Consider the following 218,356-nt stretch of genomic DNA (forward strand, 5'->3'; position numbering starts at 1 on the left):
ACTTTAAGTGCTGATTATTTTTATAAAAGCAGTGTTAGCAGCAGCAGTCCCAATGTTGTGCTGAATAAGCAGTTTTCTTTTTAGCAATACTTTTTAGGTTTCTAACAACATGTAATACCCAAAGCTACTTAGTATATTTCAAAGAGGCAGCAGGGAAGCAAAAAGAAAAGAAGAAAACACCTCTTAATAGGCTCAAGACTTTCTGGAATTGTTAGTTTCACAAAACACAAAGAAAATTGAATTTGTACAAAACAAGGAAACTTGTTTATTTCCATGTAACAGCAAAATTAAAATAAAACAGAACACTTCTAATACTTGCAGTTATGGTCTGTAGGGACTATGAATCATTCCAAGGAATCATTCCAAGTGTTTTATTTGAGGAATAGATGGTTTTAAGTAACAATCAAATGTAGTGTTGAGGAAATGCTCCTATTCATCTACAAGGTTTTTAACTGAAAGAGGAATGTGGTATTGAGGATATGTTCCTAATTAATTTAGACAGTTCTAGATCACAATCTCCTCTTGAAGCTTTGATGTCTATCAATTGCTGCTTAAAATTACAGGAGAGAGGTTATTAGATTTTACTAGTATTTATTATTTATTCTGTTGGGTTTTTTTAAAATAAAAGAATGGGAAGAAAATAAAAATATAAGCATAATTTTGTCTGGGGAGAAATTTAAAAGGAAAAAAACCAACAATCCAAAGTCTAATGCAGTTAGTATGTTCAAGAATAAAAGTTGTCAGTAAAAATGCGAGCAGTATGTAAAATGGAGACAAGTCATGGTTGTTGCGGGAAACTGTAAATTTGAATCCTTCACTTTGTTTTCCAAAGCAGATGTTCAGCTGCTATAAATCAGCAAAACTCCCTGACCCTTAATTTCTTAACCACATGAATGTGCTGAGGATTTTTTTTCCACTGAATTTAGTTAAGGTAAGTAGCAGTACTCTAGCTATTCTAAGAACTACAACACCCTCTATTGGGCAAAGAATTTTCACTCAAGTATGGAAAACCAGTTAATTTCAATGATCCAAAGCAACCACTGGTTGCATTCTTCCAAAGGTCAAACTTGAGTGCACAATGCACATACACAGTCTATACAAATAAACTATATCTAAATATAGTGATGTATAAAATCCTATGATTTATTTTGGTGGGATGATAACATTTTATAAAGAGAAAGTAGGAATTAATCTTTTGATGAAAGAAAAGACCATCTCAACTCAATAATGAGGTTACTCTTGAACCCCCTTTCCCTGAATTTTCTCATTTGATGGGTGCTTTTTTCAGTACTGCCCAACATCTCCTCTGGACAAATCAGTTTTCCCAATATGGGTGCTCCTTTTAAATTTGATCCTTTCATTCTTCCTTATGTGTTCTTAAAATGTCCTAAGTATGTGATACTTTTTAAGGTTGCACTGTCACAGGCCCAAAGAACTTACAGATTCTTGCAGAGAGTGTATCAGTATGAAAGCAGAGGGGATTTTCAGCTGCCTCTGTGAAAAGAGATGAAATAAAGAATTTTCATCACAAATCAGAAGGATACAACAGGAAGAAATAGATTGTTGCAAAAATAAAAAATCAGTAACATTTAGATTAATACTGAAGAGAGAAAACAATGGTTTGGGATGGAAAATTTATGAAAAAGGCAAGCATTATTAAACAGAAGTATTGTATATGAAGGGAAGGTGAGAACCAGTGTGTCAGGGTTTTAAAAAAGAGGAGTTTGAAACAGAAACCTGTAAAAGTAAGAGAAATAATTTAGAGAGCAAGACACTTAAATGGGCAAATGGTTTTGATTGCCCCATTTAGAGAAGGAGGTGCCTATCCCTTTAGTAGAGACCACTTTCTGAGCATCTGTTTTCTCCTATCAGCCCTCTGAACCACCTCTTCCTTCTGCAGTCTCCCAACACATGACCTGCTTGGAAACAAAACCGCCGCAGTCAAACCACCTTTCCAAGATAAAAAGGAAAGTTATTCTAAACACATTGATGGCATCTTCTGCTGGAAACCAGTTCTTTTAGAAGACTGGAACTTTCCTGTTTAATTTTGACTAAATAATGCATATTTAATTATTTTAAGATTTCAGTGCAATTAATATATTTCAATTCAGCTTTTTTTAAAATCAAAAATTCAGTTCCTTGTATCAAATAACTTTTTAGTTTGAAATGCACTTCACATTACTAAATTTGATTAATCTAAATGCCTTTTATCTTTCCTTTTGTGCATTGTCACTGCCAGGTAAACTCTGTAATTAACCAGAGGATACTGACTGCACAGCAAGTTATTAGCCCACTGGATAATTTAGCTTTAAGCTTGCCTGAGCCACTTCTAACTAATAATGCCAGAGGTATAGTATTAGTATTACTGTGTTGGAAGTTGTCATCCTTAATTTAATTAAACTACTAATAGTCTTAATAATTACAGACTTTTTTCCTTGCCAATTACAATGTCTGTTTTTTTTCTTTTTCTCATAAAAAAAATTGAAGCCCATAATCCAAAGCGTGTGCTGAGAGCTACACACTGAATGACCACGTAAGGATAATGGATGTTTAAATTTACCTGTCTTTGTAAGATCTTTTTATCTGGAAATAATAGAGAACCTCAGGATGCTTTGGGAGGGAAAAGATGACTTTTGTCTTTAAACAACATGAAAATTCCATGGTAACTTGCAAAAAATGAATAAATGACTGTTTCTGAAATAGTCCATTTTCCTCTTCCATACACTTATGAATCGTAAATGAAATGCAACAGTGAGTAGAATGGTTAAGTTCTGATGTAGATTGTACTAGGAGTACAGGGATATTTGCAGAAACACCCACTGGTGTTTCTGCAAATGATGGAGTTTTAGCTCCAGCAGTTTTAAACAGCTTACCTAAAACTAATCTATTGTCTATAGCATTAAGACACTATTTATATACATGTGATATATATAAGAAATAATATATGGTATATACACAAGAAAAATCTCTTTTTTACCTTGCTATCCGAGAAAGTTGTGACTCTCCTGAAACTCCTTCTCATTCCACAAAGATGTCAGTCCCAAGCATTCACGTGCACAGGATAATCACTGGCTTCTTTAGTCTCATCAACAGATTCTGAGGGCAAATACCTACTATGAAATTGCCCTTTTGCTCTCTTCTGTAATTTCAGTAGGAGCCAGTATCGTAAGAAATTTTTCCACCTAACACTAATTCATCATTTCAAAAGGGGAAATAAGAAATATGAAAGCTTTTTGTTTCTTAGACTTGGACTCATCTTCTGAGAATTTGGTCCTGATACATAGTTCAAAGTAAAAGTTTTACCCTCTTCTCAAAACAAGGAGGCCAAAGGAGAGACAAAAAGGGCCATGAAAGCGTCAGGGCCATAGGATGTCTCTTGACACTTGAAGAATTTAAATTTTGGGTCCCAATTTTCCTCCCAGTCTTTATCCTGGCAGAAAGCACCTTAGTCTGCTCTAGATTGGAGGACCTTTTCCTTTGCCAGACAAAACATCCTATTAGACCACCCCAGTTCAGGATGGGTACATTGAGCAGATAAGCATGACCATGTTCTTGTCTCTTTCATATAGTGTCCCACTGTCTGATCTCAGCACAAAACAGGGATCAGCATCTCTTCCCACCACCACTTTGCCATCACTGCTACTACAATTACCTTAACCTCTTCAGTGAGAAACAGTTGGAAGAATGAACGTCAGCTGCAGTCCAAATCTTGCCTCTGCTACAAGGGATGGAGTCATCAGCATTCTGTAAGCTGGTGACATTCATCATTCCTCAAACACAGATGTGTACACAATGGAATTTTGAGCATGACTTCTGATATTAAAATTTCTCCTCAGTGATCACCCTGAAAGCAAATAGTCATCTAGTACTTCATGTTGCACTATAAACAAAGTTCACAGCTAGGAAATAGGCATCCAACACCAAGAGGCAGACAGCTAAACATTTTCGTGATTTGGTTCAAGAACATTTTCTAGCCTACCACAAGTTTCAACTTCTTAGTAAAAATTTTTTCTACAGATCTGATTGATAGACTGATTTTTGTTTTGCTGGGTTGAGAGGGCAGAAGGACGGGGTGAGGTAATTAAAAGAGGGGAGTAAACAAAAAAGGGAACTGTAGACAACCTTCATACACATTTTTACCTCCTCAGAACAATTTAGTAATACAACACCATTGCAATTCCCTATGGATCTATATGAACTAAGTAGCCTGCCATTAGTTAATCTATTTGTTTTTACTACCACCCAAGCCAGCTTTATTAAAGACAAGTAAGGCAAAACTATCTCAGTGTAGATGAACTTTACTGAGATATGTCTGGCAAAAATCTACAATGTCTGTAACTTGTACTGCTGACTGTCAACAATTCATAGCAGCAAATCCATAAAATCTCAATTAAAAGTTTCACTAAGAGATGTAATTCTTTAAAAATATATGAAGTAAACCAAATAGGACTGCACACTTAGAGACTATATGCTTATGTTCTTTATCTACTCCTTCTGTCTAGCAAAGAACTGTTCTAAGATGTAACATACTGCAACCAACAGAATCAAGCTAATCTGAGTTTGGATTAGAGATTAGAAGGGAGAGAACAGTATCTCTCCTATGCTTTCCTAAACCCCCAAACCCACCACACTAGTTTGCAGAGAGAATCAGCTGCACAAAGAAAAAAAAGCTGCATCTTAAGTCTCCAAACCAACCACATGATGGCAGTCCAACATTAAAAAAAAGGAAAAAATCCCCTGCATTAAGAGAAACTATTTGAAAAAGTAATATAAAATTGATACATATTGTTTATAATATAACCAAACAGTGTTGCAGAGCAGTAATTTTCAGTCTTTCTCTGTTTGCATATCTCTAAATACCTGAAGGACTTAAAGACCCAAAATGGAGATAAATATGCTGTTTATCTTCTGTGAAACCCTTCATAGATGAGTGTTGCAGTGTGATGTAATAGATGAGTTTTACAACCCAGAGTCCACAGAAAAAGGATTTAAATACCAGTTTCATAATTTTAGAAAATACTATTTTGAAGTAGTAGTATGCAGATTTGCACTGTCTTTGTTAAGAGTTCTGACTTAATTAACTTACATTTATTTCTGAAATCCAGCATAGCTGTCAATGTGCTATTGTACAACTGAGCTTGTAGTTTCTTCTAATCATGCTTTTTCGTTTCCTCCTCACTAACTGAAACTCAACTATCTACACAAATTCACACACAAAGCTTCCTGTCCAAATCTTTGATAGGCATATGCAACACATCATTATCTTATGAATGCCCAACACCTATAAGAAACTGATGACACCCAGAGTCTCATTTGCTTGGATTCAGTATTTGCTAAAGTTGATATATAGTTTGGTTTTTACAATTTTTATTAGTGAGGCTAATGATTTCAGTGATATTTCATGGTATTTCCAAAATAATTTCCCAATGCTTTTCCTAACCAGCATGACAGATTGTTCCAGTTGGCACATATCCCCAGAACTGCTCCCTTGTTCCTAGATGAATTAATTTTTATTTGTCTTTATTGAATTGCATGTTCTGTATGCCAACCAAATCAAGATGGGTGAAATCATTTAACATCTTGTGTCTCTCATTACCATCTTTGCTTTTGCCAGTATTGTGAGTAACTCTGAAAATGTGTTTTCTCATACCAAATTATACGGATGAAATTAGCAATATCAGAGCTCATATCAGTTGCTGGTGAGAGCATTTTTACACAACACAAGGCATTAGCTGCAAACCAGTCACTGCTACACAAAAATACTGCTACTGCACCAAAATGTGGCAATTTGTCATTCTAACTCAGGCTGGAAATACAGATTTAAATTTATATTGATGCTACAGGTGATACGAGCTGCTAGGTCACCTGCAGGTCTGTAATCCCAGATTTGAAGCTGATAAGCATTCTTGGTACTCCATGGTAACAAAGTAAATTTGTTGCACTTTAATTTAGAACACATTAAACTGTGGAATCTCTTCTGGCTCACAACTCTCTAGGTTGTGACTCAGCTTTTCCTTACATGTGGAAAAGTTTCACTGTGAATACCTGTTCGTACCTATGAAATCAAAGGGCATGCTCATTAACTTCACATTAACACCACAGAGTTGTAGAATCATTTAGGCTGGAAAAGACCTACAAGATCAAGTCCAACCTTTGATCACCACCTTGTGAAGCAGACCATGGCCCTGAGTGACACATCCAGCCATTTCTTGAACACCTCTAGTGATGGTGACTCCACCACCTCTCTGAGCAGTGCACTCCAATGATTCATGACCTTCTCCATAAAATTCTTTCTTATGTCGAATCTGAGCCTATCCTGGTGCAGCTTCAGACTATGTCCTCTCATCCTGTCACTGGTTGTCTGGGAGAAGAGCCCACTCTTCACCTGGCTACAGCCTCCTTTCAGGTCGCTATAGGGAGTGATAAGGCCCACCCTGAGGCTCCTCTTCTCCAGGCAAAACAACCTCAGCTCCCTCAGCCACTCTTCATGACTCACCTTCTAAACCCTTCCCTGGGCTCACTGCCCTTCTGTGGAGACAATGTTTTTCTTGAAGTGATGATCCATGACACCAGAGATGAAGAGGAGGAGGAGCTTCTCCAGCCTTTTGGTGCTTCTGGGTGTGCCATACAACTTCTCTGCTGTACAGCAGTGGCCATTGCCCCGTGGCAGGTTCAACATCCTTGTTTTGCAGTGCCTTCTTCCCTCTCTCTACTGAATTGTTTTTCAGATTGCACCCTGAGCATCCATAACAATATAATTTTTTTTCCCTACGACAAGCCCAGGAACTTGAAAAGCTGGCCTAAAACTTGCACTTCTTTCCTCTGCCTTGTAAAGCCTTCCTATTAATGGATACAGTCTGAAATTTGTTGAGCTGACTTGGACTTGCACCATGGCACCATTTTGATGATTCGTTTTCTGAAAAACTTCATATGTATATACAACAACACACTTTAAAATAAATGTACTTTGGTATTTTCCTCCTGCGCGTGGGATGTTTACAATTTCAAGTCTGGTATACCCCGTATTAAAGTACTACAACAAAATTTGCTTTTTACTGCACTATTGATTTGAAAGACACAAAACCTAGCAACATAATGGCCTTTGTTAGAGTATGTACAGAACCCAATTTTGTTGTCATCATGCCTTTAATTCTAATTAGATTCTTTCTCATTGTTTGAAGTTCTTTATGCTAAAAATCAAAAAGTGTCAATTATAATTGCATTGTTTATTCACAGAATCCATTCTGATAATCAATATTGAAGGAAATTGATGAGTTGTCAGTAATTATTCAGAAAATGCTTAACTGTGCATATAGTTGAAAACGTTTGAAAATCAGAAGTACAACCACCCCATCTTCTGATCAATTTGTGGTATGACATGTCAGAAAACTCAGAAACACCTTTGATATTGGTGATTTTCATATTCAATTCAGAATGATTGCACATGTAACAGCCTCAATATGTGCTCAATCTTTATAAAAGCACCAAGTGTATGATGAAAGACAAGGAACTACTGTAGAGAGTCCAGTGGTGGGCCACACAAATGATTAATGGATTGGAGCATCTCTCATACAAGGAAGGGCTGCTGGAATTGGGCCTATTCAGTCTAGAGAAGACTGAAAGGGAATTTAATCAATGCATATAAATGAGGTATAAATACCTCAAAGGTGGGTGCCAAGAGGGTGGTGCCAGGCTTTTTTCAGTGGTGCCCAGTGACAAGATGAGGAGCAATAGCCCTAAACTGAAACACAAAAAGTTCCACTCAACGTGAATTAATATAATTTTACATTGGGGGTGGCAGAGCACGGGCACAGGCTGCCCAGGAAGGTCATGAAGTCTTTCTCTGAAGACATTCAAAACCCACCTGGAAACTTTCCTGTCACAGGCTCCAGGTGACTCTGCCCGGGCAAGTTGATGTGGAGACTGTCAAAGGGGAAATTCAGATTAGATTATTAGAAAAATCTTTTTCACCCTTACGGTGCTCAGGCATTGGAATAGGTTGCCCAGGGCAGTGGTGGAGTCAGGGTGCCCCAGGTGTTTAACAGGAGTCTGGGTCTGGCGCTTAGCGATGTGGTTTAGGGGTGACAGTGGCACTGCTGGGTGATGGTTGGACTGGATGCTCGTAAGGGTATCTTCCAACGCCGATGACTCCGTGATTCTCTAATTCTATTTCCAAAGCTCCCTTCCAACCCTAGCGATAGAGTAATTATTTAAGAAAGTGGGCACCACACCGCAGCTCCATTTCGGCCGCACACCGCAGGAAGGATTCCAAGTGCGAACACACAACAATTTCATCTCGGGAACGTTTAAATCGAAAGGCTGCTCCCTAAGGGACCCGCTCCATCCCGGATTTGTCACAGCGACGCCCAGCCCCACACGCCCCCGGGCCCGCGGAAGCACCAGGGCCTGCTGGGGAAGCGGAAGGGCCGCCCCGCCCGGCCCGGCCCCGCCCCGCCCGGCCCGGCCCGGCCCGGCCCGGCCCGGCCCCGCCCCGCTCGCGCGGCCCCGCCCCCGCCTCTCCTGCGCAGGGGCAGCCGGAGTCGCCGGAGCCGCCGCGCCCGCCCGGCGCCGGGGCCGCCGCCGCCCCGCCATGTCCGAGGCGGGCCAGGAGCTCGTCCACCTGGTGTGGGGCAAGAAGGCCGGGCCCCGCGGGCTGGCCGACACCATCTTCTGCCGCTGGGCGCAAGGTACCTGCGTGCGCCGTGCCCCGCCGGCCCTTCCCGCCCCGCTGCCCGCCCGCCGGGCACGCCGCAGCGCCCGCGCCGCCCCCCGCGCTGGGGCCCGGGTGCCTGAGGGGCGCCGTGCCCTGGGCGCTGCTCCTGTGCCTGTGTCCGCGCTGGCCCACGCGGGAAAATGATGCAGCAGCTTCCCTTGCTCAATAATTATTTTGGTTTTTTGCAGCATAATCGTCACACATTATGCCACACATCTCCGCAGGAACTTAGAATTGTGTAGAAAATGATCTGAATTTATTAAATATAACAACAGGGTCTTATGTCGTGATTTTACATAGCTTGTGGAAACGAACATAAGTTGTGCTGTGGTTTTGGTTTTTTTGTGAGGAATATATGAGTCACAAATAGCAAAACCGGGGCTAAACTTGGGACAGAGACCCACAGGTTTGTTTTTTGAACTGGTTATTTGGCCGTGGAAGCAGGTGCATGCCAGTACCTAGGACATGCCAAGAGATAAAGCACCGGTAACGCTGGAACGTGTGGTATTTGTAAGGTGTTTTTTCTGTGTTTAAGTTGTACAGCCAGTGCAGGGTTTGTTCTTGATGGAAGCTTGTTGGTGATCCTTAAAAGTGCAATTGCAATGCTTACCTGTAAGAATTATATGCAAGGAATCAGTGCACCTGTCCTGGCTGAAAGAAGGGAATAGTAGCTTTTTCTATAACTTACTGGGGGCTTTGAGGAATTCATGATTCGTGTTCATGATAAAACTCTTGATTCCTGGAGAAAATTTGTAAGTGATAGTGGAATTTATAGATTAAAAAATGTGTCCAGGTCTCAGGTTAAAGTTGCTTGAAACTTAGTTTCTTAGTGTTCTCTGTTCCTTTTTATTTTTTTAACAAGGGTGTTGTCATCTACATAGTTTCACTAGATTTGGGAGCTGCGTAGCTGCTCCCCACTACTGGACACAGTGTATTACCAGACTCATATTTTTTTCCCTATGTTTGTCTGTCTTCAGATAATTCAGTGATAAATATTTAGGAAAAAAGGCCAAATTCCTTCTAAGATCTAGAATTTAAGCAGGCACAGCAAAGCATTGCTTTTCCTAACAAAATTGCTTATTGAAATGTAATCACTTTCTGAAATATCTCCAAGTTTTGGTAATGTTGCGGTTTCAGTACAAGGTGTGTGCAAAGTCAGAAAAGAAGAATTGGTGTTAGAAAGTTTAATTATTTCTTTAACTGGTAATGTTGGATTGCCACAATTGAAGTTTTAAAGATAGTTTGTATGAGAAATTTCAGCAGTTTCAAAATTTATTGAAATGTGTGTTATAATGCACTGTACTTGTGATTGAATGAGGGTTTAATGGAAAAGGTCTCTGGAGTTCTTGGTGGCTTCTGCAATGGAGGCATTTCCAATCTGTCTTTAGGGAAAGTCCTGTGACTAGAATGTGTAGTGCATCTGTTCCCTTCTCTGTATCCCTCTCAGTATAATCAATTTTGTGTAGCAAAACTCCATTTCATTAAGGTAGACTGTTTGGAGGTCTTGTGCTGAGAATCAAAACAGTCAGTTCCAGTCACTTACCTTGTGTAGCTGCATAATACTTTCACCCAGCTTTCAGTTTCTATCTTGTTGATAAAGTTCTGCAGCATTTACTTGCTGCAAAGGAGGCCCATCAGCACTGACTCATCAAGATTTAAAAGAAAAAAAACAACAAATATATCAAGCTTTATTATTTACAAACACTTGAAAGTTTAAAAGATAGACCCTGTTCCACATTAGAAGGGCTGAAAGCATCAAACAACTAGTTTGGTGTTGGGTTTTTTTTGTTTGTTTTTATTTCTTTTGATTGTAGTGCCAGCAGTGCTATTTATTTTGGATACTTGCTGAGCATCGTCTGATCCTTTCTCAAACCCTATGGAAGCTGAGAGCTATGATTTTCGTTTGGAAAGAAAAGTAGGCAGTTGGGAGGGTGTTGAGGAACCTAAGACTGATAGCTGTCAGTTTCTGAGTGAAGACAGCACATTCCAGGAATCCTGTTGTGCACCAGACTCCTTGACCATCATACTCGTTTGAAGATGGGCTGGTTTGCCAGCAGGTAGAGAACTGACCCAGCTGATGTGGATGTGCTCTTGGAAGTTAGTGGAAGTAATTCCCTCAGGCTTCTGCATTGGCAACATGAAGTATATTGGTTTTATTCTGGACTTAAAGGCATGGCTGTAAAGTTGGTGTGAGGGTTTTCTTGTGGAGTTCTTTACAGAATTTTTGTCTTTATGATTGCAGCAGAATTTGCAGTTTGAACCTTGTAGATTCCATTTATCAGAATCCTCAAAGCAGACACAGGAATGTAGTGCAAAGGTTCAGTCTGCTCTTTGGTGTTTCCTGGCATAGATGTGAGGACTTGGGAAGGAGCTGAGAAGAAGACTGAACCCTAAAGGAGCATACCTATGTTAAAAGTAAATTCCTCCATTGACCCAAGGGACAAATTTCATGCATAGAACTGTTCTTCAGATCATCCCCAAGGCATGAGACATCATGTCTATCCAATATAAGTGTCTGGCAGGCTTGCACACAGCATCCTTTCCGAATTACATAAGCTGTGTTCTCACTGGTCTTCAGAAAGAAAGATATGGAATGGTCCTCTCCAACAAGCATTTAACTGCAAAAGCATAGTGGGAAGTACAGTTTGTGTATATGGACAACATACAGTGTAAAAAGGTTGATTTTGTCTGGATTCTCTTCTAGCTTCCAGTTGCCCAGTTTAGTGGTAGCCTACCAGGTAGTTTGTATACATTGCTCAATCCTTCACAGGACTTCTTATCTCTTTATCCACAACATCCATAACCCATTCAGTGGAGTTTTTTGTGGTATTGCTGTAGGAAATTCTCCTTTGTTTATGTGGGCAAGAAAATGTTTTTTGTTTGTTGGGGGTTTTTCTCCCCACATAAAATTTCAGAAGTTTCATTTTACTGCAAAGATACACTTGCAAAACCCAAAGCCACAAGCAAAATATGAATCATTCTATTCCCAGTGCTAAAGAAAGAGTGCGACATTAAGATGTGTTGTAAACCTCATGTTTGGGTGATAATGTGTTATTCCAGTGTTTCTGTCAGGCAGTTCTTGTATCCCTAAAGAGAAAAAGAAATGCACTTCCATGGTGAGAGGTGGCTGAAGTCACTTGGTTTGTTCAGCTTGGAGGAGAGGAGACTGAGGGGAAACTTCATTGTGGCCTTCAACATGCACACAAGGGGAAGTGAAGGGGCTGGTACTGATCTCTTCACTCTTGTGACCAGTGACAGGACTTGAGAAAACAGCATGAAGCTGAGTCAGAGGAGGTTTAGGTTGGGTATCAGGGAAAGGTTTGGAAAAACAGAGGATGGTTGAGCACTGGAATGGACTCCCCAGCTAAGTGGTCACAGCTTTAAGCTGGACAGAGTTAAGGAGCCTTTGACAACACTGCCAGGCACATGGTGTGACTCTTGAGGTGACATGTGCAGGAACAGGAGTTGGACTTGATGATCCTTGTGGTTCCTTTCCAACTCAACATATTCTGTGATTCTAGGACAAAAAGTGGATAGTGCAGTGTCTTTATAGGTAGATTGGATCAGCAAGGGTTTTTCTGACCTGGTTAGTGTTGCATGCTCTTTGCTAATTCCCTTGTCTCTTTCATTGAGGTAGAACTGGGTTTTGTACAGAGTGAAAATACTGAAGAGACACAGCATCCTTTATGAAATGATAGTTATATCTATGGTGTCTTGGGTGGAAAAAAAGATTTTTTTAGAAATAGGCTGGTAATAAAAAGATGCAGGAAAGTGATGGAGTAGTCATGGTAGAGGAATGGATGAGTTTTGTAGTATTTTGGACCATGATGTGGCATATTAGATGTAGGACAGCAGGGGTTAAGTAAGTCATAGACCAATTTTGGTAAACTGTACATAGAAAAGAATTAGATACAAGAAAGAAATGTGGACCTTCCTAAATGCCAAATGGGGAAATAAGGAGAGTAAAACTTTGTGTTGTGTGATTATAGTGGACAAAGGATATAAAGACAGATTTCTCAGTGTCATTACTCAAAATATTGGGCAATGCACTGACTACCAACAGGAGTCTAGATCCACTTCATCTCCCTGCCACCCTGCCTCAAAAGGTTAAAGCAGCAGAGCAGTAGTAATGTTGAAAAAATTGGGTCAATACAGCCTTTAACAGGGTTATAAATGACATGGAAGACATATGGTAATGACATTATTTTATATTTCTTTCAGGGAAATGATGCTAATTATACTAATGGATAAAAGCAGACTCTGATAATTTTAAAACAATATTTTGGCTGCATTACATCCTTTTTCTTTTTGAAATTTTATCTTGAGTGAAAAGAGCTGTATGATAGATATGAAAAGTTGAGAGAAAGCAGAAGTTACTCTGGATCAGAGATGCTCATCTTGATAGCTTAAAGGGTGGCCAGGCCATTCTTACAAATCATAAGGAAGGGTGTAGGGTTGATGAGTGCTTGCAGATTGCCCAAAATGTGACTATTGTAGAGTGTTAAAAAGGTAAGTGGGTGTGGTTTCAGGCTGAGGTTGTACCCAGCTGGAGTTTGGAATGCTGATTTCTGAAATTTTGCCTGAGCTGACTTCCAGTTCTGTAGAACTTTCTTAAAAGAGCAAGACCATACTGCCTGAAGCCCATTTTTTTGCTTAACAGCTTTTAGAATCTTGGTATTTATTAAGCATTAAACAGCATTTAAATAATAAGAAGTGTTTCCTTGGGTATTTTATATGTGTTTTGCCTGTGGTTGTATTCTGTGAACTTCTGTGTGATACTGACTTTACATTGTCTGTCTCAAATTTGTATTAATTCTGGTGGATCACTTGATGTTCTTTGTTTTTAGGAGGCAATTTTGAAAAACAGGGCAGGGTTAATCTGAGACAGTTCATGCCTTCTATAAGAAGCCTGAAGAATGTGAAGCAAATTCAAGATCTCTTAAGTGTGGTTTAGTGGTACCACACCCAAGTATGTTGTTTTTCTGCAGAAACAAATCATTAAAACAACTAAAAAAGCTCTCTTGTTGAAGTGTGCTTAGATAGCATGCAGTAACGCTTCAAAGCAGAGGAGGACTTACCTTTTCATGTTCTAAGCCTGCACAAACCAATTCAGAAAGTTGAAAGGACTGATGATATTTCTTGGTAGGGCATGTTAACAGGGCAGTGAAATGGCATCACTGCAAGCTTTGCTTCAAGTAAGAATTAATGGAGCTTCATTGCTACATCAGGTGATGCCAGATCTAAGTATGTAGGCTTGACATAGGCCCATAGGTTTTGGATATAAAATACATCTTTGTAATGCACATGTTTGCACATGTGGTTAAAAATAACCTGGAGCCTTTGGTCAAACGCAGAAGAAACCCCATGGCTACCCTGATCCTTTTTAAAACAAAAATTTCACATTGTTGTGGAACATGTACTATTCTGTGATGAAGTATGGCATACAAAATATGCAGTTGTTCTATCTCCTGCTGCTTGAGATGATGTACTTGCCATGCTGTAGTGTGGAGGGGATGCATTTCCTCAGTTCAAATTCACATCCAGGGCTTAGAGTGCTTTTGTAATGGCAGCATGTAATCCTACAGAATTGGGAAGAGGAGAAACTGTGGGAAGTAGCATTGAACTTCCTTTCTGTGAGACTGACACTGTCAGTCCATGACAAGATGCATGTGTATCCCTTTCTGCCTGCCCTCACTTGCTGGTGTTTGTTGGTGACTTGCTGACTGCAATTGCATGGTTTCTAGATTACAGTGAACTAGAATGACTTTGGCACAATCTTATCGTTCCTTAAAAGGATAATGCAAAACACCTCTCACTCTAAGTTACCATGTGTCAGCTTCATCAAGGTAATTGCATGTGCATTTATCAATGAGTAATGAAAGATATGAATCACCTATCTTAAAGATAAGTTTAAGGGCAAGGTGGTAGTGAAACAATTTTGCTCTGTTTGCTCCAGTATTTGCTTTATTATGTGACTGTAAGATAATTCTGAAATACAAATTATTAACACAAAGCATTAAAGCTGGAGGGGGAAAATTGTTGATGTTGCATCTCAGTAGATGTAGTGTATCTTCTGTAAAAGAACACCATTAAGAGGTCTGATTCAGGGGTTGAATATTTAAACTGCTCAGCATATTTCAGTCTTAACAGGATGTGCTGATAGGTCAAAAATGAGATCAGTGGGAGGCATACTGTGCCATTCATCAGGAATAGAAGTGTATTATATATGTTCAGTGAAGGTTCCAAGATGTTTTCATTACATATATAGACAAAACAATACACAAATTTTAATTTATTGATATGAAATAAACTATCATAAAATAAAAACCATGGTTTAAGTTAGAAATTCTTTTGTTTAAAACCCCAGCTGTTGGACCTTTGTGGTCATGATTTAATTGCAGATAATAAATAATGTCTGTCCTTTCATATGTACTCGTGACTGTTTTGCTTCAGATAGTTTAACCATCTGCAGTTACATTATCAAGGAAACAAAAACCTAATTTTTAAAGGTGAATAAATCAGGTGTCATTTCTGTTAGGGAAGGAGTATACATACCTGTTTACATATTTCATTAAATAAAATCCTTTTTCATTTGACAGGATTTGTTTTTAGTGACTCTGAATCAACTGCATTAGAACAATTTGAAGGTGGCCCTTGTGCAGTGATAGCACCTGTACAGGTAAGATGCCTTTATTGGTTTAAAATCAGTGAGCCCAAAATTTGTTCTTTATATATTTGGAACTCAAATAAATATGAAAAAGAAATTCCAGATCAGTTGTATTTTGATTTCATAATTAAAGTATGGAGGAGGCAAAATCTCTGTAAAAAGGTAGGGATGAGCATGGGCTGATTTTGAACTATAATTTTGCAGAAGGGCATTTGTTTGAGGAAGTGTAGCAGGCTGATCCAAGCAGAAGTAACTTCAAAATCAGGAATGCATTGTAAAGGGGAGGAGGAAAAGATCAGATACAAATTTAACCCTAACCCTTTCACATCTCTTGAATTCCCTGCCTTTAAGAGTAATGTCTGTGTCACAGTGTCTGCTTTTTTTTTTGTAATTCTGTATAAGAAGTATTTGAAGTAGTTGATTTTCACATTGAACAAGGTTTGCTTAAAAAAAAAAATCTGTTAAAAAAAAATCTGTAATGGGAGAGCAGGGTGAGCATGTCAGGAAAGCAGTGAAAGTTGAACCAGCTGTTTCTGAGGGGCTAAAAATACCTAAAATGGCAAGACTCTGCTTCATGAAGTTTCTTCTTTCATTGTTCCTTTTCTGTAACTTAGAATTTGGGGTTTTTTTAATCGTAGTATTACATTAGCATTGATTATAAAACAAAGCAGGGATATGGAGATGCATAGGATTTCTTTAAAAGAGGTTGGCTTGTTAACTACTAGAGGGGTTTGTGTTAGTGACTAGAGATGTCTTGCACTACTGATCAGTTATACTGAAAAATATTTGTGCCTCCATTCCTGCAGTCCTGTGAGTCTGGAGGTGGCTGTGCCAATATGCACTATGTCTATTTGAAGTGTACTTGAGGTTCAAACTCATTGGTGCTGAATGTAGTTATGAGGCCACCTTTGTAGCTGGTTTGATGGGGAAAAGTCAGTAAACAGGGCAGGCCCAGAGTCTTGTTCTGAATGTGAGAATGTTCTCTGTTCTCTTTTAAAAGAGCTTGAAACTCTTTTCAAAATGTGCAAAAATGCTTTGGTGCTTGTGACATAATGCAGAAGGTAATGTTGTCTTAATAATATTTTATCCTTTGTTGTCTTTAATAATATTTTATTCTTTGCTAACAAAGGCATTCCTTTTGAAGAGGCTTTTTGCCAGTGAAAAGTCCACTTGGAGAGACTGTCCAGGTACTGAGACCCTTTCCCCCATCCCCCCCTTATTATTTTTCCATTTTATGTATTTGTAAAGCATGTATTAGTTAAAAAAACCCTGAAAATATTTCACACTTTGTTGTTTGTTTGTGTTCTTCCATATTGTACGTATACTACATGCTTCAGAACTCCTATTTGGGAGGTCTATGCTGGTGCTTAATACTTCTGTGTTTTAGAAATATTTAATTGAAATCTGATATTAAGAAAGGGAATGGGTTACAAATCCTATAAAACCACATTTTCCTAAAGACAGCCTTATAATCTTTGGTCCAGTATAGTCAAAGAGCAATTAACGTTAGTAATTAATGAGATAAAAGTAGTATTTATTTAGATAGCATTAATGCATAAAAAAGATACTAGTAGTTTATATATGACAATGGTTCTCAGCAATCAGACTCATGTAGGTTTCTGATCTTTCAGAAGAGGAGCAGAAGAACCTTCTCTGCCATACATTATGTGATATTTTGGAAATGGCTTGCTCTGATAATTCTGAGTCATACTGTCTGGCAACATGGATAAGGGGAAAAACAACTGAAGAAACTGCCAGTATTTCTGAAAGTCCTGCAGAATCTAGTCATCAAGAGGAGCAACCTTGTAAGATGTATTTCTATGCTAAATTACCCATCTTTTAGTGAAGTATTACATGGTTTTAAGGACCACTGCTATTTTATTAATTCACAGATGGTGGGTTTGCCTTTGTGGTTCCATAAGCAAAAGACAAGATTTTTGTCTGTTGTAATTAGAGGCATTCATCCTTTTTGTTGAAAGCAATGTGGTGTCTGATCACTGCAGTTCTAACATACATGTTTCTTTAGAATTTCAGCAATTTCCATAATTTTCAATTTTATTTTGTAATTTACTGGGACCTGATACATCTTTAATTTTGAAACATCTACATGCTTCTTAACACTGGAAGAATACTTGTCACTTGTTGCTTTAGAAGAATTTTGTAGAAAATTCTCCAATGCTCTATTTATTCTAAATTATTCTGGATCCTCTGTTATGGAGAAGTAGCCTTTTTCCATTTGTCTGTACAGTACCAAACAATTTAAATCACCCTCTGGTAAATTACCTTAATTTTTTTGTAGTTTGGAATTTTTCAGTTACCTGCTTTTTGCAATTGTCTTCACTCCTTCATGAGTTACTGACATCAAGGGTCCAGGAGACATCATCTGTTGCACTAAGATGAGGCATCCAGTCATATCTAACTACTGCAGAGTCAGTGACATGGAAAGTTTGTCTGTGCACATATGATCAGAGAGTTGTATTTATTAATCTTTAAACAGGAAAGATCTAATGTGTTAAAAGATAAGCTGCTTTTTCTTTGTTTTTGTTCACAATTTGTGCCTTAAGAAGTATGAAAATCCCTTCACATGAGAACAAATTGCTTATAGAGGTACTATCTTCTGATGGAAGAAATATGTTACTCAGCAGTTTGTGGCATAACTACAAAGTAAGAATTGTACAAATAGATTTATATGTGGACAGCTAGTTATAGCAATTTGTAGTGCTGGAGCTCTTTGTGACGAGTCATCTTCATCTGCTTCTAGCAAGTGCTTCCTGTGCTTTAGAAGGCTCAAGCAATAATAATTAAAATGATATTTAATTTAAAAAACTGATGGTCAGTGCATAAAAACTCCAAGGTGAGCATTTTTTAAAATAAGAAAAAGTATTATACAGAAGGTTTTATCTGCAACTTTTCTATTTTATCCTTTGCAAGATAAGGCAGTTGCAAGTCTGAAATTCCGTTGTTTTTTTTTTTTTCTTTTTTGTTAGTTGTCTCTGAAGCTCTTGCCAGTGATAGGAAGTTTGTTTTCTACATAAAGTGAAGCAGAGACTAATCATCTACAGGATCTTAGTGTCCTGTTTTTTAATGTATTGCTTGATTCCAAAGAACTTTTAACTGTAGAAAATGTTCAACAGTGTTTTAAACACACACTCAAGTTAATAATTACTCTCAACACTGACACTTATGAACTAATCCATTCTATTACATAACTACATTTTTCATGTTTCTGTGCAAGTCTTCAAGTTCTGGCTGACTTGTCCTTAATTACATGGAATGTGCTCAAGGAAGACGAGGATACATTTCCCATGTACAGCCTGCTTATGTCATGGGCCATGTTGGTCTCTTTCATTGTTTCTGTTCTACATTTCCTGCTAGACACTGAATGCACCTCTCCTCTTTTCAGCATTTTGCCTTCTATGTGCAATGCTGTATTCCTACCAATTTAAGATATGTTAGGTTTGGGCTTTTTTCCCTTCCTCTGTCCTGCTATTTACCTGTAAACCATCTTCTTAACCTGGTTCAGGGTGCGACAAAGATGTTGAGGAGAAGATATTATGAGTAATGCAAAGTTGTGTAACTGCTAGTGCAAAGAAATACATTTATTTCTTTCTTGGCTGGTGTACTCAATAAAAATAGAAACTGGCATTGTCATAGTTGATTGGAGTTAAGAGATGAGTTGGGTGAGCAGGGACTATTACAGATACAGTTCCATATGGCAGGCTGTTTGAGAATTGGATATGGGGATGTGTTTATAATAAAGCCACGAAATATGCTTAGACACAGCATGATAGAGAATCATTTTAAAGAATTTCTAAACAATTGTATTTCTCATACATCTCATGTTCTCTTGCTGTTTGTTCTTTTTCGTTCCACTAAGCACTGTCTTTATTTAGCATTGTTTGGGTTATGTATAGCTCTACTTCTCTTTAGAATTTCTACTTATTTCCCTTTATTTCAAATAGTAATTATCTTAGCATTTTACTCTGTTCTTTAGTAACAGAATGAAACTGCCTGTCATCCTGCTCTGTGAACAAAAGGTGGATTCGAGCACACTAACTGAATGCAATAGTGTTTTTCATCTGCTTTTGTCGTGTATAGCAGTAACTTGTTGGCCATGTGTTGGCTTTAGTAGTGCAAGTTCCCAGGTTCAAAGATTGCTTTATATGAGTTAGTCCCTCTAACCTTTTGCTTACGAAAAGATGTGTTCTTCAAGCAAGGTTAGTTTTTGCAGCATTTTCTGCAATTTAGATTCATTGTTTCATATTTTATTAAAATGTCTTAAAAATACATTCTTTTAAGTCCAGTTTTACTCTTGGTGATCTAAGCAATTTCTTGTAGTTATGCAAATGACAAAAACTAAAATTCTTAAGACCGCTGCTGCTCTATTTCTTAAGTAGAAAATGAAAGTATTCTGTTGCTTGAGAATCAGTTTTATTTGCATGTAGGGCAAATTAAATACATCTTTCAAAATGCAATCAGAATAGGCATAAAATGCCTTTTGGGGAATTCTGGTTGGGAAAATTGATCAGTGGTACTAACCCTAATGGCTTCAGATCTTAACTGAATTGTATGCAGCCACATTCTGTAGCTCGGTGATCAGACATTGTTTAAATACTCAGCATCAAGTGGTATCTATCAGAAAGCAGATCTGTCTGTGGTGTGTATTGCTCTACTAGCAGAAAGATAAAGAAAAAGGAAAAGTATAAAGCCTGTGTTGAACTTGGGAAGACACTAATGCTGTATTTTTTTATGTCCTGGATGCGCACTAATTTGAAAGGCTGTTTATCCATTATTGAAAGAAAACAACAAGAACTTAGTTAAAAACAGAATGTGTAACACTGTTTAGAATAATTCTACTTTTTTGTTTGTAAAAAATAAGCATTAAAGGGAAAAAAAGAGCTAAATTTCAGTAACAGAAGTGTATATTCAAAGAAAAAAATACAGCTTACCTACACTGGTAAAATGATCCAAAAATAATCATGCTTGCTTTTCTAGGAAATAGTACTTCTTGTTGACCTGCAAAATTATATCTATAGTATGCATATGCTTGGTGACTTTGTGACAGCCACATTTTGTACAAAATCAACAGCTCAGTATATGACAAATATTTCCAGCATGCCAGTGGCTTTGTGCTTTTAATAAATTGATTAGTCCAAATAGAAATGTTCTCACTAATTTGTATGGCGGAATCTTAATGTTGCAGTAAATTAGTTTATACTAATCAGTTAAATTTAAATGTCAGGAGAGGATTAAAAATATAATTAGAGCTTGAAAGTATTCTAGCTTGCTGTGTGTATCTTGTGTCATTTTTTTGCCATGTGTAGTGCTGAAAAGTGTCTCTTGTGTATAGCTGCCTTGGCTGTCGAAGAGCTTGGCTTTGAGCGATTTCATGCATTAATTCAGTAAGTAATATGTTGGAACATTTAAAATGCAATATTTTGAAGTTACACTGATATTCACAGGCCTGAAAGGGGTATGCTGAGGAACTTTTTGTGTGTTACTCATCAGGTTAAACTTGGATTTCAAGTTTTGGTTTGGGGGGTTTTGTGTTTTTCCTTTGCATTTTATGTGGAATATTTTAAATGGACATTTAAATGGAACATTTTAAATGGAATATCATTTCGAGCATAAGTGTTAGGCTTTAAAATAAAACTGGAGCAATGTAATAAATTGGCTAGATAGTTTATGCATTTCAAGTTTATGAACACAGGGTTCTGGGAATCTAATTAAGATTACTATTTAAGTTAAAGATGTTAATCCTCAATAATTATATAATGTCATCAGTACTTTTTCCTGATTTGAGATATCATAAGAAACATTTTTTTAAAATGTTTCATACTTTAAACTTAGTTCTTTCTTGGGGGTCTAAACCCAGAGCTCACAGTTCTAGTGAGTTTATATTTAAAGGTAACAGCCTTTTATTTTCATAGTGAACAGTTGGGTAAATATTACACAAATCAATCCCCAAAGAGTAAATAAAGAGCATCAGAATTCCAAAAAACAATTGAGATGGAAAATGTTGCTAATTAGAACTGAAATAACCACAGCTCATTTTATCAGTACTAATTATAGTTTATTTTTTAAATCCATTGTCATATAAGGAAATAAGAAAGAGGAGAATATAAAATTTTTATAACCTTAGCTATTCAAAACACTAATTTCCTGCCCTTCCTCCTCCCCTCCTGCTCACCCCTTCAGTCTTTGTACTCGTGGTTCCAAATTATTTTTTTTCTGTCATTCTGCTTGGAATCAGTGCTCTGGCATTTGCCTTTAGACATCAGGTGGATTTCAGAACTGGCTTTGCCTTGCATACCTTGTATGCCATGTGTACTCTGCTGATGAAGAAAGGATGTTTAGAAATCAAGTAGTAGCCAGAGTAAACCCATCTGTGGATATATTTTTGTAGATCTTGTTTCTTTTTTAAAAAAAGCTCACTAAAAGTGTGCAAGAAACCAGAAAAAAAAATAATGTACTGTTTGTGTAAGCTAAGCAAAGACTATGATCTAGTTTGAATTACTCAAAATAATGTTTGTGTTCTGAAATGTAATATTTAGCTCTAACTACCCAAGGAATTGCAAGTGTGTTGCTTCACTGGGATATTGGTGAATTTCTTTCTTTCTTTCCTCAGTTTTTATTTCAGTTTTTTTCCTTTTTAAACATAGGATCACATGGTGTTACCTTATCATCCAGGCAGTTACCATATTATGCAATAAGATAATATCCCAAATGTCAGTGTACCACTGTTCAATGTTTTGAACAATTTACTTTTTCCAGAGCTAGTGCCTAACAAGGTCAAATTCTTATGGGAAATAAAATAATTGCTTCAAAAGCCTGGAAGATAGTCTTACCTGGTTAAGTAGAAGGTTTATTTCTCCACTGTTTCTGGGCTGAATGTTGTTCAGAACGCTATATAGTGCCAATGTTATTTTGGTGACATACAGTCTCTTTGCAATTTCAGTAACATTGTTTTATAGAATTACAGTAGTGGTGCAAGCCACTCAGCTCTTTCACACATATATGTAACTTTATGGTTAATGTTTGCATATAAAAATCGCTCATTTTTGCATTTTGCTCCAGAATTATTTATCAACTGCAGATGGCAGTTTCTGTAACTCCAGGGGAGCTGCTGTGTCATTCTGTATATAACACCAGATCTGTTCTACTTTTACTTTTACATTTTCATGTTAGGTGTTAGTAATTCTTGGTAGTGCTTTGTGACACTATTCTAATGCTTCATCTCAATACATACTTCTTTTCTGTTGTTTGTTTGTTATTGTTTTTTGTCTTTAGCAAACGAGCATTTAAAAGCTTCCCTGAACTGAAGGCTGCAGTTTGGGATCAATATTCAGCATGGACAAACAGATTTGGAGTATTGCTCTTTCTGTATTCTGTAATACTGACAAAGGTTTGTGGGTTGCTTGATGTATTTTTTGGGTGGGTTTTATTTCTTTGTTAAGAGAAGGTTTGATCATGTAACCCTTTTTCTGTAAAAGGTGAACAAATAAACTGATGAACTAAGTCAAGTCCAGGTAAATTGTTGCAGTACAGTTCCAGCCTAAAAATTTGAAAGGCTCAGTCCTTTGGTTTTTTCGGGTTTTGGTTTGTCTTTTTCTCTTTTGATCTGGGAGACTTAGACTTACACATTTTGAAAACATCCTTCATTGCAAGATGTTTGAAAACATCTTCCTTTGAAGAGAAAGCAGCCTTTATCAGTTCATGTAAAAACATCAGCTTCCCACTGTTTCACTGTTGCATTCTGTTGTATAAATGTTGCAGCTCATTCCTTAAGACAGCAAAAATGTTTGTAATTTTTCTGCAGGGTATAGAAAACATAAAAAATGAAATTGAAGATGCAACTGAGCCATTAATAGATCCTGTTTATGGTCATGGAAGGTAAGCTGCAAGAAAAAGTTTGCTACCACTTAAAATAGATTTTTGAGCTAATTTTTTGTCTTATGTAACTGATCATTCTTTTAGGAAGTTACTGACATTAAAAGAGAGACTCAATTGTAACTTAAAAATAACTAAAAGCAACACTGAAAAGTGTGTCTATTTCCCTGCTAACTCCTTTTAGTACATCAGTTCTGAGGAAATGCTTCTGTTCTTGTTGAATTTTCAGATGGATAATTTTCAAATTCAGGGCTACATTCTATACCAAGTTCATATTTGAGAGAGTGGAAATGATAATTAGGGTTCCTGAATTAAAATACATACTAGCTAATGGAAAATAGTTACAAAAGGTCTGCTTGGGTAATCCAATAATTTTTAAATTTGTTACAAATAACCATATTTTTTGAAATAAATTTCATGTCCCTTTTAATTTCCTGTGTCTTACATAATTTCTTTCTGTTGTGTAGCCAAAGTTTGATTAATCTGCTGTTGACTGGACATGCTGTTTCTAACGTGTGGGATGGAGACAGAGAATGTTCAGGAATGAGTAAGTTGGTTCTAGTTTATGCTTATTATTTTTTACATACTCTGAGATGCTGACCTATAGATTTGGAATATATTCCATTTCTGATTTGATAGTCTCCTTGTTTACTGCCCTTTGAATTAAGGAGACTTCAAATGGAAGTAAAACACATTTGCACAAAATTGCTGGTGTGAATACAGTGAATATCAGTGAATACAGGATTGCCAGCTACAAGTTGAATGTAGATGTTATGTGGATGATGGAAGGGAGTGCAGTCTCTGCAATTTGGAAAGTTTGAAGATAAGGTCACTGTTCAAAACAGCCACATCAAACTAGAGAAATGGACTGACAGTAATGTCCTGAGGTGCAGCCAAGTCCTACATCCAGGATGGAATAAAGCCATGGAACAGCTCAGGGCAGCACTGGCTGGCTGGGAAGCAGCCTGGTAGGAAAGGACCCGTGGCCCCTGTGGGCAGTGAGCTGCACTCACTCACTGGTGTGTCCTTCTGGCCAAGGAGGGCTGTGCAGGAGGGCAGCCAGCAGCTGAAGAGAAGTGGTGGTTCTTTCCCTCTCTCTGGCACTTGTGGGACCAACTCTGGGGTGGGGTGTCCAGTTTTGGGCTCCCCAGTGCAGGAAAGACATTGACATAATGGAGTGATTCAGTGGAGGCTCATGATTAGAGAGCTTTTGTGGGTTTTGGGTTTCATTTTACAAATAGAGATTATATGAAAACAGGAACAGTTTGAGTTGTTCACATCTCCTCTTTAACTGCTGCAAAGTCCATCTCTGGTTCATAAGCATGTTTCTTACAATGATTTTTCCATCATCTAAGTCAGCACAGAAAATACTTACTTGAAATGAGGTTCAGGACAGATCCATGCAAGACCTGAATCAAAATGCTCTGGTTTGATGATGAACAAGTAATATAATCTCCCTTGAGGCATTTTAGACTTGCACTTGATTATGATTTCATGCAGCCTATGCTTTCAGACTTACAGAATGTCATTTGGATATTCTATCTAACTTTCCTCTATTTGACATTGTTGACATTTATCCCCCCTATTTCTAATAGAAATTTGTTTCAATTAGCCTTCTGGGTTTTATCTGTATGTTTTCTTCAGTATTTTAATTTTCCCTTTTTGATTATGATATCTTTCTGAATTTTTCGATTATGATTGATCAATCTGAGTTTTCTAGGAGCTTTCCTTTACATTAGGCAAAGTTGCTGTTCTGCAATTCAATATATTGGTTTTGAAAACTGTGAATTCATTCCCTCATTTGCCTTTCAGATTATCTTTCTGGTAGGCTTTTTCTTAGTTATCCAGATTGGAATTTTTTTCTTTTCTGAGAATGCTGAACTTGCTTTGCATGCAGTAATAGTCAGCATTTAGGTTCTCGGTCAGTTCTGCCCTAAAAACCTGGAATGATGGCTCCCATAGAGTCTGTCTTTTTGTGGAAAGTGGAGGAACAGAAAATGATCTTTAGTACTTCTTAAGGATCTGGTATTATGTGTCCTGTTAGTTTTTCTGACCAGTCGAGTAATTGGACTTTATATTGGGAGCCCTCCATTTTCTTGAAGCTGTTGGATAATTACAGCCAGAACCTGCTTATACACAGTCTTAAGTCTATAAACGTATTTGTTACCAAGTGATTTGTTATAGTCTATCAAAAAGATAAAGAGCAGCTGGTACTGTTCACAACTGCTTAGGCTAGGCTGAATTTTGGATACATTGTCACATTTCCTTTATATAGAAATCCTTTTTGTCATCTTCTCTTGTTTGAGCATTTCTCTTGGATTTTGTTTCTCTTTGTGTGTAAAACCTTGAGCTTATTTCGTGTCAATGCTTATGAGCTTTTCACGTAGAAGGGTTAAAGGTATCAAAATAACAACTGAATACTGTTTTATTCAGAAGTTATCTGAAGTCACTTTACCTCTTTTTCAACTATTTAGCTAAGCAGTTTTTAATTAATAAATAATTACAATTATTTATAAGCCATTGTAAAGGTACTGCCAGTAATTTTAGCAGTGACGAAGGAACAGACTGAGTTTCAAACTTGAGGAATTACCATGTCTTTGCAGATTATACTCACAGCACTGGCTCCCACAGTATGGCATATTTTCCAAACAGGGTAGGAGTTACTAAGTGGAATTGTTCTTGGCCAGTGGTGTTAAAAATGCCAGTGAAATGGTATCTCTTCTTTGACTATCTATATGTTCTTCTTTCTTCTTATTCTGATCTCTTCTCTTGCCACAGCTATCCACGGTGGGAAGATACGGGGAGGTAGTTGGTATTTTTTACTGCTTTTTTAGGGCTGCTATTCCTCCATGCGCTGTAGCAGTTCCCTACGAATGCAGCCAGGGCTGGAACTGCTTTTCCCGGGCGGTGCCAGGGATTTGTGGGGTTGGTGTGGCCGCTGGGTGGCGCTGTGCTGATGCGGATGGAAACAAACGGGTTCCAAAATTTGAGTCCTTTGCAAAAGTGCTTTTCCAAGCAAGAGAAACTAACTTTGTGACAAGAGGCATAAATATTCATTTTCTTAGTTGATCTTTGGTGCTATCAGATATCTTCCAGTCATCTCTCTTTGAGGGGTGAGGATATTCACAGAATAAACTTTGATTTAGTGCAGCTAGTCTCCTTTTGTTTCTTTGTAAATCATCTGAGAGTAGTTTTTGATTTTGTGTCTCTCCTCTCTGTTGGCTCCCTCTGAAGGAGGCATAGGTAGGTCAGTGAATACAAGCTGAAGTTAACCTAGGAGCTTCCTACACAGATACACAGTCTGTGGAGCTTGACTACTAACTATTCAGAATATTCACAGTGTGTGGCTACTGTTGTAGCCAGCATCACAGCACTCTCTAGTTATCAGTGAAAGTTCTCATCTAGTTATCTTTCAGGGGAACAAACTACTTAAGCATAGAATTATTTTGAATAATTTTCTGAATAGTAAATATTATTTACATGTGACTTAGTTGTTCTGTGCCCAGGTATTGGCTCCTACATCTGAAGCCCTTGTTTAGCAGACTGAACTTTGCATCGATTTTTGTTATTGGTTTTTAAGAAATATATGTGATGCATAAAATTACTTCTCTAATGTACTGTTGCTTACTTCTGCCACTCATTTCCTTCATTGCACGTATAAATGTGCTATTTCTGTATGTTAGCTGTTCCCTAGTTTGCAGGATTCTTCACTAGTTTTTTTAATTGGGCTATAGCTCTCTTTCCCTCAGCTCGAAGAAAGGATGAATTGTCTCAGCATATGGCAATTTATAGCCATTCAGCTATTAGCCAGGGAGATAATGGGGTTTTGCAAAGGATAATCTATGCACCCTGAATATTTTAATTCCAAGCAAGTTTGAAGGTAATCTGTAAAAGCACAGCTTTCAGATCAAAGAATTATACACTGCAAAGATCATTTTAATATCTATAGCTCACACTCTAAGGAACGAGTTGTACTTCCAGACACAAAGGTAGTGAGTAAGATTGTGTTTGTAAGTTTTTTGGGTTTTGATTTTCAGAATTGTATATATGGGGACTTTTGCTTAACAGTAGAGAGGAAAATTAAACCATTACTATAACAACTGTTCTGCACTGATGCGAAATACAGAGAGGTAAACTTGAAGTTGGTGAAGGGAGTATAGCAAAGCCTGGTACTGCAGAGTTCACTTTGCAAATCCAGGAGTCTTTTAAATTCAGAATGGCTTCTTTCACTTGCTATGGTCCTGAGGCTTTATCCCATTGGTATAGATGTCAGTTTTATGCTGCTGTACACAGATGACTGGTGTTAAAAATTATGGTTGAGGCCTAGTGTTTTAGAGGGAACTTCCAAATATGGAAGTCAGTGTTCAACAAAATAAAGGAAACCCAGATATTCTTAAATTGATCATAGTGTATGCTTCCAGTATGTGCTGCTCTTGTTAGACAGTGTTTGGGGATCCAGCAGAGCTGCTCTAAGCAGACAGTACTTGGAGCTCCTTAGATGATGTATATGAAAGCCCAGAGCTTCTTCCAAATCTGTATAATTAGGTTTGAAGCTTGAACTTTGCAGTACTTTCTCTTTATTTATATTAGAGGACCTCAAGTAAGGCTCTGTAAGTGCTTTTCCAATCAGTAGTACATAAATATTTCAGCTATTTCTGGCAGCTGTGTGTGTTTGAGAGCTTTAAATGGAAGTCAGTATTGAAAATCAAATTAGTTTTTCTACTTAAAAAATTATTATTTCAAAAATTGTGTTTTATTATTCAAAATGTGAAATGCGTAAGATAAATATGACCAAGAACTTTAAGAAAAAAGAGGGAGAGAGGAAAAAGCATTCATTTATGCATGTATATGGGATTTTCTTTTCTTGAGGATAGCTATTCTTCTTAGATTTTTCTAAGACTAATTGTGATGTAAATTGTAAATATTCCCCTCCTATACAATCCAACAGGTTTTTAAAAGAGACTATCAACAGGAACCTCTTAAAACCTTGAGTCTGGATCTTATTTTATAGAGAGATCTTATTTATAGAGATCTTGTTTTGTAGAGAGAGAAATTACCATTTTTGACTATATTTTGATGATTTGCTAATGTTTCTAAATTGTTATTATTTGACCAAATTTGAAAGTAAGAAAAAAATGGCTTAAAACAGAATTTGCAGATTTTTCTTGAATAAATTTTGTGTTTTCTTTTGAACAGAACTTCTTGGCATACACAAACAGGCAACAGTAGGCTTCTTGACGTTGATGGAATCGCTGAGATATTGTAAGGTAAGCTGTTTTCTACATAATTTTTCTTTCGTTAAGGTGTTGTGGGCTTTTTTAACATATTACTGAAAGCTTTACTGTGTACTATTGGAGATCTTAAAGAACTTTCAAATAATGTTGAAATTCATCTATTGAGACATATATGAAACATGTATTAAGACAAATATATGATAAAATGCTTTCTTTATAGTCTGTATTAAATTTCTTTAGCTTAACGCAGAGTTAAAGAAAATAATGTAGTTGGCAGAATGTCAGTATCTTGACTGCAACTGGCTGTCCTTTAATTTATAAAATAAATGTCAATTCTAAATTAATTAATCCAAAGTGAGTTAATAAATCAAGTGGACTTCTACCTTTCATTAGCATCTGATTATAGTATTGTTAAGCATAGTACTTGTCTGCAAGCTAAACACTTACATCATTTTATTCAACATTTTATATCAGTGGAGTCCTAACTGTTCTGAAAACTAACTAAATTTTCATTAATTTGGTCACTAACTAGATGACATTTCTGGGTTTGCTTTGTATTTCTGATTTTGCTGTACCTTTTTAGGTTGGCTCCTATTTGAAATCTCCAAAATTTCCAATTTGGATACTTGGCAGTGAAACACACCTCACAGTCTTCTTTGCCAAGGTATGTTAGATGTGGTTTTGGTAACCTCAGGCAGATAAACACCACATAAATTCAAAGTACAGATCTTGCTACAAGGTGACTTTTATGTGGCTTTAATCTAAAAACATAGTCACTAAAACTGTTAATTAAGCCTTTCCTTGGCGGCAGAGTTGTTCCCATACTTAAGCAATATTTCGTAACTTGCAGTATGAAGTCTTCCAGTTTTAGCTTAATTTATTGGGCTGGGGGTAGTTTATGCTTTGGAACACCATGCTTGGGATAAGTACTGTCTTAAATTTCTATAGTGTAAGAGGGATTTATATAGTAGTTTCATCTCCCTGACAGTATTTCACAATTTTTAATCTGTAGTTGGTTGTTCTAGATTTAAAATAGATGTCAGGACTGTTACAATAATTCTTTATATATATTCTGTCAGATATCTACTGTAGCCTGTAAAACATAAAATGCTTTTGGGAGGACTCTGAGTTTAAAATCTTAAATCAGATTTTCCAAGGAGACAATTTCTGTTTCTTTAGTTGAAGACTGTAAGTTGCTTACCTTAAATTTTATATTTAAGAACATTTGTTTCTGATTAAAAATTTTATTGAAACTTTGAATAGTACCTACTAGGATATTTATTGGTACTTACTAGAAGTTAACTTCCCTATACGGAATATCTTAAAAAGTTAATTAAAACTTTAACTATAAATCTTGAAAATAAATACCGGAACATACAACAAAGATAAAACTGTAAATTCTCGAACAGTTGAATTTCCTTAAGTAAAACTTTTGCCTAATCTTTAGAAAGACAATACAAATGCCTAGATTTTCCTTACTAAGAAAGAAACCTCCACAAGATATTGAAAGTTAGTGTACTAGTATTTTTTAATCTTTAAAGTTAAAATTTAAAAAATCCTTGAAATTAATTAGCCAGTTTTACACATTGAAACTTTTTCTTGCAAAGTTTTAATCCCTGATGTCAGATAAATATTCTTTCTTCCTTCATGGAATAGAAAAGTCCTTCTTCACCTTTGGATATTTGTTTTCTGCTTTACTCTCTCCCCAGTCTTTCCTAGTAAAGCTTTTTTATTTCAATTTTATCCCCAGTTTTTCTGAATGATATCATCAAAGTCAGTACCATATAGACAGCAATGTGATACAAATAGGTATAATTATTCTGTTAATGCCAGTCTAGTGTTCCTGTCACAATTATCACAGCTAATGCTCAGTGTCTACAGAGGCCATTTCCTGACAGAAATCCACTTCTAATGCTCTTTCTTTTAGGCTGCTGAAGGCTGCTTCCTGGGTTTAGAGTAACTGGGTATCAATATCTGGTGTCTCCAATTGGTTCTTCTTTCTTCACTGAACTCCACTTAGGCTGTGTAGAACTTCAGCTTGTGATTATTAAAAACAGAATGAAGAATTGACATGGTCTTGGCAAAGAATTTCTTGGATTTTTTTTTTGTTATTATTATTAGGCAAAGCAGGAGCTGAAGGTGTGTAAAAGCTCATTGTTTTTGAATTTGAGTGTCTAACCTCACCATTTCTAAAGTAGCAGTTGTTGAGCTTTTCAGGTGGAGCAGAGATGTCAGCTACAGTGGAAATACAAATTGTGTTGACAATCAGTTATTGTATCAATTGAAGCTACATGTCAAAAACTGCAGGAAGAAACTTGAAGTCATTGCCAACGGTAAATCAGCAAGTTGTAGTGTGTGTAGTTGTGTAGATGGTGTTTGATACTGAGGATGTAGCTTCTAGTTTGATGGTGAGTTTGATTACATGAAAAAGAAATGTTCAGAATGGAAAGAGAAAAATTGACTGTGGAGCCAAAAACAGCTCAGATTAAATTAAAAAACCCCAAGTTTTAATTCTTTCAAGCTGCATATATTTTACAGGAGCTTAAGGCCTTATTTTTAAATAGAATAATCTTAGGCAATTATTAATTATTCTTTAAAGCAGAACAGTAGTCAGTTTTGTCATTAGCTAAGTAATTCGGTCTAGAAATCTAGAAACAGCAATCTTCTTAGGCTACTGTTGCTATAGACAACTAGGATGGGAAAATTAGGGAACAGAACAGAATCTTCATTTCCTTTAGCATGGAGGTTTAACAAGCAAAAGATTTTACTCAAATTCTGCATACTGCTCTACTTAAAGAAGAAAGCTGGCTGCTGTTCTTTAGTATTTAGATGTTTGACTCAGATTTTATACATTAGATGAATGATTAACATTTTTCTCCTATCAGTGGAATGAATGATAAACCACCACACTCTGTCTTAGAACATATTGATTTAAATATTGTAGACTTCTATTGTCTGCCAGAATACATTTGCACTACTCTAAATGTGGACCATTCTTTTAGTTGTGACTGTAGAAATGTTTTATTTTGTAAAATAAATTATTCTGTTCATAGATGCCATTCTAAAACTTTGGATATTTTCAATGGATTTTAATGTGCAAAATGCAGCACAGTATCTTTGGCTGAAGGTCACGCAGCTTAAAGTGAAAATTAATTACCTAAATTGTGCAATTTGGCTTAAGCTCTCTTGTAACTGCTGCTGCATGAAATAGCTGTAAACAGAGACAGTTGAGTCAATGCCTAGTTTTAAGACAAGTCTGCAGTGGGTCAGCAGTTTCTCCTGTTTCTAAAATAGTAAGTTTTCTTTTACCTGCATGGTCTTCATCTCCACATCTTGAGTATCATAGCATTTCTGTACATACCCAGTGAGTAATCAACCTTTTTCTTAGTACAGAGATTTGGAGATAGAGAGAAATAACAAATAATTTCTTTATTGTTTTGATTGAAGCACATTTTGTTAAAGATAATATCAGTAGTTTTGTTGTCTGGGACTTAACCAACCTGTCATCAGCCAAATAATTATTTGTACTTAGATCTTTTGGAAAGAAAATAGAATCTGGAAATATGTGAAATGGAACCTCACATCTTCATTTCTTGAGTAGACTGTCTTGAAAAATACTACAGCTTGTTCTGCAGATGGGTAAATGTTGAAGTCAGGAAGCACATGCAAACATCTATATTATCTAAATAGTTCTTCAAAGCTCTGATAGTTATGTGTGTCATAATAGAGTTGGAAAAATTTTGTGAATCATTGGGGGGGGTCCCTAGTAAAAAACCATAACTAGTACCACCATATTATTTTTCTTCACAGCTTTTGTGTGTTTAAAGTCAGAAAGCTGCTTAATGCTCAGCAATCCAAATTTAATGTTTTCTAAACAAATAAATGTGGCTATTACTCCTAGTGGTCATGGACTGCATTTGCAACAAGGTAGATTATCTGTAGGCTACTAAATCCAAGCAGCCATAATTTCTGCCTCTCCCTGCCCACTATTCCTTTCAGTGAATAGAACTTTCAAATGGCTTCAGTCCAAAAGCAAGCAAGAAATCTTTCATATGACACAATGAACTTCCCTGCATGGTCTGTCAGACTGTGTGAAGGCAAATATGTGATATTGTAAATGTTCTCTAAAAATCTGCTTTATTACTACAGTCTTTTTGTGTTGTTTTTTCTCTTTCGTTGTAGGGATAAGAGAGAGTAGGAAGTGGGGCAGCTCTAAATAAGGCTGTGATGTTCTGGATGGAGTGTTGTGCAGGCATTTCATAATTATTTTTATGATACTCATAGGAAGTTATGACAAGTTGAGACAATTCAGAACTTCTAGGAATGCCAAAATGTGGTCAGACACTGTATAAAAGAGTACCAACAAGTTGAAATGTTATGCAAAATATAACAAGAAAATGTTCCAGTGCAAACAATAGGAAGAACAGCAGGAGGTTAATAGGTGCTTTCGTGACATGCAAATCCACATTGTGTTGAAGTTTGAATTCAGACTCATTCAAAGTGAAAAGTCAGTGTGGAATAAATGTATGTCTGCTGACATCAGGTGATTGAAACTGTGGGGACACTTCAGCTGTGTAGGTCTTTAAGAAATTTCCTTTGTTTCTATGTCTTTGAGCACAGAGGCCACAATAGAATTGGCTATCCATTTTCAGTTACAGCATTGTGCCATTTCTAGACTTGAAGAGTCAGATAAGCAGAGAAAATGCCTGTCTGAGAAATCTGAATAAGTTACAAATTACTGCTTTTGAAGGAAAATGTCCTGTCCTGGACTCCTGGAACCACATTGGTTTCAGATTACATTTTCTTATTTCTCTGACTTTGATCACTGTAACCTGTTCTACACATTCTCAGGGCCTTTCTTCTGCATCCTTGATAGCATTGTCTCTCAGAAGAAAGAACATTGACTTCTCTTCCTAAACAATCTCTTTCATCAGAGTTCAGCTGAGGGGCACCTCACCAAACACTGACACTGCTGTAGGAGAGCCTAAATGTGGGACAGTGGTGTTTACCAGAGCAGGGCTGAGGGGGGGTGTGAGCTGGTGCAGCATTAAGCTCAGAACACCAACAGAGATTGTTGGTGGTGTGAAAGGAATTGAAATGCATGTGTAAAAAATCAAGTGTTAACAACTTTGGTTTCTACAAAAATAACCTATGTGAATCCTTTAACTTAAGAACTCTCCTACTTAGGGAAGGAAGTGAAAAATGGCTGTGCACTTCCTTTTGTTTTTCACTTCCATGACCAGTAAATGCAGGTAACCAAATTTTGAAAAATACGTTTTCATCAAAGAAATTAAAATCACATTTTGAAGATTTCACTTCAGAAAATGGTTACAGAGCACATGGCTATAGAGTCTGTAATTTTCAGGAGTAAGAGGAATTGATTCTGTTGGAACAGTCTGGACACTAAAAGGAAAATATATAGATGTGTGAGACAACAGCAGAAATCATTTCTAGACTAAAGTAGGGTTCCCATTTTCTGTGTGCTGTTTAAGAGCAGGGAGGCAAATGCTGTTCTATTTTTGACAGTAGTCTTCACCTGACTAAATCAGCATTGACTCTTCAAATATTCCTAATGTTAATTTAAGAGCTCCTTTCTGCAGGAGGAGAGCCATTTTTAAAATTAATGTTGGTGGAGGGTGTTTCCTGTGGGAACTATGGCCTCCTAAAAAGAATTGAAGTTACTCCAATGGTTGGTTTAAGATTTGTAGTGTAAATGCTATTGCTAAATGAACTTAATTTTTTCTGAATAAGACAGCATTTCATAAGTTCCTAAGTATCCCAATCCTAAATGAGTTTTATAGTAGAAAGGCCAGCCTGATGGTTCCCTCTCTATTTAGTATTTTCTTGTGCAGAAATTGTTCTGTACATTTGACTATCTGTGCTTTTATGTACCTTCTCTAGTTCACCCAAGTGCTTAATTTTTGACTTTATATGTTAAGTTTATTGGGAAGTATATCCTAACAGTTCATTCACTTCTAGGTTTAATTTTTTTCCATCTTGAACCACCTTTTTTCTGATACATATTTCACATCATAGTATTGTTTGGGCTGGAAGGGACCTTAAAGATCCCATGGCCAGGGACACTTTCTACTAGACCAGGTTGCTCAGAGCCCCATCTAGCCTAGAGCCCCATCTAGCCTACTCTTGAACACCTCCAGAGATGGGGCATCCACAACTTGTCTGGGCAACCTGTTCTGGTGCCTCACCACCCTCACAGTAAAGAATTTCTTCCTAATATCTAATCTAAACCTACTCTCTTTCAGTTTGAGTCCATCTCTACTTGTCCTGTCACTACATGCTCTTGTTAAAAATCCCTCTCTACCTTTCTTATAGGCTCCCTTCAGGTACTGGAAGCCCCAGTTAGGTCACAGCTAATAGTATATTCCTTATCGGGGGTTATCTTCGTGGAATCATTCCAGAAATTGAATTTTGAATGAGAAATTTGGAGTCATTTCCACACAGAATTTTTTAAGAGCCCTAAAAGTTAAACCACTGTCTTCCAAAATATGGAATTTAATACGCTTATAGTAATACAGTGAAGAGAAGCCAAATAAAATGAACAACTTCTCCACATGCCCCATGTACCTTTAGATGAGTTAAGAGGTAAAAATCATAAATCTTGATAGTGGCAGGCGCACATCATCCATTCTTTGCTTTACAAAGCACCTTCCCTTTTACTTTATCTTTTAATTGTAGCCTAGTAACTGCATATTTTTTATACCAGATAATGATACTGGGAATACTAAGAATTGGGAATGTAGTATTCACCATGTGACAGGGTGGTTGCTCAGCTTATGAACTGATTATCTGCCTGTCGTGTGTCCTGTTTGAGGAAATGGATCTCTATGAATGGCTGTTAATCCTTGCTCCCTTGTTATAAATACATGTTCTGGATGGAATCCGAGGAATCGTTCTTCCCCTTACAGTTTTTCTTCCTGAGAAAATGTCCTGGAGTCGTTAATGTATTACAGAACTTAGGAAACAAAGTTTTAAATATAGTTAGTGAATGCCTATTAAAGATATTTTTAAGTGAAGTGTTCTTGGGCAAAACAACAGGGAAATTATTTTGTGGCCATTTGTCTCTTTGCATGTTTTTTCTCCAAAATGTCTGAAGACCAGATGTTCTTTCTGAGCAGGGCACCATGTATCCTTGGAAGTGGAGGCGTACATGTTCTTTTATTCTCTGTTTAGCCTGCCTTATTCCCATGTTCCCAGACCCTAATGGGATAGATGCAGGAACTAGAAACAGAAAATGAGACTCCCAGCATGCCAACATATGCCTCAGTAATGAGAATAGGCTTTAAAATAGCAACTGTTGTAGTCCTGTTCTGAAACTTTGTGCCAAGTTCTGCTTTTTGCAAAACTTGCACACTGTCTAATAAACTGTGACATGACAGGCTGAACTTGTGTAGAGAATTTCTATCAGGAGACTTTGGGTCATTTTATAAATGGCAGGAACCTGGTTGAAATCTTTGTTGTAGCTGTTGTTTGATCCACAAAACCTTAATACATGTGACAGCTGTGGAATCCCCAGGACCATAGGGTGAATCCATGTACAGCATCAGATTTAATCCAAGTACAATCACAAAGATCTTTAGCAACCAATTTCTAACCACTTTTTTTAAAAGCATTGAAAAATAAGTTTTCTATCCCTTTTTTTTCTCGTTTCATAGCAGTAACAGCTTTGTTGCATGCAAAATAAAAATAACATCTTTGACCTCTTTTGATAAGGCAGCTTTACTTTCAGGTTAGGATATGTAAATGAATGAATTGAAAGTCAAAATGTGGAAGGATTTTGACAGAGAAAAGGCTGAGACAGGGATTGTCTGTGGAGGAGGGACCTTTCAACTCCTAGCAAGGGTGAAGCACATTTAGTGAGACTTTAGCTATTGCCTTCATTTTCTGTTGTTCTCCTCTTACATAGGAAGTTACATGTGAATATGTGAATAACATATTCTCTTGTTTCTAAAACTCAACCTCATAGCTACCTCATGTAGCAACCTCATTTAGATATTTAAGTACGTTTTCCCAGTGTTGGTTTGTTTTAGATAAGAAGTTTATGAAATCTGTTTTCTTTGTATGTTACAGGGAGTCCAATGCCATTTTCTTCTACCAGTTGACAGTTTACAGTATCTTATATGTGTACTTTAAAAATAACTGTTACAGGGCGGTGCCAAAGTTGGCGGAGACTGTGGTATGAAAATATTGAAGCATTTCAGGTGTATTTAGGGAAGAAATTCAGTCACTGCCCATGTGGAGTTAAGAAAGCTCATGCAGTTGAAGTGAAGTGAGATGGGCTTTACTGTATAATACAGCTGTAATGAAAAAAATTTCATGTGTTTTGTATTAATAAAAGAATAAAATAATTGGTTTTATAGAAGCTAATATATTCTGCTACTGTTAGTCAGCTACCTGACATAATATACTTCAACTATGAACATAAATGGCAAAACTGCTTTTATAATATATGAAACGGTGATGTTTTTGAATAACAGTGGATCACATGCCATTATTAATGTACTTTTTTTCTTCATTGCTTCACAAAGCTTGTACATTTCACTTGAAAAGATATAAAATGTTTCTGTTAGAATAATGAACCGGGCGAAGAATTGTCCTTTAGAAACACTCGGCATATTTGAGTTATAAAATAATTAATCCTGTCTGTTTTCAAAAAGCATTTCATCATTCTGGATTGAAGCAAGTCAGAGCGTTTTCGTCATCCCAAGAGAGAATTATATGGTTTAAGTGGGAAACTGAATACTGTAGGCTGGTTTCCAACATTAAGTGCAGCTTTCATTATTGTTAGAACTGTAGTTAGAAAGATTTAAATTTCTGCAGTCCATCTTCACTGTTTTAAACTTTGCTATCAAGTGTTCCTGTCATACATGTTCATTTCCCACCTCCTTATTGTACTTCCCAAATGGAATTAGTAATATGTTAATACTCACCACTGTGTTGTGTAGCAATCAGCTCATGTCTATAGGCTGAAATAGTACTAGATGTAGAAATAGTATTTGATACTAGATATTAATTTTTTTTAATGTAGAAAATGGTAGCATAATAATAGAAGCTAAAGTTCATCTTGAATGAATTATATTACAAAGGTTTTGGAAGTCACAGAACATGGAATTTGTCCACTTCCAGCTTGATTCCTCTTAAGAACAAAGTTTTGTGTTTATATAGCATTGTATTCTGTCTTCCAACAAAAAAAAAAAAGCTATGTGAATAGAATTTGAAAAGCTGCCCTTGCAGATTAAGCTTTTGACTGGAGAGTAGTATGTAATTTAGTTATTAGAGAAGAATTCCAGTAAACTCAAATTTGCTGACTCTTGATCTATAATTCCAGTAATGTATTTTTACTTTCAAAACAAAGACATTTTGTGTTGATGAGCAAAACAAGCTAGTAACTGAATAAGAAAAATACTATATACCTAATCCTTATTGGTTTACAGTAATCTCTTATAATCTGTCTGTGAAGGCAAGGAACATGTTGAAGAAGCTCTTATTTTTTAACAAGTAACCATGTGAATTGTTGCCTTCTTGTGATGTTTTAAACTAAACCACCAACATCTGTGGCAATGTAACTGCAAATAGGTATTCACTGTACTTTTGAGTTTCTCTTATTTTTAAAAACTGCAACACTGTGGCTTTTTTGTTGGCTGTCTTGTTAAACCACCCTCTCTCAAAGGAATGGAGGATATATTGTGGTTTCTATAGCTTATTTGAGTGTATGTTAGAAGCCCCACTTTCCAGAGAAATAGGCTGACAGGCTCCTCAGATTTCTGTTACTAATTCTTTTTCTTTGGTTTGTGTTCGCTTTTCTTCCAAAGCCTCACCCCACCCTTGGATCAAGTAGGCTCTCTTTTCTGTCTGGTGCTATGGGTGAAGGTGAAAAAGAGTTTGAAGTAGTCCATATGTAGCCTTTCTTTCTTCCCTGTTGAGAACTCATTTCTGTCCTCAGCAAGGTACTGCAGGTACTGTAGAGTAAATCCAGTCGTTTCACTTTTGCAAGGCAGTGTGCAGCTAGAGCCAGTTTGCTTCCTTTTAACCAGTTTGTCGTAGCAAATTGCTTGTCATGAATGTTCCTCCTCCAGCACCACCACTATCCCTTGATGAACACTTTCAGATTAACTGTGGTGTTTTCCTGGTCTAAACTACAAGGCCTGTATTTTATTTTCTGACCCCAGTAAGAATTCCATTACTTTGGGGGTGGCATTCTTCCTTTTTTATTTCCTCTTTTCTTTATTTCCTCTTTTCTTATTCAAGGAAAGTATTTTCTTCTGGCATTTTCTGAATCCCAGATAGACTCATAGCCCTTCTTCAAGGCTTAGGAGGATACAGTATATGATCTTTGACACCTGCCTCTCAGAAGTGGAAATAGTTGTGGCCACAGAGCTCTTGTATAGTGACAGAAAAGTCTAGGACCTTTCCTTCAGGTTTTCCATATACATCTCCAAAGTGGAAAAAACCTTGTACTCCTTCAAGTATTGTTTGGGTACGTTCCAGTAGTTTGGCATTTTTTGATGCCTTCTCTCATGGAAGATAGTGTGCTGCAGAGCAATGGCACGTTCTATTGGCCAGCACAAGAAAATCACGGTAAGCAGGCTGTGCATGGCACTGCCATGGCTGCAACAACCGAGGGCACTGCCCCCTGCAAGCCACTGGTGTGGGTGATGTCCCTGAACACAAATGGGAGTCTTGAACCAGTCTTCATTGGCCATCTCTCTGTAAAAGACTCATAGTCTTTTAAATTAAATTTATGCCAAATGACATCAAATGGTTTAGGACTGACTTCACAGGTAAATGTTCTAGGATTTGACTTGCTTTGTTACCATGGCATAATTCTCTTAACTGTCCCTTTCCAGACAGACCCTTCACAATAGTCTGCCTAGATTGACAGTAGATGATATGTTGGTATTTTTAGAACCAGTAACTTCAAACCTCAGTGATCTTAATACTTCCTCTGTGGTGCCTAAGAGGTGAAAAGATCTATGACCTTTCCATAACTGTTTAGTTCTTTGTATCATGGTAACAATGGTCTCCCATTTTAAATCTTAAGGACTCTTTTCCTTGGTTTGATAAATAGCTCCTAGGAAAACCTACAAAAGAAAGCTGCTATTTAATTTCAAGCAATGCCCAAATTCTATTGAGCCTTCACCTTAATGAGAGTCAGCAGCTGGGTTTTTATATCGTTCTAAGTCTTTGAACCTTTTTTTGCTACTGCAGTGATGATGCATTTCCTGCTTTTCAGCTGATACCAGTCTGTGTTAAATTCTAATTTTTGGTTCACTTCCTAGCCAGTCCCTACAAGTAAAACTATCTGATACCTTTAGGACACAAACTCATTTGTATGCATGGTGATGCATAAGGCACTTCTGCTCCGTGCCCCCAAATAAAGCTGCATTGAATTAATTCTGTTCTCTCTTAGTTAAGTGAATTGTTATATATCAGGCTATAAAGAGCATTTCAGTTCTGGCTTTGGTAGCAGGATCCCTTCACCTTTTGAAGAAGAACATTTTCTGTCTGCTCCAGGGTACGTAGAGTGGATGTGGAGATCGATGGCAAATGAATGATTACAGCCACAGGAGGATCTGAAGTTGGACATTGTAATTTCAGAGCACTGTCCAATTTGAAATGCATTCCAGTCATGTGTGAAAGACCTGTGTGTCCAGATTATAATGATACAGTTACATAGTACATCAGTAGGATTGTGTGAAGTGTCTTTTCTCTTTCAAAATACAATCTCCAAAGGAACCTTGCTGACACATAAAATCAAATTTCTTTTTGAACCAACTCCTCACTGAGATGCTCTGCCTGGCATCCAGTTTCAACAATCAGTTGTGAGACTCCTGTAAAATTGAAATTGGGCAATGAATTCAGAAGTCAGCTAGAGAGATGGGAATAAATTTCAGAGATCCCATCAACTTTGTTTTCTTAGGAAGCCATTTTGGAAAAGTTGATGCCTTGAAAGCCACTGATTATAGCATTGAAAAATACACACTTCTCTCTGTAATACAAGACTGAATTGAATAAACCAGTTCTCCAGATGTGGTTACAAGTTACAGCAAGTTAAAAAGTTGATAAACAATCAATGTTTCTATATTGTTTTTAGGTAAATTTTTAAGAAGAAGGTTAGTATTACAATATATAATTCTTCTACTCAGTAGTAGAAGTATTCTACTGAGTAGTCACTCAGTAGTGATAGTGTAGAACCATAAAACACTTCATATGCAAGCAGATTTCATTTTTCAGGGCAATGGGTCTTTCAGGGTGTGATTTTTGTAAAAATTCATAGCCTGGATTTTGGTGTGGCTTAGCCAATATGTTCTGCTTTGGATTTTCAGAATGAAAAGTTTGGGAATGTTTTCATTATAACTTATGAGGAATATTTTTTGCCTCTGAGGCTAAGCATGGGATCTTAAAATAACTGGTACTACTGATGAGAATAACTTTTCAAAGTAATATAAAATGACTTGTTTGTGTATCACAAGAGCCAATGAGTGAAACATGATTTTTGGGACATGTTGTTCTTAGTATTGAAAATAATTATTATAATTAACTGTTTATGAGATTCCCTTATATGGAACTTTCACTGCATGGGTTACATCAAAATACAATTCATAAGGCTGGGGTGGGGAATCTATTTTGGCACATATGGTGAAATATCAGCTTGGGCAGCTGAAATATGTTTTTGTTAGATGTTTATCGCATTTTCAGCTTTATTGCATGAGGGACCTATGGTATTTTTCCCCCAGTACAAATATATGGACTTAGTGGAGTTTTTAAAGTTATCTGCATAGTGGAAATGAATGACATGATAAGTTAAGAGGTTGTGTGAGATTTGTATGTGAAAGAGCTTGCATTTTAACTTTTTATACTACAGCAATCTCAGTGAAAAGTTAGAATTATTTTACAGGTAAGAGAGGTTGGGGTTTTGGTCATCTGACTCTGAGACAGACTTTTCTGTTTCCATCTGAAGTTACTTGCTTAGAGCATCAGTACATGACATTTAGTGAATAAAAATATTAATATGTAACAATATGGAAGCTTTACCATATTTGAAATTTCCTTTAAAAGAGAGAGAATTTTTAGTATGACTAATGCATTTAGTGACTTCATCTCTTAGTTCTTCCCATGTATACATGCATGAACTGAAAAACTAAGGACCTGGAAAATTAAAATGCTAACAGAAGTACACATTATTTGCAAATTGGACTATGAAAAAACTTGTTGGCAGTTGTGGAAGACTTGCTTTAAAGAATCTGTTTTGTGTAACATGAAGTTGTGGAAAGTACTGCATGAACAGGATAATTTGTGGGTAGGGAGGACAGTGCAAATGCTTGTCTTTATTCTTGGATTACATTAAGGTTGTATGGAAGGAACTGCATACTTGTAAACCAAAGTAGAGCTATGCAGTTTACATTTGAAATTCTGTGTCTATGCCACTGGAAGTTACTTTGGGTTATATCCTTCCATACCATTGGAAATTCTAAGTGTTCTCCCTTGTTAAATAGGCTTTGTGAGCTGCTGATTTTTTAAATAAGAAACTACAGCTAAAACATCCCTTCTTCAGAGTTAAATCCTGAATATTGAAATCACTAATCATCTTGTTGTTAATAAGCTTTATGTGCTATGGCATCATTGGTTTTAAACTGAGAAATATTTACATTAATTTATTGTAATACAATGTGATAATGAAATCTATTCCTACTTAGTATGTTTTGTATTCCAGATTATTTAAGAATTGGTCAAATATTACAAAATTTCATAGTGTATGTGTGTGCCTTATATAAAAGCATAAGTGTTACCCATTATGACAGGGTATGTGCTCAACAACTGCACAACTTCATACTTTGTTTGGCATCTTGAAACCAACTGTATTGAGCTAATGTAGTCTTTTTATCTGAAAGTACTTTAAAGGATTTTAGAACATATGTAAACATGAAGATACATTGTTAAAATATTGGTTTTCTTTAAATGTTCTAGTTATCATTCATTTATAAAATCAGTGGAAATTTTTTCATTAAACACAGTGGATTTATTTCTATTAAGTCATATTTATGGATTTTTAAAATTGCATTATTGTGATACTGAATTAATATAAAAATATAGCATTTATATCTCTAGTACATAAAGTAAGCAATTTTCAAGTTGTTGTCATCAGGAGAGATGAGCAGGACAAAGGGACTCCTTCCAAATTATTTTCTCCTGTGCACTTTCCCACTTGGAGCTCTTGAGTACAAATGATTGGAATTGTAGTTTCCAATTAGCTTTTGTGCCACAACATCTGCATGATAAGACTTACATAAAATTTGTGTAGAAGTTTGTGGAATAATCTTTAGCATACTTCTTGATTGTTTTATGTCACTATCAGCAAAATTGCTGAATTACTTTAACTTTTCTTCCGTTGTATTGAAATTTTCATTAATTTAAGTTCCAACTGGGTGTAGTATGGCTAAACATTTTCTCAGTAATCTGTATCTGAAGTAAGAATGTTTTGTAAGTTTTCTTTGTGGGTTTTTTTTTTCACTTCCATAGGACATGGCCCTTGTTGCTCCTGAGGCACCTTCAGAACAAGCAAGAAGAGTTTTCCAGACATATGACCCTGAGGGTAAGGGCTGTACTTTGTGCTGAAATAAGATTTTTTTAATAGAAATGTACTTATTAAGAGAGAAATGAAAGCCTAGTCCTTAAGAAATGTTCAGTACAGGAGTCAATCTACAAGTGACATTGAGCACCCTGGTCTACTGGAAGGTCACCCTGCCCACGACAGGCAGGTTGGAACTGGGTGATCTTTAAGGTCCCTTCAAACCCAAAACATTCCATAATTCTATGAAGAAATTATTGGAGAATTCTGCAGTAAAGGAATTTGTGCAATAGGAAGTAGAGTTTTTAAAAGAGACATTTTTTAACCTTGTTATGTTCTTTGTAGTTAACATAAAGCTTAAATAAAATTTATTTCTCCTATATTAAATTTTCATTAAACAACTGATCTGATATGATTCGTTCTTAATGAGATTTAGTTCTTGAATGTATGCAGCATACATGGAAAATTTTCTTATGTGTTGGAAAACAGAGGATGGTTAGAATTCAGGTACTATTTTAACTGATCAAAAGGGAAAAACGGTGCAGCTGTTATCCCAAGGTACATCATGGAGAACTCTATACAAAGATTGAATTCTTAGCAAGTATTAAGCATCTAAGTTTATGAGTAATAAATCCAGTTTCTGTATTGCACTTCTATTTTTCTTTTTTTTTTTAAAGTGCCAGAAAAGCATTTGAAAACTCCTTTCCTTCTAGAACCCCAAAATTTGCTTGCAAATTTTACATGTAAAGATATGTTTGTATTTTTAAGTGAGATTTGTGCTGGAAAGTGTTTTGTTTCTTTTTCTCACAAGAAACTTTGCTACTTCTTCAGATAATGGGTTTATACCTGACACCCTGCTAGAAGATGTAATGAAGGCTCTGGACCTTGTTTCAGATCCTGAATAGTAAGTATAATAAAATTTAAATACTGCAGAAGTATCAATTAATGACATTAATTATCATTTAAGGCTTTTTTTTCTTGATTCCGTTTACCACATATCTATAATAATTTTGGGTTGGTTTTGGTTTTGGATTTTTTTTCCTAGTTTGGATTTTTTTCATTCTGGGCACAGAGTGTTATTTTCAAATGTTAAGCTTTAAATTTAAGGGAAGGAATTAAAATTAAAATGTCTCTAACTTTGGTAGTAATAACTAGAAGGAAAAAAATACCCTCAAACCTACTGCATTACTATATATTCAGGAGATAGTCAGGATTATATTTTTATATATTAATGTAGGTGAAAGGGTGTGTCAGAAGAGCTAAACAGTCAAAGTATTCAGAGGGAAGTCTGGATTACCACTGGATCTTTCTGCTGAGTTGGAAGCTGAAACTGCTTCAGTTAAAGTTTTGTTTCCACTAGGACTCAGGACCTAGTAGTGTTTATAATTGCCATTTATTTTCAGAAATAACACATTGATTCCCAGGGTTGGAGTTAAAATGCAAATGTTTTAGAGCTAATATGGACAGATAAGACTAATATTAAGTGACAGCAGTTAACCCTCAATGTCAAAACTTACCATGTTTTGTGACTAAATGCTTAACCCAAAAAGGAGAGCCAAGCACTGGCACTTTTTAAATGCTCCCAAAGTTGCTTCTGCTCTCTTGTAAACATTTGGTCTAGTTTAGTTGGGTCAAAACTGGAATGACTGTGGAGACTGTGAGTTTACTTACCAGAGCCATCTGAAATATGGTTGAGCCTATTTTCTGTCCTTTCAAATGTTTATAGTGTAGTTGATAATGAAGTTTACTGAGTTGTTCTCTGGAGGAGAGGAGTAAAAATTGAAATAAAGAGATACCCAAACCAAAAGAAAGTACCAGACAAAAGGCTCGCATTCATATTATAACAATAAGTGGTGAAATTTGCAAAAGACATTTTTTTAAAAGGAGGGGAAAGAAACAAAGCTATTGCTTAATAGGTCTGAGAAGATGACTTTCACCTTTTTGTTCTACTTTCTCAATTTTTTGTTCTACTGTCTCTGCAGAAAAATTCTCTCTTTGTTCACTGGTTTTTCCATTTGGTTGTTTGTCTTTCAGGGCATTTGTGGCATAGCCCTGTCATATTTTATTTGCATAGCGTATAAAATATAAATTGATGTACAAAGAGCCAGTCAAAAGACCTGCTGTATTGAAAAGCCATGATCAAAACATGGACTATGCAGTCTTAAATCATCTCCTCTTAAATAAATACATGCCCATTAATGTTATGTTGAGAACCTACTCTGTTTGTGCTCTAAAGGTTCTGTCTTTTTAGTGTGGAACACAAGTATAAATAATGTATTTCAAACTCCATACAGGCTTTTTTGCTTGTTTTTTGTTTGTTTGTTCTTAAGTAAAATTAAAGGCCTTGCCTCCAAATGTATTACTTAAATTTTTGATTATCTAATTCAAGGCTTTAAGTTTCTCAGAATCTCAGAATGTATAAAGATCAGACCTGATAAGAATTTTAGAACTGTAGGGGGGAAAACTAGAGAGCAGACATGTAGAGCAGACATGAATTAGCAAGGTGACTTAGCCAGTACTGAATGCCATTGCATGTGTTTTTAGTAAAATTTTTTAGTGTTTTAATAAATGTATCTGAGAACACACCTGTCTCATTTGTTTTGCCTGTTTCTAAAAACCATTTGATGCCCTTTAGGGCACCGATTTGAGCACATCTGTCAATGTAGGTTTAGCTTGCTGAAAACATTTTATGCTCTCTATTTGACCAGTAGTGGAGGTTTTTGTTCCCACACACTTCTCAGCAATAACAGTACAAAGGCCCCAAGACTTGTAACCTCTTGAGTTCAGGTGCCAAGCTTCGCACTGAGGAGACTGAAGCATAAATGTGTTCAGTAGCACTGCTGTGGTACCAGTAACAGTGAAAGGTGTTAATGATCTGCTGAAGGAAAAAAACCTCACTTGAAACACAGTGCAATCCAAGTTTATTAAATCTACCCTCCTGCTTAACTGATTGAATTTTGTACAGTGGCCATATTTAAAAACTTACATGGTGCTGTATTTTTAAACAGTTCTTGCATTTCTTTATTGAGTATATACCTTGCTTTAATTTTATTACATAATTTTAAGTTCATTTTTAAAATAATCTGTTACAGTTCTGTTTGCAAACACAATGTTTTTGCATCTCTGCTGCAGCATTTCAAGAATTTGGGCAGGTTTCAAGCAGCCACAGACATAGCCAAAATTTTGTACTTTGAGAGCAGTGAGAATGAGGAATAGAAGGGTTGAAATCCAGTAGCTTGCAGGTTCTCAGTCGTGGTTTCACTTGAGTAGTGATTTTTTTAAAAAATAATAAATTAGCATTGTTTATAGGGTACCACATTCAGTGTCAGGAATTTTAAAATTCTTCTCCCAAGGACCTTAACGGAGCCACTCTCTTCAGATTTGCATAATACAGCCACTGTGTGTTGAGGGAGAGGCAAAAAGAATTCAAATAACTTTCTTCTAGTTCTATATTAGGACCAAGAAAGGAATAAAGATGAACAAATGTAAGTGGTAGCCAAAAGGACAAAATGCTTTTGTGCAACAACCAAAAAGACCTTGGAAACCACACCTTCTGCTCACAGCTCCCAACAAAAGAGACCTGAGGGGTGGTTAAAGGCCTAAGCAGTAAAAGAGACATCTATGAGAAACTGAGAGTGCATCTTCTGAAAGGAAAATGTAGTGTGTACACTAAAAAAAAGGGAAGAATCTGGATTTATGGAATGTTAAATGTAAATACAACCTAAAGCAGAGTTAAAATCTGTAGACTAATAAGTAAAGTTATAAAACAAAAACTAGTGGTATTCTTCTGAGCCCATCAGTGCCAAGGGGCCTGCAAGAAAGTTTGTTGTTCTGATAGATTCCCAATGTTTTAAAAGTATTCAAAGTCAATTAGATAAGTGCAGTGAGTTCTTCATATTCACCAGAGAAGATGGTAGGGAGCAGTTCTCCTCATCACTGGAGAAGATCAAAGAGTGGTTCCACACTTAAGCCTTTGGATGGGTGGTCAGAGTAACTAACATTCTGAAGTGTCAAAATAAGTAAAACAATGCAAAGTCCTGAAGAAACATCAGACTGACATTGCTGAACTCTTTTAGGTTACCTACCACTGTGAACTGTGCTGGTACCAAAGAGTGCAGGAATGAGAAAGGTGACAAATGAACAGTAGGACTTAGAAAAGGATTTGAAGGCCAGTCTAGGGAAAATTCACATGTAAATGTTTAATGTGTAAATATGGAATAGGAAGGAACATTTTTCACAGGTAAAGAATTGATCAAGGAATAAAAATGTCACTTTTTCTTAATAGAGGGAGATAATTAGAGGGATTTTACAGGAATTTGTATTAACTATGTGAATTTTGTTATTTTATCAGCAGGATTTGACAGTAGGGATTTGTATGACTGTTGCTGATACAAATGTGTTTGAGATGTTAAAAAAGTGTGTAAGAGCAGCTGAAGTTACTAGAGGATATGGGAACAGAGAAGTGTCGATAAAGTAAATGTAGATTGGTTGCTCAGGGGATAAAGCAATGCTGATTTCACATTGTGGGTCTGTGAACTAGATATTACTGGTCAGGAAACAGATCTTGAAATTTAAACACATAGTGATAGCCAGACATATGGAGCGGGATTCACAGGAGTGGTGTCATTATATAAATGCCTGATGTTTCACTCCTTCTTGGAAAAAGAATATTTTACAAAGCTGGCAACAAGGCTAATTAAAGATACAGAATGCCATTAGTGCAAGGAAAAGCCAGGTTAGAACTGTTTGACCTGAAAAAGATAGACAACCACTGACACAGTAAATAGGGAATGACTATTAATTGCTTCACACAATACAAAAATGAGGTGTCATCAAACTGAATCAGGTGACAGGTTCAAAACAGAGAAGACACTTATTCCCAGAACCCATAGTCTAATTTGTATTTTTTGAGTGGAGTTTATTAAGAGCCAGAAATATAGATGGATTCAAAGCCAATTAGGCACATGCATGGAAAGAAAAATATATATCTTTGTGTTTTAGATACTGCCTGTCACTGAAGATGTCTTTGAGCAGCAGACTGCTGGCAATGGGGAGGGTAAACTAAGGATGTGTGTGTGCCCTGTTGTTCATAAGCACCCACTACTGAGCAGTGTCAGGAGCAGGATACTGGGCCAGGCGCTCTGTTGGTTTGACCCAATGAGGACATTCCTGTGGACGGTACAGCTTGGAACTCAAGCACAGGGCTAGGTAGATGCAAATAGATACAATCTGCTGCCTGTAGAAATATATTGCTTAAATAGATATATAGTCTTACAATTGACCTTTGTTTGCAGTGACCTGAAATTAGACTGTAGTCATGCAGTAAGGCTTCCAGATTAGTATTGTTAGTATTTCCATTATTTGTTGGTTCTGGCTTCTTTGATACTGAGTATGTGATGTAAATAAGAAATGTATCTGTTAAATTTAATTTTATTTCAGCGTACTTAGAAAATCTTGGAAGGTTTTCAAATCTCTGTTTAAAAACAGGTTGTTTGGCAGTGACAGAGCTATATTTCAAAGATGGCTGGTTTTTGTATCTTTAAAGAATGCTTACAAGACAGCAAAATGCCTTTTGGGCTGTAAACCTGGTTTTAGATTATATGGGTTTCAAATTATTTTACCAAATATGGTGGTCCTTCAGAATTATCACTTATTTAATTTAAGATAACAGATTACTTTTACTTAAAAATAACCATGTTTTGGCAACTTGCATGCCATTCTGGTGCAGTTGTCACTTAGGATTAAAAATAGAACAGTATTGCTATACTTGGCAGTCAGTACTGTGGTAGTACAGCATAACTTAGTCATGCAAGAATAAAAGTGTCTTACTCATACTTTTATATTCAATGTTTTTATCTTAGTGTAAACCTCATGAAGACCAAATTAGACCCAGAAGGACTGGGCATCATACTACTGGGTCCCTTTCTGCAAGAATTTTTCCCTGAGCAGGTAATCAATATAACTTCATTGCTGCAGAGCATTGTCTATTCTGTTTGGCTTTGAGATTCATTGAAAACTTCCATGAATATCACAAGAGTAAGTTTTAATAAGTGTTGCATTCATTCAACTCAGCTGATCAGCAGATAACTTCTGTATTCCACCACAAAAGGTAGACTTCTGTTTTCTATAACACGTCCGTGATTTTTTCACCTTTACACTGGAAGGAAACTCCATTGTTCTAAATTTAACTTCAGGAAATATATAATCATTTTGAGTGTGACATTGAATTGTTTCCATACTCAGAAAGTTCATCTGAGTTTGGTTTTTCTGAGAATAAATGACCATACTGGTTTTATCAATATTAAAAAAGTTGCTTGCAAATGCGAAAATGCTTGCAAACATTATTAAAACTATTTTTAATAGTTTAAAATAGTTTAATAATTTAAAACTATTTTTATGTACATTTCTTGATAATGTAAAATTTTTGACAGTTTAACAAAAAATTCATTATAGACTTAGATTTAACATATGTGGAAATTAGGGTATTGGAAAATTATTTTCAAACTCTCAGTCTGTTGCATATATTCTTTAAGACTGCACCACTACTGAGAGGCAGGTGTTAACTTAGCACTGCTGTCCTCTTTCCCCTTTGCCTTGGATCACATTTTCCTGCTCTCACACTGCCTCCCCGCCACCAGGAGTCTCTTTAAACAGATTTGTGGTAAGCCAGAACAGGAAGCTGGTCTGGGCAAGAGCTTTATTTGCAGGTGTGTTCGGCTTGTTCCATGGCCATGCACATGCTTGTATTGGCAAAAAAGAGCAGGTTTACCTGGGGTAGAAGAATAGGCTGGTGGAAGAAGAAGGACTAAGAGGAGTACTTTTTAAAAGCTTTTTAGCTTAATGTGTCACTGAAACTATGTGGCTTAGTTTTTACTATCAAGGAAAAGTGAAACTGATGGGTTTAAGTCCCTTCAGCAAGATTCTTTTTGTTAGGATTGTGCAGCACTGGGTATAACACTCTGTACTATGAATCATTCTGGTCAGTCAGAAGACACTGGAAATGCACTGCCAAAGATGGTAGGGACTGAATATATCATATCATCCACAGGCTTTCATCATCTGGAGGAAAGAGAAGGAGGAGTTGGTGCTCATTTTCTCTGGCCTTTTAGAATTACATCCACATTGTATTTTTGCCAACTGTTTCTTCTTCCTTTCATTTGTTTATACAGAAGTGGAAATATATGTATAATTGAATATAATTTATTTCTTACAATTATATTACATGTGCAAATCTAGAAGACTCCACTGCTTCATTTTAGGCCCCAGATGCTTAGAATGAAGTTCAGAATGCCAAAGAACATCCTCCATAATTGGCTGTGCCTAAACTGTCCAGTACCATGGGCCATAGGGAGGTGGAGGAGAAAAGAGCTATTGTATGGGGCTGCTGCCTCTCGTGCCTGTCATAAGGGCATCATTGACTGGAGAGGGGAAGCTGGAGAACAAAGCACAATGCAATCATGGGCAGAGCCCTACCTTGGTGGAGGAGCTCTGCCTTCTGTTAAAGCTAGAGCCCCGAGTCAATGCCTGTCAAGTGCTAATTCCGTGCTGCATGTGATTCCCCACCACTCTTTTTTTCCTGTCCTGTTAAACCTTCACTGGCTCCAGTGAAAAACATGGGAATTGTTACTGCCTTATGGGTGCTGTTTGAACAATCAGCATGTTTTGGACTGGAACCTGCCAGTATCCATTTTATCAATCTGTCTGTACTCTGTGCATCAGGTAGCAGTAGCCCTTACCCATACTGACACCTTGCTCAGAATTCTTTCTGAAAGTGAAATTCTGCTGAAATGATGATGAATATCTTTGAAAGTCTTTCTTTCAAATACTGTGAGGAAATAGCAGAATAGCAGATACCAGTGATGGTTCGATGTTAATATTTGAACATCTAGCTAGGGCTCAGGTGATGTTCCTTTGCTGAGAATATTCAAACCCCTATTCTTACTCTCCTAAAAAGTACTTACCTTTCTGCTTTTGAGATGGAGTTATCTCAGCTTTCCTTCTGAAAGCTGTTGGCTTAGAAAAAAGCTATTCAAAGCTATTCAGCCTGACTCCTTACTATTTAGGTACTTAGGGCAGTCACGGGACAGGGGGATTCCTGAATTCCATGCTAGCCTTTTTTTTTTTTTTTTTTTTTTTTTTTGAAACAATAACTGCACAAAATTCTTAACTTCCATGGGACAGGAACTGTGAAACAGCATTTTTTTTCCCCTCTGAGTGAGCATAACTTCCTCAGGGAGATGAATGTGTCCTCTTTCCGTCCCAGGAAGGCCTAATTTTATTTATCTCTGTGAAGCAATTTCTGTAAGCAGAGTTACCTCTTACCTTCCTTTTCACCACCCTCCCTCCACTTAATAGCCTGGATGGCTGTGAGGGACCCATAGAAAGATAGAGTTTGTGAACCATTCAAGAGTAGAAAAATGAATGAGGGTTTTTGTCATCTGATGTACTGAGATGATTTATTCTCATTCCAGCCTTTACTTCCATGTGCTCAAAAAAGGGATAAGCTTTTGTTTGGAGCCTGGTCGAGTAGGCATGAAAGAGCTGACATTACACCTGATTTATGTTTCCTGGTTCAGTGAATCCAAAGCTTTCAGTCCTCTTAGGACTACAGCATTTAAACACCTGGAATGGTAAAGATCACCAGAGCCAGTAGCTTTGCTGTTGGACCTTGGCAGAACCAGTGTCTTCAAGATTAGTGTAGTTAGACAGGCATGGGAGTATATGAGCTTTTTGGCTCTCAGATGGAGGGACAGGTATTGGATCTAGTCCTTAATAAAAAACTTTGTGGCATCCAAACCATCATAAATAAACATGCATGTGACTACTGCATAAGGTGTCTGACATTAAAAATTAGGATGGCTTCTCCACAGTCAGTGCTGAAGTTGTACTTCAGATTGTCCAGGTGAACACAGAAAATCATGGCTTGCTCTTGGGGGCATTACTCATTAATTTATATGATAAAATAAAAACTGTGTTTTTATTTCTGATAAGAAAGGTAAAATGAAGATTTTGTCACCTAAAAGAAATGTCACTTTTTAGCAGTTTTCTCAGGTGTTACTGGTTGAATGCATCTGTCTAGTTGTAAAGAGAAGAGAATTAAGACACAATGGATGCCACATGAAATTAACTGTCTTCTTTTTATTAGGACTCCAGGGTTTCAGAGTCATTCACTGTTTACCATTACAATGGACTGAAGCAATCTAATTATAATGAAAAGGTAAGATTTACAATTAAGCTCTAATAAAGCAAAACTGAATATAGTTAAAGACAAAATACTCTACCTTGAAGCAGACTTTTCAGACTTTTTACAAAACTATTATTTTGATAATTTTCTTCCAAAATTGTATATTTGGAATTGGAAACTTCTTTGTGCTCCTAATCATATTTGAGCTACTATACTGGATTGCTTGGCCAGACCACATCTCTGAAACTATGCATTTTGAAAAGAGCACTTCTCATCTGCCTGTCATAAGGGAGGGTCTGAACTGCAAGGGACAGTGGAGATGTAACACACACAAGGTGCAACTTCTAGAAGTAACTCTACATCTAAATTAGGTTTTTTAGAATTTTTTGTGAATTTTTTTAGTAGTACATGCCTGCATCAAAAAATTTGTTTGGTTTTTTTTTAACTTTTTACTGAGGAAACAAAGATGACCTGTTTCATTTTCAGTGTTCTTGAAAAAAGGGGTATACCAGACACTATATGACTGCTTCTAAGTTCCTGAAGGAGAATTTAGAGTAAAAGATTGTAAGGCATTAAGAGACATAAAGAGCAAGAAAGACTTAAGTAAGACTTCTTCCAGAAAATATACCTACTCAGTCTTTGGAATAGCTTGTAATTAAGTCCTTAAAATTAGCCCTGTGAAATCTCCAGCGGTTCCATATCCCAAAATATAAGCAGAAGCAGAATCCTCAAAGATGAGGATTTTTTGATTTTGTACTTCTGTTTCATTAAAAAAAGAAGTATGTAAAACTTCACAGATTTGATGTGTGTGGGATTCACATTCTCTGAACCTGAGAGAAGCAGTGAGAGAATCAGAGAAAAGAATGATCAAAACAATTCTTATCTCATTCGCTGCTCCTCTTGTTCACAAGTGGAATGCATTGTGGAAGATTGTTTACCTGAAGGGAATTGGTCATTGGATTCTGGTGGGAGTGTTTTGATTCACTGACCAATTGAATCCGTGTGTGTGTCAGGACTGTCAGCTGCAGGTGGGTGCTTGTGCAGATTCAGTTTAGCTGTAGTGTAATATAGTATAGAATAATACAGTATAATTAAGTAATTAGTTAGCCTTCTGATGTCCATGAAGTCCTCCTCGTCATTTCTCCCGGACATCAGGCAAAAATATCAAAAATATGTGTATCCTAACCAGTCCTCTCCTGGCCTGGTGGAAATAATCACCTCATCTCCCAGTTCTTGAGCAGGCTGACAGAGTTGGGTTTGCTTTGCCAGGTCATGTATGTGGAAGGCACAGCAGTTGTGATGGGCTTTGAGGAGCCCATGCTGCAGACGGACGACACGCCGGTGAAGCGCTGCTTGCAGACCAAGTGGCCGTACATAGAGCTGCTCTGGAGCACGGACCGATCCCCTTCCCTGAACTGACCTGGCCAGGAGCAACACCACCTGGAGCTGACTGTGTGGAGTTAGACACTGGTATCACTGAGGAATTGTAAATAATGATTACAAACACTTTTTCAGTGTTAATTGGAATATTTAATTTTTTAATCAGATTGATTTCTATTATAATAGTTTGTCTTTTTTGGCCACTGTAGTACTGTTAATGTGAGTTATCCTAAAAAAAAAAAAAGCCTACTTACAAAGTCTTACCATTATTTTGCCATCTCATGAAGATTTGAAACATTCTGATATTGCAGAATCTGCATATTAGATGTCAGATCTTTAAACATAAAACATATTCAGCTTTCTCAGAATCATATAGGCATGTTTTATTATTTAAATTATATTAGCTTACATTACAGTACCATAATGTGTGGACTAGACTGGCCTTTGCACTGGATATGTTTTAATGAGTTTAAATTTTCTGCAGTTTTTCCTAAAATCTAATTTTACCTGAAGAGCTTGCACAATGTGAGATAAATAAGATACATTTTTAGGAATAAGTATAATTCTTAAATACTCTTTCTTGGCAGTTGTATATTACTGTGGCTTAGTTATTGGGCATGTTAAAAGTGAACAGAAAATCTGAGAAAAAAATAGATATATTAATATTTATTTGAATTTGTATAAAAGAAATGTAAAAACAGCAGAATTTCTTGTTCTATAATCTTTAAACTATTCAAAACTTACAATATTGCCAAATACCTCTTCTTAATTTGTCCAAACAGCAGTGTAAGCCAGCATTACTGTATGTGTTAAGTGCATGAGAACATCTGTTATTACATTATTATATTCCTTTATTTATTATCAACTTCTTAGCCCTAAAATAAAATCTTTTCCTTGAATCATATATTATTTAAAGTTTGGTTTACTTGGACTTGTTTGCTGCTTCTCTGAGATGATGAAAAGGAACCACAGGTTTAGAAATGTCAGCTTTCAAGTTGAATGCATCTTGGGGGAGAAAAAGCCCACACCAAAAGGTAATTTCCTAACTTCTGGAATTACCATGATCATTCCTTATTGCAGACTGACAGCAGAGTATCTTAGTATTAAGAGAGTCTTTTTGTTAGATTTCTTTTTCTGAAAAAAAAAATTGCTTTGCAGATAACAATGATTTGAAAAGATTCCTTCATTGGACTCGCTTTATTTAGAACACAAGTAGTCTGTCTTGCAGTGTGGGCTTGACATTAAAAACTTGTGCAACAGTGGTATTATTGCTGAAAAATATAGATAAGTAAGGAGAATCTACTTGTCAAGTATGGAATTTTATTTTTCAAAAAATGCTCAAGTTTGATAGGTACTTGTTTCAGCTGGTTTTACACATTTAAGATAAATGTCATTAGACTTTCACTGACACCTTGGAAGAGGAAAATTCACTTATCTTGCTTTTTCTCTTCAATTCTGCTGTCTGTCCTTGGCTTGTACTAGAGTATCTCACACCAGATTTTGCGCTGAATCATAGCTTGAATCTGTTAGAATATGCATCTTTTTTCCTAGCCCACTCTCATAAAATGGATGTTCTATCTCACTGAAAAAAGTTAGAAGCTCAGCTGATGTGAGATCTGTCTTTAAGCATTAGTCTGGATTAAAACTTCTGCTGTACTCTAGAGACGTTTAGCTGATGATGGTGTGATAAAAGAACCCTCATTCCTGTATCCTTTTTCCTTCATACTGCCTAGTTGTTAGAGGCCTGGATTCTGGTTTACTTCACTTATTTTTGGATACAGAAGCTAACTAGCAGTGCTTTATGGCATTCAGGCAGCTCATCTGAAAGCCTCAGCCAAGTGAACCTCTCTGGCCTTTCTTCTCTGATGAGCACAATGGGAGAGATTCTGCCTTCATGGAAATTCACTTTTTGTCCCCTAAAAGAATATGGTTATTTAGATGGTAGACTTAAAACATGCAGGACATTAATGTTTGCTACATTTGATTTGCTTTCACAGAAAAATATCTAGAAACTTATATAAAGGTTGTTCTGCTGTAAATGCTGCCTATGTGTGTGTATATATTGCAGTTTGCAAATTGAGACCTAGTGACCTCAGTGAAATCAGAGCACTCTATGGGATTAAATGCATGCTGTAAGTAACTAGAGCAAATTGATAATGCTAACTGTAAGAAAGTGTGTGAGCTAAATATGCAAGTAAATGACATTTTGATTAATACTCTTGGGGGTTTTATGTATTGCAGAGTCATTCAATTTTAATTGCCAAGGAAAGGTCGGTATCTTCTGGGAAACACCTGCTATCCTAGCTGAAAACTTGGTGCAGTTAGTAGGATGTTGGATGGTTGGTCTGGAAAACTGGCCTTTCCTTCCCATGTCTCAAAACCCTTTGAGACAGAAGATACATGTGGGTGTGGTTTTGCTCTAAATTAACTTTCATTAAAAAAGAGGTGGGGGAGAGAAAGGGGTCTCTACTGCTGGGTAAACGGTAAAAGAAATTATTCCCACTTCAGTGTATACCAAGGTTCACAGGCAGGCAGCTCCAAATAAGTTATCTAAGTAAATAATGGAAAGACTATTTCCAGTGCTTCATATTGGCCCAGATGAGTTATATTTGAAGGCTGACAGCTACCAAATCCATATTTGCTTTGTTGAAGTCTGAACTGTTTAAAGGTAAGCAGCCAGTACAAACCCAAATGTAAATATCCTTATTAGAATCCATGAAAGGGCCCTTTGAAACAGTGAATCACTTAAGTGCACGCTGGGCATTTTGGTTTTTTGGATGTTTTTGTTGAAGTTCTGTTCCTTCAGACAGTTAAAATTTATGCTTATCTGGTTCATGTATATGCTTTCTCTTCTCTCTTCAGTTCTTGTGTGGATGAGTTTAGGTTAAAGAAGCCCAAGATGGGTCTTGATGGAGCAGGCAAGCAGAAACAAGAACCTCCCTTAGTGCAACACACTAATTTGCTGTCCACCCAGATGAGTGTGTGCAGTCAGGCTGTGGACAGCTACTCTGGATTCTCCTGCTTGCAAGCAAGGCTGCTCAGCACAAAACATCCAGCATGTTCTGGAGAGCACCTGCAACTTCCCTGTGCTGCAGCTCTGCTGCTGGTGACAGCCAGAGGTGCAATGGGAAGGAACACTGCATCCCCAGCTTCCTCTGCAGCATCCTGTCCTTTGGGGTCTTTTGCTTTCACCAGCGTGGTAGATTGGCTCATTAGACTCCTTTTTGCATTGATTTTGTGAGGTTAATACCTATAACTAATGAAAAATCAGTACTTCCATGGGATCTCTTGAAAATAAACTGATTTTTATGTAGACTATATGCTTTGATTGATAGATTGATTTAATCTGTTTTGATTCAGATTGATTTAATCTGCTCAATCTAAAATTAGCTTCAACACTTTTCATGTACGAATTATTTCTGCTAAGATTTTTAACTCGAACAATGTTCACAAAGGTAAGGTTCAAAGAGGAATGCTGATCATCTTTTGTCAGCATGTCATCCTGGATTCAAACTGACTTTCTTTGTAATGCATGGTCACATCCTCATTTTATCCTCTTGCAACACAAAAATACTGTCTATGTAGTTGCTCCAACTACGGTTCAGGAGAAGGCTTCCGGCCTACAGAAACAAAACTAGGAAACAACTGAAAGGTAGGTTTTCCATGGGAATTGGACATTTCACTTCTGTAGTGCCATATTTTGAAAAGATTTCACAGTAAAATTATCACTTATATTGATAAGATTTATGCTAAAAGCCCATACAATTCTTTGAAGTACTTGTTCCTCTGCTAGCAAGTTCATTACTAAATAATAGCATAAATAACATTAAAGCTGTGATAATGGAGCCTCCTACAAAATATTAATATTTAAGTTTTGCCTCAGCAAATCTTTCCATAGAAGATTAATGGGTTTTTAAGATTGGAAACACCATAATGACATACTAACATCACCAACTCATAATATTAGCTGTAGAAATTCACACCATGAATCTTATATTTTTTTTCATAAATTACTTAATCCCACTTATTCTGTAAGGTAGATAATGATTTTTAGACTCTTGGCTAAATGTTCTTATGAAAGCTCTCTGTCCTGGCTCCAGGTGTGGTTCTAGAGCCTATTCAGACTTTCTAGTTAGATATTCAAAGGAGTTAATGTATCAGACCACAGGTATGCTAAAGTGCAAGCTTCAGTCTACCAACAACTGGGGGAGCTGCTTACCACTTAAGCAGTGCAGATCAGATGCACTCCAAACCTTACTGAAGTCCAAGGAAAGCAAGATGTGAAATAAGCTTTGAGTGATCAGAACAGGTCCAGCTTGTTTAGGGAAACACTGAAAATTCTTAGAAATATAAATAGTTTATCTCTTTGAATTGATTTGGAATATCCTGCATGCATATGTCTCTACTTTATAGAGAGAAAAAAAAGGAAAAAGGTAAAGGGAGGGGGGGACTGCCGTAGGTTAACACTTTGGGGGTAAAAGGATCTTGAAAGAGAGTTCCTTCTTTTCATGCTGCCCTGCCTTTCTACAGGTTTTAGCACTGATAGCCATTTGAAGCACTTTTTCATTTTTTAAAATTTAGCTCAAAACAATCAGGTTAGGTGGCATGTGTTTCTAACTGAAAGGCAGGTACATGAGAACTGCCTGTGCCTTATGCCTCTTCAGCTTTATTTGTGTGAACACTCACCTATCTCCAACTGTGCTAATTACTGAATTTTAACTGTTTTGAATGGATCAGTGAAAGTGACTACAGTACCAGAATGTGCTGCCTTCTCACTTCTGAGTGCCAGTGCTCTGGACTGCAGGCTGAGCAGTTCAGCTCAGCCCCAGAAACTACATTTGTGACACTCAACCTTGGAACTGATTGCTATGCTAAAAAGGAGCATTATCATCATCAGTATCATCATTGTTCAGCATAAGGCAAGTTCTAAACACATTCAATTGCCTTAAAACTGCATGACTTTTAAGAGTAGGTGTTAATCCTAAAGTCATTTAGAAGTACCTCGCTTCTGAATTTATTACTGGTGCCCAGATCTGTAAGAGATACTTGTACAATGTAAAATAATACAATAGTGTCAGTGGTGATGTTTCACTATTTAGCAAATAAATTTGGCATAAATACAAGGCAGGCACAATTAAGGGATATTACAAGCCTGTGGGGACAGCTAAGGGTCACACAGTTAATGCTGGAAATAAACACACAGTTCTATTTCTGTGAAAAGGAATTCAGTCTTATCTGAATAATCTTGCCATAAAGCACTTAAAATAAAACAAACACAAAAGGAACGTAACCAGAACCTCACAACAAAACAAACTGCTCTCAACTGCTTTCATAGGTAGATTGTGTTTATAAATGGCTTCTCTATTATTTTGATCTTTCTCTGATTCTGTTTGGACGCATCTGCGTTATAAGTGCTGAAAAACAATTATCTTTCCTTCTTGTTACTGAGCTGATTACATGGAAAATAAAATGTTTCTCCTTTTCTTACTACCTTGCGTTGGCCAGAAAAAAAAATAAAAATAATGCTGTTCCCTCAAGATGTGAATGTGATGCCACACAGCTTCATCGGGGAAGGGAGCATTTCAGGCAGCCAGGTCCTTCTATACATTCTTAATAAAACCAGTTAAAACTCTGCTGTGGGGCTTGCAGGGGCAGAATAGTTCAAGACAGGCGTTATACAGCCCCATCCTTTTAAATTACTTTTGCGGACAAATTACAAGAGGAGCTTTTTAAAAGCACCGTTCCATTCTGTGCCACGTTCAATGGGTTATTCCTGTGGGCAACGCGGCGCGACACCTGCGCCTGCATGGAGCTGTGCTAAAGGCTCTGCTCGGAGCCAGTGCCAGGTGCCCCCTTCAGCTCATGAGAGCTCCGCGTAGCCAGGCACTGACGGGGAAACCTGGAGAGCAGCAGCGGAATCGCATCTTCGAACGCCTTCTGAACTCTGTGCCCGGCTCTACATCTTTCCCGTGGTTAGAAGGAGTTTTTTTCGTTGCTGGGGTGCTTTGGTTTCTATTTAATAACGGCCATGCCGAGCAACCAAACAACAATCTGAGGGAGGTTTACATTTTTTCAATGCACTTCAGTTTCCTAAAAGAGATTTTCGAGTATCTTCAGTTCAAGCCCTTGAAAATTATGGAAGTCGAGAAAAATTCAACTCGAAACCACCAGCCCACACTCCGGCATCTCCCCCCGTGAACACGACCGCCCCAGGACAGCCATCGGTAGCCGCTGGGCAGTCGCGGGGTGTCCAGCTAAGCCGGCGTTTGTCGCAGATTCCCGGCGGAATTCCCGGCGCTTTCTTTCCGCAGCCCCGCGGGCACCGCGCTGCGGGCAGCGCTGCCCCGCCGCCGGCCGCGCGCCGCCAGGGGGCGCCCGAGCGCGCGTCCCCCGGGGGGCGAGCGGGGCCGAGCGGGGCCGAGCCTCCCGCGCCGCCCCCCGCCCGCGCACGGCGGCAGCCGGACCGTACCTCTCCGCTCCTCCGCTCCGCACCTCTCCGCACCCCACAGCACCGCACAGCACCGCGCGGCCGACGCACCTCTCCGCCGCGCTCCGCTCCGCACGGCCGCCGCACAACTGCGCTCCGCTGTGCCAGCGGGAGCCGGCCGCGGAGGCGGCGAGGATGCTGCCCCTCAGCCGCGGGCGGCCCCGCCGCTGGCAGCACCCGCTGCTCCTCCTGTCAGGGCTGCTCTGGGCTCCGGCGCTGATGGCTTTCAACCTGGACGAGGAGAAGCTGACGGTGTACAGCGGGCCCCCGGGCAGCTACTTCGGGTACTCGGTGGACTTCTACATCCCCGACCCCAGCACGTGAGTGCCGCGCCGGGGCGGCGGGGCCGGGCCGCCCCCCGCCCGGGGAACGCTGTGGGAAGGCGGCGGGCGAACGGCGGCGTCGCGCCCGGGGGTGACAGCGCCCATCGCCCGCCTGTCCCGATGGCCCCGGTGACCTCCCGGTGTGTTTCGCAGGGTCAGTGTCCTGGTGGGAGCTCCCAAAGCCAACACCACGCAGCCGGACATCGTGGAAGGAGGAGCGGTGTATTACTGCGCCTGGCCCGCCGCCCGGTGCCGGCAGATCCCCTTCGACAACACCAGTGAGTGCGCGGCTGTCCCGCGGTGCTCTGCCAGGGACCCCCTCGGCTCCTCCGCCATCCCTGTACTTGGGCTTTGATCCGAGTATCTGCCCTCGGATAGAAATCCCGCTCCTGGAAGTCTGAGTGCATGTGCTCTTGCAGGGAAGGGTTTAATGGTCCCCAGAGAAATAACAGGATTGTGACCTCCAGGATCAGTAGTTCATCTTAATAACTCCTTTTTTTTTCTTGTCCTCCTTCTCAGCTGAAAGGTATTTGTGGCAGATTCCTGCTTTTGAAAATACTTTTGCATGCTCAGAAGGCAAAGCCCCAAAAGCCTTGTCTCACACTTCTCTGAACCACAGATATAACAGGATTTCTAGTGTTTGCTGTTATTTTCAACGAGGGGATTTCTGGCTGTTCAAATGGATGAAGTGCCTCATGTGGCATGCTTATTTAATTCTATTCAGAAAGCAAGAATTTTGTTTCAGAATACTGAAGCTAGATGCAAACCGATTTAGGCACAATGTAGATAGATTATATCCACTTCTAAAATCCCAAGACAGATGTTTCTTATTTAATTAGAGGGAACACAAGTTTTAAACAATTCAAGCTGTTTATGTTTTCTGTTGTCTCTTTATAGGTTTTGAAAATAATTTAAACCTAGTGTTTGCAGAGACTTTAAAACTGCTTCCTTTATTTAGGCAGACTTTGACAGTTTGACCATTAAGCGAAAGTTAATTATTCTTTAGGTTATATTCAATCTCAATATTTGTGGTTTATTGAAATGTGAAAGCAATACGATCCTTTTTCTTTGTTTGTTTGTTTTTGGATAGAAGTTAAATTAGAAGAGCTCACTTAACTGTAGCAAATAAGCAGTGCAGTTCTTTACTCCTCCCATCTCCAGCCACCCACATCTTATTACTGTGTTAGTGTCTAGGAATACTGATCAGGATGACTTTCCCATCATGCTGAGCATTCTTCAAAACAGAGTAAGTGGTGGTTCATGTGTGCCTATATAGCTACTGGGGCAGGTAAAACTATGTACAGCATCTGGTTATATATGTAAATGGAAATACGTATAGACAGTGTGCATACATTATTTTTATTGTGATATGTTCTGAGTATGCATATTTAAAATAAAACCAGGAAACAGAGGAAATATTCATGTATTTCCCATCTTACAGTTAGACAGTTCATGTAACAAAAGTGAAATGTATTTTCTATACAAAATAATTTCAAGTTTGAATAGAAAACTTACAGACCAAATGAAAATTCCATCGCATTTCTGAAGGGGAGTTTTGAAAAACTTATGAAAATCTAGTGATGCAACCTAGAAGGACATCTGACTTTCCTGTGGGAAACTTGGGACAGCTCCATAGTCTTCTCAGGGATGTCCTTTTGCAAATACTGTGTTTTGAATAAAGGCACAAACTGGGAGTAAGTATATCAGTAAGGCTTTGGACTGTATCACACAACTATTCCATTTGAAATCTCCACAGCGTGCTTCATTCCGTCTTCCTGAGCTGATTTTGTCCTCTAGATAGAATCTTGACTTGCAGACAGCTGAAGTTAAGCCAGAAGCAGCTGTGGTGTGGGCAGAGATGCACTGTCCTTGTGGCAGGGATGGCAGCACAGGCAGGTTTAGCAGTGCTGTCCCTGGCTCTTGAATTCCACTCCCAAGGGCAGTAAAGGTGTCATTTTGCACAATTCAGCAATGTCCTCTACACAAGGACCCCGGGAAGAAGGTTGGCATGGCTTGGACCACACCCTATCCTTCACTGCCAGCAACTGAAAGTCCATCTCCAATATGCCTTACATGACTCCTTCTGCTGATTTCTGGATGTATATTACACATCACTTTTTTCTCTCCCAAACCCATTCTTTACAGAATCAAATTTATTGCCCCCAGCAGAGTAATTCCACAGGAGCTCTGTCCTAGGTGAAACTATTTCAAATAGTCTGTCACACAAAGTTTCTTTTGAAGCCTTTAACTGTGTTATACCTACTAGAACTTAGATAGTCCTTGGTAAATATGTGGGGTGTTTTCAGTTCATGGCTCCTGTACAGACATTATGTACTCATTATGCCTTCTACAACATCACTCAGAAATTTTGCTATTCCCATTTTTAATATTTATCCTAATAAACCAAGAGAAGTCAGTCTGGGTTGTCAAAGATCATACAAAAAGTTGATGATGATACTGGTAACTCACTTGGGAGCTTTTTCTTCTTCTTCCAGTGCCTTTACCACAAGATTATTCTTTCTTCCAAAACAGAAACACTCAAAAGTTGTCAGAAGACTAGAAGTTTAGTTGTAGCAGCTTTAATATTGAAGATTAATGTTTCTTGCCTTGTAGGAGATCTTTAAAAGTCTTGTAAAGCTTTGAGAATGTTTTCTGAAACAAAACAGAAGAACTACAGGGGCTGCTTCAGAGCTGAAAAATTTCATTTTGATGCATTTTTATGCAATGCTTCAATTTTTCAATACTTTCTTCTTGGCTCTAACTAATAATATCTCTTTCAGTTAGATTAGCTAAGCAAAGAACAGTAAAAAAGCCAAAACTACTGAATAATTTGGAGCATTCTTAATAAGGTTCAGAAGTATAAACTGAGTGGAACTGGAAGGAACTGGAAAGAAAGGCAGTGTTGAACCAACATGTGGATAAAGAATTTGATAAATCCCCATTTTTCAGCTTCAAAAATTCAATGGGGAGGACTTCTAAATTCTAAAAAAATTGTCAGAGTCAGGCAGACACACAAATACTATATCCAAAGTTCAATATGTGAAATTGCTTCAGGTCACAGAAACTATAATTTTCACTGTTTAGTAAAAATTAAAGAGATTAACAAATCCAAGAGGTTGAAAGACAGTGGCTTAAATTCCATATGAGCATGAGGACTCATGTCTCCTACTTCTGAGGACTGGAGCTCAGCTGTGTTGCATTCAGTGCAAGTTATGTTTTGCCCTTGAGGAGGGAACATGCAGTGTGTGCACTTGGATGATGTTTGGACTTTTACTGCCACAACAAGTATCTTAAGTGGACATGTAATTGGTAAGACTCATGTAACTGCACAGATTATTTCTGTTTCCACAAAAATAGTACAGCTCATTTCAAGTGAGATTCCTTTGTTTGCAAATGCTTTCATGTTATTTGTATTTACATTGTTACTATCTCGATCCTGCTAAATGAAAACAGTGAGGACACTGAGTAGTATTCTGTGATGGCTTTAAGTCAAGATTCTGGACATTTTCAGATATCATGGTGTGGAGTTACTTTGTACTAATTTATAGTTATCATGTATTTTACAGTTACTGAGGTGTTTGATAATTGGCTTGTAACTAAAAAGAAACAAAATCTCTCTCCACCAATATTTAAGCTTGTTAAGAGGCAATGAGAGGCTAACAAGTCAGGAAAAGGAAAGAAGAAAAAAGTAATCTGTTGAATTTCTAAACTGTTTATTGCTTTAGACAGAGGGGGCATTTGTTCAAGAGGTGATATGAGGGAGCCAAGTAACAGACAGACACCTTAGTTAAAAGCTTAGTCTTGCTTAGGTTAATTTTTTGATGTTCAGTGTTGAGATAGGATGATTTTTGGTTCTGTAAAGGCTGTTTGGTTGAAGGGATTTGTTTGTTTGTTTATTTACTTATGTGAGTAATATATTTTTATTTTTAAAATAACTGAAGTGTTATTTTAAAAAATGTCATTCTATATCCTGAGCCATAGAGCCCCAAAGGGAGAACATGAGTGTCAGGCCTAAATCTGACATCCTGACACTGGTGGGAGGCAACTGCAGTATTTCCCTGTGGATCAGGGATATGACACTGCAAAGGATGCACCCAGTCATTGGCAAGGTGAGGTAACCTCCCTCTTACCACACAGACTGTGGCACTCAGTATTAAGCTTTATTTTTTGGATCATGCAAGCTTTAAATGACAAAAGAAAAGTCTTTATGGTTTATGAAGCCCCCTTACTCTTTTTTATTATTCCTCGGAGGCTAAGATCAGATGAGAGAGTAGGCACTGTATTCCTAGTGAAAGATACAAAAAAACTTTAAAAATGCATGACTACTGTTGAGTGCCATGTTTAACCTGTCAAACACAGACTGGGCTCCTTACTACTAGCAATGATGCTCAAAACCAAGACTACTTCTGAAATCATCTCTGTGGCACTGTGCATGTGTTAGACTGGCCAGGATGGTCTGAGTGCTATGGGCAGCTGCATAACCTGTGTAAATGTGGAAATGTATGTAGGCTAAACTACCCTGCTGAGAAGATGGCTCAGTTGGAGTCTATTGAGGTGCAGGAGTATCTGCAGCCCATTCCAAAAAGCCACATCAGCCAACTGAAATTGCTCTAGAGGAACTTGTCCCAGATGGTTACTAATTTCTCAGGCCACCTATCTCTGCTTCTCATGGTAGCTAACCCAGAGATTTCCAAAGCAATGAGGTTATTTGCTTGCAATAATTAATCCTATTGATGAAATAGCATTCCTGACAAGCAAGAGAGGGGAAAAGAGGGAAGGAGGGTGAAATTTTGTCATGTAGGATTTGAGCTGACCCATCCATAAGCAAATCATGTAACCAGACATTCCCATATGGGTTGGCCAGTGATATGGCCTGCAGCCAAGAAGGGGCTTTAGCAGGAACTCTCTGTGTTTCCTGCTGTTGATACAGAACTGACTCTGCAGTCCTGTGTTTGCACTTCTTTAAAGCTCCCTAGATCTGTGTGCCAGGGTCAAGGCTCTGGGAAGAAGCTCAAAGCACCCCTGAAAGCACAATGGGTGCTTTAACCTGCTCCATTGCAGCAGGGAGCTGAGATAAAGTATAATGGAAGGGCTTTTAGTATCCCCTTACCCCAGGAAATATAGATTGAAGGGCAGTGACTCTTCTCCCTTGTTTCCCTACTTTGTGAAGTTGTCTGGTTGCATTGCAGTGTAAGGCTGTGATACTCTGAAACTCAATGAGAGGACAGGGAAACAAGCGTTGGCGTCATATTAAAGGCTTGTGTTCTGTCTTTCCTGCCTACACAAAGCTAACTTCTTTTCAGTTTCTTCTGTATGAAATGGGCTTACAATGACTATTTTTGCCTTAACACTGAGGTAGAATTACCAAGTCCTTGTTTCAACTGTGTGCTCTTCCATTCAGCTGCCAGGAGAGGTAGCAGGAGAGCAATAACAAGAAAACTTTCTCCTCTCTTGATTAACTAGGCAACTTCTGAATCATTCAAAGCATCTTGCAGCCAGAAGCAGACTGAAATACCCCCTAAAGTGCACTATTGCATTTGAAATCTGGTAAAAAGCTAATAGTTCAGATTTTGGAAACTCATTATTAAGGTCACTTTTAGTTATAATTCTTAACAGGCTGCATCAAGTTCTTATATTTTAAATTAGGTCCTGAAGGCAGAATTTCAGATACCCCTTCCCTTAAGTTTCTGGAACACACTGGGGTGTTTTCTTTGCTATCAGTTAACTCTACCAGTTTTACTATAAAAGGTTGTATTTTTCTAAACTAGCCAGAAAAAAATCTGAACAGCCTCTGAAGAGGAGCAGGGAAGGGGGATGTAAATCAGTTCTGACCAAGGATGCAGTTGATAAAAAACATGAGCTAATCTGGCCAGCAGTTGAGCTGATTGTAACAGAACCCAGGTACTATATAAGGAGAAGATGTATTGTGGGACTGGAGAGCTTTAGTTACATGAAAAAATCATTAGCTGTGGAGATAGTAAGATTCTGGGGAAAACTTAAGAATCCTGTTATAAAACAGAATTTGCATCTCAAGAGAAATTGCTGAGAGAGAACTTTGTTGTACTTTTAAATGTTGACACATTTTAGTCCACTATGCCAGTAAGACCTTATCTGGAACGTCATGATTCACTTGTAGCATTCTGATTTATAATAGACTCTCATGAGTTTCTTTTGTAAGTCTCAACCCTATCTAAAGAAAGGAAAAAATACTCTTAGCTATGTTAGTTCAAGCCCTGAGGTCTTAATTTGTTTTTGATCAGATTGTATTTAGGGAAAAAATCCTACTGGGTTTGATGATTTCTTTTTTTTTTTTTTGATTCATGGAATGTCCAAGTAAAGCTCTCTAGATATGATCTATTAAATTAAAATGACTCATAAGAATAGCAGCTAAGCTGCAGTAAAAACCAGATATAAAATAGATAGTTGCAGAACTAGATAAATCTAAATATAGAAGCAACTCCTCTCATCATGACACTGTTTTGTATATCCTCACTCTTCCTCAACACTTTGGAGTCCCTTTTTCCCCCCAGCACTAATTCAAACCAATTGTTTGGCTTAGTGGCCTAGATCATACCAAGTGTTTAGCTGTGATTTGAATTCGGTCTCTCTGGGGAGGGTGTAATATCAATGATGCTGTGAAAGTTACTGAGTTACCTTTGCTTTGTAACAGGTGGTACCATCAGACTTTTATGGTGGGATTGTCAAGATTCCCTTGTTTCCCTCACTTCTAGAAGATGGGAGCAAGCTTGCCAGGACCCTTCCTTCTCCCTCTTCCCTTCTGTAAGAGGGAAGAACACTAAAGATGCTTTCAGAGTTAACTGAGGTTGTTCAGAGCCTTTTGTAGCCAGCTTCTGAAACCACCCCAGAAGGGGAGAGCCACAGCCTCTCTGGGGCATCTCTTCTAGTGCTTAAGACTTATTCAGAAATTCCCCTGCTGCAACTTGTGTCTTGTTGCCCCTTTTCCTTTTGCTGCATACCTCCCATGGGAGTTTGGCACTCTCTTCCCTCTACCTATTGAACACTGGATGGAGCACAAGTAGATCATCCTTTGCTTTCTCTTCTTTTGGCCAAACACCTGCAAGTAGTGATGTCTGAAAACTGTACATAACATTGCAAGTGTTATCTCCATGTCAGGGATATTCACTTTCCTTTACCTGTATGAATTTCTAGAGATATTTGTTTGTTTTATACATTTGTATTCACATTTTATACAAATATGGATAGATTTAGGCAATTGTTCACCTCTACTCTGTGTATATATAATTATGTACAAATATATGAAATCCATGTATTGTATTTTAACTATATTTTTATATTATGGATGTGCATAGATACATACACAGATATATCAAAACAGGTATTTGAAAGGGATTTTCCATCATGGATGTATGCACAGATCTGAGGGCAGAGTGTAGCTGAACCTGTTGCAGATGCCTGATTAATGAACATCTGTGTTTATCCAGGACATACAGACAAATAGACCCAGAGCATTTAGATATAAAACTTTTCAAAATTCCAGAATGGTGAAAACTTACGTGAAAGAGCTGCAGGTGTATTACATAGACAGGTATTTTGCTTTGACTAGAAGCATTGTTTTCCTGTGTTAAGTTTGATTAAAATATTTTCACAGAATCACAGAATCATTTAGGTCAGGAAAAACCTCTGAGATCATGGAGTCCAACCTTTGAATGATCACCACCTTGATTTGATTTTGTTAATTTGAGTATTTTTAAATTATGAAAGATGCTGCATTTTTTATTTAAAGGTTTTAAGAGCTGAATGAATCACACTAAGTAATTACCAGTGTTTGCCCATACATCTCTTATGCAGGTATTAATTAGTATAAAAAATTATATTGGTAAGGGAAATGTTTGATTCATGCCTATTAAGCTGTTTATGATGTGCTTAGTGACTGAGAGGAGACCAATTCCCACAGAAAGCATGAAATTTAATGTGTATAAATTATGAATTTTCACTAACACCTGCTCTAGGTTCAGGCTTTAATTCCTACAAGTGAATCTGTGCTACTGCTCTTAACATGGGTTTGCTTTTTGCTGTCCAAACTCAAATTTTTTCTATTTGTCCAATTACTGTTTTGGCAAAGTGAGGGACTTTTTTATTTTTCCATTTGGTAGCCCCTAGGTACCTCAGCTAAAAAACTGGGCAGAGGAATGCTGGTTTTCATAATCACGTTTCTGTATCTCCAGAGCTGCTTCTGAAGCTGGATTGTAGGGCAGTACCATGTACAGGAGTCATGGGTCCCGCAGTGCTTTGGGTTTGCTGAAATGCAATTTAAGGATGTTCTCATACCTAAATTTATATTTATACATCTCTCTGCTCTTTGCATACTCTTGGTTGTCTGGGCCTTAGTCTGCAGTGCAGTCTTAGGCAGTATCACTATGAGTGACTCCAGAGCTGCATCTCAAGCCAAATTTGCGAGTCCTGCAGACTGAGCCCGTCTGGAGCAGCTCCTGGGCTGGCTCTGAGGCAATCCAGCTGTACTCAGGCATTCCTTGGACCTCTCTGTGGACAGGCCCGTTGTGTGCCCAGCCCAGCTGCTGCCTTGTACTGTTGCACTGGAGTCAGATATCATGATACAAGATAGCCTGGACTCCTTCCTAAAAGGGGCCAGGCACTCTCCTCCAGAAGAGAAGATGATATGTGAATGCAACCTGAATTCCCACCAAGTTTTTGCTCCTCACAGAAATACAGCTGTGGGTAAGGTACAGTATAGGCTTGGCCTGTGGGCCTCAGATGCCCATAAATAGCACAAGGAGAGATATTTCCCTGTCATATAATGGTTTGTCAGGATACAGACATGCTACTTTTTGGAATGCTTAGATAATGCTGCTTTGAGCAATATACATGTTTTTTTAAGCTGGATTGGGATTTATGTGGGTAAATGAGTAGCCTTTATCTGAGTCTAATCTAAGATGATCATCCATGGCTATTTACAGTCGGTTTAAAAAAAAGGCACTTTAGGTACTTTTAGGCCATGATTCTTCTGACCTTCTCTGAGTTTTGGTTTAGGAGGAAAAGAAGTGGCTTAGAGCATGTCCTCACATATAAGTGGGTGACTGGCTCAGGAGTGGACAATTGCAGCGAGGCACAGTAATGACAGCTTGTGTGTACTCAGACAAGTTAGTTGTGTATGTTGCTTCATTTTGCTAAAGTTACATGGAAAGCAGTAGATGTTTTATAGCACTCTGAAATGCTGATTAGTTGTTACATACAAAAGACTAAACTGTATTTTAAGGCACAACCTCAGAAACTGGGAATATGACTCCATAGCTCTAGCAAGGATGCTGAACAAAACTGATTAGAAAATTTCTATCAAAAGAGATTTATCTAGGGGGAAAACCCTATTTGTTAATTCGTGTTTCTGTGATATTTTTCAAATTATTTTATAATGAAAATCCCATGCCACATGATGAAGGATTCCTACTACACCATATGCCACTAAATGAGTTGGGATTGTACATGTGTGTGTATGTACAGTTCTTGCAGATTTATTGGTAAATTCAGCTGTGGTTTGATAAATCCTGCAAATGGTTGTCCAAGTTTTAAAATTTAATTTCTTTTCAAATGTTGGTATACTTTGCCAATAGACAAATATATTGTTTTGATTGAAAATGTAAGCTCCTTTTAAGTTAGAATACAGGCCATGAGTATCCTCAGAGCCAGGCTTGCATTGGCAGCTGTAAGCTGGTCATGGCTGATTTTCAAGCTTCAAAAGTTTTGTTTGTATCAAGACCCCATCTGTGGACATTGATCATATTCAGATCTGCTGGAGCATTAGAAAAAGAAAAAAGAAACCTTTAAAGTCTGAAAAGGTCTGACTTCACTGGAAAAAATAATTGAAAGTAGTGTTGCCAACAACTAGGTAGGAGCTGGCAGCGCCTGCCATGCGCTGTGTCAAATACACTGTCTCTCACATCCACACAAGTTTAGGCCTAACTTCAACAAAATGTATTTTTTAAATAAATATTTTTAGAGTAATTTTATATTATACTTCTTGAATTTTTAAGAGCTAAATATTCCTGAAATTTAGCTCCTCTAAGCATGAACTTCAACAGTAGCTGCTGTAATTGGTGCAGCATGGAAGCAAATACTTGCATGAAGGAAGATGTTTCCTTAGAGACTTTCAAACTTTAGAAGATTCATTCTCATTCAACTTTCCTTCATGTTTATTAGAAAAAAATACAGAGATAGAATACCCTTGTTCTCCAATTATGATGCATTTTTCTTTCTAATTCAGTTTATAACATTTATGAGGTTACCATAAGCTGAAGTCAGTGTTGAGCTAACATCCTAGAAAACATTCAGGTATCTCCTGTATTCCTGCTGGGCAAATCCCAAGGAGTGTTGACTTTTTAAAATGTTGGCTGTATTTTTTCTCAGTTATTTAAAAAGTATGTAAATCCTTAGAATATGATCTGACACTACCTTTTTTTAACATTCCAAGGTATACAATATGTGGTTTTATTTTCAGTTAGACTTCGAATGACTAAAAAGGATTGATTCTTCTGAAATCCCTCCTGACATGAACCAGAAACAAACATAAGGGAATGCAGATACAAGGGGGTAGGAGTAATGCCCTTCTTATGTATAAATTGAAAAGTTCATTAGGAATGACTGGTGAGGGAAGAGCCTAGCTCATGAACATATGGGAAATCAGTTTACTTCAGAGAACTGAGGGTGAAGGGAAGGGATGTCTGCTTTTTATTAAAACCTGAAATGCATTATAATTGGCCTGAATCTTTGCCCAGATGGCTTCTCTTATGCTGACATCTGCAAGAGTGTATATAAAGCAACATTAGGAAGCTGTCTCTTGTGACAGTGTGTACACATGTAATTCTGTTAAAAACTAAGTCCTTTGCTATCTGTAGTATTGGTCTTTGAATAAGCATGCTGAGAAATGTCATTTGTTTGACAAAATCTAATTATGGAACATGCTTTTTACATGGAAAGTTTCTACTACATCTGAGAAAACTTATTAGGGCTTTTCACCTATTTTTGTAGATTCTTGTTCATTCTTCATCACAAATTCCAAGTAAAGTTTTTTTTTTTTTTTTTTTCAGGGGGAAACACAGCATTTCTTACTCCAGTCCTGTGTATTCTTTTCTAAAGTTTAATTGTTATTATTTTGAATTTTCATGTGTGAATTTAAGCTGGTTTTGGCTGTCCAGTGAAAAGGTTAAGTGATAATAAAAAGTCAATTTCCTATTGAATGGGTTGGATGATGACAAGTGGATGCAATGTAATATATCTGTTGATCTGTTCACTTATGTTAAAAATAAGGAGTCAACATAGTGCTTCTTTCTTTGTCAGACAACAGGAAAATTAAAGTCAATGGCACCAGGGAACCCATTGAATTTAAGACAAATCAGTGGTTTGGGGCAACAGTCAAAGCTCATAAAGAGAAAGTTGTGGTAAGTCTTATGCATTTGATATTAATTTAGAAAAAATGTTTCTTTTTCTCAAATGTATATGTTTAATAGCTTTCTATGTGTACATTAAGGAAATAACTTTCTGATTATGCATGAATTATAAAAGAGAGGATGTATATCATTCAAAAAACAAAAGCAACCTATAAAATCAGGTCGAACTGATCAAGTGAAGGTGATCCTGCTGCCATGTGAAAACAGCAGAATGTCATATTGTTGTGGAAGTGAATGATATTTTTTTAACCGATAAGGGACATATTTCAGAGATGCACAGGAACTGATAGCTGTCTGCTATAAAATGTTTGGTATTATGAAGATATATCTGGAATGTTAAATACAGAATGTAGTAAAATTGCGCATATTTGAATGTCATGAAATGTTTTGAAAGCCAAGAACCTCTGTTAATGTTCAGTTAGGAAAACACTTATTTCTTTTGTCACATTTACATTGTTTTGAAGAGCTATCTCATAGTGATGGTGACACAGCTGCAAAAAAAGCTGATAAAAACAGCTGATAAAAAAGCTCCAAATCACAATGGCTATCAAAATGCAGTATCTGCTCTCCAGTTTCACTGAATGTTTTACCTGTATTGATAGGGGCCCAGCAGTGGGCAAGTATTTTTATTGCCTAGTAAAGTGCTGGTGATGCTGCTTATACATAGACATTTTATATTTCCAATTGCATTAAGGTTTACATTAAAAAACAGCACTGAAGTAATTGTGATAAGAATAATAGGTTTGGTCATTAGTTTTACTAGTTTTTGCAATTGCCAAACAAAAATTTACCTTGGGATTTGATTAAAACTTCCGATTACTACTTAAAAAGTTGTCATAAGGGAGGAAATATTGAAAGGAAATGCTTTCCCTTATATTGAAGGCCATGTAGTTAACCTACAAAAGGATTTTGAAATGAAACTGGTAGCAAGTAAAACATCACCCTATTCTGTTATAAAGCTAAGTAAACATAAAAAATTCTAAAAAATTCTAAAAATAAATGAACATTTTTCATTTTCTGTATTCTACTAAATAATTCACAAATTGAAATAAAATACTTCTTTGCCACCATTTGTGAAATCTTAATCAAGTGATTAGAAGAACTCATCTCTAACAGATGTTCTGTGTCTGTACTGACCAAACTTCATTTATTTGGTGTAGCTCTTCTCAGAATCTGAAACTGACAGATAGTCAACACTTTTCAGGCAAAAAATTGGACAGCAAAGCTGTAAAGCTTTGTCTGTTAAGCTTTGTAGGCTAAGAGAAAATGTCATCAAACTGTCAGGAATTTGTTTTTTAAGCTACAGATTTAATAGTAGACTATTAAGTCAGCATTTATGATTATATTGTTCTTGTTTCAATCCATTTGGCTTGATGTCAGCTGTACCTAAAATCACCCCCACAGGACACAGACTCCTCTTTGCTGCACTCTGGTTTTGCTCTCTGTTTCAATATGCAAGATTTCCTAGGCAGGGGTGTGTGAGGTGTCCCTGCTCCTTAAGCCATTGCTCCACAAGCTCTGGCTGGTGGTAAGCTCTGAGTAGCACTGTGGTTCATACAGCTAGTACTGATTGCTGAATGAAGGCTAATAGTAGCAATATCTTGCCAGAGGTAGACAGCTTTGTAATTGAAAGATCAGGACAAGAAAGGACATGAATGAAGGATTTATTTGCATCCTAGAGAGGCAAGGTTGCAGGGAGAGGTAGTGTCTTCACGCTCCCAGGCAATGAAAAGTTTCAGGGCATAGGAAACTGTCAGGAATGAGTGCAGACCTGAGAGCTTATTTTTCTTATTTTTCTAATTATCTGGATTACCTTCAGAAAAGATAATGCTTCTCTCTACACAAGTTGCATATCTTTTATCTTTGTCATTTTTGTAACACCACTGCTGTAACATGGAAGATTAAATATCTAGCCAAAGCTTCCTTAACAAAAATCTATTCGCTCAGCCTGTTGAATGCCTTGTAACTGTATCCTATCTGTGAAGATTTGAACCAGGGGTTATAAGGGATTATTACCAGGCAGACACTCAGATGATTGTGATCGACCATATGACAACAACCTGACAAATCTCCTGCTAAGTGGAATCAGTTCTGCTGCTACACCAATTATCTTAGAACATACCAGGACAGAACTGGGATTGCCTTTAGCCACATATATATGATATGCATCTTAAATTATGGGATCAGCTCCTGTGCAATGAGCAGTAATAGAGCAAAGATATTACTTGTGAAGCAGACCTAGAGAGTATTTGTAACATGGCTTAAATGTGACTTGTAGTCCCTGACAGATTTCACCTGCCAAGGGCTATAAGTGAAACATCAGTGTGCTTTTCAATTTATAATGAAATTATATGAAGCAGTGATCCTGCATTTTCTTCTGTCATCATTGTTATGTGAGCGATACAACACAAGAGAGAATCTGTGTACACAGCCTATTAAAAACTACATTTGCCAGATGCATAAGTGTGCAAAAGTACATGTATCTTCTGTTTTGTGTTTCTGTTTTTATAGGCTTGTGCTCCTTTGTATCATTGGAGAACCCTTAAAGACAGCCCAGAGAAGGACCCTGTTGGCACCTGCTATGTAGCAATTCAGAACTTCAGTGCCTATGCTGAATATTCACCTTGTCGCAACAGTAAGTATTAATATGAGCAGTCCTGTGTTGAAGGAATTGATTTTGCACAGAGTGTGTTGATTCTTTCAGTCTTCACACCATTGAGTCTTGATTGAATGAAGGTTACTGTGTGATGTCATTGCATTGAATCAGGGTGTAAGGAAAAGTTAACATAAAACTATATGCCTATAATTGGATGCTTTATCGTATAATTAATTGAAAAAGGAGAAACTAAGTAAATTAAGTGTGTGCAGTTATAGTAATGAGCTATAATTGGTTCAATTTTTGTGGCTTTAAAACATAGCAAACAGATCTAGATAAGAACCAGACAGCATATTAAATCAATTATTCATACTTATGCTGAGTATAAATGTCTCATCACAAGGTCATGATTTGAAGATCAGACTCTGCATAGAAACACACAAGCCTGTATCATGCTCATGCCAGTATCATCCACAAGAGCTCATTTGTGAAGAGCTTTCAGCATGGAAGAAAGCCGTGCACATTAACACTGCTGTTCTACACTCTTTTCTGTGCTGTTCTGAGCATGTGGTAGCTGTCTCTGGGCCTTGCTTCTTGGGGAATAGGGATAAACCACATGCATATTTTGAACCAGATTCAGCCACCTAGAAGTCTGCAGAAAATACCACATGTTGGGTTATTATCAGTCATTCATCTTGTTCAGCATTCTATGCCTATTGTAGTAGGGCTTTGAGCAGAGTTTTGTTGTATCTTCCTTTTAAAGCCTAATCCTTGTCTCTGCATGGACAGGCACAGAAAGAAGCTGAATCTGTAAGAAATGGTGTCCTTAAGATCTGGTTTATGTCTTACTGATGTCTCACTGGGCCTTTGGGGAAGGCTTATGTCGTTTGAAGAGAGAGTTCAAGTGGCCCTTCCTGCTCCCAGTTTTGCAATCCCGCAGTCTTCTGGCACACATAGAATTTCCATAAGATGCAGGGCAACACATTTTGCACAATTATATAAGGATTTGGAGAATAGAAATAGAAGTAGTCAGAAGCAGGAAAGTTGTTTTTCCATGTACACATCCTGACCCTTACACTGTGTCAAGGATTTTTGAGAACACCGTAGTAAACACTTATTTTTGTATTTATGACAGATCAGACTGTGATGAGCATTCTACAATCTTGTTGAGTTTTTAACTTTTTTATCTCCAGCTAAATTAAAACTGAATCCTTTATGGTTGTTTCAAGGGTCCTTTCTTGGCAGTGGGAGGAGAAAGTCCCAAGTAGCAGGTCCTATTTTTCACAAGGGACTGCATGATCAGGGTCTTGCAAAAGGTCTTGATTTGCTCTGCCTCTTCTAAAAAATAATATGTATTTTCGCATATTTTGGTAGTGTTACATTTCATAGTGTCACAGCTCCAGGAGTATCTGTGTTATCTTCCACATGCACTAAAATCAATAAAATGCTTCTACCTTCATGATTGCAGGCAATGCAGATCCTGAAGGACAAGGCTTTTGTCAAGCAGGTTTCAGCTTAGATTTTTACAAGGTGAGATTCTACTTCTGAATTATTTTGACCAAATGTCATTATGATATATCCGCAGGGTTCAAGTGCTGTCTCAGTGATCATGAGGTTATCTCCATGCTGTTGGATATGGAAACTTTTGTGAAGTTGTTGCAAGTTCTTTCCTCTTTTTCAAGCTTCAAACTTTCTTGTTTCATTAATAAAAAGAAATACTCAATCAGCACATGCTTTTCCCTGCAGCATTCCACTTTGTCTCAGTCTATCTTAACAGATAATTAGGCAAAAACTTCTATATGCTTCTATCTCAGTCTATCTCACTCAAAATGCTTTCCTTGACTTTCAGGAAGGAGTGGGGCAGGCACCAACTAATTTTAAAAAGTTAAAATATGTCACTGTTTAGTAAGAAATGACACAAAGCCATCAGAAGGCTGAGTGACATATAGCACCCATTTATTTCAGACTGCTCCTTTTTAGACACTATTCCAATTCAGGTGGACTTGATTGGTCATTTAGTTAATACATTTCACCTGACTGGCTAATTAACAAGATGCCCTCTCATAAACAATCTTTGAGAATAACAAGGAAACAGACAGTAGGAAAACAATACCTGCAGGTTGTTTTTAATAATAAGATATCATTGTTTATCTCCAGCTCCCTAAAGTCTCCCAGGCTGATTTTGGGTAAACTTATCTAGTTTTCTGGCTGTAACATCCACAAAAATAACCAAAGGATGCTTTTGGTGGCAGACTAGTCATTGAGTAAAACCATTCTCATGTGGGGATGAAAGTACCTAAGGGAAAGGACTAGGTTTTCTTAAATTAAAGGGGGTTCAGTAACAATGTTGTGGGAGAAAAGATAAACTTTGTGTGATTGTTGTTATCTGGGCCATTATTTGCAGCACCAGGGCTTCACTTCACTTTTGAGTGTTCTGCAGCTGCATTGTATAATTCTCTCTAAAACATTACTGTAGTTTCATTGAATTGGAGCAACCTCTTTTCTGTTAACTTTGTTTTGTTACCATTAAGCAGCAATTTTTGAGATGTTATATTAGTGAAAAATAAATGGCTTTCATTCAAGTGCAGATGCATAGGGTGATTTTGACCTTTTTTTAACTGTGGATTTTCCTGCCCATCTGTGCACCTACATCCTTTCCTTGAGCATGGCTATTCTCCTTTATCACGATTCTGATATTGTTTTGATCATTTAAATTGCTTTTTTTCCCATGCAACTTAATTTTGTTGTGTAATTTTGTTCTTTTGTTGTGTAATTTTTTTTTTAATTCTGCTTTTTGTAGAATGGAGACCTGATAGTAGGCGGGCCCGGTAGTTTTTATTGGCAAGGTATGTTCATCTGGCTGGTTAACTGGATCTAAGAAGTGAAGGAGAAAGTATTATTGGTATTACCACTGGGTTTTTTTTGTTGTTGTTTTTTTTTTTTTTTTTTTTGTTTAAGATAACCAGTCTCTGATCTTATTTTCAACAAATATAAATCAAAAGAATTGCTTAACAAGAAACTGAGCATAAAAATAAGCCATGAAAATCCAGGATGTGGTTTGTATAGGAAGTTAAACAAATGCAAATAACTATTTTTATGTTGGTATTTTGGTATATTTGTAATTTAATTAATAAGTTGAATTTTTCCCTAGAAATACTGCAGGTTTAAAAATTGCTAATATTTGTAGAACAAATATACTATTTTAAAAATGTTTGTTACTTCATTTTTGAACACAACCTTTTATAGCTATCAATATGGATTTTAAGTTCATTTGTGGCATCACTGTAGCTTCCAAGATGCAATTGCTTGTGTAGAAAAACCCTGAGGTTGTTTCAGTAAAGGATTAAGAGGTTATTTTTGTTTTAAGCTGTTCTTACATGTCTGATGTAGCTGATTCCCAGCCTCTGATTCCCAGCTTGCCCACTGTCAGCCTCTTTGATGTGTGTTTTTGCATTTTTTTAAAAGAAGATCTAATTGATTTTGATTGTAGGGAATTCATAGCTTTGAATTCTCCATTGAGAAATTGCTTTCGTTGGTCTACTACATTTGTACAGTGCAGTGACTTTAGTTTGAATTAGTAAATTGAAATGGGTCTGAAGTTGTTTTTGTAATGGTTCAAGAGATATTCAGTGCCTTTTTTTAATGATCTATGTGTACTCTTGAGACTTCCAGGGTAATAATGGAGAAAGCTTGAGAGGAGTTATCTGCTCTTTGTGCAGTACTAGCGTCCTTTCTGCTCTGTTCTGGTGTTCTGCTAGCCCTGTTTTATAGAATCTGGCCCTCTTTTAGGTCCCTTTCATTTATGAAGCTGTTTAAATCCAGGTCAGGTAATCACTGCAAGTGTTGCGGACATCATTGCAAATTATTCCTTCAAGGATATTCTGAGGAAACTGGCACGAGAGAAGCAAACAGGAGTGGCACCACCCTCATATGATGACAATTACATGGGTAAGCTGAGTTCTGTATGAGTTAGCAATATGTTCTAAAAGGGTGAGTCTTACATAAGTATGAAAACAAGACCTACATTACTATTGTCCCAGTTGTGAGAGGGTTTGAACATGTTTTGCCTTAAGCCCAACAGCAAATCAGTAATTTGCTGGTTACTTCAGCAAGATTACTAACATTCTTAAAATGATGCACAGTAACAGGGTTTGACAGTTGAGTTCTTGAATGGCTTGTTAGGGTTCTTATTAGTTGATCTTAAATAATTAGGCAGAAATACAAAATCTTCCCATGTATGTATGGGAAGATCCCATTGCAAGATGATGGATTGAACTTAATGTAATTAAAGGCAATTTCAGTTTTTATTAGGTAAATTCAAATTAAGTTCTGTGGTATTTTGTACAGCACTACACAAGTACCCAATTTATTCTCAGTAATATTTAAAAGATACAATTAAAGTAAGCAATAACAAAAGTCAATTTGAAGATTTTATGTAATTAATAGAAAAAAGACTCCTTATCTACTTATTAGTACTGATCTCTAAGAATTTCTTGATACTGACATGTTTCTGCATGTAAGGCAGGTTTTTCTTCACACAGTTATAGAAGAGATTCAGTGGAATTTGAAGGTGTGTCCTTGCACTGCTTCCCATGGATTTGAAGTTAAAGTCCCTGATACAATCCAGAAGAATTCTTTACTGTGACAGTAGTTACTATCTCGTAGGTTTACTAAAGCTCCAAGAGGTGCTTTACTGCATCTTTGGAAATCTGTTTTCCGTATAAAGCTCAGCCAGGATACTCACACATTACAGTACAATAATGAAGACCTGAATTGTGTCAATAGCTATTAGGGTAAAACACCATAGTACATGGTGGTTTTTTCAGATGCATTACTAAGTATTATTGATTTAGGAGCTCATTTTGGAGAAAAGGGATCAATTTCTTGTACATTCAAACCTAACATTAATTTAGTCATAGTAGTGTGATAAACAATTTTCCTTTTCTCTGCACAGTTTTAGTATACTAATGTTAGAAAAGTTGCATTCATCAGATCCATTGAACAGACAAATCTGATGGTCCTTGCATATTTTTTGAAAGAAATTGTTTATCAAGTTGGATTTTTTTTTAATTTATCTTTAAACAGGATACTCAGTGGCTGCTGGGGAATTTACTGGGGATTCTGAACAAGGTAAGCACCTGTGTACTTGAATGAAAACCATATGGCCATGCACTTTAGATTAAATTCCTTGTTTTGGGTCTCTGCACAGGAACATACCTATTATACATTTGAAATACTGGTGAGACTTAAGCTGTCTGAACTCAGTATTCTCAGAGACAATTTTTCCTGAGACAGTAAAACATAACAGAATTCAAGTAACACAAAAATTTGAATTCCATAAGGGGTGGCTCTCTTGAGTGGCTGAACAGCTCTGTAGTCCAGACTCACAAGGCCAGTAGGGACATAGTACATTTCCACAAGTAAACCCAGTGCTCCAGAGCTGCTGCTGCTTAACCCATCTGAAGTAAAAGTCGCCTGTCCTGCATTATGAAGGATTCAATAATTAAATACAAAACCACACAGTTTTGAGCCAAGCATTATGATGTGTAAAAAGAGGTACCCCCAGTAATGGAAGGCAACATCTTTGGCTGGTTTTTAATGCATACTCAGAGTTCTATAATGGATGATTTTTTGAATCAGTATTTCATGTGAATGACTGGCACAGAAATACTGCATAGTTGGCTGACTCGAGATTCATCCTGTGTCATGTTCAGGCTTTCATTAGTACTTCCCCTTCCCCTTGAGCAAACACATTCAGTCAGAGGGGAGCGTACGATGCCAGTGAGGAACAGAGGAAGGCTTGGTCAGGACAAGCAGGTGGCTGAGGTGCTCTGTTATCTGAACTTCCTGCTGCTGTCTTCTGATACAGATATCCTAATGAGGCAAGGTTTACACCGCATGACTGCAGGCTGAGACTTTCCTTCTTCCTTCTTTTTTTTACTCCCTTTTTCTACTAGTAGTTTAAGATTTTGCCATTGAGCAAAATTACTCCTAGAAGGCAGCTAGGTCTAATGTTTAATGTTCTTATTCACCTTCCAATGCCACTCACAAAAATGTCCTTGTAATGCTTTTAGATAGACTGTGCAGAATTTGTCAAGCACTTACATGGCATCCAGTGAAATAATGGATGAGACAAACTGTTGGTAGGCAAAAAGAAAAGAAATGTTTGTAAGGACAGTTCTGTTTAGCTTCTGTGCTCTAGTATGTGATGCCATAACTAATTCTTGTTCCATCAGTACACAACTGCCAGTTAGCAAGCTGAATTCTACCAAGAACTTTATTATACTGTGCTATGCTAAGCAATGCTAAACAGAAAGAGATCCATGGATGGATCAAAAGTCAAAATGTAATGTTTTGTGCAAGTAAATGAACCGAATGAATGCTATAGTCCTATGAAATAATGGCTTGAAGTGATTTACAGGTCTTTCAGATACAGACCACAAATCAAAATCCTAAGGGATTTGAAATATGTATCAAGGAAATTTTAAGTGGTGTGGGATGCATCTTGCATGTACAACTCAGATTGCAAAACCAGTTCACTGTTGATCATTTATCCTTTCAGAGCTGGTTGCTGGAGTCCCAAGGGGAGCACAGAACTTTGGCTATGTATGTACTGGACCTTCATTTTATGTTTTTCATAGTAAGAAGGCAATTAAGCTATTTGTAAGGTTAAGTGCTACATTATATTTTCTGTCTCCTTCATAAAAAACTTTCAAATCAGGAAAAACTTCCACTGACTTTCACCCTCAGGTTTATCTGCCTGGGTTGGAATGCCTTTACTGGTTTGGGTTTTGGATGGTAAGCACTTAGTCCCTTCTGAAGTCTGTTTTCACTAGGCAGCCACAATTACAATGACATGCTCTGAGTCTGACTAGTATCCCTACCCACTGAGTGTTATCAGACCTAAGCTCACACACAGGTTAGCATATTTTTGTGCAGTGCTGGGTCCACAGTGCAGAGGAGTCCAAGTTCAGATTATTTATACCCATTGTTTACTGTCAGTGCTGTAAGTGTATACACTGAAATCCAGATGCAAAGAGTCATCCTATGCAGTTAGAAGGGAAGGGAGAGAACAATATACATTTGTGAATACAGCTGTCAACTTGTAGGCAAAAAGTTCCACAAGTAACCTGACTGGAAAAGTAGATCACAACCACAGACACGTTCTCTAGTTTTGTGGACCCCAAATTCCTGGTATCTCTGGGACATTTTGTAGAATTTTTAGGAAAAGGGTGTATAGATGTATGTATATATATTTATGTATCTGTGTATACTTCTTTATGTTTTAAGTTCATGTTTTCATGCCTAGTCACTGATTAGTTGATAGTCTGTGATTTGCTGTTGTTCAGTGTCCAGCAAGGAAGAGAAATACTTTTCCCTATTTTTTTCATGGGGAGCCTGAGGGTCATGAAATCTTAGCAATTTGTTCAAGATCATACAGGATAGCTGTGGTGAGACAGAAAAAGCACTGTTTTTTCTTGGACCATCTTTCAGTGTGTTAAATTCTTTTGCAGTGATGTCATGCTGTAGCATCTCCATGTGTGCCTGAAACTTTCCTTATTCTTTTGTTTTCAGGTCTCAATAATTAATTCCTCTGACTTGACCTTTATCCAGAACTTCACTGGTGAGCAGGTAATGTCAAGCAACTGTGTGATGAAATATTGTATCTCTAGTGCATCAAAGAGGATTATCAGTAAAAAAACTTTACATTTTATATGAAATATGAAAGCCTATCTGTTGTTTTTTATTTTCAGATGGCGTCCTATTTTGGGTACACAGTTGCAGTATCTGATGTTAACAATGATGGGTAGGTTACAAAATATATTCAGCTCCACTGAACATTAATAGAAGCAATTACTGATATTTATTAATAAATGTAGGTTCTCGGGTGCTTTATGCCTCAAAATGCTTCTCTTGGCTTCTCTGCTTCTCAAATTTTAATTTCCACATAGACTTATCTTTGTGCAGCCACAGTGGCATGAGTATTTGAAGGCCTAGTCTGGGTGAGTTTATCTTCCTGAATGTTTATTCAAAGCAGTGTGTCAGGGGAGTGTCCAGAGTCCTGGGAAACAGATCCAGGTAAAAGAACAGTGAATAAATTGCACCACAGGGAAGACATTGGGAGAATGAATTTCTGACTCTCACCTTTCTCACATACAGGAAAATTCTCTCATCCATAGCTTTACTTCTCAATTTTAAAAGCCTTCTAATATCATCAGCTATTCTTTCCTCATTTCTTCATCTGCTGGTTGGCCATCCGTGTTTATCATCCTGAGGACCAGCAATTGTCTGTGCCCCATAGTTGTTACAGCAGGCATTGTGTGTGTCAGAGGGATTAAGATGCTCCAATCTCAGGATCATGATACCTGGGGATCATTATCCCTAAGATACTTGGGGGTTTCAGGCTCTGTTGAACAAAACCCTTGTTAACTTTCAAGTCATGTAAAGTCTGATTAAATATTTTAGAAGAAGAGGACTTTAGTAAGAGAATATTTATAGTAGCTATCTAGCAAGGAGATAAAGATCCCTGAAACTCAGAGGCTTGGAAGTCTGCACAAATATGAGCCTGGATAATATTTAGAGATGTAGTGTACTATTGCTTATTGCAAAATGCCTCAGATATGTCTACATCATATGTTTTTCTTGTGATCATTTCTTATTAAGTGCTTAAACATAGTGCATGAAATAATTTTTCTGGGTTAAGTCATTGCTTCTCATCAGTGACTAGTGACCCTTTAAAGATTGAGTTTTGCAAGAGAAGAGAAAAATAACAAGGTGGTAAATGTTATTGCAGTTACAAAAAAAACCAACAACAACAGAACAGAAGCTTCAGCAGTTTCCATGGTGGCTTCACAGAACTCAAATCTTATCAAGTTTCTGAGATTAAATTTTGTCATAGTATCACAGCTTTTGAAAATTTTGGTTTTTCTGATATACAGAATCAGAAATTATTTAGTATTACAAATGTGAAAGGGTGAAGGAACATTCATCTGAGGTGCAATAGACACTCATTAGACTTTCAGGGTACTTATTTAACTTCTCATTGAACCAAACTGTTTCCTGTGCAGGTTATTTCCTGTTAACCCTAGGGTTACTTGGCAGGTCTCATACTTTCTGTGTACCTCTAAAACCACAGTTTATGTCAATAATATAATCAAACTGCTGTTGAGGCCTGTGTGGTCTCCCAGTCTATATCTTAAATGAAATCTAAAGTCTCTTCCTGAGATCCAAACATCCCACAGAAAACAAAACACAAAAAGCTTTACTGGATAAACATGTCTGATTAGATATGTAGCCTGCCTTTGCTGGTTTGCACATATAATCAATAGAAATATTTATCTGAAAGGAAGAGTAAAGGAGGAGAAAAAAGCAAAAGGAAATTAACACTTCAAATTCACTTAGGCATTTTGTTCAGCTAAAGATGAGGGGGTAGTGGTGGCCTCATCAGTATGAGAAACCCAATTAAGTTATTTGCAGAAAAAAAGAACACAAGATTATTAGGAATAGTGCTTTGCTGTAATAAGACTCATAATATGGCTCAAAGATTAGGCTCATCTTAGGAAAAAAAAAGTTCTGTAGATCTGGCCCAGTAGTTCTGTGGGTACAGCAAAGTGAATCATGCAGTTTTATCTGCACCACATCAGGACTGTAGGCAGAACAGGGAAATTGAGGATACTGTTTGAACTACCCTTTAGTTGCCTGTTGCTAATACTGAGAAATCCACAATGAAACTTAATAAATCAAGTTTGCCATCAACTTACAAGCTACATTCCTAGTAAAGAGAGAAAAAGAGAGCACTTTCAATTTAGGCTGAATCAATCCAATAAAAATAGTGAAATAAACTGTTTACTGGTTTTTTTATTTGGCCTATATCAAAGCTTTCCATAGTTATACTTTGACCTCTTGACATTTCCCATAGTCCTGCTTTTTATTACTCTGCAGGATACAAAGGAATGGCACACAGTCTCAGCAGGTGGTCAGCTTTGTGCTTTTTAAAGATTTTTTTTTTTTTAATCATAAGGGAAGTAATACTGGCGGGTTACTTTTCTGTGTTGGAGCAAAAATTAATATATAATTTATGTTAACTCTAGCATCTTAGGGCAATAATGAAACCTAATGAACCAGTTTAAAATAGCACTGCATGCTGAACTGCATTTCATGGTTTAGTATTACCGTCCAGGGGCTTTTGCTTTTATTTACTCATATGGCTTTTTAAAAGTAATCACATCAAACTGAATTTGACTCAGAACTCTCAATTTTGTAAATACAAACCCCTACAATTTAAAAAGCCAATTGAAATATCCTCTTTCACCAACAAAATGCATCATACTAACCACATAGGCACTTAGAAGCCAACAAGTACACACACCCCCCCATACCCCCTTGACTGCTTGCTATCTAAATAATTAAGTTGTAGAAGATGGGAGGTAGAACTGAGTATAAATTAGGGTAAGCAGCAATTGTTTGCTTATTTTACCCACTTGAAGAGGAACCAGAAGGAAGTAAATGAGGATCAGAGAGAGGTTGGGTAGCTGACAAACCCTTCCTTTCCAGCTATAGTACACTGCTGTGACAGCACAAAAAACCCAAACTCTAATCCCAAACCTCTAGAATTGCCTAAGGGGGAGTTCCCTCTTGCAGAGGACTTGCTGAAGCAGCGTGCTTTGACCTACAGGGCTCAGCTCTGAAGGAGAAGGGGGAAAATTTAAGAGGGTGAGAAAAGGAAGGCCTTGGTGGGGCAATACATCTGAGTACCTGGAGGGAAGACAAACCAAGTTTTGTGGGTGCATCAGGTGGCTCTGCTGTCCATAACCAGCTGAAAAATAGGTCAGTGTATTAAGTGACTGCCCTCCTTCCACCTGTCCCTCAGTACATCAGAAGATGAGCCATCTTAGCTACCAGATTCTGGTCCCTTCTCCATGGACTGTTCATGCATTTTATACAGTCGTTTATTTTAGCAAAGTTGAAGTTTTGCCAGAAAAGTAATCCAGTACTGTGCACTTCTAGCTGGGATGCTGTGCTCCCTGTTCAACAGGCTCCAGCTCCTGTCTGCTTGCTTTCTGTATCACCTGGTGAATCTTGTGTTCTGGGTTAGGCTTCTGCTTAGAGAGTTTTAGTACACAATAAGTAGTTTCTCTTTTCACCATTTTAGGCACTCTAGATATTGCTCTAGGACTAGGGTTTTAAAGGTATCTGGGTATATATTTATTTTACATCAGTGTGCTGGGAGCTTTCTGACTCTCAGTCATTTGATTCCTTCTCATCTCTAAAAAAATCTTCCTTTAGTCTTAAAATTGCTCATTTGTAAAATATTCAAGGGAGGCAAGCACATCTTTTATTTCATGGTTTCTACAGCACTGAACTCTGTGGGGTCCCAAAGTACTGGGAATATCTGGACTGTGAGGTACTGAAATAGTAATTGATGATAGTCCTACTGTGTAATGCTTTTAGTACATGGCATATGTAAAATTACTTATTTTTAAAAGAGCATTCATTATTTCTTTCTGTTGTTGCTATTGTTTCATGGCAACCATTTCAGCTGATATTCTGTCCCAACCACAAACATCTTCCATTAGTAGAGGAAGACTTTTAATGTTTAGTGTGAAAGAAAAATCCCACCTTTGATGTCAAATCAGCATCTGCTTCCTTCCTTTTTAGTTATTTATGCCATAGGGCAAAATCTAACATAAAAAATAGACAGCTGTACCAAATGACCTGACATTTGGAACTGCACTTTCCTTTATGGAAACATGCTATAAAACTTAGTAGAAAAATAACATTCCTAGAAGTATTTTGTCACAACTTATATAATGTGTAAGTTCTACAATGATTTTTTTTTTTTAGATGAAATATTCTGTGCTAAATTCTACAGTGTCTCTCTTAGAATCATAGTATACATCTGTGGGAAAATAGTGGCTGAGATATTGCTGAATCATACAGATTTTTTTTTCTATCAGGATTAGGAAAAACAATGTAATGCAATTTTACTGTTTGGTTTGCTAATGGATAAAACCTCATATTGGAAATATGACGAATTGTGAATAGAAAGTTTTCTCTGAGTTTTACAAAGTTTGAAAATTTTTCACATTAGAGCAAGAGAATATGTTTTCCAAATTAAATATTCTGTGATCAAGTATTTCTAGTTATTTGAAGTAACAGACTTCCTTAATACAGATGATCAATGACCACTGAATGTAATGCAAATTATTTTATTATTGGGGCTTGAGCAATTAATCTGATACTATCATTTCATATCTCAGAATAATCCATTAAGAATACTTCTGCTTTTTATAAGTCTGTCAATCCCACTTGTTTTTATTCTTCACAGTTCATGAAAGGATCTTTTTATTCCCTCTAGATAAATGTTGGTAATATGTTTTGAAAAATGACTATTTAGAACAACAACATGCAAAATATGCTTTGATTGGTCTGTGTTTTTTACTGATTCTTCTTGGAGTAGCATAATGGACAGACTTTTTCCTCTAAGCATCTTATTTTTATGATTTGATTATGTCCTTTCTCTTTAATACTCTGTACAGAAAATTATATGAGCACTGCAACTACTTGTGTACCTAATATTGAACAGAAGTGTTTTCAGAAATAGGGCTTTGGCTTTGTCTCCCAGTTTCTATATGAAGTGATGAGGCATTCTCTGTTAATTGATGCTCTACTTGTGTTTCATGTATGTTACTCACAAATCTGTTGTAAAGTGGCAGGGTTTTTTTCTTTTGGTCACTTACTGATGTATAATTTGCAAAAACTAGATTTAATACTAAAATTTGTCTCTTGCTGGCACTGTTAGTAAAACAGATCTACAGAATTTGTTCCAGTGACACAGATTCACTCTTAGATTCCTGACTTCTGCATCATCAATTGCAAAGTCTAAGTTTTCAGTGTCTCTTGTGGGCATGAACTGAAGTACAAGCAATTCCATTTAAACCTAGAAAAAAACATTTTGGCTGTGATGATGATCAGACACTGGAAGTAGTGGCCCAGAGAGGTTGTGGACACTCCATCCATGGAGATATTCAAAACTGAACTGAGTATAGCTGTGGACAGCCTTCCCTAATTGACCATGCTTTGACCAAGTGTTTGAACTGGGACTCCAGAAGTGCCTTCTTACCTCAGTTAGTCTGAATGTATGATAATTATCAGCTTCTTGTTTAGCAAATGTATAAACTGTGTTGTTTACACTCAGTCTCTCAGTGACGCAGTTTTTTTGTTTTTTCCAGTTTAGATGATATCCTAGTCGGTGCCCCTCTTTTTATGGAACGAGAATTTGAGAGCAAGCCTAAAGAAGTTGGGCAAGTTTATCTGTACCTGCAGGAAAGTGCATTCCTCTTCCACGATGCACAAATTCTTACAGGCACTGAAGTGTTTGGTAGATTTGGCAGTGCCATCACACACCTTGGAGATCTCAATCAGGATGGATATAATGGTAATGTGAATGTAATGTAGTGTATTTCTAACACTGAAATTACAAATGCCCAAGCAGCAAATATTGTGTCTGTGCTGTGCTGGAAAAGGCTTTGTAACATATTTGAAATTCATGAGAATTAGTAATACTAATGCTAATGAAACTGATATTGAGACCCAAATATGAAAAGTGACCAATAAGAGGGCAGTTATATTGACTACATTGTGATTTTTTACTAAATGTTAGGGTTTTTTTAAATAAAAATACCTTTTGTTTTATAACTATAATAGCATTTAATTACTTGATTAAGATGTTTCATATTATTGAAAGCAGAGTTCTTATCTCCTCAAATGCTTGGAAGATTTTGATAACAATGAGGCTCAGTACATGGAGCATTTTGTCAACAATGAAAGAATTGGGCAAGTACAAAAGTACTATTTTGGAGTCAGCCTTCCACTGGTACTTAAGTACTGAAAAACCAATGCATAATGGGTTCTTTTAAATGCTTATAGCACATGCACACAACAAAATGTTCATGTAAGTTAACTGGCAGTCCACATTCAAGCAACTAGAAAAACTAAACTTACTGCTTGATTACCTGAGAAAGCTGGGATACCTTGAGCACCTAGAGTTAGCCTCCTAGACATGATCAGTGGCATCTTGGTTTTCCCTGCATGCATTACCTTACTTCTTATTTCCAGGATGTTAGGGATCTTCAAAGCAGGTATCTTTGCATCTAAAACACCAAGAAGTTTTTTTCCTGGAAGAGCTGTTTTGCACAATAGCCTTTAGAATAGCTGTCCCACTAAGGAAAAATTAATGAACTAAGGAGTAATTAAGTACCTCCTGGGGTGTTTTTCACAATGCTCTAGCCACTAGATTCTGGGGCAATGTCCTGATTGTGTGGCTGCTGTGGGAGGGATCATTCATGTCAGGAGTCATAGAAGTGCACTGGGATTCAGAGTATACAGAGTATGAATACCATCCTGTGGGTAGGAGCCATTGGATTGTGACTCCTGAGAGCACCCTCACTGACTTATCCTGGAATCCCACCATGGAGTTCAGCACAGCTGAACCTAATGGTGGAGAATTCCTGCTTTCTACCTGTGAGCAATAGCAGATACCCTCAGCTACTCTGGGCAGGCAGTGTTGGTCTCCTGTCTGTCCAGAATTCAGATGAGGTAGGCAGAAGACATTTCTGCTTTTCTCTCTCACTGTAGAAAGACTAAGAAGATTCTAGAGCCAGAGTCTTCTTCATAACTGGATATGCCAGTCATAGAGCTTTGACGTGCTTCTGCCATTAGAGTGAAGCTACAGAGTCCAGGTGCTCAATTCAAGTTTAATAAAGAAATCCAGCATCATTTACTAGATCAGAAACCAAAAATGAGAGCTACAGATACATATCCCCTATTGTTTCCTATTATTTAGCTCAGCTACAGCAGCTGTTGGTTCTCAGTCTGGACAATATTGTCTCCACATCCCATGCACAGAAACTAAAAAGAGTACTGTAAATTCTGCTTCTTGGATATGGCACCTCATTTTTAAGGATTGAACTGTTTCATTCCATAGTGCCTAAGAGCTCTTGTGAAATTCCTGACTCAGTACTATTCCATCAATAAAATGATGAATTGATATAGATGAAAACATTATATTCCACTGTTCTCTTTTGCATTCTAAAGCATTGGGTGTTTGAGGGGATGAAGTTTTTTGTCTATGTAGGATATGTTATCTGGAAAAAGAAAATTAGTTTTATCTAACAGCTGCTCCTTATTAACAGGTGATCGAAGAAATCAAAGAAAATTTGTACCTGTTTAAAAATATGAAAGTAGAAGCAGGCATTCATTAGATCTTGGTTTATTAAAGCTAATTAACTGCCCTGGAAAAATGTAGAGGAATCCAATGTGGACTGGCTATTTAGTATAATTAAATAACCTCTTGATAGGATTATTTTATAAGCTGTTGTCATGAAAGTTTGACACAGAAAAAACACTGCTAGCATTTTGTATATTTTCCTTTAAACTAGAATACATTCAGAAATAGAGAATGATGAAGTTCTTGCATGTTTGTAGCAGAAGCAATTTGAGTCTGTTTTCCTGCAGGGAGTTAATTTTTAATTGTGCCCATTCTTTTTATCCTTTTTTTTTTTTTTTCCTCTGAAGACATTGCTATTGGTGCACCATTTGCAGGAGAAGACAGAAGAGGGAAAGTGCTCATTTACAATGGACACAGTAATGGGTTAAATCCTAACCCTTCCCAGGTTCTCAATGGAGCCTGGGCCTCTCAGTCCATGCCTTCGGGATTTGGCTTCACTCTGAGAGGAGACTCAGATGTAGACAAGAATGATTACCCAGGTAAGATTTTTGCATTAGAAAGGGAATTTCATACTTCCATTCTCTGGTAAATTCATCATGCCTAAACTGCTCCTTCTGGAAGGCAGAGGTCAGAATAAAGGATAGACATTTCTGGACAGTTCTAGTTTGCTTTCCTGAGAGTTAAAAACAGACAAAACAAATACTCCCTTTCCTGTCAAAAGACATGATCAGAAAGTCAAGAAAGGGCTGAAATAGTTGTATTAACATAAAACATGTGAAGTTTACAATGAAAACCTTAACCCTATTCCCCCACTTCCAAAAACTGAATGGTCTCAGCTTATTGAACTTGTAAGGTCTCCTTCATCCTGGCATTCTTTCTTAATTAAAAACATGTTGCATTGTAGAAGAAGGGATTGGTTTGGTTGTGTTTCTGAGTTGTTTTTTGCTGACCAAAGAGACACTGAGCTATATATAGTTAATGGCTTTGCATTACAAAAAGGCAGAGAGAATGCAAATTGCTTAAAGCAGCAATTTTATTTGGGCCTTTCCATCCCTTTTATGTTTTCATTTTGAGATATGGACTCTTCCTTTTTAGGTTAGCTTTGATTCTTCCTAACGAGTTTACCTTACATGCACTCACATTTATAGAGTTTGTAACATTAATTAAGTTTTTCAGGGGAGCATTTGTTTTTAAAAGAAAATTTTTCCTACCATCTAAGTAGTCTGAATGTAAGTGTGCTTGTATTTACTCTCTCTCTCATCTGGAAACAAATCTGTTCTGTTTCTTTTCATGGCAATTCAGAAGCCTTGGTATTTTCTTACTGTGAAAGGTTCATCCACAGTAAAATCCTAACAGTCCACGTTTCCCTGACTTACTGTGAAATCACTCTTGTTACCCTGGGTTATTTCAAGGCTAGAGTTCTTAAAAGTTGTGCTATTTCAAAAGTGAAAATTGTAATTTTTCAAAGGGACAAAACCAGGATCTTTTACCTTTCTGAGATGGATTGTAAAAGCCTTGAAAGAGGTATCTTTCCAAAAGCAGAAGGCAATTTCTGGGAAGGAGTGTTTACAATAGAAATTACAGTTTTGCAAACAGAAAAGCTGACTGCAGGGTAATAAAGTGAGGCTATCATGAGACTAAAGTAAGAAGATCTTTAGCATTAGAGAGAAGAAAGTGCTTTTAAACACTGTTCTGACTTTTTGTTTGCATATTGTTGATGTTGCTATTAATAGTCTTTCATTGTCCATGACTAATGAGGTTCTCTTGGACAACAGAGCTCTTTATTAAAGTTTCAGCATTTAAACATTTCCTAAAGCACCCACAAGGCCCCCAGCAAAACCAAAGGAAACAGGATATTGCATTCCTGGCATTTCTAAGATTGAAAAGATAGAGGGAAGGGAGAGAGTCTTTGACTCACATAGAGAAGAGTAGAAGTCTTGCTGCTGTATTAGAATACTTTATGTGGAGCATCTTTTAAGCTAATTTGTGCAAAGTTTGGGTGATCAGTCTTGATCTTTCTAAATGTGTACTGAGGAATTGTAGTATAATTGTGTGTTCTCTCTCTGTCATTGCGGCCTCCAACATGCATCCTACTTGCAGAATTTCACATTGTGTTATCAGCTCACTATGGGTTAGAGCATTTGGTTTTATTACAGGAATTACCTAATTAAAAAAATGAAAACAAAAGAAACACCACCCTGCATTTACTGTAACTAGCTTTTCCCCTGGATGAGCAGTCCACAGCACTGCTGAAAATCTCTCAGAAAATGAGATGAAAAATCCCTTACTATGAGTCAACCACCTCTTCCCTAATTCATGAAGATTTGGAGCACCAAAACAGAGCTGTAAAAATAGTGCAAACATGGCACAATGCTAGCACAAAAATAGAGTGCCTTCCTATGGGAAAAGGGAAAAAAAAAAAAAAGAAGGAAATAATACAGGGAAATGCAAGCCTAGGATAAACACTCTAGGCAATGAATCAAGTAATCCTTCTCGTGTCAAAGAGCTTTCCTTCTTCACCTCCTGACGGAAACGCCTGAGGGCAACCCTTGTAAAAGGAGGAAACAAGGTACTGAAGTTGGAAGGATTAGGAAGGAAGTTTTATTTTAGAGAAATGGGGTCTGGCTGACTATAGAAAGTCTAGAAAATTAGCCTTTAATTCCATGCTTCCCAAACTACTGTTTGTGCCTGTGATTCAAAGAAGGTTGTGAAAGATTAGGGGGAAAAAAAACCACAAAAATTTTCATTTAAGCTTTCTAGTGTGCATATTCTAAAAGTGGCCCTTTTCTAAAAAGAAAAAATGTAATAAAATCAGATTATTCTGACTTAACACTCTCAGAAGTTCTGTTCTCAGAATTTCTGGACTGGGAGATGAGAGACAGCTGTAATGTCTGGCTGCAGGTATAAGTGTATATTGCCACTGTGTAAGGTGAGATTCTCCAAGCATGTAGCTCTTCCATGGCTAGAGTTCAATTGTTCAAGACTGACCTGTATAAATACAGCTGAGCTTGTATAATTTACTCAAGCGCTTGTGCCTGACATTGTTCATGAGGCAGCATATTCATGCTAGGAAATGGGAGTCTGAGACTTGGGAGTTACTCTGCCATTTCATTTCTAATGTACTGTATAGCATTTTCAGAGTTTTTAGAGGTTCAGGCCTTCTTTAAATCAGACCATAAGGTAATGTTTTTGGGAGCAGGTCACTGACCTAGAGGGCAGAAGATACCACCTGTTCATATGGCTTCTTATCACAGACCACTGAGCTTTATCTGGGATTGCTGTTCTGACCCCAGCAACCCCAGTGCTCTTTGGTTACAAGTTGGGTAATACAGTTACTAAAAAGTGAGGGTGAATCACAGTCAAGTTTTTCTCCCATTGAAAAAAGGTTAAATCCTCTCTTGGCTGGGAGTTCAATTCAAACTGAGATCTATGTATTAGCCTTTTGGAGAAGAGAGACCATTTGGTATAGGGAGTAATATCTTCCTGTCTTCATCCAAATGCCAGTATGAGCTCAGGAACAGAGAAGGAAACAGGGAGCAGATGAAGACTCCCTAGTACACAGAGCTCCTCAAATCCCTCAGCTTTCCTGTGGATGGAGTGGTTTCTCTTTTCTCCTCTTCCTGCAACCAAAGGGAGAGAATCTCCCCCAGCCCCCACTTTCTGGTCTTTAGGAAAGGCAGAGAGAATCTCTTGTCCCCCATGACCCAGCTGTATAATAAATTTGGGAGAAAACTAATCACAGGCAGGTTTAATGGTGGAGTAGCAGAGCAGACAAGGAAGAACATAATCCAGCCATACTGATAGAGATAAAAGCTCTGTCTAGCACCATAGCATGTTTCCAACAGTGGCCAACAACAGATATCCTGGGAATTGTAGAGTTGTTGTGATACTTCCCAGAATATTCACCCAGCATTAACCAACCAGAATATCAAGGTGGCCCAGAGTAAGAGATGGCACCTCCAAAATTAGAATCGTTTGACAGACTTTTCTTCCATGAATTTGACCAATCCACTGTAAAACTCATACAGACTTTTGGTGCATGTAGCATTTGTCAAGGGACCCCACAGCCCAGCTGAATTGCCTGTGAAGAAGTAATTCTCACTGTGTCCCATTCAAATCTTGAATGTTCCACTGGACATTTTCTAGTTCTTACACTGAATAGACAGTGAGCAGTTCTGGAGTCCAGTTATTTTACAGACTTCCAACATATTTCCTCTATCAGCCATGTGTTTTAGCAATCCTGTGGAAGGAATTCTAATATATTTAATTGTTTCTTGTGCAGTGGAGAATGGCACACCAGTTCTGCTGTACCAAATGATTGTTCAGTCTTGCCACCACTGCTGCCTCTTCTCTTCTTCATGTATTTTCATGCAAAGAGCATTTAGTAGTTTATGACTTCATGTATGGGTAAAGTTTCTGATAAAGATTTTACCATTGACCTGGGTTTCATATTTAACAAACATAAAAAAAGAGCTGTATCTTCTCTACTGAGAAGGAAATCAGAATTAGTACTTGAAAAAATAATAATCCCAAATATTTTTCAATGCTATCAGTAATTTTGTTTGTACAAGAAAATAAATTGGGCCAGGAACTGTGGTCTGGGCTTGAGGCTACATGGCACAGCACAGCTCGCTCTTATCAGATGAAACCACTGGAACAGAATGGCAGTACCCATATTCCCTTTTGTGGAAGGTCTTTGGCCCAGACCTTTCCCAGCTGCTGTCTGGGAGAGTACTAACTTGCATGCACTAAAATCACAGCTAATCTGTGCTAACAACACAAAAATATGGACAGTACACAGTGCTCAAGCACATGCCCTGCCTTTATTGCACAAACACAGGGTACAGACAGCTGAATAACTAACTAGTCAACATCTTAGCTAAAAATGGAACTTTCTCTGGTAGAGACAGCGTGCAGACAGAGCTGCTTTTCCTCCTTGTTAGCAGTTCTCTCAGTGTCACCATCTGACTTCAGCTGTCCTGGCCCAGGTGCTGTCACTGTAACAGTAACAGACCTCTCAGCATTGTGAAAATACAGAGATTTTTTCAACAGGGAAGACTGAGTCTTGTTACTAAGTACAACCTTTGGTTTACATCTCTGCAGCTTTCCAGGAGGGAGTTCTGTAAATTGTGTCATCCTTACAGACACTCCAGATGTTATGTACCCAGAACTGTTCCTTTATCAGCACAGACAGGAGTGATGATATGGAAGTCTGCTTTGCAGGCTTGGGGGCAGTGGGAAACTTTCAACCCTGGGAAGCAGCAGAGGCAGAAAACTGTGCTGATCATCCTAACAGCTGTGTTGCTCATGCTGCTGCCCTCTCTGTGCTTGTGTTCATCACCTTCTGCCCCAAACAGAGGGCTCCTCCTCACCTAGCTGGAGTGCAATGCCAAGCAGTGGTGATGGTGGTAACTAATGGATGGATGCTCCTTTCTCTGTAGTCATGTAAGAGGCAGAATCTAATGAAACTTTATAGTCAGGTAAGACTAGTGAAAGGAAGCAGATTAAGCATATCTGTCAGATAGACTGTGCCAAGCCATGATGTGCAGCTTTCCCAGTCTCCTAAGCATGGCACTGATAAGCTTAATACCAATTTACCTGAAATACTCAGTATCTCTCCAATACACAACATGGACCCAGTATTTGAAGTAAAAGACCAGTTAATCCTCTTGAGGTACATCTACATTAGTAAATGAAATATGCTGTCTTTGGTTCTGAACACTCCTTGTGCACACTGTCAAACTCACTTTTTTGCCAAAACAGGGTTACTGCATGCTCACTTTTGTAGTCTAATAATTGGCATGGGTGAACTGTGTTAGGGCTGTTTTAATGACACCACTGCATATAGTAAAGATACAGCATACAGGCACATTCTCTAGCACTGTTTTACTAGCACTGACATAACTGTAACATCTTTCAGCAGATGATCCATTTCACTGTTTTCTGACAACTCATGTTCTAAGGTCATATTCAAAAGAGAAGAGCTGATCTCACTTCTGCTGCAATAGTAAAAACTTGGTTTAACGCCATTATTCTGGATTGACAGTCATGAAAAAAACTAAATGGGATTAAAGAAATAAGGGAGCTGATGAGATTGAAAAACCATAAAATATGGGCTTTTCCAATCAGTTTGAGTGCAAATACAGTGGTAGCTGGAATTCTGTGCCAAGCTGAGGACATGGCAAAGCAGCATTGTGCTGTGTCTGAGGTGATCCTAGTGAAGACTGTAACACAATTTATACAACCATGGGATTCTCTGTAACAGCAGCTCTACAAATTTTGCATAAAGATATTCTGAAATACCTGCCTCAGCACAATCTTCCTGCCTGTCTTCTGTGCTGGGACATCTGGGATGCATAAAGACATCTTTCAAGGCAGCTTCCACTGTCCTGTAAATCTGGGGCTTTTAGGGCCCCTTTGCTCCATGCTAAGCTTTATGTGTTATCAAGGCCTGGAGCAGGGAATGAGGCAAAGGCATGCATTTTGAATTATAGTTTATTTTATTTATAAATTTATTTGTCTTTTTCTATTAGCATAGTTCAATTTTCATAGGAACAAAAGAAATCCATTAATCTGTTTAATGGGAAAAAAATTGTTTCTTTTGGCTTCTGGGCATCTGTTCAAAGCTGGCCCCACTGAGTGCCTGTAGTCTGTGATTATCTAGGTGATGATGCTGCACTTCCAGCTGGTTCATCTATCTGTACAGGGCTCAGACATTTCTAGGCTGTAAGGTTTCCACCCTCACATTTCAGCATATGTTCAGTCACTTTCTGGCTGATTATAGCTGAGCAAATAGTTTATAATGAATAACTTACTCAACTCATTAAACTTGCTTTCTTCTTGTGGCATATCCTCCCAAAGACTGGGGTTTCTTTGAATGTGTCTCTGAATCAGGATGATTTAACCAGTTCCTATTGACAGTGTGGGTAGATTCAGAACAGTGCTTTGGATGACTTCACCATTCGAAGACTGTTGATTAGTTAATTGCTCAAATAAATTATACACTATTGTCTCTGCTCCTTGCTGTTTAGATGCTTGTGTAAGTCTTCTTCAATAACTTAAGAGAGTCATTCTAGAATCAGTGCCACTGAAGCTTCATCTAAGGTATCCTACTTCATCACAAACACAGCTGTTTGCCTGTTCTTTTGGTTGTTCTTTATAGTCAAGCCTTTATCAGCACAGGAAAATGCATAAAGGCACCTTCATGCCTTCTTATCTTGGACTCAGTTATTATCTTAAGAATATCATACTAGTTAGAATATCATAGTACTTAATATCAAACTACTCTATAAACATTTTAAGAAGGAAAGAAGTGTAATAAGAAGACAAAATTTCCACAGAACTACAGTAATCCAGTCTAATCTTAATAAAACAGGAATATTTAACAGCTCCATCTGCTGAGTACATTAACTCAAACAGCAGGAAGAAAATCCTCAAATTTCTTTCTGAGAGGCAAGGGTTCTTCAGATTAATAAATTTTTTTGAGAACAGTAGGCATTGTGCCAACAATATTACAAATCGGAATCTAGTGATGATTAAATTATGAAGTTGGTCCAGGAGATTTGTGGAAGACAAACAAATTAAATCAATGAGAAGCTGCATCTGCTCTGGTAAGAGAGGACTGCTATGTGTGGGAGCCAGAGCAATGGCTTGGGTTCTGCCAGCAAATGCAGAAAAGCTGATGTGCTTCTACCAGCTAATTATTTTTTCACATGAATAATCAGTCAAAAATGTAGTGACAAGCCAAGAATTGTGTACAAATATGTTGATTTTATGGGAAAATTATTATCTCTGTAATTTTAGATATGCTTTTCTAAAATTCCTTACAATATTTTATGAAATCACAGTATTGTGCCCAATAGAATATAAGAGTAAAGGAATTGATCCCAGTGAGTAGTGTTTTACTTAAGTGACAAATCATTAACTTTGGGATTTTTTTTGTAATATAATGAATAATATTGTTGTGTTGTCAAAGTTACCTGTTAAAGACCTGCTACCAGAATGGTTTGAAAACAGAGGATTAAGGTAATCCTTAATGACAATGATAGGGATTGCAAGAAAGTGACTCTGCTTTAAATGATGGCTGTTTTGTTTAACTAAAATTCTTGAGTAAAGGTGGCTGTGCTGGACAGGCCTGTGTCTTCTACTGTAGTCAAGCCTGAAGTGATGGCCATTTAAAGGCATTTTTATTCTAGAGCTTTCCTACTGAGATTTGGGGTTGTAATGCACACTGAAGTCCTAGAAAACAAATAGAGGTATGATAATGGGCCTTTTTGGCTCCTGATCTGACAAGGAAAATAAAAAAGTAAAAAGGCTCACACAGAATTTTTAATTGAGTTTATAGTTCGGTGGTTTTCTCCCTTGTACAAAATTTCCATTAGCACCTGTACTCAGGTAAAATGTAACTGTTTTCCAGTCCCTTTTTATACTGTACAATGAAGCTGACAGACTGCATGAAGTTATGACAAAGCTGACAGACTGCCTGAAGTTATGTTTAAATCTGTCAGGAAATCATTCTGAGTCCCCAAGTGTATCACTTTCCTGCCTGTGTCCTGGTAGAGCTGCAGCAGGGAGGTGACTCAGCTGTTGTTTCATTTTTAGGTTTCTGACAACTGAGGTGTTTGCCAGTTATGTAGTTGTTCCCTGGTTGTTTTTCTTGGCCACTGTCCCCCATGTACTGATATGAGACACCATGTCTTGGCAATTTCTCTTGGGATTGCTGGACAGGCTCCAATCAAGTGTAGGGTGCTGAACATGATGCGTGTTCTCCCTGCTCAGACTTTCTGAGGCTGCATCTCTCAGAGAGAATGGGGTTGATCTTTAAAAATATGAGGGAATCAAAAAAATTTTCCTGAGTTAATAAAGGAATATGTCTTGTTGAGACTGGAAGTAGGACCTTGTTGATCTTCCTCCTTCCTTCATTTGGTTGAATGTTTAGTGAGCATCATGGCAAGTTTCTGCCCTTTATCACACAGTGTTTCAGGTTTGGCACAGTCACATGGCAAAAGGTGCAAGTGAACTCACAAGCTTACAAAATCCAGTGTCCCTTTCAGTGCCACCACCTTAAACTTTATTAATTTTATCTCAGAAAATAGACTTCTTGCATCAGACAGCATTTGCAACCTTTCTCTTCAGAGCAAAGTAAATTTGAAGTATTTGAAAAAAGCATTAGGATTGTTTAATTTTGTGCAGTGCCCCTTGACTTCAGTTAAATATGTCCCAAAGACACTTGTTTCAGCATTAAGCTCTGCAAACCCCACCAGCTGGGACTTTATTGCATACAAGCCACCAGCTGTGTTAAAAATGGAAGTTAAAAATTCCTGTGGAGTTGCTCCATGCTTGTTTTCTTAATTTTTGCAGTGTGGTTGTGACCCCACAGCTCATTTACTCCTCAAAAGCAATGAGGCAGAAGCACATAGGTGCTGATGCCAACCCTTCCTTACAGATCTTGGCTCTCTGCAGGTGAGCAGCTGATGGAAAATCTTCTCAAACAATGTAGGCAAAGTGATAATTTAACTAAACCAATGAGGTCCCTCATCATCCCAGATATGAGAAAATAAGAACTGAAGGAGATTTTGTGATTCTTACACTTTTTTTGTCCTTGTTTTTATGTTTTAATCGCACATTTTAATCTGAGCTTGAAAACAAACCCTCACTGATGCAAAGGAGTAGGCATAGGCTTTTCTCCAGGCTCTCTTTGGAAGGGATGTAAGGAGTTAAGCTGTTTTTTTTTTAATCTGGCTTCTTTTGCTCTGTAATTGCTTGTTAAAACCTTGTTTTTCAGCTAGTGATCTTTGCATCAGTGACATTGCATGTGCAGCATTAACAAGAATTAATAAAGAAAACTTCTATTTTTAGAAGGGGAAAGTTGCCAAAATTCAGATAATTTAGACATCTCATGCATTTTTTTCACAGAAATTATTAGTAACTTTTCTTCTACAGAACATTCAACAAATTCAAAACTTCTGCTTGTAAAAGTGCTGATTGGATGTGTATTCAAATCTCATGCATTTTTATCAACATCAAAAGCGATTTTTTCCAATTATGGGTATAGGAGTTGCACCCCACAAAGCAATGAAAGAAGGAAGAGTGAAATTACTGCTCTGTAAAAGAACAAGACAAAGCAAAGAAAAATCCCTAATTAATCTTCCAGTGAATGCTCTGTTTGAATATATAATCATTTTGTCCTTACACTAGATTTTAGAAGTTACTACTGGCTATAATTATGGGGAATTTTTTTGCATATTCATTCTTAATTCCACTTTCTCTACTCTGTGGTTTCACTCATTCAAGCTCTTTAGATCAAGAATAAGCACGACTTAGACCAGAAAACAAATGACATGTCAGGGTAAAAATAAGAGCCTCCAAACAAGAGCAGGATGAGCACAGTCCTGGCTGCCCTTAAAGTAATCTCAAATTGGGCTTTTGTGGTGGTGCCATGATTGAGAATCCTCATCCTATTTGCTGTGTCTCCAGACCTGGATGAAGTGGCATAGAAGAAAGATTGCTCATGGAAAACCAGTCTTTTGGTGGCTGAGGCCTATATTTGCTCCTCTAGACCCATCACCCTCTGTCTTCAGATAAGCTGGGCTCTGTCCCAAACAAACCAGGATTTAACCATTAAGCAGATGTACAAAATCCTCTTGAATATTAAAGTGGGGATGCCAAGATAGAGGGTACCTTTGCACAGCAGCACATACTGAAATTGCACTCACTCACACCAGTGAGGCCAGCTGTGTCTGACAGACTCATTCTTCTCACCTTCAGGTTCTACTTGGTTGCATTTTATTAAGCTTACCCAAGTTGTGTGTTTAACCTTTATTTTTTAATGAAAGAGCCTATTATGAAGTCATCACTAGGCCAAGATCTTAACAAGTCTTGAATACGTACCTGTTTTGTCTCTTACAACATAACCCTGAAACCTTTTGAGTTATCAGGTCTAGTATGAACCAGTACATATCCTAAGTCAAGTCTGTTATAGAATTCACAAAAAATCCCCAGCTGGGAAGAGCAGAACAGAATCCCTTTCCATCTTGTCTTTCACTTTCTGTTCATAACATAACGTTTCTTTTTCCTTAAGAAATAACAAGCAGAAGAAAACCCCACCAAACACAAAACTCATAAAAATTCCTTTGGACACGAGCAAAATAAAAATCAACAAAATATTAAATTTTTTGGGAGGTTGCTACGGGTGCCACTAGAAGTGAGCTGCCAGGAAAAGTTCTATTTGTGTGTGGTGCAGCCTTCATGGTGATGGCTTTGTCTCAATTAGTTGTTTATTTAAGAGGAAAACATCTTTTGCTTTTGGTACTGTGGACAAGTTGTCTGTAAAAGCTACCAAAGAATATGGCATACAAATGTCCCAAAAAGGAGATAAAATCACTTATTTTCTTCTGCTATTTAAAGTGTTCCTGACCCTGAAACATATTTCTCTAAGGCCAATGAAATTAGAAAAATGTAAATGTTGTACAGAAAGAGGATCAGACTCATAAACTGTCCATGTCTGGTCCTATTAGGACATTAATTAATGGAATTCAGTGAAGGACTGGCTGTTGCCCATGTGAAGTATTTGTTTATACTCTTTTTGAAATCCTGACCATCTGAAAGATGGAGGAGCACTAGAAAATTCACTGCCAGCCCTGGACCAAATCCATCCAGATAATTAACATCAAAGCTTGGTATTTCCATCATGCTTGATGACTTCAGGGCTTCTTAAGCAAACCAGTGCCCCAACTATAGAAGCAGCAAGTAAGGGTTTGTTTACAAGCCCAAGTACTCATTTAATTAACTTACTTAGATCAGTTTAGGCTGCCAGTCTGTACCACTGCTGTTGTAAGGCTCAGTCTTCTGAATTGGATACATGTCAGTCATGTTGAATGATAGCAGCAGTGGAATGAAAGCTGTGCCCAGATGGACTCTGGGGGCTTTGAAAATGAACCAAAGCTCTTTCCAAAGGCAGAGGCAGCAGGAAAGTTGATCCTTTTTCCTCATGGCTTGGCTCCAGTTTTTCTCCAGGAGGCCTGAATGGATCAGCAAGCCAGTCTGGATCTTTCCAGAGATCACTAGATGGGGACTCTAGGCAGAAAGAGGAAATATTCTGGCCTGTAGATTCCCAAACCCAGGCCAATGACCACTGACAAAGACATGCCCAAATCCCAGTGTAGCACCTGTGTTGCTGACTCCATCTGTCAGGGAAAATGACAGCTTTAGATGGATAACTGTTGTGAGCCTTTTCTCATATTGCTACAGTGCTGGAAACATTAGAGGCTATGAAATCAACCATCCTCTGACCTTGCACTGTGTTTATTTGCACAGAGATGTAATGCCTAAATTAATGAACAAATCACTTAAAACACAAAGCAGAATGGAAGGATTGTCAAGAAAGAACACTGTAAAGTTTCAACATAACTTATATGAAAGTGGCAAGAAATTGTTTTGCAACTTTTCATTTAATGGACAGTTAAGGAGTCAGAATAAAATACATAGAGTTTAATGGAATTTTTTCCCCTATAATAAAAGTCGGAGAGAAGTGAGATTGTGACGTGGGTGACATTGTGTTAAATACTTTGGTAGTTACTGGTTACAACTGAGACATTTATGACATCATCTCAGACATGTGAAATGTTTTCTTTCAGGTAAAACACACTTGTGTTCTTGACACTCGTGAGGAAAACTTACTTAAAAAGGAATTATCATATTTGTTTGATGTTACTGCAATGTTAATGTAAATAATCTAATTTATGATGGAAAAAAAAGTGTAAGAGATTACTTTATAGTTATTCTGAAACCATTTTGGTATTTTGGTTTTTCCAGATTTAATTGTGGGTGCATTTGGAGCTGGAAAAGCAGTTGTTTACAGGTATGTGGTAAATACAATGCATTTGGTATTTCACAGTTTTGGTGGGAGATATTAAAATTTAAAAATACCATATTCCTATTTCCCTGTTGCAGTGTGTAAAAGGTGGTCATTAGACCATAAATTAAACATCTTTTGAGAAACAAACGTTTTTTCCCATGCTCAAACCCTGTAATTTTCAATGAAAATTTCCATGCTTAGGCTTAGCTCAAGCAGCTTCTAGAATGTTTGACTCTTCAGTTAATTTTAAATAAGAAATTTTAAAGGCATGAGGTTGAAAATTTATTTCTTTCCTGGGGAATTGGTGCTACTAAGAAATATTAAAGTGACCAATCTTCAGAGATTGTGTATGTTAAGACATGAACCATTTATTGAAAATAAAGACTGCTACTTTTAGCCTCAGTTTAAAAAAATGCACAAGATCCCACATTGCAAAACAAAAAGTTGTTGCTGACTATGGAGTTTCACTAAATGCACTTTTTGATTAGATGTAAAATTTGAGGCTACCAAATACATAAGCATTTACATAAAATCTGCTAATGCTCTCTTAGTCCAGCCATGCTGACAGCTCATTTCATTTAAGCATTCACCATCCATTGCTACAACATGTTGTCATATTTCTGATTCCTGTCTGGCTTCTTTTGTCTGTATTCCCAACAGCACGTGACTGAGAAAAGGCATGTTCTGCTTCCCCCCTGAATGTTTGTGACAGCATACAAATTTTGTTAAACAGGAATGTTGGCTTATCTCAGCTAATGCTGTGGGTGCAGTGAGAAGTCCTGATTTTCCTTCTGTGCTATGAAAGAATCATGCAAATACTTTGCAATGCCAAGAGTAACTGCACAGGATAAAACATTGAAGAATTAGATCCACTGTGTATTTTCAATAACAATAAAATGTGTTCTATGTAATTTAATAAAGTGAATAGCAGGAGGCCATTTCCTGGCCAGAATGTATCAAATATGCAACTTGTCATACTGTTGAAATAGAATTTTATTACTGAAATTTTCTAGGCAAAAAAAGATTTTCCCTGTTGCACAAAAGTGAAGAGAGTAATTTTATTTTTTAATGTCTTGCTGAAGTAATATAAAGAAGTAATCATAAAAGCTCAGATGTGGATTAAAATATCAGGAAAGTTAGAAAACGGTGATTGTGTAAGTTACAGTAAATAGTATTGCTGTCTTAAAAAATCAGAATCTGGACACATACTTGTAATTATTTGTCTTCTAAACTGCTTGCAGTTATAGATTATCTTATCACTTAATAACAGCTTCAGAGGGATGGTTTCTGTCACCAGAACTGTATATTCATGTACTCAGCACAATTTACTGGTGATTATTCTGATTTACAAAGTCAGTTGTCTCCAAGAAATGTCAGATAGAGTTTACTTCATTATTGGCCCAAGATAGTCTACACCAACTTCTACTTTAACCAAATCATGTCTATTTTTTTTAAGAGTCTTGAAACAGACATTGTAAGTTGGAATATATCATTATTAATGGAGACAGCACAGAATAAATCTGCAAGATGGCCAAAGGACTGCTGTAAAACCCAAAAAGGCAGCCTCTGTCCCTTTGAGAAAACTCAGGGTGATGAAATGTGTCTGATGTGCCTCAGTCCTGGGACACATCTATTGCTTAACCATAGGGTACTGTTTCCATGATGTGTTAACATGAAATTTTTTTTGTGAATCTCAGTAGGATTCTGATGGGGGGAAAAAAAAGGTTCTTTTAGCTATGAGCATTATAAACCTGTGTTCTCCCAAGTAGCCCTACATCTCTGGCTTCTTTGCAGCCAACTCAGTTCACTGTTTTCTCTGCTGTAACTCAGGTACTAATGTGCTCCTTCTGAATGTGGTGAACCTTATTTCTGTCTCCCAGAGCCAGACCTGTTGTGACAGTGAATGCTCATCTTATTCTGAACCCCATGATTGTGAATCCAGACAATAGAACCTGTCAGCTCCCCGACTCTCAGCTTTTGGTGGCCTGGTAAGTCCATGATTACTCAAAAGATATCCTTATCCTCTTTCTCAGATAACTTCCTGTTCCTTAATTTTATTGCAACTCTGAACATCTTCAAAGTTCAAAATGTTGAAACATGCTCTGAGCACAACAACCCCCCCTACACAGAAATCTTTTTGGTATTTTTCAGTACTTAGCAGATTGTCTAACTAATTGTGGTAGGTAGAAGTTGAGTCCTTTGATACACTGAGTCTCCTTCTGCATAGGAGGATGCTCAGCTCCTGGGCAAGCTGCAAAGTCATATGCAATGTTGAGATGAATGAAACATGAAACAGCTAAAATGGACAAAACACAGAAACAGTCATCTGTTTGTTGACAAAATGTAACAGTGAAAGTGATGCAGAGCTGGTGGGCCCTCCATTTTCTCTTGGAGAAAGACAGATCTTAGTCCTTTGTGGAAGAGAGAAGGTATTTGACTGGCCATCCTGAGAGAAGTTCACAGGATGTTGTTTCTGGCTGTCTTTGGTCAGAGGAAAGTTTTTTTTAGCACATCACACAGGACAATGTTTCAACCATCCTTAAAAGAGAAACTCTTAACCACAGAAGCATTTAACTTTGAAAAGAAAAAAAAAACTAAAACAACCCAACATGAAAGCTAATTAAAACAATTTAAGATCAGTTATAAGTACAGAATGCTTGCAGGACATTTGGAGGCCAACTAATAGCACACAACACCACATGAAGGCACTTTACTGCACTAAAAAAAAGTCACTTTGAAAGGACCCCAGGAACAGTTGACAAAAGAGGCTATTACAAATACATAAGATACTGTTTAAAAGTGGAAATCATAACAAATGAGGAAACTAAAATCAAAACAGAGCATAAACACGTGCAAGTTGAATATAAAATAGTAGTAAATCTTGCCAGAGAGTCTGTGAGGAACAGATTTCTAAGATGTAAAAACATTAGAAGCAGGAAGCCTGCCAGGAAGTGGGCTGAACAAAAACAATATTAAGGTGTAAAGGAGGACTCCAGAAGATAACATGAATGCAGAAATTTTGCACTGCTTTTAAACCAATGATCAGAGGATTTCCTCACATTGGAGACATTCTTTACAGAACATGAGTCCTAAAAATCATCTCAAATGTAAAATTCAGCAAGAGAATCTTAAAGAATCTTAAAAATTAATTGATAAATATGAACTGTAAAACATAATCATGAGAAGCATTTCATTTAAGAGCCATGGAGGCTCTTAAAGGAACTAAACTCTGATACACTTAAACCAATAAATATGTGGGCTTCGAAAGCATATGGGATGGGGTTGTCAAGAGATTTTCACTCTTGAGCTGTTCTTTTACACTTTATGGACTTCTCATATTTTTTACCACGTTCCTCATTTCTACATCCAGTGTAGAAAATTGCCCATCTACAGAGCAATGTAGAAGGCACTTGGTGGAACTATGCAAACCCAGAACTTTACAAAGCTTTGGCCTTTCTGGATTTTTTTTTATTCAATTATCTTTTGTTTTAATAGTTGATATAAAAAAAATGAAATACAGGCATTTGGCTGAAGCATGTTCATTGATCCAAATTATGTTGTTTCACAACGCCAAATTTTAAAACTTTTAAAAAATGCTCAATGTCATAATAGAAAATACTTTGGAACTGTAACAGTTAACAACAGGTATTGAAAGAAAAAAGGTGGTTTTTTTGCACAAGAGGAAGAAAAGCTCTCTTAAAAAACATATTTGCTCTGAGATATTGTTTAGAAAAGGAAGGAAGAAATGCATACTCCTTTAACACATTTGTTTTGGGTTTTTTTATTTCTCTGCTACAATAAGCCAGAGGTTTGGTTCATATCTACAAGAGCTTTAATAGGAGCATAATTTAATTTCTGTCTGCTTTAGTCTAAAATATTGTTCCCTAAAGATTGAGTTCATGTTATGAAATGACTGAAGAGCAGCTGCTATCTTCCACACTGTAATTTTTTTTCCTTAGTTGATATAAGCTTGTATTGAACATATGAAAACAATTAGTAGGGAAACTCCAACAGGCAAAGAATTCCTCAGTCCCATGGGACAGATTTCTGTATCTCTTAGCCAACTGTGCAACTTGTATAAAACTCTACTGACTGACACTGAAAAATTAGAATGAAAGGAAACCTCCTACCAGAAAAGCTTCAGGAAGTGTGTGTGCATGAATAATGTGGATTATTGTACATTTCCAAGTATTAGGAAAATATTATTTCTGCCATGATATAAATTGCAAAGCTGAAGCAGCAGAGGAAACATGCACAAAAAGTCATTTTTATGCACAGCTCAAGGAGAATCGTCCTGAACTTCTAGAAGCATATAATTCATTCTCTGCTTTGTGTAAAATGTGGCTGTTTCTGAGTTCTCTATACTAGCAAATCTGTAACAAATTCTGCTACTTTGAAGGTATTAAAGAATATGGAAACAGAGTTTATTTTTTCCCCTAAGTGTGAAAGATGCAAGTTAATATCTGTAAAAAGAGATAAATAAATTAAAAGTTTTAGTTTTTCAAAACATCTTTCCACATCATGTGATTTATTATGTTCAAGATTGGGCTCTAGCTGTTAGGAGGTCTAATTTATCTATGCATTGGTATTTTTATTACCATTTGAGGTCCTATTATCCATTAGCTACCTCATTTGTTTTTAAATTGCATCAACAAAAGTTTTTTACTCACCTCTCACTGATGTAAGGTGAATATTGTTAATTCCATTTTGTAGAGGAGCAATAAGTGAGAGAAGTTACCTGACTTACCAAAAGCTGCATAAAAGTGTCCAATCATGAGAAAAAGTCGATTTGTAGCATGTATTGTAGAATACATTTTGTATATATATATATATATATATATATATATATATATATATATATCTTTTTTTACATTTGTAGACTATATTTTTTATTTCATGTTTTTATTTCATTTTTTTTTAATTTCATTTTTTATTTCATGCTTTTCATGTTTGGATGTGTAATTTGATATGTGCCTTGTAGGCTATTCGCCTTCTGTAAACCCAGTAAAACCAGAAGCAGAGAGCTTAAAATTTCTGATCTTCAAGTTCCTACTATCAAAAAATACTTGGAAAAATATGTAGTTCCTTTGTCTCCAAATTTCTTACTATTACAGTAGTAATAAAATATTTATAATCTTGTATCAGCTAGATTCAGTAAATGAGACATTTCTATGTACACTTTAAAAAAAGCTGAATACAAAATTTCTATCAAAGATATAAACTCCCAAAATAATATTTCAGCAGTTCATAGCTGCATAGGTTAGATTTGCTCCTTTCTGCTGCTGGTATTTTCTTTTCTCATTGACCTAATTTGAAAGAGGATGTGACTGATGCCCCATGGATATGGACCTAGGGGCCATTGTTGAGATGAATTTGTGTGAGATTTTCCAAAGCCTGTTGGCCAGCCTGACTCCATGGGTGAGACAGCAAAGCCATATGGCCAAGAGTCAGAAGATGGTTAGCTCACTCCTCAGAGGGGGTAGGCAGGTGGTGTCACTTGCCACCAACACAGCTGAGGTGCTGTACAGGAGACCTCTGTGCCAGGTTTTAGCTTCAGTAGCCCTGGAGACACCCAAAGGGCAGTCACCTGTTTTCTCTAGCAGCCCTAGTGCTCCTGCAGCCTGGCCATACAATGTAGCTTAGCCATGAGATGCCTTCAGCACTAAATCTCTGTGTTGGTCACTGGATTACATTTGGCATTAACAAAATCTCAAAGCAGGGCAAGTGTTAGAGTGTGTTAGAGTAATAGAAGTGTATTGACTTGCTTTTAAATATTGTACTTCAAAAAGGAAACTGTTTAAATGTCATTCAGCAGTAAACAATAACAGCTTCTTCTCTTCTGTGGAGGTTTGTGACCTTGCAGGTTGGGTATCAGCCTCACACAGAATGGAAGCCCAGAACATTAAAGCTTACACTGCCTTTCTGCTAAGGCATTTTCCATTCTTTCTCTCCATCTGCAAACCTGGGTGCTAAAGAAATCGTTAGCAATGACAAATGACACCTGGTAGGATCTGCTAATGCCTTGCTTTTCACTTCCTGAAGTAAGTTTTCTATTTTTTTTCAGCTGCTAGAGTAGCCATACCAAAATCATTTCTTTCTGGTACTAAGTGCAGTCTAGAAAATATTATACATGGGTAACTAACTTTTCACCACTTCTGGTGATATTAGGTAATTTTATTAGGGTTAACTTTTGAAGAGACTGCTCCCATCTGTGCCAAGAGTAGTTTTGAAGAAAGGAATATTTTCAAGTTTCTTGTGCTTGTAAAAATAATTTCTGTCTACCTGAAAAACTTTAAATTATTTTTAACAAACCGTTTTGTTGCCCCAAGATTGTCAAGAAAAGCTTGTGTGTTCAGTTTTAAGGCTTTCCCTCTATATTGTAACTACATTCAAATACTATTCAAAGCATAATCTCATAGTGATGACAGACCCAGCAGAATAAATGTGATGTGGGGATCTCTTCAGAGAGATTCATAGCACATAAAAAGTTTGTATGCTTTAGGATGATGGACTACTTCCCATTTTTTCCTTACTTGCTGAAGTTTTCTTCCTTTGATAATTGTATTGTTTGGTTGATTGCCCCTACAAGCAAACTCCAAAGCTCAGCTATTCTGTTTCTTACTGTGCCTAGGAGTCAGATCTCAAATCTCTATAAATTCTTTAGAGTCCTGTCCTCTTTTGCAGTGTGTCTTTCCCTCTGCTTTTCTTTTCTTGATGCTAAAACATCCCTCAACATCTCCCCAGGATTTTCTTCTTGAAGTGATGAGTGAATCTAAATTCATCTAGGTTTGCAATTGAAATCTGATGTCTTTAGCACTATTTCTGAACTAAATAACAAAATCACAAATGTGTGGCAGAATTCTGCTAAAACCATAGTCTTTCTCTTGTGTGGCCAGAGTGGACTCCAGGATTTTTTGCTCTGCTATTCCCTTTTTGATAAGCTCTGCCTGGAGTGGAAGGAGTAAATCTTGCCTCTTACATAGTATTTGAGAACATTACTTCAGTTATCAAATATGTATTATGAATTATTCTGTTCATTGCAGTAAATAAAGCATACACTGAAATTGTTCTGTTTGACAAGTAAAGCGTTCCAAGCTGCATTTTTGAACGCAACCTTTTTCCAAACATGATAGGGCAAAATTTCTGTGACTCCTCCAAAGCAAGACAACTGAGTTTAATACAATGGCAGCTCTTGAGTTTACATCTGAGGAAATACCCTCTTACACTCTGACATGTGAGGCCTGTGAAGTCTGATGTCTAAATTGCATTCATGCAATTACACAAGATTTCCTCATTTTTGTTATTTTGTCCTTGTGTATTTGGAAATAATTGGTTCTTCCTGTATTGACTCATAATTGTAAAGAAGTGGGAATATGAAAAATTTGCATTTTCCGCATGGACTGGAATGACTATTTGAAGGCTACAGTTTAGCAGAGATTAACAGCATTATGCCATTCTTGTTTCTCAAGAAATAAAGAAAGAATTTTCCATTAAAGTCATGAGAGTGACACATATGCCAGATGTGGCAGTTTCATTACATCTGCCAGAGGAAACAAACATGCAATTAGAATGGGATTACGGGTTGGTTTAAAGGTTATGTTAGTGGTTTTTAATCCACTGCACTGAAACATTATTATACAGTATAACAGTAGTGAGGAGATCAAGATCATGAATAATGCAATTTTTTTTTATTTAACTCAAGCTGATTTTAATGCTGACCTACGGTTTATTTTCCATATACAAACCAAAACATTTTATGAAGCCATGAAAATTTTCATTAAGAATGATTGGTAACCAGAAACACTTGCAAGAATCTATCACCTGTGAATTATGGTATGCAGAATTAAGTCTATTTGGCAGATGACAGCAGAAATCAAAAATCAAGAACATCTTTCCAGTGGGAAGTACACTCTGCTAATTGCATCAACAGGCATAATTGATACTGTTTCTCATACCATCCAGAGTAATTTGTGAAAACTTTTTCAAAATGCAATTCAGTTAAATATTTATAAAACTTGCATAGATTCCTTACAAAGTGAAACTTGTCTATCGGGGTTTTTTAAATTAATTTTTATATAAGTTAAAAGTTCAGATTAGAAGGTATCAGCCAATACAACTATAAAAGGCTTCTTCTATCAGTTGTTGAGTATAACTGCAAATCTGTTGCCAGTCTTACACAGAAATAATTCTTATGGGAAAGGATTCTGCTATGGTTGAGGTGACATTTGTATAATGGTTACAGTTGTGATATGGGTATTTCTAGGCTCAAAAGAGCTTGCTATACATTCAGAACAGGCAAATTAAAAACAACTTATGTTGTGTGGCTTTTTGTAGAATGCATTGCTTTAGCATATTAGATAAAGAACATGAATCACCAATTTCTCTATGCTTTGATTTAGGTCATATAAGTGCCCCTTTCTGCAAAACTTAACAAATTAAATGCAATACAGTTTGGTTAGTCTGATGTCAGAAAGATCGCACAATTTAGGTTTTATGTTTGGAATTAATTGTAGCCTGTTGAAATAATGAAAATCTTACAGTAATGCCAGTGGAACACATTGGTATCCCAAGTGCTTTCATTTGCTGGAAAACAGCTTGAGCATTGCCAATATGCTCTAAGATTTTTCTGATTTGACCACAATGAACCAGAAAGTATTTCTGAAGACAGCCTCTGACAAAGGTGGTTTTCTGAACTTCAGCATAAAAAATCCAGCTTTGGCAATAGTGTCAGAAGGGTCCATCTCCATGGACTCTCAAGAACTGCTGGGATGAGAGAATCTTCTCTATACCTTTGCCAGGAAGTATTCAGAGACTGTCTTCTGTGATTATTAGTGAAACCTAGGAGACTTCCTGGCATAATTAGGGAATATCATAGGTAGCTAGATACAATTTCAGTTAACATCTTTTTAAGCAAATGAAAATACTTTAAAGATATGATTTGGGAACTGCTGATTCCCAGGTCACTCCATTTTCTGCTAATAATGAATTACTTCTTTTTTTATATGTAGCTTTACTGTAAGAGTCTGCGCAGATTTTGAAGGTCAAAGTATTTCAGATCAGATAGGTAAGAAATACTTTCTATTCCTGTAATTTACTCTAACCGTGCTCCATTTCAAATGTATTTTTTCCTACACTTGGAAAGACAATAGGAGTGAGATCCTCCTAAGGCAAGAAAATGTAGTTTAAAAAAAGTATTTAGATAGATAGATAGATAGATAGATAGATAGATAGATAGATAGATAGATGTGTGTCTGTATGTGTGTGTGTGTAAATGCAAACCTTTTATTACTCACTTAAGGGATTTTTGTTTCAGTTTAAGTCATTTTCTAAAAAAAACCAAGAATGTACCTTGTTGGAGAATGTTCTGTTTTGGAAAAATAATAAATTAAAGGGGCAGAAGTCCTGTACACATATAATCTGTCAATGAAATTAGAAAGCTTAAATTATACATCCTGCATAATTTGGATCAAAACCTAGTGGGCTTTTAAACAGACAGGCACTTAAAGCATGGATTACTTTTTCTTGGAAGACTTGCTTAGGTTAATTAATTATAATACAGAATGAATTCCTTACTGGACTTTTTTTCCTGTTAAATCAATAACTAATTTATGGATTTGTATCTTTCAGTGCTGAAAGGTGAATTGCAGTTAGATTCATTGAAACAGAAAGGAGCTGTTAAGAGGACCCTCTTCTTTGATTACCATCAGTCACATCACTACTTCTCTATTGTGATAGAAAGACAGAAACAGCTCCATTGCCAGGACTTCCTTGTTTATCTCAGAGTAAGTTGTTTAAAATATTTTGGACTTTCATCGTTGTTTGAGTGGTACCAGGGATTTAAAGATAATAATAAAAAGGAGCCACTGGAAAAGGAAGAGTAATTTCCAAAATTACAGAAATGGGTTACAAGATAGACTTCATCTGTATGTTCAGTATGTGCAGAGCATTCTGCTACCTTGAAAAAATTCCGTATGTAAATCTTTGGCTCATCTTTTGTCAATATAAGTGGAAAAGAAAGATTGATTTTGAAGACTGTAGAATTTCTCTGTGTAAAAATACATTAATTTCACACCGTTCTGGAAATTCTGATCAAATACTGCATCTTCTGATATAGAAATGCAAGATTGCTTTCCATTTTTGGTATTTTTTTTTTTTTAGTATTCACAGTGCAGTAATGAACAAATCATATTAAATATCAATTTAGGTTCAAAAGATTTTAAAGGAGTCTTACCAGAAATATTGGCCTAAAATTCATACAGTTTTAAAAGTATTTTAAAGATATTTTGAAATGTTTTTAGAAAAACTAAAACTATGGAATTGAAGTTGTAAAGGAGAAAGGATCAACAGTTCCTCACTTCCAGGTTCCCTCATGCAATTGAAGTAGATTATTCCAACTCTGATCCAAGAAATGCAGTGGGAGGTGAAATGGGGAAGTTTCAAGCGCTATGTAGGGACATCTGTAGACAATAAAGGTGGTTGAATTTTACCATTGCTAAGTCTTATAAATTCTTGGTTATGGTACAAACCAGCAATATTACCTCCACAAATCCACACATGCCCTACCTCCATTTCAAAAGGAAGGGGGGCAGTAGCTGACAGGAGTTGGTTCTGTGTGTCTCTCTTAAACAGCTTCATTTTAGGCTAATGCTTTGAAAATTTCTGAGTCTACTCAGCTCAGCCAGCTTCTTCCAGATGTGGGGCTGTGGAGGCAATGTGTTCTGGGCATTCCAATTACTGGTGAGTCACTTTGCTTTCCTAAAGACACCACATGCAGCCAGAATTTGGCCAGCATCTGTCAAAGAACCACGTCTTACCTTCAATAAAGACTCCATCTTTACCTTCAGAAGTCTGAATCTGTTGTCTTACTGTACCAACTGAAATAATCATAGTAAACTATTGGTTTTTATTATGTGATTATTACTCACAGGATGAAACAGAATTTAGAGATAAATTATCTCCCATCAATATAAACTTCAATTATAGTTTGGATGAGTCCAGTTTTGAAGATAGTTTGACTGTGAAGCCAATACTGAACTATTACCAGAAAAACTCCCTAGCAGAGCAGGTATGAGTTTTGCATGTCACATTTTCTGTATATAAACATGAAAGCATTTACAAATATTATGTGTGTCATCTTCCTTAAAAGAGAAAGCCAGAAATTGCATGAGAAGGATTTAATGAATACAAAATGTAGATTAAATATAAAACTAGAACCAACAGGCCTTTCAAGTATCTCCAAAACTTTCTTGTTTTGATTGCCTTCTAGAATATGTAAGCCAAGTTAGTGTGGGAAAGGGACTGAAGATTATATTGTTCTGCTAAGGACTTATTTGACCATCTAAATAGTCTCCAACCTCTGACTACCACATGAAAAGGAACTTACAGAGAGAATAAAAAGATTTAATTCAGTAAAGCAGTGCTAGTGGTATTTAAGACAGGTTAGCAATATTTAATGAAGTGATTTGGACTTTAAGGCATGTACTAACTGCATTATATTTTTTTATTTTGCAATGATACAGGCTTACATTCTGGTTGACTGTGGGGAGGACAATTTATGTATTCCTGACTTGCAACTTTCTGCAGTGCCGTAAGTTAAATAAGATACATTATGCTGGATATACAAAGTCCAGACACTGCTAACTGTTGCAACAGAATGATGTAGAACACAGTTCTGTTGTTTACTGTTCTGTTGTTTCTGTTGTTTCTGTTGTAGCTAATCACTCTTACTTGATTTCCAAATTTTAATTTGTGCATCCATTTTAGCTATAAAACCAAGAAATGGAGAAAAATACTTGCAAACCACATTCATGATGTTTAATGGTTATCTTAGAAAATATTGTTTGCAAGTGTTTGTTAGAGTGGCTGTAATTCTGTGAAAACCAAGAGATGATACAAATTGTTGTTCATAGGAAGGTTCAAGTTTTTTATTTCAGTATGTCAGTGACTTTGAACTTGGACACAATTCTCCTGAACTCAGTATACAGTGAAGTAAATCAATCTCAAAATAAAATTTTCAAAACATGGCAACAGTTTCTCCTGTGGAGGGAGAAATATGCCAAGCAGGACGAGTGGGGAATGTCTGAGAGTTACCTGACTCTCATCAGAATCAGTCTGTAGCTGTGAAACAAGGGCACAGTGCCATGGCAGGTCTCAGGAGAATTTCTGTCATTGTTTGTATTACAATGGACATGAGGAGAAACTACCACCTTTGTGTCCTCCAGAATACAATGCTCATGAGACCCCTGTGGCAAGTGGTTCCTCCACTAAATACTTCTTGATGTTTAGAAAGTAGTTAGGCTCTGACATTCTTTACCAGTTGCTTTCAAGTTTTGTGATAGTCCATCTTGGCCACAGTCTTGTTTTCTCTTAACCTCTTTTCTACCCAGGTCCTGGTATACTTTTTCATGCGGTCATTTTTATAGAAAATGTTTTATTTTGTGTTCACAGAGTGTTTTCCAGAACAGATGCTCTGAGAGCAAAATGTCCTTCTGCTTTATTCATATATAAATCCTAATTGTGCATGTTTTAACTCCTGACAAGTATATGTTCTATACAGGGATACAGATCAGCTAATAATTGGAGAAGAAAACTGTGTCATGCTCATAATAAATCCAAGGAATGATGGGGAAGGAGCCTATGAAGCTGAGCTACATATAAAGATTCCACCTGAAGCAGATTACACTGGGGTCGAACGCAACAACAAGGTAAAGGAAAATCAAGATGTTAGTGATACCAAAGGAGACAACTGAGAGCAAGGATAACCTACATAGGCTGTACCAGCTGAAACCAGCACATAAAGAGGTCCTTTTTCACATAAAGAGGAAGGGAGATTCCATCAACTCTCAGTTGTCCTTGCTTGCACAGCCCCGGGTAAAGATAAGCCAGGCCTCCAAAAGATGGGAAGGACAGGACCATTCTGTTCAGAGCCAGCTCAGGTTCATTCCCATTAACCCAGCTCCTTCCCACTAACTTCTTTATAATGCTACACAAATGCTGTCACATTTCTTCTAGGTATAGAGGTATTCACATAATTCAGATTTTGAACCAGTAAAAAATACAGTAGCAGAAAGTAGTAGTGTCAAATTCCCTTAGTGCTTCGAAGCTGGGATCCCATGGTACCAACTCCAAGCCAGAGTTAATGAGCCCTGCTGACCCCCAGACACTTGGACACTGCTGTCTCTTCTCACACCACACCAGTGTTTTACCACTATTAAGGGTGTCCCAGTCTCCAGTATCCTGAATAGTTGGACATTACTGCAGTATAAACTTGACAAAGTTACTTTCCCTTGTTGTCAATTCTTTCATGTTATGAATGGACCAAAAATGCAATTAAAATGTAAAATGTGCCAGTGTTCACAGAAGGATTAATGTTGACTGAAGTCCTGCTGAGCTGTACTGAACATTCAGTGTTTTTCCTTTTTGGGTCTGTTTGTTTTTTTAAGAGCAAAGATGAAACCCTATCCTGCAAACAAGTAGAGTGTTCATGTATTCTCTGTTGGACAGCAAGTCTGAATTGCCTCATCTGCACATGTATCTCCCAGGCTGTTGCAACATGAGCCTGCTTTTTTCTGTTAGTGCCTGGAATGTGCAAAAGGGCCTCAAGGGTGAGAGTGGGAGAAAGCAAGTTAATTTCCTTTCTGAAGGCAAATGTTTTTAAGGAAGTTGAATTAACTTACAAGGTATTTCCTTATTCTCCTTCTGTCAGTGACTTTATTAGTGGGCTTCTAACCTAGTTTGAAAAAAATTCCAAGAAGTAATGCTATCATCAAAGATGATAGAAATTCTCTGCAACCTCACATCTCAGAAATATATCTTAAAGACACCAGCCTTTTCCTACTGCCTGTTCCTTTTGTTCTCCTAGGAAAGCCACTGCTTTTTTTGGACTGTTATCTACAAAACTAAAGTTCTCTTTAACATGCTACAAATAGTTACCTTTTTTCTTCATTCCTCTTTAGAAATCTTTTGCTGTTCTTTTGGATGTTACCAAGGTGTCAGAGGAGGCACTAATTCCAAACCCCAAGCATGTATTAGCACATATCTATTATTTGAAGGACCTGGGGGTGGGAGTAGACAAGAGGCTGGACATGAGTTGTCAAGGTGCACTCCCAGCCCAGAAAGTCAAATGTGTCCTGGGCTGCATCAGCCTTCCAGTATCTGAAGGGAGACTAAAAGAAAGACACAGAGAGACTTCTTACACTGCAGTGTTCTTCTTCACTCTGGAGGCTATGTTTCTTGACTAAAAATGATTAATGCTGCAGAATTTATCTGACCAGCATCACAAAAGCTAATTTGTGCAGTCTAAAGATGTGACAAAGGGTCAACCGTGGTAGAATTCCTTCCATAATTTAGTGTCTTTGTTTTTGCACTGATCATCTTTTTGTGGTGGTTAAGTACAAAATAGGAAAATTAAAACCAGATACTAAGAAAATTTCTTGGCTGTGAGGGTGGTGAGGCACTGGAACAGGTTGTCCAGGCAAGCTACAGATGCCCCATCCCTTGAAATGTTTAAGGCCTGGTTGGATGGAGCAGCCTGGTCTAGTGAAAAGTGACCTGTTCACAACAGGTGGTGGAACTAGAGGATTGTTAAGGTCCCTTCCAATCCAAACCATTCTCTGGTCTGGACCAGAGAGAAATCATTCAGAGCTTTTTACCATTTTAGGAAAATTTTCATTTTTTAGTGCTAACACAATAGACTCATGGAGGAAGAAAGGAAAGATCCTGGTGCTTTGGAAGAATAAAGAGAAGCTAGAGTGGGTTGAGAAGGAGTTTTAAAGTTAGAATACTTTTTCTTTTGAAGACAAAATTTTAAAAACCCAGGAAACACAATACAACTACTTCATTGTTTTCAGATTTTGGGGAAGATAAAAATGCCTTTCTGACAAATTCAATTCTGAATCCTAGTAGATAGAAAACTGCCTTCCTTTTCGCTACATTTACTTACACACATAAGCTCACTCACACACATAATTTATTTCATATTTTTTGCTTTTTATACTTCATTCAAAAAGATATCATCATGTTCTTTTGGAGAAGGATCAAAGGATTAGTCCTACTTGCTACATCATTTTTAGTGTCTTTCTTTCTGCATTTCAAGGACTATTTTCACAAGGATTACAAATGGCACTGAAAGTAAGTTTATTCTTCCTATTGTTTTTAAATGGTAAATGTATATTTCTTTAAACTATGTTTTTTGCAATATTATGGTTCCATTAAGTAAACTAAAATGTTAAATTCTATGTTCATTTGGGAAAAAATTTATATCATATATTTCTTCTAAAATTTTCTAAATGTAAGTTCTTCTGTTACCAAGCCCAAACTTTTAGGGGTCATATTGTCAATGAGTATAAGTGAGTACAAATGAGAGGGATTCAATTCATTCAACTTACAGGGCTTTGGGCACTTTGAATGGACAAGATAACAGAAGAAATTATCACACTGGATGCAGTAAACATTGAAGCATATGGAAAAAGGGTCTGCAGGCACTTTTTGAGGCGTGGAGTAGAGGTGAAAATGACAGTTTTCATGTCAGTTGCAGTGGAGTCAGGATTCCAGTTCTTATTTTTATGTTTGTGTTGTATCCTGACAATGGAGCATCTGTGACTGCTCCTGAAATATACCTAATTTAATGCAAACCTATTTCAGCAGACAGGTAGATTTATGGTAGAGCCTATTGCAATCATGTTCTTAAAGCTCTGCCTCTAGGTTGTATTTCCTCTTGGCTGCATTCATGTTTACAGTCCTCTGTGTAGCTGTGTTTCTCCAAACTGCAGAATTCCTGGTATTAAGGCAGAGATAAGATTCTCCTCAGAGCCAACAAATCAGGCAGAATAAGACAAGAATAAATAAAAAATGGAATTTGATACATTTCTGATGAAACTGAAATATCTGACAGTATTCTTAGAGGATATTTGTCTATTGTGGGGCTATTCTGGATTCAGTCTAGCTAATAAAGAAATACGCATTAAATGCTTAATAGAGAAACACCTTAAGTGTCTCTTGTCCAGTCCTGCTTTTTTTTCTTTATTTCATGTTAACAATGTATTGTGTTATTCTATATCATTTGAATTACACTTAGAAGCTGATGAAGTCAAAAACTTCACTTAAAAATCACTTGTCTTCTACCTCCTCCCTTCAGCTTTATGCAGTATAGTGTTTGACCTGCCTCAGTTGGCATTATCTTCTTATCTCAGACCTGATCCTGTAGAATATTGCACACTGCAACTGAATATTGCAGACTGCAACTGAATAAAAGATGAACAACATTTTGCAGAAATTTGATCATATGCAAGTGGAGAGGCAAGTGAATACAAGTGATTTTAAAGTCTGAGATCAGGGACATGATTTTGGAGCTTCATTGATTTCTGCAGATGCTGCCACTTCCTTCAGTCAAAAGCTGAGGATTGAAATAGAATTACTTTAAATGAAATCAAGTGTGTTTTTCACCAGTTGTATTGTGGAAAAACTTAGAAGGTCCAGAAACCAGGTAAATGAGAAAATTACCAGAGCTTCAGTAGTTCCTGGAAACCCATTGGCTTGCAGTAACTGTTGATATGCAGTGGGTGTGAATTTACTGAAATTAGCTGCAATGAGGAAAGTATAACCACTTTGTAGTATTAGATACATATATTTCCAGCAGTAGGTCCAGAGACAATATATACTGCTGTATGGTACATTCTTACACCACAACAGTCCCTAACATGACTGTGTGTTTGAACCCCCAGCCATTGCCTCAATACTGTGCAGTAATCCTTTGCTCTGTGATAGAGCTGCCCACATTGAACAGCTCAATCCTGCCTTCCTAGCAAAAGCTGGGACCCAAATTCTTATGCAATAATTAGTAAATCAGGCAAATACAAAGTATTAACAGATATTTGTACACACCAAGAACATTACGTATTTTGGCAGAACTGCCTCTGCTCGGGCTGGAAACTGCAGAGTGCTGAAGATCACATCCAGACAGGTATTGCAGTGGATAAGCTCTGAGCCATTTCCCCCATGCCCTTCTGAACTAAAGCATGGCAGTCTTAAAATGAGAAAAAGACCTGGAACATTCTTGTCTTATATGAAAATTCTTAGACTAGGTACATTGTGGCTGGCTAGACATGATTTGATCTTGGTGAAGGCAAAGACTACTCTTCATGCATCAACTAGATACATAAATATACATCAACTAGAAGATCCCCTAATCAACTAATTAAATCAACTAATCCATCCCCTTTTCCTCAGAAAATAAAATTGGAAGGTGATAGTAAAGGAAAGAGGAAGTTTTTTACTTGCCAGCTTGTTGTGTTTTAACTGTTGTGGCATCAATTAGTAATTCATCACTACAACCACAAAAGAGTTTCAAGTTTGTAGGCTGCCTGGATTACTTAAAGCATCCAATCACTTTCTAGTTAAAATGCGCCCTGGGAGCACATGTGATAATTGTTGGGGTTTTACTTCTCCTCAAGACTGCCAAAAAACCTGTGTGTTGCTAAAATGTCAGGTAGAAGGGCTTTGTGGCAAACTCTTCATCTGGCTGAGTTACACGTGAATGTAATTACACTGACAACAGTGGGTGTACAAGTCTCAGCTCTTGCTAGCTTCCTGCCTGGTTTTAATTTTCCTATTTAGTACTTAACCACCTCAAAACTATGATCAGTGCAAAAACAAAGACACTAAATCTCATTATGGAAGGAATTCTACCACGGTTGACTCTTTGTCACATCTTTAGACTGCACAAATTAGCTTTTGTGATGCTGGTCAGATAAATTCTGCAGCATTAGTCATTTTTAGTCAAGAAACATAGCCTCCAGAGTGAAGAAGAACTCCTTGAAAAACTCCTATGTTTTCTCAGCCTTTGAGGGACAAAAAAAATATGTGATGAGGGTGGATTTACTTTGTGTCAGTCTATAATATAGCATCTTTAAAGAAACTGCCAAGTATCTAATACAAATGAGTATATATATCTATCTTTTAGACTTCAATTTCAACTCCTCTCCCCAACAAAAACAAAACTATAAACCCACACATCAAGATCAAATGGACAATTTTCCAGACACATTTGATTCCGACTGTGTTAACACCCTCTTTTCTCCCATGCCTTGCTTCCCACCTCTAATTAACCAGCTGGAGAGAATGTAAAAATGCTTCCCTCCCAACCCTAGAGAGGCTTGGGAAGGCTGTTAGTGCACTGGACATGCTGTGTAACAAACTTTTGTTTCCTCCTAGCAAACTGTAAAAATGTCAGCGTACAATGAGGTGTGTGCTGAGGGCATGCTTCACATGGGCTCTGTTAAGGACATGCCCTGTCTTTTCTTTTAATCTCAGGAAGTTACAGGGACAGCACATCCATGCTGGCTTTTACAGATAGGGCAAATTGGTACAGAGATTTCCCAGGTCTTTTTATATAGAGAGCATGAGCTCATTCACACTGCTTCATCTGTGAGAATCACAAATGAGCAGAAAGGTAATGCAGCTTGCTGCATCCTGCTTTCACAAAGCTGGTTCACTTCTGCACATACATGGAAATGCCTTCATTTACTGAAGATGTCAGAGAGGAAAACAGAAAAAAAACCCCAACACATTTTATTGCAACCCCCTCCATTTTATTGCTTTGCTTTATTCTGTATCTCCTAGCTTGCACTGTTTTATAGCTGTATCTCTTTTGTAGAGTTTGTTTTGTTTACAGATGATATTACTAGTGATAAGGATTGCTATAAACAACAAAGACCTTTATATCTGATGATGTGAAAGTCTATCTCCTTTGTTGCTAATTTAGAAACACACATAACAGGTTATGTTTTTGCTGAAGTATTTAACATTCTTAGTATTTTACCACAGATTGGAAAACAAAGATCTAGAATTGATCCATACTCCAGTTTTGCCAATGTCAGAAATTCATTATAGAGATTTCTTGTGATGGATAACACTGTAATTACTGTGAGACCTATTCCTCTCACTTAGTTTTGTCTACTCTTTGTCTCTCTGTTGAGTCATTATGGCTATAGGAATGATTCACAGCAACAAAGCAGTATGGTAAAACTAGACATAGAGTGATCTCATCCTGGTTCTTAAGGTACTGGGAAACTATCCTGTTTGTTTTTCCCTGGCATCGGTTTTCCCCCGTTGTCTGACAATAACCAACTAAATGTTTTGATAGTGCTCTGAGCAGGTGTCTGAAATCAAAAGAAAGGTCACAGTCAAAAAGGCATCACTTTCCCAACTGGATCCATTTCACTGTGATCTCTGACCTCTATATTGGTGTCCTTTTGTTGCAGGCCCTGCGTGTGTTGAGCTGTGATTACAAGATGGAAAACGAAACTAGAATGGTGGTTTGTGATCTTGGGAACCCCATGGTGGCTGGCGCAAACGTAAGGGAAAACCAGATGCATTTACTGATCTTTATCTGATTGAATTTTAAAGGGGAACAAATGGAAATTTATACAATTACCAGAATGTGTCCAAATAAGCACCACATAAACCAAATTATTTACCTGGACAAGAAATTGTTGGTGAAATAAGAGGCAGAACTGTGGTTTTGAAAAAGTAACAATTTGTTTTTCTAAAAGATTAATTATGCTAGAACTCAAAGAAAGTGAGAGCAACTCAATTTATCACTATCATTCCATTAGAAGTTGCAATAGTATAGTAAGAATTCCAATCTATAATGTGATCAGTTTATTTCTCCCTTTTAGTATCCTCTCTACTTAAAACATAAAGATATATGTATAGTAAATGACAACTTTGTCAGCCTGATTCTCATCTTGAGTGCATACAGGTTGTATGGCCAGTTTATATCACAATTTATATCAAGGTAAGTATCTTTGGAATAAACTTTTGCTTTAAAGTTATTATTTTAATTCTAAAGATTTCCTGAAAAAGTAAAAGTATCATCTTAAAAAGTAAAAGTAATTGAAAACATTTCTGAGGAATGGAATTTTCAAAATGGGATTATGAGATGCAATGACAGCCTCTCATAAATCCTACTACATATTAGATGGAATGATGGTAGCCTTGTTTTTGGACAAAAGCAAAACTGTATAATAAGTGATGACAAACACTAGAGAAAGATAAAAAATAGGTTTGGAGATAAAAAATTCCACAATTGTCACTCTTTGTCCCTATGTCATGACAAAACAACCCAGGAAATCCCAGAAGTGTTAAATACAGAAATTTTCAGCTATGGATGCTCTTGCAGAGGAATTTAGTGTTTCTCATAAATTCAAAAGTTCTACAAATATCTAACTAAAAGAAAATAATCCAAATATTGATACTTAAATAAAAACCGTCCTAATAAAAACAAAGCAATAGACAGCATAAACATTTATCAGGAATAAATAACAGCTTTTAATTGAAAATTACTACTGTTTGAATTTCATATTGGACCTATGGCTTTGCAAAGAAACAAAAGCAAATTTCTTTAGTATTTTCAAAATACCTGCTAAATTAAGGTTTATCTTATGGAAGATCAGTATTTCAAGCTTCAGCCTCTCTGTAGAGGGGGCTTTCCTGGCCTCTTTCAATCTTGAAGCAGTTCATGCCTGACTCTTGATAGAAGAATCAAATGGGTCATATCATTGGAGATTGGGATTAGAATAAGTTTCTTTGGATCTTTGGGGTAGCCTGAGATCAGCCATACAACTTTAGAAAGAGTGAGGGCAGGAGTCTCATAGAGTCACCTGCTTGCATGGCCACAGGCAGTCACAGAGATTCTCTGGGACTACAGGGAGGTGGAAACCATTGAAAATTAATTAAGCTCCAGGTGATTGACCTCCTGGGAAGAGGAATCTTCCTGGTGAGGATCCTTCTACATTGAATTACTTTGAACTAAAAGTCTGAAGCGATTACTATAAACATTTTCTGGGAAGTACATAGAGAAGAAGGCCAAAAGATTTTGTAGGTTTTGTTTTGTTCTACTTAATGAAAATCCTAAAAGTAAAAGTAATTGAAAACATTTCTGAGGGGTGGAATTTTCATACTGGGATGATGGGATGCAATGATGGGCCAAAGCATGAGACAATTTCCAATTCAAGGCAAATAATTTCTTGTACTGAGAAGACAGCAATTTTATTTATCTGCTTAGTAATTTCCTAGTTAGTGTCAAGGCAGAAGCAACTTCTCAAGATACAGACAGAGGTGGACAAGAATATTGTGGGTGATTGGGATGCAGTGGAATGGGGCAGGATAGCATAAAACCCCTTGGGCTGGAAGAGAAAAGGAAGACCAAACAAAAGAGACACCAACTTTTATGCCAAGAAGGAAAGGAAATCTTTGCAGTTTGCATATTGTCATAAGCATAAGCAATGGAAAGGTCTGAGTGTAGAGGTGTTAGACTACAGACCCTAATACTCCCCACTTTGAATCCAAAGCCCTATTTCCACATCATCCTTCACCCAAAATGCTAGCACTAGCAGTGTGAAGCCTGCAGGAATGCCATTTGGTGGCCACTAAAACATTACTAATCTCACTTGTCTCTTTATGAATTTTCACAGCATAACTAATGCTTCTTCTCTTCAGAATCAACTCTAGGATTGCTCTAAGTTCCATTACCAGATATTACTAAGCAAACTACTTCATAAAGAGAGAAGTAGCAGAATAAAATAGCAGGGTTCATAACATATTCAAGGGTTTTCTACTTTAGAACAAAATAATCCATTCCTTTAAAATTGAGGCGTACAAAAGTGGAGCATTGCAAAGCCAGATGGCAACATTGTTTGATTAGAGTAAGTGAAATCTTAAATCCTAAATTTATCTTTGAAGCCAGCTCTCCTGGAAGCTCAGTAAAGGTGAAAGGACTTGTGTTTTTTCAGTCCAAACATATTTGTGATGGCAAATGTACTTCCAAAAGCAAAATACCAGCCCTTTGTACAAATTGCATAAATCTCAAAAGGTTGCTCTGATCCATTTCCAGTTTTGCAAAACAATTCTGCTCTGGCAGGAGATCAGTTATTCTCAAAATACTCAGTCAGAAAGGGACTCTTTGTGGAAATTGTGAGTGGGAAGGAAGGGTTAGGTCAAAATTGAACATTCCTAAAACTCCTTTACTATTGAGTCACCTTAATGACTTGCCAGCACCCTGAAATCCTAGAATTCTTGAGCTCTTGAAGATCAACTTCTGAGTATGAGGGTTATGTTGGGATTTTGTGATATAATCTATGGGATATTACTGCAGCAGACTACAGGGTTGTCTGACACCTCACATCTTCAAAATGAATTATGTCATCTGTGTCCTTAAAATTGTTTACTGGCCACAAAAAATATTTCATCTTTTCAGTAATATCTTTGAAGTTTAAAAAAAAAAAAGGTAAAAGAGTAAAAATGAAGATAAAAAGATTGTTAAGGAAAATCTCAATGCCAGAATGCAAGCTAAATGTCTGACAACATCTCACTGGCAAAGATTGCTCAATATACTTATTTATGACACTGAACTGGATCAGACTGACAAGTTTCCTAATACCTGTTCAGTGGCATTAGCAAGTGAGAAAATTCTAGTAGAAAAATCTGGAAGTTTATAGAAATTAATAGAAATAAGGTTAGAAGACTGGAAGCTTGGAAGATCTTGGCTATTTCTTGTTTTGTACCAAATTGATTCTTCAAGAGCACCATGTTTTATCTTTCTTTAGAACTGTAAGACACTTCATAAAAAGCTACACCTCTGTCTCCCAGCATACTCCTAAATTCTGTCAAACATAATAGCTTAAAACTTATTAGTAATAGCAGAAATGTCATGTATTTCAAAGATACATGATGTTACAAACATGGAAATAATGCAATCTCAATTAAACTTACTTCACTTTGAAAATTTTAAGTAAAAATAAACTATTCTGATAAAATTTCTGTGCTACTAAATAAGGATGTTGAATAATTGCTAAGTTATATGTTCAAGCAAGTTAATCTCCTTTGGCCTCAGCAAGGGCATGTGAGCATCCTTGCCCCATTATTAGTAGCAATATCAAGGCTTACATGACATAAACAAAGTCATATGATTATACAAAGACAACATCTGCAACTTATTAGAGTTGTACAGTAGGAGTGTGTTTCACTATTAAATGGGGGATGAAGCCTCAGGAGTGTAATACATCATCAGAACTGCAGCTCATGGCTGCTCTGTCTGATGAAAACTTTATCTTTGGTTCATCAAATGTTTTTTCTGCTATAAGTGGAAACAAATTTATTTATACTGGTTAGTAAACACAGGAAGAGAAATGGTGAGTTTAATATCTGGAAATTTTTGTCTAAAAGACAAAAGTCATTATATTTTTAAAGGTGAATGGAATATCAATACAGTTGCTAATATCATCTACAAAAAGTGAGCTTAAAATTAAAAAGAGCTTACATCTTTATTCCAAGTCAGCTATTCAACTTTTGAGCAATTTAATGAGCACTATCTTTTCATCTGAAAGATTTTGCTTCAAAAAAGAGAGATCTACTGTAACTATGAAATTAAGATCATCAGAATTCAAAGATTTGAACTCACCATTCAATTTATGATGACAGTATTGTTCAGCTTGAGTCAGCTGAAAGTAGTTGAAACATGTTAGGTAAGTTTTGTTCTGGTGATGGATTGTGTTGCACCACTGCAAATTAAGAAATAGGAGAATTGAATGAAAACAAATGGTGGGAAAAAGGGATTGCTTAAACATATGAAATGACATTCACAGAGGAAAATTCCTCATCTTCTAATGATGTTGAATTTAAGTCCCTACATTGGGTTGTCCTGTCCTGTTGTTAACAAGGTTTCCTGAAATATTCTGAGGAAATTATGCCAAGCAGACAACCTTTTTTTCTTCCTTCCCGCCCCCCAGTCTAGTCAGACATTGGCAGAAATGAGGGAATGATGTCCTAATTTCCTGATGCCTTTTGATGAATTTCTCACAAAGATTGTTTGTCCACATGGAGAATATGTGTTACCATCCTTTTGTAAGAAATGCAACTACAATGTGCATGTTATCCTGAAAAAAATTCTGCCATTAGGCCAGATCAGATGGAAGGTAGAGGGGGAGTGAGGAGTTGTAGGAATTGAAAAATTCACATTTTGAAAATTACCAGATTTAAAACATGCAGTTGAAATAATTAAAAACAATAATTTAAACATTTCAGTAGAATTTAATTAATTGAACACTGAGGACATTTGGCATCTTCTGCTACTCACCTGCCACTTACACACTGGGGCTGTGAATGTGTCCAACGAGAGGCTTTCAGACACCCCACCACAGGCTATTGTATATTCCTTCTCTAGTGAGCCCTTCTCTCTTCTGAATAAACTTGGTCTGCTTATCCATGCTCTTCTTGCAAAGCAAATGGAAATTGTCAAAAGGTGGAAGCCAGGTCTGCTTAAACACAAAGCAGCACCAGTGGAAGCACTTACCTCCTTCGGTTTTGGGACCTGTGTGTTTTACACCCTCCTCTGGTCACTCACTCCAAGTTGTAGCAAATTGAACTGAAAATATAACCTTGAAGCTGTATTCCTCTTAACAGAACCACAATGGAAAAAAAAAATCAACTAGAAGTAAATTAAACTGCTGCTAATTTAGCCTCGGGTGCTGAGTCAGCCCCACAACACCTGAAGCAGGCAGTGCAGAGCTGCCAGGTTCAGAGACAGTGCAGGGAGCCCTGCAGACCTGGACAGGGGCATGGATGGGTGGAGGCAGGGATCAGAGCTGCCAGACAACTGCTATTTGCTTTTGGCTTGGCTTGGCAAAGCAAAGACTGTCTGGATGAAGAGGGGCCTACTGCTGTGTTCTTGGGAGAGTGCTTCTCTATTCCTCTGATCTTTCCTCTCTCCAGCCAAGTTTTCCATCTGGTGACATACAGAGGCAGGAGGGTATTTTTTCCTGAGAACAACTAGATGATGTTATTCCATACTAATTTTGAAAAGCAGCAGTATCCAGTATAAGTCTGTGAAATGCAATGTTGAACAGTACTGCTTTATTGATCTGGAGATCAACTGTTTCTAGTAACCTGTTGTTTTGTTTCTTTCTCAGTTCTCCGCAGGCATTCGATTTTCTGTTCAGCATTTTGAAAATGCAGATTTCAGCATCAATTTTGAGCTGCAAATAAAAAGGTTAGATATTTTATCAAGAGCATGGTTATTTAAATTATTATTCCTTTTGGCATATGAAGTTTATTATATAATAAGGTCCCTTTTGAGTATAGGTAATTATTACAGGGGCTTTCCAATGGTAGTTTATGTCAGGAGGATTTTTGAGGTTGGAACCTCATTAACTATTAGGAGAATCAGTCCTATTTCTTTAAAATTCAAGTTATTCAGGTATTTCTTTAAAATTCAGGTTAACTGATTTTTTTAAAGCATCTTCTGCAGATTTGCCCAATTTGAACTTTATACTTCAGAATTAATAAAGGGTAATCACTTTGTAACAAAGGTGAATATGCACAAACATATCAAGCTCTGAATTAAACCAGACATGCTTCTTCTTCACAAAAATTTAGAAAATAAAAGGAAAGCAGTTAAAATCTGCTCAGCAGATTTACTGGCATGGAGAGCACTGTTTCAGTTTGATGCAGGTGAACCTTTGTAATTTTTCCATTTGATTCCTCCTCATTTGTGGGCCTCACATATACTCTATATACTGTAGAATCTTGTGTATTATGCTGAGCAGTACTTCTTCCACAAAGACAAAAAAGCACAGAGTGGGCTGGGTTAGGATAACGGCAAAAACAAACCTGGGACTTTTTCAGTAGGTGGAATGGCTTCTGCTCCATCTGTCCTCATCAAATACTCACTGGAGTTCTGTATGGGGCCCTCTCTGCCCCACACACAGAGACTTAATTGCTAATGTCTGGCCTTTAATGAGGGCCTTGATCATGTTCATTATGGTAAATAACTGAGACATTTGAAATGTTTAAGTCACGTCTCCATAATGTAACCCTTGAAGGGAAAGGACGTGCAGAAACTCAGGAAGGGCACAGCAATGGCACAGAAGTCCATTAAGCACTTGGTCAGGCATCAGCCCTCCCCTGGAATCTGGGTGGGGACCATGCAAACCTGGACATGAGCTCCTCTGGAGAGAGGCACAACATTTACCTTGTAGGCCCCCTGTCCATGCCACTATTTATTTCCAAATGCAAGCAATAGTTTTAAATGATTATCCAAGGCTCATGTCACCACTGTTTTCATGCTGTGAATCTGGGGAGGTCCAAAGCCTTTTGGGTAGTTAAATCTGTCTAGGTAATAAGAGTTGAATGTAGGTAACAGTTTTTAAAAAGTGACAAGAATTTCCTAAGGAATAAGTCTGAACTTCTGAAGACTACAACATCTTATGCTTCCTCCATGAGTGTAACTTACTAAAATGTAAAGGAAGGAAATGTGTTGGGCTACAAACTCGTATGAAAATGTTGAAGAGCACACAGCTATTTAAAAAACAACAAAAAAGGAAAGAGTAAAGATAAAAATTTCTTGCTTAGGGAATGTACCCTACAGTTAAAACTCACTGCTTTGTACGTTCATTCACAAGCAGCAGGACAGTTTGTGTATTTCTATGTTCTTGGTGAACAGATAAAGCAATCCTAAAAGAAAAAGGGAGCAGAACTCCATGAAGCAAACAGAGGAAATTGCCTAGATGGAGGCAAGAACACATCTGAATTTGAGTCCTACTTTCATTTATTGAAAGGAGAGGACTTTCATTCACTTCAAAACATCAAGTGAAAGAACAGTATTTTGGTTTGCAAAACTGAAGTTCATTACTTATAAGAAACAAGCCAGAGGCTGAGTAGTGTCTTGAAATCTGACTCCTTTTCTGATGTGGATGTTGCTATGCAATTATGTACCTCTTAGAGAGAGAGATGTCTTGGCACTACAAACTATTTTCTTCTCTAAAAAATGCCATAAAGCATGAACAAGGTTTGAATACCTTGTAATGTATGATCAAAATCTGTATTCTAACTCTATGGAAAGTAGGACAAATAAGCAAATTGGAGAAAGGTTTGAATACCTTGTTATGTATGATCAAAATCTGTATTTTAACTCTATGGAAAGTAGAATAAGCAAATTGGAGAGCAGCTTATTCTAACAAAATAGTGGTATAATAATTTTTACACTTTAAACAATTTTTTGTACATTTATATTCAAAACAATGGCTATAGAGGATTACCTAAAACTTCAAATAATGTTTGATGGAAATCTGCATTAGTTTACAAACAAATTAGAGCTGCTTCTAATTTCAGCAATCTGTAACCAGAAAGCGTGGATCAAAGCTCTTTATTCCTCAGGAGTCAGTCACTGGAAATGCTGACCTCCTCTGAATGTTTCCAATTGACTGATGGTACCCAGATGTGATACCAGCAAACTGGGACAGCAATAGAAACTTGGTGTTCATGGAGCAAGGAAGACCACACTTGACTGAAAAAAAAAAAAATCCAAATTTAGTGTTGTTAATCTCATAATTAAATAAATTCTAAGTGTAATTACTTCACTATCTTCATGAATTTGAACCTGCAAACCTTTCTTTATAGGAATGGGCTATAATCACAGGAGTAGCCTTTTGAAGTAAGAGAAACCATGTTTATTACTAAGGATTTACAATCAGAAAAGACAATAAGATGAGTGAGAGCTATAGATTTTAAACATGGAGATCTGCTTTCACTAGTAAGTGGTTTTAAAAATGTAAACACTCTGGATAGGGGAGTGAAGCAAACAAGAAAATGAAAGAAACAGTCGATCTTGCTTCTTTTTCCCCAAGGACTCAGTCATGCTAAAGTCACAGGTTTGGAGAATCATAAAAATAAATTTTATTCTAACAAAGCTTGTCTTGTTCATTAACACTGCCTTCCTTCGGCGTATGAAACAAAGTTCTATTCTATTAAGATACTTTTATCTATACAGATAGCCAAGTTGTACAAGATATTCTGAGCCAGATAAATTTGTAACATCTTATTCGTCATCACAGGATTCTTTAAAGGAAGCTTGAGTTGAAGATATTATTAAATATGTGATGAGCTCAAATAATATCCAACTTAAATACCAGTGTCCTACAAGACTGAAGAGTGCCAGTAGGAATCCCATTTTGTAATATGCCCAGTGGACCTTCTGTGTTGAGTGATAGGATAATCTAGAGTTCTGATATAAAACCTTTGTTAATATTTGTACATATTTTTTCCAGTTCTAACAAGATAAATCCCACCAGCAACTTAGTGAACCTCCATATCAACATCAGTGCTGTGGCTCAAGTACAGATCAGAGGGTAAGTATGCAACTATTTCAACTCATTGTGAGAAATACTTTTTTACAGAACCTTTCTGCATATGATAATCCCATGCAGTGAATCTTTTGGCATATTATAAACCCAAATGCCTTATCCATCTAGGACACCTGGCTCTCACCCCTGCAAGCCTTGCAGGATGGAGCTACTACAAACTTATTGACTGTGCAAAGACAGCAACCTAAAGAATCTCACATTGTAGTAACACCAGTCAGAGCCAACATTTTATTTGGGCATTCAAATTGTGCATGGATGTTACTAATATAAAATGCCTGCTCATACATGTAGGTCTTCTTGGGCAACCACTTGGATGCCTAATGCTGAATACCAAACAGAATCTACTGCTTTTATGGCTGGAAATGTGAAACACATTATGGCAAGACATGTAGTAATAGAGAGCAGAGTGAGGCCTTTGGAGAAAGGATGAGTAAGAAATGAGTAATGATAAACTGTTCACTAACACAAAATATACCAAAATTAAACAAGCACAGGATATGATCAAAGATGATAATTTCTATCTCTGTTTTCATATACAGCTTAGTTTTGGAAATTAAAAAATGCAATTAGGTGATAATTGCCAGCTAAACACGAGCCAGCACTGTGCCTTTGTGGCCAAGGAGGCCAATGGCATCCTGGCTTGTACCAGACATGGTGTGGCCAGCAGGCATTGATCAACCCTCTGTTCTTGGCACTGGTGAGGCCAAACCTCAAATACTGGCATCATTTTTGCACCCCTCTCCACCAAAAGGGCATTGAGGTACTGGAGCAAAGAGGAACAAAGCTGATGAAGAGCCTGGAGCAGCTGAGGGAGCTGGAGGTGTTCAGCCTGGAGAAAAGGAGGCTCAGGAAGACCTTACTGCTCTCTACAAATAACTGGAAGGAGGTTGTAGTGTGGTGGGAATCAGTCTCCTCTCCCAGATAACAAGTGACAGGACAAGATGAATGGCCTCTAGTGGCAGCAGGGGAGGTTCAGTTTAGATATTAGGAAAATCTTCTTCACAGAAGGAGTTGTCAAGCACTGGAAGAGGTTCCTCATGGAAGTGGTACAATCACTATCCTGGGAGATACTGAAAGATGTGTAGGTCTGGCACTGAGGGACATGATTTAATGGGGAACTTGACAGCACTAGTTTTATGGTTGCACTCCACAATCCTTAAGGTTTTTTCCAACCTAAATGCTTCTAAGATTTTTATAAAAATATTAGAGTGCCCTTTAAAATCTTGGAACTTGTCTCCTATTCTGGCATCCTGGAGGAAGTCAGGAGGATGTCCAGGATATTAGATTTCCTACATCTCCTCTTATGAAAATACAGCTCAAAAAAAAACTTTAACCATTATCAGATCTACAAGGGTTGAACAGGAGCTACAAGGCCCAGATTCACTTCCACAGTCAGGCCATGAGGCTTGGCTGATGCAAGAAGGGTAGATGTCTCTTATGTGATGCACCTCAAGGGACTGCCTTAGATGTAGACAAATATAAATGTATTTATTTATGGATTTTTTAATTTATAAAAATGTATTTATTCTTGTCACTTCTGAGACAACATGACTACCTAGTGCTAGCAATAAGTAAAATAATTTTGCAGATCACAGAGAACATGTTTTCTGTTTTAATATTCAATCTATCGGCTCTAATCTGGTCTAATATTCAGTCTAAATCTGAGAGATTTTAAAAGGATTTTTTCATCATATTTTGTAAGTGTATTCCAGATTAAGAAGACCCTAAAACTAGTCAGGTGGAAAAAAAAGCTGGCAGTCAAAGACTGTGTGGATATATATCAATAATTTTATTTCTGAAAAGGAACACTTGAAATACAACATGTTTAATAAGAACAGAAGTGAGAATATAATTTCATTCTCTGTAGCTAGTGGTAAGAAGCTGAGATGAGCTGGATGGAAAGAGAGGTGAAGAATACAAAAGCTGTAATACAGAAGTAGAGGCTGAGGAGAAAAGAATCAAAGGTGTAAGTTAATGTGCTACAGATGTGTGAGAAAGTGTTGGGAGCCAGCAGCTGCAGGATGTTGCCATGGGTGAGCACCCAGGCTGAGGACAGGCTGGAGTTTCAGACTGGACCAGTTGTGATTACATACACAGGACTTCACAGTAAGGGTTGCTTCCAGTGCTGTGGATTTCTTTTTTTTTTTTTTTTTTGTGAAGTCTCTCCTCACTTTAATAAAAAAGTCTTACAAACTTTTTATTTTTTTATTCTTTGCAGACTCTTTTGAAACTTTGCTTCCATCATGCTTTTTCAGTGCCATAGAGTGTTCCTTTTAATGAAACTTTCTATAACTGTAAATTGATAAACCAAAAAATTGATAGACCAAAAAATGACCACAAAATGCTCAGTTCTTACGAGCTTGGTGATAAGTGGAAAAAGTTGCTTGAATTGCTGCCTGCAGTTCTAGGAAACAGGTTATTAAATACAGAGGAATTCCTTAATTGAATGACTTCCAGTTTCTTTCCTCTTAAGTATTTTAGTTTCCTTATTAGCTATAGCATTCCCAAATGCTGTGTTGAGAGATTTTGCTAATTACTCAGAGATGCTAAAACATGCAGTTCCAAGGGAATTGCTCACTATTTCCTAGATAAAAGTAAAAGAGAGACTATGTCCACATTTGGACTGGAAAATATCTTGCATTAGTTTCTTTACTTTTCTTCCGAGAATTGGACAGAGTGGAACTGAATGCATTTTACTGAGGAAAAACAAGTATTTATGAAACTGTGCATATGCATACATGCAGATATACTTGCACAGTGGAACCATGCTAATACTTCTTCTGTGAGAAAGGAAGAAATCTTCTTCAACAGCCTTTTTAAGAGAAAATTAACGTAACTCCTTAGATAGCTCAGTAAGCAGTTGCTTTGACAACTAAGATTTGATTATTCTGCTTACCTTTCTTTGTCTATAAAAATGTAGGAAGTAATTTGGATTAAGAGGATTTGTATCTGGCAGAATTTTTATTGTATAACCCCATATCAGCCTTTTCTGTGCACCATACTTTGGTTACCATATTTTTCAGTACTTTTGTTTCATGATAATTGTCACCTAAAAGTCTAGGAAAAATCCTTGTCTAATAAATCATTCAAATGTTAAAAACATTCTCAATTAAATGCAAAATAAAATAGCAAAAAGTGTGAATTTATTTTTCTTTGACCCAATTTTGCTACTTTTGTGTCAATAGTGGAAGTCCTCAAAATAACTGTAAATTCTGTTAATATAAATGTTCTTATATACACTACAATAATTTTAATTTAATGTCTAAATTTATACTTTACATTTTGTATTTCCATGGATAAGAATACTTCCCTGGCAGTGCAAGAGAAAACACTGAGTTTTCAAGCCTCATGTCTTCTTCTTTTTGTCTCTGCACAGTTTCTGATTTGCAGTTTTTTGTGGTAGATAAAGGATCTGTGTATGTGTCTTGGCTTTTGTAACAACACTCTGAAGTTCCTATTCTCCAACAGCAATCAATAATTAAAATTCATATTGGAAACAAGATGATTTGTGAAACCGAGGCTAAGTACCTAATCAGAAATTACTTTTTAATTAATATGTTGAGTTTCTTTTATTATTAGGTTTGGCTTGTGAATTTATATTCTGGCATAGTTGTTAGTCCAAACTGCTGGGAATTTGAAGTCCGAGGAAGTATTAAGAGTTAAGATACTCTGGAATACACCAAATTTCACCAAGAGTTATACTTCAGCTGGATGGCATTAAGCTGTTCTTCTCTGGGATTTCCTACTGCTTTGAGAAGCTGTATACTGTAGAAAATTTTCATTCATTGTATATGACATAAGAGCTGTAATCAAGAACAGTTTGTTCCTTCCAATAGTATTTTTTCAGCATTTGCAACAAAACTATCCAATCTTTTCTTCAAGGGGCAATCTGCAGCAGGGCCACTGCAAAGTGATTAACATCAGTGCCTAGAAGTCTATTATGGTATTCAAATTTTACACTCTAAAAAAATTAATTATTGTTTTCTAACAGTTTTCTGATAGCAAAACTCCAGCTTTGGCAGAACCAACACTGAAATTTTACGGATTTTCTTTCAGCTAAAGACTCCATAAATCAGCAAAACTGAGTGAGAGTTGACCCTGGCAAAGAAAGGGTAACACCATTTCCTTGTACCACCAAGGGCTACATGCAGTACTTGTAGGTGACAGATGTCTGTGCCAGAACTGACCTATCATGCTAAAAGAAATTCTTGGGATCTGATTTCCCAATTTCTGAACACCTGAGTGAGATTTAGTTGGCATCTGAATGGAACTGGTAAAATGAAATTCCAATTTTTATGAGAAATAAAATGTCTGTGATTCAAATAAAAATGTTAAGAGAAGACTACTTTCTTAAGGTCAGATAGAGAAGAAAAGGAAAAATTAAAAAGCAGCTGGAAAGTTGTCAAAGCATAAGTCACTGTTTTCTTTGTTTATGTTTTATTTATGTGTTGCAACTTGCAACAATATTCCAGGGAATGCTTTAACTGCCACTTTGTTTGCAAAGCAGTTGGAAAGCCTGGAGCACTGTTTTAGAGTCCAGTCCTGAATTCTGTTTTTCAGTACACCAATTTCCATTATGACTTTATGGAAGTCACAATATCTCTGTTTCCCATGTAAGATGTTATGGAGACATTGTAGCATTCACCTCACCTAATTCTAATTAATGTGCCCAAATAACCAGCCTTTGAGGGCTCAGGTTTTTATAGTGGTCATCATTTTGTTCTAAAACTAATGCAATCAGTCACTGGTAACAGTTACTGTTTTAACCTGTTTTATACAGTTACTGTTTTATACTGTTTTGTATATTACAGAGTGTCTCACCCCCCAACAATTATTTTGCCACTTCACAACTGGGAACCCAAAGATGAACCTACAAAAGAAGAAGAAGTTGGTCCTTTAGTAGAACACATCTATGAGGTAAAAATTATGTATGTTTCCACAGGACCTCACGCTGCCCCCACTGAATTCCTGATGAATTTGGTTTATTGTCTTTATCTGTAGCTACATAAAGCCGCAGATGTAAATACTCTGACTTAGCACATGACCCAAATTTAATCTGGGAATTCACAACCCCGTTATTTGTTCATATGAGTGGAGGGGATATTAGTTTATGCTAGGAGTCTGTCTTAGATATTTAAGGGATTTATAAACATTTTGGGTGTTTGACAAGATTTAAAAACAGTGCTTAAAAGTTCCTTATAATCAATGTCAAGTATCTTCTCATTAGAAACTGTACATGCTGTGCACTTGAAAAAATGTTTTCTTTGACATTTAGCTAACTGAAAAATATAATGTAGACATACATGTAAAATACTCTGTTGAAAACAACTCTTAATGTTTGAAGTACAGATATTTTTACCTTGTAGTTCATTGGTTTTTTCCTATGGATGATTTGTCAATTAAAAGAGTTCAGCTTAGAAAAAGGGCATTGAGTGAACTGCATGGAATAGAAGCCATCCCTAGAATCTGATGGATGGCCTTTACTCTAGAGGGTAAAACAGGGGGCTTCACATATGGTTATAATTCACAAACTAGCACTCAAGGAAATATAAGCAACTGAGCTTAATCAGCAGTGTAAGATAACAATTTTCAGGACATACTAAAGTATAGTGAATACAACTGTAAAATACAAATTATCATTTGTGAATCCCCCCTCTTAACACATTTCTCTAAACTGAAAAATACTTCAAATCATCCTGTCTCAAGCATTTGAGTTGTTTGTGAAACTATATTTGTGACTGCAAATATATTAAAATTATTACAGTGATTACAGTTACTAAGGAAACCACTTACATGGTTTATATCAGCAAAGCATCCAAAAGACTAAGCAATCTCCCAGAAGATGTAAGATTGAAAGGGCTTTTTATTTAGTTGTAACTAAAGGTCATCAGTCACAAAAATTCTGCAAATTTAAAAAAAGGAGGTTCTCACATCTCTAGGAACTTTGCATAAAGGTCCATGGTGTTCAGCTTCTTTAACTCTTCAAGCCCAGTGACAGCACATGTCCGGACTCCTGATGTCATCAGTTATTTTCAAACTGTAAACTGATATAAGGAAACTATTTTAATAGCTTAGATTTGTAAACTTTTATTATTTCTATCTCTGCTCATTTTCCCTAGAAAAAATAATGTCCTGGGATATTAATTTAGGAAAACTAGTTCCTTTACTTCTTTTGAGAAAATCTAGATTGAGAATGTTGAAAATGTAGTTCTTAACCAAAGAAGCTAGTTTAAGTTCTGCTCTGTCTTCTATTCTTGTGCCCTGAAATGTGATTCTTTTGTATTCTGAACTTTTTACTACTATTTTCAAGCATGATCTGTTATAGCTCATTGTTCATATTTCTATGGGGTTCATTTGCTAGTGTGCTTTGGGTTGGAATTTTTTTGATACTTTTTTAGAATTCCACTCTTCATATGTAGGAAAAAATGGGAAAGGTGATGGATTTCTTAAATACACACAGAAAAGACTCTTCTCTCAGATTTGCCATTGGTTTTGTGACTAACATGAAGAGGTTCTTCTCTCATACCTGCCACAGATTCTCCATCAATAAAGTGATATTAATAATCTGTAATAATCTTCCCTAAATACTCTAAGTCTGTGTCCACTAAGAATTTGAAAATATCCAAGTGGTGGTTGAAATGTTTTTTGTTGTTTTTACCGCCTTGGAAAGTGCTGATCATATTTCTTCAACAGCTGCACAATATAGGACCAAGTGCCATCAACCATACAGTTCTCCATGTTGGTTGGCCTGTGTCCAGTAGAGAGGAATTTCTTCTTTATATTCTTCACATTCAGACACATGGACCATTGCACTGTCAAACAAGCTCTCCTATTAATACAATGCAAATAAAGGTAAGAACTTTATTTCCAACACTTTGCATTTTGATTGGGTTTTTTTGCCTACACGTCACATGGAATGGAGGTTTCTCATGAATTGAACTTTCTTGGGAATTTTTAACAGTCCAAAATCATTTTCCTGGGTAAAAAGCAAGATATAGATAGCCTATAACATTTCTAAAGTAAGTGCTTGGTACATATTTGGTTTCTGTACTCAATATGAGGAGAAGGGTGTGCTCAGTCCCGCTGTCAGTGCTACCAACAGAGATGTTACAGAAGGCCCTGTCCCAGTACCACCACTGAGGAACACCACACGTCACTGGTCTCCAACTGGACATTAAATATTGACCACAATTCCTTGAGTGTGATCACACAGCCCATTCATTATTCCCTGAGTGCTCTGTCAGATCCATGTCTTTCCAGCACAGAGACCAGGATGTCATCTGGGACGGTGGCAGATGTTTTGTCTAGGTGCAGGTAGATGATGTCAGTTGTTCTTCCCTTGTCCACCAACACTGTGACCCCACCATAGAAGGCCACCAAATCTGTCAGGCACAATTTGCCTTTAGTGAAGCCATATTGGCTGTCACCAGTCACCTCCTCATCTTCCATGTGCCTTAGCATGGTTTCCAGGAAGATCTGCCCCATGATTGGGCTGGGCACAGAAGTGAGACTGACTGGTCTGTAGTTCTGCAGGTTTTCCTTTTTCACCCTTTTTAGAAATGGGGGTTCTGTTTCCCCTTTTCCAGTCAGTGAGAAATTCACCAGACTGACACAGCTTTTCAGATACACATAGTGGCTTTGCCAGTTCATCTGCCAGTTCCCTCAGGTCCCATGGATGCATCTCATCAAGTCTCATGGACAAGTGCACCTTCAGATTCAGAGCAGGCAGTTCTTCATTCTCCCTTCTGTGATTTGGGCAATGTGCCTGGGGCGTTCGTCAGTGAAGACTGAGGCAAGAAAGTAATTGAGTACCTCAGCCTTCTCAACACCCTGGGTAACCAGGTCTCCTATTTCCTTCTGGAGAGAACTTATATTTTCCCTCACCTACCTTTGAGTATTCATAGAAGCTTTTTGTATTGTTTTTAACATCCCTGGCTGCATTTAATTCTCTTAGGGCTTTAGCTTTCCTAACACGATCCCTGGCTGCTTGGACAATTTCCTGTTTTAAGATCTATGTTTGTGATGGCAGACTCCCTCAAAAGAGCTTGGTCTGGCTCAAAGTCAGAAGATTAGGCAAAACACAGCTCTACATATTATCCCATCAAAAACAAGGTATCCAATTTATTAGCATGACTGATTCCAGACATTTCTGGAGTAAACAACAACACTTCTCAAGTTTAAGCAGTAGCCTGTTAAACATCTTTCAGGGAGAGCTGCATTCCAAGTGCTGAAAATGCTCTACATCTTTTGCATACCAGAATGGGTGTGAGTTCAGTATATTGGATAAAAGGGGAGACAGCTTTCTAGTGATGAGGAGTGGTCACAACCTAAGGAGTTACAAGTCAAGTCTTTAGCCTGAACAGACAGAACTACAATATACTTTAAAAGAGTAAAGAAAAATTGATGTCTACAAAATACAGTATTGCTAGAGTTTTGTGTTTCACCCGGGAAACCAAAGAGGTGTTGGAATTCCACACTTTTATTTAGTTTCTTTAGAGAAAGAAAAAGCAAATGAGTGATAGAAAATCTCTGTCCATTTTATACCCAAAGCACATCAAGATTGGAGACAGGGAATTTTTTCTGCATATCTTTTCTACCTAATTTTTCATCTCTTTTTCAAAAGTGGTGAGGAGGAAGAAGCTACAGTGCTGCATTTGTACTTGCAAGCCTAGCTTCTCAAACTCACTGATCAGATCAGATTGCAAGTATGTGAAAAGCAGTTCAGCGTCCTCCCACCCTAGCCATCATGTGTTCTGTTTAAATTGAATTAAGAAGCTGTGTAGAATACTGCCACAGTTCTTACTGACATTTTCAGGCAATGTATATTTTTTATTTAATTTATTTTATTTTTAAGACGTTTGCTCTTCCTTCTCCTACTTGATAATGATTGCATCTGTTACATAAAAAAGACTGAATTCTTGTGAAGCTTATGAGAAATTTTCCTGTAATAACGGTCCCTCTGTTGTGGCAGAATATGGCTTTAGATGCACAGTTGTTATGGCAAGAAATTAAATAGCCTTTCCTTATTTCAGTTTTTCAAATCGTTGAACAGTATGAATACACAAGTCAGGTTTCAAATATGCTTATCTATTGCTTCAGATGGCAAGAAGACACAGAGACAAGCTTCTTCAAGTTTCATATAAACAATGGGATGCTTAGCTCAAATTTCCAAATAAGGCTAAGGACATTAAATGCCTGACTTCTCTTGGATATCTGAACTTATCTCTCTTAGGGCACTGAGGGGTTTCCCCTTTGAAATGACTCTGATTTTTCTGTTTCAATCAAAGCAGTACATTCCTCCCCACTGCTAAATTTCTTGTCTTGTAAAAATGTTTTAGTTGAGCTTTGCTGTCTAGTCCACAAAAATAAGTTGCACCTATGCACACACGGGAAGACTTTTGTTTGGGAACTTTTCTTTAGCTTATCTTTCTATGAAGACAGAGAGGGATGTGAAAGGATAATAAAATTATGAATCCAAAAAAGGTGAAAAAAGGAGCAAAAGTACTTATCAAAGATATGGAATGAATTCCAATGCAGAAGAACTCAGAACTCAGTACACTAGGACACTTCAGTCTAGAAAAGAGGTGACTGTGCACAAATATGATCCTCAAAATGTGTAGTGGCAGGAAGAGTGTGGGTGTGGATTGACTGTTCTCTGCCTCTTCCTGCACAGGAACTGGAACATCTAATGAAGTCTGGGGAGCCAGATTCAAAACAAGCAAAAGGAAGTGATGGTTCATGGTGGCAGGTCTCAGGTGTCTGGAATTTGTGGCCAAAGGGAAGTAGGCAAGGTTAAAAGTTTATGTGATTCTAAGAGGAAAGTAAACAAATTCCCAAAAGAGAAGTCCAGTGAAGATTAATAAATGAACACAAACTTCATATAGATAAGGAAGTCCCTGACCTGAAAGCATTTGGAAGCTGAAAGTTATTAGGAGAGTGTTGTGTATGCATGCCCCCATTCTTAGTTCCTTCTTACTCTTCCTAAAGGCAGCTGTGATGAGAAGAGGGCTCAGTTAGATTCCCTCCTGGCTTGAGACCATATTCCTGATGAGTTGTTTTTTTCTCCCAGACTGACGGCAAAAAGCATTTTTATGAAACCTGTACCTATAAATACCACTGTGGTAGAATACACAGACACATGGTGCATTCTCAGTAGCTGAGCACTGCAGTACCACCAGCAAAGCATCTGTCAGGGAAGCAGTGAAATAACAGCAAAAATCCACCACATGTATGAGGTACATCCACCAACATGAGTGGCAGGAGCTAACCCCTTCCAGAGGCAGGCTGCTCCTGCTGTAAAACTGTTAGTACTGTCTTTAGGACTTGATCTTAGGACAAAGCAATACCATCCAATGCATTGCTCTTGAATGGTCACCAACTGCTCTTTTGTAATTTTGTGCATAATCTAGTAATATAATATATTTATATTATAGATACATATAATATATATTGTGTATATATATATAATATTAAATGTATAATGTAGTATAATATATTATAATGTATGTAACATAAAATAATGTGTATAATCTTTGTGTAAAAAAGTCCTCTTCCAGAACATTTCTGATGGAGTTACACAATGCAGCAAAGGCTGTAGCCTGGCTAGAATACCAGAAAAGTGGAACAGGGTATTGGAATGAGAAGTGGGGAACTGGAGAGGTCTGGAAACCTGCTCAAAGTAATAATGCTCAGGAGAAGAAAGCAGTACAGTTTTCCATGGTGGGGAAACTGAGGCAGTCTGCTGTAGTTAAAGGGAGGGAGTGATCCTCTAAGATAGTGTGCCAGATACATGGCATATAAAATAGCACCAGAGAGAGATTATACAGTTGAGCAATTCCATGTGACCAGATCAAGAAGATCTAGGCCACTGGACAAATTCTGCTTTTAAATGGTTGCAGGAGACACATGTGTTTCTCTTAACCACAGAGGGCTCTTTTTGAACCTTTGCTGTAACAATTCACTAGGATGCTAACACTCTAGGATCAATGAAAAAAGAAAAATGTAAATATGAAAATCCTTTGGTATTCAAATGGATCTACATATATATCCATTGTGATCATATATTGAGGGTTTCTTTGCGGGCACATTACTATATTGTGGGTTTTTTTTTTAATTTGTCATCATTAAAGAAGTCTATATGCTGGTGAAAGAATTCTGAAAGGAGAATTTGCATGTTACCACATTGAGAGGGAGAGATTTACTAGCTACTTATGGGTTCCCTTATTGCAAATAGACAATGCTAATCTCATGAAGCAACAGAAAGAAAGAAAAAAGGGGGATTCTTTTTTTCATGTGTTTTCATCTGTTAATGAATTATATACTTTGTAGGATGCTTTTGACTGAAGATCTCAGACAATGTTAAATGTTTATGTTCCATTTATAGCATTATAATTTTAATCAGATAAATTACACCAATTTTCCAAATCTAGTACTACACAGCATTAGTGTATGAGAGGTTTTTTGTGTTTAGAGCTATTCTTTCCTTTAATGCTACAACATTTATTACAATTACAAACATTTTCTTTAGGAATTTGTTTAAGATATTTTGTGTTCAGAGGTTAAAGGAACTGATAAGAAGGATCTGATGCAGCACTTTATAATCTGATGTCCTTAAGCAATAGCTTTGGCTATATTTAGTTGAGTTCCTGTTGAGATCTTACTGTAAACTTCTATGTATATTTTATTGTGATTTTGCATGATTGGATTGTCATGAATTAAAATTTATCTTTACTTCTCTAGCAGTTGGCTCCAGGAGTTATATGAGGCTTCATGAAAGAAGCCATAAAATGCCCTGTATAGAAATTAAAGACAAACTGCCAACAAAAAGTAGTTTTTAATTGGAGAACAAAAATCTGTAAATATAAAGCTGAAGAGAATGCATCTTAATGCGAGATTAAAAATGAAGAAGCTGTTGCATTTTACAAATTTGAGCTGTTACCAAAACAAATCTGTAACATATTTGTTATATGATCAAAAATTGTGTTATTTGAAGTCAGACTTCCATTTTTTTCTAAAACTGGTAAAATCCTTACATTTTAATAGGCAGATTCTGATCAGAAGTAATGAATAAACTACTGTGCAACAACTCTGAATTTGACCTGTTATATACATCAGAATTTGCCCCTGAGAATCTAACAAAATTAAGTAAAGCAATGAAATTGACTCCGGTACAAAGTGGAGAAAAATGTTGTCTGCTGTAATTCCTATAACTGGGTAATATCTTGCTGTGCTATTACTCATCATGCTTCTAGTTGAAGACAAAGTATTCTCATGGTTGTGCTGTTCAATTGAAAAAACAGTGTTAATCCAAAATTCAAGACCTCTGAGACAGGAAAAAATCTGTTAGAGTCATTGTATGTGTATGTCATTACCATTCCCATTTCTCTCTTTGCAGTTTGCTGTTCCAGAAGACACTCCTGAACTTGCTGCTTTTTTATATAATTCCACAATTTCTCATTACATCAGGAGAAGGGATGTTGCAGTGGCAGAACCTCACAGGAAAAACTCTGCAAGAATATTGGTGAGCTATCTAAAAGTTTTGTACTGGGAGTGTGCAGGGAAAGGTGAGACTCTACAGTACCACAGGCCAGGCAAATGGGACACATCACTGTATTCTTAACAGTCCAGACAATGCTGCAGCAATAGCAATGCTGTCTCTCCTAGGGAAATAGTTCTGATTGGACAGTCTGGTACCTGAGTATTTGTTCTTGGCTGTATTTTCAGAAGTTTTTTTCCACTCCTGCATTCAAAGTGCCATCCTTAGCATACTTCAGCCCTGTAGGTGTCAGCTGCCTTTGCCTAAAGGCAATGTGTGAACACAGTGACCTTGAGATCAGGCAAGGGATTCACAGTCAGTGCTTTCCCTCTATTTTTATGAACCTTGGGCAGAGTTTCTTTCATGCTGTCCAGTCTCTTATTAAGCTGTTTACTGCAAACTCGTGCTTGAATTCCTTGACCTCACTAAAATTTGGAAGCAAAGAACCTCACAAATTTAAGTGTTCTGGACTAAGAGAATAATTATTGCTTCTGAAAGTTAATTTGGCAATTTTTATAACAGGAAGAAGATAGAATCTGAAAGTAATGAAAACTGTAATGTTATTAAGAACAAAATCACAGTTTAACCCATTTTAAGCAATAATCACTGTTGATTCCTGTGCCATTCTTTCATCAACCCAGTACCCTAGGAAGAATCTGATTCCACTGGATCTGAAGGAAAAATGCCAGGACTTTCAAAGACATGCCAGTCCATATCATAGAACAGTTCTGTGTTCAGATCCATTCTTCAGTGATATCTTAAATTTCAGGCATCTTTCTGAGTGACTAGGCTCATGGGCTGCCAACATAAAAATGACTGCAGCAATTGGAAGTGGTAAACAAAGTTCTGAAGCATGCACTCTGTTTGTAACTTAAAATATGATGCAGGGAATTTTCTGCTGCTTGATCTAGATGGAGCAAACTTATTTAGTGGGGTACTCAGTAATAAGAAATTAGCACTTTGATGAGCATTCTTCTAGTAAAATATGCTTTTGGTCAGCACAAAATAATAGGATTGGGTGCAGTGCTTACCACTGGATATATAGAAAGACTATTCCAGAGTGAGCATAGAAAAGCAATGTCATTGGTTCAGTTAGAAGGTGTCCAAGTACTAATGCTTTCAGCATTAGTTACTGCTGATGCATAATTTTTTTTTTATTTGACATATTAGAAGTGTACATGGTAAAATGAATGTTGCTCTGGAAAAGACTAATTGGCCAAAGATAATTCTGTGTTTAAAATTGTAATTTTTTTAAAGAAATTTTAAGTTATTTTCATTTTGATCAAAGCATTTTCACAGAGAGACAAAATGTTCTGAGAACCTCTTATTCTACTTATGCTGTTGATTAAATATTTGGTTTCTTTTCCATTAGTTCCAATGTTATATTGTTCTGAAAATCACTACAGGCTAAATGCATTACTAAGAAAAACAGAAATATGTGTTCAGGTCCTAAAATGTCAGCCAAAAGTAGACTTTTTTGCATACTAATGATTTGTTTTGCTAATGTGTGTTTTTGACCACTTTGATTAATGAAAACAAGTCTTCTCCTTCCTGCAAAATAAATAAATCTGTTTGGAGGATGTTTAAAGCCAAATAAACAGATACTCTAAAATATTCATTAAAAAAAAAAAAAAAGTTTATAGTTGCAAGTTCCGGGGTTTACAGTTTAATTTTCAGTCAGATAGAGAAAGCAGCAATTAGCCATACAGCTTCTGCTTATGCTCCAATAAGACAGAGATTTGTGAGGAAAGCTGTCTATAAAGATGCAGGATTCCTTAAGAGTGTTTTCAGATCTGTTCCATGCATCATCATCTCATTTCCTGCAGATTGGGTATTGGTAGTGCATTCTCACTAGGGAATAAACTTACTTTTCAAAACTGAGCTTTGCTTTTGAGGTCACAAGGCCTTCTGTCATGGGAGGGATTCTCTGCTTTGTTATAAAAATAGGAATCAATTAAAACTTCAGCCTTCCCCTGAGCCAAACAAAACTTTTCAGATAAAACCCATTTGTATATACAATTTTTTTATTTTTTCCACAAACATTTAATCATTTTTTATGGGATCGTTTTTCCTTTTTATGCCCTAAACAACCACATAATTCCTGTGGTTACCCCATGAGACTCTGCTCATTCCCTTCAGTGGCTTCCAGTCAGCTTTTAACCTTTAGTGTGACATTCTTTTGGCAGACTTCAGGAGTATATAGTTTTGAGTTGCAATGCTTGGCTTTTGCTTTCAGCCTTGTCTATGGGCCAGAATCACTGCTCATCAAGAATGCTTCATGGACAGTAAGCTTCAAGGAAAGCAACTAATGAATCTCAGCAAATGTTCTGGCTGCTATGATGTAAATATCAGTGGGAAAACCAGGAGAGTTAGAAAAGGGGAAAGATTTAGCAATATAAATAAACACTTAATGCATAGAGAACAGAAAAAGTGTTGAAATCATAAAATGATTGATAGCTGAGGAAAAAGCACATGCTTCAAAGGATTGGTAAGTGCCTGGACATTTTAAGAGTTTTTCAGAGCAAACTTTTGAAAATTATTACTTTTATTTTCTTTACTATAGGTAGGTGTTTGTATTCACTGGTGATTCAAAAAGAATCTGCTCCTTGGTTTAGAGTTATCACAATGACTCATGGGGTATCTCACAATATATTAGATAAAATTACTGATTTCAAACTATTTAGCTCTTTAAGGAAAAGTTTATTTGTTTTTACTTATTTACAGCATTTGAAAATGATTTTGTTTTCAAAACATAAGTATGTCTTCCCTTTATTTTTTGCTCAGAACTGTACAAATGTGAAGTGTGTCTTAATTTCGTGCACTGTGGGACAGCTGGAAAGAGGAAAGAGTGCTGCACTAAAAATCAGGTCCCGGCTCTGGGCGCAAACATTCCTGGAGGTAATGCAAACAAACATCTCTTTCTATACACATATAAAAATAATTTATTTAAGCAGATATTTTAAAATAAAAATTAATAAATTAAATGGGGCAAATGTAAATACTTCTTGTTACCATTTTCTTTGAAGATAACATCTCACTGGTTCCTGTCCAGGTTTTTTGGATGCTGCTTACTTTTTTTTTTCTTGCTATCACTCCTTCTCAAATTTATGTCCTGAATCCTACTTGAAGATGCCAAGATTATTTTTAAATACCTCTCCTGGTTTTGCTTCTGCTTTCCTGGACTGACCCAGATGTCCTGCATTTATAACCTCTTTTCCAGTGGAAGGTTTTTCTTGGAGCCAAAGAGTGTATCATGTACACTATGTCCAGCTCAAACATTCATTGTTATTCATTCTCTATTAATCCAGGGAAGAGTAATATGCATCAAACTCATATGATACACGACACTCATGTAGTGACATCTGTCTTACTGCTGAAAGGGGCAGTGTAGATGATGGAAAAAAATACAGCTTCTCTTTGCAAATTCTTGCATTTCCAACTTCTGCTCTCAGGATTATATTCACACTGCATAAAGGGACCTGTTGGAGTGAGGGCAGAGGAGGGCCACAAAGATGACTGGAAGAATGAAACACTTCTCCTGTGAGGAAAGGCTGAGAGAGCTGGGGTTGTTGAGCCTGGAGAAGGGAAGGCTGCAGGAAGAGCTTATAGCACCTTCCAGTACCTAAAGGGGTCTTCTGAGAAAGATGGGAACAAATCTTTTAGCAGGGCATGTTGCAATAAAACAAGGGGTAATGGTTTTCAACTACAAGTTGAAAATCTATTTAGATTAGATGCAAGAAAGAAGTGTTTCAAAATGAGGGTGCTAAAATGCTGGAACAGGTTGCCCAGAGAGGTGGCAGATGTCCCATGCCTGGAAACATTCAAGGTCAGATTGGACTCTGAGCAGTTTGTACTAATTGAAGATGTCCACGCTTATGGCAGCCTGGACATCTTCAATTAAAGTTCCCTTCCAACCCAAATTATTCTATGATTTTGTAAGGCAGAGGGATTTTACTGTTAGCTTTGCCTCATAGCTGGCCTTGTGTCTGTATTTACTGTGTAGTTGTCATACCTTTAACGATGGAAAATACACTGAGAAATTTATAATTCCATTTGCTCTTATTAAGAAATACCTGCATCTCCTGTCTTGATCAAGCTGATTTATTATTGGCTTGTTTTTCAAGGAATTCAGGATTTCCCAGTCTTTCTATCTGGAATGTAAGAACCTTTCCTGTGTTCCCTACAGCTGTGGGAGAAGAATTCTTTATATGCAGGGTACCTCTTACCTTAGCAAGAGAAGAATTGAGGATCTTCAGTTTACAGCTTTAAATTAAGATCCTCATGCCTTTGAAGTTAATTTCTCCCTTCCCTCAAATATGAAAGTAGACCAAAGAAATTCATCCTCACTTGCTTTCCTGGAGAAATGAGAGCAGATAGGATAAGATTTCCAGAAAGTTGAATGCCAGCTCAGTAGCTAACCAAATCCATAATGGGTGCAAACTTTTGGGAGGTCATTGGTTTCTCTTGGTGTACAGGACTATGTCAGTGGTTACTTGAAAGGGTGACTTGAAAGGTTTTTCTACCTAGCTGTCAGGAGGCCAGGTCACATTCTGTGTTTCTTCTCCAAAAGCTGTTGTAAGACCACTGTGACTGAAGAGCACTTAAGTTCTGTCCTCACTATCTGGCCTTGCTTGAAGAAAAAAGATTTCTGTCTCTCTCAGTAACAGAGGACATCCTTTCAGAGACTAAGTGAAATAATTCCTGATTTGTCAGTGCATTTTCTTTCTATGAACAATCCACCCCAAGAAAATTTCATGTCCTTTCTTCAGTTTGATTAACACAAATAAAATGTTTTTAAGAGGAATCGTATTTTAAAAATGTTAGCTATGTCTAGATACTCTAGACTGGTTGTGCCTCATTTAGGTTTGCTGAGTGAGTCATCTGCTAGTGCAAAAAAAGGCAAGGTCTGGTTCAAATTTAAGCCCAAAAGTATGACAGCTTGGATGTCTCTTTGTCCTTTCAAATCTGGGAATTGGGATGGACATCATTTGGTGCAAGCTTTTGCAAAGGGCAGAAAGTACCAGTATGTAACATCCCTGCAGCTATAGAAGAAACATATCTATTGGGAAATAGAATGGACATTTGATTCCATTTTTTCCAAATTCCATTAAGAGACTGCTGGACAAGCTCACATAGGCTAGTCCCTGTTAAGTTCAGGTAAGAACTTCATTGCACTGGTTCTCTGTTCTCTGTTCCTAACACACAGAGAGAAGCAGAGATATTATCCTTGACTGGAACAATGTGTGGCAATTTTGAGCACTGCAGTGGGCAAACAATAACAGAGAATCTTCATTATTTTCCTCACCAAGTGAAAGATAAAGCTCCCTTAGCTACCTTCCTTACTAGGAACTGAGCCTGATGTATTCCAGATCCAGTCAAGTCTTCCTCCTCATCATTCTGCTGGTGAAATATAATTAACTCTGTAAGGGCCAAAAAGTAGGTCTGGTGAAAAAATCCTGTGCACAGATCTTTAGATAAAGTTTCTGGGCTATTTACAGCTATTTCAGTGGAAATTAGCCTCATTAGGATTTTACTAAGCCTAGTTTAGTATATGTCAATAAATATCTGTAAGAGATTAAAGTTAAACAAAATTAATGAGAAACAATGAGTTAAACAAAATTAATGAGAAAATTTCTCTGAGTTTTTGGCTGTGACAGAAGATGTGTGACAATTGAAATAAACTAGCTACAGAAGACACGAAATCTCCTTTTTTTGGATAACTCTTAGTAAAAACATAATCTTTTTCTGGGGTTTAACCTTAGTTGGACTGACTTAGGTTCAGAACAAGTATAACTGCATGAAATTCAGTGGCATGTTTATTGCAGGAGCAGTGGCACTCATTTTATGAAATTTTAGTAATCTGAAAGTTAGATGCCAAAGCTGGTTGCTGACTCTGTAGACAGTGACAAGACAGAAAGGTGTCTTCAGAGGTTGCATTATCCAGCTGATTTGAAACATCTCTCTGTCTGATCTGGATGGGGAGAAGGGTCAAAACTGAGCCTTGGGACATGGCTGTGTGCAAACACCCCAGGCAATGCCAGTGCTGCAGTCCCTTTAGCTCCTCCTTGCTCTTCAATAAATCCTGCTTGCTCTGCCTGCACCTCCCTTCACTCAGTGAGCTCCTGGAATGTTACACCAGCTTGTGGGCAGGGACAAGGGTGAGCCATCCTGTAGATTCACAGGGAGGAAAGACCTCATGGGAAACACTCCTACCAGACTACTCCACTGGCCTTACATACCCTTGCTATCAAACAAGACTTTTTATGGGCTGTGATTTTACCTTTTCCCTGTAAACATTTCTGTGTCCTTTCAATAGTAATTTGCAATTCTTGTTAAGAATCAGAAAAATTCCACTCAAAGCAACAGAATGTTTTTCCTAAGTAGAAAAAGGTGGTTCCCAGAGAACTGTTGCATCGCCCCATTTATGTCTAATTATATGCCAGAATAACGTGATCTTTATTTCACATGCAAACTTGGAGACAGTAAATAGTGTCCTAGGGTCTGGTTGTCTTCCTTCCACTCATCTCAAAACAGTTCCCTTTTCACAGCCCCTTTTAAAATTAACAGTTACACAACCATCACCATAAAAGACTGTAGAACATAATTAGTTTCCTAAAAAGGGCACAATCTTCTCTTAGTAAGTCTGCAACTGTTGTTAACTAGGCTGAAATCAGCAGATTCAAATTGAGGATTAAAATGCAGTTAAAATAATCAGGATGAGATTATTGTGACTCAGGAAGGACTGTTCAAGGGCCAGACTGAAACCCACTGTCATGCTTTTGTAAAGAAACTTAGGGTAAAAGTCTCTAGAGAAGCATTGCAGTTCATGTAAAAGTTAATGTAAAAGTTTTCATATGCCAAAGAAATCAGAATAATGGTGACATGCAACATTCCTCAACTGTGTTATAATTTAAATTATAATTCACATGATGATTTGCAGAAGATATTTTTTGTGCTCATTAAAGCCGAGAACACAGTGTCAGGATGTTTTTTCTTCTTATAGATAGGCTAATGCAAACCTGAGAAGGATTTTATTGGAAGTGATTAATTTATGCTAGGGTGAAATAACTAATGTTTTTAATCGAAGTTATATGGGCAAACATGTGTATTTTGTTGCCACAGAAGACCTGTCATGTATTGAGTGACTCCTTCCTCTTCCACTTAGTTTAACTGACAACAGCTGACCCTTTTGTCTCCTGACAGTTGTAACCTGTAACCTTAAAACCCAAACTCCCATAACAAATAACAGCTAAATGACGTGCAGTGATTAGACACATTTGAATAAATAAAGCAGCCCAAATTTCCTAACCAACCAACAAAGATAGAGACAGACATTGTGCAAAGGCCAAGAAGAATCACATACGTTTTTGGAGTAACTTCAAAGTGTGTCTGTAAATATGCACTCTCTAGTAGAGCTGACTTTTGGATTCAGACTTGCTGATCAGGCACATAATAGCCTGATTTGTTCAAAACAGAAACAACCTTACATGGTTATGTTATATTGTGTTCTGATGGGACTCCATTATGTCCCCATTTGTCTGATCATATTTCTGAGTCATCTGAGGGAGACCCAAGGGGATCTGGTCCAGTATTCTTTGCATGGATGAGTACTTTTTAGTCTAAGACTCAGAGCTGGCTAGTGAAACATCTGTTTTGAAAATGCATTTCTAAGTGATGAAGCTGTATAATCTGTTTGATTTGTAACAACCTTCAGGCTCCAAGCTCTTTGGAAGTTATAGCATTGTGGGATATGGAACTCAGTGCATTCTTAGCTACTGTTTCATCCTGTACTGAAAATGTCTCATAATGATACAAATCTCCTTCTGGGAGAGGTAGGGGAGGCAGTAATCTACAAAACCACAGAGGATGTGTAAGGTTCCCAAGAAGTTTGAAGTTTATTGTATTTTCTTTTAATATTACTGAATATAATTGTATTGACTTTTTGGCAGTTCCAGATATGTGAATTTGGCACTCCTGATCACATGAACTTTAATAGTTAGAAGGGAGGAAAATCTAGTTTTAGTCAGAAAAAGTTGAAAAGCAAGAGAAGCACCACTGCATTTTGGTGCTCTCTTGGTACCCAAAGTCATATTTTGGCTTCTCTGTTAAATATTCATTATTTCAATGTTTCTGAATGTGCACTGATCCTGTTTCTTTTTAGATGCCTAAAAATGGAAATATATGCTTGGCATATTAATGGTGATGTGTGCTGCAACACTCTTAACTGCCTGACAGGTTTTGGATACCTGTTTTGGTATCCAAAACATGAAACTAAATACCTAAGGTCTATGTTCAACACATGGAGAAAATGAGATACCTCAGACAAAGTGACTTGCATTAACCATCAGGTTGGTGCATGAGGGCTACTCCTTATCAGGAGGATAGGCACCCATATCAGGATTTAAGAATATGTTCACCCTTTATTAACACAAAATCCAAAAATTATTTAGAAGGCACCTATAGAATTAGATGAAAGACTTGAAGAGGACTTGGTTTATTTCATATTTATTCCCAGAAGCAAGAGCTGGCAGTCCAATGATTAGAGAATTCAGGACTGGAAGGCACAAATTCAATTCAAACTCAGCCTGAGAGGCCCCACATCCCTGCTTTACAATATGATGGTGTTCCCTTCTGCTGAAGCTGCACCAAGGATATAAAAAGAAATTGAGAGGTCTGGAAGGGTATAGAAAATGAGGAAGACCATGATGTAACACCTTGGTTTGTACCATCAACTACAAGTTCTCCTAGTCCTGGCATCCACCTTTGCCTTCATTGCCTGGAACCTGGAGCTGTCACCACTATTGGAGTGCACGTTCTAATGATAAATTTTGTTAAGAATCTCCATATTTTATTACTGGTGAACTCAGAGCCTCTTTAGTGTGGTAGAAGTTCTCTAGGCCAGGTAATGCTTTTTTGGTAAGGATTCAGTTCAGCTACACAAAGGCCATTAGAGGAAAAATGCAGACGGTCTGTGGGGCCACACAGACTGCAGCACATGTGTGCTGGCAGAGGCTTGGAGCTCAAAACAAAGGTGAACTGGTGGAGGTGATGTGAGACAGGTGAGAGATCCTCTTGTACAAGGTCCTTTATTTGTTCACTTTTCTTCCTCTCATCTTTACTATGGGAGCAATTATTCGATCTGTAAGTGGAATATGACCCCAAGGAACAATAATTTCTATCCTCAGCATCCTCCAGCCCAGAACCTCTTTCTATGTCCAGTGGAAAACATCTCAGTCCAGGGAAGATTGCCTAGTATTTTCAAAGAATAATTCTGCAGCCAACCTAAATTCCCTATGTGTGGATGGAAGTGGTCAAACAGAAAAATTAGTGAGAGAGACATCTTGTGCCCTCATTCATTTCCATTTATAGGCTATATATGGAAGTTTAAGTAGATTATTTTAATCCAGACTGAGAATTAAAAGCCAAAAATTTTATGTGCTGCCCTTCAAGGCACATATAATAACAAAAGGAGGAAGTCATCAACAAAATTTTCCGTTGCATCAAAACACTATTGCTATTTGAAAAAACAAAAACTTTGGTTGTGGCCAAAAATATTATATTATACTCGATTTGATTGTTTATGTGGAATGAAGGCTAGGAAAAAAAAGAGACCTCTGCATGGGGCTGAACTACCTGGAGGTCTTTTGGGTATGGGCTAGTTTTGTTTTAATTCATTTTTATTTAAAATATTTTCAGTGTTAGCAAGAGCAGAACATGAGACTCTTCCTAGATGTGTTACAGTATAGGTAATGTTAGGTATATGAAGAAATAAACATCTTAGATTGATAACCATTATTATCTTTATTGAAATCTTTTGGAATCACAACAAAATAGCTGCCTCCATTATAACGTAAAATAGGCTGTCAAAATGAATGTAAAAAATATAATATGTGAAGTGAGAGAATATAATGATAAAGAGAAGGATGTGTTGATTTTTCAGAGTATTTTCTTTGGTCACAGCTATGTTTGGGTGGAGATATCCTCTTGCCACAAATGGCACAAATACAATTTACCGTGTGTACAGAGTCACATGTACATTTTTAAACAAATTATTAAGAAGAAGTAGTTGTATGAGCTCTACACTCTCTTGGCAGCACTTCAGGTTTTGGGAGGTATTGGTCAAAGAAAGCAAGCTAATGAATTCCCAAAGCATGTATTTAAAAGGTATTGCTTACCCTCCTGTCTTTAAAGTGTGCCAGACTCCAGCAGATACAAGGGGAAACAAATGTTAATCAAGCAGTGCCAAAATTGTTGTAACAGCACTGAACTCCATGTGCAAAAGTTGTCCGTTCTTGGGATAAAAATATCACCACAGCATGCAGCTTGCCATCGGGGAAGTATGGGCATTTCATCTAGGGAGACTTCACTGGGCTACATCTAAGCAGAAAAAAAAAAAAGGATTTCCAAGAGCCTGAACAATTCTCCATAGAGGCAATGGAGCAGAGTCATTCTGGGGACTCTCTCCAGTAGCTGAACTATTCAAACCTGCAGAACAGCAATGATCTGCCAGTCTTTAAGCTGCTAAAGATTTTGTTCCTCCTAGCCTCAGTCTAGCTCCCTGGGATCCAGAATTGTCCCTGCATTTCAGTGTGCTCTCTGACCAGGATGCCTGCATGCCTTAGAGATGCTTTGTGAAGGTCAGTAGGTCTGTGCTTGAGCTTCCTGCAGAATGCACCAGCATCCCACTGGAGCCTGGTGAACAGTCTTTCAAATTGTCAAAGATTTCCATCACTTCTCACATTATTTTGGTCTCAATTTTATGAGGGAAAACACTGCACTCAATATTTATTGGGAACACTTTCCTTCATTTCTGGCGGCTTTTTTGTCTTGCAAGTTTTAAAGAAGACAAAGGCTTCAATTCAAAAATCTATTTGTGAAACAAAAGCATGTAGAGAGAGAAGCTTTAATAAGTAAATCATCAGGATCTTCTACGCAGGCAACACAGGGGATGGCCATGTTTTGCCTGCTTCCCAGAATATTGCAAACGACTGTCTCAGCAACGAGCACAGGATCAGGTTCTGCTTGTTCTAACACAAGGGGAACCACAGAAGACCAGTGTAGTTAAGGCTGGGCTCTCTACTGTTGATCATTAAGCACTGACACAAATACCAGATCATTTCTTCTCCCTCCTCTGAGCCATGACTAAGTCCTCAGCTTGAATTTCAAACCACAAGTCCTGCAGCTTCCAGTAAATACTGAATATTTAAACATACACTATTTAAAAAATGATATGGTAAAGAAATGCTGTTTCTTGCAATTGGCTTGAGAATTATTAAAAAGGCTGTAGGAAAGACAGCTGCTTCTATCTCAAAGGTGTTAGTACAAGTAAGAATCCTGTTTGCAGCCAATGTTGACCACAGTCATTGTTTTTAAGTCCTTTGCCACAAACACATAATTCTGTAAATGCAGGAAAATACTCTCTAGTCTTTTATAGTTCTCCATTTCTGTTTCCCAGCATTTCCAGGAGCTAATCAAGGGTTGACACGAGTTGATAGCTGTGGTCACAACCCAAGCTTATTAACCCAAGCCAAGCATTAATCCACAGGAAGTACCCTCCTCTGATGTTCTTGTTGCTGATATAAGCTGAAAATGAAATAAGCCATGTATGAAAGGCTTTATTTTTCCATTACTGCTGTTTCCTTTATAGGAGGTTTCAACAGAGTTAATGCCTTTACTGTACCTTAGCCAATCCGGCTGAATGTCTAATGTCTACTTCTTCAATAATATAACATATTCTGCTCTATCCATTACAGATTATGTTTATAAATCATATAATCATATCCAGAATCCTGCTTGATATGAATTGCTTAGGATTGAAAATATAAGGTTTTTTTCAGGTGTTTTTTTCTGAATGCAGAGTCACAGAAACATGCTGAGATTTTGTGTGAGGAGGAATCTAGGGCTGAAGAATGTCTTGAGTCTGGAAATGGAAAATAATTAATGTGATAAGGAGAAGTTATTTTTCTGAATATCACCTCATAGATGATCAGCACCATGAATGTGTACAAAACTACTTATTTAGCAAGTCTAATTTTTCATTTCAAACACAATTGATAGAAATAGATAGATACTGATAGTTCCCTTTCATTTGATGCTGTGTTAAGCAGCTGATTTGACTATGCCTGTGTAGTTGTTTGAGACAGATTTTTTAATATTGCTCTTTCCTAGTATAGGCCCCAAGGAGAGGTTGAATTTTCTGATACTAACCATTCAGCTGCTCTCAATATTTTAAAAGAACAAAATTATGGCATAGCAAAATTAGTTCCAGAAGGCAATAAATGTGCTGGCTTTTTATCACCCTCCTATATTTGCAGAGAAAATTAGTTTTTTAAAAGGAGACTGAATGGACAAGGCAAATACCAGAACTACCACCCTGGAGCTCAGGAGAACACCCTTTACAGGGATCTGTTTGGAAGAAGTCCATGGGAGATTGTCCTGAAAAAAAAGAGCAGTCCAGAAGAACTACTGATTCTCCTGGATCATCATCCTTTAAGCTCAAGAACTGTCCATCTTGACAAGTGGTTTTGCCATCTTGATGCAGCTCAGACGTACAAAGATGGTGATAGGTTAAAGGTTGGACTCAATCATCTTGGAGGTCTTTTCCAATCTTTATGATTCTGTGAAACATAAAAGAGGTGGAAGCAGAGTCAGTTGACCCTGTGCAGGGGTTGGATAAGGAATGTAGAGAGTGTCTGAGAATGCAGGGACAGAGATGGGAAAGCAGAAGCCCACCAGCACCTAAGCCTAGCAAGGGATTTGAAGGGCATCAAAGAGGCTTCTATAAGTATATCAGCAGCCAAAAGAAGACTAAGGAAAATATGGGACTTCCGCTGAATGGGACATAGAAAAGACTGAGTTACCCAAGGCCTCCCTCCATCACTTTTGCCTTTATGGAGAAAATCTGCATACAGTAAACCAAGGTCTCTTCAACCAGAGAGGAAACTTGCAGCTATCAACATTTATCTTCAGTGGAAGGATATAAGGATAGGGGAACATTTAAACAAATTGGACGTACAAAAGTCTAAAGAACCTGATGGAATACAGATAGAAATCCTGAGGGAGGGGCAATGAGAATGTGAGACCTTTCTCAATTATCTTTGAAAGTTCATGGTGACTTGGGAGAGTTCCTGAAAACTGCAAGAAAGCATATGGTAACACCTGTCTTCAAGGAGGATTCAGAGAACTACAGGTCAGTCAGCATTACTTCAATCCTTGAGAAGAGAAGGTGATGGAGAAAAAAATGTGGAAGCCCTTTGCAAACATCTCAAGGACAGGAAGATGATTGGAAGCTGTCAGGATGGATTTACAAAAGGGATATCATGCTTACCAACCTGATAGCCTGATAATTTGCAGATGGTAGTGAAGTAGAAGGAGTGGTTGATAGACCAGTTGTTTGTCCTGCCCTTCAGAGGAACCTCAGCAGCCTGGAGAAGTGAGTTGGCAGGAATTTCATAAAGGGTGACAAAGGGAAATGCAAAGTGCTGTACCATAAGAGGACTAATCCTGTGTAGTGGTGCAACCAATGAGCTGGAAGGCAGTGTTCTAGCAAAGGATCTTGGAGTCCTGTGGGACGCAAAGTTGAACATGAGCCACTGTGTGTGCCCTTGCAGGAAAGAAAGTCAACAACCTCCTGGGCTGCATTAGGAAGAGCATTGCCAGCAGGCCAAGGGAATTGATTCTTCCTCTGTACTCAGCACTGATAAAACAGACCTGGAGTTCAGTCCTGGGCTCCCTGAGGTGATTGTGGATATACTGGAACAAGCCCAGCTAAAAGCCACAATGATGATTAAGGGCTTGGAGCATTCGATATACCAGGAGAGGCTGAGAGATATGAGAATGTTCAGTTCTCTTCTCTCTTCTGGAGAAGAGAAAGCTCAGGAGGGATCTCATCAGCAGTTGTAAACACCTGATTGGTGGGAGTAAAGAACGCACTTCTTAATATCAAGGAACAGGGAGAAAGCACAAATTGAAATACAGGAAATTCCATTTAAACACTAAAAAGCCCCTTTTTTACTTGGAAGGTAGTAAAAAACTGGAATAGGTTTCCTCTTGAGATTGTGGAGTTTTCTTTCTTGGAGATATTCAAACCCTAACTTGACATGGTCATGAGCATGCTGCTCTAGTTGATTCTACTGTGCCTGTGCTTGGAGGAAACAAATTCCAAATATGCTCTCCAACCACAGCAGTTCTATGAAAACTTTGATTTGGGCCATGGTCATTCAAATGCATCCACGCTGGCTCCCAGGCTTATATTATACTTATTTCAGGTCATTTTCACAAATAAACCTTTCTCCATCAGCAAAGGAAAGAAATCGTAGCCAGAATTATCGAGGGGTCTTTTTCCTCAGTCTTGGCTCAACAAAACAGCTGAAAGAGGAAAACAGTTCTTTGAGAGGGTTTATGTTTTTGATGCAACAGGAAACTACAGGGAAAAACTAAGGAAAAGATGTTGAACAATCACACAGGAACCAAATCTTGTCAATGGAGAAAAACTCGTAAATGTGTGAGGAATAGAAGGAATGAGAAGGTTTTGCAGAAGGAGATTCAGAAAGTGACAACGGTGTTCCAAATATGCTGGATTGAAAAAGCTGGTCACAAAAGGAATGACTGCTTTACTTACAAGGCTCTGTATTTCTGTAAATCATCAGCCAAATATTGTGATGAAATCTGGTCATCATATTTCATAAAGGATTAAGACAGGTAGCAAAAATAGGATGATGATGATGATGATAATAATAATAATAATAATAATGATATAGAAAAAGGATCTAACAGTCATAACTCCTAGCCCTCTGAATTCCATTGACCATTTTAGCACTTAACAATCTAATGCTTCTCAGAGAATATTGAAGCACTTTCAAAGAAGATCCATATCACTACCCCAGATTTACATGGGAAGGGATATACAAGATGAGTTGCCATGTAGTGTCACCCAGCAAATCAATTGCATATTTTGTCTGCACACAATATTTGAGTTTGTTGAAATGCTTAGTAACAGCTATATAAATATTTTACTAGGTGGCCAGTTAAACAATGGCTGCTGTACATTCCTCTCATATTGATACAACTTAGTAAACAAGCAAGGTGGGTAGGATTCTTGAGCTCCACTGCAATAGGAAGTCAATCCAGTTCTAAGTGTAGCTTGGTCTTGGTGACTGCCTTGGCAGAGGGGTTGGACTAGCTGATCTCCAGAGGGCCCTTCCAACCCAAACTATTCTGTGATTCTGTGTAAATGAAGTTCAAAGATGGTTGTTCCTTCTATTGTTTGGTGGGAAGGCACAGCCATTTCTTTGATGCTATCAGGAAGCTCTACCAGCCTGGTCTCAACATAGGCCTGTAAATGTTCTCAATACACCAATGCTGGTTGTTGAGCTTATTCAGCAGAGTGAGGGTTTAAAACATAGACACCCCATAAACTTCACCCATGCTTTTAACTCACCAATTTCAGAGAGAAATATGAGAAACAACTGTATGTATCTTTCTGCATATCTAACCCTTCTTCCCCATTTTGAACATGTGGCCTTTGTATTGCAGCTTTATGCTGTATTTGTCTCATGGACACATACAGGTCTCAATTCCTGCATTCTTCACCAAAAGAAACCATCTTTGACTTATGAAATCAGTGCTCTGGAGTTTTTTTGTCTGCTTATCTTTCATAATGCTTTCAAATATAAACATGGGGTTTAATAATTTCTTTCTTTTCTATCATTTCAGAGAAAAAATTATCTCTACAGTCTTTCTTCCAATGTTTCCTTTGAAGTTAAGAGCATGCCATATAAAGTGCAACCAGCAAAGCTCCCTGAGGGAAGCATAGCAGTAAGTAACTGAAAATTACATCTTTGTGTGAAGCACATGTATTTGGTCACTCTGATCACAGCTGTGAAAGTTCTTATAGATGAAAATATTGAGATTGGTCTTTCCTGTGTTTCTAGTGTAAATTCCTGAAGTAATACCTAAAGGAAATAACTTCATTGCTTTCTGTGGAAGTTGATGGTACATGACTCTTATTATATTTTAAAATAATTTCTTGCTGAACTAATATGCAGAGTGCTTTATTGCAATCCAGATGGATTTTTCACCCAAAAGAAAACAGAACTGTAAAAGCAAGTATGTAGTTACTTTGTTTGGGGTAAAAAAAAAATCTGGAGGAAATTTTTATGCAGAATCCAGAATCATGTTCCTGTCAGGTTTAGAGAGCTCACTCTTCTCCCAGTCAGCAGTTCTCTCACACAAGCTTGTGTATTGTCTGCAGCAACTTCTCTCTATCTGTTTTAAGCTTCTTTGAGACCCTGATTTTCAGGAAGGTGTGTATGCCTTTCTAGGATTGCCACCTCACAGCACAACAAGTGCAAACATACAAATTTACTTGGTAATCCTTACAGAGGTGATAGATTAGATAGATAGATAGATAGATAGATAGATAGATAGATGATAGATAGATAGATGCTAAAGCACTTGTCTTATTTGCAGACCAAGATTTGTATGGCTCTGTAGTACTATATGAAAAATTAATTTTGGAGACATAAATTTGATTTGTTTTCTAGTGTCAAAGGACTGGGTTTGGGGAGCACCTTAAAGTTATTTGTTTCTTATGGTTAAAATTCACATGGTTTAACATGGTTAAAGTTCACTCTATTTTGTCATAGATAAAGATATTTTGTCTATTTTGTCACTGATAAAGATAAGTAAAATATGAGGGCAAAAATTGATTCTAGTATAAGAGTAATCTGAAATTTTAAGGCTTAATGTTCTCATCTTTATAAATATTCATCAGTTACAGTCCTTCTTTTAAAAGGCAAGCTCAGTTCAAACTTTGCCAAGTTGAATTGTGGTGGAAATACATCATATCAGTCAGTTGAGATGCAGGAGTAGGGACAGAATACTGTCTTACTTAGAAAACAGAATAATACACTTTAGAGCTTACTTTGATTATATTTTAGAGGATACAGGCTTTAAAGTTTTGTTTTGTACATGCACGGATTGAATGGTTGACTGACACTTGCTCTGGGAAGACACAAGGTAAAGTCTTGGTTCTGTGTGCATAGTGACTCTCATCTCCATCATCAGTAGAACCCTGATTTCACTAGAGAGGATTGGTGCTTAATGCACTATTCATCCAGAAAGGTTCAAAGGCACCAAGCTGACAGATATACTCGGGCTCTTTTTATTTTCTTGCAGCATGTGTTCCATACCAGAAACACATGTGCAGAGTTCTGTTGATAGTGGGGCCTTCATCTGGGCTGGAGTGCTTTACCCCAGGTGATAGCCTGCTGTTCTCAACAAGTGTCAGATGATCTACCAAATGATCAGATAAGCATTTCATTCTCTTACTCCAGCCAGTATAAAGCTTGTTATTTGCAGCAGATGATTTACAGCAAAATGCCTGTAATGGCAACTGTAAAATGTTGAAAAATGATAACACTTTTATGTCCTTTCATATCTGGACATGGCAGTGGATGCTTGCCAGCTCTACAGCTTGATGTGTTATATGCACCAGTTCTTTGATGTTCCACTTGCAAGAAGAAATATTTCCTTGAAGTTGGGCAAAGCTTAATATTTTTGCTCCTTCTGAAAATGATCACTAGTTGTGTTTTAAAAGCTTCCAAAGATTTATTTAAAGGTTTATGATTTTCCTTCAGACAATGAAAGGGTGGAAGTGGAAGAAATATTTAAATATTTTAAAAATCAATTTTCAAAAGTATATATGTAATAATCAGCTAGCACTTCAAAGTTTATATAAAGATAATATATTTTAAAGAATAGATCATATGTCCTTCATTTAATTCATATAGGGATGGATTCCAATTAGGCAGGCTGATATTCACTTTAAGTTTTAATGGCATGAGTAATCCCATACACATCAATAACCTTCAGAGCCACATAGTCCTATTTGTAGCTCTAAGAACTTTATCATCATGGAATATAGGTCTTGAACACATAGATCTTTAAGACAGGGTCATGATACAAAGGTATGTGAAACATTAGGTAAATGTAAGAAAATCTGCATCTTTTATAGTAAAACATTAGAATGAAAATGCATCAAACAGAAAATTAGCATGGAGTTTAAACCAGAATCCACTGACATCTATAATAGTATTTCCATTTATTTTGATAGTCTTAGAATTGCAACCATATATTATACAACTTGTTGAATTTCCTTGCTAACAGCTATTTCATTCAAGAGAAAATTTTCATTTTTTTGCTACAAGTATTATTATTATGGTAAATAATACTGTCTTACTTGGTGAATTTCATGTGCAACATGAAAGTACTTTTTATTGCAAAAAGTACAACGTTAGAATAAGCCAGAATTTGCTTTATTTTAATTTATGATTCTTAAGCCAGTTTGAGAGTTTAATAAAATATGATTGCTTTTCTTAAACGTTTGATAGGATTTTCACTGTGGATGCCTTTAGTCTAAACTGTCTGACCAGTGTCCTCCAGTGAGTAACATTGGTTTCAGACTAAGGCCTATAACTTTTTTTAGTTATTACATGTTGGTAACACTTTAAACAAGCTTATATTCCTCATGAAATATATTTGCATAAACATTTGTAATGTGTAATTATAAATGTGACTTTGAGCTTGAGGGAGCTTTTACATTCTATTTTGAGCATTTTTTGAGAACATATAAGAACATCCTGCTGTAATGGTTGGATGGGGACATGTAGGAGTACAAAAGAATTCCTGTTTCTCAGCCTCTATAAAGAAAATTTCCGAAGACTAAAGTAAGGTCATCATGGGCAGCAAAAGCAGTAGTACTAGAACAATAATTAATTCAGTTACTCTTTCTTAAAGTAGCAGAATAAATTATGGAGAAGTTTTGGTTTTTTGTTTTGGTTTTTTTTTTTTAATGTGTCTTTTAAAGAACCAGGGAGAAAAAAATAACTTTGTGAGAATCCCACTGGCATGCACTGAATTTTGACCACAGATGCTGGAAGTTTGCACCAGTCAAACCTAACTCCCATCTTTACATAAGGGAGTGCCAGTGAAGCAGCAGATTATTTCATGTGCTTCTATCTGCTTTGTGCTCCCTTCCAGAGGAATCAAAGACTATTTTGAAGACACACTAACACCAAAATCAGAAGCAAAATCCAAACTGGATGAAATACAGTGGCAAAAGCCCTAATAATTATTTTATATACTTACAGTGAGCTTAACTATGGCATATTTTTTAAAAGGCACATTTTTAAAAGCCTCCCCAGAAGAACACTTTCATAAGCAACAAATGACTTTCATGGAACTGCAAAAGGGATTATGAACTTAAGACTGTCTGACAGCATCTGTGTTAAGACCAGTGTGAATTTTATTTCCAATAGAAAACAAAGGCTCTGTCCATAACTCTTGGGTTGACTTCACCCTCATCTCAGTGCCTGAGGCAGATGGCATTCTCTGGCACCCTTTGGATAACAAAGGTGTGAGATGGTCAGCAGTGTCAGAAGTCAGATGTCTCCTCTCAAGTCTGTGAGATGTGCTCTTCACCCACTTGACAGAAAAGCATTGTTTTCAGTGTTCAGCATAAAGTCCTGTCCTGAACAGAGAGGAAAGCTAACACACATCTAAAGTGCAGTGTCAACGTGCAACACTTCTGTAAAAAATCCACTTCATATTGGCCACCTTAGATGGAAACATTCCCTGGCTCTAATCCTGCAGTACTAAACCTACCACATGGAGAAGAACAGAAATCCAAGCTGAAAACACAAACTTGTTTTAAATCAAAATCACATGTAAAACTGTTGGTGGACAGCATGGGGTGAAGAAGCGACAGTCCTCTATAAAAATGGTGAAACAAGGCAGACAAAACTGAAGGAATGTTTTGTTTGTGTCTTCCGCTCCAGCTTCTGCCTCAACTCTGTGGGTGTTCAGGACGTGCAGTGTCAAACTGTTCACAAGAATTGCATTTGTAGCCTTGCAAGGCTTTTTGTAGAGTATAAAGGGGGCAGCCCAGGGCATTGTATCCTGCTGGTAATGCACACAGGCAGGAGTGAGACTGATGCCTACATATTGAGGTTTATTTCCCTGCTCAGGAAATAAATCTCAATTACTTAGCACAACCATCCCCTTGCTTTTAAAAGCTAAGACAAAGAAAAATCATGGGAAAAGGGTGTGGGTTCGACAGGATGGTTTAAAGATTTTAGCAGTCAAATATTTCATTAGCATTGGCTGCACTCAGGGTAAAATAGAAGAGAAATGTGCCGGCTTTGCAGCAGTGTCTGCTTGATACAGGTTAGACCTAATTTCTGCTGTCTGTTTTGCTCATTGCTGATAGTCTAAGGATTATGAACATGATGCCCTGCTCTTTTATAAGATTACAGTTCCTTGTTTATGTTTCAACATTTGTCAAGCTCCAGCTGAGCTACTGAAATTAAACCACAAGTTGCACTTGATGGTCTGTAAAGGCAGAATGACAGGAGGAAGGGAGAAATGATTCTGAACACAGGCAGCACAAGCAAGGCTGAGTGCTGCTACACCACTCCTAATTGTTTAGCATCCTCAGGAAGATCCACATGTCCTTGTCTGGATCCATGCTGATAGGTGCTCTGTAGATATCAGAATAAGAGCTAGCTTGTGTTACTGTTTTCATAGCCTAAGAGGAAAGAAAGCACACAAACACAGGAACTGTGTAGAAGTGGCACATAAAAGAAGGTATGGAAAGGCAACATGTGTACTTGTAGTTGCATACACTACTGTCAGCTTTATCCAAAACCTAATGAAATCTACCATCCTTAATAAAATAATCTGTTTCCACTGATTTCAGGAGGATCTCAAACATGCTTTGAAGTCTGGATTGACCCTACCTAATTTTGAACAGTGAATTGGCACACATTAAGAATCTAGTTGTTGCTCTGCTCCTGTGCAATCATATGCTGCCCCATGAGCTATTCAGACCTAAACACCACACAGCAGCTTACTTCACCCCCATCTCAGCACCTGTGGTGCTTTAGTAGTTACCTTAGATTGGGTTAAACTGGACTTGGTGCCCAAGGAACTAGATGTGGTTCAGTCAAATACTATCTGAAGAAATCTGTAAACCAAAATTCCTTCCTACTCCAAGAAGAATTTGCCCACTCAGATAATTTCCATGTTCAGGATTGTAAAATTTCAGTTGACTGTTGTCATGCTTTAGGAGTGGTACTGCCCAGTTTAGTTCTCCCACTGTGACTCTCTAAACCATGCACTGCTTGCTTGCTTCCCTGCTTTCCCATCCCTCTCAACCTGCAACAGGATGGAAATAAGAATTGAAGGTACAAAATGTAAAGATCCCGAGTTGAGATAAGAACAATTTACAGGAAACAGCAATGAGATAAGAAAATTAACAGTAACAGCAACAGTACTAATGACAGAGAGTACAAGAAAGGAAAAATTGACAGGGGAGCTCCCTCACAACAGCTCCCTCTGCCAGACTTACTCAACTGGGAGGAACTTCACAAGAGACTCCCTTCCCCTGCCTCAGGTAATAATGTGAGCTGTTACAGAGTAACCTCCAGGTCCTGGTCATGCCCCCTCCAGGCTACTCCAAAAATTAACCCTTTCCTGGCCAGACCCAGGATGACTGTCCATCTATCAAGCTGTCCATACCTAGCCAGCAGCTTCTCAGAATTTTCTGGTGCTGTTTTACTGATGTTCTACAATCCACTCTAAACCAGCAATGCTGGCTCCCATTTCCTCTTGTATTTATCTCAGTCACATTATGCCACCTAGGAATTTGGCTGAAACTATCAGAAATGGCAGAAATGTAGCAGAAGTGGCAAAATAAAGTTTTAGCATGTAAATGGTTTTCCCTGTGGTTTGGTCTTGCTGTAAAATGGAGTCAGTAATTTCATTAAACTTGACACAACAGAAAGCACTTCTTGGCTTTTACTTTTTCTGCTGTTTTACAAATATCTTTTAAGATGGTTTTAGTAAGTAGTCTTTGACATTAGTGCTCCAGATCCACAGCAACATACTCAAGCAAGTGATAGTGTGACAAATAGAAACTGTAGTGAAGCTCAAATCTTAGGTGACTAAGATATGTAATCTGTTGACAGTGTAATGTTGACAGAGTCAGGTCCTTTCCAAACAATAATTAAAATATGAAACGTCGTGTGTGTAGTACCTCAGAGTTTGCCAACAAAGGAAGTGCGCATTGTGAATGAGTTGGGGTTATTTGAATCAGTTCATTTTTGCTGTCTTGGGGCCCATGAATTTTCATCAGCACTTCCCAACTCTTGTGCTGTATGTGATCAGGCTTGCTTCAGGGCAGCGTTCATGATTTTCTAGCTGCAGAATGGAGATGCTTCTTCCTTGGACAGCTGAGGCCATTGTTTTCTACAGGCTTCAAGCAGCCCCTTGTAACTGCATCCTTTCTGTTTTCCCTGGTCAGTTAACCTTTCACTTGAATTCATCTTTTTCCTTATTTGGCTCTTCTTGGGAAGAATCTCTGCAGACAGTTCAGAATGACCCTTCTCTAATTTTCTCTGCCCTCGCATTTTAATGCCACTCTGAGACACAAGCAGAGCCATTCAAGAACATTTTATCCTTACTAAATGAGCTCTGCTCTAGCTGAATCTTATGATGCAGAGAGCCTATGAAATTTTGCAGTGGTTAAAAAGCAACCCAAAGAGGAGGCTGGCAAAGGAATGGTATTCCTGCAAAGGCATGGTTGATCACTGGATGAGACCATCAGGATATCTGTTGGGACATAAGGGGGACATTTCATCGGTTGTTTTATTAATACTGTTTTCCTTAAAGTAATTCTTTCCTGCTTTAATTTGCTCTCATATTTATTCCTTTTAGATGCTATCTTTTTGAAATATTGTAGACTTATGACTATTTAAAGCTGCTCTAAAGATGCATATTATCTGTGTTTGTTAGATAATGATGGTATGGCCAGCACTGCAGGTACTTCATCTTCAGAGCCAATGTTAAAGTGCAAATGCCAGGACTGGGCAGTATCTTGGAATTTTCTGTGTAGCTCTCAGTGTAAGCTTTGGTAGAAAGCAAACTACATAGAAAGTTTATCCCTACATTTTGTTTCCTGGTGAGTCATACTATAAAAAATACTTGCATCAGTAGAGCTCACCAGACTGCCATCTCTGTAAGTGCTGTGTCAGAGTAGGGAGCAGTTGGCTGCACAGATTAAGTGAAAATGACTGTTCAGAAGTGTCTTCCAGTTAAGCCAAACAGTAGCTGGAAGACAGATCTACTGGTGCTTTCAGAAGGAAAAGTCTATGAAAGAAGGCTAATCACAAGAAAAAGTGAGAGAAGAAAGGACTGGATGTTGCAGAAAGGATTAAATGATTAAATTTGCCATCTTCAAGGAGAGAAATGAGAGGCACGGGAATGGAAACAGTTTTGAGCTAAACTACAGAGTTGTGCCCATTCTTAAAAGTTAGGCTGCTGTTCCTTCAATGAACAAGTAAGAAATTAGTATTTTGTTAAATTCCTAGTGCATCAATCACTAAGGTAATAGAGGAAGAAAAAACATAGAAAGAAAATTTACAATGAGTGCAGCTTAGGGACTGGACCATAGCCAAGAAATTTATTAAAAAGAGTAGATTTCCTAGATGTATCTTGAGTACAGAAGAGGAATTTCATTTAAGAGTTTGTGTCTTCAGTTTCTTTGCAAACTGATTTCATCATGTCATAAAGCAAATAACTTCCATCTGTCACATGCTTGTCCTAAGGGAGACTAGGAGTAGATGAGAGAGGTCTAAGAGAAAACCCCAGAGAGAAATCACTTCCTAGGCTGACAACAAAGAGAAAAGTTTGAGAAAATAAACTAAGACTGAAGGGATATAATTATGTTGAAAGAGCTTAGGAAAGCCCAAACTCCTTCCTTCCCACTTGGGAGTAGCAGGGACTGAGCAAATATTTAGTGAGACTGAGGAGCCTTCCAAGCAGAGCCTGCGAGCATATAGTGCATTTTGTACAAGGTATGGAAAGGGGAGTATGGAGGAGAGTGTGAATGTCCTCAGAAGGAGAAATACAAAAGGGTTATTACTCTTTGTCCACAGGAAAGTCTAAAGAGAGAAGTTTGCCAAGTCAGTTAAAACCTTTGATAGCTGATGTTAACCTCTGGTGCTTTGTAGAGCCTCAGACAATGAGAGAGAGTGTTTCACGCTTGCTTCCCATTTAGGTAATGGTCTGTATGCTTGGCTTCTTTTGAAGAAGATAGCATCAGAGTGTGTGTTAGGCTTTATCACAAGGACAATACACTCTGCTTGAGTTTCATTTTTGGACTGCTTAGCTGAAGTGCAAATCATCGGAAAAAATGTATACTGCCATGTCAGCAAAAATTAAAATAAGAAAATTGTTGCTGGTATCTACTGTGGTTTGAATTAAGAGTCTGGGCTAAAGTCAACCATTGTTTATGAGTAATTCAGTGCATTTCAGTGTACTGGCCTAAACTGTACCAGCATGTGCACAGAACTTTGCTCCTTGAATATTTGTGAAGCATCTGCACAGAAGGGAATTTTTTTGCCAATCTGTATTATGGGAAAACTCTTTCTATGTCTGATATGACAAGACTTTTATATATGTGTGAATTCCATTTCTAGTAATTATCATGAACAAGTGGAAAGGAAATTACAATAAATCAAGTCAACATGGGAAAATTTCAGTCAATGTGTATTTCTAATCTGCAAAATGCTCTTGAAATCAATGCTTCTAACCTCTGTATTCTACTGTTGAACTTGCTTTACTTGCTTCATTTTTGTTCATTAAATGTACTCCTTTCATTGCAGATCAGAACATCTGTCATTTGGTCCACCCCAAATGTGTCCTTTGAGATCCCTTTATGGGTTATAATACTAGCCATACTTCTTGGACTACTAGTACTAGCTCTGCTGACCCTAGCTTTATGGAAGGTATGTTCCATTATTCCTGTTACTGCTACCTCTAAAAAAACACCAAAAATACTGAAAAATTCTAACAGATAAAAAGAGAGACTAAAATTTCGTGATTTTTAACAGTTTGGAGCAAAAGCAACAGTACACGTGTCTTTTTTTTGTTTTGGCATTTCTGACATGCTAGTGTCATTGACCTTGATGCAGGAAACTTGTTTTCAAAGTCCTCCTTTATCATTGAAACCTGGTTACAAATGGCCATAGAGAGTTTGGCTCCATTTCCCAAGACCTCTGATCCTCTATTTCAGGATGTTTAGGTTCAAAAAGAAGTTACTCTAACTTTGTTTTCTCTGAATAATTCAGGAATTTCCAGTTTTTGTCAGCATGGAACAACACTCGCACTTCTGAGAATTAATTTTTAGAAGATTTCCTTTTATATTAATATATCATATATTTTGGGGGTTTTTTTAATTTTCTATTTTTGTATTGGTTGTTACATTCCTTTCACAAGTTTTAAGACAAATTACTGGAAACTGCTATATTACAAGGAGCCAGTGTAGCTTTTGTCCATCCTCTCAGTTCACATTAAAAATGAGATTGAAATAATTTCTTACATTAGGATATGGTTCATCTGTCTTCAGCTGCCTAAAGGTTATGGTTAGATGTACAGTCTATGCTAACTTCCCAACTCCACCTAGTCAGGTAGCAGCAGCAAAAAGTTATGTCTAAACATGCAAGGAGGAAAGAAATTACCTTTTGGTGGCACTTTAACCACTTTTGAACTTTCAGCCTTTCAACTAAAAGAGTGAATGTTAGGCAGTTTAAGTAAGGTGGGAAGCATCTCATCTTTAGTGATTTTTAGACTAGGTCACAACACTGTCCTGTGGACATTTCCCAGCATATATTGCACTTCTCTTTTGATTACTGCTTGTCAGTCTAAACCTCTTTTCTGAATGAGTGCATTGCTGAACTGAGAGGAGCAGATTTCTCATTAGCATCAGTCCATAGCAGCATCAGGCCAACTTTACATCTCCTGCAAAGACATCTTTCATATAATTTGGATTTTTAAAGCTGTGCTTTGGAACTCAATGCCTTGCATCTAAAACTTTCACAGGGAATGATTTGGATAGAAATAAAATGTCTTCACAGTATGTCAGCCTGCCATACATTGTGCCCAGCATTTCAGGTTGAACAATCAAACTGCAACTGAGTCTTCCTGTGGTTGTCTTACCATGATATCTTTGTTTCTGTTGATTTATTCTGCAGTGCGGCTTCTTTGACAGAGCTAGACCTCCTCAAGATGATATGGCTGACAGGCAACAGCTGACAAATAACAAGACTACTGATGCATAAAGGAAGAGAGTGACAGTTCAAGTCAGAATCCTGCCTGAGAGACTAGGAACATGACGAGGATTAAATGAAAGATTCCTTCCAACCAGTCTTCCTTTGTACCTGCAAGTGACATGGTGTCAATCTGATCTATGCAGTGTTCTGAGAACATGCCACATGATGGCCATCCTTGCCAAAGAAAATAACTTATCACTGCCTTATAAACATATTTTCCACTGAACAGAATGTTTATCCCATATTCCAGTCAGTCTACGTTTCAGCAGATGCTTCTGAGCACGTGTGGTATGCTGAGATGCTTCCAGAACAAGCCCAGATCTCTCAAGGAGAGAATGCCTTCATTGCTAGAAGATGAAGCAGGACAAACCTTCTGAATGCTACTGTATCATGCAGAGTATCTTTGAAACCTCCCTAAGAACTTCTATGAAATTATGGCTCAGGGAGACAGGCAATATATCAGTACTGTGAAAGTACTTCTGAAACACAAAGGTAATCTATAAATACCTTTATAGATGGGGCACAATTATTTATTTTTCCACCTTTTTGTAATAAGTATCAGATATAATCATCAACATAGATTTTGAGAGAAGGAAAAAATAATAGAAATCATGTACTTACTTTGCATGTAAATAGAGGAGTAAATGCATTGTACACCCAGAACACAACCTCCTTGGCCACGAGGTGTTTTGCAAAGCAGAAGATTTATGGAACACTTTGCAAGATGAGACATAGGATAAGCAAGTACATGTTGTATCTCTTTCAGCCCAGAGCTGGCAGTATCACACCCAGATAACGAAATCCATGCACAGTATAGAGCAGGGATGAGACCCTGTCCTTGCTTTGCTGATGGCTGGCAGCTGTACACTGACACAGGATACAGACATTTCTGAAACACTGCTTTAAATTATCACAGCCACACTGGTGATATTGAAAAGGCTTGGGGGGGTTTGGGGCTGGGGCAAAATTTCTTGGTCTTTGCCCTGTTACTTTGTTGAAATCCCCTCTTAAAATAGAACAGTTACTGCCATAATTTTTCACTTAAAGAAATCTTTTCCTTTTTCATTTTTCAATCTACAAGCTGGCAGCATCTTAAAGCAATGCTTTTAGCAAATTTTAGGGCTTGATAAAATTATTTTTAAAGTCTCGCAGGAAAGGGTGACGGGATTTGTATTTATGCAGAAAAATAGGATGCCAGCCAGCCAAGCATGAACAAAAAGAAAGGAGATTTTGAGGTAAAGAGTAAAAATACACACTTAGTTTGGTTTGGGTTTTTTTTTCTGGGTTTAGGATTCCAAAGAAGGGATGTTTCTATCCTTTCCCTTCTATCAGCTAATGTCTTTCTCTCAGCAGGGGCTCTAAGCCCTGATCTGTGCAAATTTTTATGTGAAAGCTTGAGTCTTTCAGTGCTGCCTGTGAGTGTGAAATTAGCAATATTGTATAAACTTCACGAGGGATTGTTCATTTTGTGAAACATACACACCACTTGCCTTCTCCTTTTCTTTCCAATCCATCTCAGCTTCTCAACTGGTAAATGGCCTCATCCATTCCTCCACATTTTGGCTCCTTTTAAACAACTGGCCTTCTGCTTCCTAATACTTCAAGATAGAAGTAGTTATGAGACATTGTCACTTCTGCCAGTCTGACACGAGATTTTACAGTTTTATAATTTCTTGTATGCAGACTAACCTGGGAAATCCAAGCAGGAGCTGTGTTACATCTTCATATCAAAGGCAAATTTGCAAGAAGACCTTTATGGAGTCTTTAGCTTATCAGATGCAGTGTGCCCACAAGACTTACAGGGAAAAGGAGACACGTGCCTCTGAACATGGAGGTGAAGCAGCTGTGTGCTTCACACAATCAAGCACCTCTGTTTCCTAGGGATAGGGAGGCATGACAACTTCCCAGTCCCCCAGAAAACCATGAACAGACTCCTTCCCCCAGATGGTTTTGAACTGATCCCTTATAGATTAGAGACATCAGCTGATAAATTCCATCACAAAGTAAGCCTGTCCTGTATTTGCACACCTCTGTATCCCATACATTCCAGGCAAAATCGTCCTTCCATGAAGAAAAAAAAGTGAGCTTCCAGCTTTTGTAAATATTTAATTGTTGTGTGTAGCAGCTTCAGAAATAATATCAGCAGCTCATTGTAATCACGTCATCTGCACAACTCTGACAAAATAGCACCATAAGGAGATACTGAACATAGGACTTCTGTATGTGCAATACTTTATATTACTTATATACCTGAAGCATGTTTACACTGGCATTTTTGGTTGTTTTTTAAACTTTTGAATATACTGATAAAGATTACAATAAAGGAAAAAGGAATGGGGGGGAAAAAAAGGAAAACAAACACTGTGCTGTTCAGTATTTCTTGCAATGTGTTTTCAATCCTACATTGCTCTGAGGATGGGGCTAGGTGACCTAATAAGTTCTTTGCAGTTGTAACTTCTACAATTCACTTTTGAGAAATTACTCTCCATTTTAATGATGGGCAAAACATGTTCAGATACTAAATTTAAACAAAAAAAGAACTTCAGTAACTGTTGGGCCTGGCTGGAATCCATTGGCTGCAGCTGTGTAATGTCACTGGAAACCAAATTAGAGGCACATGATCTGACAAACAGTTACTTTGAGCAATACTTTGTTTTATATTTCTACATCCTTGTAGATTAAACTTCCCCCCTGGAAATGTCTGGAGTTGTGTGTTGTCAAGGACTGTAGTCTATTCCCAGCATTTGTGGATAGTTTTGGCTGCAAATTGCAAACAGCTTTGTGAAGATTTCTGGGTTTCAATGCTTGCCAAGAGTGTTTATTCCCTGGGGAGATTGCATCCTGGATGTGGACACTTAGCAGGCAGTTGACATAATCTTTCCCCCCAGTATATTAGTACTGTGCTACATGATAACCTCTGCCACATCCCTACACAACTGACCTTTTGTTGCAGTGATGTCAGCTTTGTAATGAGTTACTAAATCCAGCTTTCTGTAAATGTAATTCAGCCTTATTCTCCCCAATGTTTGTGGTGTGGTGAGCTGCTAATTGCAGAGAACATGGGACGAGTCCAGAGAGCAGGAAAAACAGAAGATTACTTAAAAAATTAGTCTATTAAAACTCCTTATTGCTATGACCACCACAGCAGTCTAGTAAACAGAGAGACATTCATCTTTTATTTCACATGCTTCTTGCTGAATTTGAGAAAGGCTCTGCAGTTATTTTATCCATACAGCAGACTGTATCATATTTTCTGTTTCATGAAATTTTCAGAATTTGCATACCAGGGATCAGTATATTTGAATATATTTTCCCTTACTGATTTAATCTTTAAAGATATTTAGCAAATAAAATTTTAATTTTACCACAGGTTAATTTTTTTCTTGCCACCATTCTGTAACTCATTTTGAGTTTTTCTGTTTCTCACAGCTTTTACAGGTTTCCCACATTAGACAGCTCTTGAAAACAACACTGATTTTCTCTATGTTTTAGCTGTGAACTTTCCCTCCATTAGCATGAAGGATCTTCTGGTAGGCATAGTTTTCATTAACTAAAAAGCCTTTTGGGAACCAACAAAACACCTAGAAATGTACAGGGGAAAGAAAGCCCCAGCCAGCCATGGCCTATGGTACTCCACTGCAGCAAGCCTTTTTTTAATGAAATACCATCTGACACACTGCCTTTAGGAACTGTTTATGAGTGAGTGTTTTATTTATGATTGTTGGCAAAGATCCATATTAAAATGTAGCGTAATGGCAGTGCCTCTTAACAATAAAAAGTCTTGAATTCAACTCGTGCAGGCACCATGATGTGACACAGCAGGAATGCTTTTAATATTGAAGGACTGTTCTTGTTTTGCCTGTGTGTTGTATTGGAGAGGCACTTAGCTATTCAAGATGCTATCCTACTGTACACAGTGACTTTTAGAAAAGAATGGAAGTAATTGTTCAAGTTGCTTTTCACATGGTTTCATTTGTTTTCAACATGTTATTCTACTTCACCAATGCACTACATTTCATTTGGTTGTATATTGTTCTTTGTTTCAGCGAGGGTTTGTAAAGCAGACTTCAGGAACTCTTTCCAAAACTGGACTGTATCAGACAGTATTACTTTTCCAGAAGCCACTCAGGATAACAGCAGCAGAGCAGAATTCAGGATGCTGTGTGAAATGGTCAGTGCATTACAGGGGCTAGCTTGCTTTTCAGGAGTTCACCCAAGTTAATGTTTAGAACTGTATTAACAAAACATCAATCTTAGATTCTCCATTTCTGCTGTCAAGGAGGGCCAGGGTGTGCCCTGTTTGTCATTGCTGCAAAAGCCAAACACCAAGCAATTCTCAGAGCAAAGCTGGGGAGAGAAGGGCATGTTTTAAACTTGCACCAGACAAATGTATAGAACCAAACCAAGTGTATGGCAAGAGCACAAACACCATCTCTCTTGTGATATTCTCCTGGTCATGAAGGTTAACATTTTCCCTGCTAAAGCACTCTGCCCATTTATCACAGACCTGCAGCACCAGAAAATAATCTCTGAAGCTGCAAAAAGTTTCAAAAAGTTTCCACAGATTTCATATTCTTTGTAGAAATTTTACATTATGAATTTATATGATAGTTCTTGGCTCTTCAGATAGCCTTAATGATTTTTTTTGTGGGTCTTTAATATTTTAATAGCATTTGAGAAAAGATAGGTCACCATATTATGACCTGATACAGAAAATAGATTTAAACTAACAGTGAAGTCTCACAGGAGACCCAGGCTTATATCTGGGTAAATTTTTTTCCATTTTAGGCTTGGAAGAGGCATCAGGAGATAGTTTGGGTAGAGAGCATTCTGGCTTTGTTGTAACAAATTCTCCCATGCCAACTGATGTGCAAACCACAACATTTTGTTTTAAAGAACCAGGTCTATCATGCTCTCCTCTGTGCCCTGTATATGAGAACAGGCCCAGCATGGGTAACTGACACTGTTAAATTAGGGGTAGGAGACATTCACAATTTGACTCAGTACACCAAGAAGAAACTTTCTTGTGGAGAAGGACCAAGACTAAATTTTCTCATGGCCTACAATTAGGAAAGATTTGTTTTTCTTGAGAAGAACAGGACCCCATGGAAGCCCTGCCCTTCGAGCACCATGGGTACAAGAATAAACACAAGGTAGCTGCACACAAGGGACTTTCTATCAAGCAGTTAAGGAGGCTGCAGGATACTACATTTTACAACTTAGAGAGGAGGAGGAGGCTCTAGAGGAGAAATCAAACCTTTAAACACATAGATGTTATCACAGATCAGAAGCAACACAAAGGATGATTAGTAAAATGGATGGATTGGAAATAAGGTTCAGCTACAGGAGATGAGAAATTGTAACCCCAGAATATAATGAGAATAATAATCTACTTCAGTGATTTGATTTTTTTTTTCCACTATGGCAAACTGATTCATTGCTCATGCAAAGTTTGAGGAAGACTATTTCCCTTGTAATTAGATAAGGAAAGGAAAAATATCTGCAGCTGTGAAAGGCTTCTTGCAGTAACTGTGAATCTCTCCCATTCCTGAATGAAGGGCTGTATTCATTGACTTGGAGAGAAGGAAGGAGGTGATAAAGACATGACACTTGAAGTTTTTCCAGCTTTTGGCTTCACTGCGGTTTCAGAGTGACTTCAGTATTTGCTGAGGCACTGTGACACATTTCACTGTAGTGGTACAGACTGTGCTATCCAAAGGTAATAGAAAGGCTTTTCTTTCAAACCAGTAAAAACTAAATCTTTTGTGGAAATTTTCTGTCTGTGCCTGGCTTACCCAGGAAACCCAAGGAGTGAAGTGGTGTTTAAGTGGGATGGTTTTATTTATCAAGTGTTGCTACATGCACTTAGAAGCTTCTCTACACATGTAAAAAGCTTTGATCTTTAAATCCTGTTTCAAGTAGTTAAACTGAAGCAATTCTTTGCAAACAGATGAAGGAGGCACAACTAAGTCAGCAATAGAATTGAAAAATTAATTGATGTAGTGAAGATGACACCTATTTAATTTTGGCTGTGATGAATACTTGATATTTTCAAGGTATACTAGTTCTTTAAGTCTACATTTAATATATTATTGCTCTAATGAAGCACTTAGACAATATTAAGAGTGACGTTTGTGTTTAGTGTAAGATACTCACTAACAGATCAGACAAACAAAGCAGTTACTCTCCCAAGAGAAGAAAATGCTAATACCATAACAGTTTTCAGTCCTTTTGACATATTTGCTTTGCCTCAAAGATTTCTGAAGCATGTTGCTCTGCTCTATTGAGTGCTGCTTCATTAATATTATTTGCTTCATTGGCCCCTCCATCAACTGGTTTGGATGGTGGAGAATCAATGCCATCTCCTCTGCATCTGCTTCTTGTTTAAAATGCTGAGGATATCTCCTGTCTCATGAACACGTCTGCAGCTTTTCAGTAATTCCCATGTGATTGATGAGAATATATTCTACTTGATTTGGGGGGAAAGGGGTATTTAGTCTCCACCCCACTTTTCTAATGCCCATATATACACAAAAAGTCAGTCCTGCAGTATCTATTACAGATTATTTCACTAAGCAACCAGCCAAGTCTTTGTTCTGTAATTTAGCAGAACAAAGAAACCCTGAACTTGGCCCCCCAGCCATTTTAAGCAAACATCTGTGTGAAACCATTGACTCACTGCAATGTCTTTAAGAGGAAATCTCATAAAACATATTGTGGACTCCTCACTGTCATCACTACAGTTGTTATGTTGTGTCAAGTGCATACTGATCTTATGTAGATCATGGTTAGGGGATTTTATTATCTAAAAATGCTTTCTCTGGAGAGTGGGAATGAACTGCAAGAAAAAATGTGGATTGTCTTTTGCAAGTACACTCAGAACTGGTGAACTTTTAACTACCAGCCCCTCCTGAGCAGGTCTGCAGGAGAAGGGGAAGTGGCAGCATGGGGAGTGAGCACCACCAAGGAGGAGCAGTGCCTGGAAAGATGTGGATTGTCTCTAGCATACAGCATTGTCCAGACCTGGCGTGGAGAGGTGCTTCTGCAGCTGCCATAGGACTGAGAGGCTCTGTGCTTGGTGTCCCTTTTTCCTGAAGCACTCTCTTCCTTTGTCTGTGCCCCTTTGCTCCCTCCCCTCACTCCCTTGCCTACCCCCAGCCCCCTCACAGCTCCTCCTTGTGCTTCCAGCCTTTATTACCCTCAGCCTCCCCACACCTGGTGGCAGCAGCTCCCAGCTCTATCTCCTCTCTTGGGACATCACCAGCTGCTTCCCAGCCCTGTGATGTGATGTGATGTGAAGAGGCCCTAGACCTGAAGGCAGGTCCATGGCTACCCCCTACCCCCTTCTGAGGGGGGCTTGAGCAGAGCTCAGTGCAGCCAGAGTGGATACAGGAACCATGCAGTTCTCACACAGCTGCTGAATGGGATGGCACCCCCAAATCATTCATACCCTGCTGATTCACACAAAGGGAGGCACATATGCCTCCCCAAAGGTAAAGCATCTCTCTGGTCTGCTCTTATTGCTCCATCTCTTCCCCAGTTTTGTTTCTGGACTGATCCCCCATGTCCCAGAACAGTGTCCTTGCCCATTCTTTGCAGACCACCTCTCAAAACAACGTTTTACTAGTTCAGCTCTGCCTGTTCCCCTTGGCTGCTAAGGCAGGCCCAATCCCCAGAGCTGTCCATGTAATATGTACCCTGGATCTTTATAACATCTCCTTCATCACCACCCCAGGCCCTTCAGTTTGTTCCCAGTATGCATTGGAGACATGGGAAGGAAGGGATGGCCTTGTGCTTGGCTGCTGGGCTGAGTTTGGGCAGTGGGATTGCCCACAAACCTCATGTAATTTTGGGAAAGCACTTCATCCCTTGCTTCCTCATCTGCAGCAAGGCCACCAAATAACAGTGCTGGATGTGTGTTGCAAATAAACTCCTCAGGTGGAAGCCAGGACTCTCCTATTTCTCTAAGGCTGAAGCAAGCTTAAAAGGCCATATCAGTGCTGAGTATAACATCAGCCTCCAGGGACCAGCTGCTGCAAGTTCCAGTGCCTCTATTGGAGAAGCATGTGACTGCTTCCTTTCTTTCCCCACAGACCCATAAAACCATATAGGATTATTTTTTAGCTGCTTATGCTTGCATTATTTGGCCCATCATTTATAAGTGATTAAATAAAGTAAAACCAAGCTGATGAAAAAAGTAATGGATAGTAATGGATACTGTGATTTGAGCTATCTATTCATCTTAGGCTTGCAGGGAAAAAAGCCTGCTTATTCTCATCAATCTCATCAATCTCTCATTGAAGCCATTCTCATCAATCCAATATATATGAAGCTATTGAACTGTAATACAAATAATAGTTTTCCAAGCTGCTGTGTAGAACCCTTTAGGTGGGAAGAACTAGTAATATTAAATCTTTTCAGCTTTGGATCCATGAACCCTAAAAAAATCCTTGTATTTCTTTTGAACATAGAATTATATAGGAATTACATGTCAAATCTAGGGCTTCTTTAGAATTACTCTGGATATTTTCATCAATGAGATAGAAATGTAGTGTCTTGTCTTTGCTCTACTGCACACCAGGTTATTGCATTTTTTCTTTCTGTAACAGAAGAGATGCACAGCCCTGAATGGGAGTACAGATAGACAAGTAACCATGAATCAGATCACTGAAGAGGATTTAAAGGAATTGAAAATGTGTGTCTCTGAGCAACAGCCAAGCTGGTGTGTTGACTCAAATAAGGAGTGGCTACAGATGAAGTGACTGGGGCATTGAATCCCTGGGTGCCCTCCAAAAAATCAGGAGCTGCCTGAAGGTGAGCAGTCAGAAACATTAGAACACTTGACAGTCTTGGCCTAGGCATGGCATTTTGTCAAACAGAGCAAGATCACTTCATATCAGCATCCAAAGCTGCCATAAAGTGGAAGAGGCTGGCAGTGGAGCCTGTGTGTTAACAATGAAATTCTTTGTTTTGGCCAGCTTGTGTCACAGATGTAAAGATGGCATGTAAAGCTTTTGTAAAAACTGTCTCTTCTTCTCCATGTACTCCAATGATGTCTACAGCTTAAAAGCTGAATAGAGACAATCTCTTACTATGCCCTCCAAGTCCTGTATTTTTGCCACTCTACATAGCTGACAAACCCCTCAAATGCTGGTGCTCTAAGGAGGAATGAAGCCTTTTTCCACATGATCTACTGTCTTAACTATTTTGTTCAACTGTTCAGTGCTTCCACCACAACCTGTGGGGGAAGTGCAGGATTTGGGTGTTGGCATGCCTTTACTATGTGCTAGACACAGAGTAAATCTGTGGCACAGAAGGCTTGCACTTTTAATATAAAATATGGAGCAGCAGATGGATGTAATAAAAGAGAACCATACAGAAACAATGACACGATTATGAGCAGCATAATGAGCAATGGACATAGCATGCCAGGGCCACAAGCAGACTTCCTCTTCTGGATTCCTAAATTGGGCATCGTAATACCTAAATAGAAGTCATCTGGCCCATCAAGGCAACACAGGGCATCTCTCCTAGTTACAGCCAGTGGAAATGACAACTGTGGGTTTACTCTCCAGCAACTCCCTTGAGCCCATCTGGTAACATTCAATCCTGGTGCCAAGGAGGAAACAGTAGGCATCAGCTTGGGCTATTTTCCCTGCCTTGCTGGGGGCTGAGGAACTGGGTGCCACTGGGATATCCTGTCCCAAGGCCACTTTTCAGAAGAGCACTGGTGTGCAAGGGAGGGGAGACAAACAGGCAGAGGTTGTGCCCAGGAGCTCATGTCAGGCATGTTACATGCTCTGCTCTGGCTGTGCTGTGTTGTGGTTCACAGCATGGTACAATGCAGAGAGACTACAGAGAGAATAAAAGGGTCTGGCTGCAGTCAACTGAGTAAAGCAATCTCCTGGGACTGGAAAGTTGTGGTCTGTAAAGTTCTACAAAGTTCATAGGAGTGAGTGGGTTGCATCTTCTGTATTACAAAGTGCTCAGAGCGTGGGTATTTAGAACCCCAAGAAGATATCTTCTCTCTGAGTGCCAGTGCTTGCTGTCCTGTGGTTCCCAGGTGTCCAGTGTCCTTTTCTACACCTGTGGCAATAGTGCTGTGGGAAAGATAATGCATATGTCTCTCCCCAGACATGCCCATCACCAGTTATTGTCCTCTCCTGAGAAGTAAATTGTTGTTCACATCCTGACAGGTTGAATTAATCCCAGCATTCACTTGCTTTGCTTTTTTTGGCGGTACAGTGGTTTTGCTTTTTTTGGCAGTACAGTGCCCAAGAGGCTGTTACACATGTAGTGTCCCATTCTCCTCTGATTCTTTCTTGAGCCTGTCAGTGTGTGGCACCATCTAAACAGGCTGAATGGCTTGTGCCTCCCACAGACTTTGAGTTATTCTGCACCAGTTGTAAAAACTCTGGCAATGAAGCGCTCCTGCTGATACACTTCTGAGGTTGTGCAATAGCCCGTGAGCATCTACAGCCAGCAGCAGTAGAAGCAGCAGTGTTAAGGCTGGATACCTCTGTGAGCTGGCTGCCCCAAATAGTATGTGGTCCAAATTACTCTGTTGAACTAAGATCCTAAATTTCTCTTAAATCAGCCCTAGGTTTCCTAACAATCAGTCCAAAAGTAATCCCTTGCCAATAAATTAACTTGAAGAAGCCTGGAATTCCAGCTATGTTGTTTGAGATCCCCAATGAATGTCTTGGAAAGTTTACAAGCCTTGCCATGTTCTGCTAATCATTTAAATATTTAACTTGCCAAATGCTCAAAGTTTCACCATTTTCATGTTCAATGTCCTGAATATCCTGGGAAAAATTTTTCTAACTTGACCATTCAAAACAAGCAACTGCATTTTTATGTAGGCACCTAAATCAATGCTTTGCTCTGCCATGCTTAGAACTCTGATCTCCGAAAATCAGCCACCCTAGATACCTACATATGGCTTTAGGGACCTAAGTCTTGGCAGCCAAATTAATGTTTGTGATACTCTCACATGTTTTCAATAAGAATCTAAACATAAACCAGACCAAAAAATATAGAAGTGGGGGGAAGGAAAGAAAAACAAGGCTCTGTAGGATATCTATGTGTTGACATAAAATATGGAATAATCCTGGCCTACTGCATCTGTGTGTGCAGAGTTTTCTTTCAAATGTGAATCATTGAATCAGTAGTTCAGCCTGTCCTTGGAAGAGAGCTACTGTATCTCACACATACCAAGACAGCAGGCTCTACACTGAGATGTTTTGAAGTGGCATTCAGGTGCCCACCACACCTCAGCAGCAGGTCTTCATTTGCTCCCTGGTAACTTCCTGGGCCTTCTCAAAAATGAATTTTGGTGTCACTGATGAGTAAAGGTTTCTGTGTTTTCTGCTCTTATGCTATTGTCATAGCTGACCTCTGCCCTAAGGCTGCAGCTCTGGGCACCAGGCCCGCTCTGCAAACTGACAGCCTCAGGAGGGCTTCTGGGGGAAGAAAAAGTTAATGGTATGAGGCCACATTTGGCAGTATCTAGGAGATGCCCAGGGTTGCTGGCATCAGAAATTACTTGATCTGTTTTGAATTTACAATTTGTCAATGGGGCTTGTTTTTAAAGGTACAAATATGACCATCCTACCTGCAACCTCAGGAAAAGCTAAATATCTGCTTCGAGGTCCCTTGACAAGCTGTGCTTTATATTTTTTCAGGGAAAATAAACCCACATTTTTCCATTCATTAATGTGGCCAGACAGAACAACAGTACAGCAGCAGAGTCAATAGAATTACTATTTTGAGACTGCTATTATGATTTCTCCATCCAGTAGACCGAAGTCCAAAACAACCCCAAATTTCTCCTGGGGTCTACACTTTGTTCTTGCAACTCTTTTCTCTGCTCAGCTGGTTCTCTGGAGAACAGCACAGCTGTGAACATGCTTGGGCACCCACAGCTCCTCTGGGAGCAGAGCAGAGTTTGGGGGTTTCTGGTAAAAGGTATCCCAGCTCAATCAGCACTTCAGCTTTTACCACAATGCTGTTACTCACCAAAAGGTCAAAATAGCACACATGATTGTGTTCCCTTTACCCCTGCTCTTAAGTCATAGTGTGAGATAGAGTTCCCAGGTGGGGGAACTAAAGGTGTTTTACTTTCTTATCATGCCTGGACATAGGTTTAGCTGCAGGAACCCTCCAGCCTTGAAAACTAGGAAGTATTCTTTATACAAAAACTGGAAAGGTACATGCCTATGCCCAAAACTTAAACTGAAATCCAGAATTATCACCATACCCTTACCAGGAGAACACTTGAAAAACATGAAAATTGAGTGCTTTCACTGCATACCTCCTTCCTGCTCTAGAGAACATCTACAGGGAAGCATAAGAGCTATAGGCCTGCCATAGCCTTGTGCATACATGTTTGCTATGATTGAACCCTCCCAGGCAGGATGTGTACAAAACCTCCAGATTTCAGTCTGGCAGGTAGCAGGAGTTACAGAGGCCAGAGTTCCTTGGTCAAGCCATAAATTTAGGCAAAGATTTCCCTTTCTGTGTTTGCACCAGCACACACATACTCCTCTCCCATGCAATATTAGGCAAGAAGATGAGTTTCACCTAGACAGATGCATCTCATGGGGTTTAGCCCTTCCATGGCTTTGTGTCTGTGACTCAGCTCAACTGTCTGGCTGTTGCCAAATGTTGTATAAAGCCCTCTTCATTCTTTACATTCAGTACTTCTCAGTTTGGTTTACACCCACCAAAAATCTTTTCCATGTTTTTCTTCCTTACAAGGAAAATAAACTTGTAAAGAGGGAGAAGTGAAGGGTTACATCTGGAGAGAGTTATGGCTGTGGCTCAAAGGAACAACTGGAATGTCTGTAATGCGGAAGCTTCTTCCACAAAGCCATTTCTTTCCTCTACTTGAGAAGAACAGATACAGGCTGCTGCTCACAGAGCACAGCCCAGTGCACATTCCAGTGAGGAACACCAACAGCATCCCTGCTGAGAGCAGGGTTGATGGTTTACATTGGTGCTACCCACTCAGCCTCATGCACACTGTCAGGAGCAACTCGGCATCAGAAACTCTGCCTGTCCTGAAACTAATTACAAAAGCCACAGCCATAATAGTAGCAACCAATTTTATAACTGGCCAATTCTGACACTTTTTGGTATGGACTTCCAGCAAGCCAAGTGCTTGTAGTCACTGCTGAAGTCACTGGCATTGGGGATGCTTGGAGAGGAAAAGACTCTTTGTGTAGGTGGTGACTCTGAGATACCAGCACCACAACAGCCTCACAGCTTCATTCACCTGTGACAGATATTATGTTGGAGGGTGACATCTTCCACCTTCAGGCTCAACTGTGAGTTTTAAGGAATGGCGAGAGAGGAAAGGAAAATACTTTTCTTTGGTGTAAATTAGTGATGGGGAAATACACATTCAGAGAATCCAATTAACTTCTCTTGCATGTGTAGAATTTCCCTCAGACTACAGTTCTCAAAGGTTGGGGTTGACTTTTATTTGTCCCATGCAGGTGAGTGGTATGCAGTTCAAAACCACTCCTTGTTCAAGCAAATGCATAAGTTTGTCATTAAAAATTTTTAAACAAGAAGTTAATTTCAGATTCTAAAATTCAAGTTATATCTGCATCAGATTCTTGAAAAGATACTCAACTTAACTGCTTAAAACCAACCCTATTTCTGAAAAGAAAGCTCAATGTTTGAAATGTTTAATATTTATTTAAGCAAAATTTACAAGTTTATTTTAAATTAATGTGTTATCTGTAAAATTATTATCTCCTAAAAAAACCTATTATCTCCTAAATTTACACGTTTTATAAGTTTGTTTGTTCATAAAAAAACTAATTTTGGAACAATGACATTCAGGGAAGAGAAAAAAACCAAACTATGAGACAATAACATCTACAGTGATAGGTTTGGTTTTTTTCCATTTGTGAGGCATAGAGTATTTGCAGTGTACAATTTCGTGCATACTGTTCTTGTTTTGCTTTTCTCATAAGCATGCCAGACAAAGGAAAGGTTCTGTGAGAAATATAAATTCTACTTGTTTTTAAAAATGTGGAAAACAAAAGCTAGCCTTCCCCATTGTGGATTTTCCTCTTTTTTTCCTGACATACTCTAGCTTCTCTTTGCAGTCACTTTTTCGTTCCTTTCTAAAATGTCTAATATAGAACAAAACTATGGCAAAGCAAAAGTATTGATTTAAAAAATTATGCTGTTCACATCAGTGTTTGGTGTATTTTTTGAAATAATTGTGAGGAGAACAGCTACCAGTGTTCCAAACAAACAACATCTGCAGTCCATCTAGCAACTGGCTTTTCAAACATTCCCATGTGTGATTGACTTGTTCCTGCACCATCTGCAGCAACTATTCCTGGTAGCAGTATATGTCACCATATACAGTGATGTGGAGTGGAGGAGAAGTTATGTTGGAAAATGGTGAAAAACACTTTGAAAAAACTTGGACAGAGACCTCTCCTTGCTCACTCTTGAAACAAATCCAGTGGTCCCAACAAGACAGTTATGGAAGCACTGGGCTGACAGTCCATCATGATGAACCCAAAGATTATACTGTCCTTGGATTTTGCCATTCTTCATGCTTCAGTGCTTATTTGCCTCTCTTGAGCACCCGATTATGCAGGAATTAATTATACACTATGTTAAATTCATATGAGAGATATTTTGATTTACTAGCTATTTAGCCATCATCACTCTCCAAAATTTGTGTCTCAATTGCAGCTGTTGCTTCATCTTCTTACACTTGGTCTGTGAACAGGGAGTTTTCTATCATTATTATATCAGTATTTATTGTATCTCAATATTACAGGAATGTTTGTGGGGTTTATGGAATTATTGATTAAAAAAATGAGATAATATGGGAGTAGAACTGCATACCTTGAGAAACACCTGCTCAGTGATGAGACTCCATTGCCAATGTTCTCCTGTTTCCAAGGAAAAATTTGTCATCGCTTCCTGTCTGTTTAGTTGTTAATTCACTCAATGTGACCCACATTAATTCTGATTCACACTGAAATTACTTTGTAGTCAAAGAACCTCACAAAATTGAATGTTTTCAAGAACCTAGCCTTCTATCAGTGCTGCAGCTTTCATCAAATACATTTATAATTTCATTTTTAAGATAAAGGTAGACAAGATCATTAGCCATAAAGAACACATGGTTACTCACAAAACTACAGGACTTACTCCAGATTGAAGGGTTTCTGATTTTAATGGCAATGCTCATCTATAAAAGACTTGGGAGCACAGAAGACCATCCCATTGCCATCACAAAGTGAGAGCTGCTACCAAAACCTCCCTTCCTTCCATACAAAGAGTGATGGGAGGGTGATTGTGTCTGTGGATATCTTGGCTCTGGCATGGGAGAACAGCAGCTGTGGGCTCTTCAGCTCTTCTCAAAGTCTTCCACATCTCTCTTAGATGAAAAGGGAAATTGGAAGCTGGAAGCTGATAAGCATTCTACCTTACCTCATTTCTGGCTTCCTCACATTAGAAACAAAATGTAGTGGGAGATATGATGCCTCTGTGTGACATTTCTGTTGTAAATGTCTTGTTAAAATTACGTGTGCAGATATACTGAAACTTAAAATGGGTGCAACTGTACTTAAGGTTTGGTGTTCACTCCTAATATGGAAAACAGCCATGGATTTATTTACCATGACAAGAATAAAATAAACCTTGCACACAGCACAGTTTTAAGGGGAAAAGGAGAAGGATTTGATATATAACCAGGCACCAAGGATCCTGATTTGGCAGGATTTCCATTGGTTTTTCTTTGGGAAATGTTTCTTATCAAGATGGCTATCTGGGATATTTCTCATCTTTTCTTTTCCTTGGAGTTTTTTCATAGAGAAAATGGTTTAAAATTCTAGATATAATCACAATTCTTTTCTTTGCCTTTTCGGACTCAGATGTGCCCTATGTTCTGTGCTTCCCAACACAGACTGCCAGGCAGCTGGGGAGAAAATGTTTCTTTATAAATTGAAGCTTTTGTTTCTTCCTTTCTTTACTCCCTTGTCCAGTCATCCAGATTAATTCTTGATTGAGAACATAACTTAGAGCATTTATTGCTTACCTCAGGCCAGAGGACATCTATTTTTTATAGGAAAGTCTTCATAAATAATACTTTGCTTAAATAAGCAAAGTAAGCTTCAGAAGCTGAATTGTTATGAGCCTTTTCCACCCAGGCAGCTGGCGAATGAACAGCCTCATGGAAAGGGCCTCATTGCTGGGACATGAAGCCAGGACAGAAGCTGAGATGTTTTTCTCAGGTACTGTGGTGGGATGGTTTTCTCAGGTGTGACACATAAACACAGCCACTCACCTGTGTATCCATGGCAGGGCTGCTAATCTTTGTGTGCTCCCAACCATCCTTACCCACAGTTCCTGTGCCACGGCCAGACACAGCAGAGGACACAGGTGGCTTCACAGTGCACATGCTGCAAGAGCTGCTCCTGCCCCTCCACTGCCACCAACAAACATCTCACCCTTGTAAATGACAAATGTGTTGAGGGGAATGAGATTCGATAAGGAATAAGAAAGAAGGAGGAGGTAAAAAGAAACACACTCCCTTCTGCTGACCTGTCATCACTGGAACATCTGCTTTATGTCTGAGTGTGCTAATGATCTCTCTGAAACCCCACTGCAAGACAATCAGGGTTGATAAATCATAAGGGGTTTTTTAGGTTTTAAGATCCCAGATGCTATGGTGGAAAAAAGGAGGCAAAAAGAAAAGAATGGACACTTTATCTCACCTAAAATCTGCTGAGTGCTGACACAAAAAACCATAACTTTAAAAAGATAGTAGAATGCCATAAAATGCAAAAAGGGCACATTTTTTTCCACTTTTGTCTGGATTCCAACTCATATACAAGACATTCTTCATGATTCTCTATTTTTTTATGGGGAAAAAAATTTAAAAGGAGCCTAGTCTTTAGGAGTTGTGTGTATATACATGTTCTTGACTGATGAACTTTTATGCACACATGAGCTTTTTCATCCAATAAAAAGTCATTTTAAAAAATCAAACCATAAATTATAGGATGATTTCATTGCAAAGGTTAGGGGAAAGTCAGAATTGTTTGCTAATGTTTATTCTTTCCCTCTCTAGGACAGAGTCGATTACAAGACAGTATGTATCGAGGCTTTTCCAGTTGTGTTTGTACTCACTGTGTCCCACACCCTCACACAGTGGTAGAAGGCAGATTACATACTGTTTATAAAGCTAAAGCTGGACAAATTATCTGCAACAGATAGTCTGATTAGCCTGAGCCTCCACCTTGATCACAAATTTTCTGGTAGGAGATCCTGGTGTTTCAGATTAGTTTGCTACTGAGATTTGTCCAAGCAAGGGACAGACTGGAGGAGCTGGGTGTCAGCTGCACCACTGGGGAGCTGTGGCAGCTCCACACTTTTCAGAGACCCTGGGGGAACTGACTGAGAAGTTTACAAACACTGAGCATCAATAGAAGCATGCCCAGCAGGTTGAAAAAGCTGATTCTTCCCTTCTACTCTTCTCTGGGTCCCCCAGCATAGGAAAGACATGGATTTGCTGGAATGGGTCCAGAGAAGGACCACAAAGATGGTCAGGGTCCTGGAGCACCTCTGTTATGAAGACAGACTGAGACAGTTGGAGTTTTTAGCCAAGCTCCAGTGGCCTTATAGTGGCCTTCCAGTACTTAAAGGGGACTCTGAGGAAAGATGGGACTGACTCTGAATCAAGGAGTGCAGTGATAGGTCAAGGCAGTAATGGTTTTAAACTGAAAGAGGGTAGATTTTGTTTTTATATTAGGAGGAAATTCTTTACTGTGGGGGTGATGAGATACTGGAACTGGTTGCCCAGAGAAGTTGTGGATGCCCCATCCCTGGAGGTGTTCAAGGCTATGTTGGATAGGGCTTTAAGCAACCTGATCTAGCAGAAGGTGTCCCTGTCCATGGCAGAGATGTTAGAACTAAATGATCTTTAAGGTTCCTTCCAACCAAACTGTTCTAGGATTCCATAAAGTGGTGGGCTGAGGTACCTCCCAGTGTAAGGCTGTAGCAAACTACTGGAGTGTGACCCACAAAGACAAACTGGATGCAAGCCCCATGATGGACAGTGTGGCTTGTGTGCAAAGTGACTGCAGATCAGCCCAAACAATTATTCTGGTTATTCTCAGCAGAGTACAAAGCAGCTGGAAAAAACACCAAAATAATTCTCAACTCAGAGTTAAACAGTAAGAGGAGAAAAGCTGCACCTCTGCTCATTGCCAGTATTTTAAAGAGTTGATTTACTTAAACTCTGAGCTGAATTTTAGTTTTTTCATTATTCTAAAGAGATTGCAGAGAAGAAGACTATTTCTTTCCAGCAGGACAAGTCTGCTGAAGTTTGCCATTAACATACCATCTTACATATCTGTTACCAAGACCCTGCTCTCTTCATAAAGAGGAAGCATGCGATAGAGAAGACCTGCAAGGTCGCCTAGTCCATCTCCTTGACAGTGTTTGTTGTTTTGTTCTTCCCTGGTTTCCCATGTCTTAATTTAAACTTGTCCTTACTTCCTTCCTCCCTATCAGCCATATGAATCTCCTTTAAAATAACTGCCTTCCTCCTCAGTATCAGACCAGATAATAGAGTAGATATTTCATGTCTTTCTCCTGTAGAACCTGAAATTAATCTGTTTCCATTAAGAGCTCAATTACAGTTAATCAATGTTTTCATCACTCTTCTTTCTTCTTTTTTCTGCGCACTTTACTTCTATCAGCTGTGGCCAATAGTCCCCTCCTCTTTACCCGCTCACCTGTGAAATTTTTCTTGCATTTAGTCACACAACTTTTTTTAATAATCTCTTTAATTATTAGTGAATATTTGGATCTGCATCTGATTTCATTTTCAAGAAAATCAGCAGTGGTGGACCTTTTGGGCTGAGATAATGTGTTTTCAGTTGTTCTTAGTCAGAATCCTGCTCTTCCTTGCTTACAGGTTCCTTAGCTTGCTGCCTTTATAATTCCCTTGAGGACAATAACATTTTCTCTTGCTCTTTCTTTCCCAGTTCCCACTGATGAACATTTAATCTACTTGTAATGTTTCCATCCTTTTTTTTTTTCACTCCTGGGTGTTGGTTTCTAAGCAAGGCTATCCTGGCATCTTCTAGAGGAGCTGACCTCCGGAGAACAAATGCTAGTTACCACTAAAAGCAAATCACTAGTCACAATTAACTGCTCAGGTACTAACAAGCCTTTTCTTTTACCTTATATGCTTAATTGCACTCATTTAAAATGTTATTCAAAAATATGGCAGTTTTCCAATCAATTTCATTCTACTGTAGCACAAATATATATATGTGTATAAAATGTCGCATCCTTGCCGGCACTAAGGATTTCCAAGCTGCTCTCACTCTGTCACTCACTGCCTTTTACTAAAATGCTTTACTGGCTTTTGGATTTCTGTGAAGCTGGCCATCATTGCAGAGCTATATTCCAATTAACTTCTGCCCCAGCTTGCTTGAAAAAACAATCCATGAGATTTTTGAGGGAGGAATACATCCTTCAGAGAACAGGCTTCCATCATTTTCTCTGTCAAAGAGCTTCCAGATCAAAAGCTGAAAAAAAGACTGTTGACTTTATCAAGACAAAATGCTATGACTTCACCCAAATTAAATGTTCTGATAAGGCCACTTTTGTATTCCCAAAACTCAACTTTGGGGAATACTTAGTATATGGGGGAGTATGAATTCTAACTTTTCATTCCAACTGGGAGGAAAGCAAATTCAGATGGTGGGTATTTTTTTCCCCCCAGAAGAGAACTTGAGCATTTCACCCAGCTCACAGCAGATTCTCATTTACAGTGTGTGGATTTCCTGTCTGCTCTACAACCTTCTCCAGAGTTTGAGGCTAAAACTTTCTGCTCCCCTCCTCAGTAGATCAACTGATTAAAACATTATCTGATCCTTAGTAACCCAGGGCTATAATTTAGAAAAAACATCATTTCCCTCTGCCCTTTATTTTTGTTTGCCCAAGGGAGCACAGAAAAAGCAAATATTATCTACAGACATTTTTTTGGTTTTCAGAGGCCACATGCAAATAGTTCCCCCCTCCTTGGAGCTGCAACCCCTTTCCCTATAGCTCTCCGTGTTATCTCATATATCCTTCCTCTTGTTATTTGTTGTGTATCTTCCAAAATAAACACAACTGCAGAACCACAGGATAACTTCAGATTGCAAGGCTTAGGATCAAAAACTACATTGGTTTTAGGCTGGAGGCAACACTGTTGCAGAGGGGAATTTGAGTTAAACCTCTCTAAAAGGCTGCTATTTTTTCCTTTCCCCTGTAAATACTAAAGCAATGTTCACAACAAAGCCTTCATGCTTTTCAAGCAGCAGCAGCAGCCACTTGGTTTCATATTTTGATGAACAGAGAATGTTCCTGCAGATTTTTAGTGGGAAAATTTATCCCATTGAAAGAATAGTGTGGAGGATGTGGGATGGTTATTGGTATAGTCAGGAGGGCAAAATCGTGTTCTGTTAGGATTCGTTTATGTTTCTTAGATGGGGAGTGTGGGGAACTGGAATTCCAGCTCAGATTGTTTCTGTGTATATAATACACAGTTGTGCATTGCACAAGATGGCCTAACCCATATGCTCACTGCCAAGCACCCAGCAGGAAAGACATAAATGGCTTCATATCATCCTAGAATTGTTACTCAATTCCTAAATAGCCTCTTTAAATCAAGAAGTATAAGTTCTCCACACTCTACAGGAGAAGGAAACTGCACATGAATTCCAGAAAATCAGCAGGAGAACAGTATTTTAGGAGCAGAGCTTCAGCTACTTAACTCTGAAGATTTGTTGTTTTAAAGATGAATCAGGAATTTATGGGAATCAGTAACGTTTGCACAAATGTGAACCAGGACTCATAGAGCAATCTGGATGTTCTGCATCATAATGCATTTTCTTACCTGGGGAAATCTGAGAGACTTTGAGCAGATGGGTGCAGGCAGACACATGTTCATTGTGCCTGAGCTCTGAGCTGGCAGGAGAGGAGCCAGCTCCTGTGTGGAAGCTGTGTCATCGCAGTGGTGTGGCACTGTGACAAACCTAATGTACACTGCCTCTCAGCATTGCTCTGTGTCACAGTCCCTCACTGGTCACTGTAACATCCCCTGTTCCATTCATACATGGGAAATGGATACAACTTCTTCGTAAAGTCATCCAATAAATGAGCATCACACATTGCTGGGTTAATCATATGCCCCATATTAACCTAGAAAAACAAAGGACATAATATTTTAAAATAAAAATTTTGTCTCTTCTAGGCAATTCTTTTGACTCATCTGCTCTCAACTTGCCTCTCAAGGTTTAGTCCTATTTGCTCTCCAGCCACCTGTACAGTGTTCCCAAAAAAAGAAAGCAAATATAACTTGGTGTTACAATGTAAGATTTAAGCAGGAAAGAAAATTTTTCATGGCTGTAAGAAATTCAGATTTCTTTCAAAGAAGAGCACTTATGATTCCATTTGATACTATGACTGTTGTGAAAGAGAGAAAAAAATCAGAATTGAACCAATAGATCTTGATATTTCTAAATGTTTTCTCTGATTTAGTATGTCATCACCTGACCATGTAATTCATGGCAAGTAGATAGTATTAACTACTTTTATTTTCTTTTTTCCCCACAAAATTAATCTCAGATACAGAAATTAATCTCAGATACAGAAATACTTCTCCCCTTCTTCCCCTGTGACACTGTCTTCCACTAAGGGTGGGACAGCTTTAGGCAGAATGTGCCAGTCAATGCTTTCTTGGCACAACTAAAAGTAAAGACTGTAGAATTCCCTAAAGATTAGAAATATCAAGGAATATGTGGTCTAATTTACCTGTTTATGATATTTTATGAAGTCTCAAGGGGAAAAAATTTAATTCTTTAATTTAAATACTATGTTTAAAATAGAATACATCATCTTTGGCCACAAATCAGGCTGGCAGCTGTAGCCAGCTGCCCAGGACTGCTGGGTCTCTCAACTGACTCTCAGAGGTGAATATAACCTCCAGAAAGTCAGAATTCTCTAATTCTGGACCAAGTAGAGTTTGACCAGGATGGCAGCACAAATTACCCCAACTTTCATTTTATACTGTGCTTGCTTTAATCAGCTCTGGAGACAGAGCTGGAAGAGGAACAGGGCCTCTGTCAGGGGCTGTAAACAGCACTTCTGAACCACTTCACTGTCTCAAGGGTGTTTCGGATAGTGCTGTGTAATCACAGTCATGCAGAAGAATTGAGAGGAACTGACATAACATTCAAGTATTTGTTTTCACTCTGAATAAGACACAGATAAATATGCAGATTAAAAAAAGTAAATTAAAATATTTGGAATGGTATCCTGAGGCTGCAAACAAACCAGAAGAAAGCACTTTTTCTGTTTGTTTTGAGACTAGAAATAAAAAATGCAAAAAGGCAAAAAGGTTGGAGTGAGACATAAAAATGAAGACAGAAAAAAAAGCCAGAGAAGTGTGTCCTCAACATAAGAAGGACATGAAACAAGCTGGAACAAGTCCAGATGAAGACCATGAAGTTGAAAAGAAGACAGGCTGAGAAAGTTGGAGCTGTTCTGTCTGGAGAAGAGGTTGAGCGGAGACCTCATAACAACTTTTCAGTATATGAAGGGGCCCTACAGGGAAGCTGGAGAGGGACTTTCCATCAGGAACTGTAGTGACAGGACAAGGAGCAATGGGTAAAAAACTGAAAGAGGGAAAATTTAGGTTAGATATTAGGATATGCTTTTAGGTATTCTTTCCTGTGAGGGTGGTGAGATACTGGAACGTTTCCTGGGGAGGTTGTGAGTGTCTCATCCCTCGCAGGTGCTAAAAACCAGGCTGGATAAGGCCTTGAGCAACCTGGTTTGGTGTGAGGTGTCCCTGCCCATAGCAGGGAGATTGGGACTAGAAGATCTTTAAGGCTCATTTGAATGCCTTAAGAGTTGACCCCCCCTTCTAGTAAGGGAGTGGAATCACCATGCCTGGAAGGGTTTAAGGGGTGGCTGGAGCTGGCATTGGGTACTGTTGTTTAGTTGCTTGGGGTTTCCAGTGGTAGTGCCAAGTTCACAATTGGACTTGATGATCTTAAACGTCTCTCCCAACCTTGCCAATTTTATGATTCTATGAACATTGTTAAAAAATGAACATAAGTTTAAAAATAATATTTAAATTGACACCAAAGAATTTGATTTTATCTTTAAACCAGAACCAACAAAACAGGTGCCTGCCTGAGGCCAAGAGCTGTCCTTGGCTCTCTGCGGGGTTCTGCCTGCAGAATTTTGTCACCGGGCTCGGGCTGTGCCCACCCGGGAGTGGCGGGGCAGAGGTGCCCTCTCGGGGAGGCGAGAGCCTGCACCACACCGGGGAGCCCCGCGGGCACACGGCTGCGTCCAACGAGCGCAAGGGGACAGGAGGGCGCCGCGCTGCCCTCGGGCACCTGCCCCGGCCCCAGGCCCGGCCCCAGCCCCGGCCCGGCCCCGGCCCGGCCCCGGCCCAGCCCCAGCCCCAGCTCAGCCCAGCCCCGCCCGGTCTCGCGGCCGCTGCCCGCCCTCAGCGCTCGGGGCCGGGCCGTGGCCTGTGCCGCAGCGCCTCCCGGCGGCCGCCCCGCGCCGCCTGAGGGGAGCGGCCGCGCCCTGGGCCCGGTGTCGGCCCCGGTCCCTCTGCGGCGGCGAGGGACCCCGGGAGCTTTAAATAATGAAAATAAAACTGTGCGGGCCCTGCACCGCAACTAGCGCGGACTAGCGAGTCCACGTCAAATATTCGTACTTGAATGTTAGCTGTAAGGCACAGTTTGTATTTGTGGTTATAGATAAACTGAGGGTTACTGAGAAGTTGAAAAGTTAACGTGACTCTTGTCAGGGAGAAACAGACAGCTTTAAGCAAAGTTGCTGGTGTGTGTTGCTGGTGGAAAATACATTTATCTGATAGCCTATGACCAGTTTTGCCTCTCTTTTGCTATGAAAAAGCCACGGTTTTCTATGGAGATATAAAATTTGATGTATTGCAGAAAATCAAATAATGAGACTGCAGGATAACTTCTTTTAAAATCTCTTGACTTTACTATGTTTTAATCTCTATGAAATAAACTTTCCCTTAATCTATAAAGCACATTGCTTATCAGATGGTAACTCTAATTGTTATCCAAACTCAGTATAGGGGAGCTCAAAGGGAACTATGCAGAACAAAATGGGGAAAATGAAAAGATGTGATGACATCCCACCATACACCTACTCAACATTTAAAGGCTAAATCCTCCTAGTAAATGTCAGTCTTTTCAGGAGAATCACATTTCCCCTGTGATTTACTTAGTGTCTGCTGGGTGCTGCACATGCACATCAATTGGTCCATTTCTTACTGCCAATCACTACTTTATTACTGCACAAATAAACATCCATTGCTGAAGGTACAGTAATAAATACATTCATTGCATTTATTTAAATAAATTAAGTTGGCTTGTGGTGTTTATTCCTACCTGGAAACTAAAATGATTTTTTTTTCTGCTACAGGGGATGTCTTCAGGCTGGCTACTACAAAGGATGTCACAGTGAGTAGAATTTTTTTTCTTGTTGGTCATGGTTTTTAAATTAGTTCCTATAATGCATACTAAATATATCTGCTATACCTCAAGATAGCTTTAAAAAATAGACACAATTTTAGGGAGTGAATTGTTAAGCAACATAAATAATACTTTAAGTGGCAATAGGCTTACTAATCACTTTTTGCATTCTTAATCCTCATTGTACATTACAGGTTGTTACAGTGATGGAACAGGCAAAAGGTAGAAAATAAACAAGAAAAGATGCTAGTAAATACAAAACACTACATTTCGTGTAGAAACACAGACTGAAGAATTCTGGGAAACTACTGAGGAAAATAAAAAATTACAATTTCAAAAGCAAATAAAGAATAACTCTTTTGCTACTGACAATTGGGCACTGTCAGGTCTTCCAACATGCCCTAGAAATCATATGGAGAACCCCAATGAAAAGTGACAGGACAGAGTCATCATCAGTGGAACCATTTCAAATCCACCATGTACTTCTGAGTATAGTCATCCAAGCACAAGCATTAGTTCATTTGCTTTTCCTGAAGGAATTGAAAATGTGTTCCTGTTTATGCCATCAAAAGGGGTTTCTGCCCACTTTGCATAATTTGATTATCTCACTGCTTAGGAGCTGGGGCTGAGGCAGACCCGGACACTGCAAACAGTGGTCCCACTCCAGCATGAGTGGGAGGCTCTTGGTCACAGTAAACATTCCTCCCCCTGCACTTGGAGGCAGCTCTGAGATTACATCTGCAAATCATTCAGATAAGTGACTTTGGTTCCACATAAAATAATGTCTTACAACTGTCCAGTTCTGGAATTTGTATGTGGTTAGAGTGATAAATGTTATATGATCTTATATATATACACACACATCAGACAAAGGATAATCACGGGGTCAATGAAAAATGATAGTGAGGAATAGATATTGGATGATAGCAAACAGAACATTTGTTGAGCAGCTCATTTGTAGCTGTCTGCAGAAAGGAAAGGGAGGGTGAGATCCTCCCATGTGTTAGAGTTAACAGCAGTATCAGCTGTAAAAACTCTAGATGCACTAAAATCAAACAGAGCCTGAAGTCCAGATAATGTAAGCTTTTAGGAAAGGCACATCTGCAATCCTTTCACTGACATTTTCTAGAAGATCACAAGAGTCAAGAAGAGATTCCTGGAGATTAGGAAGTAGTAGATTTGAATCTCACGTTTTAAAGAGGGCAAAGGACAGGAAGCTATAAACTAGCAAATGGAACATTGTTTGTATATAAGACACTGGACACTGCTTAAGTCATTTGGCTTAAAAACACCTGGAAAGGTTCACTCTGATTAAAGAATGGTTTATAATTCATTTAGCTGTTTGAGGTCTTTAGAGCTACTACAGCCATTGAGTTCTTTATAGGTATAATGACTCCTGTGAAAGATACATTCATTTGTATCATAATAATGAGATCATGGTTAGTGTGAAGCAACAGCACATCCTATGGGGTTTTGATGTTCCAGCTGACGTTTCTGTGAAGCTGCAGGAAAATTTAAATGCTAGACAGAGGCCACTGTTTTCAGTGGTAGGAAAGAGGTTGAAAACCAAAGGCTGTTAGAAAACCTTTCTTCTATGGATTTCTTTTAATTCTCTTTTCAAAATTCCATTTTTGTGAACATTTGGGAGCATTATATTAAATTATTTTTAAAATAAGTATTTAATTCTTCTCCAGTATTTTTTACAACAATAAATGAATCCTAGTATCTTGCTGACTCTTGCTGAAGAGGAAAACTTCTTTCAGTGGCAAAATCTGCTGAGTTGGCAACACATCCCCTTCCAACCAGAACTGAGAATTTGGGACAGGGAGATAAATTCACAGTGAAAATTCCTGTGCCCCATGCAGGCCTTCTGGAGAGCCAGTTGTACATTTGGTATTGCTCTCAAGAGTGCAGGGTAAAACAGCTGCACTGGGAACAGGTATTTCTTCACCTATTCTGCTTGCTGAGGTGAGGTTTTCATCCAAGCTTTACTATCTCAGGCAGAGGCCGTGTTTCAGCGGGACTCTATTCTTACAGACTTTCCCCCATCTCTCCTGAGAGTTGATCTCCAGCTGTATCTCATTCAAGTTAATAATTAGTGCATTAGGGAGCTGTCCCACTCCACCATTCCGGCAGGACATCAGTTTTGCTTTCTCCACCAGCCCCAGCCCATTGGAAACAGTGGAGGATGTGTCTGGATGCTGTGGGGCAAAGCAGACCTGTCAGGAGGAGCTGCTGTGCTGGTGCATCACAGGTGCACATACAGTCAGCCCTAAAAGATAGTGTGTTCAAGGAGCAAACAATAATAGGATTAGCAAATAGGATTTCTGGACACTTCCCACCTTCTAGAAACTTGATTAAACAAGGCTGGCTGCCAATAAAGAAGGAAAACAATTCATTATCTTGTGTATTGGAACCTACTGTAAAATTGCTTACTGCTCAACATTGTCATTAAATCAGCAATAGATTTTCATAAGGTTTCAATTTTCTCAAGCTACGGGCCAAATTCATCCCAGATGTAACTTCCTTAGTGCCAATACAGCCACACTGAGAGTAAATTTGGCCCCATGATTTTAAAATTTCTGTGTGCAGGGACTCCAGTCCACATCCCTGTGCCAAACCATAAAAAGGCCAGTATCTTGGAATCACCTTCCCTAACTATTCTTCAGCAAAGACTATTTAAAATTAAACAACTCAAGGTCAGGTACCTCTTCAGACCTGGAGCTCTACAGCTGAGAGTGTTTTTTCTGGCAGCATGAGCCAGGGACAGAAGAAGGAGGCGTGTAGCTGACAGGAGGATGTGCAACCCCATACTGTATTCCCCCAGGACTAAAGCATGGCTAAAGTACAGGAAGATTGTGTGACAATTCCCTTCAGCCACTTCAGATGTGGCACCACAGTTGTTCTAGGGGTAGAGAGATCAAATAGATCTTCATAAGACAGGAAGATGGATTAAGACTTAGAAAGCAGAACTGTTATGAAGGCAGTCAAGAATATGGAGCACCAAATGTTCCCAGAACTCTCCTTATTGATCATTTACTGTGTTAAATTTCAATAGTGTATCTTTTAGGCATTGTATAAATGGAAGGAAACCTAATTTGTGTGCCCAGACTAGCAAGACCTTTTACAAGTATGGTGATGTCTCTGACAGTGCATGCTAGTCTGAGTGTCCCCAGGCTACCCAAGGTTTCCTTCAGGTACTTGCCAATGAAAAGTGATGCTAACTCTTTATGAAGAGTTAAATTTCTGAAGCCAGAAAGTCTGGCTCCATACAGGCCTCAGTACACTCGGTACCCAGCATTCCTCCTTGTGAAAGTTTGAATGGCTTCTATAAAAATACCACTGATCAAGTTTTCTATCCATAACTCAGACATGATTTTCAACACTATTGTGCTTAGGTGTTACCAGTGATGAGAATAACTTTATAGTTATTCAATGCTCACACGGAGCAGCAAAACCAGAAGGCATTTCCTCAATTTCTCTTCTGAGGCAGTTAAATATCTCCACACAGTCTTTAATTTCAGTGTTACACTCACATTAATGACATGTATTCACTTCATAAGAGATTTGTGTATGTACCAGAACACAGAACCAAGTGCAGATTTGGATTTAATTTAATTTCAAAATATTGGTCTTTCCTTTAAAAAGGAAAATTTATTCTTTGCCAGAATTTTTACCCGAACAATACATTGTTTTTATCTGTTGCACAAAGTATTAAGTTACACTCTGCACTCTCATTTTTGTGTTACTATTCTGGGTCCTGCGTGAGTTTAAGTGCCTAAAGTTAGGCTTAAATTGCTTAAATATTTTGTGAGGTGGGAGCCTCAGGCCTCACAGAACTACAGAAGAGACATATAAGGGTTGTTTCTCTTTTAAAGAAAAGTGAATGAATGATGCTGAGAGTGTTTAGTGTCATGAAATTTCTTAGGGCTTATTTATTCTTGGACAGGAAATTTCTGTGGTTAATTTTGAAGCCTTAAAGTTAAGGAGGAAAAAACAAAGACTTTTGTAAGTGGAAAAAGTACATGTTTCATTTGGATTTGAGGGGTTTTTTTCTGTTCTTAAGTCCAAAATCTGAAGCTGGAAATGTCAAGTGGTTTGTGGAGTGGTTTTGAGGTTGCTCCTGTGCACTGTCATGGCTGGTGACAGACCCATGATGCTGGGAGCTCTCTCCATCAGAGGAGGTTTTCTGTAGTTGTTTACAATGCTAAACAGCTCACCTCATCTTAGGGGCCTCAGCAGCCTTAGGAGTTGTGGAGATTTCCTATGTGCCAAGGGTACTATGATCTGTTGCCTCCTGCTCCAAATCCCTTGTAGTCCTGAATTCTTAGCAGACATTTTCTGGATCAGACTAGCCCTGTTCCAGCTTTGCAGCTTCCTGGTTAAGGCAGGGAAAGGGGCAGAGAGGGCTAAGGCACAGACAGTCCCCTGCAGGCAGTGACACCCCTCTTGAAGTGTCTCTTCCCTTTGGAGATAGGGCATGGATGGGACTGGTTTGTCCTGTGAAGTTTGCTTCCCCATGAGCTTTGGAACAACACACTCCTGCAGAGCAGTGTGCCAATGATTACTTTGTAAGGGAGAAAATATTCATCTTTTCTCATTTCCTTCTTTTTTTGCAGTGGCAGAGTGGGAACACTCCTAGGACATGTCCATGGTGCTTCTTATGAGTTTTAGTGTTGGAGGATGTCTGTACTTGTGCCAGGGCTTTACCCCTCTCCTACACATTATCAGAAAACAGCATCTTAAGGGGCATTTCTGGCTGTCCCTGCATTCTGCACCAGAAGGGGTTCAGTTATATCACATTTCATCCATGGTTTATAGTTTTTACCTCTATCCACTTTTTTTCCCCTCCTCCTAATTCTTTTTTTGTGTGTGTGTGTGCGTGTGTTGTTATAAATGATCAAATCGGAAGCCAAATCTATAAGAAAATTTAGCAATTATTTATTAGATTGTCAGCAAAACAGAATTTTGAGAAAAAAACCACCACAGCCAAGGCAGCGTCAACCCCGGGATCGGTGCTGGGTGAACCTGGATCTGACCTCCAAAATGTCAGAGTCTCCCCTTTGGTTCACCCCCGACTGCAGCGAGCTTATATACAGTTTATTCTGCCTGAGGCAGAAATGACCGAATGTTCCTTTGTGTCCCTTCACATGCAGAACTGGGGCCATACATGTGCAGGGTTAGACAAAAGTCCAGTTCCAGGTGTCTGGATGTTGTCAGAGCACTCGGAGAAGTCGGCATTCACATATAAAGGGTGGCACCGGTAGTAGATGCAATCTTCAGGTGCAGATCACTCTTGAGTGTCCCGGACATTCCAGGGAAGTCAGTGATCATGGCCCAGGAAGGTTCCGTTCTTACATTAACAAACTTGATATCATCTTAATGTTGTCCGGGAACTAATTAAATGAAAATAAGACTCTACTCCTGGCTGGGGTGGTCAAAAGACATAGCTTGGATTTTACAATATTTTATACATTAATAGCATGAATTATCTCTACCATATACTACAGTTGTTTTTCTCAAATGGTCCTTGTTTAAATGTTAAGAGGCTGTTTTCATATTAGTGTGTTAATATTTTCAACATCTGTTTATTTTGCTGCAGAACACTCCAAATGACCTGGCAAAAGAAGTAGCAGCATTTATAAATATAGCCATTACTTTAATTATTCTGATTTTTAATCTACAGTGTATTTTTATATGACTCAAGAGATTAAAACAGAAAACATTCCAGGCCACACTTAATGAAATAAGTATTACTTGGTTTATTATCAGCAAGAAAGTCTGGTCTTGGCTCCCTTTAAGCTGACTTTTATATTTATCATCAGAGACTTTCAAAATTTCAGCCTACTTTTTTTCAGGTAATGACAATATCCTGGCTTTCACTAAGAATGTAGTAAGACATTGTTTTTCCCTTTTGAACTTAGGCAATTTTAATTACAGGAGGCTTTACAGAGAAGATAGTTCCTTTATGATTTGGATCCAGATTGCTGATCATAACTTCCCTGACTTCTATAAAATACTTCCCTTTCCCTAAATCCTTTTCCTAGTGCAGCTTTCAGCTCTCAGCTCAGGCTGTTCTGGAGCAGCAAACACTCTATTTGATGATGTGTAGGCAATGCATTTCCCCTCTATTCAAACTACACTGGATCCAACCCTAGTTTTGCAATGGATTTCAATGAGTGAAGAAATAATCAAGCTTCTAAGTTTCTGAGTTTATAATGGAACAAAATTCTTTACAGACTCTTATTCTAGTTCCTTTGTTCGTGCTGGAAAAATGTGCAATGATACAGCAGTGAGTGTCATGTACCATGCAGCTCATTTTAGCAGTACAGATTCTCAGAGCAGCCATGCGCTTTAATAGAGAAATAACGGGAAAAAGGAAATAGCATTCAATTAAAAGCAGCTCGTTCAATTCATGCCGACTTTGCAATGATTTTTTCATTGAGTATCCATAGATTTATGATCATAAAAGCCCAATGTTATGCTGTATATGAGAACTACCTTTTCAGTTGGGTCTCACCATAAGCCACATATCACTCAAGTGTAGAAATGTTTTCAGTTCACCTGTTGCTCTCACATTTTGATATGGGAGTAAAAAGACTATTGCAATGATCGTGTCAAAAAACAGAAGAGAAGAAATTTGACAGAAACATCTGAGTTAATGCTGTTATGCTGCTGTGTGCCTCTGAATCCCTGACTGCAGTAGCAGTATTCTGCTGGGGCCCTGGGTTGCCATTGGCACGTTCTTTCTATATCATTCTCTTTTTCATTCTTTGTTATCAATTTTTCCATGCCTAGTAGAAAATAATAGGTGTTTCTTTGGCACCACATCTAGCTGTATCTTTTAAAGGACTTAGTACATGCAAACTCACTCCTCTACTTATTGCCTGAGCCTCTCCCATTTGGACTTAGAGCTATTTCTCAGAAAAGGCTTTCACAGTAATGAAAATCCTCTTTTTGCACTTTCCATTCAGGTTTTCTCCTCCAGACTTGACTTTCTAAGAGACAAATTATTAGCATTCTTTAAAAAAGATTCTTGTGAACGGAAGAGTGATAAGAAGGCTATGAAAATCTCATAAGGTGAGAAAAATGTGGCCTCCACTGTGCTATTACATAGCACCTGTAGGAGAAAAAGTGGAAGTGTTGGTAGTTTCCCACATGATCTCACAGAATTACAGCTTTGAAGGCAGAAGAGTATTGGATTATGATAAATGTTGTCCATAGCCTATTTTTTTTTTTTTGCTTTTTTTTTTTTTATTTGCTCTGTTTGGCTTATTTGTCTAAGATTTTTGTTCATAGACCTTTTGCAGTGATTTGTGAGAGACATTTCAGAAAGGAAAAATGAGTTTACGGCAGTTAGACTTTTTCTTTTGGGACTATTATATGAAAAGCCACAATTCTCAGAATGAGCTCAATGATGGCTGTTCTGATATACCTGACACAATTTTCTGCTTGGTGAGTGAGACCTGATCACATCTGCAACTTCCTTAACAGCAGGTTACAAATAAAGTTACTGAACTGAAACTGGAGTTGGGACTGTTCTGCAAACAGCCAGGGAAACTATAGGCGCTGGTAAGGCAGCTGGGAACATTATCAGGGACAGAATGCCACTCTAGCTCCAACCCCTCGAATTATTTTACGGCCGCAGGAGGTCTGTGGGAGTGTTTATGTTTGCTGTCTGATGTCCTTGTGTTTTGTCTTTTATGAAGTGTGATAGACAGTGTGTTTTTATCTAGCAGCACTTGCAGGACAGCTTCCCTTTAGATAAGGAATTGGTAAGCCAGAGAGCAGTGGCCATCCCTTGTGAGCTGCAGGAAGGAGGGCATGGGGTGGAAGACTCCACCATATATTTTCAAGGACTAGAATTAGTTGATAGAAGAGAAAATAAATCTTTCTTTTGGAAGAAAGAGCAGGGTTCTATAGTCCATAGGTAACATATGAACACTCAGATTTGAAAACGTTCCTGTGCCCAGACTGGTAAGTCTTTTACCAGTGTGAGATGTGGATGTGTGTCCTACCAGTCCTCTTCTTCTTATCACACAACAGAATGTATTTTACAGGGAGGAAAATTGAAGTCTGTATTAGAGCACCCAGCCAAGTTCACTCTTGAACTTATCCTACACACATCCATCTCTCTTGGTCTATCTTTGGATCCTACTGTAGGTACCAAACCCAAGCTCCTCTCATACAGCCCATAGGCTTCTTATGTCAAAGAACCTTTCACAAACTTGGCAGTGCTTTAGTCCAGGTCAGAGCAAGGTCTGTCTGAGGAGCCTTGTGCTCCCAGTAGCCCATGGTCTTGTTCCCCAGCTTCTCACAGGTCATAATGCTGTCATGAAGGGCTATGGTTCTTTTTACAGACCTGTCTAAATCAGCTGAAAAGTTGTCTACAAAATATTAAAATATTTTAAGTAAAAAAAAGAATCATTGATTTTTGAAGAAAAAACTGAAATCTGCAACATGAATATGTATGGTAAATGTGCAATCTCTGCAGTTTTGCATTGTAGGGAAAAAATAGAATGGAAAGTTGTGATTTTTTTTTTTTTTTGCAAGAGAAATATCTAATAAAGAGCTCAGTTATGGGAACGACACATTCCCTTGGACATGTAATAATTATATGACCGAAATATATTAGATAAGCAATAAGGGCTCAGGAAAAAATTTAACTACATAGGAAATTACAGTTTCTCTTTTATAGTCACTCTATATGCTGAAAAGTCATAGCTTATTCTGTAAGACATGAATCAAGAAATGACATACTTTAAAATAGGTTTTTAATTAATGTTTTTATTTAAATACAGAATAACATTAACATTGAATTTTTTAGGTTTATAGGATGCTATTATGACTGGCAGATGTGAAATTTAACACAGACAAACCACATCCTGCAGAGATGGTATTTCATTTTATGGCATTCACCTGATAGTTTGCCATCCTCAGTGTGGAGTTCTTTCAGCAGTATTAAAAAGGCAGCTCCTGAAACTGAGTGGCCAAAAACCCCACATGTAAAATCACACCTGTGATCTCTCACAGCTCATTTCCCACTCTCTTACTGTAAACCCTCAGAGTTTAAAAATGAAACAACCTTCAAGCCTTAAAAGTGAAATTCACTTCACCTGCATGAAATCATAGTAATCGAATTTTTATGGGTGGAGAATGGCAGGAAAGAGGGAGGAAAAATTTACACTACAGAAGTGTGGGGTCAAATCAGGAGGTCCTACACAGTCCTTCCTTCCTTCCTCTCTTGCAGCTGCTCCTTTTTCTGGCATATTGACAATATCAGCAGCTGCAATTCTTCACATGCACGAAAAGCTGCAGACTGCCTAAACCAGGAGCTCTTTCTCCAGCCCACTGTGGCCTCTGCCTCTTTCCTGTCCCCTTGGGTTCCCATCTATTCATCCTTATCTCAAGACTTGTTGGTGTTAGCTGCCTGATTAGTTGAACCATTTGGGTCCTAATACAGAGTTCCTGAAGGCAGGAAGAGCTTTTCCAATGAATTACAGATTTAAACTCAACGTGGGTCCCTGAAAACAAGCAGAATGAGATGAAGGCAAGGTGACTGTAACTGGAAAATCTGGAACTGGTGCTTGACAAAATTGTTGGGATTCACCAGCAGTGGTAAGGGCAAACCCAGATTGTCTAAATTAGACTTCAATAAAGTGCACTAATGCAGATCACCTGCAGCAGTAGCATGAAAACTGGCATTTAGAGGCTGTATGGCAAAGCTGCTATCAGAAATTAAGTCAAATAAGTAAAGGTTGGTCTGTGGATAGAAACACTTAATGTCCTTAGAGAAAGTATCATTAAATGAAATTGACTGTTGCCATCATCACAAGGGTCAAGTATTGCAAACACTGTAACTAAAATACAGAGATACTTTTTATCCATCTGCAAATACGTGACTTTCAAATAAGGTACAAACTCTGAGAATTGTCAGATCTATAAATGCTATCTTTGCTACAGAATAGAGATTGCAGCAAAATCAAACAAAAAGCTCAATTATATGTACATGAATCTGATTTTAGAACATTTCCTAGATGAGACAGTGTTAGATAAGATTTGCAAAGGCTGCAAATGATCCAGAAATTGCATAGAAATAAATTCCAACTATTAGTATGGGAAGGATTGTACTGGATTATCATTCTGGTTTATTGGGGTGGTAGCTCCTGAATTGCTGTAGAAAACTGTTCTACGAAGAATATATGAAAGTAATCAGCTAGAAGTGTAAACAAGCTGTAAGTATTGTTTTATAATAGCAGATGAACAGTGACATTAGGGAAGCGCTGTTAAAAACATACCAAAATTCATGCCAAATGAAGCAACAATTTCCATGATGTGATACAGGAAAATTGGCCTCTGGGAACAAAGTAGGTGTAGATTTGTGTATGTTGGCTGGAAAAAAAGGCTCTTCAACATTTCCAAGACTATTGTTCTTACCTCTCTGAGGTGACCTTGCTTAAAGAAACTATAGGTGATTGTGTATACCCAGTTTGATTTTGCTACACATTTTAGTTGACCTGGAAGTATCTGAACACAGCTGTAGGGCACAGGAGTGCCCTACATTTTAAGTGCTTTATAAAGAAACAGGCTTTTAAATGCATCTTGTTTACATATGACAAGTTTTGGGAGGCATGATGTCTGAATTATAAAATATCCATGAAAACAGTTGTAGAGTCATACTGATCACTGTTTAGCCCTTTGATGATAGAAAAACATGACAGACTTCTGTGAGTGCTGCCATGGGACAGTTGTTTCCCTCTATTCGCTAACATTACTTTTTAGGTGTTTGGGTCTGGACAATGCACTTGTGCCAGGCCAGGAACTGGGGCTGCTGGCATTCCTTCTAGCTGTGCAAGGGCATCAAGGATGAAGGATGAGGAAGACAGTGTCATCTTTAAAGCTACAGCAATTTAATATACACACACCCTGGCACTATCTGTGGTAGAAGCTGAGAATTTGACACAGGGATATTTTCAGATCTCTGCTTTATTTGTACACACTCATGCTGACTTTTAACCGATATCCTGAGAAAACTATAAATGAAACTATGGTTTTCAGGTCTCATCCAAGTGTTGGGTTTAGATTTTAGAATTCAGAATTTACTTTTTTTTTCCATGTCTTTTTTCCTTCTGTCATTTTTAATGAACACTTAAACCATGTGACAAAATCCCTGGTGCCCAAGTTTCAGTTTCACACAGGGTTAGCCACTAACTTGGACACTTAAATGACTTACAATAATTTGGAGACATGTTGGTGTGTTTTGAGTAACTAAAGATTACATTACAGAACTCTGCAACTGATGGTGTTTATCATCAAGTTACAGATATAAGAAAACATTTGTAGTATCAGAGAGGAATTAACTCAAACATTTTGCACCTAAATTATATTCTTTCACAAGCAAATAGAAATATCTGTGAAGATAAAGAAGAGGATCCAAATAATTTCTAAAAATACCTTGCATGCTAAAATGTCAATAAAGTCAATATTTTATTGTATGTTATCAGTAAGATTTAAATTAAAGTTTTCCTACCTGCAAGTTATGAAAAAAGTGACTATATAAAACGAGGGTACTGCTGCCTACTCCAGAATCCTCAGAACCAATTACTCAGTCATGGACCAAAGACTACAAACTACCAAAGCAGTCACATATTTCTTAGTTCTTCCCTGACAACAGTGTTACAGACAGAGTGCAAGGGACCTTCCTCATTGTTGTGCTGTTCTCATCATCATCTGTACCTTATTTGGGGAAAAAGATTCCAGCACTAGATGCCAATATATAGAAATACACCTATCTGTGAAGATAAAGAAGAGGTTCAAAATAATTTTGGAAGTATTTCCTGCTCTACTTTTTCTGATATATCCTGTGGTTCAGAGAGAGTCCTGTAGAAACTTCAACATCTAGGCTCCAACCTAGCTAGACCCAGTTCATGGTCAGTCCATATACTAACTCTTAGATCTTTTCACAGGTGAAATTTTGGCTGGTTGGGTTTTTAGATATGGGAGAGTGAGCTGTTTTTTCTGGCTTATTACATTCCCATCTCAAAGCCACTGATGGATTCCTAATAACTTGTTTCCTGCTTTGTCTTGCTGCATACTTTGGACATAGAGAGAAAGGTGTTACAACACTTTGGTCACAGATACAGTGGTCTCCTTTTCAGGAATCTTCACAAGAACATACCCACTCTGGTGGCTCTATGCCAACAGTCACACACTATTTTTCACTGCAGAGACTTATTGAAGGATTTAAACCCTGGGCAGGTTGCCTGCATGGCCCTGCACCCTTTTCTTAGACCCACCTGGTATCCTTTACCCCAGGCAGCCTCTTGTGTGCACCACATATGGGTTGTGGTGCAGAGCTTGGATGCTGGTGCATCCCTACCTTGGCACAGCTCCAAAGGAGGAGTGAGGTGGGCACCTTGGCAGCACTGCCCTGAGTCTGTCCATGGGGGCACTCAGGGCTCCATCGTGTCCCAGCAGATCTGCCAGCTTGGATCATGGGCTGTCCTGACTGCTCAGGGCTCTCCTGAACACAAACTCTGTATGGAGGTGTCTAAATGCCTTAGAATAGCTCATTTGCTTTTCAGGAACAATTTTTTCCCCCTAATAGTGTTTTTGCAAGATTAAATAAGTGTGAAATGGGCATTTATATGATCCCTGTCTATAAAAGATGTTATCTGCCTGCTGAGCCTCCCTCCCCTGTTTGCTAATGGGAGTCGAGTCCTTCAATTCATGGTGCTAAATTTACTGTAATTAATTATATCTCTGTTCTAGTGCTGTCCTCATAATGGGTAATAATTGCTCTGCACAAGCAGATGTTCCTTCTGTACTGTCACAGGCATGCTTGGCCCAGGATATAAATAAGCTCACAGAGGTGACTGAAAACTGCAGATTAAGCTTTATATTACAGCAAGGAATCAGAACACTGCTTTTTATTCTTTTTATTTAATTTTTTTAGAAACTTTTTAATTTTTGTACGGTTTTCACAGACTAAGAAACACAAATTGCAACAGAAGACAATTTCACACATGACATATTGCCATATGAAGTGTACAATGCTTATATTCAATAAATACTGTAAAAGAAAGCTTTACAAAACTATTGTAAAGCTATTTACAATATTACATAAATATTTACAATATTACATATATTACACCTCTAAAACTGTTAAAGGTGTTCCAGTGAAGGGTAATACTGAGTGACTTTGTTCCCTGCTTTGTTTTGCAGAGGGATGAGTGGGAACTGAATTTCTGTACCTCCTAAAACCTGTAGGTTCAATTTCTCCATATCTAGGTGTTTAGGACAATTGCAGAATCTCTATCTAAACCCTGTTTCTTAGGATACTATAACATTATAATAATTATACTGTTAGTATAATTATAAGTATAATCTCCTCTTAGTGTTAAAGAAACAGACCAGCATGGCAAGCTCCAAAGCTCATGGATGACAGACTCCTGGTGCCCCTGAGAGGCAAATGAAGCCTTCCCTGGAGTCACACAGGGCTACTGATCTCTCTTGGCCAGAGCAAGGCATGGCTACACCCATGACTGGAGCTGTGTAGGGTGAACAGGCTGTTACAGACCTGACTTTGTAATACACATCCATGTGTGAAGATAATGCATTTTCACTGCACATGTAACTTGCTTTGTGGTGAGCAGGCCCAGTCAGGAGGAAAGATTCCCAGATGCTTTTCCTACCTCAGTTCCCAGTCTGGTAGATCAGCTTATATTGTCAGTCAACTTGTTTCTTTGATTGTAGATCAGAGGCCTCAAACCTGACTTCTTGGCAACTGCTGGTAAAAAGTACTGCACAGAAATAGGTGCTCATCTAATTAACATGGAGTATGACATCTGACTCCATGAAATCTACTGGTGAAAAGTAGTATGCAAAACTAGGCACTTATATCAGTAACATTGCTCTTCAATTTGTACAAATAAACATAACTGTTTGTATTCTATGTCTTACATTGATTCCCAGTGGTGAAACATCAGTGCTATAAACAAAACACTGTAAATAAATTCAAAGTTGGTTTATTTGTCCCTTAACGTGAACAGTATTTGATTAAATGCAAGGATTTCTGAACTGAAACTTGTGTACCAAAGAGAAGTCTGGAAAACAGTTGTTAACATTTTACAACTGAGTTATGAACTCTTGAAAATATGACCTTTCCCTGAAGTTTGGCAGGAGACCATACCCTCTTACTAATCTGGCTTGCAGGTGATGCTGGCTTTATTAAGTTCAAACACTGTATTTTTAAAAACTTTTGAGCAGTGTAATGCCTGTATCTGTAGCTCTGTAGCTCTAGTTCTTGAGATTTAGTTGTTCACAGAGACTTCTTTTTCAGTTTTGAAAATGTGACTTTCATTTTTTAAACATGCTTAAAGCAGAATTTCAACATTGCATTTAGGGGAGAAAATACCATCTTAAAGGAGCTATAAAAGAATTAAAAGTAAAAATTTGTTTAGCCTCTCAGGGGATGTTTCAGCAGGCTTGTATATTTGCAAAGTATTTTTCTACATAAAAGACTCTACTGTTGCATCTTTTCTCTCCTGATGTTTTGGAGAGACTGGACATGAGCCTGCTGCATTAGGGAAACTGAACACTTAGGATATGTTATTGTCCAAAATTTGATCAAATTTTCAACCTGTCCATATGGACATAACCTAAGTTTTTCAGATACACAACAGCAAATTTTCCTGTTGGCCAGCAGTCCTTAGCGAGTGCTAAATAACAGAACTCCTTCTCTGGGAAGCATGTAATCTGTGGAGGGCTTCATTTGGGAGATGCTTCAATTAAAAATGTGCTCAAGTGATGTAGGCACCAAGGAACCAGGTGAGCATGAAGTCTGTAAGTTTCCAAGTGATTAGTGTGTCATTCAAGCTGTACTTCAGAGCCCTGAGGCCCCTCTAGCTAGTTTGTGGGTGAAAGCTAGACAACATGGTGGAAAAAAACAGTGAAGAAACAGCACTGAAAAGTAACATCTTAATGAAAAGTTATGTAATATTATATATTTCCTTTTTTAAGAAATCTGGAGGTTGGCAAATATTGGTATTTTTACTGATTAATTAGAAGAATGATGTGCAAGTGGGACACACTCTGAAGAATACACTATTAAATTTTTGTTCCTACCTTCTGGTCAGAACCTTTTCTCTTCATGCTACTGTTCTATTTTTCTGCAGTTTTTCGGGTTTTGGAAATTCTGGCTCATTTCAAAAAGTTCTTTAGGTTCCATGGCAATTGGAGAAGTAGTGAAATGATGAATTCCTAATCAAGAGGTTATCAAGAGGAGGGCACAAATTGAAATCAAACTTCTTAGCAATCTCTGCAGCACATGATTTAACCTTACTTAGCATTTAACAAGAACTTCATTTGCATAAAGAAATGTTAAAGTGACAGGGCTCCTAATAAAAATCCCTGAGGCTTCCTGCAAGTCTTGCAGCAAAACCCAAGAATATTAATTTCAACCTTCCAAATATTTTTGATTCCTTAGGAAAAATGAAAACTTATTTAGAAGATAATGCCTCATCGTGTTGAAAAGTTTCTGCAAGCTTTATAGCTCCTTTGAAAATACAAGTTTCCATTGAAAATGTTTAAAATTTATCCAGTTGTCTTCAAATCCATATAGGAAAAAAATGCAGGTGTACTCATTAAAACAACTGTACTTGTTTAATAGTTTCATATGTTGAATTAAATATCAAAGATTAAACACACATACAGAAATCATGGATATTTGTATAGAGGCACGTAGATGAAGGAGAGAGGGGAGGGCACAAAGCACTCCATGGTGGGCATGGTTCAGATGCTGAGTGGGCTGCTCTGTGAGGACCCCAGTGCCCACACACCCTGCACCAAGTGAGTTTGGGTCCTGGTGGATGATCAGCTTTGCTGGTTCTACTCCTTCATTGACATAGGCCTACATAACAGACTTTGATAGAGAAATGAAAAGATAAAACAGATTTTGGGCAGTAGAAGATAAAGTAGACAATTTCTAACTATGTAGGGTGTCACACATATTATCTCTGCCCCAAACTGGAACAAGGCATACTTACAAACATTTGCACCTTTTTCTTTTGATGAAACCTTTCACAAGCTCCTTAGGGCACAGAATTTTAATTTCCCCTCATAAAAAGTCACTGATAGTGTTAAATACCAAGTAAGCTTAAATAACGACATGACACGTGTTTGGGCAGATAATTGAGCATTGATCTGCTTTTTTAAGTTACACCATCCTCTAAGTCTGGTTTGATTTTAGAAACCGTTCTGAATAGGGCTGTTTTTCTAACTAGGAACTTACTGCCAGATACAATTATAATAACAAAACATGCATGTCAAAAGTCCAACTAAGGATTACTTATGCTGTAAAAGAAAAAGCCCAATAACAGCATATTGATCATGTAGTTCTCAATCTCAAAAAAAAAACCCAACCCTTTTTAATATCGCCCCCAAATATTTTTGGGAAACAAAGCTCAGTGAAGGTAGATAAACTTGTAGAGTAGGGTACAAGGGTAACTGACTTTCTGAAGCACACTGTGCTAATCTCAAAAACATAATGTAAGTAATTTGTGCAGTGGTGTGGGAATTATTATTCTTTAAATGGATTGCTGTATTTTGCTGTCTTTCTACATCTTACTTTGTCCTAACAAAACAGTTGTGTGATCCTACTATGCAGAGCCATCACTATCACAGTGAAGCATACTCCAAAACTGAAAAATGTGGGGAAAGAAATTAGTTTGAAGTGATTTTCTATGAAAAGCTAACGTTCAAAAAAATAAAAGTTGTTTTGCATTTTTTCCCAAATATCTTGAGCAGGGCATAAAAAAAGGAGCTGTCAGTTTCAGACCGTGTGGTTCTTGGGGAGCCAGAGCTGGATTTGAGAGCCAGGAGTTGGATTTGATGATCCTGATGAGTCCCTTTTAACTCAGTATCTTCTATGATTCTATGATTCTGCAAATGTCAAAGTGCATCTAAGGACCAAAATAAATATTCTCCATCTTTTTGAGAAATAGGTCTTGGTAAAACCCCTGAGGGCAGTTGGCCCCCTTCTGTACAGCTGAGGCAGTGATAACTGTGGGCACTGATTCAAAAGGCACTGGATGTATTATCCTGCAATACAATTACAATTGAACTTTTTTCCTCTGTCAATGAGAGGGAGAGAAAAGGAGGATTCTCTAAGCAAATGGAAATTTCCTTAATCCCATTAGTGAAGGTCCTGCTTTAGTCAAAAACAATCACATCCCAAGTGGGATTTTATGATATAAAGCATCTCAAAGCTTGTTTGTGGCTTTTTTTCCCAATTCCTTCCAATAAAATAAAGCTGAAGCCCAGAGGGAGGCTGGGCAGTCACTCCAGCTGGATAGGAGGCATGGCAGGAAGTCCAGTAAATGCTTCTAAAGTGAGTTTAAGGTATGTTCCTGAAACACTAATCTCCCCCTTTCATTCAGAAATCCTCACAGGATAAGCTTTGCTGACTTGATGGAGGAAAAAACCCAACTTTTTCTTCCTGTAAATACTTGAGCAGAAAGGAAATTACACAAGGAAAAATGATTGTCATAAGTTTCATAAATCTTTAAGGAGCTTAGTAATATGATGTGGAGGTAAAGAATCTTTTAAAATCACCTTAGAGAAACTAGAGGTCCCAATCCTCAGCCTTCCAGGTCTTAAAGCTACCTTCCTCCTGTCACTGAGAGAAAAATGTGGGAATTATAACCTCCTTGCATCATTGCAAAGAAAAACTAGCCCATGACATTCTCATGGCTGGCCACACAGGCACAAAACAGTCCTGTAAGTGGTCCCTGAGTGCATATAAATCCTGTGAGCCCATGTTCTATCAGCACAGGCTATACATTTCATATCTTTCCAGCCACCTCTACTCTCACTGTTGGCAAGTGGATGGTATAAACCACCATCTCATTTTTCAACAGGAATTTATTTTTTAATGGTCTGGAACATAATAACAATTGGTTTAAAAGTTAGAAATTCAATTGGAAATAGCATAAGTGAGTGAAACTCACTTTCAAATATAGTCCAAATTGCTTTTCTTCACTCTCTTTCACCCACTTTCGTCACAGAAAGCTTTGCACTGGGACTGAATTAACTAGAAATATCTTTCTGATGCTGCTAAGATCTGATCCTGCCAGACTGGATAGGGACAAATAGTATCTTTTTCACCTTGGGTAATGACAGAATTTGCCATTGCCTGTAAGGTCTCTCTGGCAGGAGTAGAAAGGTCAGCTGCAAAGCCTTCTTTTACACAGAAATGTCATCAATCAGAGTGCTGGCAGAAAAAATGAAGTGAGTTAGGTTCAAGTATTTCCTAAATGCCAAGCTTCACTCCTCTGATAGGCCCAGACTGGAAAGATTCGTACATATTCATAGAAAATTATTAAAATATTCCTCTAAAGCTCTTCACTAAGTGAGAGATCCCAGACCTTTTGATGATGTTAAAGGAAATTCTTCTCATGCAATTGGGGTCTGCTACAGTTTATATTTTTAGAGGTGAAGGTCACTGCTGCAGTTGAATGTTACAGGTCTTAGAGCCTGAAAAAGGCTGTAGTTTCTCTCTTATTATTATCAGTTACCTAGGGACTCCAAGAAAAAGCATTCCTATTTGCTGAAGTAGATATTTTGCAGAGAACATTTTAGTGCTGGAGTATTCTTAGCTCTGAGAGGAGATGTTTATTCCTTTGGGTGGATCTCATGTTCTGCCCCAGCTAAATGTGTGCTCACATCTCTGAAACAGGGCTTCTCCCACAGTGGACAGGTCTAAGGTCACTCAGAATGACTGTCCAGTCTTTCCTTCCAGAGACAACAGCTGATACTGGTTCTACAAGCAACACAGCACTTCCATACCTCTGGAAGCAGAAGAAGCAAACTCTGTGCTGCATTGTATCCATGGAAATGGCTCTGAGGAGTAGAGTCTGTTCTGCTCCTGACTTGCTCCAAATAACGTAGCAGATGATTCTTTGTTGAAACTAAAAATACTTCAGCTAAAGTTCAAGGTCTGTCTATAGTTTTGGTTGGTGTTTTCTTTTAAATAATTTGCATACTTGAAAGGAGAGCAGGCATTAAATTCACAGATGACACCAGGCAGGGAGAAACAGCAAGAGTAATGGAGGATAGGACCAAAACTCAGAATGATTTAGGCAAATTAAAAAAAAAAAACTCTTCTGATAAGAAAACGAGGAAGTGCAGTGAAGACAGAGTCCTCAGGTAATCAGGTATCAGGAACTGAGCAAATTCAGGATGGAGCATGACTTGCTGGATAGCATTTTGCAGAGAAGAGAGCATGGAGAATCCCAAGCAAAACAGAAGTCAGGGACCTAAAATGTCATCTCCTGAGCTGTATTAAGAAAAGCATTGTCTACAAAATATAGGACTATTTCTTTTCTTGTTACATTGGTGAGTCCTTGGGTGAAGAATTACATCTGATTCAGGGCAGTATCTCAGAATTGGTGAGTTCTGAACTTTAAAACACTGATTCAACTTTCTGGTGCTTCAGGGTGTGCATTGTTCTTCAGACCTCCCCAGCTCCTTTAGGGACACTTTGGTGTTTATTTCTGTCACAGCCACATCCAAGTCATGGCTCTGTGCTGCCAAAGGCAACTCTGAAGAATGGGCAGGAAAGCAGCTGCAAGTTTCTGTGTTTCAACCTCAGAACCCATGTCATCTATTCAAATACAGAGGAAATATTCAAGCAGGCAATATTTCACATGTTTTTAATATGACATGTGAGATTTGAGGTTTAAACATGGGAAATCCCACATAAGGGATGTTTGGCAACTCCAGTTATTTTTAAAAGATATGAATAATCTGAAAGGGATCCAAAGGAGGGCAGTAAGAATGATTAACTGTCTGCAGAGATTGACAGCCTAAAGAAGGGAAGAATGAGGAGGGAGAGAGACATAAACTTCCGACATATAAAAAGTTGCTGCTGCAAAAGGAAGTAATCTGTTTGCCATGTTCATGTTGCACAGGATAAAAACCTAAAAGCTTTATGTGTCACTGGGGAGGTTTAGGTTAGATGTTAGAAAGTGTTTCTGAACAGGCAGAGCAGTGAAGCATGCAAATCACCTTCCCTGGGGAGTGACTTGGGACATGCGGTCTGGAAAACTGGGCTGAACTGCAGAGACTGAGTGTAGCCTAAGGCAGAAGAATGGCAAGAGCAGCCTTGCAGAGTTCTTCCCAGTGCTGGAAGCCTTTCCAGTACTGCTCATAAGTCTATCAACAGCAGTCGAAAGAGGTAGTCAGCTGAGTGGCAATTGTTTAAAGTATCATCTTGAAAAATTCATTAGCTCTACAAGCAACAGGAAAGTTCCCACAGCATGCCTTGGAAACCATGAAATTCACCTTTAATACTAAAAGTTGCTTTCTTGGAAACAGTCTCAGTGAGGTAATAGTTAGCACAAAATAAATTACTGCATTCAAGTCAAAGTTAAAGACCAAATTCTATTGTCTGCCTTTCTTTACATATAGACGTCATCTACAGGATCAGGGAGTGCAGTACTGTGTCCTATAACATGGTAAGGGACAGAGAGACCTGGCTACTTTTTTATTGCGGTGTTTACAGTGATATTTTTCTTTAGGTATTACCTTGTTCCTGAATCTTTTGCCATGCACCTAGGCAAGAAAAACAGAGATTTCACATTAAATTGATAGGTGTGATAACTGACATTAACACTACATCAAACATATATATATATATATATATATATATATATATATATATATATATGTGTGTGTGTGTCTGTGTGTGTCTGTGTGTGTCTATGTGTCTGTGTGTGTGTGTGTGTGTGTGTATGGGGGCAGGGGGGGAGAGAGAGAGAGAGAGAGAGAGAGAGACTCATGACTTTCATTATTTGCTCCATCTGTTTACTGGAGATACTTAAATTTAGGCAAATTTTCTTCAGTCTTTGGAGGGCAAGAAGTTGTATTTGCATGTAAAACCTCATGAATCCATATGAAGGTTCTAGACCCAACTTACCAAAAGTTCATGACTCTAAGATTGATATAAGAATACTATATACTAATCAAGGAAGAACTGTCATGACTATGGTTGACTTATCACTTTAATTTTACTGTATGAAACAGCTATATTAAATAACTTCACTAATGACTAAGGCTTACAGTACAAGCTGTAGTATGATTTTTCTTTAAGATATTAATTTTTTCCTGAGAATTGATTTTTTTTCTGACAGGGATAATGTTTCTGCACTGACACCTTCATAGTGCAAAATTAACTATATCTGAGCAATCAGAGTTTATGAATTTCTTTGTATTTTATCATATTCCCTTTTTAATATTTGAAGTAACATGAAAAATTATTTAAATTTCTCACTCCTTCACTACTTTGTTTCCTTTTAAAACAAACATATTTTTCCATGACCTAATAAAAGAGACTGTTCATAAAAGGTTATTTTTATGGTCTTCCATTTTTTATATTCAGTCATGTAAAGGTGATATCATTACCATGTGGGGACTGTGTTTTTTGTTTGCAGTGGCACCCCAGAGGTAGTATAAGGATGTATTTACATAACCATTGCCCTTAGAAATGTCACAGTATCAGGTTTAACTTACTGAGCAATAAATTCCTACCAGCTTTCAAATCCAAAAGGGGCAGCATGGGAATTACTCTTTATATTACATCCTTAAACATGCTTTTCTTCCTAGGTGACAGAAAAATTACAGTGAAGTAGGGAGGGAGGAAAGAAGAAATAACCTGACTAATGTTGAGTAAATCTGATAAGGTCATTTCTTGTTTCTGGCCTGCTAGCCTTGGGGCACATTTTTCTTTCTTTCTCTGCCCAACTTGTCCTGGTGCTTTTGAGATGAAGTAAACACTCATCCACTCTCACAATGTAGTTCTGGTTTTTAAAATGGAATAGGAACCAATACTGCTGAAAGACATTTTCAGCCAGGTCTTCTGGACTTCCCTCTCAATTCCCTTTTCTGACACCAGATTATTCTGGCACCAGCTGGCTGAGGAAAAGAAAAAGTTTGGATCAGCTTTCTTACCCTCTTCTCAAGTACTATTCATTAGTTCAATTTTGAACTAATGTCTGGTTTTATCTTCATAGTAGGTTTTATGCACAGCCCAAATGAAATTGCTCCTTTAGCTCTGATTGTTCATGCACATAATCTGTCAGTCAGCCTAGGAAGTATGACCTAGGAACTGAGAAAGTATTGCTTTTGATGGCAGAAGTGAGTGGCAAATTATAAGTGTTAATATGGCCCTGTAACTGCCCAGTTCTGGAGTCATTACATTTAAAATTGTAAACAAAATCCTAAAAATATTCAAAGTTACTCTACTGCTAAACTATGCTTTCTACATCCTAATCATCCATCATATGTAAATACTTATAACAGAAGCTGCTAATTCCCACTGCAGCAGCGGGCAAATCTGCAGCCTGGCCAGCGGGTGGGAAACTGGAAATCGGATTTGCCCCTGCTACGTGGCTCCTGGCCTGCAATATATTCTAACTGCTTTCAGCATGTCACTCCCATCAGAGGTCCTGCTGTAAAGCTTCACCACTTGAACTGCTCAGAAAGGCAGCTCTGATTCACTCATTTGGGGTCCTGCTCCAAGATTTTATATCTTCTTTCTCAGTAGAAGCCCCAAGATGAATACAGTCCATCCCCAGGACAAGCACCCTGGCTGCAGGTGCCTAATGCCCATGTCCCTAGAAAGAAGCTCTAAAATACCCACAGCAGTGCAAACAGGTCAAGACTCAGAGACAAAGGCATGCCAGAATCCTGTACCTGAACAGGTGAAGGATGTCCCCAGTGCTCATCCTCTCCATCTTACCTGCCTGGGAAAAGGAGACTACAACCAGCTCCTTCTGTCCCTTCTTCACCTTCAGGGAATTGCTGTGGTGAGAAAGTTAGTGTGGGAGGGGAAAGTGGCAAATATTCATGTTGAAAGGATTTCTGGAGTTTGACAATTTCATAGGCATCTTCCCACTCTTTATTTCATTTCTCCTTGATTCTATCATTCTATTTAGTATATGAAAACAGCAAAAGCTAAAGGACTCTGTTCTCACTGAATTAAAATATAGATGAGGAAAAAGAAGTTTAAAAGTTTGCTGAAACTCTAAACAAAAAAGAAAATACTTTTCCTTGTTCATAAGACACACATATTTAGTATTTCTCATTTCTTAATGTTCTAAAGTTCTGATATATTAAAATCTCAGTCATGTCCAAGACTGTCATTGTCTGCTCTATAATAAAAATGGTTACAGCTGGTAACCGTCGTTGGCCAGCTGCATCGGATGACAGTGCACCACCACCATCTACTGATCAACTGCTTGTACTACCAAGAGAGAAAGACCCCCACTTGGACAGATTTGGATTTGCAGATTTAATTCACAAGTCAAAATTCTTGTACTGAGACAGAGTTTGTCACATGTTGCACATGCCTGACAAGGAGAAAAAAAGCTGAATTTAGAAGTCCAGAAGGATCATAACACTCACAAATTTCAGGGAGCAACTATTTAGGCATTTTGGGTAATGCTGATGTGCTGCTGGAAAATGTGCAGATATAGATTATTTGAACAGGATTTTGCTCTGACTTACAAACATGTAAAACTGGTGACCTGATGGTAGGCAGCACTGATTAATGTTGCACTGGAAGGATCAAATACTGCTTTTTCTTCCTGCACTTTTACTCATGCTAATGAAAATCATCACCAATATTGTGTAAATGATCTTTGACAACTCTCCCAAGGTATTCAGCTGCCTATGTCCTTTTAAAGAGCTCAGTAATGTAACACATTGCACTTAGTTCTTCAGGCCAAGCTTTCAGCATATTTGTTCAGAAGAGCTAAGCTGTCGCTTCTCAGTATATCCTCTTGAATTTGACTGTATAAAATAAAGATTATTTCATTTCTGTAGTTATGAAAGGGATAAATTGGTATCAATTTTCTTAGCTTTACAGGGATTATTTTGGTTCATATTCTTTCTAATATAAGTTGATCTTTTCCTAATGTTTCAAGATCTCTATGTACTTAGACCAGCTACTCACTTTTTTCACTCTTTTTAAGAGGCTGCACAGAATCTTTTTCTGCCCCTTTAGCAGGAGGATTTTTTTTTTTTTAATTAGAAAAATTATGGGTATCAAAAATGTGATCTCTCAGTCTTTCTTAAGCTATTGAATCCTTTTGTTCTGATACTTCTGTAAACCAAGTTGATGTGAATAAGGATCAGCCTGGTAGAGTCCAAGTTGTCTAGAAATGGGAGACTATTAACAAAAATCCTGCTGGGTAGCTTATGCAGTATCTACATTCTTCAAAGGGACATATCAAAAATA

The 218,356-nt window shown here is 38.0% G+C and overlaps 2 protein-coding genes across 3 annotated transcripts; both read left to right on the top strand.

Annotated features, from left to right (window-relative positions):
- The first annotated feature begins 8,497 nt into the window (after nucleotides 1-8,497).
- On the top strand, nucleotides 8,498-54,559 carry MINDY3 (MINDY lysine 48 deubiquitinase 3). Of its 2 annotated transcripts, none has more exons than XM_071428918.1 (15): nucleotides 8,498-8,687; nucleotides 15,313-15,392; nucleotides 16,510-16,567; nucleotides 17,012-17,185; nucleotides 20,731-20,782; nucleotides 22,671-22,785; nucleotides 23,200-23,273; nucleotides 23,738-23,817; nucleotides 28,467-28,537; nucleotides 29,088-29,168; nucleotides 43,043-43,115; nucleotides 43,923-43,995; nucleotides 48,953-49,040; nucleotides 52,237-52,308; nucleotides 53,545-54,559. In XM_071428918.1, exons 1-15 carry the CDS (start codon nucleotides 8,591-8,593, stop codon nucleotides 53,692-53,694), a joined length of 1,338 nt encoding a protein of 445 aa, XP_071285019.1. In that variant the 5' UTR covers nucleotides 8,498-8,590; the 3' UTR covers nucleotides 53,695-54,559. The 2 variants fall into 2 exon arrangements, with proteins under 2 accessions (XP_071285019.1, XP_071285020.1); XM_071428919.1 differs by lacking the exon at nucleotides 8,498-8,687 and adding an exon at nucleotides 13,627-13,682.
- A 5,495-nt stretch (nucleotides 54,560-60,054) lies between these two features.
- On the top strand, nucleotides 60,055-173,280 carry ITGA8 (integrin subunit alpha 8). Its single transcript, XM_071428920.1, has 30 exons — nucleotides 60,055-60,462; nucleotides 60,619-60,743; nucleotides 71,797-71,897; nucleotides 74,418-74,541; nucleotides 75,971-76,032; nucleotides 77,303-77,348; nucleotides 78,325-78,450; nucleotides 79,588-79,632; nucleotides 81,065-81,108; nucleotides 82,078-82,134; nucleotides 82,257-82,309; nucleotides 87,735-87,940; nucleotides 90,079-90,270; nucleotides 102,545-102,590; nucleotides 104,468-104,575; nucleotides 111,596-111,651; nucleotides 112,215-112,369; nucleotides 113,515-113,652; nucleotides 114,107-114,174; nucleotides 115,144-115,291; nucleotides 121,847-121,939; nucleotides 127,553-127,632; nucleotides 130,688-130,768; nucleotides 135,595-135,700; nucleotides 137,477-137,635; nucleotides 143,178-143,303; nucleotides 146,103-146,216; nucleotides 159,033-159,134; nucleotides 168,044-168,166; nucleotides 169,412-173,280. The coding sequence occupies exons 1-30, from the start codon at nucleotides 60,278-60,280 to the stop codon at nucleotides 169,496-169,498; spliced, it is 3,156 nt and encodes a 1,051-aa protein (XP_071285021.1). The 5' UTR covers nucleotides 60,055-60,277; the 3' UTR covers nucleotides 169,499-173,280.
- The last annotated feature ends 45,076 nt before the right edge of the window (nucleotides 173,281-218,356 follow it).

The sequence above is a fragment of the Agelaius tricolor genome, unplaced genomic scaffold (assembly GCF_023055355.1).
Source record: "Agelaius tricolor isolate 1412-34295 unplaced genomic scaffold, bAgeTri1.0.p SCAF_6, whole genome shotgun sequence".
NCBI lineage: Eukaryota > Metazoa > Chordata > Aves > Passeriformes > Icteridae > Agelaius > Agelaius tricolor.

Excerpts from the sequence above, each read along its gene's own strand:
- ITGA8 (XM_071428920.1), top strand. The coding sequence starts at position 60,278 with ATGCTGCCCCTCAGCCGCGGGCGGCCCCGCCGCTGGCAGCACCCGCTG. Across the intron at positions 102,591-104,467 it reads GGAAAAGCAGTTGTTTACAG|AGCCAGACCTGTTGTGACAG; the intron begins GTATGTGGTAAA and ends TCTGTCTCCCAG. Across the intron at positions 111,652-112,214 it reads AAGTATTTCAGATCAGATAG|TGCTGAAAGGTGAATTGCAG; the intron begins GTAAGAAATACT and ends TGTATCTTTCAG.
- MINDY3 (XM_071428918.1), top strand. The coding sequence starts at position 8,591 with ATGTCCGAGGCGGGCCAGGAGCTCGTCCACCTGGTGTGGGGCAAGAAG. Across the intron at positions 23,818-28,466 it reads CAGAGAATGTTCAGGAATGA|AACTTCTTGGCATACACAAA; the intron begins GTAAGTTGGTTC and ends TCTTTTGAACAG. Across the intron at positions 29,169-43,042 it reads TCACAGTCTTCTTTGCCAAG|GACATGGCCCTTGTTGCTCC; the intron begins GTATGTTAGATG and ends TCACTTCCATAG.